Genomic DNA, 288358 nt, shown 5'->3' with positions numbered 1-288358 from the left:
ACAGCGGAAAACTTCTGGCAAACATTCGTGGCAAATCGCAAAATCATTTGCATGTGAAAATAATAAGTAGGGAATTTGTAGCAAGTTTAATGCAATTTTCGCAGAACTCTGGATTTTTTGTAAGGGATTAGTTATGAGTTAAGTTTAAGGTTTGGGGTTTAAATTCAATCTCTAACCCAAAGTATGAGTAATAGTAATTGCGATGCTTGCCTTAGCAATCGTGACTACTGTAACAAATATTGATCTCAAATTTAAAAGGTCAAATTAATATAATTGAATTGTCGTAACAGTGATTGCTGAATGGGGGTGTTTATCTTAAGGGGGTCATTTCAATTTGGTTGACTTCAAATCCAACCGGTGACCTCTCTGTACTTCAAAAGGGCTTGTTCTCATATAACGAGAGCCTTGTTAATCTGTCCTCTTATTAGCTGCCTCAGGGCACGACCTAACACGCAGCAATCTGTTTGGCTTTTCATATGTGCTTCCTATTGACATCTGCGGTGATGTGTGGATGTTGGAATATTGATGTACTGTCAAGTTGCATAGGGAATGTATGCTATAATGTGATTATGGATTCTGCCCAAAGTGAGAGCAACAGTCTGGTTCCGGACATTCATGTTTTCCATATAGAAATAAATTTGAACATATGTAACTTACCATAAGCTCCAAAATGTTTATGTTCTCTAGAAGCCACAAATCAGTGTGATTTCAACTTCATTAATACAAAAAATCTTAATAGGAGAATTCCTGGTGAAGAACTACACTACCCACAATCCTGAACAGAGATCCACCAATCACAGAAGTTACTGTTCGAGATTACAGTGATGCACTTACAATGGAAGTGAATGCAGCAATTCTTTGTAAGGGTTTAAAGGCAGAAATGTGAAGCTCATAATTTTATAAAAGCAAAATTATTGAATTAATTCTTCTCTTATTGGATATAATTTTATAACAGAAAAGGTTAGTAAGCAAATTAGTCAATATAAAACTATGTTAACTTGCACATTGTTTACATCATGTGGCTTTTGCAGATTGTCCTCATTTACTTCCATTTTAAGTATCCCAGTGCAACCCTGGAGGTATTTTCTTTAAAAAAAAAGGCTAAATTCATTTTTGTGGTAATCAACATTATGCCACAAATGCTGTTGATTGAGATTTACTTGTACAGGTATAGTAGGATGAGTAGTTCATTCCTTCAAAAAAAAAAGAGTCTCTTCGGATTTTCATCTTTATTTATTTGCTTCAAATAAAGGCTTATAATGTTGTGAGGCTGCTGAAAAAGTGGGTGATTGCTGTTGTGCTCTCTTAGTAATGATTACATTTGTTGATAAAAAACTAGGGCACTGTTCAAAGTCCTACCTTAAGTACACATTACATCTGTGTACCATAAGGACATGCTATTGTGTGATATAGCTTATATGAGCATAGTATACAGTGCATGAGCATTACTTATTGCTGAGATTATATAGGTTAGCAGCAGGAGGCCCACTATGGCGTCATGAATGCGTGCTAATGCAGAGCCTGGGGTCAAAATGTGCAGTTGAATTGACAGAGAAAGATGAAGACAGATAGATAAAGGTTTCCTCCTCTTCCTCTGTCAGACATGTACACCAGTTCACTCCAAGCAGCCTACTGATTGACGCCATATAAATGGTCGCTCCTCACAGACTGCTAGCACAAACAGCTAATGTTTCATTTGACCATTTTTGTTTGTATTAGTGAACTAGTGACAAAGCATTTCCCCGCAGCATCGTTGTAGAGTGGGTTACTGCTAGACTCGGCAAGCAAGCACCACATAAAATCAATCTAAGCTTAGCATGTCACTGATGTTTACCTTATTAGCATGACTGATATCAAGATTGTAGTCCTGCCTAGCCAGATCTTTGACTAAACAGCAAAAGGTCTGGTCTATAATCAGCTTATTCCAGACAAGACCCACATACAGAGGAAGAGTCTGTTTGACTGACATGTTGAGCAACCAACCACAATTTGTTTTGTTTTTACGTACCATTTAGAGGCGGGCTTATCTGAAATAGATTATACCACAATAATAAAGTGCAACAGTCTGGTCCTGGAAGTAAAAACACTATTGATTTTCTCCATATATGAATTGATTATTAACAATAATTTATAAGCCTTTAAAGAAAGACCTACTGTGAGCTCCGAGGTTGATAATCAATTGTGTATACTTCTGTTGAAGCCATCAGTCTGTGTTATTTAAAAAAAATTAAACATTAAAAAAGAAATGGTGTTTAGTAGAGGAATTTCTGGTGAAGAACTACACTGCCCATGAATACTGAGGAGAAAGATCCAACTATCTGAGTATCACGACAAAAAAATCACATCAAAAGTGTCCATTAGTGATCGTCCATTCCATGATTTGCAAGTTACTTAAAATATATGTATTATATACTTATAACCAACAACTTAAAATCAATAGTTTTCATAGTTTTGCAATGTTTCATGGTAGTAGGTCATTCTTTTAGTTTATTTGCTTTTACTACTAGAAGTCACTTAAAGATAACCAATCAGATCTTACTAGATCAAGAAAGTGATTTTTTTCATTCCGTTTTCAGTTTTGTCAGCAGAGTGCATCAGATGAGCAATTAACAGAATGTAAATGGTCCATGGATTTAAATACTTCAAAATATTTAGGATTAGAGAGAACCAATAGTTAAAGTTGAAGAACGGATCATTGAAAAAATATTGACACGTTATTGAATGATTAACCAAGGAAGTGAATATGATATAAGATGTTATCATTAAAAGGGAGACCATTTTGGTCTTTAATATCATATCTAGATTTCCTTTTTGAAACAGAGGTTGAAATGTTACAGCTCAAAAAGTGAATGACAATGGTTGTATTGCAGAATGAGAGAGATGGTAGATAAGTATATAGATAATTTTGTGGCACATGTAGCTTGAATATCCAGCTCTGAACACTGATTAAAAATACTGCAGTTTGGACTTATTTATGTTTTTTTCAGCAATAAATCTTTTACTCGTCAATGCATAAATCAGAGTAGCTTTCTTTGAAAACAGTGTTGACATACAATTGGACTCTATAAAGAAAAAGACAATTAAACTAAAGGATGAGTGATGCCGCTTGTTTTTGCTGTAAGACATCAAATGAAAATCTCATCAAACAAATACAAGAAATGTTTTATAAATGGCTGTCTGTTTATAGGTCAATGACTTAAGGCTTATTTTTGTTTTTGTTCAGATCTATTATAATAAGTTATTCAGAAAAACATTAAAAAAAGTACATTTACACAAAACACTATTTTGGAGCTTTAAAGCTTTAAAGTTTTGATCACCATTCACTTGCATTATATAGAGCTGAAATATTCTTCTAAAAATCTTTGTTTGTGTTCTGCAGAAGAAAGTCAGGCATTCAAATCTGGGATGGCATGAGAGTGAATAAATTATGAGACAATTACAATTTTGGGAGGAACTTTCAGAAAAAATAATAATGAAAATATAAATTGTGGCATAAGAAGCTAAGAATTTCTGATAAGTTTTGTTTTAAAATATTATTTATTATTTATAAATTTTGGGGGATTTTTCTCCCCTTTTTGCTCCAATTTGGAATGCCCAATTCCCAATGTGCTCTACTACCTCGTGGTGGTGTAGTGACACGCCTCAATCGTGTCACTACACGTCTGAGACCATCAATCCATGCATCCTATCAAGTGGCTTGTTTAGTGCATTACAACAGAGACGTAGCACGTGTGGAGCCTTCACGCTATTCTCTGTGGCATCCACGCACAACTCACCACACGCCCCATCGAGAGTGAGAACCACATTATAGCGACCACGAGGATGTTAACCCAACATGACTCTACCCACCCTAGCAACCGTGCCAATTGGTTGCTTATGAAGCCTGAATGGATTCACTCAGCATGCACTGGATTCGAACTTGTGGCACCAGATGTGGTTGTTTTAAGAAACTTTTGTCCACTGAATCAAAGTCAGGTGGTGTAACCAGTATGAAGGGAAGACATTTTGTTCTCATGTGAAAAAAAAAAAAAAGCCTTCATGGCTGCCTGTGCATTTGTTTTTAAAGGGGTCATGTCATGAGGAATAAAAATTTCCTTCATATATTGATATATATAAGAGGACTTTCTGCTATAAAAACATACTGTACATTTTAGAACTCAAAACGTAATGACCAATGCAATAAAAGCTTTTCTATCGGGAAGACACGCAGGCTTGAAGTTTAAGATGCCATTTATTTGATAGATGTAGAACAGAAAGTAATGTCTCTCTCTTTGGCGTAGGCCCTGTCCGGCAGTCCGAGGGAGTTGTACCCGCAGGGGCGAGGAGCCTACCCCCGTGCGGGTGCAACTGGTGGTGGTGGGGTGGTGGAGGTTGCAGTGTTAGCACACAGAAACAGCAATGTGATAGATTGTGAACAGACTTATAAAGCAATGGCTTGCATGCATTTGGCTAGGAATTACCCAGCTAATAATGTGATGATGTACAGCTGCTAGTCTTCCCGCTAGAACTACGCTGCGCTTCCATTTATTGAAACCAAATGCAAAAACGCCTTGTTTTCTACTTCTACTTATGTCAATTTGCAACTCTGAAGAGGAGATGGCATTATCTTTCATTCAGGTGCTACCTCTTGCTGTTTTGAGCACAAATGCATCATGGACACGCTCTTTCCCCCATCTGCACTATTTTTAATTGTTGGTGTATGAAAACATGCGCTGGATGGAGGTCTTTGACCATTTAGCATTTCAGTGCAGGATGATACTGGAAACTGAATATTGATGTGTCTTCAGTGTATTTCAGCATGGATTGCATGTTTTTTGGGCTCATATAATGTGGATTGCTTGTGAACTAGTCATAAAACCATTCAAGCTTTACAAAGGAAGTGATACTGAATGATGGGGTGGTAAAAAAACTCAGGGTAGTAAAAACATTTCTGTTTGATAGTTATGATGCTGACATCCTGTTTACACCTGGCACATCCTGCGTGCCAGGAGGCTGTCTACACCGGGTGCTTCAACACAAACTTTCTAAACCATTTATTTGTGTTGTTGGCAGTAGTAGCGCCGGCGTGTACAGCGCAAAATTTAATGGGACACCTGTTTACTGTTGGCGCAACACGATGTACCGAAATGGGCACTTCCATGGTAGACAGCATCAGAGTATAATGGGTGCTATTTCATTTGACGTGACTCTTGCGTCCGGTGTAGAAAGGGTGTGAGAGTTAACAATTGTGCTTGAGATGAACAGTTTCACTGATGTGCACAGAATGGGGACTACAGGGGCGCAGGTGCCTTTAAGAGCGCTGAGATTTAAGCGGAAATATTTACTCCACAATGAAACAACTATTTCCACAACATATTTCCAACAACATTCTTATAAAAATGTCAAATCAAATGGCGTAACCCTAAAAAAAACTTCTTGACATTTTTGACCAAAAAAATTATATTTGTAAAAACATTACCTTTAAATTAACTTGATGGTCACTCCACCTGACATTTTTAAAGTCATTGAATCAATATTTAGGAAGAAAATGCTATAAATGTTTTTCAATAATTTATGAAACTAGATTGCTACGAACTTGACACGTGTGTTTTTAACTAGATTTTTAAAAGATTTTAAATTTGTATAATCTCGGACAATCTTATTCATCAATGATCCAGCTCAATTATAACTCTAGTGCTCAACTCTAGCCCCTTTGTTTGGAAGAGACAAAACAAAAGCACTTCATCTTCAAGCTTAGCTCTGTGAAGAAACCAAACTGCTCATGTACCTTTAAGTGAACTGTTTGTTCTGGGGTGTTCGGGAATCGGGATACAGCAGTGTAGAACAACGTGATCCACAGTGGTCATTGAGGTCAAGGACACAGGGGGATATTTCAACATTTAAAAGGATTGACCAGTAACTGCATTATGCAAGTTAAGAGCACTGTTGATATTACAGAGGAAGTTCATGCAGAAGATTATTCTCATGAGGTGTGTTTTGTATGTATAAGTACATTTGTTATAATGTGTGAGTGGGTGCTCCCTTTTTGTCCCCTTTCACAAGTGCTGCACAGTTTACAGAGGGTTTTTGTAGAAGCTGACTTTGGGTGCTGATCTAAGAGTAGTTCTGTGGTTTCACTTTTGATAGTTAAGATCAGGGCTGGGACCAAGCTGATCCTAGATCAACACAAAAGGGTGCTCTCTACATACAAACTGTAAGAGAGTTGTATTCATGATGGGAAATTATGTTTCCCAAATGTAGATCGAAAGAACAAAGGTAAACCGCAAGTAGTAAACAGCCTCTGAGTTTCACATGTGTCAGAGTAGCTGAATTGATATTTAAAGGCTACCCTGAAAAAAAACAACAACAACAAAAAATGTTAATAGCTATGGGTATGTTATAGGGATAGTTCACCCAAACATTGGGTATACTATCCCTTTAACACTAAATCTTTTTATTTTATAGCTTCCATGAAAGCAAACTGTATTATGTGACCTTCAGTCCTTGGAGGTGTGTTGGCTAGTCAGTCATACAGATTACCATAACATGTTGTTGGAAATTGTGCAGTCAAGTTGTTGTTATGAGAGACAACTTAAGAGCTGCTACATTATCGTCTGTCCTTGCTCGTCCAGTGCGGGAAAGGAACCACATGCACAACCCACATGAGTCAGCAAAGAACAAGTTAATCATAATTAATCATAATTACTTTGCTTAAAGTTCTTCAAATTGATAGATAAAGCAGGTTGCTACCTTTAAAGGGGAGTTAACATGAAATACACTGCACCCTTTAGGAACTAACATACACTCACCTAAAGGATTATTAGGAACACCATACTAATACTGTGTTTGACCCCCTTTCGCCTTCAGAACTGCCTTAATTCTACGTGGCATTGATTCAACAAGGTGCTGAATGCATTCTTTAGAAATGTTGGCCCATATTGATAGGATAGCATCTTGCAGTTGATGGAGATTTGTGGGATGCACATCCAGGGCACGAGCTCCCATTCCAACACATCCCAAAGATGCTCTATTGGGTTGAGATCTGGTGACTGTGGGGGCCATTTTAGTACAGTGAACTCATTGTCATGTTCAAGAAACCAATTTGAAATGATTCGAGCTTTGTGACATGGTGCATTATCCTGCTGGAAGTAGCCATCAGAGGATGGGTACATGGTGGCCATAAAGGGATGGACATGGTCAGAAACAATGCTCAGGTAGGCCGTGGCATTTAAATGATGCCCAATTGGCACTAAGGGGCCTAAAGTGTGCCAAGAAAACATCCCCCACACCATTACACCACCACCATCAGCCTGCACAGTGGTAACAAGGCATGATGGATCCATGTTCTCATTCTGTTTACGCCAAATTCTGACTCTACCATCTGAATGTCTCAACAGAAATTGAGACTCATCAGACCAGGCAACATTTTTCCAGTCTTCAACTGTCCAATTTTGGTGGGCTCTTGCAAATTGTAGCCTCTTTTTCCTATTTGTAGAGGAGATGCGTGGTACCCGGTGGGGTCTTCTGCTGTTGTAGCCCATCCGCCTCAAGGTTGTGCGTGTTGTGGCTTCACAAATGCTTTGCTGCATACCTCGGTTGTAACGAGTGGTTATTTCAGGCAAAGTTGCTCTTCTATCAGCTTGAATCAGTCGGCCCATTCTCCTCTGACCTCTAGCATCAACAAGGCATTTTCGCCCACAGGACTGCCGCATACTGGATGTTTTTCCCTTTTCACACCATTCTTTGTAAACCCTAGAAATGGTTGTGTGTGAAAATCCCAGTAATTGAGCAGATTGTGAAATACTCAGACCGGCTCGTCTGGCACCAACAACCATGCCACGCTCAAAATTGCTTAAATCACCTTTCTTTCACATTCTGACATTCAGTTTGGAGTTCAGGAGATTGTCTTGACCAGGACCACACCCCTAAATGCATTGAAGCAACTGCCATGTGATTGGTTGATTAGATAATTGCATTAATGAGAAATTGAACAGGTGTTCCTAATAATCCTTTAGGTGAGTGTATGTCTGTCTGTCTGTCTATATATCTATCTATAGTTTACACAACACTTGCAAAAATTTACACATTTGCAAAATGCCTTTTGCAATATAAATATGCTATTTGCCACAGAAGATAAACAGTCTAATCAGCTCATTGCAGCTATATGGGCCTTGTGTTCTAGGACAGCATGGCATTGATTGGGCTGTTCCACCTATTAGTGCGGTCAGGCTGTCCTGACACACTGTACATAAGACCAATGGGACTTAAACAACCCGGGAGTGAGGGTGCCATAATCATCTTTAATGATGCCCAGCCTTAGAATAAGGTTATATTTTTGAGTCATCTTGTGTGGTGAAAATGAGAATGTGATTCAACCTACTCCTGAACATTTTTGGAAAATTTGTCAAATTGAAATTATAACAGAAGAACTAAAGAGTGGGTTGTTCAATGTGTGGGTGGTTTGAGATTCATATTTTCTTGCAGATAGGCAAAAATGCTTAATGCATTCTGCTGAAGCATCTGTACAATTCATATGGTATTGAAAGGTGCATTGATGCATATTGCAGTGCAGTAATCTTGCACAAGTATGTTACAAGAGAAGATGCACCTAAAATTTGTATTGAATCACAGACCACCATTATTAGACTCGACTCTAGCCATAATGCTAATTAAGGTGCAAAATATTATTTATTTCAGTGAATGTTTTTGTCAATTTCTGACTACAAGTCTTGGCTACACAAAATATGAACATTTCTCTGTTATTGCCTAGGAATAAAAGATACTGTTCAATGAACACATGATGACCTTTAGTCACAACATGCCCCAACAGCAGACATCACTATATGGGGTATGTTGTCACAATGGAACATGCCACTAAACAGCCTGTTATAGGCTTTTCATCTAAATGTAAATAGTAAAACAATTATGAAACACAGAACAATTCAGGTTTGAAGTAGGTGTTTGAAACCACATATAAAAACCATTTGAAAACACACCTTAAATTAACTGAGATATAGCACTTGTGCCAACTTCCCTGTGTGACAGATAGCCCTGTTCTCCTCTAGTTGTTAATATTTTTCTCATAGAAGGGGGTTCGCATGCATTTCCTTCCACTTGAAATTTGAGGCAGCCTTCTTGTGAAACAGGAACTGTCTTCTTGTTGTTATGCTATGATAGGATTAGCTTCAAAACACTGCAGGAAATGCAAGAACACTCAGTTCTTCTCGTAGTGAAAGAATATGTAAAGTAATACAACCAGATGGCCCTCTGAATGCCATGTAGCTATGCACTCAATGAACACTTGGAACTTTCCAGAGAAGTCTATTGTGAGTTCGACTGAAAGAGAGTACATGCTTTCCCACAGGAGAACAGTGCATCGTTAAAGCTAAAGTGGTGGGCCACAACCCTTCCCTTTCTCCTCTTCTGTCTTTTTATAAGACTAAGTAACTTTTGAAACACTGATCTCCATTTTTACCAAAAATGCATATATAGGTTGCAGATTTCTATATTATGTTGCGATTCAATATGGGGCTATGCAATCATGCAATTGTTGCAGCTTAAAGGGATAGTACACCCAAAAATAAAAATAAAATATCTCATCATTTACTCACTCTCATGCCATCCCAGATGTATATGACTCTTCTGCTGAACACAAACAAAGATTTTCAGGAGACTATTTCAGCTCTGTAGGTCCATAAAATGCAAGTGAATGTTGGCCAGAGCTTTAAGGCTCCAAAATGCACATAAATGTAATCCATATGACTCCAGTGGTTAAATCCATGTCTTCTGAAACAATATAAGTGTGGGTGAGAAACAGATAAATATGTAAGTCCTTTTTACTACAAAGTCTCCTCCCTGCCCAGTAGGTGGCAATATGCACAAAGAATGTGAATTGCCAAAAACAAAAGATGAAGAATGTGCGTTTGGAACTTCAAAACGTTGGCGCCCATTCACTTGCCTTGTATGGCTTTACAGAGCTGAGATACTCTTCTAAAAATCTTTGTTTGTGTTCTGCAGAAGAAAGAAAGTCATACACTTCTGGGATGGCATGAGGGTGAGTAAATGATGAGCTCATTTACATTTTTGGGTGAACTGTTCCTTTAAGTGAGGGGCCATAGATTTCGAACTATTACAACCATTTCTTTGTCATCCAGCAGATCATTTAAACAATTTGATTTTTCTATCCTGAACAAGTGTCACTTGTCTCTAATGGGGAAGATAAAAGTGAAGTATGTGGCCAGCCCAATTGCTTAAAGCACACCAGAGGTCTGATTTAATTGTACAGAGTCATTGCAAAGGAATGTATATATGTGCCATGCTTCAGTAAAAATAATTGCTACAGTTGCTTTTAGATACATTGTATGTACATTGTACAGTATACAATGACAGGGAATGAAAATACATAAATGCATACACAATACATAATAATTTACATTTATTTATTTGGCATTGTTTCTTACAATCTACTTACAGTACATTAAATGTATGCATTTTAATGATATAAGGGTTTCTTTTTAACACTCTCACACTTTAACACAATTTGTATCTAATTTATCTACTAACAATGTACAGTAGTGGCCAAAACTATGGGCACCCATGGGAAAATGAGCAAAGAATGCTGTGAAAAAAAATCTGCATTGTTTATCATTTTGATCTTTCATTCAAAAAACTCTTTCAAAAATTGAGAGAAAAGAGATACATTTTTAACCTTTAATTGAAGTAGATAATTGAAAGACAGGAAATATCTCACTATTAAATAAATATTTTTCTCATAAACACATTGCCCACAATTTTTGGCACCCCCTAGAAATTCTAATGAGTAAAATATATCTGAAGTATATTCCCATTCATATTTTACATTTTTGAGTGCACCTGGGTGACTAGGAACATTAAATTGTTCAGCCATGATTTCCTGTTTCACAGGGGTATAAATATGAGGTAACACATTGGCTAAATTCCCTTAATCATCAATCACAGTGGGTTAGACTAAAGACTACAGTTCTGATGTGTGGCAAAAGGTTGTTGAGCTTCACAAAATGGGATGTGACTATAAGAAAATATCCAAAGCATTGAAAATACCCATTTCCACCATCCACGCAATAATTGACAAGTTCCAATCAACTGGAGATGTAATGAATCAGCCAGTCTATATTGTCTCCACGCACAGTGAGGATTGTTCAAGTGGCCAAAAAATCTCCAAGGAACTGGAGAATTGCATAAATGTGTTGGATCTTGGGGTCAGAAAGTCTAAAAACAACCTAAACAAATATCAGATATCACCTACATCACAAGTTGTTTGGGAGGGTTTCAAGGAAAAAAACTCTTCTCTCATCCAACAACAAACTCAAGCATCTTCAGTTTGCCAGACACTACTGGAACTTCAAATGCGACTGGGTTCTATGGTCAGATAAAACATAAAAAGAGCTTTTTGGCAGCAAACACCAGAGATGGGTTTGGCAAACAGAGATGAACAAGTACCCAATGCCCACAGTTAAATGTGGTGCTGAATCTTTAATGTTGTGGGGCTCTTTTTCTGCCAGAGGTCCTGGACATCTTGTTTGGATACATGGCATGGACTCTATCAAACACAACAGATAAAAAAATCTAAACCTGACTGCCTCTGCCAGAAAGCTTAAAATGGGCTGTGGTTGGATCTTCCAGCAGGACAATGATCCAAAACAAACAACAAAATCAACACGACAATAGTTCACTAACCACAAAATCAAGGTTCTGTCATGGCAATCCCATTCCCTTGGGCTGAACCCCATAGATCATTTGTGGGGTGAACTGCAGAGGAGAGTCCACCAGCATGGATATCTGAATTAGAAGGATCTGTAGAGATAAGTGTATTGAGGAATGGTCTCAGATCACTTGCCATGTGTTCTCCAACCTCATTAGGCATTATAAGAGAAGACTCAGAGCTGTTATCTTAGCAAAGGGATGTTGCAAAAAGTATTGAATAAAAGGGTGCCAATAATTATGGCCAATGCATTTTGGAGAAAAATATGTATTTACTAATTAGATATTTCCCTTGTTTCAATTGTTCTACTTCAATTAAAGGTTAGATTTTTGTAAATTTTTTGAATGAAAGATCAAAAGGATAAACAATCCAGATTTTTTTTTTCTTTGCTCATATTTACCAAGGGTACCAATATTTTTGGCAACTACTGTATGTACATGCACCACAGGATTTTTAATGTCATTTTTTCTTTTCTGAAAGTTATTCCCACCACTGTGTCATTTCCATCAAATCTCAAATTCTGAATAGATAAATGAATGTTAGGTTCCGGGCATCACACGCCACCCCCCCCCAAAACAAAACAAATCTACGCCCTTGGTTACACTTTTAGTACTTTTCTGACACTACACTTAAAGCGCTCGCTATGCCTAACTCTATACCTAACAATTTATGTATTCTAAATTACACACAATTAAACGATTAATCCACCCAAATATTTAAATTCAATCATTGTTTACTCACCCCAGTGTTGTTATAACCCTATATGATTAGTTGTACATTTGGAAAAAATCATTTTTACAATAAATATAGAATGTTTTGTGTTTATTTCACTCTTTGTTTAGATAGCTTAAAATATATAATCCTTTGTAATTTTATAATTGATTTTCATAGTTTAATTTTATGTACATAAAAAGGCAGTTGAAAATGACCAAAAATAAATGAAAAAGGAATGAAAATGTATCAATTATAATCATTTACATTGATTTGGCAGAGGGTCTTGTCCAGTATTGGGTAAGTTACTCTAAAAAAGTAATTAATTACAAACTACTAATTTAATCTTCTACAGAGTAATTAGATTACTGTACTAATTACTCTGTCTGAAATGTATTGCATTACTTTTACAAATTACATTCTAAAACCCTCATCAACCTCAACCAGATGAAAAATATAAGGATAGACATGAAACTGTTGTTTTAAATCTTTCAAATAAATCATATAAAATCAAATTAATTATTCATGAAGTGGCCAAAGAATTTAAGGGGGCAGCGTTAAATTAGAAAACATATATTTTAACATTAGACGCTACATTTCGATTTTTAAATTCACTATTGTTTTATACAGAATTGTTATATAGTAATTAACGCAGTTACATCAGAAGTAACTGTAATTAAATTAATGAGAAATTTAGAGTAATCCCTTCCCTTTTTCCCCAATGATAAAGAAATGTAATTACAGTAATTAATTACTTAATAATGCATATAAACCAACATTGGTCTCGTCCAAAGGTACTAACAATGCATTCAAGATATACATTTTATTGATATTATCAGGGAATTTAACCCATGACCTTTAGCAGTGTTACTACCAGTTCAGCTACAGAAATACTACTTCTTCTACTAATAAACAGCACAAATTAAAGTTTGTGTTAGTGACAAAACCAAAACCACTCCTAATTTATAAGGGATAATGATAGATAATGTGGATTATAATGCTTTAAAAATAAAGTCCATCCTCACACCTACATAACTGCAAAGCCTTATGTGAGCTTATAGGTACTGAGTGAAGTTCTTCTGATACTTTGTAAAAGTTTGGTGGGGGCAAGTAAGGTAGTGCTCTCCGGGACACGTCGCCATCCAATGATTGCGCGTCCGCTCTGACGACGTTGCCAAACGCTACCGGCCGACACGCCCCCAGCATGGATACAATCAGCTGTATAGTCGGCGCACAGCATACTGTCACTTTAACGTTGTGAGGACTACAGCCACGATGGGAGTTTTCATATTCAATCAAGACAAGTTTTCAGAGCTCTCGTCGCCGGAAACGTATCTATAGAGAAAGAAAGCAGTCGGTGTTGCGCGTTCACGGTTCGACCCCGCATGATTTAGATGCAGGATGTCAGTGTTGCTGAAAAGCCGGTAAGATTAGTACAAAGTGAGTTTGCTACCCCTTCAGCATCACACAAAGGGATCTACTGAGTTGAATGGTGTTGTGTCATTGAGGTTTGAATGTCATAAAGAAACATCCGCGAAACGAAATGGATCACTTCGCAGCAGAGTGCCTTGTGTCAATGTCCAGCCAAGCAATTGTTCACGGTCCAAAGGGGAATAGAGAGATCAAACCCGAAACTGCGGCTGCACAGAGGAATGGAGAAGAGACCAAGGAGCCTTTGAGGGATAACTCCTCTCTCTTTGTGGTGGCGAGAATTTTGGCGGATTTTAATCAACAGACACCCACTAATTTTGTCGAACAGGCAAAGATAAAGGAGGAGAGCATTGTGCCACCAACGGCGACCCAAACCAGAGATGATGGGAACTCTGCCACACCTACCACCATCACCGCCGACTCTGCTCTTAAACAAAGAAGCAAACGAAATAGGGGCCGAATTGAACAAGAAGTCCCGCAGAAAAAGCACAAATGCCACTATTCAGGTTGTGAAAAAGTTTATGGCAAATCGTCCCATCTCAAAGCCCACCTAAGGACACATACAGGTCAGTTTCCATTCCTGCCAAGTGTATTAACGTTTCGCAGATCAAATGTAGCCTACGCGTTGAAAGTGCTTGGGGAGGTAAATAAAATGGAATTACGCGCGGATGTATGACGATGGTAGCGACATTGGTACACTTTGGGCACATAGTGTACGGTACAAGCTCAGCTATTAATAGTTGACGGGACAAGTTTTATGTAACCAAAACAGTGAGATCCTCTATAAAAACATACATTTCCACATCTAACTAGTCGTTTTATAACGATACAAATGTATTTGAGGTAAGTAGCATCGTAAATATTGCCACGCCCACTATGAGGAAGCTATATGATAAATAGCAACAGTTCTCCATCCCCAGTGCCTCGCCTATATCACCCCCAGCCAACTCAACATACACAATTCCAATAAAACATTTACAACATACGTGCAAACGCACGCGCATATAGCCTACATGCAGCTCAATACATGCACATGTATATAAAGCAAACCAGCTCACAATTAAATCTTGCACTCTCATAGGGGGATAAAAAGCCAGGCAACCCATGATGTAATCGCTCATAAAAAGCCTTATAGTCTATATTTTCAGGAGGTGAAGGTGGTGGTTTGCGATAAGTCAACTGGCAGTAGGTCGCGATGCACAACCACTGAGAACGGCCGTGATCCATATCCGAAAAAAACAAACAAAAAAACACAGCTGATCATTACGAAAAATGCAACATTTTCTTTACGCAAGTCCGTAAAACACATGCAAATAGATTAAAATAAATGGCAAATGAATAAAAGATGAACTTCTGCGGTTGCTTTGACTGTTAAGCTCTTTGTTGTGATGTGCCACACCCCCGTCAGACAGACTGCCAGCTGATCTGGCCAGCAACAGACTCGACCAGTCGAGCGCAGATCAGAGCACCCGCCCTCAGCGCCGGTCTCTACGGCTTTTTTAAAAATCCTGTATAACTGATTCTTACATTGGAAAATACATTTTGAAGAACAACGTATACATATTAAGTAGATTAACTCAAATAATCTGTTGATTTGATCAATAGTCATCCTTGTTGGCCAATTTGCACTAGCCTACAATACACATTTAACATGATTCAGTTGGTAATTTGATCATTCATCCATCCAACAGTACTGGGATTTTGTTTGTCAGTGAATAAATCAGTTGATCCACATAATTTCAGCCAGAATGACAGATTGGTCTCACAGTAAAGTTTAGCCCCTAGTACAAGGAGTTCCGGGTTTTAATCCGCCGTAACATAACTTTTTATTTTAATAAAGGAAGATTGCTTCTGTATGGAATTGGATGTACTGTATATCATGAGTGGGGTTACATCTGTTTGCATTTTGCATTGCGATTTAACTGGAAAGCAGCACACATCTGAAGCACAAGAAAACATTACTGACCCCTGTTACTTAACACCACTGATAACAGCCGCAAAGAGCACTCATTATAACATTAAAAATAATAACGTCAGTTATTATAACACACACAAACTAAATGGTAACTCCTGCTCAAGAACTGGAGATGTTTCTTCTGCATTAGATACTTACCTGACAAAAGCTGCTAAAATCTGCTAAATTTGCTTAAATTTGTTACTCATGTGTAGATTCTGTGTAGGCCTCGTAATGTTACAAATATCACAAATAGAATGTACAACAAGTATTTTCCAACTCGAGTTGGGTGTGACGTTTTTTACTTAGGTTGATAATAGGTTTAGTCTTTTACAGTATAATGACATGTTAATGTCAGAACATACCACATACTACCCTGCAATAAGGCATATTGTTCTGTAAATTTACGGAATGTTTATTTGACCCCAGATACGGTCTGGTGTACAGTGCTGAATGTGTCTACTTTGGTGTTTACAGATCAAAATCAGTCACTTAGAACAGATAAACATCCACTAATTCATTCTTTGTGGTATTTTTATATGGTATGTATTTAAGACCCCCATACTTCCTCTCTTTCAGTTGGGTTTTTCGGCAAGTTGCTGACATGAGATTTGGTTTTGCCGTAGTCACTGGTCTGTGATTGGGTTATGATTCGGTTTAACAATGAGTGTTCCATCTCATTTGTTTTGGTAATCAGGGAATGTGGGTCATCTGAGCTCAGCAGTAGCAGCTCAGCTTACCTGCTCCATTCTTGGTCCCTTTCTTAAGCACTCAGCACATTTTCCAACAGGCACTACTAATAGAGAAAAGATAGTATGGATGCTTCTCCCAGCTACACACATTTAAACTGAAGGGGGAACACAGTGTTATAAAAACAAACTTGGGGAGCCAAGAGTACTGGAGGCCTTATTTGACTTAAGCAACGCCCTGAATTCCCTGCTGGCTCTGGTTTAAACCCTGCTTTGGATCATTTGTCTCACTTCATTAGAATTTGGGCACAGGTTTGAGTCCAGCTTTTTAAAGACCAGGCACTTGAAGTGCAGTGCTGCAGATTTATTTGAAATCGTATACTGTAGCTGTAAGATGAAAGCTTGGGCTATTGGGTTTTCCATCCAGAGATATGTAGTCATGCCTCTCAAACTGCCTTTATATGAATGCTAACTTTTAATTTAGTAAAAAATGCAACAGGTATTCAAATATCTCTATTTTAAAATGAACCTGAATTTTTGTGTGTGATGAAAACACAAGGTACTCTAACATGTGTGGTACTCTTAATTAGAAGTAAATAATGATTGTTTCTTTGTACATACAAGATCTTTGCAGGTTCTTTTTTTGCTATTGACTAAGTAGATCATGAGTAAAAAGTGGGAGGGTCTGGCCATCACATGTGCAAGCTTGATGGAAGAAGGCGTTTTATGATAAAGCTGGAGCAGTTGAACTTTCATGATCAAACAACACAGAAATGGTTCAAAGGGCTCAACTTAATACTTTGAAATGCACTGCAGTTCACACACAAATACAGTTGTTTTAACGGTTGTTGAGTGATGATGTTCAGTGGAAATCAATTTTGACTTTGTACTTTTAAAGATTATTACAATCTTACTGTAGAATATTAGAGGAAATTATTTTATTGCAGAGCAATTTAAGTATTATTTTACTTCCCAAGAATTTGATACCAGCTCATATATTGTTGTAATAGCACTTGTTTGCTGACTGAAATTAACTATTTTTTCTTTAACTGTCTCAAACCACATAAGTTTGCCAAGCCAACAAATGTAGGTCCTGGGTCTATTTGTAGCTTTGTTGTCTTTTTAAAGCAAGACTGTGTATTGTGAGTTCATACCCTTAACACTTCTGTGGTAACATGTGGATACAGAGTGTCCCTCATTGAGAGAGGGTTAGAGGAATAACCTCCTCGTGACCTTTAAAGAGAACAATTTCAGTTTAGTCTGACTGCACTGGCACTGGCAGTCCAATATTTTGTCTGGGGTCATACTGAACTTTTATCTCCACTTAGCTGAGGTTTGTAGACATGTTAAGATTAGATATTGGCCAAGGAAAGCATCAGTCATAATATTTGACATGTTTTAAGGCTGTGCAGAATCTCAAGGCAAAAACAGGAGGCATTGAAAAGTTGGAGAGGGTAGAAAGAAAAAAGATGCAAACTTTTAGAGCATGTGGCTGGATAAGCAAGGGCTCATTAATCATCCTTATTAACACAGATGGACAGATTCAGAGATTTGTGTTCGATGAGTTGTTAACTGCATTGGTGCACAATATGTTTGCAATATTTATACATTTCTCATTATTTTATTAGACCACAGTTGATTGTGATGGTAAAAGGAACTAGGTATGTGCCAGTGGTTGGCATGCCCGCCTCTGAAATGGGTGTGGGGCCATCCGGGAACAACAAAAACTGAAAGTTTCAGTTCAAAAAGAGGAAGTGACATGGCCTGGGGAGACTGCCAAGGTCATGGCTGTGACGCATTCTGGCTGTTCAGTATGCACCGAACCATGCATATTTTCTAAGTTAGAGTTCCCTCCCTCTGCAAGTGTTGCCCCGTCAATGTTCAATGTTGTACCTGCAACTCAAAGTGGAACAGTTGTATTAATACTTTACCTTTATGTTATTGGATTTCTACACATTTAAAGATGCATTGCTGTCTGGACTACTTGTTAAAGAGTAGCATGTCCTCACTAGGATCTTTTGATTTCAACATTAACTGTAGCCTTCATTCGATCTGTCTTCGAAATCACTTCCCCATATAATTCAGTTTAAAGGTATTGTATTCATGATACTTGTGTGTTAGTGTTCTCTTTTATTATTTTTGAAAGTCAAGGCTAAATGAAAGTTCATTAGGTTCACAAATTGCTTTAATTAGTAAACCCATGACGGAGCCTTGTGATCGAAATGGTTACATGTGGCCCCTGTGTCCTGGGTTAATCTCCCATGCCCCATAATCTAATCTGCTCCCTGTACAACCCCATAATGTCATTTGGGCCCAGTTACTAGACTCATTATCCTGATTGGGATACTCAGGACATGTATCACTATTCCTTGTACCCATGGGAATATCTCCAAGAAATTGGAAAGACATGTCATCACATCATGCATACTAACTACTTGATAGTGTCTTGAATATGATAGCATGCTTCAAATCACTCTCTTGCATGATGTGTAGTGCAAGTCAGATTAAATGTGATCACCTCCAAGGCCTAAGAGGTTTTGTAATCCTTTTTATTGGCTGCATTGAGATGGTAAGTATGAGCAAGCAGAGCAGTAGGACGTGGAAGATGAGAATGAACGTGGCACACAAATTGCCAATTGTGCAGATTGGGTTGGTGAAGTGAAGGGGAACACAGCAGGTTGAAGGTCTAAGGTTACCAGACAGCTTTGTCTGATCTTCTGTGAGTATGAGGCAAGGCGGGGCGGGGCATGGGGGGTTCTACTTCAACGCAAACTGCTTGGCCTAAACTATAGTTAATGGGAAGAAAGATTTTTTTCACAAATTGACAAGGAAGTTTGGGTAAAGCAGCTTTGTTAGGGGAAGGATGCTAAGAAATACATTATGCCTCCAAAGACTGGATGGGCTTTTTACAAATGATGACCCTACTATTATCTTTCAGAGGTGACTTTGGGACATTTTTAATTAATTTGAACACAAGTTAGTTCAAATTAATGTTTAAATTTCGATCTAATAATGTTTATCTCTTGTTTCAACTAAGGCCAGAAAAATACTCTACACATATGCAGACCGGAGTGCTTGGCCACTGCTTCGCTAACATGCAATCAGGTTGAACATATGAATGCGCTTTTGCGTTAAAGTGGCAGTTACAGCCCTCAGTACTCTGGGGGCAGTTCACCCCAATGCCCGCTACAGAGCCCCTTAGGGCAACGTTGAGAATGATCCATGAGAAAAATCAAGTATGTTTCAAGCTTAATGCGCACAACACAACATGGTAATGTCCCATTGTCCCACTTGCCTTGCTATTATGGAATACGTGGTTAGCTTTGACTAAGAGAATCATAAGCTCATTTTTGTTGGCTGAGTACCTATAACCCTTATGACTGGTTATGAACAGGGTCACCACAAAGGGCCATGCTGTCACTGTATGTGGTTAGTACACACATTAGCTTCAATCACCAGCAGCACCTCTTTTACATTCATATAAACAAAGGCTAGAATTACACCGTTGATTTACCTTTTTGTTCGACCTGCAAACACTGGTACTCCTTGAGATTCCCTTTGCATTGTGAACTGGAGGCCCCTACTGTATCTCCTGGGGCTCCTGAACACAATGTATTGCTACACAATTTGGCATATCTTTTTGGCGTTCTCACAGAAAAATAGATTGGACTATTGGTTCCAGTTTGCATTAAAGAAATAAGTGCTTCGAGCACCTCCCTGCCCTTGTTTATAGCAACAACATTCAGAATTCAACTGATTTGTCAGGCCTATTTTTCCCTTTCCTGTATATTGGGTTATTTAGAGATGTGACATCCTGTGCAGTCATCCTGCACGTTGTTCAGGTGGAAGGTTTGGGAGGATGGGTGTGACCTGGGTACTTATGTCCTGTACTGGGCACAGGGCCATAGTTGAGGCAGGGCTGGGCGCAGTGTTGAGATGATAACTAAAACTATCTTCCATTCCACTCCCCAGGCCTGTTACCTTGTAACCCAAATATATGTTAAAATGATGCCCAAGAGTGCATGGGTTTGGCTAAACCACTTGCATTTTAGGATAGTCACCAGCTAGTTCATTGGGAGTGAGCTTTTTCTAAGCAGGGATCATATAAAATGTGTATGTGCACCTGTGTTTATGTTTGAGAGAAGATTATCACAAAGATTAGTTGCAAATATTAGGGATATATGTATGTACATGTTTTGACACTTGGCATTTCTTATTTCTGGCATGGTGAATTCTCTTTACATCAAATTTCTGCTGTCAGCCTCCAATGTGACTCTCTCTCTCTCTCTCTCTCTCTCTCTCTCTCTCTCAATATGATGGCTGAAATGCTTCAGCCCCATGGGTGTTTCATCATGCGCTCATCCGCCCCTTTGCAGTCATCCATCTCTCCTAAAGCAGCCCTCACTGTCGGGAATACAGCTCTCTTGTTTTTCCTTTATTTGAAGAAAAGCATATAGTCTTTAGCTGCCATAGAAACCAAAAACCAACATGCAGCCTCAGAATTTGCCATATATTAGACCATGTCAATCATAGTTAATGCACCCGTGTAGGGTGACCATATTCTGGTTTTCCAAAAAGAGGACACAAAAGAGTAATAATAGGGTTCAAAACAGTGTTAATATGAATGCAAATTTAATACAGTGAAAAAGACACTCTATTAGAATAACATAAATATATATGTAAACACAAATGTTCATGTACTAAAATAAAATATTTGATGCCATGAGTGTACTTTCATTTACTATTATTTTGAATGGCCATGGAAAATGAAGCAATGTGATAATTTTACCTGGTCGCATAAAGTAGTCCATTAATTTACCTGATGAACTTTCACCTTTTGCTGACCCTTTATGCGTCGCAGAGCTAATGTGTGCTTCTAAATCACTTGCACCTTTCTTAGCAACTGACACATAAGTGCCAGCTTTAAATGTCATAAATTCTGCTTCCCACGGATCTCCATAGACTTGGACGAAAGCATGGGAATTTTTGTGCAAATCTTCTGTAAATTTGCACTTTTGTTTGGGCATTGTTTCCACTCAGCTGTCATTTGCTGCTACTGTCAAGCAACTGTTTGATGCTGAACACAACAGTGCGTCGCATGTTCGCGGAGAGATTGACAGGCAGGTATTTGTCCAATAGTTGCAGCAAGCCTCTTATAATCGACCAATTGGTGTGTGTGAGAAGGCGGGACTTACAAAGAGGGGTTAAAGCAATGCAAATATGCACGCAAACATAGTGAAGTGTTAGACCAGATTCACATCATAATGCAACTAAAGCTGAATCCCGGACATTTTAGCAAATTTAGAAATCCCAGCCGGATGCTTTTTTTAAGGTAATAAAAAGAGGACATGTCTGGGAAAAAGAGGACGTATGGTCACGCTATATTAGGCCACAGCTTCCTATAAGTACCTTTCATACTCTGCTGAGCTCATGTATACTTAAGTTAGCTTTGGCAGAGTCTTATAAAGGCCACTCTTTTCATACCCCCTCCCACACACACACACACACACATATTTGCCCTGTGTCCTTACTGCCTTATAGGGTTTTAAGGTGAACTGCATAAGCGTTGAATAGTTTGCTGTGCATAGGTGTCGATTACTCTGCAGGAAAAATGGGATCAGGCGCTAGTGTGGCTCTGTATTTGCAACTTCCTGAAGAGTGAGCCACCGGCTAAGGGTCTCACGCTAACACCATTTGGGGTGCTAACTCTGCAGTTTGTGGAAGGGTATGTAGAGGAGAGGCAGAAGTGTAGGGATGGAAACAGGTTGGGATCCATTGTCAAAGCCTTCCATTGATGTAGGTAATTCGTTTAGCTGCATCTGTAGGCAACCTGATTTGTTGATTTTCTTCAGCAGCAATTCATGCATTTGGATTTTTGAGAAGGAGATATTGGGAAGAAACAAGAGAGACAGAAAAAGAGGAAGAGACTATTCTCTTGTGCGCCAGACTGTGGCTTGCTTCCCAGGCTTTTGTATTGACATTAGTTCTTGCCAATGAGATTTTTGACCCCTTACTATCTAAAAAATCTGTATGCAGAGGATTCTTGCTTGTGTGCTTTGCCAAGTGGGGCTGTGGGATGAATAGGATCATTCAGTGGACAGTCACTGGTCATAGGGAAGGGTTGGTTCAACTTTTTTTGCATAGAGAGGGCAGAAGAGTTCTCTGTGAATGATGTTAACTTCAAGGTTAGGAAGAAAGTACATTATCTTAAGGTTTGTATAAAACCAGGATGTTAACAGAATGTGTAATTTCTGCGGCACTATCATCACCAAACAGAATTGCTGTTTTCAAATAGATTCAAGAACACTCCCCCTGACATCCATGTACAAAAAGATAGTCCTGCCCCAAACTTGCACCGTTGGTGATGGTGCTGTATCAGGCTGGAAAGGCCACACAAACAAAGAGAAGAATTGTGTAAAATTGTTACACTTGAGGTGTAATCAATCTAAAAATGGATTACTGTACTTGTAGTTGACTCTGCATATTAAGCTAGAATATTATAAATATTTTTTAGCAGTGAAAAATTACATACATCTGCTTTGAAATAAGAATTGGGAAGGGGGGCTTTATTTTAAAAATCAGCCTTCATAAGCAATTTTTGTTATTAGCCAATTAATTTGTATTTTACTTTTGACAGTAAAGCAAAGATATAGTTTAAACAAAAGATTAGCGCCGTGTTTCTGCAGGTTTAGTGGATTGGGTGGTGAACATGACTGTTAGAGTCATGGATGACAGCCTAGCACCTCACCCACCTGCCCTTGCCTGTTACTGTTCACCAGCTTAAGGCTACAGCTGTCTTCATGTCCTTTATTAAACAGGGTTAAATAATTGTGCTGTGCTGCAAAATAAACCTAGTGGCCAATTAATGCCAAGACCTGGAATGGAATAAGGTCAATTTCAGCTTATACACAGATCTAAAATTATAAGCAGAGCAGTGCTGTGATATTTGCTTCTCAAGTGGCTGGAAAATATAGGGAAGGGGACATAAGCAGCAGTATTTGTGGCTGCTTCCTTGTATAATGTGTCTTTCAACTGTGCGTGCATACGTGTTGTACAGGCTGTGAGGATTGAGTTATGTCTACTAGGCTTGGAAGGTTTGATTGAAATGCTTGATGGTTAAGGCTCTCCTGCCAGACACAAGGTCAGTGCTATTGTTCCCAGCATTAAAACCCTGGGAGGAGAATGTGCATTTGAAAGGCAAGTGGCTTTTAATGTTTTTCATCAAAAGACAAAAGAGGATGATAAATTAAACATGGTTCCTTTTGTCACAATGTCTCTGGACAAGTCTGGTCCAGTCCTCATAGTTGCACCTGACCTAGCCATAATGTCTGTGTTACACCCACATCCATTTGCATTAATCCTCAATTTCTCGAAGTCACTGGCACGAACAGAACACTGAAAGCCTGATCTGACTCACCAAGTCTCGATGTGGTTTGACAACCCCCTCACCCCCTCCCTCCGTAAACACACGCAAATGTGTGTTGTACTTCTTTGTTTTTGTTCCATTCCCACACTTGTCTCTTAATGCTGTAATCTTGGTCAAACCACCAAGAAAGTTTTCATTTAGTCATCAATCTGCTCACCAGCATTTTTAAATATATTATTAATATAAAGTTGTGTCAAATGCAGATTTGAAGATAATGCTGCCCATGTGCTAAATTGCTTACAGCTATGACATAATTCTAGGCTGTGTTTGTGCCAAACTTTGTGGATTTTGCTCTCCATGGTGTGCTGTAGTTTCAGTGAACTCACTTCTTGGCACCGTCAGTTGGATGGAGGGCGTGACCCATATTTCTCTCCCAATTTGGTTGCTGATGGGATTGCTTCCACTCCCATAATTCCCTGCTCCTATGGGGTAGAGTTGAGGTCATTGTTTGAGCACTGTAGCCATGGTGGTGGAAAGGGGGAAGCTGGGTTGACTGTAGAAATTTCCCATTTTTGCTGTGCTGAAACAAGCCGAGAACTTTCTTGCAGAAATTAAAGGAATAGTTTACCCACAAATGAAAACATTTGGACTGAGAAAAGGCCACTCTGGGTCTGCTTCTGTCTCCAAAGTAGTCTTGTAATTAACCAGCCATTCAGTTCTTGGGCTGGCATGACCCACCAGGAATTAATTACACCCTCTGGTGAGTGCTACAACTACATTTGGGTGATTCTCACGAAATCCAGATTTAGAAGGTGTCCAGCATCAGAATTTTTAAAATGCCCTTAAAGCCAATTTTCTTTTTGCACATATAAGATTAAGGTCTGAACTTACTATAACCATTATTTTTAGAAGATTTAAAAAAATATTTCCTATGTAATTATTTACATTTTTAGATGAAGTCCATAAAAATTATCATTACCATAACATGACATTACATTAAATATATGGTTAAAAATGTGTATTTTTGGCTAATGTTAAAGTAGACTCTTATTACTCGTGCTCAAAGCTATGTAAAACTCTGGAGAGATTACTTTTCATATTTATTATTTTTTGTAATTTCCTTATTTTCTCTCATTACCGAAACATACGTGATGATTTACAATTTCTTTTATTTAATTGTTTTACTAAAATATGACATACACATTTGTTATGTAGCAGACCTTAAATAAGTAGTGTTGTATAATATGTATATACATTTTAAAACAAAATATGATTATCTAATTATTACTTAATTTGTAAAAAAGATACATGTTGCGGTAATGAAAATGCCATTTCGGTAATGAGGATCAATGTTTCGGAAATGAGAGTTAGCTCACACATTCACTGGTGACAAAGGGGTTTGATGCCTAACCTTATTTTACATATTTAAAACGCATACAATTTTTAAAAGAATATTTATTTCATAAACAGAGTTTCATTTTCTCATTTTTCGTAATCATGACAGTACCATGCCTTGTGTTAACAAGTGTTGTGTATATAAGTTACAATGTTATGCTCATAAAGAATCATGTCATGTAGCCTACACTGTAGTACTAACAAATATACAACCATTAGTATAAATATTATAATTTGTATTATATATATTGTATTATATAATTTTTCTCTCATGCTGTCTACTTGTGAGGTCCTGTGTAGTCTTAATTTTACCATTTTCTTTACACATGGGCATGTCTGTATGTGATGTGTGTGAAAGAGAGTGTGTGTGTATACAATATATACTGTACAATTATGTCAGCCTTCACGTTTTCGAGTGTGTGTGTGTGTACTTATGTTTCTGTGCGTGTGTCTATGTGGGAGTGAGTGCAAGTGTTGGTCAAACCAATGAATCCAAGTTATATTTTTCTAGAGATGCACCGATTGACCGGCCAGGGACTGGAATTAGCCGATTTTCCACATGCTCGGCCGGATCGGTGACCGGCCGGTCAGCCTCACGTCTTTACAATTCCAACCCGGTCCGTTTTGTTGTCAGCGGCGCAGGCAATAACGTCACAGCCGCACGTAAAAATTTAATTGGCCTGGAAGATCTTCACTGTGAGTGAAGAATACATAAAGTTCGCTATTTGTAATAATTGTAAGGCCAAAGTAAACCGTGGGGGAACCACCACAATAACTTTCGGAACAACAAACCTAATTAGACATTTAAAACACCATCACCCAGCTGAAAATGCCCATTTAAAAAAAAAAGTGAAAGCGGCTAAAGCTAGCCAGAGCTCAGAGCCAGTCACAAGTCAGCAGCCTCTCTTATCATTCCTTGGTATGAGCAACGAAAAGACCAAAGCAATTACGAGGAAAATTATGGAATTCATGGCCCTGGATGACCAGCTGTTCTCCATAGTTGAGGACAGAGGGATCAAAAATCTGATACATTTCCTCGATACAGAGTTGGAGGTTATTTTCCGGCGTCGTGTTGCCCGAGTTGTTTAATCTGCGTAGTCGTGTCACACACGCAGCCTGTTATCTGTCAACATTTGGGTACACAAATCCGGAGAGGGAAGTGGGGTGCTGGATGGCAGTGGCAGGCTAAATACTATACAAATTGTGCCGTTGTGATTTAAAGTGCTGAGTAACGTAATTTTCCCACCGTGTCCGATATTAAAATCAGTGCGACACACATTGCAAAAGGCATGGGCATTGTCGATATGGCTTCGGGAAATGAAATAAAATTTCTTCTTCTCCTCCCATCTACCAGTGATGCTTGATTTAACATCCCGCGTCTACTGCCTGCGCAGATATCAACAGCGCAAATGGGTTGTAGGTTGCCAGGTTGAGGTCATAAACCTAAATAATTGTTTTGTTAGATGAGTAATAAAGAGAAAAAGGTCCATTTATAAAAATAGTGGAAAATGACATCTGTTATATAAAGCAACTCATTTGCAGTTAATTGTTATTTCTACCTCTTTCCAGTCACAGAGCACTTTATTTTGAGAGTTGTTTAAGTGAGAGAAGATCCTGTAACTTAGTGCAGTTTGGGGGAAATTGTAATGTTTAATAATTTATTTTATTATGAAAATAAAATGTTGCATTGAAGAAAGGTAGATTTTGTTTGTACATGCGGTCAATAATAGTTCTTAGAAAGAAAATTGGAAAAAATCGGTATCGCCAGGTCACACTTCCAGAAAATCGGAATCGGCCAAGAAAATTGCAATCGGTGCATCTCAAATTTTTTCCCTATTATCACCCTGTCCCCTGAATGAATCCAAGTTATATTTTTTCCCTATTATCACCCTGTCCCCTGACCTCTCTCTCTCCTTTCTTCTGTACTCCTCAAGTAACACTGCATTGCTGTATATTTTTTCCCTATGCTTTGCCAGCCTGTCTTTTGCTGATGCCCTTTTCTTTTCAACTGTTGCTTGCCTGTAAAAAAATACACAATAGTCATCTTGAATGTAACATTTTTTGAAAAAGACATAGAAATACATTGTTTCAGAGTAAAATTTATAGTAGGTGGCCTATACTGCATTCATACTGCTTTTTGTGGAAGCACTTCATAAAAATGAAAAATTAGTGACCCCTGCTGGGGGGGTTGTAATAGCTATTTTGTTTACGCAATCTGTTCAAGAAGTGTTTAAGGCAAATATCAAGTTATATTGAAATGAGCAAGAGTTATAGTGCACGTCCCTCCTTCAGAAGTCTGTTTCTCATTACTGAAGCATTGAATATCTCCACCGCAACAGGCCTTCAATTGTTGCGGTGAATGATAATGGTGTTGCGGAGGATGAGCGACCTTAAACATTCTTGCTAACAGTGGAAGCTAAATGAGGGTTAGCTAAACTTTCCCTCTCTTTTAATAATTAGACCATAACGGGGTATATAGTAATCAAAAAATTTAAATGGCAACATTTTTTAAAACTTCACAAACTCATGTTTCAGTAATGAGAACTAAAAAGTTGTGTAGGTACTATGACAAACACAATTTTAACTTTTATTTGGAGAGAAAAAATAAGAACTGCTTACCTGTTAGCCATCTTGAGTGTCACAGTCAATTACGTCCCTTCCAACAAAATTTCTTGAAAATGTTAGTTCCTTGAGGACTTAAACAATGATTGAAAATTGTTGCGGAGAATGAGAAAATTGGTCTTGGACACATTTATATTCCTTATTATTGTCACTACATTTAACATTGATCACTAAATACCACATGTTTCTTTACTGTAAATGTTTATAGTATAACATGCACTGAAGCTTTTTATTTTGTTATATTTTTTAATTATAAATATTTCCATCTCAAAGAACACAAATCCAGTCATGGACACGTTGCGGTAATGAAAAATTTCCCCTTAAATGTGGAAAAAACAACAAAATTGTTTTTTATGATGTCATTTTAAATCATGTGCAAAATAGTACATGAAGAGATGTTTATAACTGTATCCTCCTTATTTTGATAGCATTTACTTTTATCATCAAAATGTTTCATGACACCTCATATGTCTAATTTCGCGAGAATCACCCATTTGTGCTGCCATTTTAAAGATCTGGTTTCTTGTGGTGTGCCATATATAACAAACTATGCACACTCAGAGTGCATGGTAGACCTGTGGCTAAGACACTGTGCCCATGTTTCAGAACGTCTGATGATCTACACCATCTGCAATATCAGGATCTAAAAAATATGATATTGCAAGCATCATGTCACAATTGTGTCATTTGTTGTATAATTTGTTCTTTTTTTATCCCGATCTTACTACATTGTTAAGTGTTAAAAGATGCTTTCACGTCTGTTTCACGGGTGCTGTTAAACATTCATGCTATCATGTCTACATGTAGTTTTGAATTCACCGCTGTAATGCTAGCTTATGCATGAGGCAGCGCAATGATTGGATGGATGCGTTCCTTCTCATGAATAATGTGGAGAAACACTCAGAATCAGGGGGATTAAGTAGTGAAATTTTAAAGCTATAGAAAGTCAGATATTTTCATCAAATTGTTTGTTTCCAGGAGTGTTGGTTATTCGTGTTTTTGATACGTTACAGATATAACAGCTGATTTTCTGTAAAGCTGAATAAATAATTGTAATTATAAGCATCATCCAATCTCTGCTCAGCATGTTAAAATGTAGCATTATAAAATTCTGAATCTATGTACTGATTACCATTGTCCAATGTCTGCCAAACATGTTGAGTGTTCCAAACATCACCTGCAGACTGAAATTGAACTTTTGGTTGGATGTTATTAGTGAATGCGATGCTCCCTATTTAGTGATTGACTTCTCCTCTAGTATGCTGTCTGTTTTCACTGGTCTCAGAGCAGTTTGAAATGCACCTTATTTTCATCCTAACTCCATATAAAGCCTCTGAAGCAAAAATGTTCAGTTTTTGGATGAAACTATTTATTCTTGATGTGTAAATACTGTATATAGGAATGCAAATGACCCACAAATCTGTTAGAGTTGAAAGTCATTTAAAATAACAAAAACAAAAATTCTTCTTTTGAGGAAATGCAATGCCAGTTTCCACATATGTAGACATCATGTTAATCAGGGCGCTGACGTGAAAAAATGAATGGATATTTTAAAGCGGCATATCAAAGGAAACTAGAGACCCTACTCTTTACAACCAAACAGGTTTCAATGAAAAATAGATTAAAAACGTATATAGATTTCTTACCAGAGGCACTTTTGTTGGTGCTGCGTCTGTCGGAGCGTTTCAAGTAAATCGATGGCATGCTGTTGTGTCAATTGACTCAACAATTGAAAGTGCGTCAGAAGTTAACCCTTTAAATGACAGTCTAGAGTATTGTGAACAGTAGTCACTTGGTTTTTAATCATGCATCGCATATAGTGAATCCAAAATACTATGTCCATGCATGTGGATACAGGGTTGCACGAGTTTAAAGTCATTTCAGAAACGTAAACTCAGAGAGCAAAATTAATACGAATAAAAGGCAGGTATTAATTTGATTCGTGCTTGGCATCATGCTGTTATTTTGGCAAAAAAGAGACTTTGAGAATGGAGAATACAGAGAACACGCATTGATGACACATTAATGTGAAATTGAATTATTTCTCATGAAAAAACTATTTTGTTCGGTTATTTTAGAGCTCTGTATGATAACTGATAACAGTTGAATTGCTCCGACCATCTCATGCATGGTCGAGCACTTAGCCTTTCGAAGTACACTCTTTTGACCAACTATTTATGCATTCAACACATGCATACTGACTGCTTTGTGACACTTTTAACACAGTAAATGTTAGGCTCATGCACAGATGATGTTCAAAGATGCATGATGTTCAAAGATGTCAGCCTCTCTAGAAAAACAAGGCTGCACGTGAACTTTGTATGTGATGCAAAATGAGTCATCAGCACAGTACGCACACTGTGCACAAGACGTATCAGCACGCTGAAAACCAAAGTGCACTTTGGCCTTTACAGGCTCTATATGGTTAAGATTAGGTGTAGGGGCAAGGTTAGGGGTTCATCTGCCTGCCAGGCACAGTTTGTGGTAACTTCCTGCAATGGGCTAAACCTGTCCTCCATTTTGTGTGGACCATGTATGATGCTGGTAATGAATGTAATGGTGTGGTGTCTGAAGGGGGAATGTAAGCTCTCATTGACTTACTAAAAAAGTTTTTCAGTGGGAGCTGTTTTCCAGGCTGAATGAAGACTTATAAAGTTACTTTTCTGGAATAGCTAATTTCAGAGCATGTTCTGATGCATTCTCAGCAATCATATGTGTATAGCTCTTGAAGTAGTCTGGCGTGGGCTGGAGGGTGCAGTTTATGTGAGCACAATGAGTAGAAAGGATTTGATAGACCTCCCACTTGAGGTCCTCACTGCCTGACTGTTCGCCTGTGTTACTGTCTGCCAGCCTTTCTCTCACACTACCTGGCTGTGTCCATCCCTACCTTTGTCTCCGTCTGCGTTAGTACCCTCACGGTTGAAGAAACCTGTGGAATTTTATCTCACCCCCACAGAGATGCTGGTTGCTCTTGTTGGAACAGGTGAGCGACACCAAGTCTCCTGGATCAACATTCAGTCTGCATTTGTGTTGCTCCGATAGAGGTCTGATCAGATGTCTGTGGCTTAGACTGCTCACCTCAAAACTGGCCTCTTTCTTCTGTTTCCAAATGATTCATCTCAAAGCCTATTGGGGAAGTCTGAAGCTGCTCTTTATTCAGTACTTCTATGAAACGGATCCATGGATTGGTGTTGCGTTTATGTGCTTGAGAGTAAAGGCATAGGCAGTTTATTTACTGACCCAGTGGCCCCGAAATGGAACAGTTATGTAAAGCTGATGTCTGTGACATAATAGTATCGCCTCTGAAGGGAAACACTGTTGCTCAGCTAACTTAGCTATGGGACATCCATACTCGCTACTGTGATGTAAGGGTGGCTGGGTCACTGTGTTCCTTAGCACAGAGGTTGAATCTAAAGCCTCTACTAATTACATCCCCTGTTGCGAAAAAAGACTTGGGCACATGCAGTGCTGGTTGCGCCACTTGAGACGGAACAGCCCATCTGTGGGATCAGTTGCCAATGCCTATGCAGTGCAAACATCCTCAAAGCAAGTGCCACAATTGCAGTGCTGTGAAAAACTTAATGGAACGCAATCAAGGATATAAGGTGAACTTTGTTTGGAAAAGGTGAAATTTTGGGCCCTTGGTTGTTTTAATTGTTTCCTTTTTGGCAGCTGTCGTGGACCCATTTGTCATGACGGGTCCCAGTGTGGCTGCCCACCCTGCACTGCCTGTAGTTACGCCACTGATTCAGAGTGTCTCCACTTCCCAATGTTGACATACTGAATGGGGCCATGATTTTCATGTTATGTTACTGTGACACTGGACATTGTGACCTTTTTACATAAGTCTACTTTAGACCCATGTCAGGAGCATCCTCATTGATAATAGAGATATTCCTGGAATTGTGCCCCAATTGTAACCCTAGTCATGGTTGAACCAACCAGCAGAACATCTTAAGAGTGGTAGTTCTAAATGGTCTTGCCCTTCCATTTTAGGATGATGCTTTGGTGGACAGTTTCTCTTAAGTGCAAACACTTACTACGTGCACACTAGCCTCTGGAGTGTTCTGGACCATCACAATGAACAGCAGAGTGCTGCATTGGAAACCGTATGGTTTTCTGTGAGGAACCACCTTGAAATAATATGTGGTTTCACTGGGGATGGCCTATTCTTTGGCGTTTTGTCACTGTTTTGTTTGTTGGTTGGTTGGTTTTCACCAGCACCATTCAGTTTGTTAATTTCTATATACATTTTCAGAATGTTTACTTCCATGGCCTTATAATGGTTAGACTTGCACCTTTGCATTTACAGTCACTGTTCACACCTTTACTTGGCCCAGCCCTTCTTGTCTGTTTCAACCTGTGAAATATTCAGCTTTTGATACTTTTAACTTTGCTCTGCAGCTCCTCGCTGTCTTTTTTTCCAAACCCATTACTCACACTTTACAACCTTGGGATCCCACAGACTCAGATTATTAATTAAACTGTAAATTACTGGTTGGCTTCTGATGTTGCTGAAGGGGGGATCACAAACCATCCACAATTCCATCATCTTCCAACTAAGCTAATGTTAATGTAGATCTTTTCGATGTACAGTATGTTTATACACTACAATCATGGTTAGATCCAGGATGTTTAGAGAAGGTCAAACAACAGTGACCCTCTCAGATTATTTCTCGTGACTGTGTCATGTTTGAAGGTTAGAGGATTTAAATTGTTACTGTATACATATTGTATTTGTAGATTGGGCTGAATATGTGTATGGCAAATGAGTATCAGATGATGTGTGTTTTTGTAGGAATGAGAACTCTATGAAGTGATTTGCTTTACTTGGTGTGAGAGGGATTGTTTTTGTGTAAGTGTATTTTTGTGCCTTTTGTCTTGAGTGTGTGTGTGTGTGTGTGTGTGTGTAGAGGGGTTTCAGAGTTCAAATATATGCTGGATAGTAGTGAAACAAAGCAGGCATTGTAATGGACACAAAGCTTATTAATACACCAACTATATTTTCATGTACATGAAGGTTTTATTTGTTGACATCATAATGCAAGGGGCTACATGTGAGGTATGTATGTTTCGTCACATGGTTCTGCATACATTTTTGTAAGTAAAACTTTAGAGTTTGTTACCGAGAACTGGTTCATATAAATGTTTTGATAACACATGCTAAAATACTTTAATAGTGTTTCCTGCTGTGCAGCCCCGCTATTGAATCTACAGTGTGAAGCCCACAGGGCAACCAATACATTAACATTTCTGAATGAACGACTCTTATGAGCTGATACTTTTCAATCTACACCTCGACCAGTGTAATCTGATTTCCTAAACTAATAACGATTATTAGCTGGTTCTTTTGAATATAAAGCACAAAGGATGAAAATTATTTTGGATTTCCATCCCTACGGTATATCTTATATCTTATATTTGTGTTAGAGCACGCATGGTGGGAACAAGTTTGTCTGCAAGTGAGTGACAGGTAAATAGATTTAAACAGAGGCAGTCTAAAGCGGTTGGGAACCGATGGCTTGCGAGCCACATGTGGCTCTTTGTTAAAAATCAAGTGGCTCACCGGTTGTCTCGCCATTCACCAAAACAAGATTGTTTAAAACTTTCTAGAGAACGTTTCCTCCAGAAAGTGTGGTGCAATTGCAAAAGTCAATGCACTGTTTTGATTTCCTTTATCCCGAATTTGTCATACAGCCTACTCCTGGTGAACAAGGTTTGAAATTATCCAAATGCTGATTTTTCATGCGCAGTGGTGGGTAATTTTTCTGATGGACCAGCCACTTTGGTGGGCGATCTGTAAGACGTCTTGAGAGTGATATATGACAAGAAATTAGACACAATGCTGCATTTTTTAAGAAACATGTGTGATTATATTTTGAAAAACCAAATGTAAGTAATTTTGCTCATTTACCCGCAACAGGCAGGTGACCTGCAAGACGTCTCGGAGTGACACATAATGTTTGGATTTAGGAATGTGGTTATATAACTTTTTTTGACCACTTCAGTATTTTAATTGCTTTTTCATTTCATTTAAAGTGAAACTTGAATTTAGAAATGTATTTCTAATGGGTGTTGACGATATAATCGGACATCGCAATATTTTTTACATAATGACCAGCCCTATAGGGAAGTTAACTTTTTTATGAACAAATGTAAAATGAAGTAATTTTATGGAGACCCGCACAAACACGTGTACTCAATTCCTTATTACAACACATTACTTTTAATTGTTGCAAATATGTTTGTTTTTGTGTTTTTGAGTAGTCTACGGGCATAATAAACATTTAATTTTATTGAAAATTTTGTTTTGACAATAGTAAATTATTAGTTTTTGCCATTTCTCTTTCTAAAAAAATGTATCAACCAAAAAAAAAAAAATTGTCTCCTTAGTGAAAAAAAGGTTCCATCCCCCTGCTTTAGAATATAAAAGCCATGGCAGGGGGAGGGGAACCCAGCAAAGCTGTCGTCCCACACATACATTTTTGGCATCACATGTATGTTGGTTTGATGTTGTTTTCCATTAGGTCCTTCAGGGGAAACCACTAACCAAAGACAGCAGCAAAAAGCTGTCTGGATCTCTGCAACTTTGCTTGTTCTGTCTAATTTAACCGGGTAATGACAGAGATGTCTGGCTCTTTTTTTTCCACTTCTTTGCCATTCAAACTTTAAAAATTATGAAAAGTGCAGATGCAGGACCCATATACCATTCAACATTGGTTTTGAGACCTTAGTGGTGGTGCACACTACTCAAAGAGGAAAAAAGCTGTTATAAAGCTGGTAAAATTAGAAAAAAAGATCTCGCTATTGTGGGTTAAGAAAAAGAGCGAAATGGAGCTAAAAGAAACACTGTTTTTGACACGTGGTCCTCCTTGTGCACAAAGGTAAAGGCCATTTGTGTTCTGCATCTACTCGTTTCACATGAAACTATGAGGAAACCACACCAAGATATATGGTCCCAGATGGCTTTGGGTAGATGTGTGTCAAAGCCCACTTTTATTGCCTAATGCAGAAGGGGTAGGGTATAATTTCCGTGCTTTTGACTCACTGCTAGTTTCATTTTTGAATACAAGCTTGGGCAGGATAGCGACTGTTAACCTGCCTAATGAAACTCGCTCCCCTACATGTCTACTAGATTTTGAGACTTGTTCCGAATCCACATAAACCAGCATCTATGAGTTGTGCATCCATCAGTTATCTCAGTAATGAGTTGGTAAACCCCATAAGCCTCTTTGGAGCAGTCAAAATGATACATATCCCCCTAGTATTCTCATGATTCTCCAATTTGCATGATGTAATGCTAGCTTGGCTAAAACATATGGTTAGCTTTTAATCCAGTCCATTCCTGGTTTAATGTGTTTGCTTTTGACCCAGTTTAGTGATTTGTAAAAAATAAAACCTTTTCTTTGCACACATTTTGTAAGGTTCTATAGGAAAGGATTAGCATGCTCTCGCAAGCGGCTTGTAAATAGTTTTGCAGCATCAGGCCTTTCACGTCTGTTTATAGAATGTTCATTTTGGGATCTAAAAGCCGTTTGTGGAAGGTAAACCCCTGCGTGACCTAGATCTGAATGGCCCAGGTCATTCACCGTGGGTTTTTGTTGTTTTTTGATGTGAGTCGATTCTCGATTCCATGGTGATTTAACTGCTTTACTGTGTAAAGGGGTACATTTGGGTATTAAGAAGTTGTATGGGCCCTGTGTGGCTTTTTGTGCACTGTTCTAGGTTCACCTTTCCCCTTTGTGAAAACTAGACACAGTCATAATAAGAGAAACCACAAAACTGTTTAGAGATCAGTGTAAAAGAGCATATTCTACCAATGAGGCATGTCTACACTGGCTTAATGGGGGCCATGTAGAATAAAAAGGGCGCAACAGGACTTTCTGTGCTGAATGTGTTCATTGTCCACATATGAGCTGGAAAAAAGGGGACGTTATCGCTGTAAACGATGCATGGTGGTGTTTATGACCTGGCCTCTAAACACCTTCTTTTTTGTGCATTTTTCAAATATTGAGTGAATTTATGCAAAATTATATTCTTAATGAGCATTTGTGTCTTGTTTTTCAGTAAAACTATTGAAACACCCTTAAACATGGTAAAAATAGTATGGCTTGTTTTCAGAGATTGCATCTTGAATATTGGTGTATTTGATTTTCTCACTTTTTTTATGGGCCATTGACAAATAAGTTTGATGGAGGTTATAAAATCTTTAAAATAATCTAATTTAAAGCATATGTCATGTTCGTAATGTAGGCCTAATCTTTGTGTCCATGTTGGTTTCATACATTTAAAAGGTATTACAATACTTTTCTTGCTCCTTGAATATACAATAAATAAGGGTTTACACAACTTTATCATTACTTTCAAATAAGGTTTCAAACATATTTTCAAGGTAAACTTTTTTTTTTTTTGCCATATATCATGAATTTTTTTGTCAAAATTTCACACTGAGGGTCTAAAGGGATCTTCTCTGATTTTTTTGTTTTTTTTAGACATGAAAACAGAATGACTACCTGCATGTTGATAACACCATCTGACATTAATTGGATGACAAAAGTTTTTCAAATATTAATAATAATTAATAATTGCATTTTAATGTATTTTGTATTAGAGGTAGACCGATATATCGGTTTTACCAATTAATCGGTGCCAATAGTTGCTTTGTGGAACTACCGGTTTTCTGAAAAATCTACGCCGATTGTTGCAGATAGTTTTCTTGTTTTAATTCCTGACCTGTGCTGGAAGATTTTTCAGTTAGAACAGTAAGTTCTGCAGTATAACATCGGCCTTTATAGGTGAAATAAAAACTATCACATGGTGATTTGCTGTGTCTAACTCTTTCATCCTTGACAATATCCATCCATATTTTTATCCTCTCTTCAATGCATGTTTCTTTATTTTGATTAGATAATCAAGTGTTCTAAATTGAAGTGAGGGCATACAAAGAAAAAAAAGAAAAAAAAAAACTATTTGGAAATGTGCCCTATCAGCACTTACATTGTGTCTCCAACTTCATATCTTGTGAATAATAATAAGCCTGGTTCTTCATTAAACCTCATCTGGTGAATATATAGGCCATAAAAAGCTTAATATGTTAAATACTTATATACAGGTGAAACTCGAAAAATTAGAATATCCTGCAAAAGTTCATTAATTTCAGTAATTCAACTTAAAAGGTGAAACTAATATATTATATAGACTCATTACAAGCAAAGTAAGATATTTCAAGCCTTTATTTGATATAATTTTGATGATTATGGCTTACAGCTTATGAAAACCCCAAATTCAGAATCTCAGAAAATTTGAATATTACATGAAATCAATAAAAAAAAAGGATTTTAAATACAGAAATGTCGGCCCTCTGAAAAGTATAATCATGCATATGTACTCAGTACTTGGTTTGGGCCCCTTTTGCATTAATTACTGCCTCAATGCGGCGTGGCATGGATGCTATCAGCCTGTGGCACTGCTGAGGTGTTATGGAAGACCAAGATGCTATGCAAGCAAGATAGCGGCCTTCAGCTCTTCTGCATTGTTTGGTCTCATGTCTCTCATCTTTCTCTTGGCAGTGCCCCATAGATTCTCTATGGGGTTCAGGTCAGGCGAGTTTGCTGGCCAATCAAGCACAGTAATACCATGGTCATTGAACCAGGTTTTGGTACTTTTGGCAGTGTGGGCAGGTGCCAAGTCCTGCTGGAAAATGAAGTCAGCATCTCCATAAAGCTTGTCTGCTGAATGAAGCATGAAGTGCTCTAAAATGTCCGGTAGGCGGCTGCGTTGACTCTGGACTTAATAAAGCACAGTGGACCAACACCAGCCGATGACATGGCTCCCCAAACCAACACAGACTGTGGAAACTTCACACTGGACTTCAAGCATCTTGGATTGTGTGCCTCTCCATTCTTCCTCCAGACTCTGGGACCTTGGTTTCCAAATGAGATGCAAAATTTGCTCTCATCAGAAAAGAGGACTTTGGACCACTGAGCAACAGACCAGTTCTTTTTTCTTTAGCCCAGGTAAGGCGTTTGACATTTGAAGCCCATGTCCAGGACCCGTCTGTGTGTGGTGGCTCTTGATGCAGTAACTCCAGCCTCAGTCCACTCCTTGTAAAGCTCCCCCACACATTTGAATGGCCTTTTCCTGACAGTCCTCTCCAGGCTACGGTCATCCCTGCTGCTTGTGCACCTTTTTCTTCCACACTTTTCCCTTCCACTTAACTTTCTATTAATGTGCTTTGATACAGCACTTTGAGAACATCCAACTTCTTTTGCAATTACCTTTTGAGGCTTTCCCTCCTTGTGGAGGGTGTCAATGATGGTTTTCTGCACAACTGTCAGGTCAGCAGTCTTCCCCATGATTGTGAATTCAACTGAACCAGACTGAGAGACCATTTAAAGGCTCAGGAACCCTTTGCAGGTGTTTAGCTGATTAGAGTGTGACACTTTGAGCCTACAATACTGAACCTTTTCACAATATTCTAATTTTCTGAGATTCTGAATTTGGGGTTTTCATAAGCTGTAAGCCATAATCATCAAAATTATATCAAATAAAGGCTTGAAATATCTTACTTTGCTTGTAATGAGTCTATATAATATATTAGTTTCACCTTTTAAGTTGAATTACTGAAATTAATGAACTTTTGCACGATATTCAAATTTTTCGAGTTTCACCTGTATATAGAGTAATGTAATGGAGCCAAGTCTCAATTTCAAAATAAGAGTCCCTAGTGTGTTTCGGGCTTATTTATAGCTAAAAGTCCAGCGTTATGCACCAAGACTTAATTTTATTGCGTTAAAAAATTGCGTCCCGTCATTGACCCCTGCGCTTACAAAAACAGCATACACTACCATACAAAATACACTTATATTTAAGAGTACATTATTTGAAAACAAGCCATTATGTTTTACGCACTTTTGCTTATCAGGTGCTTTCATGTACATACATTTGAGTGCATACATTTTGTCTAAAATGTTTACACACCCCTTTTAGAATTTATACAAATATAAGAGATAAAAGATAATATTTGATTTATTTAGTGTTGCCCTTCAGAAGCTATATGAAATATTTACATATAAAGTATATCCTTCAAGACAAAATAATAATTTACACAAATTATCCTGTTTAAATGTTTACTTGTTCTTAATTTAGTGTGTGGCATTCTTGAGCATCAATGAATGTTGCACTTGTTCATTATTATTTTTATTTGTTTTGCATGTTCAGACAATCAAAGCAAAGACAAAAAAAAAAAATGTTTTGAAATGATTAACTTGCAACTTCTTATTTGTATATTGTACATCAGTCTATGATTTGTAAATACTTTAATGTAAAGGTTTACACCCCCATTGTTTTGTAAGCATCATAGTTATACACCTGTGTGATCATAAAGATGTGTATAATAATAATACTACTAATAGGCCTACTAATATAACACTAACAGCTGTTTTTCACACATGCAACTTGTTTGGTATTTTTACTGAAAACCAAAACAAATGTACTTTTAAAGAATGTGTTTTTTGCAAGTTTAGACAATCAAAGCTAAGACAAAGGAAAATGTTTAGAAACGGTTAAATTGCAACTTATTTATTGATAATACACCAGTGTAAAGTATAGGTTTACATTCCCCTTTGTTTTGACATCATTTTTATATATCTGAGTGATCGTTAAAATGAATAGACACTAACGTCTGTGTGTTATTTTTTTTTTTGTATCTGTCACAGGAGAGCGACCCTTTCCTTGCACCTGGCCTGACTGCAGTAAGAAGTTTGCTCGCTCCGACGAGCTGGCACGGCACTATCGCACCCACACGGGCGAGAAGAAATTCGGCTGCCCCCTGTGCGACAAGCGATTCATGCGGAGCGACCATTTGATGAAACACGCACGCCGTCACTCCGACTTTCAGCCGGCAATGCTGAAGAGGCAGCACGGAGGAGGCAATGCCACCGTCCCGAGCAGCACGCGCCCCGGCTCCCTCAGCGATTACAGCCGCTCTGACGCCTCAAGCCCCACACTTAGCCCTACCCTCAGCCCCGCCAGCTCGCCTTAACCTGGCCGCACTTTCTGCCCACAGCTCCTGGGTCCCCAGGCTAAACTTTTTCTTCGCTATCGATCTTTTCCTCTCCAAACAAATGGCATAATTAGCGCCCATGCTAAACCCCTTCGCTTGCTGTGGTATACTGTACATAACTGCTTCTTGTAGTGCAATGTTCTTGTGCAAACCCTAAGAGAGAGAGAGAGAGAGAGAGAGAGAGAGAGAACAGAAGAAGAAAAATGCTTTTTCCAGATGGCAATATTTACATGATGTACCATATGTCTGTACTTTTAAAGCTTCTGGCCTTCATGGCCACTTTTCCATTTGTTTTTTGTTTTGTTTCGTTCATTTTACAACCGATCAGTTTGAGTGAACAAAAAAGTTGAAAGGTTTGACAGGTAAACTATTGTTTCTTTTTTTTCTTTTTTATTATTCTTTATTTAAAACGGGTGAGGGAAAGGGGCTCACATACACCTCAGGATTCAGAACAGTTTTTTTTTTCTCCTTTAATATTCACATTGACTGCACAAGACAAGCCTCACTTTACTCCGAAATTCAACAGAGGTTGAGTTTTGCGCCCTGCTCAGGGATGGCCTCGTTAGCTTGAAAGAATGAACATGATGAAGACAGACATATGTTAAGAAGCAGCCTTACACTCGGACAAAGGAAACTTTGCACTCTTTTTTTATTTTATTTTTTTTGGTTTTCACATCAGGGGAAACAAATTCTGGGTTTTAACAATAAAAACATTTTCTTTTGTTATTGTTATTATAATACATTTTTGGTAAATCAGTCTAAGAGTGGCAGAACCACTCACAAGATAAGAAGGGGGGGGGGGGGGGGAGTTGTGTTATTGAGACTGGAAATGAGACTCAAAACTATATTTTCAACATTGCTATCTCCCGAAAACCCTGTACACAGAGCTGTGCTTTCCTGGGTCCTCGTTTCAAAGGGAAACCTCTCAATATTGCATGAATGTAGTGATCAGTCCGCCTTTATAAGCCAGAACTGCCCAATAAGGGAACTCATCACTTCTCTTAGTGGACTAAACGAAACTCCACTTGAAAATTCTGAGGCTAAAGTTTCAAAGCAGCTGTTTCCTCAATAAAAAACAGCACATTCATCAACTTCAGGGTTTTCACTACAGTACGACTCATTCAAAGGGACTACTTCAGACTCAAATAAAGACAAAAAGCACATGAACAGAATCCACCAAAGACCATGGTGTGAATGAGAGAACAGAGAGGGTTTTTACTCTACTCAGTGGAAGACGGGAGGCAGTGAGGGAGGGAGTGATGTTGGCATTCTCTCAGGTAACGGCAGAAGTCCTGGCCCTCTGCCCTCCATCTGCAGAGGCCTTCCACTTAGGAAATGGCATCATCCCACACAGGGCTATTCATAGCACACTAGCCAGGAAGACGAGAGCCTAGAGTGGAGCTTTACGCACTCTGTCTCACTCACTCTAGCTGAAGAAGAAGAGTGGGAGGAAAAGAAAGAGAAGGATGGAGGGCCTCAGCTGTGTCCTAATCAGGCGCAATGCAACACATTTCCAGTATCAAGACATTTTTCTGTTCAACATGAATGTGGAATGACAAAATCACAGCCAATCAGAACATATCTGATGTTTAATGCACACCAATGACCAATGGGATTTCACTGTGGGTGAAACGGCAAAACGAAATCATGCTGCGTTCATGTCATGTTGGAATTACTGAGATTCTACTCGGAGCTGTTCACCTAATACAGAGTTTTAAGAAGTAGTGAACACTTTTTACAAGATGGAATCTTGTAATTACGGTAATTCCTACATGAGGTGAACGCACCATTAGAAACCAAGCAACTGTCTTGTCGCTTATAGTTTGTTGCCACGCCTGGTTAGGACCAGTGGTCGACTGATATAGGTTTTTAAATGTCCAATGTGCAGGCATGTGCATTTCTGTGTAAGAAGAATACGCAATATTTACTCCGACTCCTCTAGACTCCACTAGCAATAACAGTTCTGCCAAGCCAGTAAGGTTATTGGCGATATTGATAATCTCAAAATGGCCAAATATCGGTTTATTACCAATGTATAGTTCCATCACTATTTGGGGTTCAGGTTTACAACTCAATGTGGACTAGATTGTCAGAGAGTGTATGATCAGGGCTGGGGCACTGGGGGGTGAGGAGAGACCCAGGCCTCAATGAGAACAAAGACCACTATCTGCAGGAGGCAGGAAAAGGGGTTTGACACATTGCGAGACAGATAAAGACAGAGGCTTTATCACAATCTGAGCACTCCAGCGGAAGGAACACCCAGTCAGCTCTCTCTCTCTCTCTCTCTCTGAGAGAAACCTCCCTCCCCTCTGCGCAACTCCCCTCTCACCCACCAACAGCATCCCACAATGCATTGCCGGAGCTTAAAGAGGAAAATCAGCCTAGTCTGATTGGATGTCATCCAAGCAGCAGGCCAAGTGAGGGGGTTTGTAATACAGGAAGTTGAAGCCCAAATTATAGCAGTTTGAGACAATGGGCATATGTTATGAAAGTGGAGTTAAAAATGTTGGGAATTTTTAGATGAGATATTATCAGTGTTTTGTTTGTTTGATTCCCAGTTTGACACTGTTGACTTCTCAGACTAAATCAGTCATGCTTTCTATTTAAATGACTGTACTGTCTTTTTCACAAGCACAGGGAAACCTCACACACAATTTTTTTTTTTTACTGTTGCAGGCTCACTGATATGTCAGTGTGACCACTAAATACATTACCTCAGTTAACCATTAAAGCAGCTGCTTTTAAACTTGACTCATTAAAAAGGCTTTTACAAAAAGAAGAAAGTACTACTACATTTGTAGATTTACAATATATTCATACATATCAACTGAACAGATTTACCGTCCTATATCGTTTCAGCCTGCGAGGATGATAAGGGGTCAGGGTGAGAAACTGTTTAGCTGGGTTTTACTCGCTCAGGCGAAAGACATACAAGACCCTCCAGGATTTGAGGCACCGCTATTCAAACTACTGTGGTGCTATCTTTCTCTGTGACACTTTCCCATACATGCAGTGTTCCTAAAGTGACACTTTAATATTTAGCAAGCTTTCTATCACATCTCACTCACTTTTATAAGCTCAATAATCAAAACCAGCCATTCTTTCTTGTGTTGTCTCCAACACAACCCTACAAATGACCACCCTCCATGGCCAGTGTGGGGCGACCAGCATCAGTGCTGTCCAGCTGGACGAGGGCTCTAGGGCTTGAGAAGCAGGTGGGGAGGCCTGTCAATGCCAGGCCTTGTTCCCCCTTTATCCTTCCTTTGCTAACGCCCCCATCCCCCTCCAAGTGGCCTCTCTCGTGGCCCTCTAAAAGGCTTGGCCTAATCAGAGCTTTTTCCTATTTCTTCAGCTAAAGAAAACACCCCAATGAAAATAAACAGTGCCGGGATGGCATTATCTCTGCAATAATACCAAGTAAAGCCATCTAGCTATGGACACACCCTCCCCTCGCCCTTTAAAGTAATTTCATCTTCCACATCTGAAGGCTTGGGTATGATTCATTTTGCCGTGTGCTGTATACGTCTCACGACGCTCTAGCCTTTTTAAAGTATACTCTTTTGACCGCAAGCCTGTACGGACACATTCGAAGCATGTGCACTATGACTGCTTTGTGATACGCTTTTCTACATACAATGTCAGATGCATGCTCCAACTATGCACACAGATGCGGACTGTTTGCATGTCTAGAAAAACTGGACTGCAAGCGAAAGTCTGGTCGTATTGTGCTAATGACGAAATTTGCGTCAAGCGCATTGTGTGTGAGACATAGCGGCACATGGAAAACGAAGCATACTTATGTCTCAAGATGGAATTCCATTGGAATGTTGCCATACTTAGCTTGGTTAGCTTTCAAATTTCTTGTCTCCCCACAGAATTTCTCGACACATGCGCACTACAACTGCTTTCTGATACACTTTAGTACAGTCAACTCCAGACACATGCTTGAAAACGCTCAAAGATAAGAACTGTCTGTGTTTCTAGGAAATCTGAGCTGCATGCAGACAGTCTGCACGTGCTGTGGGAATGAAAACCGACGTACTTTGGTCTCCAAGATGGAATTCCATTGCAGTGTTTTCAAATTAGCTAGATTATCTTTTGAAGTTCTTTTCTCCCCTCAAAATGTCCTGCCCATAAGCCCTACAGATGCGCTCGACGCATGCGCACTACATCTGCTTTGTGATACTCTTTAGTAGTCAACGGCAAGCGCGTGTGGCGAAAACTGTCCGCGTTTGTAGAAAATGTTGACTACACGCGGACATACTATGTAGCGGCGCGTGGGAAACTAAAGCATACGTTGCTCTTAAGTTGGAATTCCATTGCAATGTCATCAAATTTAGCTAGGTTAACTTTCGAAATGAATTTCTCCCCTCATAATTTCTCAAGTTAACTTTACTTATAAAGTAAGCCAGCTTGAAGAGTTCTCCATCCGTGAACACTCACTCATTGTATCTGCAAATACTCCCCACTGCTGGTCGGTGGAGGATATTTCACAAGTTATAAGGGCATAGAAAAGCCAGTCTAACCCAATATCCTCTTCATTAGTACTTTTCAAACCCAATAAAACATGATGCCATTGGCTGTAAAACTTCAACCCTGTTGGCAACAAAACTGTATTTGTGTACTGGTTAGATAGAGTATACTCAAGATAGTATATATATATTCCTGCTAATGTGTTCTGAAAAATGCATTTGCTTAATGTAAATTCACTCACAGCCTGGGTCAGGGTGAATTACATGTAAAACACACACATGCACGCTGTTCCTGTATTTTTCACTGTACCGATACTACTTGAATGAGAAGCAAGACCATTGAACAGAGATGAAAACATGTCTAGGTCATGACAAGTCAAACTGTATCGTTTCTTGGCTTACAACCCAGCTATCACAAATTATGTGAACTTGGATATATTCATTTATCTTTATTTGTTAAATATTTCAGCATTGTGTTGTAATTTTTCTGAATATTTTCTTTAGATTTCTGTGTTTGTGGTTTTAGCTATGTTATTATTATTGATATTTCTTGCAAATAATGTTATTAGTGTTTCATAATGCTTTCTTTTCTGTCTGCTGCGATGTTGCTTGTCCTATGCTAGTAGAGAGGAGTAAAGATCAGATAATAACTTTTTTATTCAAAGAGACTGACCTCTTTGTCAATAGCAGAATATAGGTGTGTAATCTCCACATATAAGGAAGAAAAGGGAAATAGCCTGACTTCTCGGCTGAATGCAGCGGCAGGAGACTGCTTAACAGAGCATAACTATAGAGACCACAGCATTGTAAATAGATAGTCACACATTCATATCAGATTTTTTCCTTTGTTATTTAACATATTTAGAATTCCAACTTGGTGTTCGATTTTGTTTTTGTCATGCATCTTTTCAAACTCATACCTCCTAATAACAATAATAACTGAGAAGGTTTTTTTTATTTTTTTTATAAAGGGTGGGAGGAGGAATTTGATGGAATTCACATCTAAAAGACTTGTACATTTAATTACAATATTTTTAAATGAATTTTAAGGGTCTTATGAGCCACAAAGCCTCGTACTGAAAGCGAATCATCTTTCATGAAATGATTTCTACATGGATTGCATAAACCCACATTCCCATCTCATCGAGAAATGGTTTGTTTTTTTACATGGCCATTTGTTCACAGAACTCAACAAATGATTTTAATAGTGCTTGATTGAATTTTAGCACAAACTAAAGAAGACTTTGATCGTGCATTCGACAAATTGCATGTTAGTTCAATAATGAGTGCCAAAGGCATTAGAAGGTTGGTCTTTATTACATCACAAACCTATAGACAACTGAAGTACACAGTGATAAGTGAGTTAACCATGTTTTGTTTTCTATGAGTGGTGTATGTTTTTAAGTGTATGTAGCAGGGTGAATGATGTGCATTAGACGAGCGAGTATTTCTAAAAACAATTGTTTCTAATTTGGTGTGTTCTTGCTGTGCTTTTAATCATTTTTGTTTTCCTTTAGTTATGTTTTGCTACATTTTAGCATTGTTTTGTTGTACAGTTCGGAACAAATGCACATATATTCGTAAAAGTGAAAACTCGGACATTAACCTGTTCACCATCTTAAAAGAAAGCTCTACCATTCCAAAGGATTGCAAATGCATTTGCTATAAATATGCTGCTTATATCCAACCAATGCATCAAAGCTTCATTTCTTGTCATGTATTTATTTTACAATTACTCTTTTTGACTGTGATACATGTACTATATGACTTTTGTTACTAGTTCAGTTCGGTACTAAACTATTTTTTCATCTCTTTACTGTCTTGTAGGTTTTCTTCTGACTTTTATTTGTACAAGTTGCCTGTAATCGTATACGTAGTTTTACAGCCATGCCAGATTCTGGTATCTTAAAATAGAAGTTCACCCAAAAATTTCATTTGTTATCATTTTTATTTTTGGGTAAACTATTCCTTTAAGCAGAAAACCTTTGACCCTCTCAAAGATGGTAAAAGACAATACGGCTTCCAAGTGCGTGCGCAAGGGTTCAGTTATCAGTTCCATGGTCTTCCCATGCAAAGTGAGGTCAGTTTGAATAACCAATGTTCTCAATGGTAAAGGAAGATGTTGTCATAGTTTAAAAAGTTGTAGAATGCTATTGCCAAGGATGCTATGGCATATAGTTTGGTAGAATGCCATTTACCTTTAGCTTTATTGAATTACAGCACAGGTGATTGAATAACTATATTGAATTGTTGTTTTTAAGACTTGTTACCAAAGGCTTTCTGAAAGAATGGATGAATATTCAAATTGCATTATTTGGAAGTCAGTCTGCCATTTGATGGTTTCAGAAGAACATTTGAGTGTTTTGCTGAAAGAGAAAAAGAACTGACAAAAGTAAGAAAATTTGTATATAACTCATAACCATATAAATACATGACACATTTTCTTACTCTCAAAATATCAGCCTTTTTCTAGTGGAAACAATCAAAGTAGGTTGTATGGATATGCAAAATCAACTACTTTTAAACCAGAATAACCATAATCCACTAAAACCTGCAGATCGAATAGCTTATTGATTTAACGTCATCCTAGAAATACATATATGTGAACATACAAAACAACTGTTGTTTGTCCAGCATTGCCTTTGTAGTCCCACCATGCAGTTAAGGCCTTTACATCAGGCAGCATGTTGGTGTAAAGATCACTATTGGTGAAAATTACACTGTGCTTTTGCAGTTAGATGTTTCTCCAAAGAACCTAAGTAGATGCCATACAGTAATCGTGTTTTCTAGTTAACAAAGCTTCAGAGATGTCAACACACTTAAGGAATTACTAGACAGCATCTGCACCTTAAGAAATTAAGAAAACATCATTTACTTGAGGTCTGCTTAATGGTTGCCTGTCATTTGAAATGGTGGAAGTGGATTTTGTTTTTAGCCCTAGCTTAGGTTTGACTGTTGTTTATGTTTCGTCTCTTTCTTAACACAGGAGACACTAACTGCTTTTCAGGGTTGTGGTCATTTCTGTTTGTCTGGGTGTCTGCCAAGCCATGTGGTTGGGTTTGAATTCAAACACACTCGCTCCAGTAAAAAGACGCCCGATTGTCACTGATCCCTAAGTGTTATGGCGCGAGTGCATGACCTAGCAATTTCGCAAGGCTGAACTCGGTGCCACTCCCTCAGGGAGAGTCTAGCAGATGAACTCCAACTGATAATACAGTCAAAATTCATTTAAAATAATATGAATTTCCCATGAAGAGAAAACAGCATAAACACCATACTTCTCTTAAGTTCTGAAAATAGAACACTGTGAAAGAGGCATTTGAAAGACTGAACGCATTTCAAATATTCCATTGCAATCTCCGTGTGATGTTTCAAATCAGTTAGGGTGGAAAATTAAGTCAAATCTCTTCTCTTCAAACATACCAGTTAAAGGGACAGATCACACAAAAATAAAGATTCTGTCATCATTTACTTATGCCTCACAGTTTTTACGAATCCACATGACTTTCTTTATCGCTTGATACACAAAAGGACTTATTTACAGCAGAATGTCCAAGCAGCTCTTTTTCATACAATGAAAGTAAATGGCAACCTTGACTGTCAAGTCCCTTACGAAAATACATTTTTGAGAGTTCATGGCAAATTTGCTACAAATTTTCCAATGATAAATTTCACATGCAAATTAGCTTTGCGGCAAATTGTCCATTGTTGCCAAAGGTTTGTCAAGGGTTCATTTGCAAATTTGTGGTACGTTTGTAGCAAGTTTTGAGTTTTTTTAAGGGGTGATTTCAGTTAATTATGACTTAAATTGGATATTTAGTGGATATATAGTCCAGAAGCTTTATAGACTACTTTTATGATGCTTTTATGGTGATTTTATTGGTCTTTTTGGAGCTTGACAGCCTCCCCATCCACTTTCATTATATAAAAGATCATCTTGGACATTTAGCTAAAGTTCTCCTTTGGTGTTACACAGAGGTCATACAAGTTTTTTCATGAGAGGAATGACATGAGAGTGAGTAAATGATGATTTCTTTTTTTTTTGCATGAACTATCCCTTCAAGCACATCATGTGCTAACACCCTCCATTCTTAGAGATTTCAATAAGTGTTGTATAGCGAATTGTAGTGAGGCACTCGTGGCCTCATGCTGTCTTGTAGACATTCGTGGCGTGAACTCAACTTGCCTTCCTATTGTACGTATTCGTCTGTATTTTCTATTTAAACTACACCGTGTGATGCCTGCTCCAGTCTCTATATGGTGCTGGGTTTCTATTTCCCAGTACATCTGTACTTTTTATCATAGCTATTCTTTAACAATGGCCAGTTCCACTCTCCATAACCTCATTCAAAATACTGCCGCATAATGTAACTATTTTTTTTATTGTTATTTTGCAATCAACCAAATCACTACAGCGAAGTATTACAGTTGTATAGTTCCTTGAATTATTCAGATAACATTATTGTTGCTGGTCTATGGTTGCTCTGCTGTATCTTTTTATTACCTTTATTTTTTACATGTTAGACAATATTGTGACGATGTCCTATGCAAATATGAGAATTAACAAGAATTTGTCAAATAATGTATGTTGTCTTAACTTGTATGCATGAAATAGTGAAGTTTACATTTGAGAATAAATTCTTAAATAAGAAGTAGTGCTCTGAATTTGTGTCATTTTTGTTGACCAAGTCTGTTTCCAAGGTTCTAACTGGATACTATATAAATAATGATGTTCCAATTAAATTCAAGAAATATACATTTTTTAATTACACTGCTCTCTGGAATAATTCATTCTGACTGATCGATTGTGGCATTCTACAGTCAAACATTTTGTATAATTTTCTGCTGAACTGTATAATAACCGGTTGTCCATGGCAGCTGATTTCATATACATGCTGTGCTAGTTTCAATTCTCTCGTATCACTCCTCCATCCCTTTGTTATCAAGAAAAAAATTATTTCTCAAGAATCCTTAATTCTGTTCATTCATTGGCACTCTTTCTGCGGTTTGTTAGGGCGCGCTGACTGCCCTCTGCTGACGCAGCTTATAAAAAACACGAAATTACATGTAGACTACTTCAAGCTCTAATTGCTTTTTCAAGCTTGCTGCTAGGAAAACCTGTATTTTTATTGTGGAATTTACATATGGGTTAGGAGGCGTGATTAATTGTGTTCATTTTATAACGCGTTATTTTTATATTAACAATCACACTAAATAAACGTGTTAAATAAACATCGATAAAAAATACATAAAAGCACTGCTGTATTCTACTAAACTAAATTTAGGTTATTTAACCCTCGTGTTCTGTTTAATTTGGGTAAGAATTTTAAAAATACTTGTTTTTTTCATATTAGGAAAAGCTGTTGAAAAACCTTCATAAATAGTCAAAAAGAGGTTTTCAGAGGCGTGAAACACTGAAAAGGGACACAAATCTCATAAAAGCACTCTAATAGGGAGAAAATGCATGTAAGGGCAAAAAGGTAGAGGATACAATATATGAGAATAAATTGATAATATCATGGGTGAATGTCAGCAGGAAAAGGTAAAACAAGAGAAAAATAATCTGTATTTAAAGCTGTAAAATATCATATTAGAGGATGGGGTCAAAATGACCCCAAACATCACCAATATAGTCAAACTGTATACAGGAATTTCAAAAACTCTGTAACACATGAAGTACATATTTTTTGTGATCGTCTAAGAAATCTAGGAAAAGTCAGTAAGATTTAGTAAGAAGTTTGTAATAAAAGATTAGGATGTTTGAAGAGATGGCAAAGTTGCTCTGGGGTCAATTTGACCCCAAACATAACAGAAAAAAATCTATATTTACATTTAAAAATGTAACTATAAAAAAAACATGTTCATTTGAATGCTTGGTAACTTTTATGGAAACTGACATACATTGTATTTCGCAGGCATGATCGCTCTGCAGTTGCTGGCTTTTAATATCAAAAGATTTGGCACACAGAGCAGAATTCTTGGCAGACTCCGCATCTCAAATTCACCCAAACCCTTTAGTGCTCAGCCAATGACTGCACTTGTTGCTCAGCAGGATGTCAATAAGAAAGAAGAACAAAGAAATGCCTGTTGTGTGAAATAATGTGCTCTGGGTACGTTTCTGCAGGAAGTCCACCTTGTTCTTGGCATTTCTTCACCCATGCAAATACTTACTGTAATTGATGTAGGGACATGTCAACAAAGACCACAAAATAGATGGCTTTTGTGTTTTCCGTTTAGTCATTTGCAACAGTGAACAAGGCCTGTGTTGAAAATACTGCTAAAAACGTTTTATACAAACTAGCCTAAATTGAATGTATCTTGAATTAAGTTAACTTTTCTTACCCAATTTGCAAATAGTTTTTTCTTGTTTTAACAATATATCTAAAAAATAGTTACGTTTATGCTTAAACTAGTGAAACATTGTCTATAGGGTAAGATAAATTTACTTAATTCAATATACTGTATGTTCTCTTAAAATAAATCTTATTAACAACTCATGAACGATGTTTTTCAGCAAATGTCTCTAAAATCCCAATGTCTCTAAATGTCTCTAAGCCTTGGATGGACTCACGGGTCAATTTGACCATTCAAACTTTTTACACTGATTTACATAAATTTAAAAGTTTTCGGCCTGAAATGTCATAACATCCTCCACAGAGGTGAACTGAAACTGCCAATGTAACTTTTAAAAATTGTATGTATTTATAAACAAAGCTACAAAAAAGTCCATGCTTTGTATCAACTCTTATGTATCAAATGTCAGAAAAATGCAGTTCAGCAAAAAAAGTGTTCAAATCAAAATCATCATTTCAATATGTTCCTGACTACTGATGATGAAAGGATATTCATCATTGCAAAGCAGAGGTTTTAGCTTTCAATTAACCAAGATCAAATTTGTAGTCCATTCAGTGCCTGATATATTACACAAAACATGGTGGAATGGCAGGGCTTCCCAAAAAAGACTGGATGTCCATGGGTGGAGTCACAAAACAATTGAGGGTGCCCTCTGCCTTTCAGATCTAGATTTTGTGATAGAAGTTGATAGAAAACAAAATACTTTTTTCTAATCATTTCTAGAGGAATAATTTAAGACCAAAAGTAGAGAGATACAGCAAACAGAGCCTTTATTACAAGCTTTTGAATTTGAAAATAAAAATGAATCAGTTTGGCCTGGCAGTTTCAAAGTAGGGACATGGTTGTTAAGACCACCCAAGGTTTAAGCAGTGTAGGGTTAAGATGGTGCAAGACATCAAAAGAACAACGTGCTTGGCACGTGTGCATTGTGTCATCCAGCACATGTGTAAAGTGATATGTTTCAGCTTTAAAAAGAAAATCTGTTCTGAAAATCTGGACTGTAAATAAGGACTGATTGAAACAAAAGAATGAGTGGCTCACATTCTGTCCCACACAGTTATGTAATAAAGCAACACTTCACAACCACCCACATAACTTGCCTGTCCTTCTCTGGTCTAATTTTCAAGTCTCTCAAACAGGCAGAAAACACTAAAAATACGCAAAGGAAAGGCTGGTGTGTTCCTCACTCTGTCTGCTCACCTCCTGTCTCTCTATCTGTACAAGTCTGTCCACAGTGAACCTGTGTAGAGACACTTGCTTTCTTCTCTTCTCTCGACCACTCCAAATGTGGTTGAAGTGGACAAATCTCAAAATGCATTGGAAATGTAAGAGCAGCGTAGTTCTAGCGGGAAGACTATACATCATCGAACCATTAGCTGGGTAATTCCCAGCCAATCACATGTAAGCCGTTGCTTTCTAAGTCTACTCACAATCTATCACATTGCTATTTCAGTGTGCTAACACTGCAACCTCCACCACCCCATCACCACCAGTTGAGTCCGGTCCTGCACTGGGGTAGGCACCTCGCCCCTGTCTCCTATCTCCGGCAGGATATGACAGTTCTGAGTACAAATCCTTCGGACCGCCAGACGGGGCCTACGCCAAAGAGAGACATTACTTTTCTGTTTTACATTCATCAAATAAATGTCATCTTAAATTTCACTCAAGTCTGCAAGTCTTCCTGATAGAACCTGTTTACAACGTTTAGCATTGTCCTGTTTCAAACGGATCACCCAAAATGCATCTTTTTAAGGTGCACTCAGTAATGTTTTTCCACATAATAAAGGTTTAACTCCTGAAGACACAAATTGTAATTTTGCAATATATGTATGAAATCTTGTCCACCATCCATCCATCGTCAACCGCTTATCCTGTGTACAGGGTCGCGGGGGGCTGGAGCCTATCCCAGCTAACATTGGGCGAAAGGCGGGGGACACCCTGGACAGGTCGCCAGTCCATCGCAGGGCCACACATAGACAGACATACACTCACACTCACCTCCACATCCACACCTAGGGCAATTTTTTTTTTTGGAGACACCAATTAACCTAGCCTGCATGTCTTTTGGATGGTGGGAGGAAGCCGGAGTACCCGGAGAGAACCCACGCAGACACGGGGAGAACATGCAAACTCCACACAGAAAGGCCGGGGCAGAAATCTTGTCCACTCACAATAAAATTAAAATTAAGACTCCAGTTATATCAGTAACCTTAAAAATGCAGTTTTACTCTACATGGAGAGGGTCTGCACATGGGGGCTGCCATTTTAGAATCACATGACCAGCCTATTGCAGCCTATACTATTCACATAATCTCAGTAATCCTCCTGCTATTTTGGATTAAATTATTCATGGCTGACTGTGAATACAACATTTCTACAATGGTATCTGAAACTGAAAAGAAATGATTTTAAATGATTCTGCATCCAAGTCACTAGGTGTCACTGTAAGTCCAAGATAGCACAAAGACAAAAGTTACTGAGTGCACCTTTAAATGTAGTTGGTTATACAATGCAAGCCTTAAAATGTGTTGCCTTACAAGTCAAAACTAAAAGTGTTTAGATGTCATAAGATAGAATTTTGAGAGAAACAGAGCGAAAAGGAAGTGTTTATTAACACAGTATTACTCGTGATCTGTGTGCAAGTGAATATAAATCGTTGTTGTAGCATGTCTAGAGTTAATTTCACCAGGAAACTGCCACAATACGTACAACAAGCTACATCATTTTACAGAAAATGTAGGTACAGTAACGAGACCAGGTTTACATTAGGGCATCGAGCACTAGAAATGCCTACATGAGACCAACAGTATAGCAACTTAGCAACAGGTCAGTGTTAACAGGGCTAAGATAGACAAACAGAAAGACAGTAGGACAAGCACACCAGGGAGTTCTCTACAACATGGCGAGTGATTATGCTGCAGTATGAGCAAGAGAGTACAGAAAGAGTCATGTGAATGCAGAGAACTCTCTGTTCTGTGTGTGTGAGTGAGTGTGTGTTTGCGTGTGTGTGTGTGTGTGTGTGTGTGTGTGTGTGTGTGTACAGAGACTGGTGGGCGGAGGGGTACAGAGAGAGAGAGAGAGAGAGAGAGAGAGAGAGAGGGTACATTTCCTTCTTTTCATTTCTCTCTCTCTTTCTCTTTTATCTGCTTCAGATTTTGCAAGATAGGATGCTAAACAGTAGCCTGTGGTCAACTGATGGGAGGTTGGCAATAATTTGACAAGCATTTCATTCAATTTTGTGGTATGGCAGCTTTACTGTGTGCCCTGTTATTTAGTCTATTATGGAGTGCCTCTTGAAAATAAAATTAAGAAATCAGTTATCAATTTATTAATTTAAAAAATAACAATGCAAATCATTAGATTACTTTTTAAATTCTCAAATAAATATGAGACATTTTAACAAATAATAATAAATTTTTAAAAACGTAGTTAAATGTAACAAAATCAGCCTGATTTTATTCAAATGACGTGACTATAGCAACATTTTTGCTAATTGTTATCACGTGGCTTCTTACATGTGTCACTGCAGTCAGGGTTGGGTGGGTTACTTTAGAAATGTATTCCACTACAGATTACAGAATAAAATGTAATTTGTAACGTATTCAGTTAGATTACTCAAGGTCAATAACGTAATCTAAATACTTTGGATTAATTCTTCAGCACTGGTAGATTTTTTTCACTTGTTTTGACTATAAAAACTCTGTCAGTACAGTAAGACAAAATATACATGTTAAAAATACATTCTCTGAAAAACCTAAATATCTTATGCAGTGTTGTTTCTAAAGCAATATTAATCAAACTGATCTTGTTTTAAGGATTTTAAGATATTTTTACAGGAACACAATACAACAATTATTATCAAGAATATGATTTTTGCCCTAATATCAAAGGTCTTACTAGAAAAAAGTAATTATGATCCAACATTAATTTTCTTGATAAAAAAATATGATCGTGTCTGGAAACATGTGAATGTAAAATGGCTAGAAATAGTATTTTAGCTTAGCGTAAAGCTAACAATTTACACAAGGTTTATTTCTATTTCTTCAACTCCAAACTTACTTCAAACTTACTTCTCTGTCTGCTCGTATGAATGTAACACATCATAAGAAAGTGTTTCACGCTGTTCAAATGCACTTTAGATCACATAATTTATATGTATAAATGTTTTCCATCTGAAAGGACTAAATATTAAATGAAACAAATGACAATAAAATGCAAAGTAATCTCTTCAGTAATCAGAATACTTTTTGAATGTAACTGTATTCTAAATACCAATGATTTAAATTGTAACTGTAGTGGAATACAGTAACTTATATTTTGTGTTTTAAATACGTAATCCTGTTACATGTATTCTGTTACTCCCCAACCCTGACTGCAGTTCCTAGGTAATATGTCACTGTGTGGTGTGAGCAAATGTTCTCCCAAATAGTTGAGACCCCTGTGTGACTGCTGTGTAAATTTCCCATTACTCATTTTGATTTGTAACTAGTAGCCCCTAAGATACATGCAAAAAAAGAGACCAAATTGTTTTCCTAAAAGTTGATGTCCACATATAAGGACAGTTCAATTAAGTTGTGAATTTGTTTTTCCATTACATTGTTTATTATGTTTCCAGGAGTGTTGGTTATTCATGTTTTTAAAATGTTACAGACGTTACAGGTGATTTTCTGTAAAGATGAATAAATCATTCTTTTTCAAACTAAAGTCCAGTATCATCCAATCACTGACAATCATGTTAAAATAAAATCTTTCTTTATAAAATTCTGAATCTATGTACAGATTGTCATTGTCCAATGTCTGCCAAACATGTTGAGTTGTCAAAACATCACCTGCAGCCTGAAACTGAACTTTCAGTCAGATTTTAGGATTGAATTCTCTTAGCTCCATAAAAAGCAATATGACGCTCCCTTACTCCCTTGCTCCCTATTTAGTGAATGACTTAACCACCAGTGTGCTGTCTGCTTACACTGGTCTCAGAACAGTTTGAAAATAACCTTATTTTTATCCTAACTCCATATAAAGCCTCTGAAAGCAAAATTTTTAAGCTTTTGGAAGAACCCCATTATTGTTAATGTGAAAATGTACAGTAAATATATAGAAATGCATTAACTAATGTTAATGAATAGAATCATATTACACATTTATAACTAAATTAAATATTACAAAATGTATAATAAAATGAAACAAAATGACACATGTTAATGTGTTAATGTTGAAAGTTATAAAAAAAGCATGTTTTTTCAACTTTTGAGGGAATAATGTACCAAAATCCTTATATGTGGACATCATGTTTATCAGGGAGCTGACATGTGAAAAATTAACATATTTTTTAAAGTGGCTTATCAAAAGAAATGGAGACTCTACTCTTTACAATGAAAAAGCTTATCGAGATTTCTTTCAAGAGGCACTTTTGTTGGTGCTGCAAGAGTGTTTCAAGGAAAATGGCGGCATGTTGTTGTCACGTGACTCAGTGCGGCAGAAGTTAACCCTTTAAATAATAGTCTTGAGTCTTGTTAACAGTATTCACTTGGTTTTTATTTATTTAAATTATGTGTTGCATATAGCAAAGCCAAAACACAACGTCCATGCTTGCGGACACGGTGTCGCACAAGGTTAAATATGAATGCACTTAGCTGCATAGAGAGCTATAGGATGCTCCCTTGCACCCTATTTAGTGAATGACTGAACCTCAAGTGTGCTGTCTGTCTGCACTGGTTTCAAAACAGTTTGAAATGCACGTTATGTTCATCCCAACTCCATATAAAGCCTCTGTTGGCAATATTTTCCAATTTTTGTGTGCATCCATTAATTCTCAATGGGACAGTAAATAAAGGATATTTTAACTGACATTGAGCATACAGTCCACAAATGTGGTCATTGTGTTTAACAGTGTGGTGTTTTTGATCACATTTGCTTGCAAATGTAGTTGGTTATGCAATGCAAACGCTAAAATGTATCGCCTTAAAATAATTGATGTGAGAAGATAGCATTGTGTGAGGAACAGGTTGAAAAGTGTTTATGAACTGATATTCTGCCATTTTACTTGTGATTTGTGTGAAATGGAATAATGGTCATTGTTGTTGTGGTGCCTCTAGTGTTCAATTCACCAGGAAACTGCTGCTATATGTACATATGACATAAAAATCCTTTTGAAAATGAAGTTATAGTAACTTTATCCTATGAGACTAGGTTGAACAAAACAATTCATAAATAAATGTCTTTTCAAATTGACAGCTAAAATGTGTTCCCTCATTTTATTTTTAAGTGGTAAATCATTTCCTCTATAGACTAGCTGCAAAAATGAAAGAAAGTAAGGTGTGTGTGGGTGCAAAAGTAATTGAGAGAGATATGGGGGGTTGTGCTTTATGATGAGGATTAAAGCTCCTTGAGCTCAGACTGTGAGTGGGTGTCTCAATTGGTGCTGTTGTGGTGTGATACTCCTCTCTGGGGCTCTCTCTCTCTCTCACACACACACACACACACATACACACACACACACACCCCTAACAGATGCAAAACAGCCACTTTAAGATGTAAGGGTGAAAGCATAGCTAAAACAACAATGATCAGTTTTTCCATGCTGCATTTAAAATAACAGTCAGTCCTTTTGTTTTCATTTGAATGACAATCCTGGCAGAAAAGTAAGCATTCATATTTATTAGAAGCTTTATTTCCTCTTTTTGGTCTCATTATATAAGAGCCAGACAGACACTGCTGTTACCGACATGAAAGTAAAGATGATAATTAGTGTTTTTGATGAGAGCTTTTGTTGGGGAATTACTTCCATACAAGTGGCAACACAGATAGCTGGGTGTGTCTCTATCATGGGATTGCAAACAGAGCAAAGCTGTTGATGGTTTCATTGACAACCATAAATCTTGTAGACACAATAAAGAAAAGACAGTTCTTGTTCTTTCCCTTTCGGCTGTCTTGCTGTCTCTTGCAGAAAAGAGGACACACTCACCTGTGAGTATTTTAGTTGCTGCCTTTCTCTGCTCATTCATTTCGCCTCTGCAGGGTGGACTGGTTGGCCTGTCGAAAGACCTTTCTGTTCCTGCTCTTTTTATTTATTATTGGCTAATTTAAAGTTTAAATTATTGGATAGTTCACCCCAAACAACATGAAAGCTTCATCAAAGTAGTCTGTAAGAATTGTGCATTGTATTCCAAGTCATTTGAAGCCATATGATAGCTTTTTGTGAGGAACAGATTGAAATGTAAGTAGCTCTCAAATCTCAATCACATGAAACCAAGCGTGCCAGTTTAAAATATGGCAAATCGAAAATGAGATTTGTGTGTCAATTAAAATTCGTGCCTTAGTAAGTCATAATTAAGATATACTAAGACATATTTAAGAGATAATATCATAATTGTGACTATGCAAAAAAGCTAAAATTAGAGAGTTATAATTACGAGATACTAAGTCATATTTATGAGATAATATCAGATCAGATTTTATGAGATAAAAAGTCACAATTATGAGATACTAAGTCATAATGAGAATAAAAGTCATAATTATAAGATAAAGAGTTTCAAACTCATATCTTATGTTTTCTCATTTTTGGTTGAACAGTAACTGATGATTATGATATAGAGTATCTCATAATTATGACTTTTTTTCATCTTAATTCTGACTTACTATATAATCACATCATTCTAACTTAACAAAACACACTTTTCCATGTAGAGGAAACAGGCTTCCATACATACATATTTATTGAATATGGAAGAGTTTCAGCAGAGAAAGTTTATTTTTTTCAGAGAATAATAGCTTTAATTTGAGTCTGTTCATTACACAAGGCTATCGCATGGCTTCAGAAGACTTGGAATATATCGCATGAGTCATATGGATTTGGAGCTTGAGTCATGGTAACAATTAACTGTTGTTGTATGGAAAAGCACTACGATTCTCCTTTTGTGTTCAACAGTATCATAAAACAAAGGACAGTAGAAGTCAAGAGACACCGTTGACCTTGGCTTGGAAATTGCATTTTCTGTCTGAACTGACCCAGCTAAAAGAAAGAGGGACCCTATAAAATGGTACACTAATGCTGCCTTGTCCTATTATGTACTGTACAGCACAATAAAACATTGGCAGCCATGTCACAAGACTTCTTAACATTCAGTTCTATAAACACATGACAACATGCTATGACCTAGTTAAACACACTACACATTCTCTTTTCCTCTACGCCAATGCTGGGTCACAAACAACACTGCACAAACACACATACTGTGTGCACTGGATCACCTTATCTTGTTTTTCCTTTTTGCTTTTTCTCATTCTTTGAGCAACTCAGCCCTGTAAGCTGTTGAATACAAAGTCTTCAATCTTGGGCAGGGGAGTGTTTTGAAGAAAGCAATGCACAAATGCAAACTAGGTCACGGAAGAGCAGTAAAGGGCTGTACTGTTGATTGATAGATGGCAGGGTGTCTTTGTATCTTTGTGCATGCTGCCTTGAGCAGAGATGACTGTTCACGTGGCCTTTTAAAAAGAAAAACATCTCCCCCTCTGCTGAACTCTTAAGAGGTCAGGGCACTGCAATGTTTTTGTGGTTGTCCCATTCAACATACTGTAATATTATGATGTTTTCACTTAGAACCATGTTTTTGGTTTACTGGCCTCTAAATATACTCACTCACTGAGTACTTTACAAGGAACACCTACTTATACATGCGATTGTCTAATCAGTCAATCGTGTGGCAGCAGTGCATAAATCATTCAGATAAGTGTCAGCAGCGTCAGTTCATTTTCACATCAACCATCAGAATGGGGAAAAAATGTGATCTCAGTGATTTGGACCGTGGAATATTAGTTGGTGCCAGATGGGCTGGTTTGAGTATTTTTGTAACTGCTTATCTCCTGGGATTTTCACGCAGAACAGTCACTAGAGTTTATTCAGAATGGTGCCAAAAACGAAAAACATCTAGTGAGCGGCAGTTGTGGATGGAAACTCCTTGTTGATGAGAGAGGTCAATGGTTCAAGCTGACAGAAAGGCTAAGGTAACTCAGATAACTACTCCATAGTGTTCCTAATAAAGTGCTCAGTGATTGTATTATGTACAAAAACATATGTAGTATATGGCATATACTATATGCATACAATTATAATGTGCTAATGAATTTGGATCAGCATGAGGGTGACTAAATAATGACAGAAATGTATTTGGAGTGAACTATTCATTTAAAGCTGATAAGAGTACCCTTTTAAATCCCTTGCAAAACAACTGATAAAGACATGATGTCCGGGTTGCTACAGTAAATACTAAGCCAATTATGACATGATTAGTGAGTCATTTTCTATCTTTCTAAAAGCTTAAGAACACTTTATAGTTCTAGGGAAAGAGCCCTGCATCAGCAGAATTATGACTTGCGTACCATATGCCTTTATGTGTGGGTGTGGGGTGTGTGTCTGTGATCCTTTTGCAAAACTTGTGAGTATCCTGTTTCACGACAATTGCAAAACCTCTCAGCATGATGCAAATGACATTTGTTGATAATAGATAAACCAGGGTGACATTATGTAATTCAGGATATTTTGGAGACTCATTAACAGAGTGGCTTAAAATATGTATGACTACACAGAGGAAGAAAATTATTGCTTAGAAGTTGCTCTTTCACAGATCAAGAGACTTGATATATCAAATTTAAATATCAACTTTGTCTCTGGTATTTTTCTGAAAATTGTGCTTAATTTCTCATTTTGTGATCAACTGAAGAAAAAAAAAAGAAGAGTCAAACAGGTTTGGAACAACATGAGGGTAAGTAAATATATATATATATATATATATATATATATATATATATATATATATATATATATATATATATATATATATATATATATATTTTTTTTTTTTTTTTTGTGAACTATCTAGTTAAAATAATAGTTCACTGAGAAATGAAAATTCTCTCATAATTTTCTCACTCCCATGCCATCCCAGATGTGTAGGACTTAATTTCATCTGCAGAACACAAATTAAGATTTTTAGAAGAATATCTCAACTCTGTAGGTCCATACAATGCAAAATGTTGACACTCCAAAAAGCATGAAAAGGCAGCATGAGCAATCCATAAGACTCCAGTGTTTAAATCCATATCTTCAGAAGTGATATGACAGGTGTGCGTGAGAAACAGATCAATATTTAAGTCTATTTTTGCTAGACATTCTTCTCCCTGCCCAGTAGGTGGTGTATGCATGAAGAATGTGAATCGCCAAAAACACAAGAAGAATTAGAAAGTGAAAGTGGAGATTGACTGAGCAGGGAGGAGAATTTAAAGTCAACATTGACTATAATATTGATTTTCTTCTCACCCACACCTATCAAATCACTTCTGAAGACATGGATTTCACCACTGCAGTCTTATGGATTACTTTTATGCTGACCTATGTGACTTTTGGAGCTTCAGAATTTTGGCACCCATTCACTTGCATTGTATGGACCAAAAGAGCTGAGAAATTCTTCTAAAATTCTTAATTTGTGTTCTGCTGAAGAAAGAAAGTCATTCACATCCGGGATGGCATGAGGGTGAGGAAATGATGAGAGATGAGAGAATTTTCATTTTTGGGTGAACAAAGTCTTTATTTGGTCTCTTCTCTCTCTCTAATCTCATTTTAGATTTTTCTTACCTGATACACTTTTGAAGGTTGACTGCCACCCATTTTTGAGTTCATAACCACATTATTTATCTCTTATTCCAAGAAACAAGGCACAATTTTAAGTGACATGTTTTAAATACCAGGGCTATTAAATCCATCTATGTACAGTATGCAAAGAATGTCTGTTGTAAGTGAACATGCAGCACAGGGAGCTTATTCTCATTAGCAGATGTTAGACAGGTGACATGTGAGGCAGCTGTCTCATACTAAATACTTGTGCCTTAGGCTGTGTTCCTCAACTGACAGCAACTACTGCAACCCAACAGGACATACACATATATATATTTTTTTTACAGGAATCTGTTCCAGTCTCATTAAATTAATCATATGAGAAGGCAGACAGTCTAATGTGGGTGTTGTATCGTAGACTGAAACAGCAGCCTAGGGCACTTCTCAAATTACAGGACGTTGAGAAAAAACACACACGCATGCACACAAAGCCTGCCAGCACACATGCACACACCTTGCTTAGAGAAAAACAATTAAAAGAACCACACGGACACCATTGTTAACAATAAACTAATCTTATTTTGTCTCTTTTTCTCCTGCTTTTTACATTGGTACCTAATGTGCAAATTAATAATTTAGTGTAAAACTCTTAAATGAATACAAAATCATATTATACAATTCTACAGGCAGGGGGACAAAGGAAGCAGTGGACATCCTTGGCCAGGAATGACAAAACACACTCACTGAGGCATAGCATGGGTTACCTGGACATCACCGCACAGCAAAATACAACAAGCGTTGCTCTTATGGTAATCTTGACTGTGGAGTACAAAAGCACTTGGTGGGGCCTTTGCTTAGTAGAGGCACACAAAGTGGCTAGTGTGCTTATTAAATCGCACAAAGTTCTGTGGTGTTTTGAGTGGCAGAGTTATGTGTAGCATCCTGATTTCCTAGCACACAATGAAGACTAGTGCTTTTTAACTGTGAAACCTTTGTTTGTTTGGTGGATAGTTAGACATTACCCATGAATATAGCTGTTTTGTAACATTTATTTTTACACTGCAATGGTTTATCTATGCGAGTCAAAAATAAAATGCTAACATGTAGATACCTTTAAATGGCGAATTTTACATTCGTGTTTGTGGTAATCTGAGGTACAACAAGGTTAACAATGTGACTATGCGGAACGCTAAAAGCCATAAATAAAAATATTTTTGTTCAAACTGCAACCGCATCAAGCAACGCACCCAACAAGGGATTTTGTCAGATGCTTTGTTTCTATTTTTGTTGCAATACACTGTTTAACTTCACCCACAGTGATCACTAATTGGTCCAAAATACCACTCCAAATAGTTGTTTTTAAACATCCAATAGATATGTTCTGAAAATATGAATTTGTTGTGCCACACTGAATTTGGTTACTGGTACCTTGTCACATTACAGTACATCTAGTTAGGACACGGTGTTAGACTGCTGTGAAAAATATAATCAAAAATAAATAATGCTTTTAGAATGCTAACCTGTAACAGGTAGATTTGCAACTTGAAATATCCACTTTAGCTAATAAGAGGACAAATGAAACGAGAGACCTTTTTTGACACACGAGAGGCTAGTATGGCCATGTTAGCATGAGTGCTAGAGAATGTTGATGAATAGTTGCCTCTTATAGCCAAACTATGCCGTTAATTAAGGTAATAAAACAGTTGACACGTAGAAGGTTTAACAAGCTTTCCATCTTTAGTCCACTGCTGAAGCATATAAGGGTTTGCATTTCATATTTATATCCTCAAGTTAGATGTTTCTAAGGTGTAATTTAGCATTTGCTAGCATGACTCTGTAATATATTGCATCGTATCAGAAGTCAAGTAGTACACAATAGTAAGGATTCATTTGATTTTTATCATGAAATGCAAACCCTTCTATGAAAAGGCTTTATATTACAATATGCTGCAATATAGAAAGTCAGTAAATATATATATATATATATATATATATATATATATATATATATATATATATATATATATATACATACACATACCACAAGGTCAGTCTGAAAGCACATTTTGATATGCCACATATTGAGTATTTCCACTATAATGAACTTTTAACAGCAGACCTCTACGAATCCCATCCACATCCAATAGAATCATATGGGTAAAAAGGAGCATATGGCTGATATTATGAATGCATAGATAAAAAAGGGAGGAAGGGATTGTGGTTGTTACCAAACTTATTGCTTTAAAAACAAATCCAGTGTTAAACAGTGCTTCCTTTTTAATTATTTGTAATGCACAGCAATATTGAGATTCCAAAGAGCTATGCTGTGAAGTATTGCATTATAATGACCTCTAAAGAGAGTTTTCCCTTCCATGATTTGGGAAACCCCTTTAGAGAGACTGACATATGCTTTAACATCTCTTTCTGCAGGTACAAGGTGTCTTACAACACAGACTGAGCAAAATGCACAGACATGAGCTTTTACTCTAGAACAAGTAAAAGATTGAATTCATCGGACATTAGACAAACAATAACACAATCTCTGGCCAAAGCTGTAAACTGATTCTGGTTGCACTTCCTGTCAATGTAAAGACTAGGGTATACTTCGTTTTTCCGTGTACCGGCCCATTACGTATTACACACTGTGCTCTAGCCTTTCAAAGTATACGTTTTTTACTGTAAACCCGTACGGATATACTCTACGCATGCGCACTGCAACTGCTTTGTAATACTATTTAGTACAGTCAATGGGAGGAGCATGCGCAGATGACGCATACAGGTATGCAAGGCTAGAAAAACTGGGCTGTACACCAACAGTCCACACAGACTGTGCTGATGGACGTTCTGTGAGTGATACATAGCGGTATTGGAAAAACAGAAGTATACTGTAGCCTTAAAGCAGTGTTTGTTCGCTATTGAGAGTAACGTATCAAGAATACAAGGAGGACGATCTGAAATATAGTAGGAAAATGTTATGCCATTTCTTTGTATCATTGCAAAGTGCAAAAAGGTGGTTGTGTTGCCGTTCTTTCACACACACTGGTGGTGGCTGTATATCTGTGTGTGTGTGTGTGTGTGTGTGGGGGGTGTGCTATCCGGGCGGTGCACCTTTAACTCCCTTTCTCTGTGTTTTAGCTCCTCTCTATAACAGTAGGAGCAAAAGTTCTCCGTCTCGGGTCGCCCATAGAAGGTGCAGTTCTCCCTCTTGCAGCGTTTCTGCTGAAAGCAGTACATTGGACAAATGGAGCTCTGCCCTTTGGTTTTGTCCAGCCCAAGCCAGGTGTGGGGTGCCGGGTCCTCGTCTGCAAACTCCAGACAGTCCCGGATGTCACCACTGTTGAAGCCATTTGTGTATGTGTGGGACTTGTGTTCCCCAGGCATGTTGTATGGGAGGGTGTCTACAGCATTGATGGTACGAAACCCAGACATGCGGGCTGGGCTGTAGTTCTGAGAGGACAGTGAGCGGTTTTGTTGGGGGTAGGTTGCACATGTCTTGAGCATGCCCACCACTGGCTTGTAGGACTCATCCTGGTAGCTGGACGACTGCATATTGACATCCCTCAGGTGGATGACACTGTGCCTCTGGATAGGTGGCGTATGGCTATAGTGAGCTGAAACAGGGACTGGTCCAGGTCTCTTAGCACCGTTACTAGGGGAAGATAAAGGGACAGGGGACATGGAGGTTGGAATGGGTATTGGGATGGGGGAAGCAGCAAGCTTTGGACTTCCCCTTTCTTGGACCATCACAGCCTGTGTAGGATTATGGCTGGGATGCAGTACCGGTGAGCAGCTTTCAGGTGGGGTGCTGTCTGAACGCTCCCTTTGAAAAATGCTCTCTTGTTCAGATTTCTTCAGTGCCACCCCATTGGTCTGAGTTTTCTTTTCAGCCTCAGCTTTCCTCTTCTGCTCCTGCTCGGCACTGAAGCGTTCTTGGGCACTGCTCAAATAGAAGCTGATCATCTCTTCGTGGAACTGATGTCGGTGGCTGGTCAGCAGCAACCCAGCAAAAATGAACTTTCGCTCACCTTGCATGGCTGCCCGAAGAATGTTCAGGCTCAGTTTTACATCTGTACTGTACTTCCAGTTGTCCAGAGTCCGGTCACCTGAGTTTTTGCCTGATCCAGACTGCCTCTCGACAGGTGAGCTACCAGAGGCATGGTCTGTAGGAGAGGGGCTGGTTGCCTTCTCTGAGGAGGAAGTGCTGGCCGACTGGCCGGACTCCTCTTTGCTCCCTTTTCGTGTTTTAGAGTCCTTTTTCTTAGATTTCTGCTCTCCATTCTCTACCGTCCGACCATTCGTCGAGGTGGACTTGCTGATCTTGCCATGGACAAGTCCTCCAAAGCCACCCATATTCTTCTTAAGTTTGATACTAAGAGTCTTGCTAAAGCTGCCCAACTTGTTAGCCACTGAGTCCACCCGAGTTTTGTCTTTGTCCTTTCTCAGCTTGTCCTTGTCCCTCTCCTTACTTGACTTGCTGTTATTGATGTTGGAGTTACTGCAAACTGACTCCCGGTCCGAATCCATGGATTCTGCTAGAGACTGTACATCCTCACCAGCAGAGGCAGTGGGCGACTCTGGCTGAGCCAAGGGAGCCTGTAAGACACAAATTAGCCATCAGGGCTGAATTAATCTGCACTGGTTTATTCCATATAGTTTTTTAATGAACAAAGTAAAACCAATCAGTCGGTGGCCACTCACCCTTGTTTCAGATGGAATTCGAATCCATGTTACATTCATGTAATTGTGCAGAAGGTTAAGTTTAGCTTCTAGTGACAGAATAAGACTGGAGAGAGAAGAGAATATTGTCAAACATCTTATTTCATCTACAAACCTTTAATCAGTTTAAGAATATAACCTGCTGCAGAATTAAAACAGCAGATGTAGACTTGGATTCCCCTATTTCTTGTCTTCTCCTATATGTCAGTGAAGAAATGGTAGAAATTCCAAACCAATTTAGATATAAAACTAGGAATTCAATCAGTGCATAAATCAAGTCACCAGAGTATGATAGCAATTAGTTTGTATTCTGTATCCCATTATAGATACAATGGACTCAAGGCCAACTCATTATAGTTATTTAAACACAGATGTTTGTTTTGTGTCTCTGTTCTTTCTTCTGTAATTCATGGTCTGTGCAGTGCTGCTGCAAACAATCGGGAAAGTTACTCAGTTTTGAAAACATCCTGCATACGTTGTCATAACCTTATAACTAAATGAAGCGAAGTGTAATACTGCTAACTGTTTGTAAAATGTTCCTTGGAGTTATATACATAGGTCTGTACAGGTTTTAAAATGATTAATGTCTGTCAAGAGCAGTTCGACCTCTGTGAGGATAATGTTGCCTAGTACCAAGTTCTGGGACCTGCTGGACAGATTTATCCCAATAAATCCCTCATATGGTAGGGATAAAATATAGATAAAGGCCTTCATATGGCCTTTACTCCACATTACCCTTTCAACTACCCATCATTCAGGCTTGAGTATGCTCACAAGTTATTAATTTACTTTTGCTAAGCTTGCAGTAGGGGTGGGTGGAAGATGAAAGATGATAGAGAGTGTAAGATAGGGTCCTACTTTGCCAGCTTGGTGTTGTCATTGTCGTCCCTCCCCCACTCCCAGTCCCTTCCAGGGTCCACTGCAAAGTGCAGAGCTAGCAGCTTGTGCTCAGAGTCCGTCAATGGGATGATGGCTGGAAGAGAGGGAAAAAAGAGAAGATAAGGGATTTAGATGTAATGTAGAGAATCAGGATGTATTTCATGTAAGCGATGTAAGAGACGAGACAAACCAGACTGCACTCAGTTTCAAAACAAATCTCATTTTGTGTTACACAAAGAAAAGAAAGTAATATGGGTTTGAAACAACGTGAGGGTGAGTAAATTATGACTCTTTCAGTGTGCTATCCCCTCATTACTAGGCATGACTGAAATGTGGATTTTTTTAACTCCAAGTCACGAGGTAACATTTTTGGTTCTGGTAAACTCTGTATATAAATAATACTGTATTTTCCAAACGTCCAACACCTAATTTCACAGGAAACACATTTCAACATTAATCAAGGGGCAGGCTACTCACACAAGAACAGGCCTTTTTTTTTTTACCAGTACTGCCTGGGTGTGGTACTGTTTCCTGAAAAATATCCTGAAAATATCCCCATGCTCACTACTTCCTTGTTTTCCCTCTTACCGTCACTCTATTCATCATTGCACCTGCCTGGTCTATACAAGCCACAGGCAGAGAACTGAATGGAAGCAAAAAGAGAGTGAGAGAGTGTGGGTTGATAATAAAGAGAGATTTAAAGCGATTCAGTTTGCATGACTGTTGGAAAATACAGCATGTTCAAACAGAGGATGTTCCAATCCCTTCTGTCCCTACACATGACAGAACAAACTGTCTTCTCTCCTCATGAACACCCTGCCATTTGCCAGGTGACTGCTGGGTACATCTCATGGTCCACCAATGATGAGCATACTGGTCTTCGATGACTCATTTAAATGACACTATGGGTGCCATCTTCAATGCAGAGTAGGAGTGAGTGACATAGTCACTAATGAATGTAAGTGTGTGTGTGTGTAGACAAGTGTATCATTTATTTGTCTTCCACAGTAAGTGCACCCTAGAAACTCACTTCCTCCATGTTGAATTTTCAATCAGCACACGATTTTCCTCCCACCCATGTCTTTTCAATTCACAATCCTGGCAACTGAAAGTGCCAAAAATGCCCAGCTGGTTGACTGAACATTTTTATCATCCAAAATCTCAGTCCACTCTCTAAGTTTTTCCAACTTTTACTCCAGCAGAACATTTTGTCTTGAATGAGCACAAGCCTGCAAACACTCCCTTTAGTTTATGTAGGTTTCCACTAACAAAAAAGTGACATGGTATTACCATGGTTTTTGAACATGGACAATAGTATTAAATGTTTTTTTGGACATGTACCATGGTATGGGCATGGTGTCTGGACATAAACCATGGTACTAGCATTGTATTAGCTTGCAAAGTAAAATCTTAGAGTAAAAGTTAGTGTGCCATTCTCAAAACCCCTTTTATTTACTTTTGGCCTCGACATTATGACCACCTGCCTAATATGCTGTTTGTCCTCTGTGTGCCACCAAAACAGCACTGACCTGAGGCAAGGGTAACACCTTGAACTCTTCATTATGTTCCTCAGACCATTCCCGAACAATGTATGCAGTGTTGCAGGGCCCATTATCCTGCTGAAAGATGTCACTGCCATCAGGGAATACCATTGCCATGAAGGGGTGTACCTGGTCTGCAATGATGTTTAGGTAGGTGGCACTTGTCAAATTGACGTCCACATGAATGGCCGGACCCAGGGTCTTTCAGCAGAACACTGCCCAGAGTATCACAATTCCTCCACTGGCTTGTTGTCTTCCCACAGTGCATCCTGGTGCCATCACTTCCCCAGGTAAATGGCTCACATGTACACGTGATGTAAAAGAAAACGGTACCCATGTACATGAGAAAGGACCAGGCGACCTTCTTCCACTGCTCCAAGGTCCAGTTCTGATGCTCTTGTGCCCATTGTAGGTGCTTTCGATGGTGGACCGCGGTCATCATGGACACTTTGACCGGTCTGTGGCTATGCAGCCCCATATGCAGCAGGGTGCAATGCACTGTGTTGTGACACATTCCTCCAGTAACCATCATTAAAATGTTCTGACTTGTACCACAGTAGACCTTCTGTCGGTTCGGACCAGACAGAATAGCCTTTGTTGCCCTTGCACATCAATGAGTTTTGGGCGCCCAACACCCTGTCGCCGGTTTGTGGTTTGTCCTTCCTCTGACCACGTTTGGTAGGTACTCACCACTGCTGACCGGGAGCATCCCACAAGCCTTGCTATTTCAGAGCTGCTCTGATCCAGTCATCTGGCCATAAGAATTTGGAGCTTGTTAAATTGCTCATGTCTTTACACCTACCTTTTCTCCTGCATTTAACACGTTGACTACGAGAACTGATTGTTCGCTTACCATCTAATCTACCCAGACCTTGACATGTGGTCTTGTTAGGAGATGATCAACATTATTAGCTTCATCTGTGAGTGGTCATAATTTTTTCGCACATTGGTGTTTACTGTATTGTATGTGTATACACTGATCAGCCACAAAATCAAAACCACTTGCCTAATATTGTGTAAGTCCACCTCGTGCCACCAAAACAAAACAGTGCCAACCTTCATCTCAGAATAGCATTCTGAGATGCTATACTTCTCACCACAATTGTACAGAGTGGTTAGTTACCGTACTTTGTCAGTTTAAACCAGTCTGTCAATTCACTTTGACCTCTCTCATCAACAAGGCTGTCCACAGAACCGCCACTAAATGGATGTTTATTTTTTTTTGGCACCATTCCGAGTAAATTCTATAGACGGTTGTGTGTGAAAATCCCAGGAGATCAGCATTTACCGAAATACTCAAACCAGCCCATCTGGCACCAACAATCATTGAGATGATCTAATCAGCCAATCTTGTGGCAGAATTGCAGAGTATAAAATCACGCAGATAGGGGTCAGTAGCTTCAGTAAATGTTCACATCAACCATCAGAATGGGGAAAACTGTGATCTCAGTGATTTGGACCGTGGCATGATTGTTGGTGCCAGATGGGTTGATTTGAGTATTTCTGTAACTGCTGATCTCCTGGAATTTTCATGCACAACAGTCTCTAGAATTTACTCCGAATGGTGCCAAAAATAAAAAAACATCCAGTGAGTGGCAGTTCTGGTGATGGAAATGCCTTATTGATGAGCGAGGTCAACAGAGAATGGTCAGATTGCTTCGAACTGACAAAGTCTACGGTAACTCAGATAACTGTACAGAGAACTGTACAATTGTGGTGAGAAGAATAGAATCTCAGAATGCTATTCTGAGATGCGGATTACTGCTTTTTGGCAGCACGAGGTGGACCTACACAATATTAGGCAGGTGGTTTTAATGTTGTGGCTGATCAGTGTATATATAGCATAGGGTGGTCACACCAAATATTGATTTAGTCTTTTTATGTTTACTGGACTTTTTATGAAGTTACATGGCCTTATTTTTGAAAACATCCTCATTATACATAATTTTTCACAACTGCCTAAAACATTTGCACATAACTGTATATACCATGATTTTATAGGGATAGGTCAAAGGGAATTTCACGACTTAATTTGCCCATTTAATCTTTAAGCTATTAAGGTTAAACTTTTTTGGCTTGTTGTCCACAGAGGAGGGGCTTAATGAAGCAGCTTCAACTCAAGCTCTAAAGTATCCCCCCAGGACTATTAATAGGAGATGATTAAGTGGGGCAAGATGCATAGGGTAAAGTTGGAGTTGGGGAGGTGGAGGGATGCTGGAAACAGCTGAGACCGAAGAGAGGTAAACAGCTGCTTATATACTCTGGCTGTTAATTGAAAGATTAGATGGACTCGCTCCTCCCAAACGTACGTTTTTGTATACCATTCTTATCAACCTCTCATCGACCTATGGTTTTAGAGTAAGGTTAGGCTTACAGATAGGTTAAAGACTATGTTCTTTAATAGGAATGTTGTTTCAGGACCAACAAAAGGTGTTGATCCAGAAACAGATTTAACTTTTTTTCACTGACATCCAATCACTGTCTGGGCATTCAAAACATGAAAACGACGCACTGGAACACACTGGAAACTTTCATCCAGCATTCTGTGGGTCAAATTCTTGTGGAGTCACACCAGGACAAGGAAGAATCCATTCAAAGTCTAAACTGAAAGAAATGTAGGTGGAATTTTCAATGCAGAGCACAAACTGAACACAACTGTACAAACACACACTCTCTCACACACACACAATAATACATGTGGGCAATCATACATTAAGCTAACCAACAAAAATGCAATTGTACTTTCCCCACGTCACACTCTCAGATACAGTTCCCACCACAGTGGGGTCAGACGGTGAATGTGGGGTTGTGTTCCGACTCCTACACTGCAGCTGTCCTCCCCCCTTGGGCCACCATTCGTACTCACATGGACTCATACACACTCCATGCTTCAGCTTTCACTGTTGTTACCACTTGGGCAAGTTCCAGATCCAAACAACATCGCTGCCAGTTCTACCATGAGGGACTGGAGCATAATGTATTTTGAATACCTTCTGGCAATCATGTAGACCTGTCCTTGACTGACTCAACCTGGCTGTATATGCACGGACCATGACGTCAAGGGCTCAGCTCTCAAGGAACAAGGGACACCAATTCAGTTTATTCCTGGAGTGTTTGTAGAAATTAGTTTTAAAGAATGAGACAGGAAATGGAGGCAGGGAGTGACACAGATAAAAAATATGGGATCAGGCACCCATAAGCAGTCTGTCGGCTGTTATAACTGAACTACTTTGTTGACATGTTGACAGACAACATTGCTCATGGAGTCCGACATGCTACATTATAAGCGTGTTACACACAGTTTATTCCGTTGGCACGAGGGGGAGGTAGATGTTTGTCGAATGGGTCTGGCTGCACGACACGGCACAGACTCTGGAAAGATAGACAGGCAAAATGAACAGGAATATGTGATATAATCTTTTTGAGAGCTACTCAAAGCATTATTTCCCAAGCTGGGATCATTGTGGTTTTAGGCTTGATTTACCCCTCTCTGGTGGAAGATATTAATCACTGCAGTTGCGCCCACCAAGGAAAACAATTAGTTGGCTTTAGTCACACAAACCCTGCTTGTGCTTGATGAGGTGTGTATTCAGGTCAGGTATTTGGCATTTCTACCTTTGCAGCTGTGTATTTTACAGCCACCATAAACAATAATCATGTGGCTAAACAATTTGTTGTCCTGGATCTCCCAAACATCAGTAGAAATAAGATTGCCAACATATTTTCCAGCAACACATTACAACACACACAATTACATAAACTGTATATGGAAAACCCTTTCTCGATCAAGTCAGCGCAAATCTGATTGGCTGGTTCCATGAAATGTTCCATTTCGCAAGTAGATGGAAACATTTTATCAGTCTGCCTGAAAGCAGTTTTGTGTTCACAAGGTTCCACGTTGATAGAGTGAGCTCTTTTGAGGATGAAATAATCACAGAATTTGACCAAGTTTGCCAGCTTAGTGACATCAAATCTTTTTAAGATATTCAGAGTTTCGTTTGAGGAATGTAACAGAAAGGATATCCATGACCTGAGCTGCATTTTCTGCTTTGTTTACTTAGTTATGTCTGTGCTGTACTCAGGGTTGGGGAGTAACAGAATACAAGCAACAGGATTACATATTTAAAAAACATAATATAAGTTACTGTATTCCACTACAGTTACAATTTAAATAATTGGTAATTAGACTACAGTTACACTCAAAAGTATTTTGATTACTGAAGAGATTACTTTGCATTTTATTGTCATTTGTTTAATTTAATATTTAGTCCTTTCAGATGGAAAACATTTATACAAATAAATGATGCGATCCAAAGTGCATTTGAACAGCGGTGAAACACTTTCTTATGATGTGTTACATTCATACGAGCGGACAGAGAAGTTTGGAGCAGAAGAAATAGAAATAAACCTTGTGAAAATTGTCAGCTTTACGCTAAGCTAAAATGCTATTTCTAGCAATTTTACATGCACATGTTACCATGCACGACCATATTTTTTTATCCCAAAAAATTCACGTTGGATCATAATTTCTTTTTTTCTAGTAAGATCTTTGATATTAGGGAAAAAATCATATTCTTGATAATAATAAGAATATGATAATAATTTTTGTATTGTTTTCCTGTAAAAATATCAAAAAATCCTTAAAACAAGATCAGTTTGATTAATCTTGTTTTAGAAACAACACTGCATAATATATTTATGTTTTTCAGAGAATGCATTTTTAACATGTGTATTTTGTCTTACTGTACTGACAGAGTTTTTATAGTCAAAACAAGTGAAAAAAGGAAGGAATATGTTACAAATGACATTTTACAGCATGTATTCTGTAATCTATAGTGGAATACTTTTCAAAAGTAACCCTCCCTACCCTGGCTGAACTTATACACTCTACACATTTTCTGCTACTCTCCTGTGTTTCACTCGCAGTGCCTGGCGCAGAATTATATAAATCATTTTTTCCCCCATGTCTGTCTTTTATTAAGGTATGATACATCTCTGATAACCCCAGCCCTAAACACCCTGTAATGACAAAACCGACTGTGATTGGTCTCTTTACATGTTAGTTAGATGGTCTCTCCTGACTAAATGGGTAGTTCTTGTCCAGTTCAAGTGGATACAGACCCAGACCAATGCCGCAGTCACAGGTCTGGCTACACGAGACTACAGTGTCCATAAATTCAACAACACTTCCAGCTTTGGCCACTGGGGGCAGTGATTCGAATTCTGGGAAGCACTTAATGATTTCAGCATCAAAACTTGTTGAATTTACTGTGTGAAAAGTCTGAAAACTGCACATAATATCAGTAAATAGCCACAATAAAGAAATATTATCACTATTGTACTAGCAAAAATCTTTACATCAGTGCATTTTTAATAACCTAGTGTGTAAAAGTAGTTATATAAAATCTAAAAATCCCAGATGGTCTTTGTAGGGGTAGGTGTAGGACCAGGTGAAGGATTAGGATATTGCTAATTTAATTAATTTAATATAAAACAACAGAAACCAATGGGAAGTCCCCACCATGATAGATGTGTGACTATGTGTGCATGTGTAAGTTTGAATCTAAGGATTATTATAACTTTAAGAAGACTGCAAAGAGCTCACTGTCACATTTCTGTCTCTGACAGAATTCCCCTCTATAGCTCTCTCGCTTTTACTCTCTCTTGCGGACCCACACACACACACACACACACACACACACACACACACACACAAGAGTCCCAGTGTTCTCAGGAAACCGCTGGCACCTGAACACACATTGGGCAGACGGGCACTCCCTGGCAAACCCGAGCGGAAGATCCGGGGGTTGCTCACCCACCGAGACAGCCAAACAGACAGACCCTCTGTTGGGAAGTGAGAAGAGAGGGAGGTGGGAGTTTGGGAGGAGTAGATAACAGCCTAAACCAAATGTGGTGCACAAATGTCAGAGGTAACGCGGTTCTAAAGGGATGAGAGAGAGAGAGAAATAGAAAGAGAATATAAAGAGAAACTTTCATTGAAAAGGGTTCAAATAAGGGCCCAAAATGGGACTTGCCAGAAAACTTGTCAAAGAGCACATTCTAAACATTCAGACAGTGTTGACTGTTAACCTCTGGAGGTCAAAATACACATGTATATGAGTTATGTTAAGTTAAGAAATGTCCCTTTTTCAGGACACAGTATTTTAAAAGATAGTTTTGTAAAAATCCAAATAATTTTACAGATCTTTATTGTAAAGGGTTTAAACAGGTTTTCCATGCTTGTTCAATGAACCGTAAACAATTAATGAACATGCACCTGTGGAACGGTCATTGAGACACTAACAGCTTACAGACTGTAGGCAATTAAGGTCACAGATATAAAAACTTAGAACACTAAAGAGACCTTTCTACTGACTCTGAATAACAAGAAAGATGCCCAGGTTCCCTGCTCATCTGCGTGAATGTGCATTAGGCATGCTACAGGGAGACAGGAAGGACAGCTGATCATCCGAGCAGTGGCAGACTACGTGTAACAACACCTGCACAAGATGGGTACATCCGAATATCACACCTGCGGGACAGGTACAGGATGGCAACAACAACTGCCAGAGTTACACCAGGAACTCACAATCCCTCCATCAGAGCTCAGACTGTCCGCAATAGGCTGAGAGAGGCTGGACCGAGGGCTTGTAGGCCTGTTGTAAGGCAGGCCCTTACCAGACATCACCGGCAACAGCATCGCCTATGGGCACAACCCCACCTTCGCTGGACCAGACAGGACTGGCAAAAAGTGCTCTTCATTGACGAGTCACAGTTTTGTCTAACCAGGGGTGATGGTTGGACTTAACTCTTAGCGTTTATCATCTAAGGAATGAGCGTTACACCACGGCCTATACTCTGGAGTGGGATCGATTTAGAGGTGGAGGGTCCATCATGTTCTGGGGCGGTGTGTCACAGCATCATCGGACTGAGCTTGTTGTCATTGCAGGAAATCTCAAAGCTGTGTGTTACAGGGAAGACATCATCCTAGCTCATGCGGTACCCTTTCTGCAGGCTCATCCTGACATGACCCTCCAGCATGATAATACCACCAGCCATACTGCTCGTTCTGTGCGTGATTTCCTGCAGGTCAGGAATGTCAGTGTTCCACTAAGGCCAGCGAAGAGCCCGGATCTCAATTCCATTGAACACGTCTAGGACCTGTTGGATCGGAGGGTGGGGGCTAGGGCCATTCCCTCCAGAAATGCCTGGGAACTTGCAAGTGCCTTTGTGGGGTAACATCTCACAGCAGGAACTGGCAAATCTGGTGCAGTCCATGAGCAGGAGATGCACTGTAGTACTTTCACCTGGTGGCCACACCAGATACTGACTGTTACTTTTGATTTTGTTCAGTGTTCAGTGACACATTATTCAATTTCTGTTAGTCACATGTCTGTGAAACTAGTTCAAATTATATATTAGTTGTTGAATCTTTTTATGTTCATACAAATATTCACACGTTAAGATTGCTGAAAATAAAAGCAGTTGAAAGTGCGAGGACATTTCTCTTTTTGCTGAGTTTATATTATATGTAACTATAACTATGTAGATAACTATACTAGTTCAATTTTAAATTAGGTTATGCAACCCTGTCACCAAAATGTGGGACATAGCTAAATACAGTTTAAAACCCTGATTCACGTGATGTTGTTATTGTCTAACAATAAACATAAAAAACATACAAAATATAAATTTAAAAAATAATCATAATTAATTAATAAACATGTAATACGTTTTATCAAAATGAGTCAGAAGTTGCAATGGGACGTTTTTGGAAAAAAGGGAAATTTGGTCAAAAACAAAATTTTCTAATTTTGTAGAATAGAAATAATTTTATTTGATTGGTAAACTGTTGTTTCTGTCTTAATTATTTAATGTATGCTTGAATAAATATTCCAATTCTAAAAATTAAAATGGTCTGGAATCAATAGAGCCCATTTTCACAAAAGCAAGGTTTTATGACAGCCCTTGTTTAAATGAATATATCTCTGCAATGATTTGGGATAAAAACATGAATATTACACCATAAAAAAGCTGAGACATTCCTTTTTTATTTTAGTACATAGACTATAACTCAAAATGCGATTTTGGGTCATAGCCATAGCCTAGTGGGCCATTAGTTCGAGTCCCAGCTCGTGAGGTCCTTTCCTGATCCTATTCCCACTCTTTTACCTCTCATTTCCTGTCACCTATCTACTTTCCCTATCCCAGTAAAAAGGCCAAAAAGACCTTAAAACAGAAATGTGATTCTGGGTCAATGTGCCTTAAAATGACAGAGCAGGTCACATGTATAAAACCTTCACCAGAATGGGTAACAGGGTTCACTCAGTAGAGGGTAGCTAGTTTGGGACCAAATGCTTGGTAACAACTTTGGTAACACGGTTGAATGCTTGAACTCGACAAATGCAATCAATACTACAACTTTAATTAAATTAGATTATTTTTTTTTAATTAGACACAGTAGAAAGGGTCCAAATTATCTTACTTTGTGCCAATTCAAAAGGATGGTACATTTTGTGAAATGGGGGAATGCATACAGTAATATTTGATGTTTTTTAAACTAGATACTTTTCTGCTAGATTCATTTTAATGTTAAATAATAGTTTATCTACATATTTAATAGTTTTTAACAAAAACATGGGGTTTGTACCTCTAATGCTTAAAAAAATACTAAGACCAAATTTACCCTATATGTGGAAAGTGTCGAGAATAGAAAGGGCAAATTAGTCAGAGGGAGAAGGCCTTTTATATGTGCGTGAGTGGGTGTGCCTTTTGTTATGGAGTAGGGCCTCATGGCTCTAACTGTCTCCAGACGCACGGCAACAGATGACCTCATTCAACTCACCTCCCTACACCACTCAAGCAAGAGACACTCCTCTATGGTATATATTTCTCACACATTCTCCACATCAGAACTTACCAATTTCCTGTCTAGGTAAAAAAACACACTCGGCTGAAAGGTGGAGGCATTCCAGACAAGAGCAGAGGAGTCAGTCATTCATATCCTGAAGAAATGTGACTACAGGAGAGGCCTCTAATCTGTCAACAAACTGCTGCTTCAAACCGACCACATGCTTATAAGGTCAATGGGTTTGTGATGGGATGTGAGGAGGCTTTTCTGTGAAAAAGAGAAGGGAAGCGCACCATCTAGAGGGCCTAAGACTTAATAGTGCTGTTCTTTTACGAAGCATCACCCAGACATGTGGATTATTTACATAAACTACAGACAATGCCGTCAATATCAGTTTACACTAGAGTCAAACCCATTTGTAGTACAAAAGCACATAAAATACTATCCATTTAACTGAAGACTAAAAAATGTAAAAAGATTTTTGTGATATGGCTAGAGATATCATGCCTGTCTGTTTATGCCTGGTATCCGTGAATACGTCTTTGCTTAGCAAATGTCCTGACTAAGAGAACTGCAGTGTGTATGTGTTTGTTTGTGTGAAGAGAACAGCTTGTCCTCTAACGACAGCTTCAGTGTACAAGAACAAGTGGGAGAGAAAGAGAGAAAAATACCTGGATCTCCGCCCACATATTGTTGCCATTCAGCTTAGACAACATCAACCTGTTGTAGTTTGTTTTACCTGACAATCAAACTGGCAACACTGCAGTATATAAATGATTCTTTAGTGTTCACTAAGGTAAGTATCATAATTACTGCTATACTTAAGAGATCTGAACAAACCCCTAAGTATTGAACTTTGGCACATAACCCGTACCTCACCATTTGTGCAACCAGTATTTTCGAAACCCTAGCCACATCTAGGTACCAGAATATCATAGAGACTTGAGGGTGGTCACTTCTGACTTGGGTCAGTAAGCAACTGCATGACAACAGCCTAGCATCATCTCGACAACTTTTACACGGCTAAGTAACAATAACAATTTCATCAGACATTTTTTAAATGTTGTATCTATACGAATTTGGGAGTGCAACAGATTTTTGTAAATGTACTATAGACCCATAACACTATTCAGTATGGACTACAAGATACAGACAGATACAGACCGGTATCTAATAATGCCCATGACTCGAGCCTAACTCCTTGAGAGATACTTTATAGCTGAAGCTGTATATTAAACAGCATAATTCTTTACTTTTTCTGTCTCTCACTCTTGATTGACTGGGTTCTACAAAATGTGCCTTTAAAAATGTATAAAAGGTAATAAGATTTCCGGTCTGCATTACTTATTCAGCAAGAGATGGAGTTCATATTGGTTCTTTGATAAAATGTAACTAATATACACAAAAAAATGAAAGAATGAATGAATTATTTAATGAATGGGAGGTGTGAACCAGCAAACAAATTAATTGCTAGCCTCATTGATTAATAGAACACTGTACACTGCATACACTACAAATGAACAGGAGGTAATTTCCAACAAAAATAGTAAAAATATTTTTTAACATCGTCATTGGGACTTTATTCCATTATTCCATCAGACTGCAAAGTGTTAATACAGTTTTATCCAAAATTACCTAAAAAAAAAAAATCTAAATAGTTCTTGTTCAGAACCTGTTCCATTTTTAAAAACTAACAAATTACTCTTATGAGCCGGTTCGTTTGAATGTACAGCATGAAACACAGGTCCTTTCCCAAATTGCAAACTTGATGTGGACTTGAGGTCTCTTGGCCTTAATTTGCACGTTCCTGCGAAGTCCACAAGACCGTCGGGTGTCCCATTTGACATTTTAGCACTCCAAGGGGTGCTCTTGAGCACCCCCTATACACCTACAGTGCACCCTTTGGCTGAGCCCGCATCAGTGCGCGATACACAGTGGACTAATACCCAACGTTCCACATTGCTGATCCTCTCAACCAATCACAGTGGACTGGAGTTTACGAGCCAGATGAAAAAACATGGCGGACGAGGCGATGTAAATCACAGATTATATATTGATTTTGATAATCGATTTTGATCAGTCGCTTACGTCACCAAAGTCTGGACTTGTAGTATGACCGCAAGGGTTTAGGGTGCTATTTCGTACAGGGCCACACTGTGTGACCAGTAAAGTCAGATTCCTGAACTATTAACTCTTATAAACTGGTTCTTTTGAATCTTTAGTGGATCTAAAAAAAATACAGTATGACCAGTGTAATCTGATTCCCAAACAAATGACTCTTATTAGCTGGTTCTTTTGAATCTAAAGCACACAACATACAGTGCTACCAGTGTAGTGTGATTTTCCGAATAATTTACTCTGAGCCAATTCTTTAAAATCTATAGCGCACAATATACAGCGCTACCAGTGAAATCAGATTCCTGAATGAATGAATCTTATGAGCCAGTTCTTTTGAATCTATAGTGCACAACATACAACGTTACCAGTGTAGTACAGTTCCCGAACAAATGACTCTTATGAGCCAGTTCTTTTTTTATCTAAAAACATACATCATGACCTACTCTTATTTTTAAGTTTTCTCCTGCACTACGTTTCCCAGAATTCACTGCTCTGATCACTTCCTCATTATTCCCACCTGTATGCCATTCCCTCATTATGTTCCCTGTGTACATATAACTTCTAGTTTTGATCGTTGGTTGTCAGTCCTTGAACGGTAATGTCTGAATTGTCATGTTTGAAGTGTTAGGTTGGTATGTTGATTAGTTTATTGTTAGTTTCTACTCCAGCGTCTGTTCCACTCCTACGAATGTTCTACTCAAGTGTGTATAATTAAATGATTCAAAGACTCTACTCCTGCGTCTCCTCTCTCCCTCTTACACTCCCAGGACACCAGACGTTACTGAATTACACTTTATTTTTAAGATTGAATTCTTCCTATTATTTAAACTATTTAAAAACATTATTACTGGAACGTTAAGAAACTGGAATTGGAACCGGAATCGTTAAATTCCTTATGATTCCCATCTCTAAATGGTACACAGTTAACAGTATTACATTCCCAAAATATCCCTAAAGATTTATACTATTTACACAAATGTAACACTTTGAATTAAGATTCCATTTGTTATCATTCGTTAACATTAAGTAATAATGAACAACATTAAGTATTTATTAATCTTAGTTAATGTTAATTTCAAAATATAGTAATACACTTTTTAATCAAAAGTTGTATATGGTAACATTAGTTAAAGCACTGAGCTAACATGAACTAACATTACTTTATTAATAAATGCTGCAAACATATATTGTTCATTGTTTGTTCATAATACCTAATGCATTAACTAATCTTAACGAATGGAACCTTATTTTAAAGTGTTCCCGTTTCCACCATTACGCTTATGTAATTTAATTCTCTAAATTATTCACTGTATTAAAAAAGTTGAATTGGTCTAATTAACATCCCAGACCAAAAAGCATACATCTGGAATGAAAAAAATCATCTCATCACTATGATTATTTGAACATGAAACCTTCTTTATTGCAACTATAAGTAACTGATCAAACCCAATAACATGGATGTATCATTTCAGTGCTATATTATTGTTTAATTTGCTCCACTGCTGTGATTGGTTGACCGTGGGGTATAGTGTCTACCTTGCTCTCTCTGCTGGTCTCTCTGCTCCATGGACACTAGGGCGGAGAAGTGGGCCTGGTCGTAGGCCAGCACAAGCGGGGAACAGTGACAGCGGTTGGGAGGCACCTCCAAAGGCAGGTACAGCCCTCCAAAGGGAATGGGTGCAAAAGCTGCAAGGAAACCACAAAAATGGTTGAAATGCAGTAACAGTTTGTCTTTAAAATGTTGGGAATTGGGCATTACATATTGGGTGGAAAAGGGGAGAAAATCCACAAAAAATCATGTAATTTTCAGTCATAATTTCAGAGATTTGAGTCATATATCAAAAGTGGTTAATGTTCTGTAAAATTATTATTGTATCATGAATAAAACATTTTTTAACATCAATGCTATTCACACATCCATATATAATTTTTGTTAATATTATTATTAACTACATTGTAGCCTTTGGTATTTTTAGCATGGGAGCACGATACTGAACTGATGCAGAGTGTGAGAAGTGAATTCTGTGCTTGTTTATGGTGTGGGTATCCGTCACTGACTCGGCAACATCTGCATAACGGACAACAATTTCTCGCAAATGTGCTGCATTATGACTAATGAGGGAGCACCAAGATATGAAAGGCGCATGCACTTGCAATGTTAACAGCTTTGTTGATTATGAACAGGATTGATATAGTTTTATCACATCACTCACTTACGGAGACATGGTATAACGCCATTTGCATGTTGAATTAACAGGTTTAGAAAAGTTTATACATCTGTAACATCTTAAGTTCAGTAACTATGTGACAGAGCACTTCCTCACTGCACACACTAACACTTCAGACAGCTGCGCAAGAGAGAACGTTTTTTGATTTGTTCATATCATCTGTATCTATTGGTTTACTAATTCACAGCTGCACTGTAAAGTGAATAAAAGTGTGCAGGAATTTCCCTCATTAAGAACGTGGAAATTGTGGGAATTATTAAAATTGTGCGCAATACTCACAATGCCGAAGTTCAGACTCTGCAAACTGTATTATATTAAAATATTAAAGTTGCTCTGGTTACCCTCCTTTATGATTTAACTACACTGAAAAATTACATTGCAATCTGCTAAAGTAATACAATAAAATGCTGTGTCAAAAGCATTTTTACCCATTTTTTTCACTCTTGCCATATACGTCAAAGCGGGCCAATCAAAGGCCCTCACAAGCCAACTTTGGCCCGCAGGCCCAAGTTTGGGAATCTCTGGGCTATAGAGACCTCTATTGGTTCTAGTAACGAACTGCATGTTTGCCAGCTGGGAAAGTGACAGTGGCTTGAACAGTCTTGAGATGTGACTGATACCTACCTTCGCCTCCAGAGTCTCTAAGCATGGTGTCAGCTATCACCACAATAGGTCTTCTCAGAACGTGAGCCAGAACAAACACATGAAACTCCTCCAAGCTCTCATAAACTGGGTCTTCCGAGTTATCCACTCTACAGGAAACACATATACAGATTCACATGTTTGTTTTTCCTTTCATGATGTGGACTTTCTAATGACTAGATTTTAATATAGGTTTTAATACTAATCATTACTTGCAAACATCTTTGTCTTGTTTTTCAGTAAAAAATACTGTACCTAAACAAGATGCAATATAACAAAAGATAAAAAGACTTGTTTTTAAGGAAATCTATGAGGTTTATGCCTTAAACAAGAAAATACTTTCAATAAAAAAATACAACCCCAATTCTGAAAAAGTTGGGACAGTATGCTAATAAAGGTAAAGAGTGATTTGTAAATTATACTCACCCTTTGCTATATTGAAAGCACCACAACTACACATTATATGATGTTTTACCATGTGAATTTAATTGTTTTTTATGTACAGTAATTTCAAATCAGATGACTGCAACACACTCCAAAAAAAGTTGGGACAGTCGAGTGTTTCCCCATTCATCCATTATGTAGGTCTTTAGCTGCACAATTGTACAGGGTCTTTGTTTCTAGATGGTGTGCATAATAAAGTGTCACACATTCTCAATTAGAGATGGTCAGGACTGCAGGCAGGCCAATCTAGCACCTACACTCCCTGCTCACACAGCCATGCGCTTGTAATCCGGGCAGTATTTGGTTTGAAGTTGTCCTGCTGGAAAATGCAGGGACATCCTTTGAAAGGACTTTGCTGGATGGCAGTATATGCTGCTCCAAAATTTGTACATATCTGTCTGCATTCATGGTGTTCTCACAGATGTGTGAGTTACCCATGCCACAGGCACTGACACACCCCTGGCCCATACATACACAGGCTTTTGGACCTGACGCTGGTAAAAGCTTGGATGGTTTGTTTCCTCTTTGTTCCAGAGAACACAATGGCTGTGTTTTTCAAAAACTATTTGAAACGTGGACTCTTCAGACCAAAAAATGCAGTTCCACTGTTCTGCTTTCCATCTAAGATGAGACCGAGCTCAGAGACGACGGCAGCACTTCTGGACAGTGTTGATGTAGGGCTTCTGCTTTGCATAGTAAAGTCTTAACTTGCATCTGTTGATGCAGCGGCAAATGGTGTTGACTAACAAAGGTTTACAAAAGTAATCTCAAGCCCATGTTCATGATATCCATATCAGATGAATGACCTTTTTTAAGACAGTGATGTCTGAGGGATCAGAGATCATGCACATTCAGAAATGGTTTTCGTCTCGTCCTTTACGCACAGAGATTTGACCCAATTCCTTGAATCTTTTAAATATATTGTGCACTGTAGAGGGTGAAATGCCCAAAATCCTTCCAATTCGTCTTTGGGGAACATTGTTCTCAAAGTGCTGGATTACTTGCAGATGCATCTGTTGACAAATTGACAAGTCTTGAATGATCTTTGCTCTTGAAGGACTAGGCTGTTTTTGGAGGTACCTTATATCCTATGACACGATTTCCTCACCTGTTTAACATCTCCTGTTTCACATCGACTTGTTATTTCAACTCGTCAAATTGTTATTAGTCTTAAATTGCCCATCTCTTAATTTTTTTTGGAGTGTGTTGCAATCATCTGATTTGAAATTACTGTACATTTTCAAACAACAATACAATTCACAAGTTAAAACATCATATCATGTGTAGCAAAGGGGGAATATAATGTACAAATCACTCCTTTTTGTTATTAGCATATTGTCCCAACTTTTTCAGAATTGGGGTTGTATAATTGTATTTATTTATTTTTACCCCCATTGTCCAAATTTTTGTTTGTGTGGAATATATATATATATATATATATATATATATATATATATATATATATATATATATATATATATATATATATATTTTTTTTTTTACTGCAAAACACCTGTTCAACTATGAGTGTTATAGTTGTATAGTTGCGTATTACAGGGATAGTTCACCCAAAAATAAAAATTCTCCCATTATTTAATCACCCTCATGCCATCCCAGATGTGCATGACTTTCTTTCTTCTGAAGAACATAAATTAAGATTTTTAGAATTATAAGTACATACAATGCAAGTGAATGGTGGCAAGAACTTTGAAGCTTAAAAAAAGCACAAAAACACAGCATAAAAGTTATCCATATGACTCCAGTGGTTAAATTAATACTTTCAGAAGCTATATGATGGGGTGGGTGAGAAACAGATCAATATTTATGTCCTTTTTTACTATAAATTTGCATCCCTGCCCAGTAGGGAGCGATATCCAGAAATAATAAAATCGCCAAAACAAAAGAAGAGTGTGGAAGTGAAAGTGGAGATTTATCTCACCCACACCAATCAGTTCGCTTCTGAATATATGTATTTAACCACTGGAGTCATATGGTTTACTTTTATGCTGACTTCATCTCCTTTTTGGAGCTTTAAAGATCTGGCCACCATTCACTTGCATTGTTTGGACCTGCAGAGCTGACATATTCTTCTAAAAAAATCTTAATTTGTGTTCAGCAGTAGAATGAAAGTCATACATGTCTGGGATGGCATGAGTGTGAGTAAATCATGAGACAATTTTCATTTTTGAATGAACGATCCATTTAAGCTGGTATATAAGGGAGTATTTAAATGTCCAAAACATGACACTCCACCTTTAAATGGGATTGATATTTCAATATATAGGCTACAGTAGGTCAAACCCAAAAGAGTAGCACTGTATTTGCAAAGAAAAACTATTTCTCTGCAATATTTTCCAAGCCAGAAGACTTTGAGGCATGACTAAACATCTGACAGTTGATACTTTCACCTGCACACTGTATGACTCTCTTCATGTCCAAGAGAGAAGGGAAATTTAAGAGTAAAGTTTCCTCTTGATGCAAGATATGGTCGAAACTCTGTCAATTATAATGCTTCAGTTGAAACTTCCGAGGGGTGTAACCAAACCAGCACAGAGTTTCCACCACGCTGTAACCTGTGACCTAAAATGTACTGTTCTGGTTCATACACGCACAGTAAACATCTTCAGCGTGCGGGTAAAATTACATGTAATACTGCAGATATGGCCACCAGGTGGCACTGTCCTCAAGACAAACACAAAGTGGCTTTTCATTCACCATAAACGTAATAGGCACTCTTGCACCACTGTGAATGGGCATTCGGTTCTTTTCTGTGGATTATATCAGTCCAATATATAATAAAGAATGTTCTTTGAATGTTGATGTTTTTTTTTTACTTTGTGTAATACTCAAAATTTCATGTGTTATGGGCTACTGGATGTAGTTCATCTCTAGTGGCCTTTAATGGCAGTTTGAGTGCACTGTATGTGAGCTTGAGAGAGTCAACTGTTGATGGGCTTTCATAGGTCGTCATCAGTGGGAGTTTACTGCAAACAAATCATTCTTAAAACATTCAGTAGAAATTATGTCTACTTCTCAGATCATATTTGTGATTTTTCTTCCCAATGGGGTTAGGGTGGATTGCGAAAATAGCAGATGTGTACCATTTATTGCAGTTGTGTTTGTAGTTAAATGGTACATCAACATAGGAGGTGGCGATGGAAAGACAACGAATGTGACATAATACGATGTAATAGTGTCTATGTGTAAGAGAGAGTGTGTGGGTGAGCATTACCCTCCACTGGAGTTGCCGTTCTTGCTAAAGTGTGTGCGTGGCTCACTGGAGGCCAGCTTCAGTAATTCGTTCCACTCTCTTTCCCATTCCTCCTCAGTGTATACCAGCCCTGACTACAGAAAGAGAACAAGATAGAAAGTATATCATTATGCACACGTCACATCTGAAGGAAACACACCCACACAGTTCTATATCCACCACCCCCTCACGCTCTATGTGCACATACACATTTCCATTCCATCCACCGCGCTGCTACTCAATAGGACTGGGCGATATCACTAAAACAATTATATATCGATATTTTTCAGAGTAGGTCCCTGAAGCAAAATTGTATTGAGCTATTTGCATATATATATACCATGTGCTAAACTACCATATTGAAGAAGCTGGCCATCTATTTAAACTAGTGACAATTCTGAGGCCAACGTTTCTCAGTACAGTCAAAACTGTAACAGAGTTTGAAAACGCATTGATTTTGCTAAGTTTATACCTCTCATCCACACTGAAATTTAATTTTCCTCTAATGAAATCAAAGATTTCTGAAAACACTCTCAATAACCCCATACTTTGGACGTGGCCTGAACCTGCAGATTCATTCTTTCTGTCATAGAAACACTCTGACTCTTACAGTTGTGATCTAATTATGATATCATGATGCATTGCGATATATTGAATCATGACATACGTATCGCCATTCGTATTACGTATCATATCATGAAGAGCTTGGTGATACCCAGCCCTATGAATTTTCACTGAAATGGCTTAAAAAAGGCAAAAGAACCTTAATTTTAAACCAAAAGGCCACTGATGCCAAGTAGATTCAGAGTGTGTATAGAAATAAACTGATAAATATATTACATCTAGTTGAAAATAAAACTAAGGCAAAACTAGGAAGTATGATACTTAATCACTTTCATTTATATGCACAAGCAGAGCAAAATGCTGTAATTAACTAACATCAATATTTACCTACATAATTTTCACGGTTTACAAACAAATTGATGAAGCAGTCGATATTTAAAATTCTTTGTGATATGTATAACTAGGCTTTGAATTAAATATAAAAAACTATATAAGATGTTATAAAAATAAAAAACAGAAAAATGTATTACAAGGGAATTTATTGCACCCACATTTTGAATTTCAGGGTCATTTTTTTCAGGTGGTATTTTTACCTCAATCTCCCCTTCATTTCTGACCATATTACCGACTGAGAAATGCTATTAAATGCCTTTTTCTTTAGTATTTTAATATGTGCCTTGAGGTTCACTTATTATATTAGTAAAGCGTTTTTTTGTTTTGTCAGGAGCTTTAGTTAATGTTCACATTAACCATCAGAATGGGGAAATTGTGACCTCCGTGATTTGGACCGTGGCATGATTGTTGGTGCCAGATGGGCTGGTTTTTGTATTTCTGTAACTGCTGATCTCCTGGAATTTTCATGCAAAACAGTCTCTAGAGTGTATAGGGTATGGTGTGGGAAAAAAAATATCCAGCGAGCAGCAGTTCTTTGGGTGATAACAGCTTGTTAATAACTCCAAATTGACAGGAAGGTGACAGTAACCCAAATAAACATGCGTTACAACAGTGCTATGCAGAAGATCCCTCAGGGTACTACTACTATCAGCTTAGAACAGGAAACTGAGGCTGCAGTAGGCACAGGCTCACCAGAACTGGACCAAATGTAGACGATAGGAAAAACATCGACAAATCTTGATTCCTGCTTCTGTTCCACTTCTGTCAGCCAAGAACAGAAAACAGATGCTGCAGTGCACCTCAACAGGAATCAAAATGTGTTAGACCAGGCTATGTTTTTCTGATCCTCTACATTTGGTCCAGTTTTGGTGAGCCTGTGCCTACTGCAGCCTCTACTTTCTGTTCTTGGCTGACAGAAGTGGAACCCATCGTGGTCTTCTGCTGTTGTAACCCATCTGCCTCAAGGTTTGACATGTTGTGCATGCTGAGATGTTATTCTGCTCACTAAAATTGTACAGAGTGGTTATCCTAGTTACTATAGCCTTTTTGTCAGCTCAAACCAATCCGGCCATTCTCTGTTGACCTCTCTCATCAATAAAGCATTTTTGTCCACAGAACTGCCGTTCGCTGGATGTCTGGCAACAACCAACAATCATGCCAATTTTTTTTCTCCCCATTCTGATGGTTGATGTGAACATTAACTGAAGCTCCTGACCCATATCTGCATGATTTGATACATTACACTCCTGCCTCGTGATTGGCTGATTAGATAATACCATGAATAAGTAGATGTACAGGCATTCCTAATAAAGTGGCCAGTGAGTGTATATCAGCAGCAAAATTGTCGCAAACATATTGTGAATATTTGATATATCACCCAGCTCTAATTGAGAGTGTGCATCACTACACACACACATTCTAAAGGAAACACACCCACACACAGTGTCTCCTCAACCCGCAAAGTCTACAATGCGCACAAAAACATTTCCACTCCATCCACTGCACTATACACCCACTCATTTAGTACAACTTTAAATCACTGATACTGTTCAAGCAGAAGCTGCTTTAAGAGCTTTGGGCATTCAGGACAATGAAAACAGTGCAGCTAATAAAGAATTCAAGGATTTACAATCGATCAGACTGCTGATTTCCTGTCCTCTGGTATGCTGTTACAGCAATAAACTCTTACACTTAAAGCTGTGGTGGAAACGCAGTAGCTAATGTTCAGAGGTGTTTATGGGGAGAAACATTATGAAAGACACAGGAACTGTGGAACAATGTTTGCACTTACAATTATGCTCCAGACAGATGGCTTCTAACCACATCTATTTGCATGAACTGCATTTTTTTTTTTTTGCAAGTTGAATACTAAAATGAAACATGGCGATGAAGGTAAACATTCCCAATGACAGTCCATTAAAACCTTGTGAATGACGTATTCAAATAAAAATAACATGGAAAAACACATTAAACATAACCATTGATTTAAAGTAGTTGATTATATGTAAAAAAATAAAAAATAAAAAAAAATACATTTTAGGTTTATTGCAAAATATTCAGATACATACAACTATATAAGTAGTTTGAGAGTGTAGGGAAACCGACTCAATAGCATCATCCACAATTAGGGCTGCCAAATTTTAAGTTGTAAAATATAGGACACTGTCTAGATTTGTTAAAGGGGTAAATGTAGGTAACACTTTACAAAAAGGGGGGTGCTAAAACACCCACCACAGTTTTAGCACATTGTAGAACAATGTGTGGACATTTCATATTGTCTTTTACCCACCGTAGGCAAAATTTCCAATGACTATCAAGGTTAAATTAATGATCTTAAATTATTTTGCACTGACACCATCCAACCAGCTTAAATACAGGGTAAATAAAGTACTGTGTTGATTAGATATGGGACGCATCATTTCATCTTTAAATACAGGATGATCCCATATTTTACAGGATGGGTGGCAACCCTATCCACAATGCTTCAAGCTACAGAGCTATTTTAATGTGATTTGTATGCAGTGTACTTCTTCACCATTAAACACAGTTTTTTTTAATAAGTTGAAATAATATGAATTTATGGCTTCAACAGAGCAATATCTCATCGATTAACAACATTGAAGTTCACTGTAGGTCTGTTTTCAATCTTTAAAAGTAATCGTTATAAATCAATTAGCCTATTTTGCAAATTTTTCCTTCCAGAACCAGATTTTTGTGATCTTAAGGAATGGAAGCATGGAATATTGAAAGAAGAATGAATGAGGAAACTACTACGCTGGTGAAATAAGTAAGGTACAAACAGTGTCCACCTATATGTATATTAAAAAAAAACAGATCTTAAAGTCTAATACTAACAGATTTCCTTTTGGTTGTAAAAGTACCGTTCTAAGCGGTGGACCTTTGAAAACTTTAAGTTTTCATCTGTCGGGAGTTATTGACCTCTTTGTTCTGTTGAGTCTGTTGCCACCTCCACCTCCTCTTCAGAGCTTCTTTCTCTGCCCCACTCTTCATCATGGCATACAGACTTTTCCTCAACACCAGATCTCTGTCATGGAAGCCCCACATTCCTGGAACACACATTGACAACACATTATTCAGGAACTCACGACAGTGGACTGGAGCATTTACGGATGGATTTTATAATCAGTGTTTAGCTAATGTATTTCACTACAACCAGGCCATTTCTAGCTATAAGCCACCGCTTAGGGGCCCCTAGCCACCAGGGGGCCCCGAAAAGCCAGTTTGTTTTTTAATAAAAAACAATATACTAAAAGCAGTCACTCATTCATGGGTGGGCCTAGGAGGCCTCCAGGTAGGATTTCGCTTAGGGCCCACATATGCTCAGAAATGGCCCTGTCTACAGCTGAAAACAAATCATAGACTGAGAGGTTATCTTTGTCCAATAATATATTTTGGTAACACTTTATAATAAGGTGCCATTTGTTATCATTAACTAACAATGAACAATTGTTTTACTTATTAACATCAACAAAGATTGATTGTTCATGTTACCTAATGCATTTACTAATGTTAAGGAATGAAACCTTATTGTAAAGTGATACCTACATTTATCTATGTATTAGATAATTTAACCTAATGCAAACACAAAAGAGTCACTCCCTAAGTCTTACCTAAAGATGCTGCATGCAGAAGGCAGTTGCCATCTCCTGTTGTGGCCAGTGGAAGTAGCTTCTTACAGCTGGTGCACATGGTGGACCACCAATTCAATCGACCTACAGAATATAAATATGCTGATGTTATTCAAACATGGACTAATGATAAAGAGAATAAAAGAGTGACCTTGTCAAATTTTACCAAACAGAGATACACGCAATACTATAGAATATATAGCTTAGTTTAGTTAGCATTGGCTAGCTTAGAACATAACCTTTCTAACATGCAGTAGAATAAGCAGTCCTCTGTTGTTCTGCCCTGAGGCTGTTTGCACTGGGCACTGACCATTCGCCCACACTTTTCTCTGGAGATGATACCATGATTCCCTTGGGGTAAGATCTTCCTCCCACTGTTTCTGGCCTCTGTCTAAAAGCTAAGCCCTACTAGTAGAGCCCTAAGGCAATGTGAATGCCAGATTTAGCATTCTGATTTAGTGATTTACCATTATGCTATCTGCTAAAGTCCCTTTAAAGATGCACTGTCATTTTTTGAAAATTACGTCACAGACTTTCACTGACACCTAGTGGTGTGGATGAAGCATCATTCAAACGCAATCGTTTTCAGTTATGAATGTCATTGTAGAAAGTCAGCTATGATTACTTTAATCAATGAGTGAAAGTTTCCATTAACATTGAGGAATGAGAATAAGTGAGTATTCGGCTGGTCGTGTGATTCTAAAATGGCAGCCCCCATTTGGGGACCCTCTCCATGTAGAATAAAACAGCTTTTATAAGGCTACTGATATGACTAGAGTTTTTATCTCATGTGAGTGGTCATGATTTTATACATATATTTCAAAATTACAATTAATTGCTTTAGAAGTAAAACTTTTTTAAATGAGTAAAAAATATGACTGAATGCACCTTTAAAGTTGCTATAAGCAATTTCAGCTATTCTACTTCCAGGAGACTGAGCCGTTGGATTAGCCATGCACCCTCTTTCCAAAACCCCAAACTCCAAAGATAGTAAATGAGATTTATTGAAAGCAGAAACGGTTGTCAAACAACAGCAGTAAAATAGCACCCTCAACTGGCAATTGTTATGTCCAACATGGCATAAAAATGCATTATGCCTCAATAATTAGCTGCAACTAAAATACTATGAAAACGCACAAAATGATTAACAGAAGGTGTCAGTGTCCGCAGAGCATGATACAATCATTTTTGTTTGCCGTTTACAGAGTCTAGAGCTGTCACAGAGAACAGTGAGATTTCTCACTACACTTTTTTCATTAATATCTTTCAGGGAGTAGGATTTTTTGAATACCTTACAGGCAAGTCAGTTAACTCGGAGGCAATCTTTTTTGTAAAGCCTCCAGCTATTTTCTATTTAGGAAGTAGGCATACCTGTAAAAGTACATCTAGTTGAATGGGGAACAACAGAAATCTCCAAAACTGTTTGTCAAGATTTCGATTCATCAATATATTTCAAATCATCAATAACATTTTGCAACGTTTTATTTGATCATGATAAAAAAAATCCTGAATTTTTCAGGCTGGTCCAGCTAATGTGTATGCACATTCTAGAATAAACAACTCCGTTCTTGTGAAATGCAGGACTTCTATGCCTACAGCCACCATAGTGAGACACCTCCCACTATGGTTGCCAACTGTTATAAAAATACATATTAGCCAGGAATTCCAGTATGTTGGCCAAAATAAAGTATTTAGTTGGTGAAACTTCCTGTACTGAAGTCATAGTGTCCCAGTGTCCTGTATTGTGGTGGCGAAATGCTCAATACTTGCAATATTTTAGCTGTTTACGGTAAGGGAAATTGCGTTAAAATAGTGCTTTGGAATAAACAATCCTAAATGCATACATACAGTGCATCCGGAAAGTATTAACAGCGCTTCACTTTTTCCACATTTTGTTAGGTTACAGCCTCATTCCAAAATTGATTAAATTAATTATGTTCCTCAATTCTACAAACAAGACCCCATAATGACAACGTTAAAGAAGTTTGTTTAAAATCTTAGCAGATTTATTAAAAAAAAAAAAAAAAAAAAAAAAAAAACCACATGCAAGTATTCACAGCCTTTGCTCAATACTATGTTGAAGCACCTTTGGCACCAATTACAGCCTCAAGTCTTTTTGAGGATGATGCTACAAGCTTGGCACACCTATTTTTGGGCAGTTTCTCCCATTCTTCTTTGCAGGACCTCTGAAGGTTTGATGGGGAGCTATTTTCAGATCTCTCCAGAGATGTTCAATCAGGTTCAAGTCTGGGCTCTGGCTGGGCCACTCAAGGACATTCACAGAGTTGTCCTGTAAACACTCCTTTGATATCTTGGCTGTGTGCTTAGGGTTGTTGTCCAGTTGGAAGATGAACCTTCGCTCCAGTCTGAAGTCCAGAGCACTCTGGAGCAGGTTTTCATTAAGGATGTCTCTGTACATTGCTGCATTCATCTTTCCCTCGATCCTGACTAGTCTCCCAGTTACTGCCGCTGAAATAAATCCCCACAGCATGATGCTGCCACCACCATGCTTCACTGTAGGGATGGTATTGGCCAGGTGATGAGTGGTGCCTGGTTTCCTCCAGACATGACGATTGCCATTCAGGCCAAAGAGCTCAATCTTTTGTTTCTCATGGTCTGAGAGTAGTTCAGGTGCCTTTTGGCAAACTCCAGGCAGGCTGTCAGCTGCCTTTTACTGAGGAGTGACTTCTGTCTGGCCACTCTACCATACAGGCCTGATTGGTTGAGTGCTGCAGAGATGGTTGTTCTTCTGGAAGGTTCTCCTCTCTCCACAGAGAAATGCAGGAGCTCTGTCAGAATGACCATCAGGTTCTTGGTCACCTCCCTATACAGACAATTTCTTGGACTTCATGGCTTGGTTTGTGCTCTGACATGCACTGTTAACTGTGGGACCTTATATAGACAGGTGTGTGCCTTTTCAAATCATGTCCAATCAACTGAATTTACCACAGGTGGACTCCAATCAAGTTGTAGAAACATCTCTAGGATGATCAGTGGAAACAGGATGCACCTGAGCTCAATTTTGAGTGTCATGGCAAAGGCTGTGAATAATTATGTTCATGTCATTATGGGGTATTTTTTGTAGAACTTTGAGGAAAATAATGAATTTAATCCATTTTGGAATAAGGCTGTAACATAACAAAATGTGGAAAAATTTAAGAGCTGTGAATACTTTCCGAATGCACTGTAAATCCCTTTATGAGTACTTGTAGTTATCCAAAGATTTGCTAAAGCTATGACAAATCCAAGGAATGCTGAGCCACACGACACTCTGGGAAAAATAGCTTGATGACCAATTAATCTCTCTGAGACAAAGGCAGATGTTAGATAATGTTGTTATTTTTGTCTTAAATCAAAAAGCTTTGTGTTAGCATTAGCTATGTTGCTGCACTCATCTGAGATGTCAGCTTGGCTTTGCTGTTGATCCAAGATCAGGGTTTCGTTTTATTCGGTTGCGAGGCCTCTACCATTCTAGTTAGTCTTACATATTCTAAGATTAATCTTTGCTTATCGTCCAGGGTGATCTCATTAGTATATATTTGTGTGCAACATGTAGATGTACACGCTGTTTCAGAGTGGATGAGAGGCATAAACATAACAAAATCAATGCTTTTTTCTTTGTTATATATTTAATGAAATCGTAAAACTTTGTTTGTTGCCTAAAATTTGACTGTGGCACAGCTTTAGAGATGTACACATCTATAAGAATCCTCTGATGCTGTATGGAACTAAAATGACTAGAATCTTTACGAGGATATCGAAAATATATTTTAATGACATGCAGATGGGACTAATAAAAGTATAATAATCTGCACTCATTGTATGGCTGAATATAATTATCATTAAGGCTCAACAGGTATGAAATATAAGTGAAACACCATTTATGTTACAGTGTAACATTAACATCCTCTACTCATTTATTGACAATTGTGTTTGCTGTCAGAATTGTTCCGAAACTTCCAAATCTTTAAACCCCTAAGTATTCGTAAACAGCTGTATGTCTCAAAAGTTGTTCAAACGTGAAATGGGTTTACATTTTAGATGCTGTCATTACATCAGTATTGTTCATTTCGGAGTCAATGCTAACTTAAAATAATGTATGTATGACGGAACCACACCTTACGTACGAATATCTACATAAACGAATAAAATCATGTTGTATCATCTCTGAATTAAGAATTTATGTTTCCATTCACTCATGCTCTGAACAGACATCAGAGATGGGACACACCAGCCTGCTCCAGGGCCACCATGGTGGATTGCTCGATGAGGTCACGCTCGATGAAGCAGCGGAAGTCCTCGCTGTACACGCTCAGGTCAGGCAGCTGGAATGTGTAGATGGGCATTTCCAGGGGGAACTGCTCCCTGGCACAATCCCCTGACACCTGCATCCGGGCCAGAGACATGATGGCAGAGCTGGCATGGGAAATGCCCCGAGACAGACGCTTTTCTGGATTCAGACAAAGACATAGTGAGAGAGAAACAGAAAGAAGACAGCAGGTTACTAAATGTCTGCAGCTCTTCTTGAGAAATGACCTTATATTTATATATGACAATATACTGTACTTAAAAAAAACAACATGAAATCAAAATTGACCTATATACTTTATTTAAGAGGTCATTTCCGACACATTTTTAATTATTTGTTTTAGGTCCACTTATAATATTCATAATAAAAAAAGAGTTGTTTTTTCATAGTTTAGTTTTTAAGAGGATTCTCTCATCATTTACTCACCCTCATGCCATCCCAGATGTGTTTGATTTTCAGATGTCAAAGTGGAGATTTAGAGTAAAAAGGACTCAATTATTGCTTCTGAAGACATGGATTTAACCACAGGAGTGTATGGATTACTTTTATGTTTTCTTTGTTTTTTATTGCTTTTTGGAGCTTAAAAGTTCTGGCCATTATTCACTTGCATTTTATGACCCTACAGAGTTGAAATTATTTTTTTTAATCTTTGTTTGGTGGGCCTTTGTAGCTCAGCGAGTATTGGCACTGACTACCACCCCTGGATTCGAATCCAGGGTGTGCTGAGTGACTCCAGCCAGGTCTCCTAAGCAACCAAATTGGCCTGGTTGCTAGGGAGGGTAGAGTCACATGGGGTAACCTCCTCGTGATCGCGATTATTGGTTCTCGCTCTCAATGGGGCACGTGGTGAGTTGTGTGTGGATCGAGGAGGGTAGCATGATCCTTCACACGCGGTGTCACGCACGATGAGCCACATGATAAGATGCGCGGATTGATGTTCTCAGAAGTGGAGGCAACTGAGGCTTGTCCTCCGCAACCCAGAGTGAGGTGAGCAAACGCGCCACCATGAGGACATACTAAGTAGTGGGAATTAGGCATTCCAAATTGGGAGAAAAGGGAAAAAAAATAATAAACTTTGTTTGTGTTGTGCAGAAGAAAGAAAGTCATACACATCTGGGATGACATGAGGGTGAGTAAATGATGAGAGAATTTTCATTTTTGGGTGAATTTTCCCTTTAAGACCATTTTATACTCTCAGACACTTATAATAAAAAAACAACTTAATAACTTCTAAAGAAAAAATATATATAAATCATAAATGTATATATAGTTAAAAAAAAAATTGTATCTTTTATCTAAATGTAATACATTTATCCCACTCAGAAATGACTAATAATTTCTGCTGATGTAACCAAAATGCATTAAGAATACGTTTCATGCTGTCTTTCATACTAATATGATCTAAAACTATATGAAAGCATTAAATACTCATTTACAAAACAGTATACATAACAAAATAAGAGTTTTCCCTACCTTGAGTGTTGTCCTCTTGTTTCTGTAGGCATTGCTCAGGCTTGCTGATGTGCTGTGGGGTGCTGCTACGCTCCGGCTGCTTGCAGTAACGGCCCTCATTGAAAACGTGGGGCAGGTTGGCAGTATGCACCTGCCGGAGCTGCTCATAGTCACTCAGAGCAGCACTCAGGTCCCAGTTTTTACCTGCATCCACCACAAACACAGTTCAGGATCATGACACAATGAACTTGGATAAATGTGGCAGAGAGCACAAATTCTGATTCATGTTAGAGATTGTATGAGCAACATACATCCATGGCTTATTTCTGAATTAAGTCAAGCATATAATTATTTTTAGAATAATAAGACACATAAGGCCAAAACATTCTGTATGTAAGTACTTGGACCCAGAATCTTCTAGCTACGCAAGTTTGTTTTCGTGCGAAATGCAAGTATGCGTTGGATACAATATGTTTATATCAAGTTACCTGAATAAAAACACATCCAGTTTAATGAAACAACAGGGGTGGATCTAGAAATAGTTTTTATGGGGTGGCAAGGGGGTGGTATGCAGACTATGAGGGGTGGCAACACTAAAGCAAGCGCACATGTGAAGATCTTATGGATTAAGTTACCAAGCTTCATTGCAACAAGTACTAATTCACTATCAAATTATAAATGTCCATACATTTGTTATACAACTGCATTTCTACAGGAACCACATAGTAACCATATGAATTACCAACATATAAATATATAGACATTGTCTATTAAACACATCAACAAATTCTAAATGTTCCTATGCTTCACATATAGAATGGCAGAAAGGACTAAACGTCGCAAAAATTAACAAAAGTTTAAATAAAAATAAACTGTACAGAAAATTGTACTGTGGGGGGCAGTGCTGCAAAGCTCATGAATATTAATTATGTTATGCACAGTAAAATATTATCTCAGAAAATAATAATCATCTGTTTTGATCAACAGTCATTCTTAATGACTGATTCAAGCACTCGAATACATATTTCAGTTAATATGGTCATTTCATCTCTACATCTGCAAATATCAGTCTTGGGATTTTGTTAGTCGGTAGATGAATACATAGTTCAGCACACTGAATATGAACATGACTGATTGGGGGCCTGGGGAGCTCAGCAAGTAAAGACACTGAATACCACACCTGGAGTCGCAAGTTTGAATCCAGGGCATGCTGAGTAACTCCAGTTAGGTTTCCTAAGCAACCAATTGGCCCGGTTGCTAGGGTGGGTAGAATCACGTTTGGGAAACCTCCTCATGGTTGCCATAATGTGGTTCTTGCTCTTGGTTGAGCACGTGGTGAATTGTGCGTGGATGCCACAGAGAATAGCGTGAAGCCTTAACATGCACTAGGTCTCCACGGTAACAAGCTCAACAAGCCACGTGATAAAATAAGTGGATTGACGGTCTCAGACGCGGAGACAACTGAGATTCGTCTTCCACCACCCGGATTGAGGCGAGTCACTACACCACCACTAGGACTTTGAGCGCATTGGGAATTGGGCATTCCAAATTGGGGAAAAAAGGGGAGAAAAACAAAAAAAAGAACATGACTGATTGATCTAGTGGTAACTTTTTGCCTTTAGTTTTTAGAGGTTTTGGATTCTAATTCATCCAAATATAACTTTTTTATTTTAATAAAATAAGAATGCATCTGTATGTCAGTGGATGGGTGTTACACATTAAAAATCAAATGCAATAAAAGATATGGGGAAACAAGAGTATCGGAAACTCCGAAATTAATACAACCACAAACTCTCCTCGCTGGCAGTGGAAACCCAGAATGCATCTGAGTGTCCATGAATGAGATCACACAATTCACAAACAATCCTCACACACACACACACACACACACACACACACAAACAAACAATTCCGTCGAGAGGCCATCGCAATGGGGGACATGGACAAGAGCAAAAGAGCTGCGGCAAAACTGCTGACACTAAATGACAATGATAACAGCCGTAATGAACACTTATCATAACATTCAAAATTACTCATTCCAGCACCAGATCGCCATTCAAAACACACACAGATGAATAGAAACTCCAACTCAAGAACTGGAGATGTTTCATCTGGATTATACATGCTGTGATCAATCAATGGGTCAGTAGTCATTTGTGCGTTCAGTGAGAGTTTAGGCAGTTTGACATAAATAAACCCCTATACAATGTCAAAATCAACTATAATATACTTACATTTATATTTAATACATTTGGATACTTATGCTGGGGTGGCAGATGGGGTGGCAATGCTATTTCTTAGGGTGGCATTTGCCACCCCATGCCACCCCGGTAGATCCACCCAAGTGGTAAAGACTTTTGAAGGTAACTCTGTTACCCCTCTTAAGTACTGAAGTTTATTGTGATAATGCAAGAACGCACGCTCTCGCATCTGCATACGCATAATTGTGTAAAGTATTTTCCTGGCCTTACTTTGCATGTTAAGTTGCAAGCCCCTTGGGCTGGTTAGAAACCATCTAGCAACTAACAAGCAACCAACCAACCAGAACAACCAGGCGAACCACACAGCAACACATTAAAAACCACTGTGACGACCTTAGCATCTGCAAAGCAATGCTCTGGCAACCCAAGCATTATGGTGGCCTCTTGTGCACGGGCAAGCACACCTCATATGTTCTTAAGAAAATGTACAAATCTAGAATATTAAAAGAATATTCTGGGTTCAATACAAGTTAAGCTCAATCGACAGCATTTGTGGCATAATGTTGATTACCACCAAAAATGATTTCAACTCCTTTTCAAAAATCGAGGTTACAGTGAGGTACTTACAATTGAAGTGAATGAGGACAATTTTTGGGGTGTATAAAAGCAGAAATGTGAAGCTTATAATTTTGTAAAAGTACTTACATTAAATCTTCTGTTAAAACTCTTTTATTATTTGAGCTATTATTTTTTGTGATTATTCAGAGCTCATTTTATATTTAATATGTTGTTTTTAGTTTTCACCGTCATTGTGATTGTATGTTAAATGATCAGGTCTACGAGCGTTGCACACTTACCTGAGAATATGCGCGATAGAAACCATTGGACTGCTGAGAATTTCAAAATAAAAGTCAATGTTTCTTAAACTTATGACATATTTATTTACTTTGCACATGTTTGCGGGCCCCCCTGGCATGTCGGGGCCCTAGGCAGCAGTCTGTTTTGCCTGTAGTATGGGCCAGCCCTGTGAATGCTTGTAAATGTCATTCATTCTCAACAGCTGTAATCCGAACAGACCTAAAACCATCTAGCCTGCATGTAACATCAAACCCATCAATCAATACCAATCTCATTGCATTTTATGGATTTGTGCATCCTTTGGCCAGCCAGATATTTTAAAAGACATATTAAGGTTTAATTGAATGACCACTCGGCACCTCTGATACATGAACTTATGCAGTTTATGCATTATGTGAGAGTGGGGAGCTTCCTGACTGTCTGCTTCTCTGTCTGTCCTATAGATCTTCAATTTGATTTTTCAGACATGACTATCACATATTGTGGATACAGTTTGACCATATAAAGAAAAAAACTATTCTTCTTATCTATAGGCAGTGCTTATAATTCAAGAGTTTGAAGAATTTTCCGGTTCCAAACTAAAACACACCTGATTTCATTAAAAAAGTACCCACTGGGAAATTTGATAACAAAAGTAAATCTTTTTGCTGGGTTGGAAAGAAAAGTATCCCATCTATAGTCATAATACGCTTCCGTAACATTTGCTGCCCAAGGAGTGGAAGAGAGGAGATGCAGGGGTGAATCTTTCAAACTTTAATAATAAACACTGGAGTAGTATATTTGCTGGAGTAGAAACAAACCTAACCGTTCAAACATTAATATCAAGCATTACTATACTAACATTACAATTCAAGAACTGACCACCAATGATCAAAACTAGAAAGTATATATACACAGGGAACTTAATGAGGGAATGGCATACAGGTGGGGATAATGAGGAAATGATTAGGGCAGTGGATTCTGGGAAATGTAGTGCAGGAGAAATCTTCAAAATAAGAGTCCTTGAAAATGGTGGAGACAAACTGTGACAGCTTCAGAGTTTAAAACAGCAAACAGCTGTCAGCTAATGAAGGAAATAAGTAATAACAATGAACTGATTCCAGATGATTGGTATCAGCACTCTTAGTTTGATATACCCAATAAAAGTTTTGATTTACCAAATTATTTAAATTATGGTATTTATTTAGTGTTAGAGGCATTGTATTAAATAGGTCACATATGCTTTGATTAATGTGCATTGGGATTGTCTAGTGTGATTTGATTGATTTTTAAGTTTTTTGTGATTTTGTTTTCTTTTAAGACGATTTACAGTAAAGTGTGTATAGAAATTCTCTTCTTAACATCAACCAGCCCAGAGAAGGCAGATGTAAATTAGCCATCTTGGCTAAATCTAGCACATTTACTGTAACTCAACATGATGTTAATTAATGTGTAACTCTCCCTGAAATTAAGTACAAATTCTCAAATTCACCAATACAACACTTTCATAATATCATAATATCTTCAATGCTACAATCAGGCCTGGATGGAATCAGCAGACTTTCTTCTTTTTTGTGTATTTGCAGCACTGATTTTGAGGGAAAATATGAGCAAATCTGAAGAATCGTTTTAAATATGGTAAAATTTGTTAATTGAAAATTGGCAGGTGAAAGCATGATCATATTAGCCAAAAATCTGTCATAAAAGAACAATTTAATATAAGGGTTAAGGATGTGTAAAACTTTGTTAATGATGGTTATGTTATGTTATAACAAAAAGTAAATCATTATTTAAAGTAGGGCTGCACAATAAATGACAATATAATTACGATCTGAGCATGTGCCATTTCTAAACCACAGCACGCTTTTTCCCAGAATTCTGTTTTCCATACTGATTTGTGCGCATCGTTTTGCACACTGAAAAGATCTCGCTAATCAGAATGCTGTGCGCAAAAACGGCTCCAGTGAGAGAACAGAACAGAAATCAGGACGGTGAATGAAGAATTAAAAAAATAAATAACAGACATTATCATCTTATCAAAGACAATGCCGGAGAAGAACCTCCGAATTAAATTGCACTTGACCCAGACCATTAGTGCTTTGCGCATGCAATTTTGCCAAACCCACTTGCGCATAGACTTAGCGCATGCTTGAATGAAAATACCAAAACTTAATGGCCATGCCCACTGACTTTACATGTATGACTTATGGCATAGTGCTAGTGCTCTTAAAATAAGGCCCGAAATGACCAACGAAAGAATGGGTCTGGACAACTGAACCATTTTAATTCAGGTCTCAGCTGTGACTTGGGTAATGAATGAAAGATGCTCTTTCAGTAATTAACCTTTGATTCTCTCATTAATCAGCTACTATACTTTATCTACATTGGGATAAATATTGAGTGCATTGTAGGATATAGTACCCAGAATAGAGAGCTCTATTATATACTGTACATTTTAGCAAATGTAATGGGTCATCAATGTTTTCTATGCGTGCAGAAAATCGGCATATTATGCACAGTATACATATAACTATACTATACTTTACTGTCCAAATCAAGCAAAATGTTGATTTGGACAGTAAAAATGTCTGCCATAGATGGCTGAGTCATTTTTTCCAGAACACCTCTAACCACACACAGGGCCTGTGCAGTGAGATGCATCTGAGACTTCAAGGCTCTTCCCAATTATCTTTCCATAACAACTTCTGTGATGGCGGTTTCACAGGGAACCAGTTGAGGGTGGGAGGCAAACAGACAGTGAGAACAGCCAGGTGATGTGATGTGCTAATGAGGAGTGACATTGACAGCCAGGAAACCATCCTTACCCTGACACTATCTATTAGTCAATCAGCCCTAAACCACAGTCAAGGCTAATCTGAGCCTTGTGGAAGATCTTTCAACGGTTCTGAGTAGTTTTTAAATATCTCTAGTTAAAACGGTAGCTAGGGATTTGATAGGTGAAAAGATAATTGAATAAGATCAGTGAGAAGTTTAGTTCCTGTAGAGCCTCAGATGTACTAAAACCAGATTGGTGGTTTAGCTTAACAAATTTAAGATTGCACAGCCCTAATATAAAGGTGGACAGCATAAATTTATCAGACACTTTGTGGCTATAAATTAATCATGTGTGACAAAAAAGAATACAGTATTGTTGCAAAGTTACTGGCAATCAAAATCATTTGCTTTAATGTAATGCTACATCCACGATGATAGGTGTCAGTATAAAGTCCAAGACTACAAAAACAAAACTGCACTTTTTAAGTAGTTAAACATCAGGTAAGCTGTACTTTTGAAAGAGTAGGAAGCAAGACTAAAGTTACTTACAAAAAGTAGCTTATTACATTAATATAACTACAAAATTGTAGCATTTACCTGGCAGTTTTCACAAGACACACTTCACAGACAGCATGAGGCATTTTACACTAGACTATTAGGAGGCTGGTGGGCTGACTGGAACAGCAGTCCAGCAGTGACCTGAGACTGAGTGAAGGCTAATGGGAGTTAGCTATTTTCAAATCGGCGCTCTTGATTTGTGCTTGGTGGAGTACCTAGCATGTGCTGCAGTCAGCTTTAAACATGTTTACACCTGCAGCAGCTCATACTCCAGCAGAGTCTGCAATAGTCAATGCAATTTAGCATTGACTATTGCCAATAGTCAATGCAATTTAGTTAAATTTTTCCTATTTTTATCTTTGGGGAAAAAAAGAGATTGAGCAACACTCAGAGCAAGTGTGTGAGAAAATTAAATGTCAATGAACGATCAGCAATGAATGGTTCACTCAGTTATTTCTATTCGACCAAAATGCAAACTCAGAATGAGTCTATAACTTATTTCATTTGTAAGGATGTCCATAATGATCCTCGGTACATCAAGACTGCAAAGGCTTTTTGTGTAAAGATAAACACGCTGGAATCCAGGGTACATTATTCACTCACATTGTTTGTCTTTACTCTACGATGAAGCAAGAAGTTCAGTGCTGGTTACACAAAGCACCAAAGCTAAATTAAGATGAATAAGAGAGTAAAAGATTGCAATATATCACATTTTATACAACAGTTATTTCCAGTCCTCAACTCTGATTGGACGAGAGGCGTTCCAAGAGTGCTGATAGCTCACACCATCAGCACTCTTATGCTTTACTGTTTGTATCACTCTGCCAGAAATATTGCTAATTTACAACACATAATAGGTTGTAAATTAGGTCCTAGAATAAGTTAATATACGTTAATAGGTCCTAGAATATCAAAATCCACAAAAGGAGGTAGATCATTTTCCTATTTGGCTCCTAAACTATGGAATAGTCTCCCTAACACTATTCGAGATGCAGACACACACCCTCAGTTTAAGTCTAGACTAAAGACTCATCTATTTAGCCAGGCATACACCTAATTCTTCAACGCACAATTAGGCTGCTTTAGTTACGTCTGCCGGAACCAGAAACATGTATCATGATCGATAACTCTGCAAAAAATGTTATGGCATCTTCTGTACGCTAATATTATTCTATTTGTTTCCCTGTCTCAACCTCAGGATTCATTTCCGAGGTTACCAGACCCTGCCAGATCCAGCTCCATTCCTGCTTTGTTTTGGACTCCACTGCTGTGTGTCTCTGAGTGATGAAAACTAAATGCAGCCAGTGCCAGCCAGACATCACTTCAGTCTATTACGATGGACTTCAGGGGATGAACTGATGCCAACTCTATGAAAGCTGAAGGCTGTCGCCTTGAAAGATTGTACAAAAAAACTGGACTCATTGTACATTCATTGATTTATACAGAGCACACGCTTAACTACCAAACTGCCCTCACTGCTGCAAGCTGCTCCAATCTCTCCTCAAACATTAAAATCTTTAGATGCAATGGTAAATAAACTCATTAAGCCTCCAGAACATGATGTTTCTGGCCCTGATGAGCTTGTGAAAGGCTTTGTTCAATTCTTCACAGACAAATTCATGTCTATTTCTGAGTCTATTGCCAATGATACACCACATACATGTGCTTCTCACACTCTTTGTCAGTCTTTGTCAGTATACCCAAAAATGACTCTCTATGCCTTTACTCCTACTACAACTTCTACTATAAGTGAACTAATTATGAAGTCTAATACTACATCCTGTCAACTTGACCCTGCTCCCACCTCTCTACTTAAAATGTGTGTCTATTATTAAATGTGGTATTTCACCTACATCACACATTTGATTAATTGTTGCCTAGCCTCATAATGGCTGCTGTTACCACCTGAAACATGGTCTGGATCATTTAAATTTGAATAATTACAGGCAAATTTCAAATTTACCATTCCTAACAAACAAAAAACAAAACAACTGACAAGTAGTGGCCTCACAATTGCAGTCTTACTTAAATTCTAATGGTCTTTTTGAACCTTTCCAGTCTGGTTTCCGTCCATCACACAGCGCTGAGACTGCTCTTCTACTTGTGGTTAATGACATCTTCCTGTCTATGGATTCTGGGTCTACAAACATCTTAATCTTCCTTGATCTAAGTTCTGCTTTTGACACTCTTTGCCATTATATTCTCATTTCTCATCTCTCTGAAATTGGCATCACTGGTTCAGCTCTATCCTGGCTTTACTTCTTACCTTACTGACATAGAATATTTTGTCACAATACACAAATCTACCACTGCTCCTCTAACACAAGATGTTCCCCAGGGTTCAGTTCTTGGACCATTACAGTTTATTATTTACATGCTTTCAATTGGTGACATCATATGCAAACATGGCCTTCAATTTCATTGCAATGCTGATCACATCCAAATTTACCTTACCACCAGCTCTGACTCACCATCTCTTCCTTACTCACTCACTGCATGTATTAGGGACTTAAAACACTGTCCCTGTCCCTGAATTTTCTTAAACTCAATAACAAAAAAACTGAAATATTATTAATTGGCACCACTACGCAGGTAAAAAGAATCAACCTGTGCTTTGATATTGATGGGTTCATGTTAAGCCCTCCCCTTCTGTCCGAAATCTTGGTGTTTTATTTGACTCCTCTCTCTTTTGATTCTCCTATTTCCTATGTTGTTAAAAACACTTTCTTCCACTTATGGAATATTGCACGAATCTGGCTGATGCTGAAATCTTGGGACATGCTCTGATCACATCACGCCTTGATTATTTTATGCCCTGTTTATCAGCTTAACGCCAAAAAAACATTGCTAGACTACAGTATGTCCAAAATGCAGCTGCAAGAGTCCTCACTTTCACAAGGCACTCTGCCCACATCACCCCTCTTCTGTATGACCTCCACTGTCTACCTGTTGCTGTAACGAACTCTGATCCTCAAGTTCACCCCGCCCCCTCTAGCTCTCACGCTCGCTCCCAATCACCAGAGTATTAGTTTCACCCGCACTCGCTCCCATCACTAGATTATTAGTTTCACCTGCACTGTTCGTTTTCCCCTATATATACGCTGCCCTTTCTCTCCACACTTGTTGGTTATTGTTTAGATTACCCCTTCGCTTTGCCAGCTCTAGTGTTCCCCTAGCTTCCCCTGTCTTTTCAACTCGCTTGTTACGTCCATATATATATTCTGATTCCCCGGCTTCGACCTTACGCTCCCCTTGACTATTCTTCTGTGGATTTGCCCCTTTGACATACTCTGATTCCCCGGCTTTGACCTTACGCTCCCCTTGACTACTCTTCTCTGGATTTGCCCTTTTGTACTTTTTCCATCTCTGCAAATAAAAGCAGTTTTATTCGACATTGTGACTGTCTCTTCTTGTGCGGGTTACAGTTGCATCCCTTATTCAATTTAAGATTATCCTTCAAATATTTAAGGCTTTAAATAGACTTGCTCCAGATTATTTGTCTGATCTACTTCACCTTTATTTGCCTACTCAGTCTCTTAGATCTTCTAAACTTAGCCTTTTGTCTGTTCCTAGATCTCGATTGTCCACAGTAGGTGGAAGGTCATTCTGTGTTGTTGCTCCTAAGCTATGGAACGCATTACCCTTTACTCTTCGTAATATTTCTTCTCTATCCACTTTCAAGACCCAGCTGAAAATGTATCTATTTGCAGTACACTTTCAGTAACTTTAAAAAAAATATATATATATATATATATATGTATGTATCTTGTATGTGTACAAAAGTGTACTTATTGTAAAGCGACCTTGAGCTTTGGGAAAGGTACTATATATGTAAATGAAACTTCTTCTTCAAATGGAATACATAGACTATCAATGAATTGCCAACAAAAGCCTTCATCAGCCAACTAACAAAGGACAATGTATCTATGTGAACTTCTGCAGTTAATCTAGTATGGACTTCAAAGACCTTAGCCATTAATCTTACAGTTCACACAAATCTTTGTTTAAGCACTGGCCCTTAACACTAACTTAGTGGATTTATTTTAAACTATGACTTGCACTGCACTCAAATAACTAATATTGGCATTATATTCATGCTGTTTAGCCAGAGGGGAACTGTCCCCCACAGTGAGCTTGTTTCTCCCAAGGTTATCCATTTTAAGAAGTTTTGTGTTCCTTGCCACATTTGCCTTCGGCTTGCTCACTGGTGTTTTAATACAATAATTATTTATATTTATACACAATTTACAATCATATTTAATCAAACTACACAATAATGACTATAAGACTTTATAGATATTACAGTTTCATTATCTGTTAATGCATGGTTTTCTGTAAAGCTGCTTTGAAACGATGTGTATTGTGAAAAGCATTACAAAACTAAAAATGTCTTGACTTGTGTTCTTGGCATTCGAAACTAACCTGTAAGAGCAGCTAGATGTGTGAATTTTCAATCATCCCTGTGACATTAAAGAATTGAGCCAGTAGGTGGCGACAAAAGACCGTCTTGTGTGTGCTATGAGCGAGTTAAGCTGACATTGACAAACTGTGTTGTCAGTCAGTGCACAAATTTCTCAGGATGTCTCTCACTCCATGATCGCTCGAATACTACACTATGGCTGAGAAATAGAGTTAAACTAACAGTTTCAGCATTACTGCCGATCACATCTGAGAGTTGTGACACATATAGCGGACAGAGAGAATGTCAAAATAAGAGTTCCCCAAGAAAACATTTGATACCCTACTCATAGGATAATTCAGATAGCACGTATGGCAGCATCACTGATCGGAGCAGATTACTATCACACATCAGCTGAGGAATAGAGTTAAACTAATAGCTGCAGCATTACTGCAAGGTAATCATACATTGATTACCTTGAGAGAGAGTCTCTCTCTCTCTCTCTCTCTCTCTCTCTCTCTCATACACACATCCTGGTGTCATGGTCCTGTCAACTTGTCAGGTTGGGTTTTTATCTGATGGCACCGTGACATCATTGCCCTATATTCTGTCTTGTGTTTCGTGTCCTGTCTTTGTGTGAATGCACGGGTCCGGTTGTGAGTTACCGACATGTGCTTGTTACCGATGTGCACTCTCCAGTCATGTCACGGTCCTGTCACCTTGTCAGGGGGCCGTGGCAACATTTTTTGTGATCGCATGGGTCCAGTTGAGAGTTACTCCCGTGCACTCTTCGGTCTGTCTTGTTCATGTCTGGGTCATGGTGTCTTGATCCTGACTCCCTGTCTAGTTCGGTTCTGATCTGAGTCAGAATCCGGACACTCTTGCTCCATGTTTGATTTGTTTCAAGCATGTTGACGTTTTTGCCCTCATGTGTTTCAGGTGGCGCTGGCATGCGGAATCAGCGTTTACATGGGAACGCAGATCATGCCAAATTTCAGCTGGCGAGAGGCACCTATCCCTTGTTTGTTTCTGCCTATTTGAATCCCCTTGTGTGTCATGTCCTAGGCTGGTTTGTTGAATGTTGTTAGTTAGTTCAGCATTGTTGAATGTAGTCTGTAATGACTGTTACGTGTTACCATTACAGAAAGCTGTTTGGTGTGAAGTAAATAACCTTACTCGCTCTATCTAGTTGGTTCCTGTATCATTAATCTGTTGGTTGCCCGCGTGTCGGGTGTGTGGTTGCCTTCCAGTTTGCTGTGTGTCAGCTGGGTTTCATCTTTGCCCGCATGTCAGGAGCTAGATCGCCCTTACCTGCTGGTCATTGTTCTGTACCTCACTATGCTTCAACAGAGGATTCCACTAATCGATTCCTGACTTCTACAATGCACACAATTATTCTATGAACACATTTCATGGATTTCCCCTTGCGTGGCCATGGCGCGCGATTCTCAGAAATCCCCTCCTGCTGCTACAGCCAATGCCGGGATCCTCAACATTCACAGTGATTACTCATATTTATTGTAAATAAAGCCTTTGAACTGTTCCTGTTCCACTGCTCTTGGGTCTCGTTACAGAACAATCCAAGTATGGACTCTCTTAACAGGGAGCTTTGCTGGGGTGTCAGCAGGATCAAATCTCTGCATCTAACCGAGCTCTGGAGATGGTGGCTTCGCAGCTCGCCGAGCTCACCTCTGTCGTGTAGCAGCTCCGCCTATCTCCCGATGCTGACCCTTCTCAGGAAGCATCTTCACCGGCTCCAGTGGTTCCCCATGTTTCTGGGTGCTCAGAAGACCGTATTCCACCACCAGCCCCGTTTTCAGGTGAGGCCGGATCCTGTAGCACATTCCTTTCACAATGTTCGTTGTTTCTTCACATCACAGAAAAAGAAGGTGGCTTACGGAATCCTGCTCCTCACCAGAAGGGCCGATGATTGGGGAACCACCATGTGGGACAATGGACATCCTTGCTGCACTTCATTCTTAGCGTTAGCCAATAGCTCTCCTAAGTGTTTGATCCCGCTCTGCTGCTGCCAGCGCCCACGGTCACTGAGGCCGGTACCTTACCACTGCCTGTGCCCAAGTTGCCGCCGTGCGGTCTCCGGTGATGTCATGGTCCTGTCACCTTGTCAGGTTGGGGTTTTGTCTGAAAGGACCATGGCATAATTCTCAGAGATCTCCTCCTGCTGCTGCAGCTGGTGCCGGGATCCTCAACATTCACAGTGACTACTCATATTTATTGTAAATAAATCCTTTGAACTGCTCCTCTGCTCTTGTGTCTGTTTGTCTCGATGTCATTCGTTACACCAGGTTTCTCCAACAACTTGTTAGAAACAGTCCAAGCTGTCATTACTAGTTCTAAAGGGTTGTTTTTTAATTAGTAGCAGAGGTTTGGGCGCATCTTTCAAACTAGCAATGGCAGAACCTTTGACATAAAAAAGCAGTTCCACACACTAGAGCGTTTTTTTTTTTTTAGATTCCTTTGTTTTTCCCTACTCATGTATTTACTTGTTTGGTGAACTGTTGCATAAAAACAATATCACACTTGCATTAATGCTGTATTGTTCATCTATCAGTATGGATGTGATAACTGATTGCTGGACATACAGTACTCTTGCTCGTGTGATATTGCTTTATTGAATTGCAATATATTCTACAGAAAATATCACAATATTATCCTGTCGCAACGCAAATGTTGATATAATATCGCATTATTCCTGCTGATTCCCACCCCTAAACTTGTATATGCACCACTTCAGCATATACAGAGATGATTGAGTGCATGTGGCTGTTATGTAAATATCAGGGCCATCCAGTGCTTTGTGAACGTTTGTGTGTGTGTGTGCATGATGACTGGGTTGCTGTAGACATCTGGCAGTTGGCCTCTGTGGTAAACCTGTGTGCTCTTGGCCAGCCTTTGGCTAATAATCTCAATTGATTTGGTCTGTCTCTCTCTATGCTTCCTCTTAATAGCACATCATCTCTGCATCCTGCACATATGCCCAAACTGGGTATGTCTGAAAATGCTACCTTTACAATCCTATGTGTAAGGTTGAGTGGTTGGAAAAAAATTAATAAAAAATAATAATAAAAAGCAGTATACTTTTTTATGAAAGTCTTATGATTCCATTTTTACTGTGAAATAAGCATTGTTGTCACAAATATTTGATTGGTTATGTATAACATGGGCTGCAATAAGATTCTGGCGACAATTTGTCTGTTCACACAGAACACGATAGTTCATGATAATAGCCTATATAAAGAATATGGCCTGTATACACAAAATATTTTAATGTAAATTCTATGAATTGTAATTCGTCACAATTACAATATCAATGGAAAAATAGACAGTTATGATTTTTGTTGTAGTCAAAATCCAGCTCTAGTTATGAGGAGCAGGATTTTGGACTAATGAGTTAATATTGGACGGGTCTACCTGGGGCAACAAACTAAATATCCTGTAACTTCCTGCAGCTGGCTCTTTATTGTGTTGTGTCTGGCTAGAACAAAGTGTAAAACTCACTTGAATTTGTTCTAGATCATTAGATGTGACGTTATGGTCCTTTCAACACAAAACGCATGGCAGGTGTTTATCATGTTTGCCCTCTCCGCGAACTTCCGAGTGCATATGCGAGATGATAACATTCCTGCATTTTGCTTTCTGGGAATCGGCTTGCTGAACTAATAAGCTCTGTAGTATACAATAGATTACATAACCACATGCTGGGGGACAATCATTTTACTTCCAGACCTAACAAGCCATGAACATGTAAAAGACTAAGCTTTTTTCCTGAGCCTATTCTGATACAAAGTACATTATGCTTGACTGAAGCTGCCCCATTTATTTTGCATCTTAGGGAGAGAATTGGAGGCACTTTATACCCTTTTCATTCTTAATGACTTCTTGTTTTCAACAGAGTGAAATGTCAGCAGTGAGGTCGTTAAAAAGCAGACTGATCTCACAGTGTATTCAGAAACAGTTGTTTGACTTTTCTAGAGATAAACTCGGTCTATGCTTACTAAAGTTCAAATAATTTCAGAAGCGGGAAGTGTTTTTGAATGTAAGGGCATGTGCGAGCTCCAGCTTCCAGTTGAAATGCCCGCAGAGGGGTGCAAAAAGCAAGTTGTAAAGCAAGTTGTTTTTTGCTGTAAAGGATGTACTGTAATAGAGTAAAGAAGAAAGCATATATTTGACAGCATTTATAATGCTATCTATTAACACGTAGAGGGGTTTTAATGTACGTTAGCACAAATATAGTAGGATTGCTTAACAACATTTAAAATAGCTGATTCAGTACATTCACTGTGATGTTTGACATGATTTATGGAGAATATTTGCTGGATCAGACAAAGAAACAGCAGACTGCTAAATCTATGGAAATGCATACAAAGTAGCAGTTGACCCATCTGGGTTTTGCATTGGTTTATAACGATATCTCAAAAGCTGGCTGGTGGATGGCTGATATGATATAATGCAATAATACGATCAGAGATGGATGAAAATTTTTTGAAATTAATTAGTGTTAACCAACCAAGTGGGCATTGTTACAGCCAAAAATCTAAGAATGGCCAAATTTCACTTGATCAATCAGTTTGGCCAGTTGTCATTAATACAGAGCTATAGTAAACCATATTTGGGTTGATTTGAAAGTTACAAAGATACAGTGTTGGGTAGTAATGGACTAAATGTAAGTTGGATTACATAATAAGATTACAAAATAAATGTGTAATATTACTTTTTAAATTTGTTATCATATTACAGTTAAAGATTACAGTACTTTTATGGATTACATGACTACGTATGGATTATTTTATCTATCAGTCTTGACTTTAAAAAGTAACAAGTAATAAGTAATCCAAAAGTAATCAGATTGATAGATAAATAGGTTACATAAAAAGGTGTAATCTAAAAGAAGTTACTGATTACAGTAACAGATTACATGAATACATTTATATTTATGTGTGTGTGTGTGTGTGTGTGTGTGTGTGTGCTGTATAATGACAATTTTCATATGTGCTTGAAATGTGTGATGAGAGGAAGACAAAGGCAGAGGCTTTACTCTTTACTTAAGCATTCATGCTACTCAATTAGTGTCAAGCTGCTCGGTCTCAAAACAGACAGGTCATTTCATCACATGTTAATGAGCAGCGGGTGATGAGCCTGGAACTAGGTGGCCTTGGCTAGTAAGGACGACACTTGCAGCTGGTGCTGAGCAAGGCTTTAGCTGAAGCAGGTGTGTGCTTGTGCGTGTAAGCACACTTACATTCACCCATAACCCCTTAAGTGGCATAAAAAAGTGGGAATGTCATAAAAAAAATGTGTCAAACCATCAGGAAACAGCATTTCCAAACACATTTTTCTCTCTCTTCTTATTTCTGGGCGAGTATGGTATTCTCTCGCTCCATCGTACACTCCAAAACCTAATAAACTGCCTTACTGTATTCTGTCTAGTAGCTTGTCTGACCTTTTAAGGCAACATCAAACTGAAATGGAACCAAATAAGTACGTGAATTGTCTCAAATGCTCTACTGAACACCCCTGCCTAATTTGATTAATCGCATTACTCAAATTAATTACTCAGTTAACAAATAGGCCTAGTGCTCCCCACATGAAGTGTGAGAGACTTTTTATTACTCCCATTTTCTCCCCAATTTGGAATGCCCAATTCCAAGTCCTCGAGGTGGTATAGTGACTCGCCTCAATCCAGGTGGCAGAAGATGAATCTCTGCATCTGAGACTGTCAATCCGTGCATCTTATCACATGGCTTGTTGAGTGCGTTACCTCAGAGACGTAGCACATGTGGAAACTTCACGCTATTCTCCACGGCATCCACGCACAACTCACCACGCACCCCACTGAGAGCAAAAACCACACATTATAGTGACCACGAGGAGGTTACCCCATGTGACTCTACCCTCCCTAGCAACCAGGTCAATTTGGTTGCTTAGTAGACCTGGCTGGTGTCACTCAGCACACCCTGGATTTGAACTTGTGACTCCAGGTGTGGCAGTCAGCGTCAATAATCGCTGAGCTATCCAGGCCCCCGAAGTTTGAGAGACTTAACTGATGCCATAGATATGATAACGGAACGAGATTTGGGTAACTCCTATACATATGAAAGGGGGAAATCAGCATGATAAATATGGCAGCTCTGGTCCCTCCTTACATTTAAAAGAGCGAATTCCCCTTTTGATAGAGGTATCACTATACTGGAAGTCCCACTTTACAGTTAAAAGAGCCAGTCACTTGTGTGTTTACTCCAAAATGCATACAATATGTGCATTACCTAGACCAGCCTTAGAAATACATGTTTACATTGTTTACATTTACATTCAAAATAATTTGTTCACAATTTATGATACCACTGTTGCAATAGCTGCCTGAATATTTTACCAGTATGGCTGCCAAGAAACCTGACTTGCCATAAAGGGACTTTACTCCAATTAGCATGTAGCTAAGCTAACAATGCACTACTCAATAAGCACACAAAGAAAAAAAACAGCACAAACAAATGTTGGCTGAAGTAGTGCATTCCTCATTAGAAGCAACTATTCTGTTTTGATACTGTTACATTCTAAATGAAATAGCGTTTTCCTTAGACTTTGTCAGACATCTTGGATGAAAATCGTTACTGTGATTGTCACAATAAATGTGATGGCCTTATCCGTGAATAATACATGCAATGGTCTCTTAGACCTTGATCCAAATTATACATTTGATGTGGACTTACGGTCCCATGGCCTTTACTTGACTGTAGTGTGTAACAGTTGTCATTTTATGAAGAAAAGAGTGCTTGAGTGCACCACTTTGTGGCAACAATACAATGAGCTGATGGTGTCATTTAGGACAGGGCCTTAGATTGTGGCCAATATGAGGCAATTTTTAAGGCAGCATCATTTTATTGCCTTTACAACCAAATTTCCTAAAAGCTCAAAATGCTGCCTGGATAGGCAGCTCACTAGGACGTAAAACAGAGCCCTGTATTTTATCATTCTCTTCTCCTTTATTGAAGGATAAGCTATACCACTCTTGTTGTTACATCTTTCCTCAAAAGGGTGCACTCTTTTCTTCCACTTTTCTTCTTTTTTCTGTCCCATTTTTTCTGTAGAGGGCATATATCTCACTTCACAGCCTCGCCTTCTTGTTTGTCTTTATCTCTCTCTCTCTCTCTCTCTCTCTCTCTCTCTCTCAGACTACACCTCTGTGCTGGTGACTGTGGCCCTCCACTCCTCAATGAGTTCCACTCAATGGGCACAAAGGTCTCCCAGGGAACCTGCTCGTAAAGCCGTCACACCAAGCTCTAAATATGCCCCGCTGCCCACCATGTGGGCCCTCCCTGCTGCCAATCAGAGCAGAAAGTAGACCAACACAAAACCCTTTTGCAGCAGAAAACCAGAACCCACGGGACCATCAGGTAAGTTTGGAACGGGACGAAGGCACATGCACCCTTACTTCATATGGCAAAAACAAGCCAAATGTGACAACAGTTTGTAGAATACAGGTCTAAGCAAAACAGGTCTAAGCAAAGCTATTATTTGGGCAACACAAAGCATAATAATATAATATAATATAATATAATATAATACTTCAAAATAAGGTTGTTTTCATTGACATTAGTTCACTAGTACACTTAATTAAGATGAACTAATAATGAACAATACTTTTGCAGCATTTATTAATGTTAATTACTACATATTATAATACGTTTTACAGTAATAAAAGTTTAACCTTAACCTTAGATAATGCAACATGAAAAAACGTGAATGAACAATAAAAAAATTAACAATAGTAACTAAGATTAATAAATGCTGTAAAACTATGGGAATTGTTTCAAATGTAACTTTTCAAGAAACTAATAAAAAAATCAAATAAAATGAATAAAAACTTTAACTCAGTCTTCAAATAAACATCCTTTTTTAACTTGCTTGCGTTTGCTGATCAGCATTTGCCCATGCACAGCTAGAGTTTTCAGTTATGATTCCGAAGTTTATGTTTCGCTCCCGGATTTTCATTCACAGTTCTGGCACAAAACTCTCGTATGGGAGGGGCTAACTGAGATGAGTTTTCATTGGCTAGTGAGTTTTGAGTGACAGCTCTTTGACCTGGAAGAAGAGTTCAGTAAGTGGAAGGGGCTCTGGTTCAGTTTTGCATGTTAAAGTACAAAATTCTGCAAGCGTCTTCATAATCCTTTAATGTTTAGTGATGTATATTTAGGCGTTTGCTTTTATATTATACCTGCATTTTTTTCTCCTAATACTTTGTTGCGATGAGCTTTCAGGAGCAGCACTGACGAAGGCTGTCATCGTCGTCATCATCACCAGGACTATCGAGGCAGCCTGAGGTAAGTCAGTATAATTAAATAAAAGATATTGCCTTTTCAGTTATAGAGCTTGTCTGAGTCCTTGGAGACAGGGAGGGATTTTTGGTTTTTTGGCAGAAACCATGGTTTTACTATAGTAATACTGTAGCAACAATGAATGCAGTAATGTTTCCGATTACACGTGTAACCTCGGTTCCCTGAGATGAAGGGAATGAGACATTGCCTTAAGCACTATGGGGAACTCCTTCTAGACGACCTAGCTGAAACCCTTATACAATCACGCCAATCCTCTGATTGGCAATGGAGTCTGAGCCCCGCCCTTTCAGGCATGCAGTTTGCCTATATAAGTGGGTGCTCAGTCACCATTTCTTCCGAATTTTCTGACTGAGGAACAAGAGTGAGTCACACGTATTATGAAACTCTGAAGTAGTAATGCAGCCAGCTTTGGCAATATCTCACCCCCTTCACCTCAGGAAACCGAGGTTAAATGTGTAACTGGAGACGTTTCCTATTTATTCAGTTCACTCGACATTCCCGTAAGCACTATGGGGAATATCGCCGCACTACATGATATTACACTCCCAGAGTTATAACAATAAAAAGAGATATTCATAAGGAGTCACAGGTCACAGGACGATGACTTATAAGCAGGGTCAGCAATACTTTGGATTACTTTTTCAGCACTGGTAGATTTTTTTCACTTGTTTTGACTATAAAACTCTAAAAATACATTCTCTGAAAAATATATATATAATATATATACCTAAATATCTTATGCATTGTTGTTTCTAAAACAAGATAAATCAGATTTTTTGATTTTTTTTTTACAGGAAAAAAATAAACAAATATTATTACGAATATGATTTTTGCCGTTATATCAAAGATCTTACTAGAAAAATGAAATTATGATCCAACGTTAATTTTCTTGATAAACAAAATATGATCGTGCCTGGTAACATGTGCATGTAAATTGGCTAGAAATAGCATTTTAGCTTAGCATAAAGCTGACAATTTACACAAGGTTTATTTCTATTTCTTCTGCTCCAAACTTACTTCAAACTTACTTCTCTGTCTGCTCGTATGAATGTAACACATCATAAGAAAGTGTTTCCCGCTGTTCAAATGCACTTTAGATCACATAATTTATATGTATAAATGTTTTCCATCTGAAAGGACTAAATAATAAATGAAACAAATGACCAATTATTTAAATTGTAACTGTAGTGGAATACAGTTACTAATATTTAGCATTTTAAATACGTAATCCCGTTACATGCATTCCGTTACTCCCCAAACCTGCTTATAAGTCATATTAAAGTGTCTATGAATTTCTGGCTCATCTGCTGTGCTCCATTCAGAGGTCACAAGTGTAGGCTCCACAGCTCTGGCTGGGGATGCCAAATCGTGCCTTTTGCTTGAGAGAGAATATCTCTACTCAGCTGTATTTCCCATGGAGGGCCGTCCAGTATTTCTATCACCAGGACTGATTTGGCCATTTCAGCACAATTAACAGAACTGTTTCCATGTCCACTCGTACTTTGCTGATGAAAGAATGAAGGAGGTGCACCGGGGGCCATTTGTGAGCCAAGCGGGGCTGGGAACATGGAGTACCAAAGGGGATAGTGGCCGTTCTCAGGAGGAGAGTAAGTTAACTTCCACTTTCTCAAATCCTCATCATTGTCTGAGGTCTCCATTCCCCTGTTAATGCTCCCTGGCATGACAACAGATCCGGACATGTGTTGTACACAATGAGAGGAGATTATGCCCACTACATTGGAGGGGGTGTTGTGTTATGCTCATTAATTGTGGTGATTGTAGACTGCCCTGGTGATTTATGTACACCTCTACTGTTGTGTTGTCCAAACGAATCAGAATGTGTTGACTCACAATGTCAGAATGAAAAGCTCTCAAAGCTAGAAAGACACCAACAGCTCTAGACGGTTGATGTGCCATGCCTTTTTCACACCTGGGAGGTGCCTAAAGTCGGGCTTCATTGCACACAGCGCCTCAACCTGTGTTGGATGCATCTGTGGTCACCACTTTTAATCAGAAAATTTTACACAGCATAACAACCTGTTTGTGGAAGGCCAGTGCTGTCCATGGTGCTAGAGCAGCCAGACAGCAGCGAGTCACCACGATGCGCATGCAACCATGGCTCCAGGCGAGATGTATAACGTGTCACTTGAGCCAGAACTACAGAGGTCACATTTGTAACAGACCTAACGGTATGACGATGGATGCTGCCAGCAAAAACCCAGCATTCTCTGAAATGACTTCAGTGGCAATGTTTTCCACAGTTTAAATGAGATTGACACCGAAGAATGGTCTGTACGTGCTTTTTCGTGAGGTGCACGCGCATGCTCATGAATTCAGTACAAAATCCTAAAAAGGAGATTTGCTGGATAGGGCAAGTGTGCTTTTCGCCCAGCTGACATTCAGACCCAGATTTTTCAGATGGCAAAGCAGCAAGTCTCTGTACTCGCTCAGTTATGCCTCTGATTGGGCTAGTAATAACCAATCGTCGAGGCAATTCAAAACACGCACACCGTTCATTTTCAATGTGACGAGTGCCGCATTGATACATTTTGTGAACGTGCGGGGAACCAGAGATATAGCGAAAGGAAGGACTTTGAATTTATACACAGTCCCCACGAACGCAAATCTCAAAATCCCCCTGTGACATGGTGCAATTGGTGCCTAAAAATATGCGTCCTTTTGATCTGAGTTAACATTTTGAATGAGTGTTTCATGCGCATGAGTTTCAAGGGTCTCAAGTCTAGAATGGGCCAAAGCCCGCCATAATTTTTTGGAATGAGAAAATCACAGCAGTAAATCCTGCTGTATGTCGCAGTCTGGGACAGTGTCTATCATGTTTTCCGAGACTGTGAATCTCTGGGCGCAACACCAGTGCATCCTGTGGTCGGACCACAGATTACAAAATGCTGGTGAAGCGAGGTGGCTGACATACAAACTAAATCAAATAACTGTGCTCAATAATTTTTTAACACTCAGTCTGACATGCCAGTGAGGGCTCACCACGTGTTTGCGCACCAGGACAACAGGCTTATTCGCTCACTATAGGAGATAGAGCGCTGCTCAACATAGGGATGCGGTTGAGCATAATGTATGGGGTGCATGATAAGTTTTTCCGTCTGCATGCTGAGACGGCGGTTGCTTACACCTTGGCCACAGTTTGCATGGCTTCTGCTGCACTGAGGCAGCAAGAGATGGATTCTTTGCCAGGCGCTGACCGGAATTAGAACGGGAGCGTGCCTGGAAAGGGGAAGTGCTACTTCTCTTTGGTAGTAAGTGTTTCATCACTTGAGACTGCTTTTGTGCAGTGATGAAGCACTCTGAAAAGCCTTCTACAGTGTTGCCAAAAAGACCATGGGGTGACACTGGGGTGTCAAAGAGGGTGGCTTTCTCTGTATTTTCTCTGTGAGTTAGCCAAATATGCCAATCCAGAACCACCAGGTTGCTCATTGCTTTGCCTATGGCATAAGTGGTAGCTTTCGTGGCTCGCAGCACAAAATCTGTAGTGGCGCGGTGCTCTTTGAAAAGATCTGGATCGGAGTCTTGCTCATTCACTTGTTTAAAGAGCTTAGCTTGACAATCCTGAAGCACCGACATGCTGTGGAGTGCTGAACCAGCTGGGTCCATTGCTGTATAAGCTCTTCCAGCCAATGCAGACTTCAGTTGACACGGCTTGGAGGGGTGGGCGGGGTGGGATTTCCAACCCATGGAAATGTTATGACAGAAGTGAGCTGCGACCGTCTGTTCCACTGGGGGAAGCTTTAAGTAGTCTTTTTCATCGCCGTGGTCCATTTTAGTGAGGATGGCATCACCTTCGACCTGAATGCACGAAGAGAAAGGCACACACCAGATCTTTTTGAGCTCCGCATGGACCTCAGGGAAGAAATGGTGCAGACTTCCGGACTGTGGTCTGTTTGCAAAAAACATTCATCTAGGTAAGATTTTTCTGGCTCTTCTAGAGGGGACCACTCTAGACCGAGCTCTTCAACCGACCTCACGAGGACGCGAAGAAGCTCCTTGTCTGTGGCATGTGCACATTCTTCACCCTCGCTGGGGTTCATCCTCCATGAAATCTGCGAGTGACACATCATCATCTAAATCGTCAGGGCCGCCAAACATAATGAGGCTGTGAACTCTATTAGAGGGCCAGAGCTCATCACACACATATTGCACAGATGAGGACATTAGATAGGAAGTTTGGGGGGCTCGCAGGGCTTGCGCCGGCACAAGATTCTGGCAGCTCATTCTCACTGCCCCGCTGTGCCTCCAGGTGCAGGCGCTGAGCACAGGCGATGAGTTGTCCTCGCCTTTCTAAGAAGTTCCATCCACTGTAAGTGTATATCGACAGCAAAGCAGAAAGGGTTCCAAGAAGAAGATGAAGTTTGTTGTTTTGAAGGAAGAAAATTCTGAAGAAACGGTGACGGAGCGCCTGCTTATATAGGCCAACTGCACGCCTGAAGGGGCAGGGCTAAGTGTAACTATGGTAGTAGTTGTAAAGCCATAGTAATCACAAAATTATTTTCATTACCATATAGTTTTCATTTTCATATATTATTACTATGGTTTGACTGTGAATATCTTGGTTAAAATATGGTTGTTGTAGTTCAACCATTGTAAAGATTAAGTTAAGTTTACTATGGATTTACTACAAATACCTTAATTCGACAAGGTTACTGTTGTAAAACAAATTTTTATGTATTGCAAGGGAACAAAACTATTTCAGAAAAAAAAGAAAATATTCCCTCCCTGTCTTATAAGTGAGCAGAACAATATAAGACAGTTTGAACTTGCTTTAGCCTGTTCTTTGATTATATTGCGTTTACTTGTTCATTATTTGTCAGGACATTAATTATTCTGAACCGATTAAGGAATTCCTTATATTTGTATGGAAAGTAAGTAGATTTCTGACATTATTTACTTCTATGGCTTTCTTCCATGGAACACAAAAGGCAGAATGTTATAATTCAGTTTGAGTTGAAATAAAATGAGGCTGTGAGTAATGACATTTTTTAAGAGTAGCCATATTCACATTTTACAAAATCGTGTTAGAAATAATCAAAAAACGAATAATATATATAAAAAAATACATTCATAATTTAGATCAGCCATTTGTAACATAGGAGTTCAAAGCAGTTTGTAGTATTTAACTATAATCTCTTTTCCTTTTCATTTAACACCACAAACAAAATTCTGATGACCCAGAGAATGGACTGGTGGTACGAGAGATACATTGCCCCTTATCAGACTAGAATCTTGCCATTCTGCACAGATGAATACATCCCCTGACATACCCTTTGAATGACCTGGAGCTCCAGACACTATTATACCATGATATTATGCAGATTATGTTCTACTAAATTTGTTATGAGTTCTTGATTAATACAAACACAATTCACAAGTTCACAAACCGTTACACTTTATTAGACTACACTAGACACTTTACATACACTAGTCTGTTCAGATCTGATATCTGCTATATGCAAATGCATTTATTTTTGTTCCAGATTGGGTGACTGTCCATTGCCCATATGATTGTCTATATTACTGTTATGTTACTGTTCTTTATTGTGAAGCGCCCTTGAAAACTGTAAAGGTGCTATATAAATTAAACATCATTATTATTATTAGTCTCTGACTAGCATTCTGACAAACAAGTGAATATTAATGCCTGATATTGCACTCATTACCACATACTATAGAATGCATAATTGTGAAGGAAACTGCTTATGCGACTAATGTTCCACTAGGAAGGCACTTGCATCAGACAAATTCCATTTCACATTCAGGCTACAGCTGCTTGCCCTTTCTTATATTAACATCATTTATGCTTATGAAAATACCTGAGACAACTTGAAGATTTGCTTTAAAAAACATATACTGTATATCTGTAAACCTGTCAGCTGTCTAAAGGGTAAGAATACAGAAGTTTATCTCTAGACCAGAAACAGGGTTTTATGGATGATAATTTGTGACTGACAGCTGATGTCTGAAAATGAACATGAATTATCATTCTCTAGCTTGATTGCACACTTATTGATGCTTGAGAAGACATGTAAAATGATATATGGTTTGTCCAGATTAATTAAATTGTACTAGACAGTAAAATCTACAGTACAGGAACACTGAATTAATAAAAAGAAACAAGCCCCAAATGTGTTGGCTTCCTCATTAATGTTAAATTATAAATGGTGTAACTTATTAAGAAACAATATGTATATTTTGTTTTATTGTGTTTTGTTGTCTGTATATTGTGTACAATGTGTTTATTATGTAATATGGATATTGTGTATTACATGTACATATTGTTCAGTGAGTGTTGTGTATTCTCTACACTACATGTCTAGTAAACTACATGACTGCAATGTTGACGGAACTGCACTAATAAAGTGATTTGATTTCCACAACAATTTTAATCAAGTTTAATCCATTCAACCTTAAAAATCAATTATTAAGCTGGTTTGTTAAAAGTCACATTTTGAAGCACTATTTAAAATATCTTTCAACAAAAACATTTTGATTGAATACCCATGCAATGCAATACCCTTGAAGGTCTACATCCTGTGAAATAAAGCTCCATTCTTGATTGCAATTTTCATAATCTGTTAAAATTCTCAAGAATTAATAATAATAAAAAAGTGGGAATTGTGATGGTTTGAGTGCATGCGCTAACAATGGGTTAATTAAATGTGTTTTCATGGTGATGGCACTCGTCAGTGCTGCTCCTGAAAGCTTATCGCAAAAAGTATTAGGAGAAAAAAATATACAGATACAGTATAATACAAAAGCAAATATATATATATATATATAATTAATGCTTTCAGTCGATTACACTTTTTAATCATGATTAAATTGCATATTTATTAGTTAATCAGATTTGGAAAGTGCTGAAATATGACACTATATACTTCTTTTCCTGTCTAAATTTTATATTCTACAAAATAATAAAATTTATTTTGTATATTAGTAAAGAAAACAAAACAATATGTAACAATATAATGCTTTATTAACATTTTCCAAACTAAGCCTTCCACAGTATAAAGATAGAAATGCACTAAAATAGCACCAATTAGACCCACATAGGTTGGATTTTCATTGCAATGGACTATATGCTTTAAATCTCCTAAACCCTCATCCAAAATATTAATCTGCCAGTAGACTGTGGCTATCAGCTTTGCTACAGCAATCGTGCAGCTGCATTCATGATTTGCATCACGGCATTAGCACCAGTGTCAAGCGCCGCTTTGAACTCCACATGAAACGTGACTGCAGACAGAAACATCTCATTCTGCATTTTGGTAATAGTTAAGACTTCACGTGGTCTTTATAATGTTTGTTCTTGCTCTCTGTGGAGCGTGTAGTGAGTTGTGCGTGGATGCCACCGAGAATAGTGTGAAGCCTATTAGCGTGAATTACTTTAAACAACCCAAGATGTCTTAAATTTCATAGCAACATGATTTTGATGATCAAATTAAACACCATTCCAGCATCTAAAACCTAAATGATGTAAGAAACTTGCCAATTGAGAGCAAAAGAGAGCAGCAGTACAAATGTGTCATTTATGTAAAATATTCAATGACAATGGCCGTGTACAGCTGCCAAATACAGCTATCAAAGAATATCAGACATTGCAGCAAAGTAACTTCCGGTTCTAGAGCATCTTTCTAAAGAGTGCAGATCAGGCATCTTACCTTCCAGCAGGTCTCGTGCCAGACCAGGTTCGGCCCCCGTGGAACGAACAAAGTCTGACAGGACCGCGTCCATGTCCAGAGTCATCGAATCATGTGGCTGTGCTGCCTACCCAGCAGCTTCACACTGTCATCTACATGAATATAAAATAAATTCAGATAAATCAATGCTAAGAATATATTATATTCATATTCCTAATATAAAACACATTAAAGGGAGTTAAAGTTAAAGGGAGAAAGACAGAGAGAGCACAACATTAGGAAATTGCTTCTTAAATCCCCATAATAAGTTTATGCTTAAAATGTTAAAGTCCCTGAATACAGAAGTCAGGCATGTAACAACAAAGACATACAGTATGTCTCATGTGTGCTCAAATCACTGCTTCTGCAAGCTCCAAAGTAGCCAAAACTCTACATCAGCTTTTACCTTAGCATTTTTTCTTTAAATTGAGCAATTATTTATTGTCTGTGAGCTTGCTTGCTGAAACAATCCAGTGTCATATCTTAGTCCACTGTACAGTATGTGTGTATGGTGAGTTTTTAAATATAGGAGTGAAAATTGCAGGCGGCAGCCAAAAAATGCTGTTGAAGGGGTTATAAACTAATTTTGATGAAAAGATTAATCAGAGATGAATGTAGCCTGAGGAATGAATGATGTGCCCGAGAGGAATGCCTGGAGGCTGATCTCAGAACAGCTGACTGTGTGAAACCTGAATATGATTAATCCACTGTAAGGATATGAATACTAACATAATCTCAAACTCCCAAAGATAACAGATAGTGGAGTTACACCAAAGCTTTGCTGTAGGACACAGAAAGATGACATGTCATACATTTTGACATCAAAGGCCTCACCTCAAAACTCTATGGTATTTTTGTCAAAAATGTATCTGTCACATAGTAGACGGTAGCAAAAGTAGGCAGATGCCAACATGGATAGGTTGTGTAACATGCCCAGATTACACTGAAAACATGAGGATAATGGTTTAGTGCCAGTGACAATTTGTTTTGTATAGCAAATAATTGGCTTAATTAATGTAATGAATAATAAAAATATATGTCAATGTTTTACATTTTTGTTTGCTTTAGTACGATTTTGGTACTGTGTGTTGGCACTTGTTGTCTGAAGTAAAATCTGTGTCCTGAATCCAAACCAGTTGAGAACCTATATTTCTATATTTCATTCACAACTATTTTAAATAATTTAGCTAATTATAAATAGTATGCAGTAACATTTTCAATGGAAAGGAGGCGGCGAGAACCGGCTTGACAATGTAAATAATAGTTTAATTATAAACTTAAAAAACAACATAAACACACACATGACGGACAAGTCCGTAAACGATCTCTCTCTCGTCGCACCACCGTCTGCCATCAGCCTTTATCCCTCTCCGAGGCTTAATTAGCCTGATAAGGGACCGGGTGTGTATGATCACGACCCGGCCCCGCCCTCCGCCCTGCTGTGTATCTATCGCACTATGGAACAGGTAGAAAAGAAAAGGCTTGAAAAGATATTGTGGGCACTTTACTCTCCAGAGTCCGATACCTCAGCTTGAGTTTGTTGATTGTTAAATGAGTGGGGTGTGTGACATTGGCGTACTAAGGTGTGTTTTAGGGCAATGCTGGGGGGCTATTGGACTGATGGTGGGAATGCAGATCAATTTTGTTCTCGCAAATCAAGGTCTAACGCTATTGGCCCCTGTTGAGCAGTTGATAGCCCTGGCTGTCATTGGCCCGATGGCTCACATTGCCCCCCTAGATTTTCCCTGTGCACCCCCAGTTTCGGTTGGATGATGAAAAGATCATAACATTTTGATGAACAAACTACATAGGCACATTATATGTTAACTTCCCAAATAAATATATTTGTGCTTTACTCAGGCATTAAATTGGGGTGGGTCAACAACCTGTTGCTTCTTTAGTAAAACCAATGGCATGAGTGTGCATGCGTGTTTCTTTATGGGTATGTACACCCTGTCACATGGCCACTGAGTGAGTCAGAATGATGGACAGTGGACAGGCTGGTGTGATGTTCTCTCTGCCTTATTGCAACATTCTAACCCCATTCCCTTTCCAGTAGAAGATGCTGCTTTCCAGCACTCTAATGACAGTATTTCCACTGCATGTGGCATTCTGAGCCATGTTGGCTGTGACATTCTGCTCAAAGCCTTTTTTGTCATTGCCTTATGAAATGTGCCATTGTTTGATGCTGATGAGATCAGGCACTCCAAACCAAGTTATGCTGGGCAGAGGGGGCAACACCTACGGGTTAGCTGCAATAATAGAGCACTGTTTATCCGCATGTGTGCGGCGTGTGGTGTGTGAGTTGGTCAGGCAGCCGGCCAGTAGCTTCCACAACTCGCATGGAGTGTGCCCACAGTAGAGAAAATAATTAGTTTTATGGCTTTAAGTCCATGTGTGTTAGCTTTGAAGTCATCTATATGCTAGTGTTCTACTAAACATTGACAAAAATCACTTTCTTTTTCCATTTTCTCTTTAAGCAAAACAGACCCAAAATATTTTGTCCAATCAGATGCGCTCTAGAATGAGAATGACCATCCTACAATACCAGTCTTTGACATTCATTTGACCATAGCTAAACAAACATACCACAGTGCTAACGCTGCAAATGCTAATCCATATTTAACAATACACAATAATCCACTGCACTTCAAGTAAAATGACAAAACTTGTAGTAATTACATCTGAAACAGCCATAAGTGAAGCCTGATTAACCCTGCAGGATTTAACAACAGATTATATAAATTACTCTCTGAGACAGAGTAGAAACTGAATGGCTTCTTCCAGTGGGTGGTTTCTTTTTTGTGGTTTTTAATTGGTCATATTTGAAATGCTAGATGTTTTTAGGTTTGATAAGAATGACATAATCTCAAAAAGACACCGTTGACCTTCAGTTGGTCAGCGTGGTTAACTGATAATGTGTGAGATTACAAATATCTAACATTTTGAATGTTTTATATCACAGTGTGTTTAACTTATGTGACAAATTGTATTTCTCATAATCTTTTTCTTATTAATCAGGATTTTATTGGATCACTTAATGATATTATTGGTAGTGTCAGCTGAGACAAGAGAAACTATTTAGGAGTGGTGTGCTATTATTTTTTTGAATATCCATCTGTACATGTTTATGTGTGTTTTGGCACCAAGTCATTATAACAAGATGAGATCATGTTTTTCTTTTCATATCCCTTGCATTATTTATCAGAAAACCCTGCACTTTAGTGGCAGTTTAGCTGACCCAGTTACATGTCTGGTATGAGCAGGGCTGCGTTGGGCCTTACTGTAAGCAAAAAGTTCAGCAAAGCACTCTGACTATTAACACAAAATCCCCAGCCATTCCATATTTAAACCATTAGTACTTGGTATAAGAGTTTATGAAGCACCTCATCCAAATTTAAATTGCAGATCCACTAACTGGCCGATTCTGTAAAATATATCATAATCTTCATCCACTAAAACATAAATATGTCAAAAGTCAAACCCTTAGATTGTGCAATCTCAGCCAATTTTTCCAACTAACATTTATAGGAGTTTACCCAATGGTAGACAAGTAACTCAACTACTACAGACCACAGCTGTGGTAATTCTCAAGCTTTTCCATTTAAAAAAATAAATGCTTACTGCTAGCTATCAAAACGTGGATACATTTTGAAATGGTCTGTTCCCATTTGAGCTCAGATGACAAAAATAGACTTATACATCTTCAGATAGCATCCTAAATTTCAGTTTGCAGATCCCTACAGAATGAATGCAAGCTGCCAGTAGACAGAATTAGACAAATACATTTTTTTACAGTATTACAGTTAGAAACTAATCGTGGTGGTTGCCTGACAGCGTAATGGTCTGTTAATAAAACTCATACACCGATCCGCCACATCATGAAAACCACCTTCCTTATATTGTGTCGGTCCCCTCGTCCTGCCAAAAGCGCCAACCTACATCTTAGAGTAACATTCTGATATGCTATTCTTCTCACCACAGTTGCACAGAGCGGTTATCTGAGTTATCGTAGACTTTGTCAGTTCGAACCAGTCTGGCAATTCTCTCTCATCAACAAGGCATTTCTGTCAACAAAACTGCTACTCATTGGATGTTTTTTGTTTTTGGCACCATTCGGAGTAAATTCTAGAGACTGTTGTGCGTGAGAATTCCAGGAGATCAGCTGTTATAGAAATACTCAAACCAGCACCTTCTGGCACCAACAATCATGACATAGTCCAAATCACTGAGATCCAATTTTTTACCCATTCTAATGGTTGATGTGGTCGGGTGGAGGGCGGGGCCGGGTGGTGATTCACACCCGGTCCCTTATCAGGCTAATCAAGCCTCCGAGAGGGATAAAGGCCGACTGCGGAAAATGGTGCAGGAGAGAGATATCGTTTACGGGCATGTCCGTCATGTGTGTGTTTGTGTCTTTTGTTTAAGTTTTTCATAAAAATATTATTTATATTCTAAATCCCTTTACACCAACATAGTTCAACAATTTGGGGTTTCCCGAAACCGTAGTTCCAACAAACATTTGCAAACAGCATCGCAAAGTAGTGTGGTTGGAACTACAGCTCTCCACATGTGGTTAGAATCATAGGTTCCTGTTAGTTTGCTGTGTGGACAGCATTTGACTTCGCCAAGACTTCTATGTTGTGCATTCCATATACTGTATTTCTTTAATTCTGTCAAGACTTTGACCACGTTTACATGCACTTAAGAAAACTGTTTATTCCTGGGGTTTTAAGAAAGCAATGTTCTGAAACGTCACATTAAATGTGAATGCAGCCATTTAAGGGATTAAAGGCTGATAAGAAAAAAGTGCTTTAACACACGCGGCTTCTGTCGGAGAACACAGCCTATAACTTCTGTCGAGAACACTCTTATCGGTTTTTGAAGAGTCGCATGTGCATATGTCCTTGAATGTGTCGGGGGAACCCCAAAGTCTGATGTAAATTGAAACACCACTATTTCAGTGCAAACAGCTCAATAAATGACAGAAAAGAACAATTCAACTGGCACCGTCAGGAAGACATTCTTACTTTCTGTGTTCTCAATGGGAGTTGAGCAACCACCTCACCACCATGGTTATGTCTGAGGTAACACACTGACTAAAACACAATCCTCTGCTCTAGTCCATGACTGACAGATGAGGAAGACTCAGGGTAAAATCCAGGCCTGCAGAGAGAGAGAGAGAGAGAGAGAGAGAGAGAGAGAGATAGAGAGGGGAACGATTAGTGACCAAATCGCTTATAAACGCTTATGCCCTAAGAATCTGATTAATGTTTTATAACTATGGTGTGGCTATCTACATTATGCAACCATGACCCGATAATCCACTAACCCTCTTAAAAATATACATTGCTGATGTTTGTTTAAATATTTCTATATAAACACAGCACATGAAGAATGGAAAATCAGTAATCAGTGTAATTGACCATTTGCTAAGACCTACCTTTAAAAATTTTACTGACCAATGCAACCTTAGCAACTGTTACCATCTGCTTTATTATAACAGCTTTTTATATATTTACAAAAATATGGTAAACGTTGCCAGGGCACTTATAATGGTGACACAAGGTACCTAAAAACAGTGTAGGGTAGTAGTGGATTACATGTAATCTGTATTACATAAAAAGATTACAAATAGGCACATGTAATTGGATTAGATTACATTTTATAATGATCAAAATCAGATCAATATAATTTTTTGGGGATTTCATGATTATGATACATTTCATTATTTGATTACATGACATACATTACATACAAGTCTAATGGTGCATTCTCATAATGTCGGAATTACCGTAATTACGAGATTCCGACTTGTAAAAAGTGTTCACGTCTTTGTAGAGCTCATAATAACAAGTTGTAAACTCTGAATTCTATGAAAGCTCCAACTTAACAGTCGTGACTTCATGCAAGCCCGTAGGCAGGGGGGGTTCGGGTGGTTTTTTCATGTGATTATTGTCATCATTGTTTTAATCAATGCTTGTGAGAAATATTCTGGATTGCTGTTTCAAATTAATATGATTTAAAATTGTAGCTGGACATGTGTGTGTGTGCCGCGCGTGCAGTTCAGAGAGAGTTCTCGCAATACACTTTTCAAAGCAACGGTGAAGAAGCATCGCCTCTGAATGATGGGGGGAGGGGTTATATATATATATATTTTTTTAATTAAAAGGATTTCTATATGTTAAACACTCGATAGTCTCCAATATAATAGCCATATAAACGTAGCGTAATTAATAATAAAACATAGTTGGATATTCAGTGATATTGGCTGTGCAATATCAACTTTTGTGATTGGCCAATACCGGCAGACTGGAGCCAATGGAAATGCTTCTTCGGTGCGCATCTTATTCCTCTGAGAACTTCAAAGCAGACCGCTTGAGGTAAATTATCTGGAATGATTTAATTGATTTACGATGCCTAGTATGTGAGAGTGTTATGTCTTAATGTGAGTTAGTCTGAGTGTTTTTTATGCGTGTCATGTTATCCTTTATTTATTAACTGTTATTAGTTTATTTTGCACCGATTCACTGATAGTGTGAGGATGTATGAGGTCACGAGTATGTACTAGTTGAGTGAAGTTGGATGTACATACATCTAATGAATGAGTGTTTAGTCATTGACAAAGCTTCAAAAAAGGTGTTTTGACTGTTTTTATATCAGGCTGTACAACCAAATAGTGAGTATTGGGCGAAAAGAGCAGGAGAGACGGAAGAGAAAGCAGGCAGCAGCGTCACTGTCGCAGAATATTGAACAAATGTTCAAAAAAACTGGCAAACAGGGTAAGGTTGTTATACATAAGCTTGGGAGGGTTACTTTAAAAATGTATTCCGTTACAGTTACAAATTACTTCATAAAAAAAGTATTCAGTAACGTAATCCAAGTACCACAATATGAACTGATTACTTTTGGATTACTTCAAGGACAGATATTATTTAAAAAAAAAAAAAACTTTTATTTATTAAGAATTTCACAGCCCTGAATAAATATTTATGTAAAGGAATATACAGTATCCTGTAGTATATTTGAACCTAATAATTAAATACAAAAGGAGGAGAAAAACTGCAAAAAGGTCCACTTTTTGAAAAAAAGAATCCCCCTTTCAATAGGCTGGCTACGGACCTGCTTCATGTGAAAAGAACCAACATTGCAGCGGCCTCAACATTTCAAGGTAGTGAACACATTTCTGTATAATATGCTATTTTATTAGGCCATTGATGCCTGGAGCATTTCTTTTTGTTCTTACACATTTAGCAAAAACAGATAGAGGTGAACTAATGAAGTGATCAATATTTTACTGTTATCAACAACAAAGCCATTTTAGCATTAAAAGTGTTTCCATAGAAATGGCTCCGAGTAGAACCTCTGAGTTGCCATCTTGTAGTTACATTAATTCCGACATGACGTGAACGCACCATAATCCCTATTTCTAATTTCCTATGTAACAATCCTTTTAAATTTAAAATACAAGCATGTTCGTATCGTCTTCTATATGATCATAATCAGATTACTGTTACTTTCTTATTGATTACATGATTACATTCCATTACTTGATTAAATTACAAACATTACATACAAGTCTAATCCCTATATCCATAAAAATACAAGGATGTTCTTATTGTCTTCTATTATGGATAATATAGCATTATTTTTTTATGACTCTTAAGCACTTTACAAATAGCAAGTTTCTGTTTGATTTTATGTTTACTAATGTTTAATGAAAAGAGAGTAAATTGGTACTTAAAACATTTAAAATGAATTATTAGATTTTCATCAGAATATGCAATGAGCAGTATTGGGTGTAATCCAGTTACAAAGTAATTAGTTACTGTAATATAGTTTACAGTTACAGACTGTCAATTAGTTTATTATATAAGTACATTATAGGGTTATGCTTACTATTAATCTATTATTTATATAGAATAGATGAATTATGGCCCCATAACGAGTTTAAAGGAGAAATGCGAGGTGTTGTGTGTAATAATGAACGAAAAAAAGACATTATTTTTAATTTAAGCGGAAATGTGTTTTTGAATTTTTTTCAATTAAGTAATTATTACAGTAATATGATTACAATTTTAAATAAATAATTAGTCATTTGTAGTGGTATTTTTAAGTAATTTATCCAACACTGGCAATGAGTAATTAAAAAAGAATCCAAAATTAACCAGATTAGATTTCATTTTTATTACAATTCAAGTCATGTAATTTTAATTAGTACCAGATTACATTTCACAAGTAATCTACCCAGCACTGCCTAGAAAAATATGCAGTATTTTTTTTTCCGCATTTTCAAATCTTAAAATATATCAGGAGATGTGAATTTTATGGATTAAGTCAGCCCTCATTTCTAAATAAACATGTAAGACATCAGTAGGCACACCTACATTTGCTTAAAGGTTACCAAATTAACGTTAATTGATTTATGTATTGATTCAGGTCCCAGTAGTTCACAGTGCCATAGTGAATGTGTTGCAGAAACTTTAGGAACAGATCTGTTCACACGAATGCTATCAGTTGTAATCACTATCAAATGTTTTTTTTCCAAAAATGTGATAAGCATTGATTCCAATAAAAAGACAATTTTTAATCATGTTATTGCATAATTTGCTAATTTCTTTAAAGAAAAATGGCAGATAAGAATGCTTTGCAATGTGACACTTCATTCTAGCCCACATACAGTAAGAATAACATCTGTTTATTTTATGAGCACATTTCGTGCAAATTCGTGCTGTTCGCATCAAATTGCCATTCATTCCTATGGTATGATTTGTAAAGCTTGTATACGTGAGCAACAGTAACCAAGTGGGACGGAGCGTGGTTTCGCCCTAAAACAGCAGTAGTTATAGCTAATGAAAAGCAAAAAAAAATAAAAAAAAACATTTTACAGTGTTTATGTTTACATTTGAGAGAACTATTGGCTTTTTATGGTCACTAACTTCCCTAAACAGTGACTGGAAGCCCATGAATAAGCCCGTATTTAGGCTTAAGAGGTGAGATAGACAGGAATGCAGTTAGACACATAGACACAGATGTATAAACATATGCGATCAGGACCTGACAATTAATGCCGTCAACAGACACTTTGACAGCCTGCAAAATATCTAATTTCATACACTTTCAAACATCTTCCACTCTAATGCAGATTTGATCAATGGAGCACTTCAGATGATAGATCAGAGTTAGAGATGGAGAAATGAGATATGAGTGAGAAAGGGGAGTAAAGACAGAAACTTGAGCACAGTAGTCACTGATGTAATGTATTACAGTACGTGTGATGTAAACATGTACGAGTACTCATTTCTCATGAAAGAGGAACAGCTGTGTCCTTTATGAAAGATGACTTGGCCTGTCAACCATTCGATGATAGATATGAGTCAAAATGAATTTGCAAAGGCATCTTTGTGATGGTGGAGTAAGTGTAGCGTACTATACTAGCTATAGGCTACTTCTGGGGACAAAATTGCTAAAGGAAAAATCTGCTAAACGAAACCGCTTAGTAAAGGGCCAAGACAAAAAAAATCTTATACATTGGAATTTATGGACCTATGAACCACTCTTTTTTAAAGCAAGTTTTACAAAAGTCAAAATTTTGTAATTTTGTATTTTTTTCCAAATTTGAAAATGTAAAGCAAGGAACTGTTTATGTATACCATGTACTGTATCAGAGATTATTTAGCAGTCAATGGCTGTAGAAAGGATATCCTGCCTTAAAGGTCAAATAGCCTATAACCTTTTAGATACAGACATCTTCTGTCAATCAGCTTGAAAATGCACATCACTATGCTGACTTGCTAGATCGACTGTATATAACATATCACATCCGCCCACCAGTACATTGATACATGGATGACAATCGCAGACATTATGTTGTTTACACACCACACTAATTTCAAGAGTCTGCAGCCTTCTATTACCGTATTTATGAGCTCACATTACCAACCTAGAAACATTCACAGAGAAAGTGAGAGAGAAAGAGAGAGACCCACGCTCTCGCACCTACAATCTCACTTTCCACCTGGCTACAAACACTCACCTCTGTCACACTGCTCACAGTCAACAGAGAAGTCGTTGTCACCATCAACACACTTATTCATCAAATTTCCCTGTTCACCTGCTGATGATCAATGTTTCCACAGCTAAATTTAACAAAGTAACCTTTATAATTGTGCTCAGATACTTCAAGGTTTATTTTAAGAGAGTCAGACATCTGACAGCGGCAGTAAAATGTGCATTCACACCTGACTGATATACAAAGCAATGTGAGAATTATGGGAAGCAATTACAATTTCTTCACAATTTGTAGTAAGTATGTGTGTGCGTGAGTGTGTGTGTGTGTGTGTGCGTGCAAGCTATTTTGAAATAAGTAATGTGTTTGTTTGGGTGGTTTACAAGGAAATTTTTAGGTTACAAACTGGTAATTACAAGGGTATTATGCTATAAATGTGGTTTATGAGGACATTTCTAGTGTCCCCATTATTCAAATCACTTAAAAAACATGAAAATGTAAAAATGCAGAAAGTTTTTTGAGGGTTAGGTTTAGGGTTAGGGGATAGAATCTATAGTCAGTACACTATAAAAATCATTATGTTTATGGAGAGTCCTCATAAGGATAGCCGCACCAACGTTTGTGTGTGTGTGTGTGTGTGTAAGCTATTTTGAAATAAGTAAAACACTAAAAAGAGATCAAATACGAATCTCTAACAACGTTAGTGTGGTTGGTGTTTTGGGTGGTTGCCAGGGTGTTGAAATGCAGTTTCTAGGGTGTTCTGGGTGGTTATCAGGACATTGCTATGTGGTTGTTAGGGTGTTTTGGTTGGTTGCTAGGGTGTTGCCATGCAGTTTCTATGGTGTTCTGGGTAGCTGCCAGGGCATTGCAATGTGGTTTCTAGGGTTTTTTGGTGGTTGATAGGGCATTGTTAAGTGGTTACTAGAGTATTCTGGGTGGTTTCTAGGTGATTGATGTTTTCCCAAGTCGCTATGTGGTTGCTAGGGTGTTTTAATTAGTTGACAGGGTGTTGTGATGCAGTTTCTATGGTGTTATTTGTGGTTGCCAAAGGTGTTTCCATGTTGTTTCTAGGGTGTTTTGAGTGGTTGCCAGGGCATTGCTTTGTGGTTCCTAGAATGTTTTTAGTAGTTGCTAGGGCATTGCTACATGGTTACTAGTGTGTTCTGGGTGGTTTCTAGGTGGTTGATCCTTGCCCAAGTCTCCATGTAGTTGTTAGGGTGTTTTATTTGGTTGCCAGCATGTTGTGATGCAGAATCTAGGGTGTTATGTGTGGTTGCCAGGGCTTTGCTATGTGGCTGATAGGATGTTTTAGTTTGTTGCCAGGGTGTTGCGATGCAGTTTCTAGGGTGTTGTAGATAGTTGCCAGGGTGTTGGCATGTGGTTCCTAGGGTATTTTTGGTGGTTGCTAGGACATTGCTAAGTGGTTCCTAAGATGTTCAAGATGGTCCCTAGGTGGTTGATACCAGCCCAAGTCAAGTCCACCACAAGTCTCTATTATACTTTAGTTTATAGATATGGCTTGGATCCTCCTTCAATGTAAGGCAATGTGATTTTCTATGCCTGTTTCAACATGCACCACAATTCTGATCCCAAAAGTGATAGCAAATCTCTCCTCAACAATTCACAAGATTCTAGGTATCATTCATGTCCATAGCACCTAAGTATGCCTTAGCAATCACAAATAAAAAGACAGACTCCACTAAAGCATCCAAGTTACAGACCTTTTCCCTGTGTTTGCAGTGAGACAATATTAATTTGCCCTCTGCAGAGATATGCACATGCAACCGACACTGCTATATAAAATGTGATGAACACACACTTTTTGATAACACAATTTAATCCATAATTTATCTATGAAACTTAGACAAAGACTAGGTAAAGAGGATTGCAGACACTCTTTGACATGAGTAGCATCGATTATGCCTGCCAATAGGGACACAACCAGATCACGCATCTCCGCAAACATCTGTGTATGTGTGTGTTTGTTACATTATTTAAGCTTTCCAAACAACTCCTTCCACAGGTGTCCTTAAGGCACAGTACATATGCAAAGCAAACACACACAGGGGCTATTTGCACTAAGTCACTTTATGTGTTTTGATAGATCGGATTGCTATCCCATTGCCTCATAAAGTCCTGTATGCTGTTGTAGTTACATTTGGGATGATTTAAGTTCATGTATGTGACCTGAACAAACAGATACACTTAAACTTGGCTGAATCATGTCTTTTATGCTATCTGATTAGTCAAAATGCATGACGTGACTAAGTGTAAACACCCCCACAAACACAAACACCTGGATGCGATCCCACACTTTCAGCCTACAACATGCAGCAGTTTTGTGTGATTACCTCATAGACCTGCAAATACGAAGCACAGCTGCAGGTCTAGCAGCCCCAAGGAATTCTAGGATACATGCCCAATGATGAAAATAAGACACAGGACAAGTTGTGCAGTGCTCATTCATCCATGTGTGCTTTAACAAGCTGCCATCGATATGAGTCCCTCTGTGTCTCACATACTAACTGCAAACAAGGAGGTATTCAAACACTTTCCAGACTCATTTGTAGTTTAATCTGAGCTATTTATCATTAAATGAAAAGTCCATATGAGTAAATATGTCACTAAATGAGTAGTTTAAGAATTATGTAATAATACACTGATTAGCCAAAACATTATAACCACTAACAGGTGAAGTGAATAATGTTGACCATCTCCTAACAAGGCCACATGTCAAGGTCTGTTATATTAATAATCAGTTATCGTTTTGAATGCAGGAGAAATGGGCAGGAGTAAAGACCTGAGCGACTTGTTTACCTGGGGAAGTGATGGTACAAGGATGCACTGTGGGAAGACCACAAGCTGGTGGAGGGAGTGTGATGCTCTGGGCAGTGTTCTGCTGGGAAACACTGGGTCCGGCCATTCATGTGAATGTCAATTTGACACATGCTACCAACCTAAACATCGTTGCAAACCAGGTACACCCCTTCATGGCAATGGTATTCCCTAATGGCAGTGACCTCTTTCAGCAGGATAATGCGTCCTGCCACACTGAATACATTATTCGGGAATGGTTTGAGGAACATGATGAAGAGTTCAAGGTGTTGCCCTGGCCTCCAAATTCCCCAGATCTCAATCTGATTGAGCATCCGTGGGATGTGCTGGGCCAACAAGTCCGATGCACGCTCCACCTCGCAACTTACAGGAATTGAAGCATCTGCTGCTAATGTCTTGGTGCCACACACCACAGGACACCTTCAAAGGTTTTGTAGGGTCCATGCCTCGGCGGGTCGGTGCCTTTTTGGCAGAATGTGAAGGACCAACAGCAGATTAGGCAGGTGATCATCATTTTTTGGCTCATTAGTGTACATACAGTCACCCCAAATGTATTTGGACAGTTAAACCATTATCCAAACAATTCCTGATGGATAAAATCACACTCTAAATGCTTGTGTTTCACATTACAAAAGTAAAATGGGTTGTGAATGGTATTTCAACATGAACATGACTCTAAGGGAACACTTCAACCACAACAACAAACTCTTCAACAAGCATTACGTATGTGGAGGAATATAAAACGAATTTCTCCAAAACACATTTTTGCAAATTATTTCTAGACCAAAAAACTATTTTAAAGCACCCCGATATTATTATGTGCCTTGTACATTATTGAACACACATTAAACACAGCTTTTCTCCATTAAACACACACATTTTCATCATAAATCACTTATGCAGTTACAGCATAACAAGAAGATTATGAAGATAAATCATATCAATGGAGTGTAATTATTAGGCACTGTAAATGGCTCCAGTGTGGGCTCATTTGGCTCAGTCTCTGATTTAGTGTGTTTTTGTGTAGTGCAGACACTCTGTAGTAAGTTTACTATGTGTAGTGCATACGTTCAGAGGCTCTCTCCCTAAAAAGATCTTTCCTCTGTGTTGCGGCCTAATGCCACAAGAAGAAGGTAGAGAGAGAGAGAAAGTTAGAAAAAGAAAGTCAAAAACCACAGCTCCCTGTTTACTGTTCGGTAACAGAGAGTAACCAGTCCAGAGGTCATGAAAGACAAAAACAAGGCATTATAACACCCTGCAAAACATACTTATTAGTAGTAGTGCATTCTAGACAAACGTGCTAGATTATTTTAACCTAGAGGATGATTAAATAGGCAAAAAATATTAAGGAGTGACTCCATTTCTATAGCCCAGAATATCATAGAGACATTGGGGTGGGCTTGATTTAAGTCAGTTATCTCCTAGCAACCACCCACAACACAACAGCAACCACATAACAATGCCCTAACAGCCAATCATAACATTTTAGCAACTGCACTGATACACCCTGACAATCCCCCACCACTGACATTTCATATTTATTAAGATATTCACCCACTTATTAATATTCATGAGACAGGAGGTGTGGCCTACTTATGAGCACAGTTAAAAATTATCCATTAAAATCACAGTGAAATCGACGGGTGAAGTTTTATTGCTGTGTTGATGTATTTCGTATTATAAACAGGAAGTTTGGCTGGGACATATTGTAAGGCTTGTCAGTCTTTTTTAATTATGTCATAGCTATGAACCATGACTGGCTACTTGTTGCAGTTGGTATTAAGTGAGGAACATTTTAATTATAGAGGCCATTTAATTGGACAAAATTCTGTGTAGTGCAAGATGAGTCATCAATATATTTGGGCTGTTTTACTGGAAGAGAAATATTGCAAATTTGAAATGTGTTAAAAGTGCATTTGGGCAACATTTAGTGATACACTAGCATATAGATGACCTAGTGCTGGGCGATGTGAACAAAAACAAAAAAACAAAACAAAAAAATCACAATATATTTGTTTCATATCATTCAATATTGATATTTTTCACAATATATATTTAATACCATTAATGGGGGAGGCAATGCATTCCAAATGTTTGGTAGACCTCAAGAAGGAATTAAACATAACTTGTTTATTTACAAGTAAACTCCAGAGGTTAAGCTAACTTTAAATAATACTCAGTTAAGAATTGAAATCTACATAAGGTGTGTTTCACCAATTTCATCATCTTCAGCTGATGTTTGACTCCACTGAAAGACTTTCTTGTGACACTCCACACTCCAGTTCCAAGTGGCAGTAAGACACCATAAGCTGTATTGCCAATGCCAATAAACATCACAAGAAGAAGAAACACTTTCTTGCCTGTGACATGCTATGGATCATGAAAAAACGTTTAACTAAATAGTACATAAATAAAAAGAAATGGTGTTAATGTCAGAATCGTTGCTGTGTTCAGTCGATAGCTGTATTGCATTATCACTGCGGTCTTGTTCGGTATACACCGATGTAAAATTAGCGGTTAGCTAGCTGCTAGCTAGCAGCTACCAAGCCTCATTGCCTGTTTCTATACTAACAAGCAAGTTGGTTTCCCAGCCAGGCCAAGCCGGTGCCACATGGTCAGTCAGAGAGACCAGCTAACCACTTTAGGCTGGTTTAAACTGATTTAAGTTGCATACTTCAAAAATCCATTAGAAATTGAGCACCTGATCCGAGCACCCTTAAAGGAATAGTTCACCCAAAAATGAAAATTCTCTAATCATTTACTCACCCTCATGCCATCCCACGAAAACTAAGATTTTTAGAAGAATATCTCAGCTGTGTAGGTCCATACAATGCAAGTGAATGGTGGCCAGAACTTTGCAGCCCAAAAAAGCACATAACGGCAGCATAAAAGTAATCCATATGACTCCAGTGGTTAAATCTGGCTTCAGAATCAATATGATAGATGTGGGTGAGAAACAGATAAATATTTACGTTTTTTAATGTAAAGGTCCACTTTAACTTTCTTCTTCCTTTATTTTTGGAGATTTGCATTCTTCACACATACTGCCACCTACTGGGCAGGGACGATAATTTATAGTAAAAAATGACATAAATATTGCTTTGTTTCTCACTAACCTATCATATGGCTTCTAATAAAATTAGCATGCCAAAATTCACAGCTGCTAAAGCTGTTAGGTAAAAAAAAATAAAAAATTACCTGGTGACTACAAGAACCTAATTTATTGATGCTCATTGGTGCTGTGAGACAAATAAAATAAAAAAACTCTAAAGAGTACAGGGATTTTAAAGAATCAGCACCCCTCCTGTGAATCCACACTTCCTTTATATTTAGCAACAACCCAGATAAGATGCAGCCCTTGTTAGAGAGAAAAGAGTGTAAAGGAACGCAAGTAGAGAAGTCCTGCAGGGGTGGTCCAGCCTAAACTGGATTTATGGTCTCCTAGCTTGGTCAAGCTAGTCTGTTGGCTGATTTTAGACTGGTTTTGGGCATGTTTCAGCTGGTCAGGCTGGGAGAACTGATCTCAGCTGGTTCAAGATGGTCTCCCAGCCTGGCCAAGCTGGTGGATCTTAAACCAGCTAAGACCAGCCTAAACCAGCTAAAGCCAACTTCGGTTGCTTATAGCTGAAATTCACACTAAATAGTGCACAATAATGTTTAAATATACAGAATAAAGGCAACAAATGATGACAGAACTAAAATCACCTATTATAAAAAAAATTATGAAAACTGAAGTGATTTGTCTGCCTGGTCAGGGAGTAATGAACAGCCGAGCAGTGTGTTGAGTACTGTTGTCATCATGCCACCCCAGTGGCATCAATCCCCATTTATATTGACAGCACATTGCGCAGTCTACCAGCCTTTCACAAAAGATGAGTGGCAGCCTTTTAAAACCCATATTTCATATTTCAGATATCCACAGAAGAAAGAATGCCATGGCCTACTGGTTTGGAGCGACATTAGGGTGATTAGGGTGAATGACAGAATTTTCTTTTTTGGGTGAACTATTCTTTTAATCATACACCTAATCATAACATGTTAAACTGCAGGTCGCAATAGGCTTCAGATGTGAACTGAAGGACTGTTTCTATGGACAACACAACCTCATGGGCTCACTTCAGCCCAAGAGGTTTCTGAAACAAGGCAACTGACTCTGCACCTGCACACCTGGGACTAGGTATGTGTTTTTGTTTTGCTGAGTAATATCGACCGACAACCCAGCTGCACAAGAAAGCATCTCAATGTGTCAACTAGTTCATTACAAACAATATATAGTCTACACAGTATTTTCCTCACTTTACAGATGGTCTTTTGTTCTAGAAAAATGATCTCATAAGCTGTTTGTGAATTTCCAGTTGTACATGTTCTATAGCAATACATACAATATTCCTATTGTTTGATTTAACACAACACACACACATTGTTCTCCAACATCTCACTGTTTGGAACTGCCAAGTTATAGCTAATAATTCGAAATCAAAGCAACTTTTGATTTGATTGAAGCGCTTGGCCAACATATTGAAAAAGTGCTGTCCAGTTGATCATGCTTAACGTGCGTTGTTGCTGTGGTGGCAACAACCTCCAGTACTCAAGGGGGCGATAGACTTGCCTTCAAAAGTCTGTGTTATTAAACTTGATGTGTTATTATTCATGTAAATAAATATATATTGACTTTACCGGACTTGCTCAGCAATATTCTCTTGAAACTGTTGCTATGTCATAATAGCAGTTGACTTGACAGAGGAAACTCACTGTAGCAGCGGCCTGTACACATTATAGAATGTCCACTAATGCCCCTTGCAGCAGCGTTGAGAACTCAATGCTTACTTGCGTTGTGTAAAGAGAATCAGACACATTTTGGAAGGTAACACATTGAGCCTGTATACTTAGAACCGTCTGCATTCACATATTTGTGTAAAGTATGTTTCGGCCTTTATACCTGGCCTATTATAAACATTTTTATATATTTACATACTTTTTGATGCTTATATTGCAAATCCTTTTAAATAATCATTCATGATGTATATACTTTAAGTTAGCTATAACATTACCTTCTGCAGTATTTTTGCTTAACACATTTTCATGTTTTCCAAAAACTTTTTTATATCAAACAACAGTTTATGGACTCACTGCAGTATTGGGTCCGTGGACCTCCTGTTGAAGACCCCTGTTTTCGTAGATGCCAGTGCACTGTTATAGGTGGGACTGGGCAGAACAATACTATGTAATATTTCACACAGTGCCCATCGGATGCCAAGCACACCAGATGGAGACTCTAATAGACTGTACCACACCCCTCTGCTAGGCTTAGTTTGATGCCAGCTTTTCAAATTTGACTCTTATGTGCAATCTAATGTGGTGATGACATTATATGTTCATTATTTCATTAGTTAGCAACTCTAGGTTTCTGAAGACAAATTAAAAACTAAAAACAATTAGTATAACATCATACTGTTAAGTACATTTTTTATGAATTTGGCACAAAAACTTTAAAAAATAATAATAATGGTTTTGTATGATTTGGGCATGAAAACTATTATAGAATTTGTTTCCTGTTTTACTTATATTTCTGAGATTTAGCCACTTTTGCTGTGGTGTATTTTCTTATTTAATTTTTTATTATTAATTATATATTTAAAAAAATATGATTTATATTTATTATTATTTCAGTGAACAGGTGAAAGAATAGACAGGATCAGGAAATGGCACAAGTCAGAATAAATCTCGGGTCACCCGCATTAGTGCCACCACACAACACATCTGAACATAAATTACCCACCAAGCCATGCCTGTGACATGCCAGCTTTTTCAATCAAATTAAATAAAAAACATGTTTGTCAACAAAAAAAACAATCTCATGATGCCAGATTTTTGCATGATGACACATGCATTATGTGGAAAAGGCAAGCCATGCAATATAAAACATCTAGTGATGAATAAGCCATGTTGTCTCCGTGACAAGTGTTTGGCGTGTCTGTGTTCTCAGGAACAGATTGCTCACTAAGTCAGATCATTATAGATACAAGACTCATTAACACATCGTTCACATAGTTAAAAATTTTGCTGCATGTGCCATGACAAAAATAAGGGGCTATCTTTATAGCTCATATACAGAGAACCAATCTTCTTTTGCATATGTACAGTATATGAGCAACTAATGTAAAATAAGTGAGCTGAAACTGGCTCTCACACTGACCCAGGACCCACATACCATCCCTATTGTTAAGCACTGCTATTTTAAATCAAATTAATTAATTGCAGACTGTGGCCTATGAGAATGGGGCTTATGTACTGTAAATTGCTAGGCATAAAAACAAATTAACAATTCATCTAGATTTTATATGATCACTCAGCGGGAGACTATTCAGCACCTGTAGTGACCCATCTGGTAACAAATGGATTCAGAAAAAAGGCATGGTGGTATGACAAGTTCACTAGTTTTTAATAGAGATGAAATCATCAATTTACTGTAGTCCTGTGAATCAGGTGTGTGTTTGTTTTTAAGGTGTGGAGTAATACAGAGTGATTCTGATTCAGATGTCACATCTTGTTCCAGCCTGATATCATAACGTCTGGTGACTGGTCTGTACACATGACTGTTGAGGTAAGAGGCTTATTCAGTACATTCAGTCTGAGTTACAGTTCATTTGCCAAAGCAGATGCATTCTGATTATGTGTACAGCTGTGAATACACCATCTCTTTTGAAGTTATGTACAAGACAACAATGCAAAAACAATGACAAAAAAAAAAAAAGATATAAAAAGATATTGAAAATAAATCAAAGCTTTACATTTGTTTAAAAAATGTATTCATGTTTCAAACTGTGGTATGCAAATTTGTTGCCAAATGACCACAATTAATTTAGGGAGTCCAGTTATTATATGAATATATTTTACATTTTGAATCCACATTTATGAAAAAAAGGCTAATGACAACCTTTTACAGTCAGATCAAAAAAATCCAAGAAGGAGAAAAATTGCAACTGATACTTCTTCATCACAATAGAAACGTAAGGTCTATTTGAATGCATTCAATTGTGGAATTCTTTATTCTATCGTGTACTACACATACTATATGCATACAGAAAATCTGCATACTATGCACAGTACAACTATTATATTTTTCAGAAATAGTTATAGTATGCTGTTCAAATCATCTCTGTCATAGCTCATATATCTCCTGATTTAAAGAGGGCAGTAAGAACTAAAAATAAATTTTCCTCCCTTCCTGTGGGCTCTGAGGAATGTGCTTATTCCGAAATAAATCCATGTTTGTGTTCGTTTAAAGGGAATGAGACAGCAGCTTAAACTATGTGGGCACTACAAGAGAAACACACTGTTCCAGAAGTTGCATGATGCAGACTATATTGAAACATTACTGAAATCCTAAACTTCACACAAGATCACAAAGTTAAAGGGACTTTCTTTCATCTGCTGAATAAAAATGAAGATTTTTAGAAGAATATCTCAGCTCTGTAGGTCCATACAATACAAGTGAATGATAATCAAACCTTTCAAGCTCCAAAAATCACATAAAGGCAGCATACAAGTAATCCATCCGACATACGACCATACAAGGATTTTCACACACAACAGTCTCTAGAATTTATCTGAATGGTGCCAAAAACAAAAAACATCCAGTGAGTGGCAGTTCTGTGGATGTAAATGCCTTGTTGATGAGAGAGGTCAACAGAGAATGGCCAGACTGCTTCGAACTGGCAAACTCTGCAGTAACAGATAACCACTCTGTACATTTGTGGTGAAAAGAATATCATCTCAGAATGCTATTCTAAGATGCAGGGACCTACACAATATTAGGCAGGTGATTTTAATGTTGTGGCTGATTGGTATGTATATATATATATATATATATATATATATATATATTTGGCAGGGGAAAAAATGTACAGCTAAAATTATGGTTACTCCACAGATGCTTGTACATTAGCATTAGAGCGTTCTCACTGGTGGATTAGCTTAGTCGGACTGTTTGTTTTGCCAGTGCCATCAGCTGCGCTCCCATCTTCCATCTTCCACAGCTCTGTGCACGTTTAGACAGAATTTCTGTACACTTTTTTAAAATGATAATAATTAAAAACAAAACACACAATTCACTCAACAGTGCAGCAGCATTGTGTTATTAGATTGAAAATGCCTACTCGTTGTACTGGCGGCCATACGTATCATAATTTATTTTAAGTGGGCAGACGCAAAATCCTAAGAAAGACAGGTGGGCATACGGCATATGCCTGCTTAAGCCCTAGATTACACTACTGACATCTGGGATGGTTTAAAGGTGAGTCAATCATGAGAGATTTTCATTTTTGGGTAAACTAATCCTTTAAAGCTGAAGTGGGTAATTTCTGCAACACTAGTGCAAAAACTCTCCCCATCTTCCATTGGCTGCACAACAGATAGTTCTGCCTCAAACACTCTGGATGGGCAATTTTTATAATGCCACAGAGACAGAGTGTTTACTATTATAGATTAAACTAACTTATGAATGCTTACTTCTAGTTGTTGCTGCATATTAAGATGGGATAAAATAAAATAAAACATTTTATGTTTAGGCAATTTGTGCTAAATACAATTTGTTTCTTTTTTTAAATCAAGGAGTGCCAACAATTAATTTCAACAAAGCACAAACATAAAATCTGCCCTATTCCTATAAATGTATAGCATTATATGTACATAATGTACAGCATAGTATATAGATTGTAATATACACCAAGGAGTACGTTGAAACCGAACCGCAGATACAGGAAGTCGGAACCTGCTCGTAAGCAGCACAGTCAATGACTGAATTTCAATGCAGGGTAAAATAGCTCGGCCTATTCAGCCTGCAAATCAATCACTCACTCCCTATCTCTCCTACTTCAGCCACAATGGTAAGCTTGTGTTGCTGGTGTGTGTGTGTGTGTGTGTGTGTGTGTGTGTGTGTGTGTGTGTGTGTGTGTGTGTGTGTGTGTGTGTGTGTGTGTGTGTGTGTGTGTGTTGGGATGGATGCAAAAAGCCGGACGGAAGTATGGGAAAGAAGATCCGTACCGGATCTCTTGAAGACTCTAGCTATTATCAAGAGCAATTAAATGTGTTTGGTAATAACTCCAGTCGTACAAGGGCACCATCTTCAGATATAACCAAACAACTGATTTAACCACTCAGTGTTCACTATTTGACTGCCACTATTATTTGATAATCAGGATTCTATTAACACAAATGGTAATATTTAAAAGAGAACCAAGCATCTGAGCTGAGCATTCTTTAGCATTACTAACTGATAAAGCATCATATTTAACTTTCTTTTCACAACTGTGGCTTTTACGGATATAGTTTTATTCATTTTAGATAGGTTTATAATGCTACTTTACCTGATGCCCCTGCTGATAAGACCATCTTAACCAGCATGCAATTCCCATGGTCTAGGCTGGTTTATGATGGTTAGTGCTGGTTTGGTGCTTGTCTAGCTGGTGGACCAGAATAGCAATGCTTTTTACCAGCTAAACCTTGCTGGTGAAGCTTGTTGACCAGCATGGTCTTTCTGATGAAGCTGGTTAAGCTAGTTAAAAAGCCTGGTGGGGACCAGCAATGCTGGTCTTTTCAGTAGGGACATTACCCACAGGTAATTAGATCTCTTTAAAATCTAAATTGTTTCTCAAAGACAGCTATGAAATAAAATGGAGAGCAAATGGAGACTTTTACTTAAGTCTAAATATATAAACTATGCTATCCATGTTAATTTGATAGCTTGTTAGCATCTAAGCGGCCGCTCACACCTGACGCATTCTTGCATTCAAAAATAGCTAGACACAGGGCACTAGGGACTCTATTTTCGTTCTTGTGTTAAGTGCACTGTTGTACACTATGACCGCGCGCTACATCTTACCACTTTTAATGAGAGCACTCTAATTAGCAATCTAAGTGCAATTTTCATCACTGGGCAATGAGCAACTAGTTGTTGGTGGGAGTGTTTGCGACATTTGTAGGAGTAAACACATAAACAGTGGGTATATTCACAAACATAAATGTGAGGTCCATGTAAATGAAATGGCACAAAGTCTAATTTCTTGTAAACCTTTTCTTGTGAAAAATTATTGCGCTTAAGATGTTTGAGAGCCATGTCTATTCTCAGCACAAAGTCTGTGCATTTGCAGTTTGAGGATTCCACCAGTATGTGCAATCAAAGTGCATGTTAAAACTCTCTCATAAAATTATCTCCCTGACAATTATAGGTAACACTAGCCTAGTGTTGTATATCAGTTGATCAATATGTTTAATTATACTTACATTCTCTATTATTTAGAAGGCTACATCCAATTAGCCCTGACAAACACCGCCTTTTCCACATGAGACATGAATGACATACCTGACATCCAAGAAGGATTCAGTTACTACGCAAAATACCGTAAGACACAAATGGTCTATATTTCTATTGTTCAATAGCTACCAACGTCTTTATTTATATTGCTTGTGCTTTGTGTGCACAATTTCACCTACCCACTTATGCCTATATATTTGCACAAAAATACAAACATTTCATGGTTGTGTCCAATGACTTTGCACATATGTCGTATTGCAATGCACAGCGCTTAAGACATAGTGGCCCAATTGGTCTTATAAAGCAACGCACATGACATGAAACACTGAAAAAGAACAAGAGGCATCGCTGTGGTCAAAAACATCCGTCTAGTGCATGTTTACGTAGCCTAACGTGATGAAACAAACAAATTGAACTCGACAAATCGTAATGCTCAAAATGGCAACAGTAGATGCTTTAGTTCCACTTTCTGTCGGCGGTTTATTTACTACAGAACACTGTGCGTGCACAGTAGCCAGATAAATACAGTTTTTTTATGTGATTTGAGCAAAATTCTTGACAATCAGTTTTGGAGATTTTGATGTTTTCCCATTAAGGACTGTATAAACTGTAGGAGCTACACTCGTTTGACTACTGCCTACATAGAAAATAGCTGCCCGAAGGCATTACAAAGATGGCCACTTAGTAACTTTGCCTTAAAGGCATTGTGGTTAAGTGGCTTGAGAAAGTTGACAGATGTGGGAAAAAACCTTTTCATCATCCCTCCCCTCCTTCCCTTTCTAACTCAAGTTTATGACGCCTCGTCCCATGAGCTGCCACGTGATGCATTTTGGCAGTCAGACCTCTCTGGGCGTGAGTCTTTTTTGTTTCTGACAGACAGCTCAAAAATCCAGTTCTCACTGCAGCAGATGGTGCGACCAGCAACAGGTGTGTACACAAGCCTGACAGGAAGAGTGACATTTAAAATATGAGGTGCCTTTTGGAGCCTGATACCTGCAAATTGGGCCCAGTGTAGTACAGCATAACTGGCTTCGGCTGGCCTGCATTCACTGGGACAATTCCTGTCTATTTTGACCTTAGTATGCCCCAAGAACAAACAAACACCAGTGAGAAACCAAGACAATATGTGCATTAGATATTAATGAGCTTCAGAATGATAGGATATAATGATAAGGTCCATTAAAACGAATGCATTTGGATTACAATTGATTCAAGTAGGACGACAGAATTATACTGTCCAATGAACCAATGAATGAACACATTTTCCTCACACATGGTCAGATACATACTGTAATATGGTATTGATAAAGCAACACTGGACACACCATGAGTCTGGGTTAGGCCGTAACACTACATACAAATATGGCAGCAAGCATGTTACATATTTCTGGGAGGATTAACTGCAATACTAACAGATAGTTTTCTCCAGGTATTGGAAAAAACTCTTACATTTCTGATGTTGCCATTATAATGGCCCCTTTTAACCAATGTAATCAAATGGAAACTCAACACGTTGCTACCGAAGGATCTGATACCCTGACATCGATCCCATTCTGCTGAGTTAGTGACAAGCAGCATCATCCATCTCAAATCTTTTCATTAGTTTAAATGTGTTTACTTTTTCCAATGGCACTACTGATAGTGAGTGCACTACTGATAGTGAGATGCGCAATCAGACTCAGAGACATGGTTTCTTGTCCCTCGGAAACCTGGAAGTAATCACGTTTACATAATCAATGATGAGCGGGGTTTGGAGGTTGCTTTTCCTGTCTAAGATTACATTTTTACTATACTGATGGTTAAGTTAAGGGTCAGGGGTTGGGTTAAGGCATATGGTTAATACTCGCTTTTGGTGACATTCTGTAGCATTTCACATCAGCAACTTCTCATAACACTTCAAGCTTCAGCCACTCGGGGCAGTGGTTTGAAATTCAATGAGCACAGACCGATTTCAGCTGAAGAAGTTTCAACCTGCTCTTGCAGAATTCACTGTGAGATCAGTCTGTTTTAACAATGTAGCTGATTGATGAACTTTTTCTTATTGTTCTAATCCCAATTACTATGGTAGGAACCAACAATATTTTGTTAATGTAGTTAATTTTAAAAAGTTTTCAGAAACAAGCCTCTGTCGTGCCAAATACCCACATTCTCATTTATGTGTGAGTCAAATATGAGCCAATAATAGTAAAAAGTGGTCAATATAGATTTTCTAAATTATTTTGGGCCAGTTCCTCCTTGTAAATTCAGAAATGTTGATTATAACTGAATGAAATTAGCACATAACCCTGGTATTTGGCAAAAAACAGTATTTCGGCCTGGGCGTAGGTAACTCGGTCCTGGGTGATGGGAGAAAAACATTGACATTTCTGATTCAGATGGCAATAAAATTACTAACACCTGTGAATGTCAAAATCACCTCAGGAACCAACATAAAACAAACACCATCTGAAAAAGACTAGTGCCAGCAAAAGGACTTGAGGTCTAGATCTCCTGGTCTAGTAAATGCTCTGTGTTCAGGTCTGGGCTCTCCACTGATTGGCAAAGGAACAGACGGAACCTACATTGCTTTGAACGCAGCAGTAGGGAGGGTCGCTTGCGCCAGAACCAGGTCTCTCCTTTTCTTTCTCTCTCTCTCTCTCTCTCTCTCTCTCTCATTCCTGTCCTACTTATCAGCTATTTGAACAAGAGATCAGCTGAAACAACATAAGTTGACCCGAATCTAGAGAAGTAAATCTAGGAAGAAAATAAATTCACTAAGTGATACATAATTTGTTATAGAGTGATAGATAGAGCAAGGTGCTGGACAGCAATGCTCCCACTCTCAGCTGAATGTCAGCTGTACTAAATCATACAAAATACAAAATAAATTGGGGTTACAGTAAGGCACTTACAATGGAAGTGCATAAGGCCAGTCCATGAACACTAAAATAATTTCACAAGTATAGCCCCAATATGTAAACAATGTGCATATTTCCATGATGTGGGATAAAATGTGTAATGTTTAAGTCTTGTGGCTATACATTTGAAACCAAGTGTATTTTTGCGTTTATGGACTGGCTTTATTCACTTCCATTGAAAGTGCCTTACAATTGAGTTCCCCCTTGGGAATTTGTTTTTTGACTTGCCACAAATGCTGTTGATTGTGCTTAAAGGTGCTATATGTAAGATTGACAACAAGAGTTTAAAATGGGTACTGCAGTCCAAATTAAAAATATTGAAGTGTTGTCTCTCCCACCCCAGACTCAAAGCTCATGCGGGTTGCCAGAATGTTGATATGCAAATTAGCCAACTCAGCATCAGTTTTAAAGGATTTCTGGGCTTTAAGCTGTCTCCATCTTCCACAGGCATCTCCAATATGTATCCTTGTTTTACTAACGCTCCGGCACCCGCGGCCTGACCTTTAGTACCTCCACGTCTGGCTCCTGGAAGACTTTGCAGGTCTTCCGCCAGCGGTGATAGTCACGATCACTCAGTCCAGAGCCCCTCAACTAAGCGGCTGTATGCTCTGAAGTAGCATCTCTTCGCAAATTGGTGTTCTTCCCGTAAGGAAGATCCACAGAGATGCGCGGTCAGGTCTGGGTTGTCTTTCCAACAGGAGGGGCTGGAGAGCTGGAAAGTGTACGTGGCTGATATAACAGCGTATCATGATACACTGGATGGTAGACCTTCACAGCAGCATGATCTGATCACCAGGTTCCCTCTTGGGGTCTCTCTGTGGTCCTACCTGCCCTACATAGAGCCCCCTTTGAGCCCCTGGAGCAGGCTGAGCTCAACACTTTGTCACTGAAGAAGGCACTTACCTCTATCAAGAGGGTTGGGGACCTGCAGGCGCTCTCTGTCACCAGCGAATGCCTGGAGCTCAGGCCGGCTCACTCTCATGTGATCTTGAGATCCTGGCCTGGTTACGTACTCAAAGTTCCCACCACTCCCATTCGGGATCAGGTGGTGAACCTGCAAGCGCTTTCTTCAGAGGAGTAAGACCTGGCCTTTTCATTGCTGTGTCCAGTTCACACCCTGTGCATCTATCAGGACCACACACAGAGCTTTAGATGCTCGGAGCAGCTCTTTGTCTGTTTTGGAGGACAGCAGAAGGGGCAAGCTGTCTCCAAACAGAGGTTGGCCCATTGGATTGTGGATGCCATTTATTTGCCTTACCAATCACAAGACCTGCTGCGCCCCTTGGGAGTCCAGGCGCACTCCACTAGAGGTGTTGCGTCCTCCTGGGCACTGGCGAGGGGCACCTCTCTAACAGACACATGTAGAGCAGTGGGTTGGGCTACACCTAATACCTTTGTGAGGTTCTACAATGAGATATTGTATCCCTTCTGCCGTGGCTTTGGACCGACTGCTGACATGGCCGGGACTCATTCTCAGCTCCTCAGCACAAATCTGAATGAGTGGTGCATTCTATCTCCTTTTATAGCAGTATGTCCGGGCAGAGAGCGGCATGAAAATTCCACTTGACAATTTTCATTGGCCTTTTCTGTATAAAACAAATGTGATTGGGGCTCTCAAGAGCGAACCCCTAGTGTCAATACATCGACAAAACGTCTCGTTCCCTCCATCAGGAAACAGAGGTTACATCAGTAACCAAGACGTTATTTTTACTCTTGTCGAATTACCATCAACAGCCAAAGCTCAATGCAATCCCTTGATGTGTTCTTGACAAATAACAGAATATAGATGCTGCTTTTGAGGACAAGGGCTGTGTGGTGCTATGATAAGGGCTTAGCTTTTAACCTCAGACAGATTGTATCATTTGACCTTTTTTTTTTCGAAATACCTCACAAACAAGAACTGAATACCTTAATGGCCCAAATATACTTCATACGAAATCGAAGAACGAAAGGGTATGACGTAATTTAGAACAAAATCTGGCCAAAAAGACTGTGTTTTTGCGTTCGTTTCATAACAGCTCGTCTGAGAAAACATTTAGGAAAACTTCTAATCGACTGCTTATCATCTTCTTACTGCCATTGGTCCATGTCATTGGTCGTGGCCTGGAGCTCCACCTACCTTGATGCTGACAGCTCATTCTGTTTATGTTGTTCAGTCAGTCAAAATCAGTCAACAAGAAAACACAGGCGTATAGATTTATTAGTGAGCTGGTGAAAATTGACCTACATCTATAAGATTGTTCATGTAGTGACATTTTCCAAGACCATGTCATGCGATTTTGTTGTTTTATTTAACTAGTCTACAATAGGAATCAAATCTAGTCAAATACTGTAAAGTGCCCATTCACTCATGTGCCATCTGCAAGGAAAGCCATTCACACTTCTGCCAAAGTAAGTCTATTATCATTCTTTTTTCTTTATGGGTCTGCACTTAAATTTCTGTCTTAAATTATAATGATCTAAGTTTTTATGTAAATGACTGAAAAGGTTAAGACCAAAATTTTAGGCCACTAACTTGTAAGACTAGTCTAAAACAGTTTCATGCAACCAGACCCAGGTGTAAACAGGGTCTAAGAGGTCAGACAGACAGCTTCTGACCAATTACTACCTCTTTAATGCATGCCAAAGTGTCGTAAATGTATGTCATGAAAACAGGTCTCTCAATGCTATGCCTATTTAAAAACTTTTAAATAATCTTGACAGCGCAGACTAAAACTTCTTTAGTTGTGGATGATGTCTATACTGGCTGACAACATTGCAGAGTCATTCCAGCAAAAAAAATATGGTTGGATCATTCCTCCACTGACTGTTTGCTAAGTTCTCTCACATCCAGACCATCTCATCAAACTTTACAGATAAGAAATATCACATGGTATTGTAAAAAGGGTGAATTAATGTGCCTGATACTGCTGCATGAATTAATTTAATTTCAACATGATCACACAGGAAATCGTCATATTGGTTTCGATTGTTCATGAATGAAATCGACCCCATTCTGCCAACTTACTCAAAAGTACTTACTTAAAGTAATTGTGTACATATAAACAATGATAAGTTCAATCTGGAAGGTTGCATTTTCACTCTAAAATAATCTAAAATAAAGGGGTTTGGGCTAAGGTGTAGAGTTAATAAATTGTGCATTCCTGTTGATCGTATTACATCATTTACAACTAAAAATGTAACTAGTTTTTGGTGCAACTCTGTGGACATTTCACAAGGAAACTGGAGCTCAAATGGACTCATACGTTCAACAACATTTCCAGCTTTGGCCACTGGGGGCAGTCATTTGAAATTTGGTAAGGACAGACCAATTTCAATAGTGACATTTTTGCCTAGTGTTGCCGAATTCGCAGTGTGATTAGTCTGAATTATTGCTTATACTCTGAACAAACACCTAACCCGAATTATTTAAACCATGGCCTGTTTATGCTACAGACTTGAATGATACCTAAAATTGTGCATCTTATTGAGAAGAGGTGTGAACACACATATCTAGAGATCAGGATCAAATATGGGAGTTCATTTTTTACTTTAGCCAGCAAGCAAGCAACCAGATCACCCCAGGATTGTGGCAACAAGTTTTGCATGGACAAGCACATTTTCTGTTTTCTTCAGAAAATGAAACAATATATATTTTTAAACTCCCTTCGAGGAACACTCTTATTTGTAGAGATGAAGGTGTTTTGTAAGAGGTTATGGAGTGGTGATGGTGTAGTGGTCTAAGCACATAACTGGCAATCTGGAAATCAGAATGATGCTGGTTTGAGCCCCACAGCCACCACCATTGTGTCCTTGAGCAAGGCACTTTACTCCAGGTTGCTCTGGGGGGATTGTCCCTGTAATAAGGGCTCTGTAAGTCACTTTGGATAAAAGTGTCTGCCAAATGCATAAATGTAAATGTAGGTTGCCTCTTCAGCTTTTGTCTTTATTGGACACTAGCTCTTCTGTTTTGCAAATCATGGTTTAACTACGCACTGCCCCTTTAAGGATCCTCCACCATTACCATCTAAAATGGCTGCTTGTCAGATCACCAGGTGACAACACTTTTGTCAGCTATAAAGGTAACCAGGAAGATAGTTGAAGGGGGGTTGTCACAACAGAAAAAGAGAGATTGGAGACTGGAGTGAGCTGAAGTTTTGGTGTGCCAAGCTGTGAGTGGAGAAAAAAAAAGTTTTCTGACCTACCCGTTTTTTGGACTCTCTCTGCATTCTGCAGTATTGCCCACAGTCAGTCAGGTACATCACAAACTCTCCATAACCCAGCATGCACCTTTCACCAACACTCCTACTGCCTTAACTCTCAACTACACACACACACACACACACACACACACACACACACTTGACTTATTATGTTATATCTGTAATGTGATATTTCTGTTGGTGTTTAATTATTTCTGGTATTTTGAGTCTTTTGACTCATTGCCTTTTGTTTACTGTTTTCTTTGTTAATTTAATACACTTGTGCTTTGTTACACTATTTTGTTATTGTTTTATTTCATGTAATTGGTGGCTTTTAGAGCTATCCTGGCGATGTAATCATTTTGACAGGCCTAAACCTGTCTGGCACCCAAATTTTGGACCATTAAAATTAATTTAAATTTAGTTCAGGGGCCGCCGCTGTTACAAAGGGTTGTTCTTGGATTAGTTAAAAAAGGAACCTTACACAAAAGCTAAAATGTGCCTTATCAGAGTAGGAGTGGCACTGACTTTGTTTTTTGCTATGTCTCGACAACAACCGAGTGAGAAGCACTTCAAGTATGTTGAAATTTTCCTGTTGCTATCGGACTGCAGCTGACATATTTTGGTCATATTGCATTCATGAAGTGACATTTGAAATTGAAGCTCCATAGCTTGTCTACAAGTGGACTCAAAAGGTCTTAGAGATTTTTTTTTTTTCTTTTTGATGAAAGTTTGATGATTTTGAAAAATGTTAAACAAAGAATTGTTATTATGTCAAATTAAGTAATATGTAAGATTCTGCACTATTTATAGGTCACTAATCAAATGTAATCAAATTTTTGACAATGACCATGTAAACTTCTTCCTCAAAGTCCTATTTCCTTGCCTCCATTGAAGCTAACAAGACGCACTTTGGAGCATTCTGGGATAACATGGATCATCAGGTTTTGTCCATGCCATTAAAGCAAAATGGGGACAAACCATGAAATTTAAAAATTTGTGTACATTTTTCTTTTAAACTTTTTTTTCAAATTGCTTTATGCTGATAATATAATTTGTAATTTCACACACACATATACTGTATGTATATGACCCCAATTGTATGCAAAATATAAATGTGATTATCTAATCAGCCAATCATTTGGCAGCAGTGCATTGCATAAAATCATGCAGATACAGGCCAGGAGATTCAGTTAATATTCACATCAACCATCAGAATGGGGAACATTTTTTGATTTCAGTAATTTTGATCGTGGCATGATTGAAAATTACAGGCAGGTGTGTTGGAGCTGGATTCTTTTTTTTTTTTTTTTTTTTTTTTTTGGCACCATTCGGAGTAAACTCTAGTTTAGCCAACCCTGCACCTGGAGAGTTTACCCAGAATGGTGCCAAAAACATCCAGTAAGCGAAAGTTCCGAGGATGGAAACGTTTTGTTGATGAGAGAGGTCAACAGAGAATGGCCAGACTGGTTTGAGCTGACAGAAAGGCTACGGTAACTTTGTACAATTGTACTGAGCAGAAGAGCATCTCAGAATGCACAACACGTCGAAACTTGAGGCGGATGGACTACAACAGCAGAAGGCCACGTTGGGCATTTTATTAGGACCATAGTGTTCATAATAAAGTGGTAAGTGAGTGTACATATGTGCACACATCAATTACAGTTGTATTTTACTAAAACAAACTATCCATACCACTTGAAAATGACTGAAGTTTCTAGATGCATTCACAAGGGTGAACAGGTTTATTTCTCAATTAATCTATATTGCAATTCAGATTAATACACTGCAAGGACCCTTCATGATGTCATAAAGGAGGAGCAGGTGGGTGAATAATTAAACTTTATATACTTTCTATACTCACTGGAACAAACTAGGGCATTCCACTACGTTAGGAGAATATCTGCATGCTTCAGCTAGGCAGAAGTAGGACATGAATTAATACAATCTGATGAAGCCAATAGCATAGGAGAAAGGAAAGACAAAAAGAAGAGGATTTATGTTTGGATCAGACCGACTCTCAAAAGCAGAGCTACTCAAATTTACAAAGCACAAGTGTCACAAAGCAGGTGCCCTTTAGTCTCAAGGGCAGCACTCCTAATTATCTTTTTGCTGGAATTTTTTAATTATGCTGTGGGTCTATTATGGTATAAGCAGTATAACCTAATCTCCTGATACTTGTCTACCGATGCACAGTATATAAAGTAATACTGACCAGCCCTGCTCCTTATTAACATGATAAGAAATAAAGATTCTAATCAGTCCTAAATTCTGGTTACAACTGACCCTAATAGGATGCGTTTCTCATGGGGAGTTTACATGAGATGTGTTCTTGCATTCAAACAGCTAGTTCAATAGAAGTTCAATAGAATGGAAAAGAATGCAGGGGTCATGTGACGTGTTTTTAAAGTTGGATTATTTTTAACTTTCTGACACGTCATCTTAACAACGCCACGCTCATGGCGAGATACGCAAAATACATCCTGAGATGCGGAATAATGGCAAAAGACATCCAATTGAATGCGTATGGCAAGAGTACCAGAAATTGTAAGAAATTGTATGCGTTGGCTCGTACAAAAACGTTAAAATTTTACTCCCATAGAAAACATTTTTACAAACCAATGAACTCTGTTATTAAGATATATGAGTTATGAGAATAGGTCCCCGTTTCCACCTGGTATTACAATATCTATATTACAATATAAAGTTGTCTCTGTGATCGGATTTGGAGGGATCTCTGGTTCATGACATCATCCATAAATCACTATGTCAGTGTGTTACTGCATTTTAATAAACCACAACAAAGTCACAAAAAAGAAAGCGCGAAAAAATGGCGAGCTGTTTCTTCCAGATGCGGTTGACATTCTATCTAAGCACAAATGCAACGTCAAGCAGAATTACCCATTATTCTACTGTATTAACTGTATTAAAGGGGCTTCAGGTGTTCGTGCTTGTCATCTGTGTTGATATCAGACACACTAAAGATGAGCCGTGAATCTCTTGTTTTCCGATCAGACGGTTATTTCCTTTTAAAGCCGCATGTAAACAGCAAAGTTTAAACTCTTGTTTTAGCGCAGTGGTTGATTGACAGATGACGGGTGGCAGTACACTGCTGCCAGGATTCATTCAGGATGGATTAGCGTTTACACCTCAAATTTGATCTGGTATATATATCAGATTATGTGCATAACATACGTGTTAAAATGCAAAACCCACACATGGCACCTTTATGCACTTTCTGTGCTGATTGTGGGGAAAAGCTGGGATGAATTCTGCACAATAATTTTAAATATGTTAAAACATGTTAAACAGAGCTGAAAGTACTACACTCTTATTGCTAACTGATGGCAGACATCAAAGTAGACAAAATATTGAAATCTATCTACACAGCCTTTATTCAAAACATGAAAATAGAATGAGAAAACACAAATAAAGGGCAGGGATATGTGTGGAATTTTGTAAATGAAAGACATTTGCAATTATGCAAACATTCCAAGACCTTTTGTAGGAATTTTCAAATGAAACTATTACTTTCCTCAATTTATTGATGGGCCAACCAGATAGTCCAACTAAAACTAAACATGCAACTTAATCATCACCTGCTGCCAAAGAAGTTTTGAGTGAAAGTCACCCTTTTGTGCTGATCTTTAACCAGTGTTCTGAAAATATTCATAGACTCAAACATCAGCCCCAAACAGCCCTCAGGCCTCCATCACAAAAGCTTTTCAATTTGTCCTCAAAATACAGCTAGCCACCTCCAAATTGTTCCTCAACCTTAAACAACAGAGTCCTGACGTGACCTGACGTTGGTCAGATTAAGTGGTATATTTTGCCTGTCAGGGTCTCATTCCGAGATCCACTGTTCTTGGTTCAGTCTCCAAGCTGTCGTCCAGATTCCTCACCCCACTTTGAGTGCTTCAACAGACTGTCAGTCAGAGGCTGAAGTTTGCCTGATGATCTCACTTATGAACCTTAAGGGAGGATAAGCTGATATTTCTTAAGGACACTAGGTAATGCAGCTGGTGACTTCTACCAAAGTCTGTACCAGCTTCATAAAGCTACAGGAATATGGGCAAAATTATATGGACTTCCCCTTCTAATTGTTGTGCAATTTCAGCCAAACCCAATACTAACAGGTGCATAAAATCAACCATACAGCCATGCAATCTCCTTAGAATAGCACTTGGGTCTGTCGGTCTGTCATGGATGCTTTGCAAAGAATGCGAGCTGCTTGCCAAAGCCAATTTCTGTGGAGAAATGTAGCAATAGGAAATGCATTATATCTTTGTAGGTAATATCACATAATACCTTATCATCAACCCTTCTCAAGTTTTCAGCTGTCACTCAAAAATTACTTTGAAAAACACTTAAAATATTTTATGCTTAAAGTCTGAAAGTTCCCAAGCTTTTGAAATTTTGAAGATTTCAAAACTCTATGACCTTTGAATAACTTCTTTTACATTTGGGATGAGCTTTTTCTTTATTTCTAGATCTATCTGTAATATCTGAGCGAGATATTTACTGACAATCAGTATAGATGGTAAGAGTAAAAATGCAGAGAATGAATGACAGAGATCATAGGGAAACCTGCCCCATCCAGAAAACCACCTGTATCTTTCAATATTCTCTCTCTCTCTCTCTCTGAACCATTCCTCCCAACAATCCCTTTCGCCCTCTGAATGACCTCTCCCTGCCTGCAGGGAGACCACTTAATATTGCTTCCCCACCTGTGGAGCCACGGAGGGAGCGGGTAGCACTTTAAAAGGCTGTGTAGTGAATGAGCACTGATTGCTGTGGACCACTTGACTCATTTCATCTAATCTCAAGGACTAAAACTTTTGGAGAATGAGGTGGGAGGCAGATGGAATGCTATAGAAAAAAGAACAGCCAGCTTCTGCTTTGATGGGATGAGCTTGCTTTGTAAACCCATTTGAGCAACAGTGACAAAGACTTGATAATCTTTACATAGCCACAAACACTCAAAAGAGGACAACACCAGTCTTTCTCAAGCTAAACAGAGAATACATATTACAGCTGTTATTTAGTTGCTATATTTAAACCACTATCCTTTTCACACTAAATATAGCCTTATCTAAATTAAGCATTCTAAAATGTGAAGCTTGTATAGCACTAGGGTTTTACATTTTATAAAATGTGTATATGATAATTTGGGTGGTGTTTGCCCATGCAATATTTGCCCCATGATGCTAGGGTGTTGCTGAGCAGTTGTTAAACAACTGGAGTGGTTGTTAACAGGTTGGTACAGTATGTGTGTTCTGGGTGGTTACTAGGTGGTTGCTTGGGTGTTCTGGTTAGTAGGGTGTTCTAGATGGGGGCTAGGTAATTGCTGGGGTGTTGCTGAGCAGTTGCTAAACAAACAGAGTGGTTGTTAGCAGGTCGGTACAGTATATGTGTTCGGGGTGATTGATAGGTGGTTGTTCGGGTGCTCTGAGTGCTTGCATGGGTGTTCTGGTTGGGTGGTAGCTGGTTGGTAGGGTGTCTGAATGGGGGCTAGATGGTTGCTATGTTGCTGTGCAGCTGATAAACAATCGGAGTGATTGTTAACAATTTGGTACAGTATGTGTTCTCGGTGAATGCTAGGTGGTTGCTAGGGTGTTCTGGGTGGTTGATAAGGTGTTCTGGATGGGCTAGGTGGTTGCTAGGGTGTTGCTGTGCAGTTGCTAAACAATCGGAGTGGTTGTTTACAGGTTGGTACACTATGAGTGTTCTGAGCGGTAGCTTGGGTATTCTGAGGGGTTGCTAGGGTGTTGGTAGCTGGTAGCTGGTTGGTAGGGTGCTCTGGATGGGGGCTAGATGGTTGCTAGGGTGTTGCTGTGCAGCTGCTAAACAATCGGAGTGATTGTTATCAATTTGGTACAGTATGTGTTCTCAGTGAATGCTAGGTGGTTGATAGGGTGTTCTGGGTAGTTGATAAGGTGTTCTGGATGGGGGCTAGATGGTTACTAGGATGTTGCTGTTCAGTTGCTAAAAAATCAGAGGGCTGGTTAGCAGCTTGGTACAGAATGCGTGTTCTGGGTGGTTGCTCAGGTGTTCTGAGTAGTTGCTAGGGTGTTCTGGTTAGGTTCTCTGGATGGAGGCTCTGTGGTTGCTAGGGTATTGTTGTGCAGTTGCTATACATCCAGAGTGGTTGTTAGCAGGTTGGTACAGTATGTGTGTTCTTGGTGGTTGTTAGGTGGTTGCTCGGGTATACTAGTATTATAGGGTGTTCTAGTTAGGTGCTAGGTGGTTGGTAGGGTGTTCTGGATGGGGGCTAGGTGGTTGCTTGGGTGCTGCTGTGCAATTGTTAAACAATCTGAGTGGTTGTTAGCAGGTTGGTACAATATGTGTGTTCTTAAGTGTGTCAATTCTGGCACATGTGCCATAGGTTGCCAACCCCTGCTCTGTGATATTCTGTGAAGTCTCTATAGGATTTTTGACTATTTTTTCCTATACTATTTATTCTAATAACTTAGAATTAAATAACATCATTTCCACTGAGCCTTTCAGCTGGTAAAGTGTTTGTGACATGGACAGAATTCCATGTAGCCACTGATCAGTGATGGTGCCCCACCGCACACAGGCCCTCAGTAGATGCAACAACCCTTGGTTTCCGCGTTGGTGCCTTGCCCTGATTGTTCCATCTGTTTCCGAAACATTATTCTTTCTCTGTTTTGGAAAAAATAAAAGGCTGGAGTCCTGCAGACTAGAACAAATAGGGCATGCTGGATTATTTGACAGCATCTGAAACAGTCTGGTCAAGGTCATATTTACTCTTTTATGCCACCCACTTTGGTGAGGCATTTAATAAGATGACACAACAATCAGAGAGGCCTTTCTGCCTTTGAAATAGGGCGGCTTGTCTGTTGCGAATAGCAATGGAACACAGCCTTATGTTTGGGAGGCAATGCGATGCATTTCTCACATCTAGGTGGGACCTGATTTGTCTTTTAAATGTATCCTCTGGGATCAATCAAATTTCTCTTTCTCTGTCTATCTTTCTGTCATTTCCTAATACTTTGAGTTTAACATCCAACAAGTCCCTGGTAGGATTTATGGCTGTCAGCGCAAATTGTAAGTCAATAATTAAGGGATAGTTCACCCAAAAATGAAAATTCTGTCTTTATTTACTCACCCTCGTGTCGTTTCAAACCTTATGACTTGCTCGCTTTTGTGGTAAGCAAAAGGTGATGTTGTGGAAAGCGAACAAGGACTTTGGCTGTCAAGCTCCAAAATAACAAAAAAGTGTAAAAAAAAACATAAGTCTCATAAAGGTAGTCCATGCTACTTGAGTGCTATAGTTTTAGTCTTCTGAAGCCGTACAGCTCTGATTGTGTTGAGGTACTTATCCAGTAGAAGCAGTTAACATCTCATAGATACAAAAATTATTAGTGAATAACAACTTAATTTCACTCTTTTCCTTTGGACTTTTTTGGTCAATTTAGACCTTAACAGCCCCAGTCTTGCCACAATATTTTTTAAAAGATTAATCTTTTGTGATTAAGTCATACAGCTTTGGAACTATATGAGAGTGAGTACATAATGATTTTTTGGGTGAACTATTCCTTTAAAAGATATATTATATTTTGCCATATTTTGTTTTGCAGTATTGCAAATAAAAATTTCTTGATCATTCAGGTGTTTTTTTATGTTGCACAATCCCCATGTCTAAATGGTCAAAGACAAAACAAGGAGATGGAGAGCATTAACTTATATAAAGCCAGTCTACACAATAGAGGACTTGCTGCATTGCCATAAACGTCTAACTTAGAATGTGTGAAAATCTCCACTTACAAACAAGCTGTTAATAAGCCAAAGGAAAAAAAATCAAGGGATTCAGTGAGCCTAGAGGTGTCAGCAAGTCATCCAATGATCTAGCGGGTGCTATTTGATGCTAAAGCTTTTGGACAAGTGCTTGATGAAGGCAAAGTCTAAATTCAGGCCTACATGTAATAACTTATATGGTTAAGAAACCATAGCAAACAATAATTGGATCATTACACAAGTGTTGGTCTATTTTAATCCTAAAATGCATATGTGGGTCAAAAATGACACAGCCGTATAATTTTAAGACATTAATTTGACACAAAGTGGCCTTTTCATCTGACACTCCAGTATTCCTCAGTTAAAGGTATAGTTCACCCAAAAATGCTAATTCTCTCATTATTTACTCTCCATCATGCAATACCAGATGTGTATGACTTTCTTTCTTATGCAAAACACAAAGTAAGATTTTTAGAAGAATACTTCATCTCTGTAGTTCCATACAATGCAAGTGAATGGTGGCCAAAACTTTTAAGCTCCAAAAAACACAAAGGCAGCATAAAAGTAATCCAAAAGACTCCAGGGGTTAAATCCATGTCTTAAGCGATATAATCCGTTTTGGGTGAGAACAGATCAAAATATAACTCTGTTTTCACTATAAATCTTGACATCAGCAGTCTCCTTGGCGATCGTGATTTCAAGCTCAATTACTCTTCCTAGCGCCATCTAGCACTCAAGCACTAGATAGTATAATCAAAAAAGGAAAAGGAGCCAAGATTTTTTTTGTTCTAATCTAAAATCAAATGATCACTTCAGAAGACATGAATTTGAACTATTGCCATGTGAACATACTTTTTTAAACATTTAGATAAATATATTTTTTTAATTATAAGAGAGTTTGCATTACTACCCCCTAGAATTCACACAACACATAAAGTCACATAAATATTACCCACTAGAATTCATATGTGGGTCGTATATGATCCATGTGTTTATGCATTTAACACTGGTATTATACGTGTAACACTTTGATTGTTTTTATTTTCCATCAATTATGTAATTAAATATACATTATGTTAAATTCCATGTTCATCTTCATATTTATGTGTTGTGTGAACATATAGAAAGTTGTCAATCAGCTGATGCTTTTACCCAAAGTGCATGACATTAGACCAATTACATGGACAGTCCCTGCAACCTGAGGTTAGATGTCTCCTGGACAATTAATAAAATATTTTTCCTTATTACTGTTGTTTTATATAAAGAATAAGCATCAGGATTTCACCTGGGTCTTTATTGACCCACATATGCATTTTATGGGGGTAAAGTAACAAATGCATTTTAGGGTTAGTTGCAGAATACCTCTTTATAATGGGTTTTCAACCACTGAGGGCCTTAGTAAGTGTTGCCTATAGACAGATATATAAAACATATAGGATTTTCTTTCAACACATGTAAAAAACAACATATATTTGAAACTTTATTCTTAAATGTGTGCAAATGCATACATTTATCATTTGTTGAGCATTATGAGATAAGTGTTTGCTAGTGTTATTAAATAAAGTTGCAATAAAGTGTTACCTTAAAAATCTAGCTTTTTTATTAGGGGTCCCTGGGTCTGTAAAGGTTGAAAACCCTTGTATTAGATCATCATAATCATTTGTTATTAAATACTTTTACAAAACTACTTGTTCTTTTGGCCTGCATCAATGCCACAATATTTCTTAAGGCAGGAAAAGGCCACAATATCTCCTAAATCAACTTAAGCCTAACCCCAAATAAAATAAAAGTAAACGCATAGCACAGCTCAAGGGACTAAACGCACCATTGGCAGACAGCTCTCTAGGTGGGCTGTTCACAGGCAGCTAGAGCACCTACAAACTAGGCTTTATATTAAAGGCATCTAGCCTATATAGGTTGAATAACCAAAGAGCCTCCTTGACATATATAAACTGGAGCACGCTGATTTCTGCGTGCGTATAAAAGCAATGAAAGAGAACCAACCATACAACACTGAATAATTTCATCATACTCCTCTTACATAAAATGTAATGTAATTGAGTATTATTTTTAATCCATAAATGGATTTTTCTTGTCAGCGCTGTTACGCAACAGTCACAACCAATACTAATATATAAAGACATATAATATCTACATGGACCATTCAGTTGCAAAGCATTTGCTGGTGATGTACTGGAAAGACGCCCTTACCTCAGATCCACCAAAATAATATTTTTTCACAAATAATTAAACCCAAGATCCTTTGTTCAAAACGGCCACGATTGGGGGACAAATAGGCTACTGTATACCCGCAAGACGAGCCGTATAACGGTCCAGGCACGTCCAGAAATACAGGTGCACCTGCCCCGGGTGCGCAGTGATACAGCCTTATGCGAATGTTCTTTACCCCGAGAAAACAGAAAGAGGTGTACTTACTGTTCCTCAGTCAGTCCTTATAGTATTCCTCATCGTCCATATATCAGTCCGCTCGCGAATGGCTTTAAAAACATATACCCTAGACAGCCCCCGTCCGTCTCTCTGTCGCTGTTTTCTCTCACATCCTCATGTCATTCACAGATGCAGCAGTGGCACAGAAGACACGCCCACCTCCCTCCTGAATGACGTAAAGGAGCAATAGACTCCGCCTAGTCACCGCCATCACTCTCACGCCTCTTAAATGACGTAATAAGGAGAAAACAGCTGTCCATCAAGACTGCTGGCTCAGTCTGTTTGACTAGAACTCAAAATGAAATGATTTATTCAATAAATTATTCAAAATGTACACTTAAACGTCCAATTTCTATAAAAACACAATTATTATTATAGAAATGTCATTACATGCAAAAATTTGTAGGCTAGTCAATTTCATAATAATAATAATAAAATCAAAATGTTGTTTTTTCATTATAATATTGGCTTGGAGAATAGCATGAGTCTCCGCATGCTGGAAGTCTCTGCGGTCAGGGCCGTATCAAGACAGTGTGGTGCCCCTGGGCACTATACCTCAAACCCCCCCCCCCCCCCCAAATCAGACAAGACATAATCAAGGTGATTTCTCCAATGTAATTTCATAACTTGTCCAACTACATACATGTAGGAATATGAGCAGTGAGCACTATATTCAAATGTCTCAATTTATTAATACTACCATTAAAACACATTTGATTTTTAATCAATGTAGAATGTGTAACTTAAAAATAAACAGATTTGTGTGTGTGTGTGTGTTTTGTTGGGTGACAGTTGTATGTTACAGTTTGACAAGAGTTTAGAGTGTGACAAAAGCACTTTGTTGTGTTTTATTGCGAGTGTACACGAATATAAGTAAACACTTTGCAGTTTGAATGATGTCCTGGATGAACAAAATGACGGAGTATGTTTTTATGTTTGATCGCGCCCACGGCTCTCTCTCTCTCACGTCACACACACACACACACACACGCACACACACACACACACACACACAGTTCGATCGCACCTGCGCCTCTCTCTCTCGCTCTCTCTCTCCACTGATCTATATAATGACATTCTATAATAGATCAGTGTCTCTCTCACACACACACAGTTCGATCGCGCGCACACACACACACACACACACACACACACACACACACACACACACACACACACACACACACACACACACACACACACCAGCATTGCAATCTTGATCAGACTGTTCATTATGCGAAATAGAGCGATATGTATCGCTATTTAGTTTTATTTATTTTTATACCGTGTATTCTCCGTGTAAATTCGTGCACCGAGACGTGACGCCCGTACCGTTTCGGTTCAATATGAATAACTTACATGTACCGTCCCACCCCTAATATTTACCTTCATTAATATCCTCTTCCTCACCCGAGTCTTCCTCGCTCCTGTCTCCCCCAAGGACAAGGAGAATATCCTCATTCGCCTGGCGGTCATCGCCGACGCCCTGACTAATATTAGCAGCTGCTGCATCTCCCCCGCTAGCAGAGCCAGCGGTGTCATACTTAGCGCTGCTGGTGTCTGCAATTCCAGTGTTCTCCCAAAAAACTAGTGATCTAACAAAAAAATTGTAGATCCCTGGAACATTTTTTATTGTAGCTAAACGTCTAGCGTCCTTCTCTTTCTTTAATCTTCTTTTTGCGAAACCACTCAATTGCCGTCTGTCCATTTTGGATTTTGATTCATTTTCTGTAGCCGTTAAAAAAATGACACATTTGCGCAGTAATTGTTGTGGACCAACTCAACTGTGACAGATTGGGGAGGGGGGGGTGATAGTGGTCATGTAATCTTCATTTATTTATAATTTATTATTATTATTATTATTATTATTATTATTATTGTTAAATTAGTGTTCATAAACAAGTTATGTATGGTCTTTCAAGAATTTCAAGTTAATAATATAACAATTTACGAAAAATATTTTTAAAGCTTGTGTCATGTGGTGCCCCCCTAGTGGTTGTGAATGGTTGGTGCCCCTGGGCACTGGCCCAAGTGCCCTTATGGATAATCCGGCTCTGTCTGCGGTGTCATGCACAACAAGCCACGTTATAAAATGCAAGGATTGACGGTCTCAGAAGTGGAGGCAACTGAGATTTGTCCTCCACCACCCGGATTGAGGTGAGTAACTACACCACCATGAGGACCTATTAAGTAGTGGGAATTGGGCATTCTAAATTGGAAGAAAAGGAGTCAATTTGGTCAGCACGCCCTGGATTTGAACTCGTGACTCCAGGTGGTAGTCATCATACTCGCTGAGCTACACAGGCCCCCTCTTGAATGCATTTATGAATGTTTTTAAATGAAACAATGCCCAAATGAATTATTGATTTATGAAAGCAACTGACCAGTGGCAATAAAGTGATATTTATATTGATGGCAAGATGATGGTGTCTGGTACTTTCACTTGTCACTGCCTTTTACTGCGATTTGTCATTTACTTGAGATAACATTCAGGTTAAAAATGTCCAATATCAATTATCTATTTGATTCATATATTTTGAAATTGAAATTCAAATTAGTTATCTGTGTTGGCTTGTTGACCAATTCGACAATGCAATATTTTTACTGAATTCAATAAGTTTGGTATTTTGCTACCATTCATCTGAATAAAGCTGTTCATGTTGAAGTCCAAAAACCAAAAATATAATTATCATTTTCGAGCCATGGGTTCGGGTTTTGGATATAGAAGTAAATTAGGGCATTACTTTTAGATATTTGTACGTTTTGGTCTAAAACATAAACAAATGATGCAGCACACAACGGTTTTTTGTTTCGTCAGGAACGTTCAATCACATGCTTGTGGTATTTGTAGTCCTTTTCTTACAACATCGTGTAATTTATCCTCAATTAATGTTTATTGCAGACCTATATTTTACTCATAAATGGATAAACTCCATTATAAAAACCCATTGGAAAATTGACGTCACGGGTGAACAGATCTATTTCGCCTGTCATTTGAATACATAGACCTACAGTAAACATTATAATCTACATATTTACAGGCTATTTGGAATGTCATCATGATTTTCTTCATCTGAGCGTACGTGTGTTGATTTGAGTATTTTAATGGTTTTATTTGGCCAGTATGATAAACTCTTTGGGAAATTGTCTTTTAAGTATTGTCATATGTTGATAGGAAAATCACAGAATAAAGACAAGAATGTTATTGCAATTAAAACAAAGCAGATCCTTTGGCTGGAGATCTCACATTCAGTGAACTCTGACGCTCTCTGCTGGCTATTAAGACCTCATCGTTTTTCACTAAGGTCCCTACAGATTTTATTGTAAATAAACACAATTTCCCCCTTTTGAAATCTTTTATTGCCTAATCAGATTGTTCTATAAGACACTGTTTATAAAATGTTCTTTTTTTTTTCTTTTTCTGACAACATTTTTAACTAATTTATTCCAAAAAGGTATAATCTTTATTCAGTTTATTCAATTCTAATTGCTTATTCAATTCTAACAAAACTTATGAAATTGAAAACACCATTCCTACATTGAAGTACAATGGCAGCATCTTTTTCATTTTTCAAATGATGTTTCATCATTTTTCACAGATAGATTTCATATACAGAAAATTCCTGGAGGTAAACAAGGGAAATGCAGCAATCTGCACGAGTACTGGGACTTCTGCCACCCACAGAGCAAAATCCACACTAAAGTGGCTCTACATCAAGAAAGTTAATGTCCCAGTCAAAGTCCCATCCTTAATGAGAGAGAGAGAGAGAGAGAGAGAGAGAGAGAGAGAGAGAGAGAGAGAGAGAGAGAGAGAGAGAGAGAGAGAGAGAGAGATAGATCTATCTCTGGACAAACACAATGTGATGTGGTCAAATAATAATAATAATTTATATATTGCTGTTATTTATATATGACTAATAATTATATTATATACTGTCCAAGTTATTGGACAAAATGTATTTTGCTGTTATTCTATTTTATTTATTCTATGATGCTTTGACAACATTGTTTTTGAAACTTTCATGCCAATAAAGCCCATTGAATTGAATTGAATTGAGAGAGAGCACAGTTACACAGTTCCAAAGAGATCATCATTTGTTGCAGATGCTCTATGGTTATGGCAATGGCATTCATACATTTTTATGTGTAGTTTAAAGGAATATTCTGGTTTCACTACAAGTAAAAGTAATTTTTTCCTCATTAAAAAAAGTTTAACTCCTAAAGTCATGAATTTTAATTTTGCAAAACATGTATAAAATGGAGACTCCAGTCATATCAGTAACCTTATAAAAGCTGTTTTATTCTACATGTAGCGGGTCCGCACATGGCGGCTGCATGTATACTTCCACTGTAAGTGCCTAAAAGGAGAGACAAGTAGAAGTTATGTTTTGTGGTAATCAATATTGTGCCACAAATGCTGTTGACTGAACTTGTATTGAACTTGAATTTAAGTGTTCGAATTCTTTTTGGGGCCACAGTATAGCCTATGCATGTCCAAAATACTCATGAATGATGTCTGGTTAAAACTCTCATAAATAATATTTATACTGTAAGAAAAAGTTATAAAGTGTCAATGGAGGTTATTTACCAATTACATGAACACTAGCTAAGCTACTGTATTTTAAGTTTGTGTAAGTTTGTCAAATGCTCAATGGACCACAGAAAAGGGTGGAACCCATCTTGTTGACCAATCCCCTTGTAACCAACTTGTAGGGCAAGTTTTGTTATTTAGACGGCCCTTTGTCATTGGCAGCGCAGGACTGACCCACTTTGTTGAATGGACTTCTCTTTGCATCGCGAATAGATGCGTTCCAGAACATCGCGAACGATGAACGCTGGTTTGAGGACTTTGCTTTTATTATCATGCTGTTTCGGTTTTATACAAGCCAAATCCGCGTTGCCGTCCTGCGCCAGCGGACAGTTCCTACTTAAAAATCAGTGCGTTTTATGTCATCCAACCTGTGCGGAGTGTGAGGGTCATGAGCTATTCGAGTGCACCGCTTGTGGTTTAGGTAAATTATACTTTAATATTGTGTTATGTTGCTTGACGCTGAAATGACTATTGAATTAAACAGGTGCTTCAATTGGGACCATTCTTAGGGGCCGTTCACACACAGAAAATTTCATTGCACTAAAAATGCAATAGGCGAATAGAGCACGCAGGTGTCTCGAGGCGCTTTTTTAACAGTTGAAGTTGTTTGTAATTTTGCGTTTTAAAAACGTTCGCTTACCATACAGCGAGACGCGGCGCATAGCTGATGTTTACTTTGGAAAACAGTTCGCGAAATGATCCAAAATGCCTTCTCTGTGAACGGCCCCATATTCCCCCGAGCTATCCGCTGCCAGTGCGCATGCGCTGATGAACTGCGCTTCTCTGATTTTTACTATATAGGACTACTCAAGGGAACATTGAATCTAATCTAATGTAGCAAACAATAGCAAAATATTAAAGGGAATATATTTCGATACCACCATGCATTATTCTTCATGTTAATATGTAATTGCATGACCTAGATGTAATTAATGTGTAGCTAATTATTTATTCGTTATCCTTGTTTTGCTAAAGCATAGTTAATTGTGGCAATAATATATATGGACAATGTAAGTTTTGCTATTACAATTGATGTTATATTTAAAAGTAGGCCTACTTTCCAATCTGCAGTTTTTAAAAAAATGTTTTATTTAGTTTGGGCTGGTTTGGTCAAGGAATATGTTGCAGCATTGTGCAGGTTCACAAAGGGGTTTTCCAAGAGACAATTGTGAAGGCAAACCTCCCAGTTCTCCCTGCACAGCTGCTGTAGTAAAAAAACAATGAGGCGGCTCTCCCTATTTATCAAAGTAACAAAGACTGCTTACCTCAAAAGAGGGTTTGTTTAATGACCTCAAACATGAAAGTGTATTTAGCGCTTTTAATTATGAGAAGAGCTGAAACTAAGGTCATTTTAAACATGCCATAATTGAATTTACAATGATTTTTAACAATAATCCAATCGATATTCAAAAATACACTTTAAACCACCATGCATAAGGTAACTTGTATACTGTGAAGTATTCTTCACACTTAATGTGAAGAAAAGGTTGCGTTTTAACAAAGTTAAAAAATACCTTGTTAATATGATTAAAACAGTAGCCACTGCCGTTAATGTTTCTTTTGTGCATGCCTCAGTCCACGCACTAACTAATGCGAAACTCTAGAAAATCCACCTCCTCCTAGCGCATTCGATTTTATTCTAAATTTGAGAGTTTACTCGCATATCAAACATTTCCATTCAAAATGCACATAAAAATTGTTGGATGGAAACGCAGTTGCTATGACTGACCGTTAGGGGCGCATTAACGCACGGGCTAATGCGGGCTGAAGCCCGTAGTAGCTCAGGGCCACTATGCTGAAACAAGTAGAGCAAGGAAGGCTGGGTAGTTTGATGCACAAACAGCAAGTTAAAGGGATAGCTCACCAAAAATTGGAATCATCTGATAATTTACTCACCCTCATGCCATCCCAGAGTTGTGTGACTTTCTTTCTTCTGCTGAACACAAACAAAGATTTTTACAAGAATATCTCAGCTCTGTTGGTCCTCACAATGCAAGTGAATGGTGGCCAGAACTTTGAAACCCCAAAAAGCACATAATGGTAGCATAATTGTTATCTGTCATTGTTCTGACTCCAGTGGTTAAATCCATGTATTGTGAAGCAATATGATAGGTGTGGGTGAGAGATCAATATTTAAGTCCCTTTTTCCTATAAATCTCCACTTTCACATTCTTTTTCTTTTGTTTTTGGCGATTCACATTCTTCCTGCATATCGCCCCCTACTGTGCAGGGAGGAGAATTTAGGGTAAAAAAAAGACCTTAAATATTGATCTATTTCTAACCCACACCTATAAAATTGCTCCTTAAGATATATATTTAACCCCTAGAGTTGGGTGGATTACTTTTATGTTGCCTTTATTTGCTGTTTTGAGCTTCAAAAGTCGGTTAACCATTCACTTGCATTGTGAGGACCTACAGAGCTGAGATATTCTTCCAAAAAGCTTTGTTTGTGTTCTGTTGAAGAAAGAAATAAAGTCCCACAAATCTGGGATAGCATGAAGGTGAGTAAATTATGAAATAATTTTCATTTTTGGGTGAACTATCAGTTTAATAGTAGAAGAAAAATAAGAAAACTTTAGTGGACAGTCCATTGGAACCCGAGCCCCTCTTTTGAATTCTGTTTGAAAGGCTTTCATGGCTGCCAACCCTTTTTTTCAACCAACTCAAAGAAAAGTGTTGTAATTCTTAATCTCCCTCACTGTTGTCTGATGCGGATAAGGGGGGAGGATGTTCACCTCATGCACCAGTGTGTGACAACTACAATACTGCCAAAAGTCCCCAATCTCTCTCAATTGCTCTTGTTTACATGCCCTGTCTTGGCAAAATCAGTCAGAACCCTGCTTCTGATTCTATTTAAAGAAGAGTTCATGATAGACACAAACAGATGATGATATCTGTGTTTCATGTATTAGTGTTTTGCATGGGAGACCGAGCATTAGAAAATGTATTCTTACTGGGCGACTAGGCTTTGTTTATTTCACATAAAAATGATGACGAAATGTTCTAAATGAAAAAATGTTGACATTTACATTTACATTTATTCATTTGGCAGATTCTTTTATCCAAAGCGACTTACAAAAGAGGAAGAACATCAGCGAATCATCTTAGGGAGACAGTGGTACAAAAAGTGCCATATTACAAAGTGTCACTATCATCACATAGTGGTTGATGTTGACGTTTTTGTTCTGCTAAGGTCCCATAAGTCTTTGGTTGAACAGATAAACTTACCTCAAACTCATGCCATTGGTTGAGCCAATGTTGCTATGTCAGGCTGACCAGATGTTTAGCACAATGTTTGATACCATTAGAGCCACAGTGTTACACATTTTAAGAAAATTTACATACAAATGGCTTACTTATAGTTGTGTCTGCAGATTAAGGGATGGGAGCGAGCATTTTAACATAAAAAAATGCACACTTTAGCTTTAAAAAGAAGCCACTGACTCATAAATCCACACCTTAATTTAGTTTATGGTCAGTTATACTGATATTTTGAATGGAGGGGGTTAAAGTCCAATGTTAATTGGATTTTGTGGTTGATTTCAGATGAGGAGGGGAAGGAGCGTTTCCTGTACCAGGGTCATTGCAGACTCTACTGCCCACGAGAGTTTTATCCAGACCGAGACCAGTACACCTGCCTTCCATGTATGCCCGATTGTGAGATCTGTGCTGATGCCAACGTGTGTGCCAAATGCAGGGAAGGTTACAAGCTGCAGAGTGGCATCTGTCTGACAGTCCTTTGCGGGGTTGGTAAGTACATCTCCTTTTACCATGCACAAATTTCTCTCTTTGTTCTGTACTTATTATGGTTAGCTATGTAACAGACATTTATTTCTCTGCTAAATATCTCAGGTATTCCACCTTTTAATAAAGATCAAAAGTGACAAGCGAAACTAGTTAAGTTAAGTGAAGTTTGCCAAGATAAACTTTAATGTGGGCTTCACAAAGTCTTGACTGAAAGTTTAAACTAGTTTCAAAAGTAGAAGTTTGATGGTTATACAGACATTATAGTTAAGACAAATCGCCAGCAAGCATGCTTGCTAGGTAGTCAGAAATACCCTGTGTCTGAATTTGATGAAAGACACACTTCACCTCGGTATGCAGGTGAGTAGTCTGAGTATATTTCGGATATACTTCATCGGGGAACATGGGCTATGTCCCATGACCTGAATATATGATGTAACGTCAACAACTGTGGAAATAATCCACTCTGGTTTTGTTAAACAAGCACCATTTAAGCACAAGAAACAAAGTTGAAAAGAGCCTTCTGACTCGCAGTTCAACGACATTCTTTTAAATCCAGTGTTTTGAACGTGATGTCTCCTCAGCTCCCAAGGGATTATAGGAATCCCCACACTTCAGAATCTCGCCAGAAATATTAGGTCATCCGGGTATTTCTCGCTTACTGTTTTATGAATACTGTGGATTCAGACATACTACTCCATTGGCATACCATTTTTAGCATATTATATAGTAGGGAAGTATGGATATATTTGATGCAGCAAGACTGTAAAATAGATCAGTCAGATAAACCGTCAGATAGATAGAGAGACGGATGTATGGATGAAGAGATTTGGATGGATGTATGGATGGATGGATTAAGAGATTGGATGGATGGATGTATGTAGAGACTGGATGGATAATGGATGGATGGACAGATGAAGAGATTGGATGGAAGGAAGGAAGGATGGATGGATGGAGAGTTTGGTTGGACAAATGAAGAGATTGGATTTATTTTTGGATGGATGAAGCGATGAGAGAGAGAGAGAGAGAGAGAGAGAGAGAGAGAGAGAGAGAGAGAGAGAGAGAGAGAGAGAGAGAGAGAGAGAGAGAGAGAGAGAGAGAGAGAGAGAGAGAGAGAGAGAGAGAGAGAGAGAGAGAGGACTATTTAAAGGCGATTCATTGCTTTTTGTAGATTTGTTTACATTTGACATTTTTTGACAGACGGAATTTGAATTAACAAACATTCCATTGGCCCATTTGAACATTCCATCAATGTAAGTCTATGGGATTTTTATGATTTTTGATAATCCACTGTACGAAAACTGTTAGTCTGGTTAGTTAGAAAAGACATAGGTGCTAGGTGGTTTCAAAAGTCAAAAGAGTCCACCCCCAATATTCTTTATTCTGAGTGCGGCCTATAGATAAGACCCTCCTCCAATGTAATTCTATGAGATTTTTGCTTGTTTTATTTTCATGCAAAATTCACAAGTCTTATTGCTTGTAAAGCACAACTCTCCTCAAAAAGCCGCACAATTTCAGGCATCATTGATATCCATAGTACAAACAGTGTGAGCTGATTTAGGATTTTTGGAAAACAGCCAACACTAATACGCAATAGTAACAATGATTTTTAAGCACCATACATTTTTTAAACCTGTTTATAATAAGTGAGTATATTGGATTTTGGCATCAGATATTGATATACCTTTGTTTGTACTGCAGGCCAAGTTCAGGACCCGGACACTCGAGATTGTATAGACTGTGGTTTTGGCTGTAAAACATGTACCACGGGTAAATAACATGCATTTTTTTTTTTAAAAAAAGCTTTTACTTGTTAATTTATGTTAACAGAATAGATTCTGCCATCATTTACTCTTCCTCATATTGTTTTAAACCCCATATTACTTTCTATCTTCTGTGGAGCACCATTGTCACCATTCACTTTCATTGTATGAGAAACGGATAAAATAAAAGTGACTGGTGACTTACAGTAGACTAACTTACTGCCTAGAACATGTATTTCTGTGTTCCATGCAAAAGAAAAGAAGTCATACTTTTAGAGGAAAAATGTAACACAATTTTTGTTCCTGGGTAGTAAGTGTTTTTTCCAACTGCTTATGCCTCAAAAGTATACAAAACCTCTATTCCCCACAAACTTTTTTTTTGTCCTTTTGTGACCAGGACAATGACCCATTTCCAATGAGAAAACAGGTGAATATGTGTCTTTTTGTTCACATAAAGTCAGAAAACAACAACATATGAATCCAACTTAACATGTATTTATATGAAAGTAATACAAAAATGACAACAAAAGATTTAGAAGTGAGTAGTTTTTCGAGATTTACGAGTATACTCTAAATCACTTTCACGAATCAGCCCCCAAATGTAGTCTCCCATCATGTTCTCGTTATACTGTCCTTGGTAGCAGCGTTCAAAGTCCAGTATATCCTGATGGAAGCGCTCGCCTTGCTCCTCCAAGTATGTTCTCCTTGAATTTATCAAGATGAGCATCAATGATATGGACATCCTACAGCCCATTGTGCCGTAGTTCTTCACCAAAGTCTCAACCAGCCCCACATAGTTTTCAGCCTTGTGATTGCCCAGGAAGCCCCGAACCACTTTGACAAAGTTGTTCCAAGCTGCATTTTCCTTACTAGTGAGCTTCTTGGGGAATTCCTTGCACTACAGGATCTTTTTTTATCTGTGCTCCAATGAAGACACAGGCTTTGACCTTTGCCACAGACAGCTTAGGGAAGAAGTCTTGAAGGTACTTTAAGGCTGCTAACTCCTTATCTAGAGCTCTGACAAATTGTTTCATAAGGCCCAATTTGATGTGCAGTGGTGGAATCAGCACCTTCCAGGGGTCCACCAGTGGCTCCCACTTGACGGTGTTCCTCCCCACAGAGAACTCGGTTCGGTGTGGCCAGTCCCGTCTGTGGTAGTGCGCCTTGGTGTCCCTGCTGTCCCAAAGGCAAATATAGCAGGGAAACTTGGTAAAACTGCCTTGGAGACCCATCAGGAATGCTAGCATTTTGAAATCTCCTATGACCTCCCAGCCGTACTCATCATAGTTCAAGGCGTCCAGTGAGGTCTTGATGCTGTTGTAATCCTCTTTGAGGTGCACAGAGAGAGCCAGGGGAAGAGACGGGTACTTGTTACCAATATGGAGTAGCACGGCTTTGATGCTCCTGGATGAGCTGTCAATGAAGAGGCACCACTCATTCTGGTTACAGACGATTCCGATTGCCTCGAACAGACTGGTCACATTGTGGCAGAAGCAGAGCCCATCTTGATGGGTGAAGAAGCTGGAAAAAGTTTGGTGACGCTTCCTCTGATCGGTGATTTGTGCACTTTCATCCAGCAAGTTTCATTGCTTGAGCCTAGATGTCAAAAGCTCGACATTGGACTTGGTGAGACCAAGATCTCTAATCAAGCCGTTGAGGTCTTTTTAGTTGGAGTAGTATGGGTTTCTCTCCTCAGCTCCACCTCTGAAATCCCTCACAGCTTACACAGAGCGTACACAGAGGAGCAAAGCGAGCACTTCCGTCAGGATACACTGGACTTTGAATGCCGCTACCAAGTACAGTATAATGAGAACATGATGGGAGACTACATTTGGGGGCTGATTCGTGAAAGTGATTTACAGTATACATGTACATGTCACTGTCCTGGTCACAAAAGCAACACCTTCTACCCAGCAATAAAAATAAATAAATAAATAAAAAGAAATGTGTTACACAGTGTAATTGTAAAGTAGTCCAATGAATCATATTGTTATCAGGATCTGGGTTCTTACTTTTATTACTCAGATGTGGAAACCGGTTGTTTTCCTGTGATTTGTCTGTTTTAATATTTATCACTGGTGTGGGTATAACCCTTGTTTGGTAGAATAATCACTGCGTTTTTTTATGCCCACAACAGATGACCCAGAGGTTTGTAACAGCTGCACAGATGGTTACTTCCTGTAAGTTTCTAGTTTGGCATCATAAGTTTTTATCCTATGCTAAAGCCTTTTGGTGCTTCAATTAACCATGTTGCATAGACACTGTGATGAGAACAGAGGTTTGATTGTGTGTTATGGCCTCCAGCTATTGTGTGCATCAGATTTCACTTTTAGTTAAGTCTCGCCCAGATACCTGATATCCACGCTGCTCGACATAGAGGCAGCTCTTATTATTTTTTTTTTCCCAGAGCTCACTAAATCCATCTTCTCTCTTTCTCTCACTCTCTTTGCACTAATTAGTTTTTTCTGGATTTATTTTGCAATAATGACCAGCTGGCTATACATTATCTCACTTATTAGACATCTACTTACCAATTAAATATATGGACATGAAATATTGACTTGAGTTGAAGTCACTTTATTAGCTTACTACTTGTATAGGCCATGAATTGATACAATACATAACTCAGCTATGCAGAAATAAGATTGCCTGGATCAGTTTTTAGTCAGTGTTGCTATGGAAAGCGTTCATTATTCAGCAATATTTGACCAATGAATATTGCAACTGACCAATCAGTATCAAGTATTCCCGAGAGCCGTGTAATCTCTTCTTGCTAATTTGAGCTCCACTTCCCTTCGTTTGGTTGAAGCTGAAGGACTTTCATTGCTCAGAGAGTTTGAGAGTGTTGTACGAGAGGCTGGATTTAGAGTCCTGACTAATGAATGTCCACTCAGTGAGGAAAAGAGCAATGTTAATCCCCCCTAAAATTCCAAATACTTTCATTGTGCTTGCACGGTTGCCATGGCAGCTGTTGTCCACTCAAACATCTTGGTTAAGTGTTCAGTTCCAAAGTGAGGCACCTCTGTGCAATGCTCATCAATGCTGAACTTGACTAAGATGTGTGTTTAACTTGATGCAAATATGTGGTTTACATTGTTTTATACCATTAGTTTTAAGTTTCTTTGATTTTCCTTTTTAAGTTCTAATACATAAAACTTGAGTCAAAGGTTTGGGCACACCTGCTCAGTTTTTATTATTACTAGTTTCTACATTTTAGATTAATATTAAAGTCATCAATTTGAATCTTTGATGGATAAATATGAGCAGCAACACTGCCGCAGGTGTGCCATGGTTTTGGACTGGTGTGGGTTGGTTTCTCTGGTCCCCCAGTCTGCCTCTGTTGAAGCAAAACCAACTCATTGCCCTGGGCTGCCATAGTCACAGCTTTCATTATACTCCCTACCCTGAAGGAGGAGTTTGTGAATCAAAGTGTTTCTTTGATCCAAGTGTGAGTTAACAAAGGCAATTGCTACTCAAGTTGCTCTAAAGTCTTTTGTATATGTAATGCCATAAGCACAGTTGGCTACTCTACTGTAACTGGATGAGTGATATGACTGAAAACACCAGCCTCTCGTACAACACGTTTAAGCCTCTTATCCACACTGGAAAAAATGTTTTTCTTCACCAAAAATGGAAACATTCGAAAATGCTTTCTAGTCAGTCATACTTTGCGAAACAATGACGTTGGGAAATGGTAAACAGTCGAAAAACTATTAGTGTGAAAACACATTAATCATCCACACTAGAACACTGTTTTCCTCTACTGAAAATGAAATGTTTAGAAAGCGCTGTCCATTACCACATACTATGAAAAACGGTGAAAACAGAGTTTTTTAATGAAAACGAATATTAGTCCACACTAATATGTTTCTGTTTGAAAAATGCATATATTTTCTCTAAGTCTATGCCTCTTATCCACACTTGAACATTGTTTTCCTCCACTAGAAACTGAGCGTTTTGAAAATGCTCATCTTAACTGCATACTTTGGGAACTGTTTTTTTTCACTCGAAAAAGTATTAATGCGGACGTGTCTGCTCAGTGTTTAAACACTCCATTGAATGTTAACGCTCAATGTGTGACAACCCTATTGTTCATTATCTCTCTGTGAAGATACCGACACCAGTGTCGTCAGCACTGTCCCCAGAGGACCAATGAGGACCGGGGTAGAGGACTGTGTATCAGCTGCCTAGAGCCCTGTCTGGACTGTCGGAGTGATACCCTCTGTCTCACTTGCCAGCCTGGATACTTCCTGAACAGTGTGTATACTGCTTCCTCTGAATGAATCACTAAAGTTCTCTTTAGATTTCCTGTCTGATAGCCTTTGCTGTAAACTCACATTACATTGGTTGGTTAAATCTGGCCTAAAGCATTCACAGTAGAGTCCATTCATGAAGTCATTCAAACTAATGTAAGTTTTAACTTAAAATAAAGATATTTATATGATATTATATTATATTATAAGATCATTTTGTGTGCTTTATAGGGGAAATATTGATGTGCGTAGCAGCACAGTCTTGCACACTCATTTGAATAGGAAATGAAGGCCGTATTGGTCATTGGATGCAAATATGGTTAATGCAAAGTCTGTGCAGGTCAGCGCTGTGAATGTTTATGGGATTATATATATTCTGTACTTAGTAATATATACTGTAATTCATATACACATTTACAGTGAGGTCCAAATGTCTGAGATTGAAAATGATTGCTTATTTGCATTTCTGTAATTTAAAGGAATATTCTGGATTCAATACAAGTTAGGCTCAAACAGCATTTGTGGCATAATGTTGATACCTCAAAATATAATATCGACCTGTTCCTACTTTTCAAAAAAATAATAATAAAAACTTTACTGTGCTTTTTTTCTCAGAATTTCTTCTCAGAATTTCTATTTTGGTGTATGTCTCTTTTTCTTTAATGACAGCTTGCACTTGAGCTGCCATGGACTCCACAAGTTTATGCAAAACCCGATGATCCATGTTGTCCAGCATGATTTGAGACTGTTCCAAAGAGCATCTTGTGTGCTTTAGTAGAAAAAAAGGAAATCTGATCTTTCATACAATGGAAATAACATTGTCATAACTTTGCTTAAATTTGTAGACCTCTGAAATTTGTAATTCGTAGAAATAGTGCAGAATCCTAATCATTTCTTTTTGTTTTGTTTTAAAATGGTCAAAATCCTAAAACGTTCTAATTTCTAGGTTTAAATTATAGTTGACATTGTGGCCTCAGATTTTGTACCCCACTGTAAATGTGTGTGTGTGTGTGTGTGTGTGTGTGTGTGTGTGTGTGTGTGTGTGTGTGTGTGTGTGTGTGTGTGTGATACTATATTTCCATGTAGGCTTCCTCTCTTTTTGCTCTGTCTGCCAATTTCTCTCTCTCACTCCATGCCACACATTGTTTAAGATCCAGTTTCTGATCTGGGTCATTAATTCCTGTCTGACCAGTCATGTAGAATGTCTAGAGACTGTGGAAAAGAGAGAGATAGATAAATGGATACATTCACAGAGAAAAGAGATTTATGTGAGATGTTAGATGTGAAGAAAAGGTAAGATGAATTGTTCTGGTGTTTGTTACAGATTAGAAAAATATTCAACTTTAAAATGCTTTTATGTTTAACTGATGACAATTCATTACCTGTGACCAGCTGAAATGCTGCCACACTCAAAAATGCAATATACAGTCTGGTAAAGGTGAATTATTTAGATGTTAAAATATTTTCTACTATTTCATTTTAATATACAGAGACAACTGTAAGTAAACCAAGAGTACTGCGAAATGACTCCAAAACACCTCTTTCTAACGTGTTGTGTTTGTTGGTTGTGCTCAAAAACGAACAGAGTTCAGTCTGATTCATGAACAAATGACTCCTATGAGCTGGTTATTTAAATGAATCAATCCAAATGACTCTTCAGCTTGCAAATTATCGGTTTGAATTCATCTGATGAATCCTTCATTGCATGTAGGAACAGCTTGTAACGCAACTTAAAAAATGAGCCCTTCCCGGACTTCCTAGGTTGCCTATTAAAGCACGTAGACTGATTTTTATGTGAAGGGAGCGGGTCGGTTTTGCCGGGAAATTCCATAAGATGTGACATTTTTGCGTGCTCCCGAGAGCCTTGCCTCAGAAATAGCTTCTCTTCCGCTATTAAACAGCGTCAACAGACAGTCTGCAGCACTTGGTAACCTTCTCTTAGAGATGGAATCCAGCAAACGATCAGCTCCCAGCACAACAACGACTAATACACAAACTCTGAGTAAGCCCCCCCCCAAAAAAAATTATATAATGAATCCCATCTGGCTAAGCGGGAATGTAATCGTGGTCGAACTAAAACTAGAGTGAACATCGGCATGGCATTTGATACCTGGGGGGACCTTTATTCGGTTGGTATGATCATTAGATAACCCACATGAAGCACAATGTTACATATGGCCACCAGTACATGATGCAGACTCATTGAGTCAAAAGGCCCTCATTCTGTGAAATATAATTTATAAAATCACATCTGCGGGTTTCCATGTGTAATTAGTTCTTATGTACAGTTATAATGTTTTATCTGTTTGAAGAGGCTTTTGGACACGTGGAGACATTTTTGGACACTATGAAAAAGTATTATTGCAATGCTATAACTTTTGATTGCTTTGTCATATCAAAATGTTTCTCAGATACAGCTGACGTGATTGGAAAAATACAAAAGCGGTTTTTTGGAGCCACCTTATTTACACCCAGAGATATATCCTATAATGTCAAATCAGATAAAAAAAAAAACATAAAAAAAAAACATTTTTGGATCAATTGTTTTTGTTGAGATTCTCAGAATGTATCATAAGCTATATAATTAAACATTTGAAAAGTTTTCTTTACAGTGATACCAAACACTTGACCTTCCTTGTTCATTTTGTCAAGTCATAAGCCTTTCATTTTGGGAATGCCACTGAAACAGGAAATCTTTAAAAACACCCTCAGAGCTTACAGGGTTTGGTTTTTATTTGTCAGAGAAAATGGTGTAAAATTAAGTCAAATCTACTTAACTTCATGCATAATATTAATTTGATTATAAAGACTAAAATTAACTTAAACATTTCAGTTAATAGAGTCAGTGGAGATCTGTTCAAACCTTTCTAATTTTCATTCATATAAGAACATTTTATATGTTGTACCCATCAGATGGCACCTGTGTGAAGGAGTGCCCACCAGACACATTCAGAGACACCAGAGGGTGGCGTTGTCAGCCTTGTCACAGCTCCTGTCAGACCTGCCATGGCCCTGGAGTGAGAGACTGTGACAGATGCAGCGGGTGGAGCCGGCCAGTTTATGGGAAGTGCCCAGTGATCAGCTGCCTGGAGGGCCAATATGTTGATGGTGAGTGGTGGGACTTTAACACCAAAAGTCACAGCAATAATTTTATTTATTTGTCATTTATTATTAGAACAACAGTTTGTAAACTAGGAAAGTAAATTACCTTTTTGCTACTATTCCAAACTTGCTATTTTGTTTCAAGTTTTCTAATAAACGAAATGCCCTGCCCCCAGATTCTATTGTTAGTTCATTACTGTTAACACAATTTTGGTTTGTTTTTTCGTAGTCAGGGACAAGTTTAAATTATTGTATGTGGTAATTAGTGTAAGTCTGCCCTCTGTTGGACACATGGCATAACTACACTGTGATAATAATCACTGGCTCGTGCAGTAGCCAATTACGTTATTACCGTGTCTTTTTTCTTATTCCGAAGGGGAGAGTCGTACCTGTCGTTATTGCGATGCATCCTGCAAGACATGTTACGGTCCCAGGACTCAGAACTGCATCACCTGTGCTACCGGTAACGTATAGGTTAGCTTTCCTCTAACTAGCACCTGATAAAAAGGCCTGATAAACAAACTATCCAAGCTCTAATGAGTTCTTGCTTCATAGAACTTGACATTGCCTGACATAATCTATATGGGACATTTGAAACCCCTCAGAATGATTTTTGCAAATTCTATCCTCCACATTAAAAATACAATATGATATTTTTGTAATAGCTGTTGTGTGAACACAATAAAACCACACTTGTACAGTACAGGTAAGGGTCAACTATATGATGTAGGTAGATTTTAACTGAAAGGTTGAACAACAACTTGCCTGCTGGAGAAGTTTTTGTTTGTTTGTTGACATCTTTTTGCAGGTTATATGTTGGAGCAGGAGGCAGAATGTGTAGACCGCTGTCCTCTGGGTTTCTATGGAAACAGCTCCAGTCTACTGTGTGAGAGATGTTCTGCTAACTGTGAGGCCTGTGAGAGCAGAGATGAGTGTGTGAGCTGTACAACAGGCATTTACCAGCTCTATCTGTTTCAGGGCAGCTGCTGGTCAGAGTGTCCAGAGTAAGTGTCCAGGTTTTTACCTTTTTTTGTGCACAAAGTGATGTGCATCAAGCAATTATTTATTGTGTTTAGAGTGGAAGAACTTGACCTGCACTAAGCCCACACCTGAACCCAATTGAACACATTTTGAAAGAATGCCGATTGTGAGCCAGGTCCCATCACCCAATATCAGTGCCTCACCTCAATGATGCTCTTGTATCTGCCATGTTTAGAGTGAAGCTATTAGGGAGGACCAACCACCTTTGACAGTGGTTTTGAAATGAATTGTTCAGACAAGTACATATGGGTGTGGTCTTTGGGTATCAACATCCTTTTGGACACCTTCTGTTTGTTAGCTAATACAGGGACATTCATACATTTGTAAGTGTGGCTTAAAGTATTTATAAACCCAAAAACGAAAATTCTCTCATCATTTACTCACCCTCATGTCATCCCAGGTTTGTATGACTTTCTTCCTTATTCTGAACACAAATTAATATTTTTAGAAGAATATCTCAGCTCTGTAGGTCCATACAATGCAAGTGAATGGTGGCTAGAACTTTAAAGTATAAAAAAGGGCAGCATAAAACGAATCCATATGATCCAGTGGTTTAATCTATGTCTTCAGAAGCGATATGATAAGTGTGGGCGAGAAACACATACAGACATAAGTCCTTTTTTTCCAAAAATTGTTCCCCCTGCCTAGTAGGTGGTGATACACGCAAATTATGTTAATAACCAAAAACAAAAAAAGAAGAATTATGTGAAAGTGGAGATTTATAGCATGTTTCACCCACACCTATCATATTACATGGATTTAAACACTGGAGTCATGTGGATTACTTTTATGCTGCCTTTATTTGCTTTTTGGACCTTCAAAATTCTGGCCACCATTCACTTGCATTGTATGGGCTGACAATGCTGAGATATTTTTCTAAAAATCTTTGTTTGTGTTCAGCAGAAGAACGAAAGTCGAACATATCTGGGATGGCATGAGTTAACGATGAGAGAATTTTCTGGATGACATTTTTTGGATGAACAATCCCGTTAAGGGTCCAAATACTTTTTTTGGACCACTGTGACCGTGTTCTATTTATTTTGATGATCAGCGTTAATTTTAGTGTGAGATCTAACTAGAATTTTTTTAAATAAGCACTAAATTGGTGAATTGAAAGCTGAGTTATGTCCTGAAATTACATAAGAGGCCATTCACACAGAATTAATTTTTGCATCTATTATTATTTTAATTATTTACTTTGTAAATAGAAGCTAGATGGACATCTTTTGACAGTTTTTTTTTTTTTGGCAGTTTTTCTTCAGCACCTTGAGCATGAACACCACATTGTTAAGATATTGTACAAAGTTAAAATGAACCTATAAACTTTAAAAAATATGCCTCGAGACACCTTGTTGGAACACCTTGTGCTTTAATTACGGCACACATTTTTCATTTCATGGTTTTGACAACCTTATGCAATGTCACAACATTTATTTCTGTCCAGAGTTGCATAAATGTTTGGCCGAGATCTTGTAATGATGATGAGAGAATTGAACCACTCCATAAAGTGTTCTCCAGCAAACCCAAAGACTTTCAATGGGTTTGGAGTAGGGTAAATCTGGACTCTGCTGACCACATTACCTTTTTCCATTGCTCCACAGTCCAATCTTTATGCTCCCTATTAAATTGAAGTTGTTTTTTCCGATTAACCTTACTAACAAGTGGATTTCTTGTAACCGCACAGCTGTTTAGTCCCAATCCTGTAAGTTCTCGTCACAATGTGCACATGGAAATGCTCTTACATTCACTACAAAAGTTAGCCATTAGTTCTAATCTCGATTTATTATGATGTGACTTTAAAGGGCACCTATTATGCCCCTAGCAATATGACTGTGAGTCAGACACTGATGAGGGAGACTCCATTAAAAGTAACAACTTTGAGAATGAACCAGGAAGTTTCTGAATTTTATACATTTGTTTATTTGTTGTAGAGTTTTTTCAGCAGTTTTGCAATGATGGATGAGCAACTGTTATAATGTTCGCTATGCACTATAACGAAACAACACACACAAACAAACATGTTGAACATGTTACCTATTAATTGGTGTACAGGTGCGGGAGTGTCACTTTGTACATAATCTGCGAACTGCTTGTGCTTATGATTAATGGGTATTAAAAAAAGAACTGCGTGGATTTTTATGATTATAGGTGTGTACACACACACTGCCAACACACATTTATGATCAAACACCATGTAATCATTTTGCATAATAGGTACCCTTTAAGTGTTTTAGTGATCTCCGATCACGATCATTCAATGACCACATTACTTGTGCAAAGCTGATGGTTCACCACTATCCTTCCAGGTTTTAATAATGTGTTGGACAGTTCTTTACCCAATTCCAGTGATATCAGCAATCTCCTTAATTGCTTTCTTTACTTGATGCAGGCCAATAATTTGCCCCTTCTGAAACACAGTAACATCTTTCCATAACCACGGGATATGTCTTCCGACATAGTTGTTTAAGAAATGAGAAGCTACAGTTGTGGCCAAATATATTGGCACCCTTGTTAAATATGAGAAAAGAAGGCTGTGAAAAATATTTCCTTTTGGTCTTTCATTCAAAATGTAAACAAAAATCTATCCTCAAATAGATATTATACAATTCCAAACACAACACAAGTTTTATCAAAAAACAAATATACACTCACTTAAAGGATTATTAGGAACACCATACTAATACTGTGTTTGACCCCCTTTCGCCTTCAGAACTGCCTTAATTCTACGTGGCATTGATTCAACAAGGTGCTGAAAGCATTCTTTAGAAATGTTGGCCCATATTGATAGGATAGCATCTTGCAGTTGATGGAGATTTGTGGGATGCACATCCAGGGCACGAAGCTCCCATTCCAACACATCCCAAAGATGCTCTATTGGGTTGAGATCTGGTGACTGTGGGGGCCATTTTAGTACAGTGAACTCATTGTCATGTTCAAGAAACCAATTTGAAATGATTGGAGCTTTGTGACATGGTGCATTATCCTGCTGGAAGTAGCCATCAGAGGATGGGTACATGGTGGCCATAAAGGGATGGACATGGTCAGAAACAATGCTCAGGTAGGCTGTGGCATTTAAACAATGCCCAATTGGCACTAAGGGGCCTAAAGTGTGCCAAGAAAACATCCCCCACACCATTACACCACCACCACCAGCCTGCACAGTGGTAACAAGGCATGATGGATCCATGTTCTCATTCTGTTTACGCCAAATTCTGACTCTACCATCTGAATGTCTCAACAGAAATCGAGACTCATCAGACCAGGCAACATTTTTCCAGTCTTCAACTGTCCAATTTTGGTGAACTCTTGCAAATTGTAGCCTCTTTTTCCTATTTGTAGTGGAGATGAGTGGTACCCGGTGGGGTCTTCTGCTGTTGTAGCCCATCCGCCTCAAGGTTGTGCGTGTTGTGGCTTCACAAATGCTTTGCTGCATACCTCGGTTGTAACGAGTGGTTATTTCAGGCAAAGTTGCTCTTCTATCAGCTTGAATCAGTCGGCCCATTCTCCTCTGACCTCTAGCATCAACAAGGCATTTTCGCCCACAGGACTGCCGCATACTGGATGTTTTTCCCTTTTCACACCATTCTTTGTAAAAACTAGAAATGGTTGTGCGTGAAAATCCCAGTAACTGAGCAGATTGTGAAATACTCAGACCGGCCCGTCTGGCACCAACAACCATGCCATGCTCAAAATTGCTTAAATCATTGCTTTCCCATTCTGACATTCAGTTTGGAGTTCAGGAGATTGTCTTGACCAGGACCACACCCCTGGTTAAATGCATTGAAGCAACTGCCATGTGATTGGTTGATTAGATAATTGCATTAATGAGAAATTGAACAGGTGTTCCTAATAATCCTTTAGGTGAGTGTATTTGTCAAATATATGTTTGGGACAATTATTGGCACCCTTTTATTCAATACTATTTGCAACATCCCTTTGCTAAGATAACAGCTCTGAGTCTTCTCTTATAATGCCTAATGAGGTTGGAGAACACATGGCAAGTGATCTGAGACCATTCCTCAATACACTTATCTCTACAGATCCTTCTAATTCAGATATCCATGCTGGTGGACTCTCCTCTTCAGTTCACCCCACAGGTTTTCTATGGGGTTAAGGCCAGGGGACTGAGATGCCATGACAGAACCTTGATTTTGTGGTTAGTGAACTATTTTTGTGTTGATTTTGTTGTTTGTTTTGGATCATTGGCCTACTGGAAGATCCAACCACAGCCCATTTTAAGATTTCTGGCAGAGGCAGTCAGGTTTAGATTTTTTTCAGTTGGTATTTGATAGTCCATGATGCCATGTATCCAAACAAGATGTCTAGGACCTCTGGCAGAAAAAGAGCCAAACAACATTAAAGATCCACCGCCATATTTAACTGTGGGCATATTACTTTTCCATATGGCTACCTTTCTGTGTGCGCCAAACCCATCTCTTGTTTTTGCTGCCAAAAAGCTCTTTTTATGTTTTATCTGACCATAGAACCCAGTCGCATTTGAAGTTCCAGTAGTGTCTGGCAAACTGAAGACGCTTGAATTTGTTGTTGGATGAGAGTAGCAGAGGTTTTTTTCTTAAAACTCTCCCAAACAACTTGTTGTGATGTAGGTGACTTCTGATTGCAGTTTTCGAGACTTTCTGACCCCAAGACCCAACTAATTCCTGCAATTCTCCAACTGTGATCCTTGGAGAATTTTTGGCCACTTGAACCATCCTCTTCACCATGCGTGGAGACAATATAGACACACATCCTCTTTCTGGCTGATTCATAACATCTCCAGTTGATTGGAACTTGTCAATTATTTGGCTCCAGTGAGTCTGTAGGTTTGTTTTGTATGTTTTTACATTTCCTCCTGTCTCGCAGGCATGGCCGGCATGATCAGCGTTTATGTGGGAACACTGATCGTGCCACTGATTAGTGTGCTGAGCAACACCTGTTATCCCCTAATTCACTCCATTCTTAAGTCTGTTGTGTTCTCAGTGTCATGGCTGGATTGTTGTTTGATGTTGAGTACTAATCTCACTCTCTCTGCCTAGTTGGGCCTGTCTGGTGTATCTGATGGTTGTGTGTGTGTCGGGTGTGTGGTTGCCCTGTGTGTACCCATGTAAATCAGGAAGTCAAGGCTGAACAATTTCCTGTTCCTTGTCACCCAGGTGTACTAAAATGTAAAATATGAATAGGAATATACTTCAGATATATTTTACTCATAAGAATTTCTAGGGGTGCCAATAATTGTGTTAAATGTGCTTTAGACGTGTTTACTTCAAATAAAGTTTAGATTTTTGTGATAATTTGAATGAAAGATCAAAAGGGGAAAAAACAAAGACATATTTTTCACAGCCTACTTTGCTCATATTTACCAAGGGTGCCAATATTTCTGGCCAGTACTGTATGTATGTCTGATTGTGTTTCTATGACAAGGGCATGCACCTTAATTTATCAATGTAAGGGAGAAATGTGAGAAAATGTGTATGACTTAACAAGTGTGCAATAATTAACAAGGAAATAATTATGTTCAATTTGTTGAGAGTAGAACTGTTTTAGAAAGTAACTTAAAATTAATTTTCAATTAAGTAATATGTAATCTGATTACAATTTTTAGAGAAGTAACTAGTAATTTCAAAGGATTACTTTTTTATTATTTGCCCAACACTAATTATGCAGCAAGTTAATACTGGAAAATCACCAACTAGTATCTGTTGGCTTTTGTTTCAGAGGCTATTTTGAGACGGAGCTAGGATCATGTGAACCCTGCGATGAACTCTGTCTGACCTGTGATAGCACCAGCACACAGTGTCTTTCGTGTCAAGAAGGCCTTCATCTGGCTAATGGGCAGTGTAGGCAAAACTGTGCCCCCATGAGCTATGTGGCGGATGATGGCACTTGCAGACGCTGCAGTCCTCACTGCGATGCATGCACTGATTTTGCCACCTGTACAAGTGAGTGAATGAGATCCTGTGAAAGATTTCACTATCAAAAGAATTAAAAAAATATGTTACCAAGTTTTGGCAGTTTTTTAACAAATAGTCTAAATTTGAGTGTGGAAAATTTGCAAGAGAAAGGCCCCAAAATAAAGATAATCCAATATAAATTATACATAATAATTCAAATAATTATCAGTATAATATGTAGGGCCTATGGATATTCATTGGTCAGAAATTATGGGAACTGTGTACCATGGTAATTACTATGATATTCTTTGAAGTTCCATGTAAATACCACGGAACATGTATATGGTAATGTTCATGGATAATTGTACTGATAAATGTATTTCTTTAATGCACATTTAAGTTACTTTGAATCAGTGTTGTCATGGTACAGTAGTCTGTACCGATACCAGTGAAATTTCGACTGGTACTGAAGAAAAAAAATATTTTTATATTTTAGTACCGATGGTACTTTTGACCACAGTACTTTGATTTAAATAATCTGTCAAATGCAATAAATATGTCAAATGTAAATAGTCATTCAATACCATGGTATTACTATCGAATATCTTGAACACTGAACACCTTAACAGAAAGGAATGTAATTTGTTTTCCCACTGATATTATCTGTCATTTAATCTATCCATGTGTTATGTAATGAGTTTCCAGAGTTATTGTGTTAATACAACTGGTCGAGTGAATTGCAAATGGAAGTATATTATTACCGAGTTACTATTTGATTTCAGGGTGCAGCTTTCTCTATCTACTCCTAAGCGGTGCATGTAAAGCCATCTGTCCAAAAGGCTACTTTGAGGATTTGGACCAGGGAGTGTGCGTGAGTTGTCATCCCACCTGCGCAACCTGTTCTGGGCCTCTCTCGGATGACTGTGAGACTTGTTCGGCTCTCACTCCAAAACTCTATGAGGGCATGTGTTTGGAAGAATGCCCTGTGGGCACTTATTACCAAACATCTGATAGAGAATGCCAGGGTGAGGTATTAACTGTATTTATTTAACACTAGCAGATTTACATTTACATTTATTCATTTAGCAGACACTTTTATTCAAAGTGAGGAAGGATACAACATAAGCGATTCATCTTAAAGAGACAGTAATGAAAAGTGCTGCATTACAAAGTTTCGATTGCGTTAGAAATGTACGAGCCAAGACAGAGATTAGAGTAGAGGTTTTTTTTATTGTGTTCATGGAAAAGTTGTGTCTTTAGTCATTTTATTTAAGACCGAAAGGGAGTCTGCTTCATGGATTGTGTGGGAAGGTCGGTCCACCATTGACGTACAGTGAAGCCGAAAGTCCGGAAAAGTTATTTGCCTCTTTGTTGATACCACACACAAAAGTCCCTTCTATAAAAAGCGACACTGCCTTGCAAATTTAATTTACAAATATGTAAATGCATAATATATTAGATCGGAGTACTGGGAAGATATCCTTTCTAAATAATGCATCATACAGGTATACATATGCCTTATAAAAACTTTATAATCAATTTTATGTTCTTGTAAATAATTGTAAGCGCAACTATCATTTATTATGATACAGATTCATGGTTAATCTTTAAATAGAATAATCAGGGTTCCATGGTCATGGAAAACTTGAAAATAAAAGTGGATTTTAAAATTGTGATCTCTAGGCCTGGACAATTCATGGAAGTGAATACAAACTTTTAAAATTAATAAAAATGTCTATAGCGAATATATAACATTTTTCTAGTTATGCTCAGCTCAAAAATGTTCTACTAGATATTGTGTTTTATGAGAGCAGTCTCTATAAAATGATAGATATGATACATGGAACCCTTTATGATGTTATACTGTTAATGTCAATGCATATTTTAATGCATAATAAACATTATTTAAACATGAATTGAATTAAGTGTATTAATGTATAAAAAATTAGGGCTATCAATCGATTACAATTTTTAATCGAATGAATTACATGGTGTGCCGATTAATCGCAGTCAATCACATACTTGTGTGTACTCGCATACATATTTGCTTAGAAAGTCCCTCAAATAACCATAATTCAATATATAACGATTAAATAATTAGTTATATTTAAATTATAAAACAATATATATATATATATATATATATATATATATATATATATATATATATTTAATAATTTAAATATATCTATTTATAATTATTTAATCGTTATATATTGAATAATATATATATTATATTATTGAACATAAGCCTACCATTGGTCTATGATCAAATCAGAATAAACACGATACAGCTCTACACATGGATTCATCTAATTTTTAATTCAGAACATTCACATTCTTCCAAACGTTTGACTGTTGCATAATTATTACAACTCTGATCTCGAGCATAAAGCAACCATACAATGTATTCATCCAACAGCCCACCAAATGTATGCAGCAACATATAGCCTATTATGCCACTGGATTACGGTCCTGAGAAAGAATACTTATAGCTAACAATTGTGTAGCCATTGCTGATTTGGCTCTATATCGCTTGCTATAGCTTTTTGCGATTTTTGTTCTCACTACAGCTTTCTGCTGACAACATGACTATTTTAGATGGTAAATGGATGTACACACTAACCAGTAGCAATCGGTGTTCAAAGAATGAAACTTTACTGCCCCCTATTGATCATGCCTGTTATTAGCCGCCTTATACCATGTGATGCAATTTTTTTTGGGGTCACACATTCTGTATGGACCAAATCCATTTGCCATCATATTTTACAATTTCAGCTTCTTTTCAGTGAGCAGAAAACAACCAAGCAAGTGCACAAAAACAACATTTATCAGAAGGCTATTAACTCTAATGGAAGTCTAGTTATTTATAATGTATAGAAATTTGTGATTTTGTGGTTATGTGTGGTATAATAATCTATACCCTGCCTTTTAAAACCGGAGCTACGACATCATAGTGAGTTATTGCCGCATTAGTTGGTAATTTGCTGGATAAATCCATTGTCTGGTTGCTTAACAAGCAACAAGTTGTAATAAATATGAGATCAGACTAAAAATTATGGTCTGTTGAGCTGTATCATGTTGAACTCTCATTCTGATGGGTTTGATTGAGGCAGAACAGATGACAGTGCAGATTGACCAATCACATTTCAGACCCATCCACATGTGCAAATCAAGTATACAAACTCTATATTAATTTTATATCAATGAGCAGTAAACATGAGAAATTAGCAAATTTTTTGCATTTTAATTTTTATCAAAACAAAAAATTTTTTGTTGTTTGCCTATTGCTTAATTGCAATAATTGTGTCTAATAATTAAAAAAAAAATTATAAAAACGAATGAATGCAATGTACACTGCCCTTGTGTTGTCTGCTTGCGGTAAGTGAAGTTTGCTCTCTGTATAAACAGTGTAAGCTGTGCATTGCCTATACAGCGAGTATCTCAACTGGAGAAAAGAGATGGTAGTCCAAGTTTGAATTGCTTAGATGTAAGAAATATTCCTTATTATAGTCTGAGGACATGATTTATTGCGTACATTTTCATTTTTTGTATAATTCATTGCACTAAATTAATGCATTAAATCAACAGCCCTATAATATATATATATATATATACTGTAACTGATTACACTGTGTTTTTCATGCATTGAAAAGTAATTTCTAAAAAATTATTTACATTATGCTCTGCTCTAAAATATTTCATAAGCTTAAATTTGCTCATAAGCCAAAGTGATGTCTGATTTGTGAGCAAATCGTTCTTTTAAGTTAGATCTTTTCAATGAACTGGTCAGACCGTTCTCAAATCGTTTTGAGTGATTCATTAGAGAATCAATCTGCAAATCAATTTTTATTTCACTCTAAAATATTTCATTAGAAATAGCTATTTATGAGTGTAATCTCTATAAAATTATTGCAATAAATGGAACCCTGTATAATGTTAATGTCAATAATAAGGTTATTAGATATGTTATCATGTGTTATAATGCATTGTATTATTTAAAGGATTTCATATTAATTAGATAAGAATTACAATGTATTATAATGGTGGTTACAATTTGTTTTTTTAAATGGGCTGCCGATTTAACACGTTGATTCAGTGCGGTTAATTATATAAAAAGTAAGGGTTGTGGTAGGGTTAGGTTTAGGGGTTAAGGCAGTGTAACTACAGATGTAATTAAATGCAGGTACTATAAATGTAAGAACAATGGAACAACACACATGTGCATAATAAGTACATCAAGTAAAAGTCTCTATATTGTACCTAATGCTTAGTTAAATAGTAGTTAAAGACACCTAATATAAAGTGGGTCCATGTATTTTGTATTACTTATCTGTTAAATTTATTGCACCGTAGAATGTCACCAGACCTGTGCCCAGTGTGAGGGTCCCGAGCCCACCCAGTGTCTACAGTGTGAAAAAGGTCTGGTACTGGACCCCAACACCATGATGTGTGGGGTTACCGGGGATTCAGACTGCCCACCCAGAACATTCCTCCAAAACAACCAGTTCACTTGCCAAGCATGTCATCGACTCTGCCAGTCCTGCGATGGCCCTGGACATGGCGACTGCCAGACCTGTGCCTTGCCCAACTACCTAAACAGTACGAATTCCCTCAAGTCAATACATACCTTTTAGCTACTGCTTTTCTTTTGTATACATCTTTTGTATGCATCTGAATGTATTGAAATAAGGCAAATAATTTCAATGTGTGTGAAGTTGGTAATTGTTCCTACTAGGTTAATGTACTTCTCAGTTGTGGTTTTCTTTTCTTTTCTTTTTGCTAAGTTTTGCCACTTAATCCCTCTTTTTGATCTACAGTGGGCCTAAAATAGAAAGGAAAGACATGGGGTGTGTCTCATCCCACTCTATAGTTCACTCTGATGTGAATCAGTATGTCACATATCTCATATATTATATAGAATTAAAAACAGGCACTAGCAAGTGCTTTGAATCACTAAACACTTTAAATATTGACTCAATTGCTTGAGACACAATTACGAGGTTGTGCATTAAAATGTAGCATGTATTTATCACTAACATCTCTGTATAACATTCTATGACTGATATCCTTTTGGTATTATCTTCTTTGTTTATCGTGCATATTCGTTTTAGCTTTTAAAAAGTTCTGTGAAATTTAAATCCCTCAACCAGGAGTGCTGTTGTGATTGGGCCTGGAATTAAAGTTGTGCTGATTTTCAGTACAGCAGTAAGATTGAAAGTGTGATAGTGGTTTTATAGTTCTGAAAACAAGAATGTTAATATTGAGTAATGTACGTTACAGACAAAATTTAGCTAGTAAGTTCATACATTTTTTTCCCAGACAATGAACATTGTTCCAAAAGAAGCCTTTGTAGCATCAACCGTCGTGAAGCAGCAGACAGGCTGACAGATCGTTACCAACCTGGGCTCATAGAAACACGTTACTATACCAACATTTTTACAGTTTTTCATTTTATTTATGTAATGCAGCAGTTTCAACAACAATGACTTTTAATCACTTTCACACAAATCATGAGTAAAACGCCATATTATCAGTTTATAAACACTTACTATTTGTCCTGTTCCTCACACAATGCTCCTCTAAACACTTTTACTATAGTACACGTTAGGACTGGGTATTAATACGATGCGAAAGCTCGAATTCTGATTTCTATTTGATTCAATATCAATTCATATTGACATTTTTCAATTATAATGTCCCTTTTGCACTGGCGACCTGTCCAGGGTGTCCCCCGCCTTTCGCCCAATGTTAGCTGGGATAGGCTCCAGCCCCCCGCGACCCTGTACACAGGATAAGCGGTTGACGATGGATGGATGGATGGATGTCCCTTTTGCTTACATATGAAAGAAATTCTGTTCTTAGCAGCTAATGCTGTAATTATACAGGGGACCTTCTAACTAGGAACATTACGAAAATATACATTTTAATAATTATAGTAAAAACAATAATCATAATTTTGGTCACATTTTGGCTTTTTAAAAATTAACTTATCCATGTATTTATTCAATATATAAGATATTATATTTGACATATGTTAAATGTGTATTGCTTAGTTACATAATTTGTACTTTTTACAAGTATTTGTTGAACACGTGCTAAAACCGGTACTGTCTCTTTAACAAAACCAGCATTTCTGTTAAGAGTGTCTGTAGATAAGTGCATGTTAACGAGAGAGACATGAATGGTTTTTATCTCATCTGTGCCATGCACAGTGCATGTTTTTGATCAACATCAGAGAACAGACAGGATATTAAAAGAAACATTATTCAATAACAAATGAGAATAACAAATAACAAATGGGTCGCGTGGATCTCATCTTTGGACACACATTACACGGAAAAAGTTTTACTCGCAACACGAAGTGAAAGGATCTCGCTGCTGAATACTCCACCACTATACTACACAATTCATTCACTGGTTAGTGAAATCTGAACATTTGCCATATTTGATACAAATACCATGAAATTTGGTCGCATTGTAGTGGAGGGCTGCGCAAAGAGTAAACAATCGAACTTGGGATTTAAGAATCAATATCAAGATTGTTCAAATGAAGACTGCAATGGGTTTGTGTAAGAAACAAATTGATAATTAAAAGTTTTTAAATTTAAATCATTGTTTCTGCCCACAGATTTATCACTGTTTGAAATTACCTAACTCTCGAGTGACATTCGTTTCTCTGTTGTATACAAAGTACGCACTTCCGACTTTTCGCATGAATGCGCCATCACGCTTACATTACGTGACAGCTTTGTGATGGTTCGTCTGGCAGCAGGAAGCATTTTTCAAAAGTTAATAAAGTTTAAATTATCGATTTAGTTTTTACACAAACCTTTCAATTTGTTTCAGAAGACATTCCTTTTTCAACTGGAGTCATGTGGATTACTTTTATGGTGCCTAAATATGCCTTTTGGACCATCTAACAGACAGCATCGTCATGGCACCTATTCACTTCCATTGTATGGACATAAAGAGCTGAAATGTGCTCATAAAAATCTTAATTTCAGTTCTACTGAAGAAGGAAAGACATACACATTTGTATAGCTTTAAAGGTGAATAAATCATGAGAGAACTTTCATTTTCGGGTGAACTAATCCTTTAACCTCAAAAACCTCATTTGTTTTTGCTCTCACATTTGCTTTCTATGGCACTATTGGTAAGGTTTTCGGTCAGGTTTAGGTTAAAACCCCTCATCTGTTTGGGAGAACATTTTAACTCAGCTTTTAGTGCCACACAATGGAAATTTCACCTTGGAACTGCTGCGACACATGTATCCCTGGGCAGTGTACTTACTACTGAAATACAGTTGGGTGCAGATTTAGACATGATGTTTTGTGTAAAATCTATTTAGATGTTCTTCTTATGCAACACCTTTAGCTTACAGTTTTTTTGGGAACTTGTGTTTTTGTGTTGTAGATGGCTCATGTGTAAGTAAGTGTCCAGTGGGTACTTACAGTGCCCATGAGGAGGCTGATGGGGTAGAGCTTGGTTTTTGTATGCCCTGTGATCATGTGTGTACCACCTGCATTGGAGCATCTCCAAGAGACTGTCTGAGCTGTGCACCAGGCTATCTTCACCTTCTCTCTCATCTCTGTGTTAGTCACTGTCCCACAGGGTAAGACCTGTTTTGTTTGGCTAACCATATTGTCAGCCATAAAAGCAACTTATAGTCCATTCTTTTGTACATGTTTCATAATTTTTGGAGAGTAAATATGTAAATAACAACAGGTTACATTTTTTTTAAAATATACTGGAAAAGATTGATTTTAATGATGTTCAGTTCCATTAATAAGCAGCAGTACTCGATCAGCCATTGTTATCAGCGCATTTTATTTTCCGTACACGGGAATCCACAAACTTTCAATAATCAGCTTTAAATGTAGATGATCGCACTGAAATGTAGTATAAAATAAAGATAATCTTGTTTTTCTCTTTGATATGTTATTACTGTTCTTTTAAAATCAGAAATTATTACATTATTTTGCAAAATGTCAAGGAGATTAAGGCATGGAGATCCTCTTTGTGTGTTGGATGCAAATTAATATTTAAAGTCAACTGTAAACTTGCTGTCACTGTCACTCAAGGATGTCAAAAGATAGGGGGTTAACAGAGGAATTATATGAAATGTATGCTCAAATATATGAATATATAAAATATAAATGTAATATATATATATATATATATATTAGGTGTACCTAATAAAGTGCTCAGTGACTGTATATCCTTCCTCAGGTACTACAGCTCAGGTGAGCGCTGTGAGAAATGTGAAAGTTCCTGTAAGCTGTGCTCAGGTCCAGGGCCGGATGCCTGCAGAGTATGCACACCTCCTCTGCTGGACCTGCAAGGCACCAGGCAGTGTGTGGAACAATGCCCACAGCGCTTTTACGAGAGCGAACATAGCTGCAAACAGTGCCATACCAGCTGCCAGTCCTGTACAGGTGCTTCCACTGATCCACACAATCTAAAATCACAGATTTCAAGTCAAGTCTCAAGTTTTATAATTTTGTCAGTCTAAGTCAAGTACTAACTCTATTTGTAACACTTTTTTGTTTGCTGCAGATTAGTTATATGAACCAGTTGCAGTACAATTAATTTCATTCAATCAAAAAATTATTCCTAGCATAAGTAAGATTTAAACAAATGGTTTAAATTAGATTTATTTAAATATGGTTAACTGTGTGTGTGTGTGTGTGTGTGTGTGTGTATGTGTGTATGTGTGTATGTGTGTATGTGTGTATGTGTGTATGTGTGTATGTATGTATACAATTAGTTAAATTAAAACCAAAGCAAATGTAGTTGCTTAGACGTTTTATTTCAAATGTATGGGTTTTGTTTACTAAGTCTTTAGTTCATCCTCCTCATAATTTTTAATGAAATAGCCATATTAGCGAATATAAACCTGATGTGATGTTCTGATATTACATAAGACAGTAATCGGAATAGTACTTATCAGATGGGTGGATAAGAGACATCCTGGTCACCTACAGCCTAGTTTACACTACATGACTCAAACTTGTCTCCTTTGATGTTTTGAGTCTTCGACTGGTCCGCGGCAAGAAGTATTAAATCTCACGACGAATGGTCTTGTAGTGTGTGCACTCCTGCAACATGCTGAGACTAGTCACAGACACAATGACTGATTTCAAGCCAGTTTGATCTGTAGACATATTGTCAGCAGGTTTGCGCATTGTCCCTATGAGCGAGAGACTGACAATGAGCCACAGCCAATGAAAATACAGAGATAGCAAAGAGGAGAGCAATGTATTGGGAAGCAGAAAACGTAAAAAAATAAAATAAAACTTCACCCACATCTCCCTACCCGCTGTCTTTATTATTTTCATCTGTTTCTCTTAATTTTACCCTTTTGCAAATAAGCGCAAAATGGGCACGTTCTTTCATGTTTGTTGAAAAAGGAGAGTAAGGTATTGAATAAGTAATTAGAAAATTATTATTATCTTGAGGTTTTTTTTATAATTTTTTTTCCTGTGAAAATGGTGTCAATAAGCATTACTGACATGTTTTTTGACATGTTGAATAAATTGCGAGTTTGTGAATTAATTTCGTTATCGTAAAAGACATCTTTTGGATGAACCGTTCGAAATGGGTCGTCGTTAAAGACAGCTTTAACTGGGTCCAAACTGTTTTGCAATTTGTCCACTTCAAACACATTCAGATATAAAGCCCTTTCACACTGCAGGGACTAAAGCACGTTTTAGGTACTGTTCCCCTGTGGCTAGTACTTTTCGTCAATTTCACACATGAGGTATAGCCGTTTTAAGGAAAGGTTTTAGCTCATACTCCTAGATAGGTACTTTTGGGGGCGTAGAGAGACTGTGAGAGGTGCTGCAGCCTGTGATTGGTCAAAAACCTATGACGCACAAAGCAATGAGAAGAGCAAGGAGTCGGCAGCCGCCATTAGTTTTTTGTTTTATATAAATTTCTCCCCTTTTTCTCCACAATTTGGAATGCCCAATTCCCAATGCGCACTAAGTTCTCGTGGTGGCGTAGTGACTCGCCTCAATTCGGGTGGCGGAGGATGAATCTCAGTTGCCTCCGCATCTGAGACGTCAACCCACGCATTTTATCACGTGGCTTGTTGAGTGTGTTACCACAGAGCCAAGCACGTGTGGAGGCTTCACTCTGTTCTCCGCGGCATCCACACACAACACACCACACGCCCCACCGAGTAGGTAATTACCATGCAAGGTAGTCTGACCGCCTCGTTTATCCTCTTACTTCTGTAACCTGAAGACACAGACTGTGTCCGAAAATTGAAAAATGCTGCCTTCAGAGGCTAGGATGAAATAAGGTGCTTTTTCAACTGTTCAGAGACCAGTTTTCTTAAGAGTTCCATTCATCCAAAAACGCTGTCGTTTAAACCATTTACTGATTAGGCAGCAAGGCAGTGGCCTACGTTTTCAGATGCAGCCAAAGTTTGTGTAAAGTAGCCCTAACAAAAGTGTAGCTCCGATCCTGGCTCATTTCGTAGCTCCGATTTTGTTGTTGCTATTGAATTGCATGTCCAAACAATGTCAGAAGAAAAATGGTCGATACTAGATGACGTCACTATTGGGGTACTTTTGTGCGTGCGAATGCAAGAGGGAAAAGTCTCCTCGTGTGTCCCGTTCCTCAAGGTACTGGGACTGTATGTGGGAAAGGGGCTATTGGGCTCATAGTGCCACAGTAGCGGAGCACTGTCTAATAAAACAAGGGTTTAAACTTTGCCGGTTACGTGTGGATATAAAGGGAAATAATTGCACAATCGGAAATGTCAAAAAAAGTTAATGAATGTACGTATACAAGAACTTTCAGAGTGTCTGAAATGAGAAGCATGCACATTAGAAGCTCAGTTACAGATACTGCACTAAAATATCTCAGAATTATGGTCTTTCCGGCATTTTCAATGGAGAGTTGCGCTAACATTTTTTTAGATCCGATTTGCGTTGAAATATTTCTACTTGTGTGGTTAAATCCATATCTTCAGAAGTGATATTATAGGTGTCGGTGAGAAACAGATCAATATTTAAGTCCTTATTATAAATCTCCACATCAACATTCTTTCACATTTTGAATGTTAACGTAGAGATTTATGATGTAATTTAAGCTTGAATAGATTACAGAAAATAACATTAAAAAGTTTAGAAGTTTAATGTCCTTGAATGTTGTGGAATTTTTTACCTATGTCCTCCCTCACCCTCTGATTGTCTTTTTGAAAGAAACAGTGGGCATGTGTCTTCATGTGTTTGTTCTTTGCAGATAACACTCCTCAGAGTTGTGTGACTTGTGACTGGGGCAGTGTCTTGCAGGGAGGGGTGTGTTACCCTCGCTGTGAAGAGAGCCGCTATTACTCACAGAGTGTAAGTGCTAATGAGAGAGTGTGTCTGGGTTTGTCACTGTTCTGCGTATTATCAATTGCTGCTTTTTATAGGGAAAAGTGTCATAAAATGTTATAAAGATTCCAGCTGTTATCAATTCTATTTCTTGCAAGATTTCAGATGCCAATGTCAACAAATGTTCTGTTATTTAATTTTTCATTGATTGATGTAGAAAATATGGGTTGCCATAGAAAATTAAATGGCCAGTGTTCAGCCATGCAACTTTAGAAATTTAGGCACACAATTTTGTTCATTAGCGTTACGCCATTTGGCCTCTGGCCTAGGCACACCAGGCTAGTATACACTCTGTGCACATGGCTCTTCGGAGCAGCAGCATTACATCATTTAAGTTTTGGTGGTAGATCTGCTTGGTAAGGGGGTTTGTGTTTTTGTTATGCATTTGTGCAGCTTCCCTGCTTTGTTGGGGGTTTTGTTTGTCTATTTGTGCAGCAGCATGGAACACATGTCTTGCGTTTTGTCTCGTGCAGTAGCAGCATGTCCACATGCTATTTCCATATGTCTCTGTACTTGCTCTGCATCAGCAGCATCATAGCAGATCTAGTCCACCAAGACCTATCAATGAATATGTCATACCCACATTCACATGCTTTCCGAAAGTCGGCATGAGTGAACAAGCAAGAATGGCAAGAATTCTCTAGCAAAATAAAGTGATCACGTTCATTTGGTTACACAATCATAATTTGATGAGTCTGACAGATTTTGCAACCACTCATGGGTAATATATCGATGTCAGCAATTAAAAACATGAATGTGTATGCAGTTTCATTACTGTATGACTGTCTTTCAATTGAGTAAAACTGAAAAAGTACATAACTGATAACACTCAGAGAACACCTATGGATAATAGCCATTACATATTAATTAATTACTGATTTTGTGGTTTTTAAAGAGAAGAAACTATATCAAAACAGCTGCATTGTATAAGTTTCCTATTCATCAGATGTTTAAAGAAACTTTTGTATACTTATGGCCTTTTCTTTCTATTGGAGCTTTTTCTACAACACATCTTTGCAAATGACTGGTTTAAACTGGTTCTTCAAACATGCTACTTTTTACAAAAATGTATTCAATGAAATACAAGGAAATTGCAACATCTAACATCCTGTGTGTCTTGGTAACGAATATTAAAGAGTGAGCAACAACATCATAATATTGAAGAAACTGACAAGCATAAAATCAGACACATAAACCAATTTAAAATTTAACTATTACTACTTGGCACATTTTCATATACAACAAATTTACTGGGGCTATTTACTTTAGTCAATTTATGTGGTCTAATTTGCATTTATTCTGGTTTATTGGGACTAAGAACATTGTTTGGGTAGTTGTCAAATAACGTCCTTTTCCCCACAATATGTTAATGTACAAAAACAATATATAATGTATATATTTTAGGTGATTTTTATCGCTTTTTAGCTATTTTGCAATTCACTTAAAAGGTCACAAGTCAAGTAGCTTTAGATGAAATATAGGTGTAATTTTGTTTATGTAACTTACTTAATGTTGAAACCATTGTAGAGTAGTCGAAGTATTGGAGTTGTACTACTGGTAGTGTAACTTGTATTGTGTTCTCCATTGGATTTATTGTTTCTGTTTGCACTCTCATGTTTAAGTCACTTATGTCATGTGGACCGTTTACAGTTGCACCCTTAGTGTTACATGTCACTGTAAATATACAGTATCCGTACAAACAATAATTTGTGAGGAATTTTTTTTTTTTCTAGCAAACAGCATTTTTTAAACAGCAACAGAAACATGCATCTCTGTCTTTGTTAGGGGGACTGCGAGCCCTGTGATGAGTCTTGTAAACACTGTTCTGGTGCTGGTCTCCAGAGCTGTCTCACATGTCACCCGGGTTTCGCCCTACATGCCATTGACCATCAATGTTTACCCTGTTGCCAGCCTGGGAAGAGGAACAGAAAGTGTTGTCTCTGTGATTCAGGCTCAGGTATTGGATAGTTTTTATTTTAATCCTTTAAAGGAGTTCATTTATTCCTGTGTTAATGTGTGATCTATGAATTAATCATTAAAGAATTTGTCAGTTTAAGGAATTTACAATGTTTATACAAATGAAAGGTGCACTCAGTGTTAATTTGTGATCTATGAAGTAATCATTAAAGGATTATTCAATCTAAGGAATTTTCAATGTTTAATACAAATTAAAGGTGCATCAGTAAGTTTTGTTTTACAGATTCCAATGTAAAAATTCACAATTAACAGTCAGCCATTATTAATTTAATCCATGTGTGAAAGCGTCCAATAACAGGGCGGCTACTGAGATTAAGCGAGTAGTATTCAGCTGGTCATGTGATTCTAACATGGCAGCTCCCATGTGCAAACCCTCTCCATATAGAGTAAAACTGCTTTTATAAGGTTACTGATTTGACTGGGGACTTAATCTCATGCGACTGGTCATTATTTTAGGGTAAAATCTTTTATTTTTGTTAAAGCACATAGGAATTATTCAGTAAAAAACAATGTGTTATTTCAGCTGTAAATAACACTGATAACTCTGAAATCAGTGAAAGTGGGTCAAAAGTTCTGCTGCCGAAATTGGTTAGTGCTTACCAAAATTTGAATCGCTGCCCCCAGTGGCCGAAGATGGAAGTGCTGATTCCCAGTAAGATATCCACATAGTGGTGCCAAAAGCGAGTTTTATTTTTACTTGTAAATAATGCAAAAGTCAACAGGAATGCATATTTTATAAAGAGGTCCTGGCACTTGAGGAATGTCGGTTGCTGCGGCTCCTTCAGGTCCAACCAGGGCTGGACTGGGAAGAGAAATCGGCCCGGGATTTTACATAGCAACAGGCCCAAGAGTTTTTTTGTTAGGCCATTAGGCCGGTTTCGCAGCCGACCCACCGGACCCCTCGGTTCTTCCGATGGCCAGTCCTCCCATGATCGGCCCCAAAGTGCATCGGCCCTCCAGGAAAATGCCCGGTATGCCAGATTACCAGTCCGGCCCTGGGTCCAACACAGTGCTTTGGCTCTGTCTTCAAATAGACGGGAGGTTGGAATGGCCCAGTCCAATCAAGCGGCTAGTCAAGACTTGTCTTAAAGGGCATTGGCTGAGGGTCAATCTTTGTTCCTTTTGCTCGAGGATATTCCCCCCGTATCCTTGGTGCATATCCGGAGGATATCCGCAGCTCTATGCATCCCCTTGTTGGACTCCAATGTGGGTGGGAAGTGGGAGTAATGAAACAAAAATAAAACAAACATGGCTAACCAAAAAACTCCTAAATGACTAAAGTTGGAACAGAATGTGGATGATGACTCTAATACTTGTTGCATGTTCTCCCAAAAAAGTGAAAATTGGATTAATTCTTTTAGAATCTGTTCTACCTGACATGCTTCTGACTAAGCTGTCCCCTTTTGCAATACAAAAAAAGTATCTTGGGTATAGCAGGGACAGTTAAAGATGTAAAAAATTTACGGTCTGGACAAATACTGGTGGAATGTTCGAAAAAAAATTCACACAGATAATCTAATGCATGCTAATACACTGGCCAATGTGCCTATAAATTCCTTGTATCTTCCATCTCTAATCAGCAGTGAAGGAGTTATCTGTACCAGAGAGCTACAAGATATGGATGAGGCTGACATGGCATTGGAACTGACTCAACAAATGTTAAAACAATTACGATTAAAAAAGAAGACCAGATCATTAAAAGAGGAACGTACATAGTGACATTCAACAAACTACCAGGAAGGATCCAATTAGGATATCTGAGTGTACTTGTCAACATCTTCATTCCAAAGCCCCTAAGATGTTTTAAATGTCAAAAATTTGGCCATGGCTCTGCAGGATGTAAAAACAAGTCAGTATGCTGTAATTGTGGAGAGGAAGGACGTGAATCAGGCTGTACAAGACCGGCAAAATGCACCAACTGTGCAGATGATCACTCAGCCTCATCAAGTCTGTCCAGTTTGGATCAAAGAATTTCAGAGAGTAAAATGTATGGAGAAAGTGAGCTATGTTGAAGCACGCAGCGAGGTTGAGTAGTCTCCTGTCTTTAATATAAGGAAATCTTACACCTCTGGGGTAAAACCAATCATGAGCACTGCTGAATGCCAGACAAACTTGACCTGGGTAATAATGACAAACCACAATACATAAACAAAAAATCTATCTCAGCTAAAAAGAAGACTCAAAGCACCCAAAGCCAAATTACATTAAGTCAGACCTAAGTAACTGAAGAATAAAGTCTGTCAGCTATATCAGAGGGGAAAAGACACAAAGTAGTATAAGAACACAATTACTAAAATGTAATCAAGGAAAAAGATGTTAAAAGACTGAAATTTCAAAGGATATTGAAATGAAAGAGAACATCACTTCTCGTAGCCGTAGCTTATCTCCTAAATGCAAAACCGGGCATGTACCGGTTTTGCAACCTTGAGAATGAATAAACACATTATTAATTGGAACTGCAGAGGGTTTAAAGTAAATTTTACTGAACTGCAGCGTTTATCTGCTGTTGTTAATCCCATTGCCTCTTGTCTTCAAGAGACTCACTTGGTACCAAGCAGCCCATTGACCAATGAAAGTTCTTTCACAAGTATTTCTTTTGAGCGTAGACATGACCAGACTGCTTACACAAGATGTCATATTTGTCATTCCAGACTTATTTTTTTTTTTGAAAGGGGAAGTGCCACCAACATGTGGCTTTTTTCAGACAACACTGTCTATACAACACATTTGATGTTTTACCAGGGAAATTGATTTAAATTGATCAAATATTGAAATGAAAGATCTTAAATAATGTTCATTGTGTATATTACATTTTTAAAACTACCTTGATCTTTCCATGAAAATAGCCAGTGATGCTGACATGGCAATACAAATAAATAAATACATCTATTTAGAATGTGTTTTTACAGCATTTCAGTTTTAAACTAATCCCAGATGTGTGCATTATAATGGCCAATCAGAGACGCAGTGAGTCTTCAGACCAATCAGTAATGACAACCAATCCTTATGCGCAAGTTTGAAATAGTCTGAAGTGCAGATGCTTGCTTACAGTATGTTTCATCTCTCTTTGCGATGGCACACCAAAATTAGCTCTAAAGAAACATCATCCAACACTTGAAAAGAAGCTGTAGGACAAAAGTGTGCAATTTTGAATTAATTTCAATTCATTGCATGTCAAGCATTTATTTACCATAGGCAAACTAACCGCAAATGAGCAACGCAACAAAACTAAAACGATCCTGACCATTTTAATCAAGGTACAGACAACATCTAAATAACTGATTTACTGTGTTTTAAACAGCTGTATTTATTATGAGAGCATTTGTGAGTGCAGAACTTGAGCTCCTGAACTGCGTGCAGTGAGTGACAGCTTCAGTCATTATAAGTTTGAATATTGTTGCGTTGCTCTATTTTTGTGTACAATTTATGAAAAAAAGAATAACAGTAGTATTTATGTATTAAACAGTTATAAAGTGGCTTGTTTTGAAGTCGGCTTGTTTTCTATGTTTCGGACATAGAAAAAGTCTTGAATGTCATATTTCATGGACCATCTTCTTTGTTATCCTGTCTGTTCAAATAAATACCTATTTGACCCACAACTGCTGTTGGTAGATTGGAATTTTAACAAATCAAACAAACTCTCAAACCGGCTGATCTTACCTTCCAAAGTGCAACCACTGTGACAGATTTGAGGCCAAATATGATCTAACGATGATCTTATGTGAGTAAGATCACAATACAGGATTTTAAATGCAGGAAGTAACTTCAGTCTAAATCGTCTGTTCAGTTTGACTATTGAATATGTAAAATATTAGAATTTACTGTATGTGGGCCAATAATCCTTACACATTTAACACACTTCCAAAACTTGCTTCCAAATACATGCAATATATATCATGGTAGTTTTAGTTTTTTATGCCACATTTTTCAGGCTTTGGAAGCGTGTTAAATGTTTGAGGATTTGTATACGTGACACACAGGCATATTGACTGAAATGAAAACAGTTTTTGTCAATAGTTAAAAAAAAGAAACGATATTTCTTCACTTTAAACCATAGATGTACCTTTATAAACATTATTACGGTATGTAATGCTTAAAGTATGCAAATAATCATCATTAATAATCATTACAATATCAAGGGCAATAATCGACAATTATGATTTGTCATAATCTTGCAGCCCTAGCTTCCAGCTTGGCCTTGTGTCAAATCGTGCAGTTCATGTGGATTTGCAGTCTTATGCTTTAGTTTGCATGTGTCCTTAAAGTCCAGGAACCATAGGGCATCCCATTTGTCATTTAAAGATTTAAAATGGAACTCGCAAGGATCTACAGTGTGCCCTTTTAGCAGTTAATGCACTATTACTTTACCAAAGTTTGGACATAGATGAGGACCACAATGGCTAAATGCACCACTTAGGACAGGAGCCTTTTCGCGTTCATTGTACTGGAGATGTATCTGAGCATGAAAAGGTACACTGTTTATTGCTGAAGTGTGTTAAAACCCTTTCTTATATCCCAGCTTAATATGCAGAGATAACATTAGATCAAGGCTTGGTCACATTTACCTTTGCACGGTGAAATTCCGTGGGCAAAATACAACCATTTCAATGGGAATATGTGAGACATGGATTTTTGCTGGATGAAGTTCAGGTGCCAAAGAAATTTCCCCACAAAATTTTGCATGGGGTTCAAGTTTGGTGACATTTGACAATCCGATTCACAGTGTTGAACAATAGAAAGTTTCTTGGTTTGGCATTGACCTTTTTGTGGGCAGTGCTTTGTACACAGCTATTTTGAATATTCAAATTTGATGAGGAAATAAATTTAGCAGTGACTTTCTTTTTAACTTCACTCTTCAAGTATAAATTGCATAAAAACAAGCAGCTGCTTAGAATTTAGTTTTTGCGGTTTGCACACTTCTCTTCACATCCGTGCAAACGTAAATGTGACAGAGCTTTACAACAATTTAGGTTGATTTTCTCAAAACATCAACCATGCTATTAAAATATTGCTCTATTTGTTCGAGAACCCAGACCAGCCTGACACAGTAACACTGTCTCAACCAATGGACTATCTGTATGTTTGACCAACGGAAGATGTGGAGGGGGTGTGGGGGTTAGAAAAATGTATTTGAAAACAAAGAATTTTGCTATTATGTTGGGTGAAGCTAGAAGACCAGAAAATAGATTATTGCATTTAATGACGTTTTAAAGTAAAACTTCCATCTAATGCTCTCCTGTTTTTCACAGCTTTGTGTGTTGAGGCCCCTGCATCAAGTGAAAGCCAGGATGAAGTTGTTCTGGGATCTCGAGCGATACAGCATACCTCTGCAGCCTTACCTGCTGCCCTCCTGCTAGCTGTAGTGCTGGCACTAGTTGTGTTCACCCTGGTCCAGGCCCGGGCAAAGAAGTGGTTATGCTGGAAACGGAGCTATGAACGACTGAGTGGGGTGGCCAGAGAGCAACCCAACCCTCGGCCTATGCCCCATGGAGTCCCAGAACCAGAGGACAGCGGAGATGAAGCGGATGTGGTCTACACCAGCAGAGACGGATCTGTGTATCGGCGTTATGGTTTCATCCACGAACCAGATACAGAAGAGGAACAAGAGGATGAAGACGCTAACGAGAACACACACCTTAACAGAGCCTAAAATGTGGTCACTAAACAATTAAGTTCTACTAATTCTTTACACACACTTCTGTGGTTGAAACCCACTGGATTGGAACTCTGTATAATCACTGGTAGCATCTTTTTATTTGTTTACTTATGCTTTTATTCATATATACTGTATGTATTTATCTGTCTTTTCAGAATGTTGTCAGCAGTAACGATGTAGATTACGTCTGTGATATTGTAAAATAACTCTTTAAGAGACATTTGGTTACACTTTATGATAACATTCATTAACTAATTTCATTGAGTCATTAACAAACATAATATAATACTTAACAGATCAGTCCTAGATGTAAACAAAATGTCATGAAATGACTTTTTTCAAGTACATTAAACTTAGGCCTATAACAATAATGTAATGCTTGCTAATGCTGTTATTAATGAAGGTTACTATAAAGTGTTACCAAACATTTGTTATTTTTAGGGCCATATTAAAGGTGTCAAATAGTTTATTTAGAGATTCAAGCATATTTTGTTAATAAAGAATATTCAATCTATTTAAAAAAAAGAGGCATTTTTGGTCTGTTAATTTGCTGTTTAAATTTGCAGTCTCACTACACTTCTAGTTCCATTCACTTCAATTAATGTGAATCAAAACCCAAGAAATTGGAATCACAAGTTCATGCAAAGAAGTTTGGTGAACTGACCTGCAAACGTGTATGACGAGAAGACGTGTAAACTAATAGAACATTGAAAGGTCACACACTGACCTCTTGGCTCAATACAAAGAATACATGTTTCAAAGCTGGATGTTTTTTGTTGTTTTAGACTAGTGAGAAGTTGGTATATTTTAATGTTTTGAATATAATGTTATTTGTGATGTATATTATAACTAGAAGAATCAAGCATGACATATTCTGTTGTTTATACACAAAATGAAACGAAAAATGGGTTCTCTTTTTAACACAAACATTATTATCCTAATTCCCATAAAGAGAGACAGAAAGGTCTTCCAGTTTCTGAAATGACACAGGCAAGGTTACATAATCGTAAAGATAGTGGTGGAAAAAGCACTACATTTTCATACTAAAGGAAATGTACAGAAACCACGTCAATTTATTACTTAGGTAAAAGACATCCATTAATATAAATTTAAAATAAAACTGACCTATTTTTAAAAGTACTTTAAGAATCAAAAGTAAAAGTAAATACTGCAACTACAAATCCATTCATCTTGTACAAATGTTACCCATTCATGTTGTTACATTTAAAGTCAAATATCTGAGTCTCAGACAGGTAATACTGGACACAATGAGTTACAGTTTAGTAAGTAAAGCTGAGTCACAGTTGGATAATGACAAGTAATTGTAATTATAAAATAAGCTATTGTTCATGGAAATGAAAGTGACCATTGAGTAATTTATTCAAACAATAATACCACTGATTTAATTATGTTTAACTTATTTACTTATTATGTGTTCAGAGATTCCTGAAACTGGACTTAAGCTTCGATAATGAACGCTCCACGTTGGCTGTGTAAACTGGTAGGGAAGCATACACTGATGAGCCAAAACATTATTAAACTTCACAGGTGAAGCGAATAATGTTGATCATTTCATAACAAGGCCACATGTCAAGCTCTGGGTAGATTAGATGGTAAGTGAACAATCAGTTCTCGTAGTCAATGTGTTGAATGCACGAGAAATGGGAATGAGTCAAGACCCGAGCGACCCAAATTGTTATGGCCAGATGACTAGGTTAGAAATGGTAAGGTTTGTGGGGTGACAGGGTGTTGGGTGCCCAAGGCTATGCACAAGGGCAATGAATGCTATCCCTTCCGGTCTGAACCAACAGAAGGTCTACTGTGGCACAAGGCACAGAAAATTTGTCAAAACACACAGTGCATCACACCCCGCTGTGTATGGGGCTGCATAGCCACAGACCGGTCAGAGTACCCATGATGACTCCTGTCCACCGTCGAAAGTCCCTTCAATGGGCACGTGAGCATCAGAACTGGACCTTGGAGCAGTGGAAGAAGGTTGCCTGGTCCGATGAGTCCCATTTTCTTTTACATCACCTGGACGGCCGTGTACGTGTTTGCCATTTACCTGGGGTAGGATGCACTGTGGAAACACTGTGGGAAGTCGACAAGCCAGTGGAGGGAGTATGATGTTATGGGCATTGTTCTGCTGGGAAACCCTGGGTCCAGCCATTCATGCTGCAGACCAGGTACACCTTTTTATTGCAATGGTAATCCCTTATGGAAGTAGCCTCATTAAGCAGGATAATGTGCCCTGCCACACTGCACATATTGTTCAGGAATGGTTTGATAAACATGATGAAGAGGTTAAGGTGTTGCTCTGGCCTCCAAATTACCCAGATCTCAATCCGATTGAGCATCTTTGGGAAGTGCTGGACCAACAAGTCCAAGCCACTGCGGCTCAACCTTGCAATTTACAGGACTTGAAGGTCCTGCTAATGTCTTGGTGCCAAATACCACAGGACATCTTCAGGGGTCTTGTAGAGTCCATGCCTTGGTAGGTAGGCACTGTTTTGGCGGCACGTGGAGGACCAACAGCATATTTGGCGGGTGGTCAAAACTTTTTGTTCTTTTTGTTGTTTTTTCTTGCTTTCTTTGAAAATCTCCAACCTTGACTTGGCACTCTTCACTGGGCATCTGTAGGCAGAGTGAAACACTGACCTTCTAAACCAGCTGCTGCTTACTTGGCCTCATGATACAACACACCCATTCATTTACATGCATCTGTCAGTGTATGGAGTGACATTACGATCTTGGCTGGGTTTCCCAAAGCACTAAGCAGAATGTTAGCAGCACAGAAATAGTACTTAATCTCTAAGGCACATTTCCCAAAAGCATAGTTACCTAAGTAGTTCGTAAAAACGTTTGTACATTAATGAGAGCTTTGAACCACAGTTTATCAAAGACAATGGGACATTTAATAAATGGTATTAATATATTTTGATCATTTGATAGCAACTGTTAACTATTTCAGAAGATAAAAAGTGTTGAAAAATTTGCATTTAAATCAATGTTTTTTTCAGGTTTCAACGCCCCCAAAACCGAACAGATAACTGAATATAGAAAATGCATTTACTAGCAAAATTCCTCACAATTCACCTTGTGCACAAAAAAATAGCAATTTTTATTTGCAAAGATATAAGGCTATACAGCATTGTGGAAAACGACGGATTCCATTACATGTTGAATGTGCTAGAGCCACGTTATTCTATCCTATCTCTAGCCACCAACAGATGAGCGATAAGAAACTCCCGAGACTGTATAACGAGGTAAAAAGAAACCAGTCAGCAGACATGGTGGCCCTCAAGTGTGGCCGTTGGACGTCAAGGAATCAAGACAACTATGTCAAAATTACCTGCCACTATATACGTGATGACTGGGTTCTCATTTCAAATGTGTTGCAGACCAGGGCTATGCAGGCTATATCTGCAATGCTTTCACAGGCTTTGGAAGAGTGGGAGCTCAATAAGAAAGATCATTGTGACCGACATTGCTGCCAACATTATACGTGCCTCAGAGATGATGGAGCTGCTCCACATTGGCTGCTTTGCTCACACACTAAATCTGGTATCGCAAGCTGCGCTGAAACTTCCAGCCATGTCTCAGTTGCTTGGTCGAGTTATAGTGACATTCTTTCATAGGAGCACTAAATGCTAATAAAGTTTTCAAAGAAAAACAAATGTTACTGATCGTACCCTGTCGCAAATTTAAAACTGACGTGGTGATCAGGTTTAACAGCGCACTGGATATGCTTGACAGATTTTTGAAACAACAAACAATACTACACTGCTTTCTCCTAAAGTCCGCAGGAGTGAAAAGTATCACATTTATAGACAATTTGGACATTGGCAGATATCCATACTGTGTAAATTGCACATATAGTAAATTAAAGTATAGTAAATGGGCAACACCACTGAATTCCATTGTGAGTAATTTACATTTTCCTTGTTTCTTTCAGCAGCAAGGATCTCATAGTGCTGGTATTGGAGGCAGAACACCTGTACAGGAACACAAATCCCTTGGTGATGACCCCTCCCCACCAAAGAGGTCAAAGAAATCCTGTGCACTGTTGGATCTGCCTATGCACCAGTGGCTACAGGGACCAACACTAATGCTGCAGACAGGGCATGGAAAGAAGTAATCAAATACAGGGAAGTTGCAGTACACCTGTACCTTTCTCTGAAGATCCACTTAAGTGGTGGAGTATGCATGAGGGAGAGTACCTCCTTTTGTCCCACCAGGCAAAATGCTATCTTTGTGTTCTGGGGACCAGTGTCCCAGCTGAAAGGATCTTCTCCACAGCTGGTGAAATAATAACAGCTCAAAGACGTTGTCTTCTACCACAGCATGTTGACCAGCTACTTTCCTTGCAAATAAATTACAGTCTCCAAGTGTTATTTTAAGCCAGTTTCATACAATGATCATAGGCATGCAGCCTCCTTGTTACAGTTAATGTGTTGAGATTTTATGTTTTGACACATCTTTAATGTGAATTAACCTGATCCTTTCTGAACATGGCATGTGACCGTTTTGACATGCCCATTTTATTTTCAACTATCATTTTGAATCAAAATTCTGGCTACTCCTATTGTATGCTTTTGAAATTGAGAGGTGTGAGAAGAGGAATGTACCCATGTGAACCTGAAATAAAGAGTTTAATATACAGGTCTGTAACTATCTTCATTTATTTTTATTAATTCACTGGTGTACCCTGTACAGATTTAGAAACGTCTCAGCAAATAGTATTACTGAATTTCAGAATTGTATTGAATCTATATTAAATTGAATCGAATCGAGAATCAAATCGAGATCTTGTGAATTCAAAATCGAATCGAATCGAATCGGGGCATCTGTGCTGATACCCAGCCCTAATTGTAATGGCAATAGAAAGACATTATGTTCATTTTTAACAAATTATTCAAAGGGTAACTAAACCCCTGCTCAGAGTCTGACTCCACCCACTAGCAATATTTGAAAAATGCTGGAAAAGTGGGCAGACACCAGCGGGGATAGAGGGGACAAAACGAGGGCTGGGCTGAGCGGGGTGGGGGGTGCGTGCACCTGAGACCCGTAGTGACGGATTAATTGACAGCTGCTGTCAGACTCTAAAATGGAGAGTGACTGGAGTGGTAATTTTCTCCAGGAGTATTACTATTATGTTATTATTATTCCTTACACGGTCGCAAGACGACATGTACATGAATCCGATGAGTTTTATCGAGTTGATGTCAATAGCGCGCGCTCTATAGGCATATTCATATTTTGCCGCTATGTGAAAAAATCCAGCAAATGCACCGGCGCGTTTGTCTACCCCAGAGGATTAACTTTAGCCTAACCATAAATTGTGATTCAAATATATATGATCACTCACCTCAAGACGCCGCTGCGGTGGTGGAGTCCATGCAGGAGGAGCAGCGTTTGGCACTGCGTCAGCTTTTCAGCGCAAGCTGTTTGGAGAAGCCCATTTCCACCTCCATTGCGTTGGAGAAGCAATCCCGCGTAAAATGCAGTTTGCACACTCCTACAGCTCTAGGCGGAACTCGTGGTCTTCCAGGCCAAGGACATGCAACCATTGGCTCTAATTTCCAAGTCTGCTGGAAAGCTATACAGTCCAGCAGTGCTGTTGCAACCAGCAACACTACACCTACGTACCATCCTGACCACTGTACTAAATACAGATAATCTACGCTAACTTGAAGCTATCCTAACTGACGCAATACTATGCTACTAACTATGCTTCTAACAATACTACACTAACAAATATGCTAATTAACTACCTAGACTACACTAAATAATCTAAATAAATATATAAATGCTATGCTAAATAGATGCAAAAATACTCTATCCTGATCGTTTTCAATACTCGCAATACCAACTCCTGACTCGCTACAGTGGTTTTGACAAAACAAGATGGTTTTTATACTGCCATGGGCATGGTAGCTCGTACCAAGGGCGTGGTGAGCTGGAACCTGCTTACATCAGCTGTCACCGGTTACATCACGAAGTACCGCAAACAGCCAATAGGAAAATTCATCTGCAGTAGCCACCGTTCAAACTGAAGAGGGCAGCACTCAGACGTTTTTACACCATATATTGTAGAATTAAAACACTTTATACACAAATGTCAAAAAAATTACTTGAATCAATGACCAGTACTAATAAATCCCCATTCTTACAGATCATTAACTAAAAAAAGTTGGTTTAGGGTTTAGTTACCCTTTAAGAAGGCAAATGTGAGTAATGTGACGACGCAGTTTAAAACTTAAATAAATATACCTTAATAAATCATTAACATATGGTTGTCAGAGGAGATTAGAGAGTGTGGAATGAGTGATTCCCTCTCTCTCTCTCTATCTCTCTCTCTTCATCCACCTATTCTTTTTTCTTCCTTCAATGGCTGGTTCAATCGGCTTGCGTATAGTTTTTTTTAAAAGGCAGTGACAGTGAATCACTTTCATTCATCTCTATATTTGAGCATCAATACGTCTGGAACTCCATCTTTTTTTGAAGATGGCACTATTTAAAATAAACCTTTTATTATACTTATTATTATTATTATTATTATATTATTATCGGAACACCCAGCCCTTGTTAGTCGGTTTCTGCATCTTGGAGTTCTCTTTCCCATCAAAACAACTCTGAAGCTCTTTCAAACAGACATCAAAAAATGTGTTTGACGCTGTAAAATTCCTCCAGTGTGTATGGCTTATGATCCTCAGCTGCTGATGCTGAGAATTGCATCAAATTTCAGGTATTTTTCTTCATCTTCCATGTCCAGAAACGACATCAGGAACATCAATACCTGCTGCCTCAGCACAACTGGTGGCTCTTTCATAGATGGTCTTTAATTCCTCCCCAGTCCTTAGCACTCACTAAGTCAAATGTCTATGCAGCCCCCAAATCCAAATGAAACATGGATTGGAAGCCATTGTTGTTTCAAGGAAGACAGGGATTGGCATTTCCAATCAGAGCAGGAATTCAAAGTTGATTGTATGCAGCAGTATCTTGGTTTTTCTAGCAGAGGCAGCAGGTGGGTCTTGTTGTATTAGTTTGGTCAGAATTTCACAACTGCTGGCAGGGTCTTCTTTAAGGTTTTCAAGGCCTTCCCCCTTAATGCCCACCGAATGTATCTCCAATGAACGTTGATCTGGAAACACTTCTTTCTGTGTCTTCACAAAAGAAGCATACTGCTTTGAGGAGTTAGCTATCAAAATATAAAGCATTTCCAACAAAGCAAGCTAGCCAAAATAATTTCTCATTTCTAATAATTTTTTTACTTTGCTTATTGCATGAGCACTACATTTAGGCAGTGTGGCTGGCAAAGGACAAACAGCATTGTTGTTGGATTCAAAACTGAAATCTTTTGTAGTGACCACTCATATTAGCAGCCCCATCATATCCTTGGCCACTCTGTGGTCATTCTCATTGAGAACTCTTCCGTTGAGAAGTCAATGAAGTGCTCATTTATTACCATTTGATGTACAAATCTTACAGCAAATGATGCTTGCTCTGTATGGGAGATGTCAGTGGTTTCATTGAGTAAAACTCATCAAATCTTGGATTTCACTGTGTATGACTTTTTAAATGTACAAATCATGGCACTATTCATTCAGTTTCATGCCAGGAACAATTAAACCATGATTGTACAGTTTAATTACATCAACTGAATGAAACCACAGGTATCCAAGTCGTTTTCTTTCTTATTCTCTGCCAGCCAGCATTCCTCATCTAAAACAGGTTAAACTGGATAAAATGAGAGACAGTTTTCAGTACAATAAGTACAGCTGAGTTATTGGAAATGTATTTAAAGAAGCCAAACTTTTTATAAATGCTTAGCTACACAACTAATAACAATAGGGCCTAACTCCATTGAAGCAAGATCTTTTCATAAATATAAAACAATCAGATACACCATTATGTAAATAAAAGAATTGCAAACATAGTGGTAAACCGTAGGATTTAAAAAAATATTCAGTAACAAATGATGCGGAGGGTCTGTGTGAAACTGCAAACAATTATTCTTCAAAACAGTTAATTGAAATGAATCATCTGAAAAAAAACGATTGACTAAAATGAATTGGACTTGACAATGCATCATATGAGAGAGATTGGATGGTTCAGGAGATATATATATATATATTAATCATCCAAACAAACCATTTGGCTCAAATTAATCAGACTTTGATTCATATAAATCATCAGTTCCCCGTCTGTCACTCACTTCGATGTTGTGTTTTCCCTTTGATCTGATTTTACCTTATTAATTCAAATTTAAGATTGTAATGTTGTGATTCAAATCAGAGCTGTTTGGTTTTGTTCATGGCTTCAAAACTACTTTTAAAGCTCAATACAAAGTGCAATACTGACCCTATCAATATTTCTATTTAACTTGCTCCAACAGAAGAAAATAAGAGGATATTGATGCAAAACAGATACTGTACACTACATTTCTGCCACTAGAGTCTGTTCACTGATAAATTGTACAACTGATAAGCTAAAGGACTGGCAGTTGACCAATAGATTATAAACTTCTCCAATGCAAAGAATGTAAAGACATACTTTAAACTAAAGACTACAAAATTGGTAACAAAGATAAGATAATCAACAGCATTTGAAGTCAACCTGAGTTTCAAATAGCAGTTTAAGACACTCTTAAGGATTGTTGAATTACTTTAAATGACCTTCACTGTTTATTTTTTTATATTAAGTTTCAGAAGCAATGCTTGGATGAGAAAAAAAGTAAGTCAAAAAAATTTTTAGTGAATGCTCTTACGGACCAAACAGAGATAACCACACCTTTCTGGCTGCTAATAACCACACCTCTGGTGAGAAATGATAATTATGCACTTTCATAGTGCTCAGCACTTCCCCTCTGTGTTTGATTTGCCTTCTTGCAGTTATTGCCTCACTTCCATGGTATATGAACCTAGGGCTAAAGCATAGCTCACTGGAATTGAGTTTCTCTCATCTAACAGGTTTGGCAATGAGGTTATAATAATCTTACAGCACAGAAACATGAGATTTCACGAGAAAATGAGATTCTCCATCATTTCTGTGAGTATCACTGTCTCTCTACTCTTACTGAAATCTTCCTGGCAAAATTGCTCTCAAAATGCAGAACTGGACTTGAATCACTTACTTAAGCAGGACGTTGGAGAACTAAAGGGTTGCTCCGCAATTATCCAAGGAGACATGGATGGAGTGGACAACGAAATCTTAAGGAAGCTCCTGGCCTCCAAGAAAAGAACATCCCTGCTATCAGAATCATTCTATCTTAATTCAACCAAGAACTGTCAATCCTACATCAGAGACAGAGGGTTTCTGACAGTTCCTCTCAGTAAGGAGGAGAAAGATTTCCCTATTGCTTATTCCATGGTGATCCATGAGAAGATTGAGATGTTTGAAAGGCTACTGAGAGCCATTTACACTCCTCAGAATGTGTACTGTGTTCATGTGGACCAGAAGTCTCCTGAGATATTTAAAGAAACAGTTAGGGCCATTGTGTCTTGCCTACCTAACGTGTTTGTGGCCAGCAAACTGGAAAGTGTGGTCTACGCCTCCTGGTCTCGAGTTCAAGCGGACATCAACTGCATGCAGGATCTGCTCAAGTCACCTGTCCAGTGGAGATATCTGCTCAACACCTGCGGCTCTGATTTCCCCATTAAAACCAATGCAGAAATGGTGTGGTCTTTAAAACATCTGAATGGGAAGAACAGTATGGAGTCTGAGGCCACAAATGTTAACAAAAAAAGGCGCTGGCAGTATCATCACAATGTTTCACACTTTGTGATTGAAACCGATGTTAAAAAGTCGCCTCCACCAATAAAGTCACCCATGTTTTCAGGAAATGCTTACTTTGTAGTTTCAAGAGAATTTGTGGATCACGTCTTCAAAAGCAAAGAGATTCAGGATTTCATGGAATGGGAGAAAGACACGTACAGTCCAGATGAGCACATGTGGGCTACATTACAGAGGATGCCATCAGTGCCGGATCAAACCCTCCCAACATTAAGTACGATCAATCGGACATGAATGCAATTGCTCGTCTGGTAAAATGGAGCTACCTTGAAGGGGATCTAAAAATGGGGCTCCATACCCACCATGCAATGGGGAACACAGACGGGCAGTATGTGTGTATGGAGCTGGGGACTTGAAATGGATTGTGAGGCAACACCATCTCTTAGCAAACAAGTTTGACCCAGAAGTAGATGACATAGCAATCCAATGCATAGAGGCTTTTTTAAAGTACAAAGCTATTTATGGTCAGTCATTACTAACTGTTCAAAAATCAAATATTATTTTATGATGCTGTTACATTATAATGTCTGAATATTTCTATAAATATTGTAAAGCAAGAATCAATTTATTAAATATAATATAAATGTATTGTATGCGAACATATAAATGTTTATAATATAGTTTTTATATGGACATATTATTGATAGGATGATGAAAAATCATTTGTGTGGAATATAAACAATAATAAACAACCATTTCATGTAACAATTTAATATTTAATGTAAGGAACTAACAAAATTTAAGACTAATGGCTCAAAATGTTTACTAGCAAATGAAATCTCTCAAAACATTATCAAATATCAAAATCCTTAATTCATCTCAGTATCAGTTGTGTGTAAACATTCAGATTAAGTCTGGCTACACTATGGAAATCATCATTTCAGGCTGCTAGTGTGATCAGTGACTAAACTTACCTATTGTTCTCGCATGTACAGAACTGTCCAAAAACAGTTGTCAGGTTTTAGTATTAGACCAGAATAATAAAATCACTGAAAATTAACATGCAGGTAAACTTTGGGTCATGAAGTAACAAATCCTGAAGCAAGGAAACAAGTAACAGGAGGAAAATACACAACTGATTTGTTATATAATGACTGTATAACTTTTTCCCCAGAATACATCTTAATATGGAGCAAACATAGAAACTGAGACATGAATATACAAAACTTTTCATAAAGTCTCTTCCTTTTCAAACCGCTGCAAACTAATTCATCCAAACAAAACTGTCCAGAATGTTAAAATTCCACTTTTTTCTATAGCAGGTTTACAGCTTATAAAGGTAAATATACAGAAGTACTACAAAACATGTCTTATGGTGCCCTCTACTGGAGTTTTGTTTAAAAAGATTAAAGCCTATATGACTTAGAAGAGAATTTTGAGAATATTGTGCACAGTAGAGGCAGGACAATCTCATTTGGGAAACTTCCCTCTGGCGATTTCTACACTAAACTTTATTCTCTCTCTTAACCTAAACATCGTCAAGCTTCTGATATGATCATTTGTGTGTTTAACTGCAATATTAGTTTTATTATATTATGTTATAAATATACAGTATTTGTGTGTGTGTGTTTTAGCCCAGGCTGGGTGAGTCTCATGAAACTAAGCTTGAACCATGTTAGTGAGTATTTCTATGTAAAAATCATTAGAAAAATTCAAATCATTATGAAATTCTAAACTTGAACACAATAGATATACAGTACAGTACAACATTACTTATGGTACGACCGTATTAATGGCATTTAAAATATATTGTGGCAATTGTGACAGTATTTTGAAGCTATAGTACCAGTATACCGTGCAACCCTACCAATGGGTTACCTTCTAGACACGACCTTGCTTGACATTAGCGACAGCCCAACAGAGAAAGTGTTCTTGGGTTCAAACAGGGATCTCGAAACATGTTTTCTAAGTTTCAAACTACATTTAACTTGACATAAAAACATTTATGATGTGACCAAAGCGAGAAGCTCACAACAACAACAACCTTTCTTTTCTGCTGTATTTCAGTAGAACGAAGACAACTTCTGATGTTTTCTTTATCCTATTAATTATTTACTTATTTTACTTGTGGTAAAACCTACAAAGAAAATCTACTGCAGACATAGATCATATATATGTGTGATTCAAATGCATACCATCACATCTGTGCTGGCTTGCTTGTATACACTGCACACTGCAACAAATAATTTGCTTAATTAATATAGAAATCTGACATAATTTAGTGTATGCTTAAAACAAGAAAACATCTGACTCTGGTCCCACCCTGATAGTAAAACAAAGCATGATTGAAGATAGAACGTGCTACGATTGGTCCGAGTAATGTGGCCATTATCTGATTGGCTTGAGTAGACGATGGGTGGAGTCCATCTATTTGTATATTTGTGTGCACATCTTAACGCTAGATTTGTTTCAAAATCGACAAATGCGGTAATGATCCACAAATGTACAGGAATGTGCGTGATTCACAAACAAAATGTGTTTGTGAGTTGAAAACTATATTTGTAAATATTTGCAAATTTAATTTGATTTATTTGTGAATTCACTTTATTTTTGCGAAACCCCTAACATATTTATAAATCTCATTCTTTTTATTTGTGAATTAGTTTCATTTTTGTGAAACTCCTTACATTTATTTGTGGATGTGTTTCAATTGATTTGTGAATCAACTTTTTTTTTGTAAATTTCTTTCCATTTGTAATATTGATATGAAACCAAAATAACCTCATTGTCACGATTCCCTGTTGTCTGCCCTGTGTTTCTCACTTGTCATCTGTCTTCACTTCCATACACTTCACTACACTTCCCATAATTCTCTGCCCTCATCACTGCCAGCTTCATTGTTTTCACCTGTATATCATTATCCTTGTGTATTTAAGCCCTGATGTTTGTTCATTCGTGCTCAGTGGTTAAATGTATGTATGTTCTTGACTGTGTTCCTGCCTGTGCCCATCGGGGATATTTCTCTTGTTTATATTTTGTTTTTCCCCATCGTGGATGTTTTATTTGTTCCCTGTGTTGTTTTTTTATTTGAGTTACCCTGTTCACCTTTTGTTTTTTCATTAAAAACTGCATCTAGATAGAGATGGGCAGATCGAGGCTTCGTGAAGCAATGAAACAGTCGAAGCAAATGTGCCATTTTGTTTCGAGGCTTCGAATCAATCCGAAACCCGTCTCCACGGTGACACCTAGTGGTCACTTGCAGGTGTTGATCTGAAACAACCTTTACAAAGAGCTAATAAAAAAATGTGTTGGTTTTTTTTTTTATTGTATTTTTGTAATATATGAAGCTTGTAACCTGTAGTCTCTTCACATTGCATAATGTGATTTTGGTCATGAAAAATGAATATTAATAAAAATAAATCAAGCCACAATGTCTCCCTTTCTTATAGATTTTTATTCAAAAATATTAATTTCTCTGCTGTTGAAGGACTCAGCCTACTTCTTTTTTTACAGATAATTTCTCCAGCCTTTGAAAAAATTCTCTCACAAAAACCCACGATATGAAAATGCGTTGACAAAACTTTTATACTGTGTGATTGTGTGATTTGTTCCCGAACCGACCAATCAATGAAACCCTGATTCGGCAGAGCACTCCACCTGATGAAACACTTAGACGCTTCATTTAGCCGCTGTCACGCGGACGTGGTGTTTTGAATCACGCTTCGGATCAGTGTTTCGAATCATCTTTGCTTCGGGATCTCGCAAAGCTTCGGAACGTCTGTTTCGCGCCAGCCATCCTTACATCTAGATCCTCACTCCTCGTCTGCCTCCTCACTCCTCGTCTGCCTCGTTACACTCATAGAGGAGGGGTGAAATACGTGCTCTCAAGTCTGACAATTCTCACTTCGCAGTGGATCAAACACCTACGACAGACCTGGGAAATTTACGGCCCGTGGGTCGTATCAGGCCCTCCACATGGTTTAATGTGGCCTGCGGCTCATTTATCGTAAAAGCATTTTTTTTTTCATTGGATATTTCCGTTAACTTGAATTGGGACCTAATGCGTCACCTCAAGTGTTTAACATGATCAGGGTTCCAGACAAGAGACGCAACACCCCCAGTTTGAGATTTATACTTGTGCAAATGGAAAATATTCTGCCTAATGTTATACTTATTTTGTGCAATTTGGCAACCATGCACTCGAGTGCGCTTTTTCTATCTCTCGCTTTCCCCTTTGAATAAACTTTGCAATCTGTAGTGTAATATTCCACTCAAGGAAAAGTGTTATACGGCTACTCGGTGTCCATTCTTGAGGCTGCTTGTGATGTGTGGGGCTACTTTGCAGGTAAACCTTCTCAGTGATTAAATTATATAATAAAAGTAGATCTCAGCATCATTGACATGCGAGCAAAAGCAAGCCAGGGATGAATAAGTATTTGTCCAGTGACAGTGAATCACTTTCATTCATCTCTATAATTCAGCATCAATATATCTGGAACTCCATCTTACTAAATCCATAATCATTTCTTTAATAAATTCTGTACTTGTTAGGTAATAAACGTTGGTGCATCGACAAGGTTACAAACAACAAAATGTTTGTAAGTGTAGTGAGACAGACTTATATCTTGTAGTATTTCCATTAATTTTTTAATTTTTGTATAACCGTGATTTTCCCTGTTATGCATAATATTAACTTTAATGCGATTTATATTATCCAGTGTGCATAAGAACAGCGCATCTGTCTGTTTTATTGCATCACGCCCCTCAGTTTTCGGTGGGTTTTTATAGCCTATCAGTGTGCATTCGTGGGGTATATTAGGGCGACTACGTGCCACCTAGATGCGTGTCATGGTCTAATAGCCTCCCCCTTTCTGGTATTTGACGCTTCTGCTCAAAAGCGTTTGTTTGTGCGAGGCTCCTATCGAGCTCCGCTGGCCAACTTCTGGCTTCATTCAGTCAGCCGTTCCATACAGCCTGTGTATTTGCAGCCGTAATTATGGCTGTAGCTTCAACACTTTTGATTAACTAATCTGCTCACCAGAAGGTGTCTGTCTGGATAGAAGCTGCAGGGCTGAACTATGCTGCTGTTTTGCTATACAGTTTTGTTTTGGTATGTTTACATAATAAACTCTGTCTCTGGCTCCAGACGTGCTGAGAGAAGTGGGATCTGTAGCTCTGTATGTGTATATCCTAAGCCACAGAGATCATCATTAGAGTTTGGAAATGGTGTTATTTTGTACTAATAGAAACCATTTTATTTCGTTATTGTTTGTGTGAAGTTGGTCTTGGCATGGTGAATTGTCATAAGCTCTCCCCTGCCCTTCACACTAACATATTATGTGTTGTATGTTAAAATTTTTGTTTTCTTTGTTTTTAATTGTATGAGTATTTGGTTAATTTTCCCTTCTGTGTTCTCAGGACCTGAAGGCCCAGTGCAGGGGGCTAGCTGTTTCCTGCTAAATGGTGGTAGTGCCCCTTTCACCTGTGGAGTGCTGTGGTTTTTATAACTGATTCACCTGTGTTTGTGTGAGTGAGAGTGTACACTTGTGGGTGAAGTGTCTTTATTAGGGAATTGCTGTCCCCGCCTAGCCTTCCTTGCTCCTGGTAAGCCTCAGCCCTCTGTGGTAGACCCCGAAGCCGCCGCCATTTGCACCATTTAGAATTTCAGCCGCCGCCAGCCAATAATTTCGTAAGCCAAATTGAGCCGCCATCTGATAAAGTTTGGCTGAGCCGGCTAGAATTATTTGCATCTAATAATAATTCTATCACATAGAGACATACACACACGAAATATATAAACAATACATGAGATCTATTTTCCCACTGGATTCATAACAGCACAGTCTTGTGCTCGTTGCTACTGATACACAGACTCATTAGTGAATTGATCGACCAATTAAAATTGCTCGCTTTATGCGTACAGAAGAAGCGTATGCATTTTTTTCTCGCACTGAGGTGAAATGGCGGAAAGAAGCAAGCAAGGTAATTTTGATCTCACTTCTCACATACTTTCCTAATTCCTTTACTTTTTTTTTTAACTTGTGCCTACCCAGACTTTTGTTAAATCTTCAGGGCACGGTTGCACAAACACCTGAATCAAAGATTGATGTTATGAACCAAATATTCTGGAACGGAGAGATTTATAGCACTGAACGTGATATTACTGCAGTAACAAACCACCGTTTCCACATTGCTAATTCACGACGCATGCTTCAGTGTACATTGAAGTGAAATGTGCAAAACTTTGTCCAAAATAATACTGATAACAGTGTGTGTTTATATTAAGGCGAGACACGGCAGGCAAAAACATCGTTTTTTTTTTTACTGGTCAATTTTGAGATTTTTGGATATTTGTCTTCAATAACGTCTTCTTTCAGACTTGTGGTGAAAAAAAGTCCGAAATACACATTTAGGTCTTTATTTTACTACACTTCGTCTGTTTGCGTCTGTAGATTTCTCATAAATTCAACAAAAGTTTGATGATAAAGATGTGAGAGGAAGTGCGAAACGCCTGCGACTAGAATTATTAGCAGAGGCACAAGAAGATGCAGAAGCTCATTCTTCAAGTTCTCTCCTTGACCAAGAGATAGATGCTTTTCTGGCAGTGAGAACAAGAGACCAAGGAGCATTGGACTTTTGGCGAACCCATAGCAATACTTTCCCCACACTGTCTGCTATGGCCCGGGGCTACCTCTCCATTTCACCAGGTAGTGTGCCGGTGGAATGCATGTTTAGTTCCACTGGCCTACTGCTCAATGGCAAACGATCATCACTTGCTCCTTCAAGGTGTAATATGATAAGCTTCATCCATGATAATGCCAAGTTATTCTATACAACTTAGCCTACATACATTTAGCCTAAACACATCACATTGTAGGCTATTTGAAAATGTTTAGTAGCATACAGACTACAAATTAAATATGTACATACGTTGTGAAAGTAAAATCTGGTGTTTTCTTTATTACATTGTATTGCATTTTGTAGAAATATAGTGTAAGCCATGCATTGCTTGGAAATATTGAGATCTAGTAAATCAGTATAACATAGACATCTGTAGACATGAAGTGGCAGCTTCAGCCATTTGCAGCTATGAAAAGTTTGGCGGCTGCAGCAGCCATTTAGGTTTTGGCTGAGCCGGCTAGCCAGCCAATAACTTCATCAGCCAGCCATTATTCTCAAAACAAATGGCTTCGGGCTCTACTCTGTGGTCAGCTAGTGTTTATGTTGTTTTATGAGTGTGTGAAACCTATTACAAACCACGCAGCTGATTGTGGTGCTCATAATTTTAATACACTTTTTAAATGATGGAATGAGAGTGCAGTACCCATTCTGACACATCTGTTAAAATAAATACAATATTTTTGTACCTTGGTATTCACGTCTCTCACCCTCTTGTTTTGAAACAATGAACCTGTGAGCCCTTTCCTATTTGTGATTCGGGTTAGTATTTCCCTGTTAATTACAGGGTGGCGTAGTCCGCTCATTTATTGGTTTTCCATGGCGGCATCAGCAGCATTCTACCCCCTCGGCTGGTGCCGCCGCACTATCTATCCTCCAACCTGTCCCCCCGCCCCGATACATAAGTATTTCCACCTTATTTTTATTTTGAGAAGAAAAACTCCTGGACATACTAACCAATGTGATCAGCAACTTTGGACTGGACAGCTCCCGTAACGAAGCACTTAAGTTCAACTTTATAACACGCGATCTAGGTGCTGGTTTGGGAAACAGATGTAAATCCATTGTAAAATAACAATGATTGTTAAAGCTTAAGTTACAATGTTATTGTAAATTCCTCCAGTGTGTATGGCTTATGATCCTCAGTTGCTGATGCTGAGAATTGCATCAAATTTCAGGTATTTTTCTTCATCTTCCATGTCCAGAAATGACATCAGGAACATCAATACCTGCTGCCTCAGCACAACTGGTGGCTCTTTCATAGATGGTCTTTAATTCCTCCACAGTCTTCAGCTCTAACTAAGTCAAATGTCTATGCAGCCCCCAAATCCAAGTGAAACATGGATTGGAAGCCATTGTTGTTTCAAGGAAGACAGGAATTGGTATTTCCAATCAGTGCAGGAATTCAAAGTTGATTGTATGCAGCAGTATCTTGGTTTTTCTAGCAGAGGCAGCAGGTGGGTCTTGTTGTATTAGTTTGGTCAGGATTTCACAACTGCTGGCAGGGTCTTCTTTAAGGTTTTCAAGGCCTTCCCCCTTAATGCCCACCGAATGTATCTCCAATGAACGTTGATCTGGAAACACTTTCTGCATTCTGCATTTGAGGAACTAGCTATCAAAATATAAAGCATTTCCACCAAAGCAAGCTAGCCAAAATAATTTATTTTTTACTTTGCTTATTGCATGAGCACTACATTTAGGCAGTGTGCCTGGCAAAGGACAAACAACATTGTTGTTGGATTCAAAACTGAAATCTTTTGTAGTGATATTAGCAGCCCCATCATATACTTGGCCACTCTGTGGTCATTCTCATTGAGAACTCTTCTGTTGAGAAGTCAATGAAGTGCTCATTTATTACCATTTGATGCACAAATCTTACAGCAAATGATGCTTGCTCTGTATGGGAGATGTCAGTGGTTTCATTGAGTAAAACTCATCAAATCTTGGATTTCTTTGTAAATGTACAAATCATGGACATATATGATGTCATTACCATGGAAGACTATTCATTTTTATGCCAGGAACAATTAAACCATGATTGTACAGTTTAATTACATCAATTGAATGAAACCACAGGTATCCAAGTCGTTTTCTTTCTTATTCTCTGCCAGCCAGCATTCCTCATCTAAAACAGGTTAAACTGGATAAAATGAGAGACAGTTTTCAGTACAATAAGTACAGCTGAGTTATTGGAAATGTATTTAAAGAAGCCAAACTTTTTATAAATGCTTAGCTACACAACAAACTAATAACAATAGGGCCTAACTCCATTGAAGCAAGATCTTTTCATAAATATAAAACAATCAGATACACCATTATGTAAATAAAAGAATTGCAAACATAGTGGTAAACCGTAGGATTTAAAAAAATATTCAGTAACAAATGATGCGGAGGGTCTGTGTGAAACTGCAAACAATTATTCTTCAAAACAGTTAATTTAAATGAATCATCTGAAAAAAACGATTTACTAAAATGAATTGGACTTCACAATGCATCATATGAGAGAGATTGGATGGTTCAGGAGATATATATATATATTAATCATCCAAACAAACCACTTGGCTCAAATTAATCAGACTTTGATTCATATAAATCATCAGTTCCCCGTCTGTTACTCACTTCGATGTTGTGTTTTCCCTTTGATCTGATTTTACCTTATTAATTCAAATTTAAGATTGTAATGTTGTGATTCAAATCAGAGCTGTTTGGTTTTGTTCATGGCTTCAAAACTACTTTTAAAGCTCAATACAAAGTGCAATACTGACCCTATCAATATTTCTATTTAACTTGCTCCAACAGAAGAAAATAAGAGGATATTGATGCAAAACAGATACTGTACACTACATTTCTGCCACTAGAGTCTGTTCACTGATAAATTGTACAACTGATAAGCTAAAGGACTGGCAGTTGACCAATAGATTATAAACTTCTCCAATGCAAAGAATGTAAAGACATACTTTAAACTAAAGCCTTATCTGACCAACTACAAAACTGGTAACAAAGATAAGATAATCAACAGCATTTGAAGTCAACCTGAGTTTAGCTCACTGGAATTGAGTTTCTCTCATCTAACAGGTTTGGCAATGAGGTTATAATAATCTTAAAGCACAGAAACATGAGATTTCACGAGAAAATGTGAATCATTTCTGTGAGTATCACTGTCTCTCTACTCTTACTGAAATCTTCCTGGCAAAATTGCTCTCAAAATGCAGAACTGGACTTGCATCACTTACTTAAGCAGGACGTTGGAGAACTAAAGGGTTGCTCCGCAATTATCCAAGGAGACATGGATGGAGTGGACAACGAAATCTTTAGGAAGCTCCTGGCCTCCAAGAAAAGAACATCCCTGCTATTAGAATCATTCTATCTTAATTCAACCAAGAACTGTCAATCCTACATCAGAGACAGAGGGTTTCTGACAGTTCCTCTCAGTAAGGAGAAAGATTTCCCTATTGCTTATTCCATGGTGATCCATGAGAAGATTGAGATGTTTGAAAGGCTACTGAGAGCCATTTACACTCCTCAGAATGTGTACTGTGTTCATGTGGACCAGAAGTCTCCTGAGATATTTAAAGAAACAGTTAGGGCCATTGTGTCTTGCCTACCTAACGTGTTTGTGGCCAGCAAACTGGAAAGTGTGGTCTACGCCTCCTGGTCTCGAGTTCAAGCGGACATCAACTGCATGCAGGATCTGCTCAAGTCACCTGTCCAGTGGAGATATCTGCTCAACACCTGCGGCTCTGATTTCCCCATTAAAACCAATGCAGAAATGGTGTGGTCTTTAAAACATCTGAATGGGAAGAACAGTATGGAGTCTGAGGCCACAAATGTTAACAAAAAAAGGCGCTGGCAGTATCATTGCAATGTTTCACACTTTGTGATTGAAACCGATGTTAAAAAGTCGCCTCCACCAATAAAGTCACCCATGTTTTCAGGAAATGCTTGCTTTGTAGTTTCAAGAGAATTTGTGGATCACGTCTTCAAAAGCAAAGAGATTCAGGATTTCATGGAATGGGAGAAAGACACGTACAGTCCAGATGAGCACATGTGGGCTACATTACAGAGGATGCCATCAGTGCCGGGATCAAACCCTCCCAACATTAAGTACGATCAATCGGACATGAATGCAATTGCTCGTCTGGTAAAATGGAGCTACCTTGAAGGGGATCTAACAAATGGGGCTCCATACCCACCATGCAATGGGGAACACAGACGGGCAGTATGTGTGTATGGAGCTGGGGACTTGAAATGGATTGTGAGGCAACACCATCTCTTAGCAAACAAGTTTGACCCAGAAGTAGATGACATAGCAATCCAATGCATAGAGGCTTTTTTAAAGTACAAAGCTATTTATGGTCAGTCATTACTAACTGTTCAAAAATCAAATATTATTTTATGATGCTGTTACATTATAATGTCTGAATATTTCTATAAATATTGTAAAGCAAGAATCAATTTATTAAATATAATATAAATGTATTGTATGCAAACATTTACAATAAATGTTTATAATATAGTTTTATATGGACATATTATTGATAGGATGATGAAAAATCATTTGTGTGGAATATAAACAATAATAAACAACCATTTCATGTAACAATTTAATATTTAATGTAAGGAACTAACAAAATTAAAGTATAATGGCTCAAAATGTTTACTAGCAAATGAAATCTCTCAAAACATTATCAAATATCAAAATCCTTAATTCATCTCAGTATCAATTGTGTGTAAACATTCAGATTAAGTCTGGCTACACTATGGAAATCATCATTTCAGGCTGCTAGTGTGATCAGTGACTAAACTTACCTATTGTTCTCGCATGTACAGAAATGTCCAAAAACAGTTGTCAGGTTTTAGTATTAGACCAGAATAATAAAATCACTGAAAATTAACATGCAGGTAAACTTTGGGTCATGAAGTAACAAATCCTGAAGCAAGGAAACAAGTAACAGGAGGAAAATACACAACTGATTTGTTATATAATGACTGTATAACTTTTTCCCCAGAATACATCTTAATATGGAGCAAACATAGAAACTGAGTCATGAATAAATACAATTTTTGATAAAGTCTCTTCCTTTTCAAACCGCTGCAAACTAATTCATCCAAACAAAACTGTCCAGAATGTTAAAATTCCACTTTTTTCTATAGCAGGTTTACAGCTTATAAAGGTAAATAAACAGAAGTACTACAAAACATGTCTTATGGTGCCCTCTACTGGAGTTTTGTTTAAAAAGATTAAAGCCTATATGACTTAGAAGAGAATTTTGAGAATATTGTGCACAGTAGAGGCAGGACAATCTCATTTGGGAAACTTCCCTCTGGCGATTTCTACACTAAACTTTATTCTCTCTCTTAACCTAAACATCGTCAATCTTCTGATATGATCATTTGTGTGTTTAACTGCAATATTTGTTTTATTATATTATGTTATAAATATACAGTATTTGTGTGTGTGTGTTTTAGCCCAGGCTGGTTGAGTCTCATGAAACTAAGCTTGAACCATGTTATCACTAACATACGTATTTCTATGTAAAAATCATTATGAAATTCTAAACTTGAACACAATAGACACACAGTACAGTACAACATTACTTATGGTACGATCGTATTGATGGCATTTAAAATATATTGTGGCAATTGTGACAGTATTTTGAAGCTGTAGTACCAGTATACCGTGCAACCCTACCAATGGGTTACCTTCTAGACACGACCTTGCTTGACATTAGCGACAGCCCAACAGAGAAAGTGTTCTTGGGTTCAAACAGGGATCTCGAAACATGTTTTTTAAGTTTCAAACTACATTTAACTTGACATAAAAACATTTTAGATGTGACCAAAGCGAGAAGCTCACAACAACAACAACCTTTCTTTTCTGCTGTATTTCAGTGGAACGAAGACAACTTCTGATGTTTTCTTTATCCTATTAATTATTTACTTATTTTACTTGTGGTAAAACCTACAAAGAAAATCTACTGCAGACATAGATCATATATATGTGTGATTCAAATGCATACCATCACATCTGTGCTGGATTGCTTGTATACACTGCACACTGCAACAAATAATTTGCTTAATTAGTATTTTGGTCTTGTCATCCAGTAAAAGTATCTCAATATTCTTAAAGCAAGATATATTTACTTTACAATGAAAATGGCGTAAGATATTAAGTCTTGTTTTTAGAGAAATCTGACATAATTTAGTTTATGCTTAAAACAAGAAAACATCTGACTCTGGTCCCACCCTGATAGTAAAACAAAGCATGATTGAAGATAGAACGTGCTACGATTGGTCCGAGTAATGTGGCCATTATCTGATTGGCTTGAGTAGACGATGGGTGGAGTCCATCTATTTGTATATTTGTGTGTACATCTTAACGCTAGATTTGTTTCAAAAACGACAAATGCGGTAATGATCCACAAATGCACAGGAAGTGATCCACAAATAAATGTGCGTGATTCACAAACGAATTCTGGACAGTGTTTGTGAGTTGAAAACTATATTTGTAAATATTTGCAAATTTCATTTTATTTATTTGTGAATTCACTTTATTTTTGCGAAACCCCTAACATATTTATAAATCTCATTCTTTTTATTTGTGAATTAGTTTCATTTTTGCGAAACTCCTTACATTTATTTGTGGATGTGTTTCAATTGATTTGTGAACCAACTTTTTTTTTTTGTAAATCTCTTTCCATTTGTAATATTGATATGAAACCAAAATAACCTCATAGAGGAGGGGTGAAATACGTGCTCTCAAGTCTGACAATTTTCACTTCGCAGTGGATCAAACACCTACCTACGAGATCAAAGGCAGATATCGCGGGATTCACGTTCATAAGCGCATGCTGATAAACTGGATATGATTTAAATGCTCTTGCTTTATAATGAAAATAAATATGAAGAAAAAGAAATTCAATGTACCTGTTATTTAATTTCACCAATAAGACGCATCTTTCCATCCATTTTTAATAAAGGCATGTATTTTAGATATTTCAGAAATATGATAGATAGGCCTACATAATAAAACACATGATCCAAAACAGCGATCGAACTGTCAGAGTTTTGGGAATATTCACATATAATCTATGTACATAAAACGTGATATTAGATATTTAAAAAAATCTAATACAAATTTAGAAGAGAACGAAACATCACGTTTGTTTAATACAATGAGCATTAAGCTGTGATTAAGCTCGTTTCCCATCGTGCTTGAGGTTTGCGCAGCTGGAAAAACCTAACTGCGTGCGCCTCGCACTCACGATACTTTTTTGGCATACGTGCAAGTCGACCAGATTTCTATCCAGCATGCACCTGCCGCTAATCACCGGTGATCGGTTCTGTGCAGAACTTGGTCATCATCTCAACTGACCCAGGCTGTGTCTCATTTGGAAGGCTGCGTCTTCCGGAGGTCGCATTTCTCTGCCGCATTCCCTGCCGCGAGTAGGACACTTCGAATGCGATCTTGGAGGATGCATGAGGTGAATTTGGAGGATGCACGAGGTGTCCTCATATCCCACAATTCTTTGCTTCAACGGAAATGTCTAAAAATATTATGCCAATTTGCCCATAAATATGATGTTCAAACGTAAGTTATGTTACTTCCCAAATTGAAGTACGTCAGTAGATGCATGGGATAGGCTAATATGTATAATTATTTTTAATATATAAATAAAATAATGTATAGACTAAAAGTACACCTGTAAAATCTATTTTCTTTTCTCTTTACATCATTATAACTCTCCTAAAATGTACCTCATACACTCCCTTACAAAGGGACGTTGTTCCCTTGTTACCCAAAGCGCTTGTTAAAAAGTGACATGCTGTCATAGCAACCATGTTACGTTCCGTTCCCATTTGTCCTAAGGCCGTCTCGTTTGAATGAGGCTTGTTTAAAAGAGGACACTCAGTATACTGCAGCCTTCAAAGGACGCGTCCTACCTAGCACGCAGCCTTCCAAATGAAACACAGCCATATGTCAAATGTTGTTCATTTGGAATACCAATTAAATGTTGTTTTTCCACATTCCTGTTTTACAATTATAATGCATCTGACTCGATATATTATTCAAACAATTCAAGTTCTGCTTTAAACTGAATAAAATGAACTTACAGTATTGTCAGTGCTAACGGTGTCTATGTGCTCAAACTTATCTGATCTATTTATTTTCCACAGCATTCTCAGAAAAGTCTGAAATAGCTTACTTATATATATATATATATATATATACACAGTGCATCCGGAAGGTATTCACAGAGCTTCACTTTTTCGGTTCTGTGCAGAACTTGGTCATCTAATAACCACACCTCTGGTGAGAGATGATAATTATGCACTTTCACAGTGCTCAGCCCTCTGTGTTTGATTTGCCTTCTTGCAGTTATTGCCTCACTTCCGTGGTATATGAACCTAGGGCTAAAGCATAGCTCACTGGAATTGAGTTTCTCTCATCTAACAGGTTTGGCAATGAGGTTATAATAATCTTACAGCACAGAAACATGAGATTTCACGAGAAAATGAGATTCTCCATCATTTCTGTGAGTATCACTGTCTCTCTCCTCTTACTGAAATCTTCCTGGCAAAATTGCTCTCAAAATGCAGAACTGGACTTGCATCACTTACTTAAGCAGGACGTTGGAGAACTAAAGGGTTGCTCCGCAATTATCCAAGGAGACATGGATGGAGTGGACAACGAAATCTTAAGGAAGCTCCTGGCCTCCAAGAAAAGAACCTCCCTGCTATTAGAATCATTCTATCTTAATTCAACCAAGAACTGTCAATCCTACATCAGAGACAGAGGGTTTCTGACAGTTCCTCTCAGTAAGGAGGAGAAAGATTTCCCTATTGCTTATTCCATGGTGATCCATGAGAAGATTGAGATGTTTGAAAGGCTACTGAGAGCCATTTACACTCCTCAGAATGTGTACTGCGTTCATGTGGACCAGAAGTCTCCTGAGATATTTAAAGAAACAGTTAGGGCCATTGTGTCTTGCCTACCTAACGTGTTTGTGGCCAGCAAACTGGAAAGTGTGGTCTACGCCTCCTGGTCTCGAAGTTCAAGCGGACATCAACTGCATGCAGGATCTGCTCAAGTCACCTGTCCAGTGGAGATATCTGCTCAACACCTGCGGCTCTGATTTCCCCATTAAAACCAATGCAGAAATGGTGTGGTCTTTAAAACATCTGAATGGGAAGAACAGTATGGAGTCTGAGGCCACAAATGTTAACAAAAAAAAGCGCTGGCAGTATCATCACAATGTTTCACACTTTGTGATTGAAACCGATGTTAAAAAGTCGCCTCCACCAATAAAGTCACCCATGTTTTCAGGAAATGCTTACTTTGTAGTTTCAAGAGAATTTGTGGATCACGTCTTCAAAAGCAAAGAGATTCAGGATTTCATGGAATGGGAGAAAGACACGTACAGTCCAGATGAGCACATGTGGGCTACATTACAGAGGATGCCATCAGTGCCGGGATCAAACCCTCCCAACATTAAGTACGATCAATCGGACATGAATGCAATTGCTCGTCTGGTAAAATGGAGCTACCTTGAAGGGGATCTAAAAAATGGGGCTCCATACCCACCATGCAATGGGGAACACAGACGGGCAGTATGTGTGTATGGAGCTGGGGACTTGAAATGGATTGTGAGGCAACACCATCTCTTAGCAAACAAGTTTGACCCAGAAGTAGATGACATAGCAATCAAATGCATAGAGGCTTTTTTAAAGTACAAAGCTATTTATGGTCAGTCATTACTAACTGTTCAAAAATCAAATATTATTTTATGATGCTGTTACATTATAATGTCTGAATATTTCTATAAATATTGTAAAGCAAGAATCAATTTATTAAATATAATATAAATGTATTGTATGCGAACATATAAATGTTTATAATATAGTTTTTATATGGACATATTATTGATAGGATGATGAAAAATCATTTGTGTGGAATAAAAACAATAATAAACAACCATTTTTTGTAACAATTTAATATTTAATGTAAGGAACTAACAAAATTTAAGACTAATGGCTCAAAATGTTTACTAGCAAATGAAATCTCTCAAAACATTATCAAATATCAAAATCCTTAATTCATCTCAGTATCAGTTGTGTGTAAACATTCAGATTAAGTCTGGCTACACTATGGAAATCATCATTTCAGGCTGCTAGTGTGATCAGTGACTAAACTTACCTATTGTTCTCACTTTACAGAACTGTCCAAAAACAGTTGTCAGGTTTTAGTATTAGACCAGAATAATAAAATCACTGAAAATTAACATGCAGGTAAACTTTGGGTCATGAAGTAACAAATCCTGAGGCAAGGAAACAAGTAACAGGAGGAAAATACACAACTGATTTGTTATATAATGACTGTATAACTTTTTTCCCAGAATACATCTTAATATGGAGCAAACATACACTGTAAAAAAAATCCTGTTGTTTTTACAAAAAAACGCTGGCAGCTGTGGTTAAAATGTAAACCACTTTACAGAACAACCTGTACATTTTACAGTTTAAAACGGTTAATTTATACACTCGCAATGTTAAATTTACAGTAAAAAATTCATAAATGTGCCTTCTGAAACTGTAAAAATGTGTTGTTTACTTAGTAAGATGTTTGTTATTCGCCATACTAACTACAGAAGGGCACATGATGACATGAAGTTCATCACAAGTAGCTGTTCCAGGAACAATGACCAATTAATGTATAGTTACTGCGCTCAGAATCACTCACACAAACACTAAACACCATCATGGTAACACATGTGAGATTTAAATAATGCAGTAAACATGAACTAAACTACATCAAATATAACACAGAACACCCAGTGTATGTAACTGATATTAAAAATATGATGAAACATAACACTTCCCATAAAATATAATGAAAAATAATTGTCATGCAGGGAATTGTGGGAAAGCCCGTAATTTTACATTTACATTACATTTATTCATTTGGCAGACGCTTTTATCCAAAGCGACTTGCAAAAGAGGAAAACATAAGCGAATCATCTTAAGGAGACAGTGGTACGAAAAGTGCCATATTACAAAGTTTCACTATCATCAGAATAGTATACAAAACAGATTTAAGTGCAACAAGAAATGTAAAATTTTTTTTTTTTAGTGACCGGTAAAGTGCTTTTGGAAAATGTGTTTTTACCTTCTAGACACGACCTTGCTTGACATTAGCGACAGCCCAACAGAGAAAGTGTTCTTGGGTTCAAACAGCTGGAGAGAACCCAATTCAGAATGCAGGCATCTCGACACATGTTTTCTAAGTTTCAAACTAAATTTAACTTGACATAAAAACATTTATGATGTGACCAAAGCGAGAAGCTCACAACAACAACAACCTTTCTTTTCTGCTGTATTTCAGTGGAACGAAGACAACTTCTGATGTTTTCTTTATCCTAATCCTAATAATTATTTACTTATTTTACTTGTGGTAAAACCTATAAAGTAAATCTACTGCAGACATAGATCATATGTGTGATTCAAATGCGTCCCATCACATCTGTGCTGGTTTGCTTGTATACACTGCCACAGCGAAAATTCCAGAAAAGGAACAGCCACGTGACAGCACCTTGTATGTGCTGCTTCAGCAGCGGTCTGGACCTCTTGACAGAAGTTAACAACCAGTTAATGATATTAAAACTCTTTTAAATAAATACTGAATGAAAGATTCAGCACTGTGTCGTGAAATTGTCAGAAATGAAACGAACCAACCAACGCATTTGCAGTTAGCATGTTGCTCAGTTGTAGATTCACTCACTGAACACTTTATTAGGAATACTGAGATCTTAATAAAGTGCCCGATGTAGCATTCTGCTGTTGTTGCCATCCGCCTCAAATTTCGACGTGTTGTGCATTCTGAGATGCTATTCTGCTAACTACAATAGTATAGACAGAGTGATTATCCGAGTTACCGTAGCAAACCTGGCCATTCACCCTTTAGGCCTATTAAAAAAAAAAAAACCAGGGACATATGCATTATGCCACAAATGCTGTCAATTGAGCTCAACTTTGAATTGAACCCTGAATAGGCTATTTCTTTTGCATTAAAATGCTTAATTATAGGGTAAAATAGAAAGTCTTGCCCTTTTTTCCCCACTGTTCAACATCTTTATAAGGCAGTGTGGTTGGCAAGACAACCCATTTCATTGTGTAAAATATAGTTCTAGATGTTTAGTCAGTGATATAGTAGGCTACTCTTTATTTTGTGCAGGACTGTGTTGTTATTTTACATTACTAGCTTCATCGTAATGAATGACTTTCCTTTGAAGAATTTACTTTCTGGGAATATTTACTCAAAGGAGTCTCCTTGCAAACCTTGAAACTTGCAGGCCAATTACAAGATTGTAAAGTGGCAATGTGGTGGCTTCAAATGGTGTCTAATCTAAAAGACAGACACAATATTAATTTTGGGTCAAGGCTATCAGAGCATTAAATTAATTTTAAATTCTGTCACCTTTTACTCCATGTAAGAAATTAAGGAATGACATCCTCACTCATCATTCATTTTAAGTCCACAATGATATTAATAGCACAAAAATAATGCACACAATTTCCTATTTTGCTCTAAAGGACATCATATTGTGATTGTAGATACCCCACTCTGCAAAAATGTCCTGTTTTTCTTTAGGAAAATGACAACACAGAATTGAAGAGTAGCTGCAGTGTTTGTAGCGCATTCAGTTGTTTCAGACAGAATTACAATGTGTGGAAGTTTACTTGCAAGAACATAACATACAAAAACCCCACCCTCCCAAACCAATGAATTGAATGTGCAAGTTTCCTCGATCATTTTGGCTTTGAATCAAGTTTGAATCTAACGTTATACGAGATGTTTCGTGAGCAGATAACAAACAAGGCAGGACTGAGGCCCTAAAAATAACAATTCAATCATAAAAATATATTAATCTTTCTCCTTTATCACCTTTTGAATATAAATATAGATATTTAAATGTAAATGTAGAACATGCAACAACTAGTCAAAAAAACAGAGTGCCTTAACTATGAGCAAGATACAATAGGATCTAGAACAATATTGACAGGATCTACTTATTGAAATGATACATAAAAGGTTATTAAAACACTTGACGCACAGAAATCAGATGCCATCTGACAGGCGTTTGGGACACAAATGCAACAGTGTGAGAAAAAAGAAAACAGAAATGGTTCCATAATGTAATGCCTTTAAGGCAGTGACGGCCTTAAAGGCACTTTTTTGACATCAAGATCTTGCGTTCTCCAGTTAAAATCCAACACATTCTTTTATTCCTCCTGCTTCTCACAAAGTCTTCCTCCAGCTCACTCTGGCACTGTAGCCGTGGCAATCTCCACTTTTCCTTGCATGTCCTGGTCAATCCTAGGGGGAAAAGAAAATGTACAATGATAATGTACAGCGCTCAGCATCAAAACCATGCCAAAATCTACACAAACACTAGTTGACATCAGCCGAAGTTCAATCGATTTGAAAAGAACTTCAGCTCTGTAATAACGCAACATTGTTTTAAACAACTTAATGCTTTAATAACACCACAAAGGGATAACAAAATGGTCTCGTGACTTAGGGTTAGTTGATCATAAAGATATACAGTATTTTTGATTGAGGTTAAAACATTACTGTACAAACTTAACAAGCAAGGACAGTATTTTAATCAATACATTTGGAACAAGTCAGTTGATTCTGCAATGTTCATTGTACAAACTGGCTTCACAAAACAAACCCCTCTGAAAGTTGATAGTCAAATAAAAGTGAAATTGACTGAATTTGAATGTCTATACACCTTGAGCCCATATTCCGTCATTTCTAAATATTAAAGAATAAATCACCCAGATACAGAAAATTCTGTCATAATTTACTTCGCCATTTTAAACCTTTTTGTACAGACAGTCACCAAAGACTTTGTCAGTAACTGAATTTCTGTAACTGCTGATCTCCTGGGATTTTCACACACAACAGTCTCTAGAATTTACTCCGAATGGTGCCAAAAACAAAAAACATCCAGTGAGCGGCAGTTCTGTGGATGTAAATGCCTTGTTGATGAGAGAGGTCAACAGAGAATGGCCAGACTGGTTCGAACTGACAAAGTCTACAGTAACTCAGATAACCGCTCTGTACAATTGTGGTGAGAAGAATAACATATCAAAATGCTATTCTGAGATGTGGGTTGGCGCTGTTTTGGTGGCACAAGGAGGACCTACACAATATTAGGCAGGTGGTTTTAATGTTGTGTCTGATATAAATATATATCGCTAGACATGGGCTGTTTTCACAGGATGTGTTTTTGCATTCCGTCAGTATAAATGGAGCATCTCACCTCTGTTGCATAGCATTTCACTGATTTTCAGCATCTCTAGCTATTAACCGCGTTTTGGATGCTGTCAAGTTAATTGTAATTTGTAAAATGTGTCCTGAGACCAGTGCACTCTGCTCTGTCCAGCAGTCTTCAAACAGTTGTCGGTTTGTTGCCTGTAGAGCTGCATGTTACCTGTATAGCTGGAGTTGCGCTGACTGCCACCGACAGACTGAGACTCACAAAAACAGAGTTGCTGTTTCCAGCTAGAATAGTTCAGTTGGTAGGAAAAGTCCTTATTACGGAATTTATTATGGTCAAGTAACATGATTAATTGCGTAAATGTTTTAACACTTTTTTTCATATAATTAAACTCACTGAATTAACGTGTTAAATTGGCAGCCTTAACCACAAAATTAATAAAAGCATCTCCTTTTCTGTCCCGCATAAGAAAATTTTATGAGTATGTAAATTATGACAGAATTTCTATTTTTGGACAAGCCATTCCTTTACCATAAAAAAAAAAAGGTCAATTACATACATTTCTAAAGTTTGAAGCCACTTCTCAAAATATAATTTAAGAGATTCTTTAACATCTTTCAATACAAACACTACAGCAGTTAAAATAATATCATCCCTTGTGACCGCTACTGTCACAGATTTACACAAAGAAAGCAGAAATGTGTAGGGGTAGTCAGTGGTGGAACATGCAGCGAGTAGTGAGAATGTGCATTGGCCAACCATGCATTTCATACAAATCATGTGCTATATGAAAGAGTCAAAACAGATGTGAACCACCTGTGACTGAAGTCTTAAATCCTACACCATAAAGTCTGAATGTATTAGCATGGTCATACATACCATACTAACAGTAGCAGTACTGAGACGACAGAACATCAGAATCGAAATCTGGGATGTTCATTTTAAACACATGCAAGTTAGTACATTTATGCAAAAACAGAGTTAGTAACACTGCTATGTTTCAGATTTAGATTCAGAAAATCCTGTTTATTCTATGACACTGATTTTCTTTGGATTTTGTAATGAAAGTTGATTCCAATGTGATGGAACTTTGAGTCAAAACAGTTGCTGTTGGAAATTTTGCTTGACAAAACTTGCTCAGCACAAATTTGAAGGTGCACTCAGTGATTTTATTGCTATTTGCTAAACTTTTAAACAGAAATAAATGAATAGTTAAAAAAAATGTTTTAAATGATTTGCACTCGTATGAGATGAAGAATCTACCGTAGTCATGCCAGTCTTAGAGAAAAAGCACATTCATGAGTGCCGCCATGTTGAGATCATATGACCAGATGGAAACAATTGGACGCTTTCACTTGTGGAATGAATTAAAAATGGCTGACAGCAAAAAGTGGATTTCTACAAAGGCATCAGTAAATAAGGACTTGATGATACAGCACTACAGGCTAGGGCAGGAGTGGGCAAAGTATTTTGGTACAGGGGCCACATCGGGAAAAGCGGTACCAATCGAATTCGACTCTTTTGATGAAAATAAAATACAATACATAAAGTTGACAACTGTTTTTATCTGACCTGTTACTATTCTGAGGCAACGCCACCTCAATGTTCAAGGTTGAATTTCAAACAGCATTAAACTCCCTTGAAGGGCTCTGCTTCGGGAAGGGGCACTCTATCCAAACGAAATTGAGAAAAAAATTATTTTCTCGAAGGGCCCTTCCACAAGACTTTTAGCCAAGCATACTTTCATTCAGTAATGCAATGTTCCCTTCAGAGTACCCACTTCAAGAGTTCGGAAATTCAAAGCGAGTAGGGCATAGGGAGGATCACTTGCAATTGGAATCTGCCCCGGTTTTGTAGCACATGCTGTTAAAGGCACTGCTGCCTCATTTTCTATGCTTTCATGATTTATAAAGAAATCTCATAATTTCTTAAAGAATACTCTTTTGACCGCAAGCCTATATGGACATGTTCACCCCATGCACACTACGACTGCTTTAGGATATTCTTTTAGTACAGTGAACGGCAGGCACATGTGGACTGTCTGCATGTCTAGAAAAACTGGGCTGCATATGGACAGTCCAGCACACTGTCCTGATGATCCTTTTGACAATCATTTAATAAATACTAAATTATAAAAAAGTATAATAAACACTTTTGAATCCACAAATTACATTGATTTTGTATAATAAAGAAATTAAGGCATTTTGTCTTAATACACTAGTAATTTGGCTGTTTACTTGGAGAACGACACAGACAAACCCACCAACGCCTAAATATAAATGCAAATCACTATGTAAAGACCACGGCGGAGTTTCAGTGCAGAATTATAAACCACTACAACAAACAGAAGTATTACTGAGTGCACCTTTCACAGTGCAAGACCAAATATCAGCTGCATTTGCAACAAGTGATAACAGTAAGGATGGCACACAGAAGTAAATTAGCATCTTAATGGCAATCAAGGTTGAAAAGAAGCTTTCAAAAAGCGATTTTTTTTTGGTCCAATGACAAAGTACAAGTGCATACTGAATTCAGCAACACTTAAAAGCCAAACAATCAATTGTTAGTTTCGTGCAATGCAGATCACATCTACAGAGATTTTTCAGGAATCTCTGGAGTAAAAATACAGATACCTTTTACTTTTTTTCCTAGTTTTTTCCTCGTCAAACCTTGGAGGAAAGGCAGGGAGAAGGGGTTAGGGCATTGAAGGTTTCTGAAGATATCACAGCCAACAGCAGGTAGCACTTGGGTGCAGATAGGACTTTATCAGTAAACAATTATAAAGATTAAATATTGCTAAGTGAAGAGCATCTGAAGAGGGGGAAAAAAACCAAACTGTTTTTTTAGTTCAACTGATTGAAACACAGTTGCTTCAGTGAAAGTTATAAGCAGTAGAAGCTGAGAAATTTCTGCAGAAAAAGGAAGTAGTTCACTAATAGGCAGAGCAAAGATTATAAAGTGTATTAAAGGGACACTTACTGTTTAATGCACTCTGGTATGGAAACATACTCCATGGGGACAAGCTCAGCCAAGTCTGTTAGGCTGTACACATACTTGATTTTCTGGCTAAATTTTGAGCTGTAAGTGGAAGAGGTTTTGTAAATGTAATAAGGCTGCATTCACTTCAGGAGATCAACAGTTGAAACATACAAGTAACTAGTCATGATCTGACCTTATAAAAGGTTTTGTGAGGGCCAGGAGGGTGCGAATAAACCAGGATGGGTGCACAATTATCAAAGACTTCAAATTCTTCCTTAACCTGTGAAACAGAACCATGTGGAGTAAATTATAAAAGACAAAACAAGTAGTTTTACAACAAATAGTATGCATCAAATTGTCATTTTTGACCCACATATACACTCACTAAACACTTTATTAGGTACACCTGTACACCTACGTATCCATGTGATTATCTAATCAGCCAAGCGTGTAGCAGCAGTGCAATGCATAAAATCATGCAGATATGGGTCAGGAGCTTCAGTTAATGTCCACATCAACCAGAATGGGGAAACATTTGATCTAAGTGATTTCGACCATGCCATGATTGTTAGTGCCAGATGGGCTGGTTTGAGTATTACTGTAACTGCTGATCTCCTGGGATTTTCACGCACAGCAGTCTCAAGTTTACTCAGAATGGTGCCAAAAACAAAAAACATCCACTAAGCAGCAGTTCTATGGACCTTGTCATCGGTGATTACCTTGTTGATGAGAGAGGTCAACGGAGAATGACCAGACTGGTTCGAGTTTACAGAAAGACTGCGGTAACTCAGTTAACCACTCTGTACAATTATAGTGAGCAGAAAAGCATCTCACATTGCACAACACGTCGAACCTTGAGGCGGATGGGCTGCAACAGCAGAAGATCACGTCGGGCACCCTATTAGGACCATTGCATTCCTAATAGTGGTCAGTGAGTGTATATACTGGGGGGAAATGTTAATCATGCATTTTGGGTTTAAAAGTCATTCTAACAGTCACAATTATTGCAAAAGCTACTTAAAGGGTTTGTTATTTTGTACTGACAATGAGGAGTTTCTGGGTGAACTATTCCTCTGTTTTTTTTAAGCATGGTCTTTAAACGGTGTTGGTAAACACTGGCAATGAGATTCTTCAACAAACATTTTCAAAATCAAGACATCAGCAAGTCTCACCTCCGATCGATTTGCTGATAGCACTTCCTGAGCCAGCCCACACTGGGCATCTTCCGGCGTGAAGTGGCTCCGTTTAGATATACAATCAAATAGTTCTCAGCTACAAGCAGCTCTAGAGTTCCTATGACATACCTGAAAGAGCAACAATATCCTTTCATGTTCTGAGGCATCAGATGAACACTTCATTGTTATTTATTAAAGTTGCTTAAAGCATAAATTCTGACAACATATTCTACAAACATTTCACCATAATTCATTTGGGGTTGTCTGTTAAACCTCTTGCAGAGACTAATGCATCAAAATTAGTATGGACTATCACTTTGTTCCACGGCAGTTTAATATTGTAATTTCATCAATTTTACCCACCTGTAACATAATAAACTGTACAATAAGGAACAAATTCTGATATAGTCAAAGTCCTGGTTCTAAAAGAATACTATAATCATACAGTCTCTATTGATGCATAGGAGAGGAAGGATAGACAAACTCGATTTCGAAATAACAGATAAAGTAGAACTTACTTGAAAAGATTATCCATGATGTATCTGTAATTTGGTTGATTACTCTCAGGCATGAAGCAAACGGCAAAGATGATGATGGCATTCAGTCCATCACCATAGTAACCTGTAAAAAAAGGGAACCATTTCGATAAAGCTACCGGAAGCCCTCAAGATAAACCTCTCAACATTAGCTTGCAGTTTTATAGCAATTAAACAGGTTGACTCATTGGATCCAACAACTCAGCCTGGAGTCTGTGTAATTGTTCATTTTATAACAGAATGCAAAATGGCTTTTTAAGAATGAAAACAACAGCTGTTAGATTGTGAAAGGGAGGGGGGAGGACAAGAAGAAGAGAGAGACAGATGGTAACCAGCTCTTCTGACTGAGGGATGTTCTGGAAATGCTTAGACAGCCACTTCATTAGTCAAGACAGGTTTGTGGTGGTATTGCCCCCATCAGTGGACAATAAATACTGCAGTACTACTCTAAAAAATAAAAGGTGCTGTTCTATGTATAAGCATTCAGCTAAATGCCACCAAAACCATACAAATAAAAAATAAATAAATACTGTGGCAGTACCAAGGAACAGTAATGGTATCAAATGATTACACCATACTGCCCTAAAAAACACAAAAAACAGTAACTCCAACATTGAAACAAGAGAAAAGTGGCTTCAGCTTTTGACAGTAGCATAATACTATTACCACATTCAATGTACCATATTTGCATGGTACTCTTAAGTACTTTAAAGCATATCATGCTTCTTCCTTGATACATGTAAAAAAAAAAAAAAAAAAAAGGTTTTACCACAGAACCATGTCCAGAGAATCTTTTCAAACATGCTTCCTTAAATAGGAATCGACTTCCTCTACGGTACTAATACAAAATGTCCTTGTATCTATTGACATTGAAAGGTACAGATAACACACAGCATGCATGGGAAAGGAAAGGGTTGGTCACTGACCTCCATGACTGATAACTCTCTTGTAGGGCTCGATGGCCTTCATGTCCACTTTGTGGTCCTGGTCTCCGATGCGGAATACTCTCCAGCGACGGCCCTCCTCCCGTTCCTCAGAGCTGGCGTACTCCTGCACTGACTCCACTCCTTTACACAGCAACTCTGTGCTTTTAGGCTTTGGGAGGTCATCTGACAAGGAATATGACAGAGATTTATTAACAATTTGCTTTTGTGTGAATGCGTGACTTTATTTTGCTCTTTTTTTAGGGTGCAGCCTTAACCGTACATGCATTTATATGATTAAGAATGACAGTTTTAGATTTGCTATAAAACAGAAATTCAGATATTATTACGGCGATATACTCTGTCAAGTCTTCAGCAAAAGACCACAGGACAATTTAGATTTTTTTTGTAGCCAAACAAGAATTACTTCAAATCCTTTTCCAAGTAGGGATTCACCGATGTATCGATGGCCGATATTTAACGGCCAGTTATTGATCAAATTAAAGCCAGTGGCATATCCTTATAAGCATGAAAATGCTGATATGAAAGACGGATGGTTTATTTACAATTAATTAGTAAAACGCTTTGTAAAAACTTAGTGAATTCAAATAAACAATCCCAAAATAATAATCGCCACAATATGTAGAAGGGTTGGCACGCCTAAGAACATGTAATATTTAAAGATTTGCTAGAATGGTCATAGCTTGCAAATCTTTATTAGCTTACAACATTTTGGTCAAAGAACTTCAGTCATTCTATTCATTTCTCTGAAGATTCTTCAGTTGCATCACATACATGCATGCATAATACGGTTACCATCAAGATTTACCTGAGAAGTTTTACCAATGATGCTGGCGACGTGCTCAATTGAACCAGATGGCTAATGTTAAAGGTGGTGGACATCCTCCTGCTGGCATGAACTTAATTTTTTTTTACACTAACACTACATATCAAACCATTTTTATTGACCTATTGGACTGTTTGATTTAAAAAAAGAACCTATGGCAGCCAAAACATGAGGTGACATTAAGTTCTTCACTTTCTTTGTGACCACATCAGTGTGTTTGCTAAATCAAACATTTGGTGATTTGAATGCACTTAGTTTTAAAAACCCTTTCATTACTGTTCTGCTATATATCTCTTTGCTAATTAACTAGCGAGTCTGGTGCCTTTCTTATATGGAGTTTTCATGGGCGTGAATTAAGGAAATTGTGAATGAACGTGCACACGCCCCTATTTACCAACGTTTGGAATTAACTAGTATACAAGTTGAACTAATAAATCTGGGGAGTATGAAGGTACGTGAATCCAAAAGAACGTTTTCGTGAAGGCCCATTACTAAGTATTTACAAAAAATATTAATTTAAATATTTACGAAAGATTCATGAATGATGTAAGTGCTTATAAGCCTCAAGGAGGCAGTTTTAAAATGCCAACTGATGTGAAAAACTTTGACACAATAGTTCAAAAAGCAATACTCTTCCAATTTTATAAAAAAAAAAAGTAATGTTGATCAGCACACCAAAAATGAGCTTGATTAAAAGAATCAGATCTGATGAGATTGGATGTAAAAACATGCAGAAATCAAAATCAACAACATTTTCGAACACAAAATAGTGGATAACGCCTGATTTGTATTTGCATTCCATACCATACAAAATGGGTGACATCTCAAAATGAAAACACAACAAATAAAAGAAATCAAGGCTGTTTATCAAGGATTTGATCAGGGTTCGAATGAAAGTAAACAACCATCCATGTAACCTTACCACAAACCATAGGCCTTTGGCCTGTCGCAAACCAATGAGAAGAAATAATCCTTCCAGAACAGAGAGAGCAGAGCAGAAGGACAGAAAGAAAAGAACACACAACACTATTTTACTAAGTGGTATTGTACAATGTCTGACCCATGTCCATGTAATGTTAGTATCTAGCAATGGGGCATCAAAACTAGAGGAACATTTCTACTACTACTACAGTTTTAACTATAAAAGAGTTTGTGAGTTGACATGACTGTATAAAAGTTACTTAATTAGATTAGTCTGGTTGCTTTTTGCGATTATATAACATTCTACAGGTTTCTTTTTGAAAAAGGAAAGCTGAAACTTTAAACATAACGACACAAAAAGGAAATAAAAACTAAACACCACGGTCATACCTTCCCACTCAAACTCATTGCTGTTGTCGGACGGGGTGTCTATACCATCCAGGTCCAGTTCTGTACTGTCATCCAGCTCGTCTGAAAGGACCGATCCCTCACTGTGGTCCAGATTCAGGCTGATGTCTGGGGCCAAAAGTTTCTTTTTGGTTTTCTTAGCACTGTTCAGTCCGTAAGATTGCTGAGCTGCAATAAAGGTCAAAGAACAAAAGCTCTACAAGATCATCTACAAAATACACAGAAGATCATAATATAACTCTAGACCATAAACAAAGCATGAAAGCTTTTTGTGGCATAAATTATTCATCCTGAAAGCAAGAGCAATTTTTGTTTTGCTAGTACCAACAAATGTGTATATCATAATGGCCTACCAGGTGCTCCATCAGCAGATCTAGTGAAGAGCTCTTCGTCAAGCTGAATATCTTCCTCCTCAGGGAGTGGCCTAGCAACCCAAAGAAAACATGTTCTACATTACAGTATTAACTTGGATAAACACACACTAGGGTTAGGTAGTATGACCGTACACATCGTGTGACAATATGTAGGTGTTTCTTCAAGCACTTATAGCACTGTGGGCTTCTGGAAAGTGTTAAAAGAAAAAATTCACACTCTCAATATCTTAGTTTTTTTTCCACTTTGTCTACAGAAAATGTTCACAAGAAGATGTGTCTCCCACAGTGTCTCACATCTCAAAGTCTGTATAGTGTGTATATAATTCCGTGAAGGGAATTACAGTTTTAATGTTTTTGAAATAAATGTCTGACTAATTGTCTTTCTAAGGCTAATTTCATAGCAAATATTGTATGTATCCTAAATACACAAAATTAAATATTTTTACACTTTTGCCATAATTTAGTAAATTAACAGAATTGGCTGGAAATTATGTCCAATTAAAATATTCTGCTAACTGATTTTAACCTGTATTTTTCTTTATTTCTCAAAATTCCCAAGATCTCAATCCAATTGAGCATCTGTGGGATGTGCTGGACCGAAAGATCGATCCACAGAGGCTCCACCTCAGAATTTATAGGACTCGAAGGATCTACTGCTAATGTCTTGGTACCAGATACCACAGGACACCTTCAGGGGTCTTGTAGAGTCCATGCCTCGGTGGGTTGGCACTGTTTTGATGGCACACGGAAGACCAACAGCATATTAGGCAGTTGGTCATAACGTTTTGGCTCATCTGTGTATATATAATTATATAACAGTATCTCTAGCATGCTCTTCAGTGATAATTTTGTCAACTTGTTAAACAAGTAGAATGACTTAAAATATTAGGGTAAAATATGTTTGGTGTGGTGAAAATGACGCCACAACTGTGGGACATTTGTCATTTTTGTCAAATTGATAGAAACATTTTCAGTAGCAATTTATTTTACAGTACTGTTCTACATTTACATACAATATAATTACAACAACTATAGTAATTACTAGGTACTAACACTAAACCTAATCTTAACCCACACAAAGTACATGTAGTTACATAATATTACTTTCTTGTGTAAGTACTGAAAGTATCCTGAAAGTACACATACTGTAAAATAAAGTGCAACCACATTTTCACACAGGACCCACTTTATATTAGGTGTCTTTTACACCCAAGTACTTAAGCATTTGACACAATGTACTTATGTAAATAAACAGATAAGCCACAACATTAAAACCACCTGCCTAATATTGTGTAGGTCCCCCTCGTGCAGCCAAAACAGCGCCAACCCGCATCTCAGAATAGCATTCTGAAATACTAATCTTCTCACCAAAATTGTTCAGAGTGGTTATCTGAGTTACCGTAGACTTTGTCAGTTCGAACCAGTCTGGATATTCTCTGCTGACCTCTCTCATCAACAAGGCATTTCCGTCTGTAGAACTGCCACTCACTGGATTTCTTTTGTTTTTGGAACCATTCCGAGTAAATTCTAGAGACTGTTGTTTGTGAAAATACCAGGAGAACAGCAGTTTCATAAATACTCAAACCAGCCCATCTGATAACCGTTCTGTACAATTGTGGTGAGAAGAACATTGCTAAGAGATGCGATTCTGAGATGCGGGTTGGTGCTGTATTGGCGGCACGAAGGGGTCTACACCAGTGTTTCCCAACCACTGTGCCACAGCACATTAGTGTGCCGTGAAAGATTGTCAGATGTGCCGTGGAAAATGATCAGATTACACAAAATAAATCAGTTTTTCAACCATTTTTCCTAACAGTTGGCTGACCCTCTGTCGTTTTTGGTCCGTATGAGGAAAATATTGTCATAGCTTTAAACATGTCATCATTTGTATTGTAAAATATTGAAAGTCTGAGTCAAAGCTAAAACCATGATAACCTAAATAAAATTTGAAAATTTGAATTTGAAAAGTACCAGAAATAAATAAAAGCATGGTAAAAGATTTGTTATGGTAAAAGGTTTTAATGTGACTTCCTTATAACAAATGAAATGTTGAAATCAATCTGTAGAAAATTTGTTTAAATCTATCAAAAATCAACCCCTGGGACATTAACTAAAACACACAAATCGTGTCAACTGGAAAAGATTCTGCGATGCCATTTGAATCAGAGTATGTCTGCATTGCAATTAAAAAAAAGTCCCACTCAAAAAAGTGGTCACGTGAACATTTATTGGCTATTTTACAATGTTTTTTAACATTGCTCATCCAATCAGATTTTTTTTAACGTATTACTGTTTGGAGTCTTTTGCTTTGAAGCAGTAATTTGTTAATAAAGTAAAGCAGCTGTTTTAGCCCTTATGCCTCATTAATTTGTTATGAATAAACGTATAGTTCAAACTAAAACAAGGAGACAATCAAATTAGAGGAAGTACTATATCTTTTATGTGTAAAGCATTTCATCAGATTATCAAAAAAAATAGGCATTGCAACATGGTTATGTAAAATATACTCTATATACATAAAAAACAATGTTTTAGTTTCCAATAAAATTAACTATATTGTTAAACATAATCACTATGATATAAAATGACACATACGATGATATTTCGATCATACTGCCCACCTTTATATGTAAAAAATACCTTCATACCTGGGAAAGTCCTCATCTTGCCACTCCTCCTTTAACTCCACCCCTTCCATTCTCAGCCGTGCCTCTGTTGTAGCTACCGACTCCTGGTGCTCAAAACTGAAGCAAAAAACAATTAACAAATCCATTAAGCAACCGTTTCAGCTATGAATCACTTTTAATTAGCAACTGGGCTGATCGCAATGTATAGCATGTGATTCACTCACTAAAAAATCCAATACATCAGTTTGAAAAGGGCCTAAAGTCCAAGTCCGATATTGGTTGACACTCATTCATTGATGTGGCAGTTATCACAAAGATACAAACAGTTGGTTACTGCTAATCGACCTCCGAAACAGATGAAAGGAACTCTGAACTACCAAATAAGACCATTGCTTTAAAGCGTCCAAGACTTTAAGACTCAGTGTATCGCGGCTTATGCCGTACAAAAAATGCTCAATTCACTGGATTCTGTATGATATACAGGGCCTCTTTCGAGCATTAATCTCCAATACAAAGGCATGTAAACTCTGAGAATTTCATGCACAACAAATTCTGTTACATCTGATATAAGCCGTTTAACAAATGGAACTAGCTTAAACAGTGTTCACCTTCTTTGGGGAAAATATCTCAGAGGTGACACTGGAAAAGCTGACATTCTTGGACTGTTTTCAAAGTTCGGCTTGTGCTGTTAAGCACAAACTTGTTCTAATTTCTTGGAAACAGCTCAATCTATCATCAAATTAGGATGCTCTTCTTGCTAGAACTAGTCACTTCACAGCGAGATCATTGAAGTCTCGAGGAATGTCTCACCCAACCAGATTTGCTCCATCACAAATTACAATTCTTGAAACAATGACCAAATACTGGATACAATACTTTTATGTACCGTATTTATGATTTAGAGTGTCTATTCACAACAACAAATAAATAAATACATAAATAAATAAAACAAGCCACTGAAACAAATTCACTTTCATAGGCTGTTCAAAAATGGAATACATACTTCCTAGTATGCTTATTGCACACTGCACAGGAAAAAGTACACTGCCCACCATTTAAAACCTAATGTGAAAGTATGATACGCATTTGAAACAGTAGTGTGCAGTATTGTCGTCACAAGTCCTCATTACATTGCATATTAAATTCAGAACTTTTACGTAAATTAATATTTGACTTTTTAAAGGAATATTCTAAGTTCAATACAAGTTGAGCTCAATCAACAGCATTTGTGGCATATTGTTTATTACCACAAAAAATATTTTAGATTCGTCCCTCCTTTTCTTTAATAAAGCAAAAATTAAGGTTACAGTGAGGCACTTACAATGGAAGTGAATGGGGCCAATTTTTGGAGGGTTTAAATAGAGAAATGTGAAGCTTATACATTTATAAAAGCACTTTCATTATTCTGTTAAAATCATGTATTATTTGAGCAGTAAATGTTTAAATCATAATTTTTACTGTCGTTTTAGGGTTTGTTGACATTAAATCATTATAGCAATGAAGTTGTAAAATTTTCTTTAACTTTACACAGAAAAGGTGAGTAAGTGATTTTATCACTAAAATCATGTTAACACACAAATTGTCTTGTAGCTATACTTTTGAAACATTTGATGTGAGTATTTTAAAATTTTAATGTTTACAGATTGGCCCTTTTCACTTCCATTTGCCTCACTGTAACCCAGATTTGTGCTTTTTTAAAGAATATGAGGGAAATAATGTCAAAAATAAATTTTTGCAGTAATTAACATTCTGCCACAAATGCTGTCGATTGAGCTTAACTTGTATTGAACCTGGAATGTTCCTTTAATTTTATTGTTTTCATATTTCATTTAATATATATTTTTGTTTAATTGAGTTATGCCATTTCTACTTTTTTAAACTTCTAATTTTTTTCAATAGTCACTTTTTTTGTGAAGCACTTTGAGCTGCACTTGATGTATGAAATGTGCTATAATATTTATGATTATTATTAATAATAATTAAAAGTGTGGTGTTGAATGTACTGCAGAGTTTGGAAAATGTAGTCGATTATCCAGATTTCCCATGCATACAGAAAATGTGCATTCACTGTAAACATAGTGCATTCAACAGAAATAGTAAGAGTAGTATAATATTCTAAACACAGCCACATTTTTCTGAGCTAAACACAGCCCAAAGATGAGGCCACAAGTAAAATGACATTTTCATAACTTTAATCAGAAGTCTGGCCTGTTTATTGTTGTGCTGTTTGTTGAGTACATAAGGCTGCTATGTCTCATGATTTTAATTAATGAGGCCCAGTAAAATAAGTTATTCACTCACTAGCTGTTTGTGCGTTTCAAAGAAATACTGACACTCAGATGTGAGGGGGAGACATGGACACTGGTTAACTGTGAAAGGGAGCTAATTGCCATGCCATCCATGTGGTAGTCGTCATACTCCTCCAAAGGGACTATTTGCTACTCTTTATATGCCATCCACCCTAGCAAATTGAGTCAAGCTGCAATTCACACTGAACTGTTTGTGGAAAGTCTGTCTCATCATGGGACACAACAGGGCATGTTCACTCATGTCACTGACTTAAGTCCTTGAACAATAAGCTTTAAAGTGTTCTGTTTAGTTTGGGCTTGGATTACAAATCATAAATGCAATATAATGTGGGTGACTAAAACTAAAATATAAATGGGTACTAATATCACATAATCTGATATTACTCCCATATCAATTGTCACACTGGAAATGATAGGTCAAGATAGGTTCATTGCATAATGAGATACAGTAGTTTTCCATGCAAAGTGCTCTGTTGACTACTGCACATTTTGGATGATGTAGAAGGATAACCAGGTATTCCATACCGAAAGTTGCATACTGGACACACTATATAAATACTATACAGTACACATAGTAAGAGTAGTGGTGTGCTATTTTGCAGCCACGGGCCGTGAATTTTAAGTCTAGGCTTTAAGTGCAATTCATGCCATTAAGAAAACACAGTTTCACAATGATTCATACATTATGTGGCAGTGAACTAATAATACCAATTGACATTTTAAAAACATGTCCATGCATGAAAGCCAGAACCAAGAAGGTCTAATACAAAGAAAATGTTGCTTGCAATAAATTGTTTCGTCAGGGTACACGGTTACTTTGGAAAACTTGTTCCGACACTGAATGCTCAAGTAGCCTAATTTACACTTAGAAAACTCCTGATGTTATAACAATGCAAAAAGCACTTACCAATTTGCTTAAAGTGAAAATCAGCCATCTTCCTGTTTAAGACTATAGCTGTGTCCAAAATGACTCACTATAAACTATGCACTTCCAATATATACTATGCGCTCAGCCATGTAGTATATACATATTTAAAGTGTAGCAGTGTAGTATCATCCCAAATGGAACACTTAAACATCTTTTACTACATGGAAGCATTCACCGTTTAACAGCCAAAGGAAGTGACGTTTCCAATGCATGCGATGTGTTGCCACTAGCTTTAGCGCATTAGCCAAACTTAGTTCATTACTTACATTTGTAAGGTGCTGTCTTCACTGATGTTTCGTTAGTTGCTACATTCTCCATTATTTACAATTGTTTTGTCAGACCAGCAACTCAGCTTCTTCCGCTATGTATGGCAAGCTGCAAGCACTGAGTGCATGATGGGTTGAACCATTTTGACGGTTGAAGAAATGCATCATCTGGGTACTCGGTACAGTTCTTTTGTTGCATTTTCAGTTAACATACTACTCGCACTACTTACACTTCAAAATTACGTAGAATAGTGCAGAAGTGCGCGGTTTGTGATGCACATTATCCGTTTGATCAATGGCAATCTGGGGCGATTTCCAATTGGTGGCTCAGAAATTGCACACTTCAGCTTCAAGCACACCTTACTTCATAAATGTACCTGAGTTGGAGAACGGTAGGCGTATATGGCCTGCAGGCTTACCTTTTTATGCCACCACACCCTTGAAAAAGCAACAATAAAAGATGCATAAAAGATAGTGACAGCCAATGGCTGCATCAAAACATAGTGAGCTGCCTACTTAGACATAATTTTGGAGCATAATATGGCACATGCAGCAAATGCTGTCGAGTGATTCCCTGATCCTATTTTACTCCAAAATCAAAAGAAACAAATAAGAAGTTATATTTTCACATAGAACAAAAAGCTTGTTTTAAGATTTTTTGTAACATTATTTTCAACGACAAATACGCATATTGGACAGCCCAAGTATCATAACTGCAATGCGAAGAAGATTGTCATTATGATATTCTCATTACCACAATGTAAAAAAAAAAAAAAAAGATAAATTACTGAAATTGTAAAGAATTTGTACATCCCTTGGTACTGCCTTTTATTTATGCTTATTTTAAAATATGCAATAAAATATTGTTTTTTTCTTTTCTTTGAAGTACCTGTTCACACCAAACAAGCTTGTCTCAATCGTTCTGAAAGAGCTTTTGAATGGAAACAATGGATACCTATGGCACTTTTCACATCTGTCAGACAAATCGACCATCGATAATTTTTTAGGGAGAGTGGTACGATTTTTGTACACTTTATTTTACAGTGTCCTTGTTACACATTACATGTATTGACTAAGGTAATAACAGGAAATTGTGCATAATTACAAGTAACTAACCCTAATCTAAACACTAACTCTACAGTAAGCACGTGTTGTTAATTAATATTACTCAGTACTTGGGGGCAGTGGCGGCTAAGTGGTTGAGGCTCTGGGTTACTGACCAGAAGGTTGGAGGACCAAGATGCCACTGTTGGGCCCTTGAGCAAGGCCCTTAACCCTATCTGCTCCAGGGGTGACCCTGCACTCTGACCCCAGCTTAGCTGGGATATGTGAAAACTAATACATTTCACTGTATATATGCAAAAACAAACTGTGTGTATAATGTGTGACCAGAATAAAGGATTCTATTCTATTCTACTTGTGTAACTACACTGTAACAAGGACACTGTAAAATAAAGTGTGACCCATTTTTTCCCCCTTCGGTATGCAATGAAATCTGACAGACCAATGTGATGAGCTTTTTGCCATTCTTCTAGAGTCGCTGCTCTCGGTGGGGCGCTATGTCTCTGCAGTAACGCCCTCAACAAGCCACGTGATAAAATGCGCGGACTGACGGTCTCAGACACGGATGCAACTGAGATTCGTCCTCCGCCACCCAAATTGAGGCGCGTCATTATGCCACCACGAGGACTTTGCATTGGGAATTGGGCATTCCAAATTGGGGAGCAAAGGGGATCAAAATATTTCAATTTAAAAAATTAGAGCAAGGTTCAGCAATTAATTTGCACTAAGCTTGCAGTAAAATATCCCATAAAAAGATTTGTTACATGCAATGTTTTACTGTACTGTACCACACTGCTATTTTTATTGCAAAGACAATATAAGAAAGTCACTGTTCGAATTGAGGGGGGGTTTGGGCGGTCCTGGACCCTCATAATAGGGGTGGGAATCACAAGGTAACTGGCGATATGATATAATATCGATATTTATATTACGGTACGATATTATTGTGATTCAAAACTACGATATTGTGGTGATGTGGACTTGGCCGAGTGACATCTGTGGAGTGCGAGGCTGGGAGAGGAAGAACGGTAAGGATTGGCACCGGTGCGAAATCACCTCTAACAGCCGTTTTGTGTTGCAGTGAGAGCTGGAGAGGGATAAAAGGACAGTCCAGACCACCAGAGAGGAGAGAAATGCACACAGCAGAGTTGATCTGTGCATACATGTGTTGTGCTGAAAAGCAAACAATTGTTGTAGACTGGAAAGTGTAAAAATGAAATGGATTATTTGCCCGGATCCCACTTCCCCCATCATAAAAGAGCTAGAGACGTGTCACAGATTTAACAATGTTTCTCATTTGTCTTCATTTGACTTAAGAAAATTGATCTGTTGCTCACCAACACTCATCATATTGTTTCTGAAGACATGGATTTAGTCGTATGTTTCACTTTTATGCTGCCTTTATATGCTTTAGGAACTTAAAAGTTTTGTTTACCATTCACTTGCATTGTATGGCCCAACAGAGCTGAAATATTCTTCAAAAATCTTAGTTTGGGATGGCATGAGGGTGAGTAAATGATGAGAGAAGTTTCATTTTTGGGTGAACTATCCCTTTAAACAGTCTGTGTAAATTTTAGACGCAGTTTCTGTACCAGTGTAAAGATGTGCAGGGTAAAGATGGCTTAAGACACCCAACAATGTTGTCTAGAAAGCCAGCTCACTGTGTTTTGAGACGCATCCAATGTGATATCGTTACCTTCCATTGTGTTCAACTGAAGAAGAGAATGTCGGCTGCAGTCGGTCTTGAGTTGAAGTCCTTGCGCTTGTCGACGCTTGTTTTTGTCCATTGTCTGGAGCTGCTGCTTCCTGTGGCGGATCTCCTGAAATGATCGGGCTGTTTCCATTCTGCAGTAAATTCCCTGTTGAGGAGTCCTCAGATATTTCTTCTCCAGAAAGAACCGACGACAATGGTGATAAAGGGCTACTTATATTTCTGTTATCCAGCGTCTCGGATGTCCGATTGGGTGTGTCTGATTCGGTATTACCTTTGTTGGCGTTCATATCTTTTGGGTCTGTCTGGTTTGAGACTTCTTCTGACACTATGACATCTGTGGCCATGATCGATCACGTCAGTGAGGCGATTATGATCGATCAGCACAAGCACACAAAACAATCCTTCAGCACGAAAAACAAACCTTAATATTCAACTACACAACCGGTCCAAACTTCACATATACTTGGGAATCTCTAATTTGTCTTTACACTAATAGAAATTAGATACTGTGGCTAATTTGTAGGTTGCTAAACAATCATGCCAATGTTGCCGTGTGTGTTTAGTGGGCCAGCGGTGCGCAGTCAGTCCGCTTGTCCTCTCCTGCTTCCTTTTTACTGCTTGACTGTTAGTCAAACATATATAACGGTGAGCAATAAGTGTCGATCATATCAAAGCCCACAGAGATAACACTTTAAACGCCGAATACGGTTTAAAGGATAGTTAATATAGCTGACAAACTCCACAACCCCATCCCAACGGTTCCTTTCGCCGGCCGCAAGACTTTTTTTGGAAGTGTTGGGTGAAGTGAGGTGAAGTGTGACTCAGTAATACACGTAACATCCGGTCAGAAATTTGATCACATTCAAAATAAAAGTGACACATAAGTTTAATTATGAAAAGTAACGGATGAGTTCAGAATTTCAAACAGTGGCTGTTTGGTCGCTTGGAAAATACAGAGACAGATGTTGCGGACTTAATAACAACAGAATAAAAACATTACATTAAATGCATCAGATTTATACATATACAAAAATATTTGACGGTTGTTCCTTATGATTTAAACCAGAGATTACTTAGCAGAGACGAGCCACCTCTATTAAAATGAATGGGAGAAATTGGAACGCCCAACGGATGTAGAAGGGAAGTCCCGCCTTACAATTAAAATAGCCAATCACCTTTAAGATACAGACATCACCTGTCAATCAACTCTAGACTGCGCATCCGTAATAGCTATACAAGCCGGGAAAATTACGTTTGTTAACGTAATATGAGGTAAAAAAAAAAAAAAATAAAAAAAAATTATATATATTATATATATATATATACATTTTTTTTTTTTACATTAAATGTAATTTTTTACATTTACATTACATTAAATCTGATGCATTTAATGTAATGCATATATATATCACAATTTATGATATCAGTATTTTCATATTTTATTGATGATTTGAAATATTTTCTTTGATCGTAATCTTGGCCAACTGTTTTTTTTTAAATGTTGGTCTATCTTCATTCAAGTAGATAGGAGCTGCACTGGCATGACTGGAAAGAGCCTCCTGAAAGCGTTCCAAACATGGCCGACAGTGTCTGGTGACATTTCCTTTTTTTTTTTTTTTAGAATATCAGAATTTACAAACAAACATGCTGCATAAAATCAGTTTCTTCAGATTAGGATACAGATAAATATAGCCAGAGGGAGCAGCACTTAATATAAACATAGGAAATATATATGTAGTCTTAGTAACAAAAATAAGGATGATTTATAAAAGGAAAGAGAAACATTCAAATAAATACATTAAAATAAATAAACGGTAGGAAATTATAACATAAGGGGAGAATTCAGTCTTTGTTCAGCTATTTACCTCAGTTGGGAAGTGTTTTAGGGTATCATATATTTTTTGTGCTTTAGGACCTTTCAGAGTTTTTAAGGATTTTATATACAATTTAAATTCATTTTAAAAAATGACAAATTTGGGAGATGATTTCACAATTCTACATTTGTGAATTAAAAATTTAGCTAGACATACAATTGTATTACAACAAATCTCATCACCCTTGCTTTGCAATATCATTCCAAATGTTATGTCGTCTCTGGAGATAGAGTTTGGAAATGAAGACATCTGTTGCTTAACCCATTTATGTATATCACACCAAAATGTCTGAATCACATTACATGAGAAGTAATTCTTTAGAGGGGTAAATGTTGTTCATTACTTTGAAGTGTGTTTCTTTCACTTTGGGGGGTATAGGGAGTGTTAGATACATTGTTCTTAGTTTAGTAATTTAACCTTTATCCAATTTTTGTAGAATGTTATTTTTATTTTGCCTTTCAAGGTAAAGGTATTCAGTAAAACAATTTCTAATAAAGTGATTAGTGCATTTTCTATCCAGAACAAAGATCCCTTGAATTGATAGTGGGGCCAATTGTGGTTGTATTGGATGATATGCCAAAATATTTATTGTTAGAAAGACAAATTCTTGGGGTAGTGCTGTATGTAATTTAGTAAAGTCTGATTTTAAGGGTTTGAAATTATATTTGATGCAAAATTGTTCATAATTAAAATCATGTCCGTTGGTATCCATTAAGTCAGCTATGGACCATATAGTTCTCCCATACCAATCTTCAAAGAACAGTGATCTGTTGCGGTGCAAAACATACATATCTGTTGTTCCAGAGTACAGATGTGTGGGGTGAGAAGTTATGTACATATAACTTTTTCCAATACAAGAGTATTTGTCTGTGAAACTCTGACAATGTTATAGGTAATTTGTCAACATTAAAGTCCGCTCTAAAAATAAATTCTAATCCTCCAATTTTCTTGACTAAGGTCTTTGGAATACAATACCAAAATGAGTTGCTGTGTTTGATCCAAGATTTTAACCAATTTATTGTTAAGGTTCCATTAAGGCAGGCAAAATCAATAACTTTTAGTCCTCCATCCTTTGTGTCTTTAACCATAGGCCTTCTGCTTTTCTTCATATAATGTGGTCTGTTTCTCCAAATGAAATTTAGGTCAGTCAGATTTGGTCAGTGTCTGGTGACTTGCTAGAAAGACAATAGCTGTGTCCGAAACCGCCCCCTATCCACTAAATAGTGCACTATTTCGGGTGTCAGCCATTTTGAAGTGGTGTCCGAATTCATTCCCTACATCTCATTCCCTACATTTGTTCACTCTTTCTTACCCACAATGCAATCTGTTTTCGAGGGTACATACGATGTACACTCTCCCGACCCCTATTTCCCATAATCCAACGCGGAGACGCGGCAGAGTGCAAAATAAAATTGCAAATGGCGGACGTAAACACCGGAGGCGGCAACGTTTACAAATGTAAGTAACTATTTTATTAATACAAATAAATCTGTAGCAAGATATAACTAAGTAAAATTATACATATTGATGGATTAATTTATAATTTGCCACTAACTCCGCTTAAATGCAATTTTTGACTCGAAACTAGCAAGTGTAATTTTTACTGTCGAGATTTCTCATAGCAAATGATAATTTGTTGGATTCTTCACATATATTATTCATCACATGTAACTACTGTATTCGCATATGCCTTAGAAAATAATGTACCGAAGATTTTCTATTGTTTTAGGGACGGATGAAGACGTATCACGTCTCATAATGAGCAGGATGGCCAATGGGCATCTCTTCTCTGGGCGCAGGAACGCAGCCCTGTTTGGATGGGAGTGAGTTTGTAGATTTCTTTTCCTCAGAAATTAGCAGAGTTCAGTTTCATTTTATATGCGTAAATAGTGAGTAAATGAAGAGTAAATTATAATTATTGGATTTGCTATTCCTTTAAAACCATACTGAATGAATTTATGCTGTCAGAGCCTTTTTATATGAAAATGTTATGTATAAGTAATCTCTGTAAGATTTATCATTCTCTTCTAAATCATTTGTAGGAGCTAAGGAAGCCACCCACCCTCCTCATGGACTGCACCAGATTTGCCAGTTCTTGCTCCAAGGCACTTGCAAGTTCCCGGACATTTCTGGGGGGAATGGCCCTAACCCTCACCCTCCGTTCCAACAGGACCCAGACGTGCACAATAGGATTGAGATCCAGGCTCTTCGCTGGCCATGGCAGAACACTGACATTCCTGTCTTGCAGGAAATAACGCACAGATCGAGCAGTATGGCTGGTGGCATTGTCATGCTGGAGGGACATGTCAGGATGAGCCTGCAGGAAGGGTACCACATGAGGGAGGAGGATATCTTCCCTGTAATGCACAGCATTGAGATTGCCTGCAATGATAGCAAGCTCAGTCCGATGATGCTGTGACACACCGCCCCAGACCATGACGGACCCTCCACCTCCAAATCGATCCAGAGTACAGGCCTCGGTGTAACACTCATTCCTTCGACGATGGACAGTGGAATTTTTGTACAAGCATGGAAGCAATAAAGCAAAAAATATTTGGATTTTTTCAAAATTCTTTAAAAATACAGTGTCCTGAAAAGGGGATGTTTCTATTTTCGCTGAGTTAAAATATATATACATATATATATTATACACACACTCACACTATAGTGTGTTAAATGTGTAATCCATTCTTCTGGACATTAATTTTTTATTTTATTTATATAAACATAAGATACACAAATTATCTACTGACATCAGTGTATTAACTTCAGATTTGAACACTATATTTTATTAGCATATCTTATGTAGACAAAATACATTCAACTTTAAACTAAGTTTTTAAATATGTGATTTAAGAAAATAAGTTTTTATGAGTTCAATGGATCTATTCTTCATTTATTTAGTTTACAGCTAAATTTATTTTGTCTTAATAATTATTACCAATGGGTGGTCGACGAGCCAACAACGCATGCCTCAAAGTTGTGTAAAATATAATGTTCTTCTCTAGAAAATGTAATTCACCAGAAACGAAGAGTTGCATCAAGTTTGCCTCTGACTCGGATGGAGGACACCGATAAGAAGAACCCAGCGAAAAGGTGTGCTTGTGCACTTAGGTTGGTTTTTGTTGGTAGTTTACTTTACTACAATTTGTTTTAATAAGATATATAGGAGCGTGCAATAGAGTTTTCATTATTTTTATCTTTAACAGATAGTTATTATCTTTTTATGAAAAATTAAATCTAAACATGACAAATTGAAGTAATGTATCATTAAGGTAATACGCATATCAAATGAACAAGTGAAAAGATTAACTGTATTATGATCATTGAGTTTTTTTGTATTTTTATTAATGCAAAAATAAAATATTGAATTGCCTATTATAAAATTATATATATAAACTATAACTATATAAAGATTACAGAGATTATCAAATTGAAGAAGCCACACAGGTGAAATGTTCATGACAAATGTCTGTGACAGCTCCCGAGTGCTCTCTGACGCATAGAATTTACGTCAGCGTCTGAAATCGCTCACTCATTTCGTTCACTCAATGTGCACTCACAGCCATTCACTATATAGGAAATAGTGAACGAGTGGGCGATTTCAGACACTAATGTTTCAATGGACCCTTTTCACATGTTCGCGCAGCGGAAGTCGTCGTAGTTGGGTAAACGTGAATGGGGGATCACAGCAAATAAATGTTTTGCTTGTGAACCCATTTGACACCACCACCACGTAATCTTGATGTATGCCATTGAAGCACCATAAGGCACTTCGAGGCCAGGCATGTTGCTGAACCAGCGCAGCTTCTCGATAGCAGTTGCACAAGTTCTGATGATAACACGATTTCCAATATTCACAATTGGCCAATCTTACCGATGACAACGGTGACGTGTGTTTCATGGGCTGAGTTCGCAATAGCATAATACACTTAGCTTGGCATGCGTTCGACTGTCACCAGAGACGTTTCCTGATAAACATGCTAGAAATGTTAGCATTTGTGCTACAGATGTACGAATGTAAAAAATAAAATAAAGAAAAGACAGAGTACATTTTACCATGTTTTGTACACCTGTCTCTGCAAATGTATGAACTTTGACTCATCTATATAATTGATTAAAAGTGAATGTTTATCACTAACTTTGTACATCTCCCTTGGTGCCAACATGTTTGTGTGAAGTCACGCACCTGCATCTCGATAAAATCGTCTTTTGCATGAGATTCCAAGTTGGAAGTCTTACTTCAAGTGGCATGCCATTGCACTTACCCTTACGAAAATCGAGAGTTCATGGCAAATTTGCAGCAAATTCGCCACTGATTATTTTTATATGCAAATTAGCTTTGCAACCAACTTGAGTCAAATTGTCCATTGTTGCCAAAGGCATGCCGGAGGTTCATCCATACCAGCAAAGAGCTGCAAACTTATGACAAACATTTGCGACAAATCAAAAGCTTGTTTGCATTTGAAAATAACGAGCGGCAAATTTGAGGCCAATTTTTAAAACTTTAATCACAAAAATGTCTAAAATGTATAAATGAAAAGACATGCACGGTACAGAATTGTGTATTATACATACATTGTTTTTACTCTTTTGTTTTTAAAAGATTTAATTTTGTAATGTTTAACAAAACCAAATTAATAAAACACACACACACACACACACACACACACACACACACACACACACACACACACACACACACAGTTTTTAGGGTCATCAATAAAATAATTGTACACTAGATGGCGGCAGAACACTATCAGATGAGATCTTTGCAATAAATGTCTGTTCTTCATCTTTGACAAGATTATATTATATTTGAAAATAAGAAATTCAGTAGTTAAATGTTAAATCATAATGCATTCTAATAGAAAATTAAATATTTCTTGCAAGATGAGTGATTTTATACATTTTAATTGCACATTTTGTTTTATTATCTTATCTTTAACTACTAATATACATAATGGGCCAGTTTATCTTTACAGTAAACTAACAATTTTTAATGGCACCTCCAACAAAACTGGACAGCTAATAGATAATAATTAGCTAATAGACTGTTTACTTATTGCTTACAAAAAAGAAGCTGATTATTCTTAGATTAGTCAGTGATGTGTTTGCTATATGCAAAATATTAGTCTTAAAGATATATATTTACATTTGTTAGTCTTTATACTATTCAAAATCCAGCAGTGAATATTGACACTGACAATATCCTATTTTAAGCATTGACAGGTGTAATGTTCCTCTATGCACTTTCTATCAGTGGACCGGAAGTAATTAATCCAGTATGCTAATGTAACATAATATGAAACCTCTAAAAATGGAGATGGATTTATTTAACAGATCTTTCATCTAAAAAAAAAAAAAAAACTTAAACAAAAGACAATTATACATAATATAGTATGCAGCACTTCAGGGCAGGATAAGCAGCATATATTCACAAAACTAGATTTAAGATACAGCTTCTTCTTTTTTTTTTACCAAAAGCACGATTTTGACATTTCAAAATTTCAAAATAAATAAATAAAAATAGTAAAGGGTACCGTAAAGATAATTTTCAAAAATCAAGTCAAGATATCAAATCCGAGAAAATGACGAACAAATCTGAATTAAAAAAATTAGCAATTAATTAGGCTAATTAATAATACATTTAAATGTACATTTATAAAGCCCTTTATTATAAACAATACATATGCAAATCAATAATACAAAATTGTATATGAGCATACATATTTTTTGTTTTTGTTTTTTAAACAATATAAACAATTTTAATATATAAAAAAATCTATATTCCCTTAGGAAATGATACAATTAATGATGAAGTCCATGATTTATTAGTCTTGTCTTATTATCAAATGAGGTTACTTCATGCTGCATGATGAGAACGAGCAATTAGTGTATGCAAATGAGAGAGGACTCTGAGCTTTCACTAATTTTGTGACAGAATCAAGAACATTTACTAAGGTGACTGCAGCCTGTATCGAATATAAGGCAAAATAATAAACATTTAAAAAATGGATCACAGTGATACACAAGAAATGTGGTTAAATCACACAAATGTTTGCATGTTGCATAGATCTTCAATGCAGCATCAGATTAAAATCAGATTTCTTGGTTTATCTAGAGATGGATGTTTTAATGTCTTGATTGCTTCTGGCTATGTGAGACTCCCTGATAAATCTGAATGCTGCCCTACAATACCACAGATATCTCAACTGTGTGCACAGGATCATTGAGTATAATCTCTAATTAACATACTGCTATTTGCTCTGTCTGATCGGACGGCCTCATTTAGTTACTGATAATCCCAAAATATTCAAAGTTTACATTACCTTTTGGTTTCTGTTTGCAGAGGCTTTGTGCAGGCGTTATTCACAAATAAGACCAGATGCTGACTTTGATGTCTGAAATTGATGATTGGCCCAACATTTCTCATTAACTGAAGCAAATTTGCTTAATAGGACATTAACTAGGGTTTAAGATGTAGCAAACAAGATATTTTTCTCGTTTTGTAATTTGCCTTCTTTCTTATTTACCTTTCTTTTTATTAAAAAGAAAGTAGAAAAGAATATGTCTTATTTTTTTCTTACTTAATCTACTTAATCTATATCCTCCAGGGGGCCTGTGGACAGATAAATAATATAATTATACATCATTTCATTTCTAATAATAAAAAAAATTATAAATAAAATAAATAATTTAATAATTAAAGAGTGTGCACATACTGATCTGTCAAGCATTATATAAGGTAAAAATGTTTGATAATGTTTTTAATTAATGAAAGATAATATAAAGTGTTACCAAAAATGTATCCAAACTACATTTTTACATTTAACATGCACATTTCTATATTCATTTATTTTCATTACGTCTATATGGGGATCCCTGAGTGTGTAAAAGTTGAAAACCCTTGTCTTAAAGCAACAGCCTTAATTAAAAGCATGCTAACAGCTTATGTTAAATGGGTAAAATACATTAGAGAAAGTAGTGGGAATAATGAAATATTGATTTGCTTGCATGCAGATGAGTTACTACACTATAATATGCTCATTCTTCACAAATGATGCTTTACCCCAGGAAAACGTCTCCCCTCCTCAAACATTTGGAAACCTGTGTGTGATCAGGAGAAACCAACGTGTTTTCAATGGGATTTGATTCAGTTGACAACTGAGTACTGAAACCCTTTTCTCTCAGTTAGCATTGTGAATGTTTCAAAAGCAAACTTTCTTTCCCTGAGTCAGGGCACAAGTTCCACACCGAGATGATTGATGTTTTCCTCTTGTGGAGCACAGCAAGATGATGTGACTTCTTAATTTATGAGGACATAACAAGGAAGCTATTAAGCAAACATATTTCCCTGCTTCAGCTGGCATGAAAGAGCCACTCAGGGTGAGAAAGCCAGTGCTTTGGTTTTCAAAAAGATAATTGCCTAAATGTTTACCAGTTACTCAAAGCAAGAGTTTAAATTGCACTAACGGTTGCACTAAACAAAGCATCATTCAGTCTAAAATGTAACAGGCTGTTTAAAATGGCCATATTCCATATAAAGGTACTGTAACAAAAGAAATTAAAAGGGCAACTTGTGTTTTTCTCCACTAATACCAAGAACCAATTTAAGCAATAATATCAGAGGATAGAATATCCAATTTCCACAAGTGGGGCAGTGGGATTTAGGCTAGTTGAAGTACATGTCTTAATGAGAAAAGACAAAAAAGAATTCATGTGCATGATTTATGCAGTCTGTTTCTAGGAGCACATGAATAATTATTTAGGATGGCTGAGCCCAAGAAAGAGGCATGGAGAAAGATGTAGGGAAGAGAAACGGGTAAAATATTTAAAAGAAGTAGTTAAATGAATATTTAAGAGACAATGAAATATTTAGGGGAAACAAATGAGAAAAACATTTAAAACAGCATGATAAATAATAGTGGGAGTTGTATGAGAAAGTGTACACGATTGCCATAAGGCCTTAAAAATGTGTGCCACGTTCGCACTGGTGTCTGGTCCCGGCCATGGCAATATGTTGTCATATGCTGGTCGTTACAGGGGCACGGTCAGTATGCGGCTTAGCATGTGTGGGCTGGCCCGTTGCATGGGGAATATAATTTTTCTTTTTTGAGAAGTTTGGATGGACGCCACAGTCTCATACAAGTGGAGGGCAGGACATTGGCATTGACAAGAAGGAGAGATTAAGTTTTATGCCAGAGGACTAACCTCCACCAGAAGAGGACAAATATAAACTCAGAACAGTCTGAATTAAATGAACAGGTGTGGTTCTTTTTGATAAATCCATCCTTTCACACATTGTTGATAGAAACAATATGTGAAATCGTTTTTTTTTTTCTAATGACACTACTTATATGGATATGGAAATGAACATTTTGTCATCATTCCAAACCTTTATGGCTTTCTTTACTCTGTGGAACACAAAAGGAGAAGTTTTGAGGAATGTTTATGCTGCTCTCTGCTGTACAATTAACAGTGTTGGTTTAGTTACTTTAAAAGTAATCCACTACATGTTTCTAATTACTTTTCTAAAATTGTAATCAGATTACTGTTTACTTCAATGGAAAAGTAATCAATGTACTAATACTTTACTTTTAAGTTACTTTCTAAAACATTTTCACCGAATGTTTTTTCAGCTCAACGAATTCAGAATACTTTCCTCTTTGTTGATTCTTGCACACAAGTCTTACGCTCAACACCACACATTTCTCCCTCATAGTGACTCATTAGTGACTCTTCCGCTGTCCCAGAAATTCAAACAGGCATATAAACATTACTCAATTTTTTTATGTATTCTACACAAACAATACCATTTTAGAAATATGTAACACAAGCACTGAATTTAAAAGTAATTAACTTTATTGAAATCAGTGACTGTAATCTGACTACAAGAATTTAAAATGTAATTACACTACTTTTTTGATGTAAATTAATTAGAGTACAGTAATTGATTACTTTGTATTCAGGATACATCCAGTGACCACTGAAAACTGAAAGGAATATTCCATGTTCAATACAAGTTAAGTTCAATCGACAGCATTTGTGGCATAATATTGATTATCACAAAAATACATTATGACTCGTTTCCTTTTCTTTAAATAAAGCAAAAATCTGGGTTACAATGAGGCACTTACAATGGTAGTGAATGGGGCCAATCCGTAAACGTTAAAATAAGCACTATTTCAAATGTATAGCCCAAGATGTAAACAATATGTGTTTACATGATTTTAGTGTCATAAAATTGCTTTTTCTGTGTAAAGTTAGACAATTTTACAACTCCATTGCTATGATGATTTAATGTCAACAAACCCTAAAACAACATTAAAAATTATGATTTAAAGAACTTTACAACTCCAATAATACATGAGTTTTAACAGAAAAATTAATATAAGTGCTTTTATAAAATTAAAATTGGCCCCATTCACTTCCATTGTAAGTGCCTCACTGTAACCTTCATTTTTGCTCTTTTCTTCAAGAAAAGAATGGATGAGTTGAAATATTTTTTGTGGTAATCAACAGTATGCCACAAATGCTGTCGATTGTGCTGAAATTTTATTGAACCCGGAATATTCCTTTAAAGTAGATGTGGACTATAGGTCCTGTCAAGGTCAATAAGGAACAAAAAACACCAAAAAGAATCATGATCATAATCAAGTACATGCAACTCATGCACTATATCCCTATATCCACTATAAATGTCTTTTGAGGCCATATTTAAACTTTGAGGAACAGACTGATTTGTATTATGTATTCACTGAAAATATTGCCATGAAGTGTACTTTAATTCTATGGAAAAGAGCAGCTTTGACATTCTGCTTTAAATAACTCCATTTGTATTTCACAGAAGAAAGTCAATTATGCTGCATACCAAAAGATCACAGATTGTCGCATTAGTTTTTACTGTATGGTATATTGGCTCGACAATATATTATAGTTTGTCAAATGATAGTAATCTATAGATGTTTTCCTTATGACTGTTTCTCTATTTAGAGAAAGTTTAATGTGACAGTAAGTAGACTGTTCATATAGGCTGGTCCTGTGTTCAAGATATTGTTTTGTAGTAACAGTCATTTCAAATTAAACAGCCTCTTGTTTAATTTCCATTTTTCCAGAACTGAAAATAATTAAATCAGCAAACAAATAATTAATTGAGTCAATGAGAACAATTAGTTCAAAGATGCCTTTGAGAATTGGCCGTGCATAGTGAATTGGTTAATTATCATACTACAAAATAGTGGATTGGAGGAGCTCTGTGTTAATGTGTGCTTGTCTGTATGTGCATCACACTCGGATACGTTCTTGTACATTTAAAAATGTTATATATATAATTAAAAAAAAAAAAAAAAAATATTATATATATATATATATATTTTTTTTTAATGAATATTAATGTATTAGTGTATATCTAAAATTTTACAGTTTTCACAATTTTTTAATGGTCATTATTTTTGAACAATTCATTTTGAAAAGTACAAATATTCCATGTACTCTCAATTAAAGGAATATTTTGTGAATCGGGTCAATTTCTGGAGGGTTTAATGGCAGAAATGTGAAGCTTATAATTTTATAGAAGCACTTACATAGTAAAGATGTTTAAGTCCTAGTTTTTGTTGGGATTACAGGGTTTAAGGCATTATTTCGTCATGGCAACAAAGTTGTAAAATTGGAAATAACTTATAGGATATTATACACAGTGTTGGATGTAATGCATCACCAAGTAATTAATTACTGTAATTAAATTACTTTTTTCTTAATGTTTCAGTAATTTAATTAGTTACTTCTGATGTAATTGTGTTAATCTAACAATTCTATATAAACCAATAGTGAATTTAATTTCTAATGTTAAAATTTATGTTTTCTAATTGAATGCAGCTCCCTCAAATATTTTGGCCAGTTCATGAATAATTTATTTGATGTTATATAATTTATTTGAAAGATTTCATGTTTATCCTTGTATTTTTCATCTGGTTGAGGTTTAGAGAGTAATTTGTAATAAGTAATGCAATACTTTTCAGACAGAGTAATTAGTACAGTAATCTAATTACGCTGTAGAAGATGTCATTAGTTGTTAGTAATTAATTACTTTTTTAGAGTAACTTTATTTAACATAATAACCAAAACTGATTATACATCAAAGGTTAGTAAGTGATTTCATCACACTAAAATCATGTCTTAACATTCCTTTAAAATTAGGTCATAAAAGTTGCAACTGTAAAATAATTAACAAAATGCTCTTTAAAATAATTGAAGATTTTAACTAAAAGTATTAGAAGTCAACTACCCACTTATCAGTAATTCTTTCATAGCCATTTATTTGTTTTCTAGAAGTTGAAAATGATTCCTCTCTTTCATCATCCTCAAGACCTGGATTGATTTTTATTTTACTTTAATCATTGCATGTATTGCCGCTGTCCTGCACTGGCCCATGACAAAAGTAATGCAATGACACCCATGTTAAACTCCATTATAATGGGGACTGAAAGTTGTGACACTAATCGCACTGACCTACACAGCCCATACATCAGTGTGTGTCTCTGTGCTGACAGTTGTGCTGTCTCTGGGGATCCGGACTGCTGGTGGGGCCACGAGGTGGAGTGATCGGAATCGATGCTGTAACCCTGTCCGCGGTCGGAGATCATTACCTCTGTGAATGATGTGTTGGGCAACCCCCAGTGAATGCATTTCTTTCCCCCATGCAGGGGCGGGTGCCTCGGTCCCATGAGGAGAACAGACACAGCCCTTCAGGTTCTGTTATTGTGCTCATGGCTTATGCGTAAAATCGGGGCCTGTTAGTGCGCACACACCTTGGCTTGGTCTCCATCGTTATTTCTTGTGTCATTCATCTTCTGTGCCTGGCTGAGGTGGTCGGATGCTGTGCTTGAATTAATCAAAGAACATATATATTATATTCTATATCTGTCACTTTATAATAATAATAAAAAAAGCTTTTAAAGAAATCCAAATTGAAATTTTGTGGCTTTAATTAAAATGTCTATGAGCTGGGGCCTGGGTAGCTCAGTGGTAAAGATGCTGGCTTCCTCCCCTGGAGTTTGGTAGTTTGAATCCAGGGCGTGCTGAGTGACTCCAGCCAGGTCTCCTAAGCAACCAAATTGGCCTGGTTGCTAGGGAGGGTAGAGTCACATGGGGTAACCTCCTTGTTTTTGCAATAATGTGGTTCGTTCTCGGTGTGGCGCGTGATGAATGGTCGATGACGTGCAGCCTCCACACGCGCTATGTCTCCGTGGCAACGCGCACAACAAGCCACGTCAATACGCGACCACGAAGACCTAAAAGTGCATTGGGATTTGTGCATTCCAAATTGGGGAATAGCTGTGTCCTAAATGACACACTATGCACTTCCAATATACACTATGCACTGTAGTGTATGCATATTTAAAGTTTAGTATCTTCCTAAATGGAACACTTAACAGTTTTTTACTGCAGGGAAACATTTCCATTTAACAGCTGAAGGAAGTGACGTTTAAAATGCATGCAACGTGTTGCCACTAGATTTAGCGCATTAGCTAACCTCAGTTCATTACTTGTATATCAAACAAGGTACATATTCACACAGCGTGGGGTGATGGTAAAGCATTCAACTTACATTTGTAAGGTGCTGTCTTCACTGACGTTTCGCTAGTTGCTACATTCTCCATTATTTACAGTGGTTTTGTCAGACCAGCAACGCAGCCAGGTAACTCCGCCCCTTTCGCTATGTACAGCAAGCCATGAGCGCTAAATTCATGAAGTATTGAATCGTTTTGATAGTTGAAAAAAATAGTACACTTCTTTTTGTTGCATTTTCAGTGCTAACATATTTTGCAGTACTTACACTACAAAATTACGTGAATTTTGCAGAAGTGTGCGGTTTGGAATGCACCCATAATAGAATTTGCCTCCTTCCATATTAATAACCAATCATATTCAGAGGTAACCTTTCAAGCCAATCAGCTTCAGTATTAGTTAGTGCACCATTGATTAATGGTGACTTCACATGCTTTCAAAATTATTGTAAATACGAGTTTCCTACTCGGAATTTGCACAGGAACGACCCCTCCAGTCGTAATCACGTCTAAAATACAACAATGAAGAAGCAGAAGATGGAGTTTTTCTACAAATAGGTAAGTAGATTTTAGATCTTTTTTTTAAGAATAATATGTTGGTATTGGTCATATATTCTGTAGATGACATTTTGTGATTTATTCCGTTCATTTACTATATTGAAAAGGGTTGGGTTAGTGATTGCAAAGACTATAATAGCATCCCTAATATAAGGCATCAATAATACCAAGACTATTTTAAGATATCAGAGAGATATTCCCTGTGTACCAAAGCGTAATACCAGAAAAACAAATGTTTTATTATGTTTAGAGCCAGTCAGACACAAGTCTGAGTTGTTTTTTCAATGGTGGCCTCAGAGGGCCACGATCCGAGGTGCCTCTTGCTATGACACTCAATGTAATATAAGGTGAATCTGACAGTAATTTACAGCCCAGACAGGATATAAACCTTAAGTCAGATTTTACTATTAAGGTGAAGTGAGGTGTTGCATGATACATTGCAAGTGATGGTGTGGTATTTTTTTAAATGAGCCCATAAAGCTAAATAATAGTAGTTTTTGCCTCTTAAAGTCGATAGATGACCTGGTGCACTGTTACAAAACTAATGACTAGAGCAGACCACTGCAGCTCAACTGTCCAAAAAAAAAAAGAAAAGAAAAGAAAAAATTATTAATTTCACAGATGTAGCATTTTTAAAATGCACTATTTAATTCTTCCATTTACAGCCCCATAATTAAAAGTTCTGAACTTGTGACATGAGGGGTCATTTCCTATGATAATGAATCGTATCTGGTCATGAGTTTGGGAAAGATGGCATCCAGATACATCTTTAAAGATAAACTGATAGTGTATAGTCAGACAAAAATACATTTTCATAAAATGAATAAGATATATTTCGGATTTTACACTAGGCCACCAATGAAATAAGCAAATCTGTGACATAACTGAAAGGCCAGATTTTCTTGCTTAAGTTGAAGCACACAAGATGCTATTTGGACATTCTTGTTTTACTTTTAAACTTTTAACTCAAATTGTTATGTTGACATTGTAATATAGTGTATCATTTAGTAAAAATAAAAATAAATAAATATATAAGTTTTCTTAAGTAGCCCCAACTGTATTTATTTACCCCATAACATCATATCTTATTTTAATTATATCTGTGGTAAAAGAAACATAAAAGGTTTGCAAAACTCACTCAAATACAGGCATGTACTTTTTCAAAAATTGTGAATATAAATCAATGTGATCTTCATCGATGGTTAGTATCACTGGAATATTACCCTCATAATATTAGCTCATCATAAATTGTAGATATTTTAGTGATTTGACATGGCAAATACGACATGAAATTAAATATAAATATGAACATAAATACATAAGAAATGAACGAAGCCCCTATAAACAAGATTTGGCAAAAGAAAACAGCACCATTCTCCATCTCAGCGGTTTGTCTCACTGTCAGAAACTCTGGACGTTTTTGGAGGCTTGTCGAGCATGCTGTCAGCGCCTCCCGTTTGAAGATTCCTTGCTTTGACTTCAGAATTCTCAGGATATAAGCACAAGCTCTGTTTGAGCTTTTCCATGTGGGAAAAGCCTATTGACAACCGGCAATCCATTGATCTGTAGCAGGGGACAGAATGTGATGGTGTTGCAGCTAAACTTATAATTGCATTCTCTGCCACCCCTATCATAAATGTTTAACTGATTACCAGTGCATAATGGCAAATAAACAGCATGGGTGAATCCTCAGTTACTACATCGCTATCCTGGTTTTCCTGTCTCAAAGAATTTAGCATATCCTTCACAACCAGCAAATAACTACAAAAATACTTACCCTTTTCTTTCTTTAAAGGAAACAAAGATGAAATAATTTCTCTGGTTACTGAGACCTCTTTCTGTATTTCAAGTGATAGTGACCTAAAAAGGTTGATCAAAGCCTGTTGGAACTCAGAAGCCTGCAGCAAGCAATAAATTGGACCATTCTATGTTTTCGCACTGACAAATTATTCTCCTGAGTCCTAACATTCTTGGTAGCAACTCAATTAGCTGGAGACAGATGTAGCAAGTGTTCAACATTTAATGTTTAATAGATTTTTTTTTTAATATTTTAGCGTTTCTAGCCCTAGTAAGAATGGAAATGCTCCATTACATGAAAATAATAACTATTTGCTTATAATTCCCACATAAACGGTGAGTTTGCGTGGTGTACGTGACACCATCATATCAGCCCAAGATGCTTCTCACTCTGTTTAAATCCCTGCAGGCTATTCTATCATGCTGAAGTGGCTCACAGCATCTCTTCTTTCATGTGGCTGTTAAAAGACAATATTTCCCTCTTTTTTCATGGAGGATAGACTTTATCCAGACGCCATTCCTCCTGCTTTAGGCACAGATAATCACAAAAAGAAAAGTTTGACTAAAAGATGAATGGAACAAACCAAATAATCGCTGAAAAAATTCACATTAATTCACATTTGCTGCACTTGGTTGAGGGAGTGCACATATAGTTTTTCTTTTGGTTAATTTGATACACAAAGCAATTTTGCCAAAACTTTGCATTGCATTCATGTATAAAAGGAACAGTTCACCCCAAAATGACAAGTTTGTAATTATTTACTTACTCAAATGCCATTTTAAACCTGTGTGGCTTTCTTTCTTATGCGGAACATAAAAAGAGAAATTTAAATCATTATTTCAGTCCATCTTTTTTCTTCAGTGGCAGTTAATTGGGATTCACTTTAAAGCTTAAAAGTAAAATAAATAAATACTAATCAAAATAAAATGAGTCCCCGCAACTCATGCGTCATAATCCAAGTCTTCTGAAGATGTATGATCTGAATTTAACAACAATTCTGAATTTAAGCAATTTAAGTATTTTTCAGTGAAAAAATTGATGTCCGTTGTGCTTTCAAGAGTGCTATGAGAGAAGCCAATCATTGGCTACTCATCATTTTCACTAGCCAAAATCCCTCATCCCACAAAAAGTGATGAAGGTAACTGGACTTTAACTGCATGCATTTGTTTAGACATTTGGTCCCACCTTATAATAGGTGTCAATACATGTAATACAATTTATTTATTGAGGAACTATATGCTGTTCTGCAAAATTCCTAACCCTTATATAAAGTGGGTCCAGAAATATTTTTTCTTAATGAGAATTATATGAGTTTAGCAGGACTCTTAGAGATTTAGAGAACAGGACTTCATACCCCCTTCATTCAAAATTGTACAGGATTTGCCCTTATTAGAGTTTACCATTGTTCTTCCATATTTAACAGTGGCATTTGAACTGATAAGGCCATAACCACAGGTAAGATCAGGAATGGCTCTTCGTTACCATGGTTAGGTTAATGTAGTCTTCCTTAAAACTAAACTCTAGTGTTTTTATGAAAAAACTATTAGCCTAAAAACATTTAGAAACTTTAACTACAACATTCACAGTTGTAATAAAAATGGAATTGATTCGCCCTAATAGATTTTATATGAATATGTAATATTATATATAATACTAATGAATGTTACTACAGTAAAAAACTTGATACATTTTTGTAAGGGTGATGATATGTAGATTGGAAAGTCTTGTGATTTATGTTTCAATCTGTAGCTGTAACATAGATCAATCTGTGTAACATTTCTAATGGGTGGCATACTGATTTGCGCCGCAATATCGAGAGAAGCCTAGTTGAATCTAGCGTGTGATCAGCTCTGTGCTATCCCATCTCATCTGTTTTTATTTTGTTTGTTTCTTTTTGGAGCTCGAAAGAAATCTCACTATGAACTGTTGTTGTATGGAAAGGGGCAAGGGGCGTGGCCACAAGGGTGGCTTTGTCACCCCAAATTACACACCTGTTGGACAGCGATGGACAGTTGCTTCTGATTTCTGTTTAGTCATCTAATTTTAGTAATTTATTTGACATGAATAAATTGTTAATATATTAGGAAGAAGGAAATAACAGTATACACAGTAGACCAGCAACCATGGATGGCTTGTCCATGTTAGCAATTACATTTACTCAAAAACTACAGAATCAAACCAATTATACATACAGCACAAAGTGAATAAGACACTTACTTATAGCACATGTGATGCGCTTTTACTTTGATGTTGCAACAGAAACTATTTAGTAGAGATGGACCACTTCTATTAAAATTAATGGGAGAAATTACAACGCCCAACTGCAGCCAACTGTCAACGGATGTAGATAGGGAGTTCCGCCTTACAGGTAAAAGAGCCAATCACCTTTTAGATACAGACATCGCCTGTCAATCAACTCCAGAAAAGCTGGGAAGCATAATCAGAGGTAAAGAAGCACCAATGGATGATAACAGTGTTGTCAGATTGTACTGATGATTTTAAATATTTTCTTTGACTGTAATCTTGACCAACCGTTTTGGAGATTTCAGGCTTTCCCCATTCAAGTAGATAGGAGCTGCATTGGCATGACTGGAAATAGCCTCCCAAGAGCTTTCCATAGATGGCCGACTGACTGACTTGCCTAGAAAGGTGTTCGGCCATTCGGCCCCATTTTGTGGCCGGCCCACCAGGGAAAGTCCCGGTTCTCCCTTTCGACAGTCCACCGCTGATGCTAGGCAAATGTTATAGTGTTGAACGTGGCCTAAAAGATGACCTGAACAGATAGTGTATTGTATAATCAGCAGTGCCTGCTTGTCCATTGTCACTGAACTGTGCTAGAGGCTGGTATCATGGGAAGACCTAAATAGATGACATGCTCTCTTGAATTATGTTGCCACAAAAATAATCACATCAAGATGTATGTGGCCGTATAACATATCTGCATCAACCTGCCCCATCTATCACTTTATCAAAGGGCCAAGGTTCTGCAGTGACAGGAATATGTACTTAAACTCTCATTGTTTTGGAGAGGGCATGTCATATTAACCCTGGGAAATGAAGTTGTGCCAGTGAGCTCGCAGCCAGATTTTTAACGGTGACTGATCTAAGTGCTTTTCAAGCATCATTTGTCACAAATGGCTGGACGGTCATGCGGTATGGCATAAAGATGTAACTGATCTTCATAACTAGACTATGCCAGTATGACTGTTATATGTTAAGACCGATGAACAATTTAAAGTAGAGATGTTGATTGAAATAGATAGTATTACGTTTTATTAGCTGTTTATCACCAAAGCAGGATATTCTACTGATACACCAGTATTTAAAAACAAATCTGAATAAAGAAAATATATGAACATTTTTGACATAGCACTCTTTCATCAGTGAAATGCCCCACAATGATTGACACATTTAAATGTTGCATTTATGCAATTTATTACCATATCACTAATGAATAGTAATTTATTGGACATTATCAATATGTATATGTTTTTTATTTCCGAACAGACTAACTATAAACAGTAAAAGCACATCTGATGTTACTAATCAGTATTCTAACATAAAACAAATGTAAATGAAACATGTAAAAATTGTCAGCAAAGCACAGCTTAAACAATTAAATGTCCTAATGATTTCAAAACTTACACTTTATGCATTTTATTACCATGTCAAATATAAACATTTATTTTAGTTTATTAATATGAATATTAATATTAGGCATTATAAATATTTATAACATTTTATTGAATTACAGACTTGTTTTAAGCAAGCAGATCTGATATTAATAAACAGTATTCCACTAGTATATCAGTATTAAAAGCGTTGAAATGTGTTGAAATTGTTGGCATATCATTTTTTAATCAATGAAATGTCCTGCAATGACTGCTAAACTAAAGTGCATTACCATGTCTTATACAGAATGAATTGGAATATTTATATGTTTGGCATTATCAATAAGTATAATTTTTATTGCATTTATACAGAATAATTATAAAGACTTACAAGCTGTCAGGAAAGGTTATGGCTATAAAAGCAGACCTGATACCACTAAACACAGGCACTGCTATTAATGTTAAATGTTGTGTAGCAGATGACAGCGCAGGCCTACATGATGCTTTTTATTGACAAACCTTATCTTTAATCACATTTGAAATTAATTCTCATGGTTTATTTGTTTTAATGTTGGCACTGTACATTTCAAACGTAAGAACAACGATATGAAATGCCAAACTCTGCCTTTCAGGTATATTTTTACAATTAAGGTGTGTCAACATGTACAAGTGTGAAGATTTAATTTTCAGCTTTTTTTTTAGATTACTAAACCACCATACAAGTCAATTAAATTACTGAACACAAGACAGAGTCTGAGTGAGTGAACCTTCTAGAAAAATCAGACCTCAAACAACCCATTTACCACCCTCCAACAACATAATAATCCCTCTGTCGCCGGGGTTAAGTGGAAAGCCAATACAATATTGACAAAATGTCAGTCTAGCACTGGTAGTCCTTGCTCACTGCTTATTTTCCATTTATTTAAGGATACATTGTGCGCAGACAGACACGCAAGTTTATCACTCAAGGTCAAGCCTTCCATTGCCATGACAGGCTTTAGTTTCATTGATTCATGTTTGACATAACACAGCTTTATACTAACTCGGAAATGTCTTTGTTAGTGGGCAAGATTTCTAGTGGCCAAATGTTTGTGTTGTTCCTTTTATGCAGTGCATATAAGGTACAAATTTAAGTACATACATTCATTTATTCAGTACATTTTTAAAGATGAAAATAATTTAATTTAATTTAATTTAGTATATAAATAGTTAATTTTCTGTTAGCACAATATCACAACACAAGGTGTTTTCAATTTTAAACAGTTTCACTACTTTGGTCTGACCATATGTTAATGAACTTTAAAATCTGGAAAATTCTTGAGAAAAATTCTGTTTTTATTGTTTCTGTTTTCTAATCAAAATGTTTCAAACATAATATTTTCTAGGATTTTTTTTTTTTACAGTGTCTTTGTTACAGTGTATTTATACAAGTAAATACAGAGCAATATTAATTAACAACAGTACTTACAATAGGTTTAGGGTTAGAGTTTTGGTTGAGGGTAAATTGCTTGTAATTATGCATATGTTATTGTTCTTACTAGTCAACAAGGACACTGCAAAAAATAAAAGTGTTAATAGTTTTTTCTGTGTCTCAATTTCACTTTCCATCCTGTTAATCCTTTATAATATGCATTTTACTAACAAAAGACAGGTCCATAATTAATAATAATAATAATAATAATTCCTTACATTTATATAGCGCTTTTGTAGGCACTCAAAGCGCTTTACATAGCATAGGGACGATGATGCGACGGCAGCCATAGTGTGCCAGAATGCCCAACACACACCAGCTATTGGTGGGGAGGAGAGAGTAGAGTGATGTAGCCAAAAATGACATAATGACATATATTTGGTAACACTACAATAAGGCACCATTCATTGACATTAGTTAATGCATTATATATCATTAACTAACAACGGACAAAATATTGATTACATAATTTATTAATCTTTGTTAATTTTAGTAATTAAAAATAGTATTGTTCATTGTAAGTTCGAAGGGCGGGGCCGGGTGGTGATTCGGCACACCCGGTCCCTTATCAGGCTAATTAAGCCTCCGAGAGGGATAAAGGCCGACTGCGGATGGTGGTGCAGAATCAACACCCGGCCCCGCCCCGTCACAGTAATCTTTAACAAAATAAAAATTAATAAAACTTAAATTGATTAAATATGTAGTTTATTTAATTTAGTGTAAGATTACTTAATCCAATAATGAATTTTAAATGTATAAATCTTTAAATATTTTTTTTCCGAATACATGAGCAAGTCTTAGCAAGTCATTTAAAAAAAATTATTGATGTTCTGTGATATTAGTTGACATTCTTGTAACCTAACTCTAAAACCCTGAGTGAGCAATGACTAACTTCAGCTCTTTATTTCACCCTTTAAATGTTCTTGCCATTGTGTAAATAATCAAGTTATATTAATATGTGCCTGAGCTTGACCAGACCATATTTTTTGAAAGTCCTAAAAGTTCCTTAAGTTACAACACAGGAATATTTACTTTTTAAAAGTTACAGAGCTCAAAACGTACTGCATACAGACAATGTTCTGTGAAAGATGACTGCATAAAAAATTTAATTCCTTGTTTTCAATCCATTTTTGACAGTTGAATTTCACAAACAGTAGCTCTCCGCAAACCAACAGTGACCTGAAATGGACCTTTTGTTTTCACACCACCTCCGTTGTACAAGTGCAGTCTTCAACTCTTTCATTGTTCCATTGTTTATTAAAAACGGACCTTTGCCTACTTTCAGAGGTACTGCAGATCTTTCTATTTCTCTTTAGAGAGTCAGTCTGGCTTTAGCAAGGCACAGATCCATTGGTTGTAGCGCTGAATGCAGCTGTGAGTGGGAATTGGCAAAAGTATAACAGCTTTTATTGCTATACATTGACTCAATGGGTTCGAGACTACCACTGTGCACAATTAACTGCCAATGAAATGTTCCCTTGAGTCAATCTGTCTGCTTTATTAACAAAGTAATGTGGTTATGCTTTAATTGGGTCTTTCATTGTTAGCCAAATGAGATCAAATGATAGAACACATGGCTGCAAAGAGGAGACCATTAGTGGTCAGAGGCTCTATAAATAGGTGTTAGGGAAGGTGTAATGTCTTCATATCCTGCCCGTTGTGATGGGTTTCTGTTTGTTTCCATGTCTCAAGTTTGTTCCCTGTGAAAGTGACACATTTGTATTTTGCTAGCATAACTATGGTTTGTTTAAAAGGAGTTTATAAACCATTTAGTTTGGCCATGAAAGCCCATTGGTCAAAATAGCTTTTTTTTTTTCTTCCAATGCCATGGACCAATATTTTCTGAGTAATCCATTTTGTAGGAGATAAAAATGAAAATTTTTACCTATGATTTTGGAGCAAAACAAACCTTTGCACAGAGATAGGTTGGTCTGTTACTAAATCAGTTTACTTCAGCACCCTTTGTTGCATTATATGCCAATGGTGGGAGTCCAAAAATGGGAATAAATACAGTTTTGTGTTGTTATTCCAAAGCTGAAATGCTTATATCTCTAGAAGTATTGAAGATATCTTGGTATCCTTTCAAATTCTGGTTCAGAACAAACTTTTTATATCAGGTCCTATATGGTTCAGTCCCAGAGATATGGGGCTCTCAGTATGGCTTCATCTGAAATGTTTTAATTGTGCTGTAGTACCTCCGCTTAAACCTCCACACTCTTAAAGGCACCTCCACTTAACAGCTTTACATTTGTGAAGGGCACCTTTAGATTTATGAATATGGGCTTGTGCCCCTGTAGCCCACGTTCTGTGCACATCATTGGTCTGAAGTACAGATAATGTTGAAAATACCTTTGTTTTTTTAAATAAAACAAAAATATCAAAATGTTGATTTTCAAGAGTCTAAAAATACACTATAACTAAGAATAAGAGACACAGTTTTTTTCAGTTAGTTACCAATGAGGTTTTTATTTCAGAAAATAGCATCTGCAAAATTCTGGATTGCATCATTAGGGGTCCATGCACCAAAGTTGCTGAAACCTCATTGTATTTAGACAAATTTTCTTATTAGGTATTGTAGTAAGACATGATACATAATTCATGTTGGCAAATGCAATAGCATGCTGGTCATTTTTATCATTGCTTATTACGATAAGACACAAGAAGAGCATTCTGTAATTGATTGCATCACATCAAGGTCTTTTGTAAACTAATTGAGACGAAAGACAAACATATTAAATCTTCGCAATGACAACTTTGCTTGAGCGAATAAAAACTGACGTTTGCTGTAGTTGAAGGTTTTAACTGAGGCAGAAACATTCCTTACGGCTATGGAATAATGACTATGTTGTCATTGGGCTGTCAGATTTAAGACTGATTAGTCATATTTCATAGAGCACACAGGAGATTTCTGCTATTTTAACTGATTGCGATGACCCACATAGGACATATTTATCCTTTAAAACACTGTAATTAATCATCGTTTTATTTTAATGCACAAAATGTTTATCTTATACTCATTTGGTGATTGTTTTTTGGATGCGCTGAGGTAGTTGACTCTAAATGTCTGCAGGGCTTTCATTTATTTCAGTCTTTTCAAGTGGAGGAAATTATGTGAAATAATACGAGCACTTACTAGTGAATTACAAGTCCTATTCTGTGTATGTATTTGCTTGGAAAGACTTGGGGAAAGAATTTTTAAGTTTTGCTTAGGTGAAACATTAGGATCGTAGATATTTTGATATTGTCGTTCGTTGGTCGTTTCCATTTTTATAGCCAAAATCTTTAGCCTCGAATGATCAATCTGCAAACAAACATGGGGTGTATTAGTATAATTGTGAGTAGCATTAAATAGGCTTGGCCAAGTTCTTCATTCAATGGTGTAGATAATTAGTATAATTTTGTTTATTCCGAGTTTCCTGCCAAATTTGTAAGAACACCCAGTGGAAAAGAAAACCTGTTGTGAGCAGATAATTATTTACATCTTTCCTGTGGACAACATGTGCTTCTTCTCCTGGCAACACATGTTCAGTCTAAAATGTCACAGAAGTTTCGCAGATTATATTGCTGCGTTTCGGAGGGCCAGTTTTCCACCTGCCCAAACTACTGTTTGCACATGGAAGGCAGCCAGACAAAATCAGCATTTGGAAAATAGCTCCAAAGAATTATCAAGGGGCATCGGTGGAGAGTCTGAAACCATTGCATTATTTAAATGCATGTCCAGAAAAGTTCCAAAAACAGATAGGAACATAAAAGGGCAAATTTTCAATCAGAGTATAACTGGAGACATTAGGTCAGGTCCAAAATCTAGTGAGCTGCCTCAATGCCTCAAACCATATGCGTTTTTGCATCAAAAACAATATTGTTTTGATGCAAAAATGCGTATAGTTTGAGGCATTGAGGCAGCTCACTAGATTTTGGGACTGACCTAAATATATATATATATATATATATATATATATATATATATATATATATATATATATATATATATATATATATATATATTAAAAACAATTTTTGGGCATAATCAGAGGCAAAGAAGCAAAATTTATTTACTGCTGATTTGAAATATGTTCTTTGATCGTAATCTTGACCAACCATTTTGGAGATTTCAGTCATCCATTCAAGTAGATAGGAGTTGCATTTGTATGCCACATGTTTACATAGACAAATAGATGTCTGAGAGCGTTTCAAAGATGGCCACTAGTGGACTGACTTGCTAAAAAGTCTTTGCTTAGAGTTAAGCTATATTCAGCGTTTTTTTTTTTTTTTAGCCGTGCCAAATTACAAAGAACTTGAACTATTAAAAATGTGTCTTGAAACACCTACATTCTGTTCTATATGTTGAATTGTGTCTAGCTTTTTTTTGTTGTTGCAGGGAGTTCGATGTGAACAGCCTCTAAAGGCTGAATTACACTACACAACTTTTAAAATCTGATCTGAAGTAAATAGTGGTAAAAGACACCTAATAAAAAGTGGGTCCAAACTGAGCATCACACCAAACGACTTGCGATTACCCTTGGGCCAAACAAGGCCAACTGGGCATTGTAACATTTTGTATTGATACTTTTCAGTACTAAATAAATTACAATTGTGTTTATACTGTAATGGGCATTTGTCTTGCTTTGTCTCCCATCTCTGAACATGTCACAATACATTCCTTCTCTGCGAAGGATACATGAATGCTGCATTCGAATATGGCCAAAATTATCTTTGGATGCAGTATAATTTAGTTGCCTACATTGTGGAACAGTCCTTGCATCCTAAACATGCCAAAGATGCCTTAAAATGCTCTCTCTCTAGGCTGGTTTTGGAACAGAGCAGTTTTCTCAGAGCGTAGTTTAGAGAATGCAACCACATGCCTGAAACTGGGCTGCAAGGACATCAAATACACCTTCAAGGGATTCCAGAGGCCTATTTCCTGTGGTCTTTCATTTTTCTGGCATCAACTGAGAATTACCTACATACTAGGTCTCAAACAAGTTAAACCGTTTCCTCCAAAAATAGTGCATCATTAGCATCCAGCCAGAGATGGATGGTGACTTTATGCATCGGCTGTTGGTCGCCAGAGAGTAGAACCGGGGTTCCTTGGCCTGCATGCTGACCTGTCCCTGGTTCTTAATTAACAGTCACGAGGCCATGACCCGAAAAGAGTGTACAGAGAGGCACATTCCCAAAAAAAACCTGAACTTGGCAGCAGGACCAGGGTCCCATCGTCCCCAAAGAAATTAGGGCGGGTAATCATTTAGACGTGACCCTCCATGAATGGTTAAACGTTATGGATGCATACAGTTCCATCTTCTATTCTGATTCTGCATACCTGCCTGCTCGTGTCAGAACAAAAGGGCCACGGTTGGAAGTGTCCAATTTTAGTGCGCGGCCCTCGCGCTTGACAGGTCAAAAGTGACGAATGGCAGCCATTCCTGATAGAAGGTTACGTTTAAACATGGCGCAAGGCAATGAGTGGGAATACTGACTGCTAAATCATTGTCAGGGAAACTAATGATAAGGCATCTTAAGACAACAGGATAGCATGACAGATCGCGCACAATCTCGCACACCATAATCACCCGCTGTCTGTCTTCCCTCGCATTTATCTTTATTTTGCAAAGACATGCACATATTCTGCGGCCACTTGAATGGATATATCAGCTTGTCAGCGACAGTGTCACACCAAAGCTTTATTTAAATTGTACATAGCAGGGGTCTTTGTTGTGGCCTGGATGATGAATGAAAAAACATAATCATGATTAAGAATGTGTCGGCTGCACTGAGCTCAAAAAGTGAGAGCCATACTGCACTGCAAGAGAGCAGAAATAAGCTTGCAGTGTGGAGATCTCATTTAGTTGTACACAAGTGAATTTGGATGGAAAACCTTTAAAATGTAAATCTTGTATTGCTGTGTGTTAGCATGACTTTTGACGATTTATAATAGTTTATAAAAGGGCCAATGACAAACAAGGATGTCTGAGATGATGGAGATGAAAAGGTGAAATATTTGAAAAATCTAGTTCAAAACATAAGTACCAAGTTCTTAGAATTACATTTTTGTATCCATGTTGGTTATATAGCCTACTGTAAATTTTTTAAATGTAAATTTAAAATGAAAATTATTTTATAAAAAAAAATTTCTTGGGGTTACTCCATCAGACATGAACTAAAATGTCAAAAGGGATGAGGGCCTACAAAATGGTTTCCAGCACATCCGTTGCACCAAATTATGCGAGACTACTGATCACAAAGAATTTCAGCCTTTTATTGAGACTTATTTCTTCATTGCAATCTCTAAACAGTTACACCACCTGGAAATGTATTACTTGAAGCTCTACAAAAAATATCAAAATGAGTTTCTAATTCAGAAATTAAAAACATATGTATCATAGAAGATGTATATTCAAGTCATTGTCTGAAAACTATATTTTTAACAGATCTGGACCACAAAAAATAAATAAATAAAAAATAAAGTGATGAAATCAAGCTAAAACACTAAAGGACAGATATTGTACAGGACATAATTTTAATTCATGTGGGATTGTCACCAAATGGCTTTAATTAGAAGCAAAACAGCTCTCGTCCTCTCATTTTCAACTAAACATCCAAGGCTGCTGTGTTACAAATCTGTCGCACCTGTTGTAGTAATTTCAAAAACACACAAGTGAGAAGAACAAACTGTAAATAGGCAAATATCGCAAGGAGTGATAGTGGCATCTTCACAAGTCTTTAAGTAATCCCTACAAGAACGAACACCCTGGGGCTGCCTGGCTTCATTGCTTAAGTTGTTGAGAGGATAGCATCAAAGCACATTATGGCTGCATACGAAAGCTTAGACAGCTGCCTAATCAGTTAATGGCCTAAAAGATAGTGTTTTTGAATAAATGGAACTCTTAAGAAAACTGGTCTCAGAGCAGTCCCAAAGACACCTAATTTTCATCCTACCTCCTTATGCAGCTTCCGAAGGCAGTATTTTCCAGCTTTCGGAAGCAGCCTATGAGAGCGGCACATGGAGATATCAACTTCAACTTCTATTAATTTAGTAACTTGCTTAAGAATTGTAAATGCTATTTCAGTTTATCTGCGTCTCAGGGGTATGCCTATTCTGATGGCTTTGAAATTACAAAGTTTACAATTTAACGTTTAAATTTCACATTTTCTTGTAAGAACTAAATTTAAGGCTAAATACCATTACTTATTGTTGTTAGGGTTTTGAACAAACCACTAACCCTGAGTATTAAACTTCAGGTTGTTACTTGTGATAAAATCGTCTGGCTTGAGGAAAGGTGTGCAATTACTTTTCTAAACAATCAGACATATGATATTCACCTGGTGCACAAGCAAAAAAAAAAAAAAAAAAAACGTACAAATAAATCACTTATACTTACATTAAAGGTGGGCTCCGAGCCAAATCTATGGCCCAAAATATCAGAGACTTGATGATGGGCCTTTTGGGCCAGTAAGCAACCAACTAGCATCCACTTAGCAACCACTCAGAACACCCTAGAAACCTCAAAGGAATGGCTGGCAACTACCCACAACACACTTGCATAAGGACAACGGCACCTTAAGGGCAAGCACAACTCACGTTTTTTTCAGAAAACATGCTGGTTCATGTTTCTCCAACACTGTATAGATAACTCCTCCTCATTAGTAACAGGCCAAGCCACGGACAAAGACAACCTCCACCTAGCTCTAGGTTATGTGGACACCGAATGTCCAGGAATCTCAAGGACATATCACTCTCCCAGATTAAACAATATTCACTCCCTGTCAGACACCCCATTCCCAAAACTGCCGAGCCAGTGGAAAATGGGCCCCCGCACGGCCCCCTCTCCATGCTTAACAGAAGAGTGGGGGAGATTGCTTTGGCCTGAAGGAGAGACCAGATAATGAAATATTCTTTAATCTCTGTCCCTTCCAGGCACTGGCAACACCTGTTATCATTGATGCCATTGTGCAAGAGGGCAGCCCACAGCCCCATTTTAAGGCTGGTAATTATTGGCTAATTATTCACATAGGTGCTGGGTGATTACTAACGCTCGTTCAGGTGAATGCGCGTCCTGCGCAGCACCAGATGAGACCGACGCGGCTCTCCGGAACAGTTGCTCCTATTCTGCTTTTCCCCTCCAGATATTTGACCTCTTGTGTTGTTTGCAATCTGCACTCGGGGAGCAAAAAAGCAGGCAAAAACTTTTAATTGCTGAGAAACACCGCTCAAAGACACAAGCTTTTGCCATCTGTTAAGTGTTTACTTTTTTTTTCTTCTTATGTGAAAGCAAAGAGGATGTGTTGTTTTTATGAAAACAAAAGAGGAACAGGGTTTGCAACTGTTTTTCTTTTGCAAACAGATGCTTTCTGCGCAGGAAACAACACTTATTTGGATTACACACATTGACAAGTTGTTTGTGGTAACTGCATTGTTGGAAAAGTGGAATTGCTGCAAAGCAAATGCAATGAGTGCGATGTTGCACTCAAGAAGTGCAAAGCTTCCATCATCCTATTAATATTTTATGAATCAAATGATTATTTTTGTGTTTAAAAGACTGTATATTTAATTAGGGCCTGGAAGGAATATGGTGCCTTTAAGCCAGATTTAACTGTCCTCAGACTGAATTTAATTCAATTAATGGTGAGAGACCATAGTCTCCTTCTCTTTGTTGAGAGCGACAAAGTATTCATGAATTTTTTATTGTCTTCCACCAGCTTTGAGGCAATTAACCAGTAGCCCTAAATTTTATTCCATTTTTGTTCTCAAAAATTATTATTACTATTTCTTTTTACCCAGAAAGATATCCAGTGCTCATTATTGAAGCAGAAATGGGCCTCCTATTGGCATTGTACCTCCTAGTGAAATGAAGACTTGTATGGCCTAGCGTATAAGGACACCCAAACACCACACCAATATGTGCTTGTTGAGTAATTTATTTTAAAGCCCTTTTTGGTCCTCCCTTTATTACTATAACATCTCTTCTGGGAAGGAGTAGTTCACCCAAAATGAAAATTCTGAAAATGTACTCACCTTCATGTCATTTCAAACCTGTATAACATTCTGTCTTATGCAGAACACAAAAGGAGATATTCTAATTAATATCCCAATCCATATTTTATACAGTATAATTGCAGCTTCAAAAAAGATAGGTTACAGGTTAGGTCAGTATCATAAAAGTAGTCCATGTGATTCATATGCCATATTCCAAGTCTTCAGAAGGCATTTGATTGGTTTTACTGATGAACAACCAAGTAATTTTTCTTTGAAATCTTGATATCCATTGCATGATCATGAGTGCTATGAGAGAAGCTTGTTGCAGGGGCTTGTGCTAAAAACTATGCAAGTTCTCATGTGAACATGAAACCTATTGTATGGCTTTTGAAGGCTTGGAACATGACGCATGACTACTTTTATGCTACTTTTGGGTCCTTTTTAAAGCTTTAAAGTGAGTCACTATCAAATGCCATCGTATTGAAAAGAAGGACCTTCAGAAAGTCAAACAACATGAAGGTTAGTACATTACAGTATTTACAGTACCTTTAACTGCTCTCAAAAGTATGTTATCATTGACATTATGAAGTTATCAATCTACGCAATACCATTTACTGCATTTTCCATAATTCTCAAGAATGAAGCCAGTCAGCTATTAGAAGAAACAAATCAGAGGAATTTAATGACCACTTTGAGCCACTACTGTAAGTGTTTGTGCAACATTTGGCAGATCAAAGGTTAAGTGAAAATGAACATTTATCCCTCTAAGATGGCGAAAATTGCTTCGTTTGACAGCAATAATGTCCTCCCTCCTTTATCACTCAGATTGTCTGACTTATAAATATGAATGTCTGCATGGCTCGGCCCTCCGCAAATCCCCGGTGGTGACTGTCTGCTTGCATGGAGTATGATGAAGCATTCAAACATGGGGGGACGTAAGTGACAATGACACTACAAAGCTCAACGATGAAGCAAGACAGGATCTCATTATGAGGCAGGGCTGTTAATGATAAACCATTGCATGTCAAATAGGAAAACTTGAGTACACCTAATGTCCTGAAGGAATGCATTTTGGAAACTTGCTGTGAATAATTTTTCTTCTTTTTAATGAATCTTCTTTTTTTATTTTCTCCCCTTTTCTCCCTATTTTGGAATTCCCAATTACCAGTGCGCTCTAAGTCCTTGTGATGGCATAGTGACTTGCATCAATTCGGGTGGTGCAGGACAAATCTCAGTTGCCTCAGTGTTTGAGACCGTCATTCCGCACATCTTATCACATGGCTTGTTGAGTGCGTTACCACAGAGATGTAGTGCATGTGGAGGCCCTCGCTATTCTCTTCAGCATCCACGCACAACTCACCACATGCCCCACCGAGAGCGAGAACCACACATTATAGTGACCACAAGGAGGTTACCCTGTGTAACCCTACCCTCGCTATCAACTGGGCCAATTTGGTTGCTTAGGAGACCTGGCTGGAGTCACTCAACATGCCCTGGATTGGAACTCGTGACTCCAGGTGTGGTAGTCAGCGTCAATACTTGCTGTGCTACCCAGGTCCCCCTTTTTTCTTCATTTTTGGCACATTGTGACACAGAAGTTATATTTTGTGTGTGCCTATACAGGTTTCTTTAAGACCCCATAAAAAATATTGAAAAGCACAGTTTTCTTTCCTGTTAGGGCAGAACATATGGAAGGACACATATCATGGCTGTTCCGATGTGAAATGTCCACTGTGTGGCGCTATAGGAAAATTTTAATTTCTCCCAAACAGATGAGGTTTTTTAAGTTACTATAGTGAAAGTGCTAAGATTTCAAAAGATAGCATTGTGTGAGGACCTGGATGAAAAGTGTTTAAAAACAGATAATCTGCAATTTAACTCATGATTTGAGTGAAAGCGAATAAAAGTCATTGTTGTTTTAGTGTTTCTAGTGTTCATTTCACCAGGAAACTACAACAATTCCATTCTATGAGAGACAGCAACTGTAATGAGAATCATTACTGAGAATTATAAACAAACTCAAAAGTAAAACATCTGGATGCATTAATGTAATGGATAATTCGCATGGAAATTAAATGTCACAATGCAACAAATCTTAATGGAGCACAAATTAACTTTTGGCAAAATATACAACATATAATTTAAAATTTTTATCTTCTGATTTTGGATTGAAATATAACCCAGACATGTTTTTGTGGGATTCCCCCGTCTATTATAATAATTGTTTTTTTTTTTTCGGAGATTTTCCTTATTTGATAGGTGGAAGATGAATATCAAAGTCCTTGCCACCCTCTTGCTGCCTAGCTTATAATTATTAGTGAAAGATATTGTCACTTCAGTAAATCAAGCTCATATTCAAGACAAACACAAGACTAAAAGCTCTTCATGTAATGTATGACTGTACTTGTATGCATGTGTATATTTGTTCTAGAGGAACGGGGGCAATTCTAAAATGATGGATTTGAATTGAAGCTTCAATAATATTTCATCTTAGTTTTCATTGCAGATATACAGTACATCACCACTTTAAACAGCTATCGTATCTGTGAAGATGGATGCCCGCAATTTGAACTATGAGGCAGGGGTAATGATTTTACATTACCAGCCCATTTTTCCATCACAAGCAAAT

The 288358-nt window shown here is 37.7% G+C and overlaps 5 protein-coding genes and 2 pseudogenes across 7 annotated transcripts; 5 read left to right on the top strand and 2 right to left on the bottom strand.

The window, feature by feature from the left end:
- Positions 1 to 10429: 10429 nt before the first annotated feature.
- Positions 10430 to 49075, top strand: klf13 (Kruppel-like factor 13). Its single transcript, XM_052119140.1, has 2 exons — positions 10430 to 14427; positions 39605 to 49075. The coding sequence occupies exons 1-2, from the start codon at positions 13974 to 13976 to the stop codon at positions 39928 to 39930; spliced, it is 780 nt and encodes a 259-aa protein (XP_051975100.1). The 5' UTR covers positions 10430 to 13973; the 3' UTR covers positions 39931 to 49075.
- Positions 49076 to 64416: 15341 nt separating this feature from the next.
- otud7a (OTU deubiquitinase 7A) lies at positions 64417 to 163813 on the bottom strand. Its single transcript, XM_052119371.1, has 13 exons — positions 163685 to 163813; positions 128281 to 128416; positions 123233 to 123363; positions 96445 to 96627; positions 94894 to 95112; positions 90645 to 90746; positions 89953 to 90080; positions 86038 to 86150; positions 82344 to 82471; positions 81028 to 81177; positions 66961 to 67075; positions 66085 to 66169; positions 64417 to 65979 (listed from the first exon to the last, which is right to left on the bottom strand). The coding sequence occupies exons 3-13, from the start codon at positions 123315 to 123317 to the stop codon at positions 64417 to 64419; spliced, it is 2871 nt and encodes a 956-aa protein (XP_051975331.1). The 5' UTR covers positions 123318 to 123363; positions 128281 to 128416; positions 163685 to 163813.
- A 4619-nt stretch (positions 163814 to 168432) lies between these two features.
- Positions 168433 to 207582, top strand: LOC127637895 (proprotein convertase subtilisin/kexin type 5). The gene is made up of 16 exons (XM_052119135.1): positions 168433 to 168708; positions 171834 to 172037; positions 173733 to 173801; positions 175932 to 175974; positions 177906 to 178051; positions 180961 to 181155; positions 181526 to 181612; positions 181958 to 182153; positions 187906 to 188129; positions 188864 to 189106; positions 192438 to 192683; positions 195498 to 195696; positions 196314 to 196519; positions 199338 to 199438; positions 201257 to 201428; positions 206698 to 207582. Exons 1-16 carry the CDS (start codon positions 168501 to 168503, stop codon positions 207096 to 207098), a joined length of 2940 nt encoding a protein of 979 aa, XP_051975095.1. The 5' UTR covers positions 168433 to 168500; the 3' UTR covers positions 207099 to 207582.
- An 8420-nt stretch (positions 207583 to 216002) lies between these two features.
- LOC127637897 (beta-1,3-galactosyl-O-glycosyl-glycoprotein beta-1,6-N-acetylglucosaminyltransferase 3-like) lies at positions 216003 to 220191 on the top strand (annotated as a pseudogene).
- Positions 220192 to 226662: 6471 nt separating this feature from the next.
- On the top strand, positions 226663 to 227998 carry LOC127637900 (beta-1,3-galactosyl-O-glycosyl-glycoprotein beta-1,6-N-acetylglucosaminyltransferase 3-like; the record flags this gene model as incomplete). Its single annotated transcript, XM_052119141.1, has 1 exon — positions 226663 to 227998. A coding segment is annotated over one exon (1254 nt), but the record flags the coding sequence as incomplete, so codon positions are not given.
- A 3927-nt stretch (positions 227999 to 231925) lies between these two features.
- Positions 231926 to 233463, top strand: LOC127637898 (beta-1,3-galactosyl-O-glycosyl-glycoprotein beta-1,6-N-acetylglucosaminyltransferase 3-like; annotated as a pseudogene).
- Positions 233464 to 233540: 77 nt separating this feature from the next.
- Positions 233541 to 255667, bottom strand: bnip2 (BCL2 interacting protein 2). 3 transcript variants are annotated; one of them, XM_052119136.1, is made up of 11 exons: positions 254857 to 255667; positions 248617 to 248712; positions 245948 to 246018; positions 245577 to 245762; positions 243422 to 243604; positions 242478 to 242580; positions 241957 to 242088; positions 240978 to 241064; positions 240785 to 240883; positions 240439 to 240474; positions 233541 to 236892 (listed from the first exon to the last, which is right to left on the bottom strand). In XM_052119136.1, exons 1-11 carry the CDS (start codon positions 255216 to 255218, stop codon positions 236835 to 236837), a joined length of 1413 nt encoding a protein of 470 aa, XP_051975096.1. In that variant the 5' UTR covers positions 255219 to 255667; the 3' UTR covers positions 233541 to 236834. The 3 variants fall into 3 exon arrangements, with proteins under 3 accessions (XP_051975096.1, XP_051975099.1, XP_051975097.1); XM_052119139.1 differs by lacking the exon at positions 254857 to 255667 and adding an exon at positions 252099 to 252306; XM_052119137.1 differs by lacking the exon at positions 240439 to 240474.
- Between the last annotated feature and the right edge of the window lie 32691 nt (positions 255668 to 288358).

This window comes from Xyrauchen texanus, chromosome 46, assembly GCF_025860055.1.
Source record: "Xyrauchen texanus isolate HMW12.3.18 chromosome 46, RBS_HiC_50CHRs, whole genome shotgun sequence".
Taxonomy (NCBI): Eukaryota; Metazoa; Chordata; class Actinopteri; order Cypriniformes; family Catostomidae; genus Xyrauchen; species Xyrauchen texanus.
The sequence above is the reverse complement of the archived record's forward strand: the minus strand, read 5'-3'. Positions and strand labels throughout refer to the sequence as shown.

Excerpts from the sequence above, each read along its gene's own strand:
- LOC127637895 (XM_052119135.1), top strand. The coding sequence starts at position 168,501 with ATGCGTTCCAGAACATCGCGAACGATGAACGCTGGTTTGAGGACTTTG. Across the intron at positions 181,613-181,957 it reads CTGCATCACCTGTGCTACCG|GTTATATGTTGGAGCAGGAG; the intron begins GTAACGTATAGG and ends ATCTTTTTGCAG. Across the intron at positions 182,154-187,905 it reads TGCTGGTCAGAGTGTCCAGA|AGGCTATTTTGAGACGGAGC; the intron begins GTAAGTGTCCAG and ends CTTTTGTTTCAG.
- otud7a (XM_052119371.1), bottom strand. The coding sequence starts at position 123,317 with ATGACTCTGGACATGGACGCGGTCCTGTCAGACTTTGTTCGTTCCACG. Across the intron at positions 95,113-96,444 it reads ACAAGAGGACAACACTCAAG|AAAAGCGTCTGTCTCGGGGC; the intron begins GTAGGGAAAACT and ends GTCTGAATCCAG. Across the intron at positions 65,980-66,084 it reads GAATTCCATCTGAAACAAGG|GCTCCCTTGGCTCAGCCAGA; the intron begins GTGAGTGGCCAC and ends TGTGTCTTACAG.
- klf13 (XM_052119140.1), top strand. The coding sequence starts at position 13,974 with ATGGATCACTTCGCAGCAGAGTGCCTTGTGTCAATGTCCAGCCAAGCA. Across the intron at positions 14,428-39,604 it reads CCACCTAAGGACACATACAG|GAGAGCGACCCTTTCCTTGC; the intron begins GTCAGTTTCCAT and ends TATCTGTCACAG.
- bnip2 (XM_052119136.1), bottom strand. The coding sequence starts at position 255,218 with ATGGCCACAGATGTCATAGTGTCAGAAGAAGTCTCAAACCAGACAGAC. Across the intron at positions 246,019-248,616 it reads CAAGATGAGGACTTTCCCAG|GCCACTCCCTGAGGAGGAAG; the intron begins GTATGAAGGTAT and ends TTGGGTTGCTAG. Across the intron at positions 236,893-240,438 it reads ACTAGGAAAAAAAGTAAAAG|GATTGACCAGGACATGCAAG; the intron begins GTATCTGTATTT and ends TTTTCCCCCTAG.